The 288,358-nt window shown below is 39.1% G+C and overlaps 2 protein-coding genes across 2 annotated transcripts; one reads left to right on the top strand and one right to left on the bottom strand.

Moving 5' to 3' along the window:
• Positions 1 to 48,105: 48,105 nt before the first annotated feature.
• Positions 48,106 to 130,044, top strand: LOC131961851 (cadherin-10-like). The gene is made up of 12 exons (XM_059326762.1): positions 48,106 to 48,305; positions 73,403 to 73,793; positions 88,876 to 89,170; positions 94,927 to 95,046; positions 102,754 to 102,921; positions 105,037 to 105,224; positions 109,716 to 109,969; positions 119,482 to 119,618; positions 120,545 to 120,666; positions 124,072 to 124,189; positions 124,449 to 124,700; positions 126,859 to 130,044. Exons 2-12 carry the CDS (start codon positions 73,557 to 73,559, stop codon positions 127,359 to 127,361), a joined length of 2,394 nt encoding a protein of 797 aa, XP_059182745.1. The 5' UTR covers positions 48,106 to 48,305; positions 73,403 to 73,556; the 3' UTR covers positions 127,362 to 130,044.
• A 3,609-nt stretch (positions 130,045 to 133,653) lies between these two features.
• On the bottom strand, positions 133,654 to 269,026 carry drosha (drosha ribonuclease III). The gene is made up of 32 exons (XM_059326723.1): positions 268,850 to 269,026; positions 265,120 to 265,975; positions 264,671 to 264,739; positions 263,823 to 264,138; positions 260,975 to 261,116; positions 258,807 to 258,967; positions 257,268 to 257,348; positions 256,084 to 256,170; positions 254,796 to 254,882; positions 250,093 to 250,164; positions 249,688 to 249,769; positions 245,409 to 245,477; positions 244,016 to 244,185; positions 241,619 to 241,743; positions 235,398 to 235,497; positions 227,451 to 227,558; positions 222,090 to 222,197; positions 212,788 to 212,926; positions 212,582 to 212,642; positions 212,206 to 212,265; positions 208,658 to 208,757; positions 205,150 to 205,252; positions 193,576 to 193,646; positions 181,885 to 181,929; positions 177,374 to 177,531; positions 165,926 to 166,031; positions 161,642 to 161,783; positions 153,436 to 153,518; positions 151,824 to 151,927; positions 147,567 to 147,659; positions 145,790 to 145,836; positions 133,654 to 134,319 (listed from the first exon to the last, which is right to left on the bottom strand). The coding sequence occupies exons 2-32, from the start codon at positions 265,971 to 265,973 to the stop codon at positions 134,189 to 134,191; spliced, it is 4,074 nt and encodes a 1,357-aa protein (XP_059182706.1). The 5' UTR covers positions 265,974 to 265,975; positions 268,850 to 269,026; the 3' UTR covers positions 133,654 to 134,188.
• Between the last annotated feature and the right edge of the window lie 19,332 nt (positions 269,027 to 288,358).

The raw sequence follows: 288,358 nt of genomic DNA, 5'->3' as shown, positions 1-288,358 counted from the left end.
TACAGATTGTTGTAAGTCTTTTTTTCAAGGAAATACAGAAAAATGATGATGACGAGGCGGTATTCACTCAGGTTTGATTGTTTTATGGCAAAAACATGTATGCCTCTGCTATAAGAGCTGCCAATTCCAACAAACCCTGCTCATATTGTCTTTTAAAAGACAGCAGGAGTTGTTGGTCTGCACTGTCAAACATAAAAATTGTATAAAAACGGTAAAAAAAAGTCTGGCAGCAAAAGTTGCCATTCACTTACAGTCAAATAACAATGGACAATTGTAACTTATTTTACAGATAATATACATTTCAGTATATTACAGTTAATATCTGTATGCAAAAATAAATATAGATCTGTAGAATAACTTTTTTTGTGTTTTAACTGTTTTTCTACATTAAATCTCAATTTAATGGGGGAAAAAACAGAAATTTGCTTTTATTTTTCATTTAGCAATATGATGTGTATTTTTTGTATTTTTTTATATATATAGTTCACTGTAATTTAGAACTTAGAATAGATTTAGGCAAAAAAAAACAATTTTGACAAAAAATGACTTATGACTTGTAGCTCATCATTGGTTGCAACTAATGCATCACACAGCCCTTCTCCTCAGTAAAAAGCTGAGGTTCACCTGAGAGAAATTGTTCAATTCCTGAGACATTTTCAGTAACATTTTTTGTGACATTTTTTGACAACTAGTTCAACATTTTTGTATGTAATGACTCAAGCAATGTAATGAGGACTATTAGTTTTATATGGAATGACTATTCAGCATTCACAAGTATAGTTCATTTTGACTGACATGACACAAGCAAATTCAGGATTCAGTACCTTATTGTATGTATAATGTGTGTATTGCCTATTTTTCTTTTTTGCTGTTTTACTATATATTCTATGTTTTGTCACTTTTTGTCATTTTAATCTGTAACTGGCAACCAATCTTGGCCAGGTCTCCCTCGAAAAAGAGATTGCAATCTCAAGGGACTTCCTGGTAAAACATTTTTAAAAAACTGATAATGTTATAAAACAGCAGAGAGTTGTATGAAAGCAATTGATGCACGTCCAAAAGAGAAACTGCTACTATGATGTGCACAAATAACTATATGTTGTGGAGGTTGAACTAACTGTTGTGCAAATGTTAATACTGATGTGAGAAATGCACCACAGCAACTGAGAAAAAACTGTAACAAGCAAGAGTAAAATTCTGTTTATATGTATTTGTATGAAAATATTCCTCACAAAGGACTGGTAGAGCAAACTGCTGCCTGATATTTCCGTCAAGTGCAGACAGGAAACAAAAGAGGAGGAGTGGTTGGACTCTACTATTGAAGCAACTGGAGAATGTGCAATTAGATGGCAAGCCTTTTTCAACCCGGGTCCTACTGAGAGATTATAAGGAACAAAGAATAACTGTAAGAGCCTGAATCAGCCTTGGAAATGGCAGAGGAGAGATTGAGACAGGAGTGGAGAGAAGCTGAGAGGCTCGTTGAGAGGAAAGAGCTGAAGACAACGTTTTGAAGCATGACACCGTGAAGCGCGGGAAGACAGAGCACAAACTTGCTGTGCGGAGGCAAAGACAATTTAAGGCCAAAGACCAGTCGTTTCCACTGGTATTCATGCAAATGAAAACGGCTGCAGCTTATTAATTTTCAAGGCCTTGTTTTGCCCTATATTCTCAAATGTCGCAGTCAATCTGAAGCCTGAGAGAAATGTCAAACTTGTATCAGAATAAATTCCATCTCTCAGGTAGTCTGCGGTAAAAGATGTTTCTATATGTAGCCGGAGAGTCTCAGATAAACACAGTTGGGATATGCAGACGCCACTGTGGGTTCATCATCTTTAAATCAATATTTTGTGTCGCCATGAGCAAAAAAAGGCATATTTTCATTATGCGGCTATAACACACTCAATGGGAATAATCCTCTATGAATACAATGTTGACAGACAGCATGTAAAGTGGAATGGATCCACTTAAGTGGTGTGTTTTAGGCTGGATAATGTGAATCAAGTGACATGGCGCCACTTTCCTGCAACCTGTCAGCGATTCATTGCCAAACCAAACCAATGGTTACCTGTCACTTCCTCTATTTTCTTGTCTGCATTGTTAAAATATATTCTAATCTCCCCGCGATGTGGCTCACTTATTGTCGAGGTGAACATTCCCAGGCGAGGATGACAGCGGCGCTGTCGACGCTCGCCGCTGACCCCGCTCCAATTTCCTCCTCATCTCATTTCTACATGGCTGCACTCAACCAGAGAGAGAGAGGAGAAGAAGATGAGGGGAGTCATCCTCCGAATGGAAATGGCCACTTTGAAAGAGGCCCTGGAAAATGGGCCGTCCCCCAGTGTAGTTTCATTGGAGACGGGGGCATCAAAAGAGCTCTGCTCTGCTACAGCAAAGGATACTAATGATCCCATGACGCTTGGAAAGGGGTGCTGGAGCGTTAACCTCACTCTAGACGACCCATCCTATGTAGGTCAAAATGAATAGGTTCTGCCTCAACACCCCTCTACCTGAAAATGACAGATTCTGTCCTCCTTTTTTCCCCTGCTCTATCACAAAATGACAAAGGAGGCTGTTTTGTGACACATCTTTGGGTTTTACTGCAGTCAATAACACACTGCAAAACCTTTCCCCGTCATAACGGCGTTACTCTTTTCCTTCAAATGAGCAGAGACGTCTACGAATCAGTTAAGGTAATTGAACTTGTTGTAGAACAATACGGATCGTTTCGAAGGATTTTCTGGAACTGAGGCAACGTTCGAGTGAAAAACAACTTTCAGCCTTTTTAAGTGAATTGTTCACTGAAGAGCTTTTGTAAGATCTTAAACATCACAGTCATTAACCCTCTGGGGTCTGAGCCTATTTTGGCCGTTTTTGAATACTTTTGATTTTGCCCTTAATGCACCACATAAAATTTTTTTTGCAATACCCATATTTGGTATCCATGTTTTCTTCACCTATATGATCTGACAATTATTTTTTCGATTCAACCTACTTGATCAACATATTGAGCCCAAAAATACAAAAATCATGAAATCCAAGGTGGAAAATTATACAAATTTACTACAATAAAAACCACAAATATGCTCAATGAACTGTTTTGGAACTTGAAAATGTAAACATAGGATACAAATATGCACATATAAAAAGGTAAAATGTAATATAATAAAAGTATATACAAAAATGTCTCATAAAAACATGTATATTTATAGGCATTTTTTTCCTCGTTAGCTGCAACTCTTCAAAAACAAACTGTGCAAAATTACATATTATCATTATTATCTTATTATCATGTCTTTGGTTTTACATGACCTGGGAATGTCAATGTTGAATGTTTTTTTGTTAAACTTCACATGATCTGTTCAGGACGGCACCATCATAGACCCCAGAGGGTTAAACCACTGGTATTGATGGACCAGATGTTTTTATAAAGCTACTTAACGTTTGTTTCCATAGTGATGTTTGTAACAAGCTGTTCTCATTCACTGTTCGTACTTGCACTGTATTATATAATATACATAATTCATAGCCCTCGCAACACTTGCGCAGAGCTTCTATTTTTGATGGACGACGGAGCAGATCGTTCGGGGCAGGAAGTCGTGCACAGACACAAAATAAAACATCCGGTATATTTTCAAAAATACCTCGGGTTCACAACTTGAAGGCGTCATGACGACGGGGACAGACCTGAAGTCAACAGGTTAGAGGTTTTCACTCGTCTTTTCACCCCACTGACACCATGGATGAGGAGATGTTGATTCTGGAGGTCCAAAATCGTACAATTGCAGGAGTAATGGGAGTGGATGGTAAGTTGGTCCAAAAAATGTTTTTTGAAAGCAAATGATCTGTTCTTGTACATTAAATGAGACATTCTCTAGTTATACATGTAGAAAATGTGTGTCTGAAAGCAAAATAATTCCAACTTTATGGGAAAGTTTTTTTTTTTACTTTTTCGAGAGAAGACACAAAAGTTCTACAGTTCAATTTTAACCAAATAGTTTTGGTACTTGAACCTCACCAAGTACATTTTTTCGCAACATTAACCAGGCGTTTTAAAATGGCAACTGTTTCACAACATTAAACATATATTGGAAGACATCAGTGCAACCAGTACAAAAAGTTATATTGAACATATCAGCAAACCTTTGACTGCCCACCAAAAATTATATTTACTGGCAAAACATATCCATCTATAAAGCAAGAAGTGTGTGTCTGTGTGTGTGTGTGTGTGTGTGTGTCTAGGGCATATCTCGCTGACTGACCACAGATTTCATATGTGGCTTGCGCATGGCAAGCCACATATGAAATATGTACATGATTCATTTTTCAAAATATCATTATTTATGTAGGACTTGTTGCAGCATTGCACTGTTTCCGATCGGACGCCTTTTAGGGGAGCTCCGCCCCATTGTGTGATAGGCCTACACCTGGTCAGTAACACAATTCACTCTGGATTTTCGCAAATATCAATGTTCAATGTGTATGTGCTGGATGGTGTGGTACCTTATGAAAAGTAAGTGTTTTATGGAGTTTCAGACGTTGTTGTAGCGCGATTAGCATGCTAAGCGGAGATTTAGCTTTATTCACTTCTTATGTTGCATTACTATGTAATTCATGTTGCTTAGCGTAATGACCATAATCATTTGATATGAGATACTTACATGCAATATATATACATAGTATATCAGCTAATTGGGTTCATGTTAATGTACTTTTAGTGCAGCATACTGCGTAATGTGCTATCTCACGATTAGCATGCTAATTGGAGATTTAAGCCCTTTCTTCCACATCAGTTTGTTCCAATGAAAACAGTAAAAACAAAACTTCATTAAATGACAGCTAAGCATAATACAGACAGAAAGATAGCGTTTCTGTGTTATTTAAGGTTACACTAGCAAGAGGGCACTGCACTAGTAAACTGCAAATAAATATTTTTTAGGAGACAGGTTTGTTGTAAACAGAAGTGAAACAACAATATAAAGTATTAGAAGTCTTATAATTCGTCGTTATCAGAAGAGCAAACATAGCTGTACTTTATATGGGTTAAAAATGACAGATTGCATCTTCAACACAACATCGAATGAATTGCTGAGATGAATCTTTTGTTGGTTTAAAATGTTCCATTAATTAGACATACGTCTTAAAGGCCTTGTGTGCCGTGAATAACGTCGCATATTGGAAGCACGAGTGTGATATTGACTCAGTCACACATGTTCCCTCTGCAACAGTGGAATAAAGGACATTTGTGAGAATTAATGCACTGATTGGATTATGATGCAGTGTAAACTCCGTTTCAGTTCCCTTATGAGGTAATAATGACACAATTTATTCATACAGACATGTTGCCAGATTAATTTTCCACCAATTTTGAACAATTATCATTATTGAGGGGGATTTTATTCAAGATAAATGAGGTGAAGAAAAGTTTTGTTGGCTTCAGTGCTGATGAATACACAGACGGAGCATCCTTATTAAGCACCACTTCTAATTCCAAAGGCACTCTCATTCATCATTCATAAACATTTGTTTTGCGTAGTTATTTTATTTGTTTTTCCAGCTTCGCCTTTTCATGCCCAAGGCTTGTTTTCACACAGGGAAAAAAAAATGCCCATTGTAAGATTGGAGAACTGGTTGCCTCCCCTAGGACTCTTTAATAGTGTTTAAAATGCATTCAAAAGATACGTGCTTGTGCTAATGCTCCATGATGTGCTACCCAGTCAGCAAGAGCCACATTCCTCATCGCTCTTCATGCTGCATACATATTTACACAGCACTGACATGTATGTACAACCCTACAGCCGCACAATCAAATTTGTCAAAAATGCATACCATCCTGCTGATATTTCCCGTTAAGCGTGACTTCTGCAGCTTTATTGGTTGCCATGCAGATTCTTGTGTTAACCAGGAAGCTAATTAGCAACGTGTCTTGTTTTCCCCTTGCTGTTATCCTCATGTTTTTATGCATTAGTACGCTGCCAGTCAAAAGTTTTTGAGCACCCTATATTTTAGCATTTTTGGTGGCAATCTCAAGCCGAATGTCATTGGAAATGCCATAAATTAGAGCATATATGTAAGGGATAATTAGAAGTAAATAAGGACGAAGTGCTTCATTGGAAATGTGGTAGATCTATAAGTGGAAACTGCCTAATGAACTCAAAATGTCAAACTTGGAATCGTCAGTCCACAATACCTTCTTCCAGCCTGCAGCAGTCCAGTGTTTACGTTTCTTGGCCCGAGCCTCTTAACCCTGTTTTGACAGCTTAATAAAGGTTTCCGAGCTGCTACACGACCCATCAGCCCTGCTTCTTAAGTCTTCTTTGCACAGTCGAATTCCTCATGTTGACTCTCATTCAGCTGTGCCTTGATGTCAGCTGCAGCCAGCCCTGTGTTACACCAGCTACAGCAACTCATGAACTTGTTGTTTGATTTCGTTGTCGATCTGGGTCTGCCAGGCCTTTTTTTGATCACAGTCCTCTTAAACGCCTTTTGAAAGCAAAAACCACAGCGCTCACAGATACTCTAGGATTATTTTTTTTGTGCCTATTTCTCTGCGAGACAGTCTTTCACTCCTCGGAGTAATAACAGCTTGCCTCCCCTGTCGTGAGCTGTCATTTTCCCATGATGACTGCTGAGTGCCTCAGAGTGTTCTACTAGCGACGTCAATCGTGTATTTAAGAACCTATTAATTGGCAACCTCTCAGATCCTAATGGAGCTCTAAAAGTCACATTTCTCAATTCACTTTTACTTATTTTTCTTATATTTTCCAATATTAGGATATTTACAATAGCTTCCTTGGATTTAACCCTCTATGGTACGTGTTGTCCTCAGGCAACATACCCATTTGTGGCCTGTCACATTTCTACAATGCATGTTTCTGAGTGATGCGATACTTTAAAAAAGAGGGAAGAGTATAGGGAACCAATAGCAATGCTTTAATTTGTCACATGACCTCCAGGAGGCCATATTGAAACCCTATTTTGCAGACTTTTCTAAAGGAAACAGCTTTGCCATTTTGCACCACAAAAAAATCACTCAAAACGTCATTTCCTGGCCCTTTTCCATCTGGAAAAAATATATTCCTACTGATAGGTGAGTAAACCTTGATTTTCATAAACTGTTCAAGACAATAATTTCAATGGGTATTTGGTTAAATGTACAATGTTGCCTACAGGCAAAGAAACCGGTTAAAAAATGTCCTTTTGTGTTTTTTTTTTTATTTAAAATGTTTTGTATTGTACCCTGTTGAAGCTACTGAATCTTTTACACATGTTAATTAAATAAATGATGTTAAAATTAATTTAAAAAAAGTTATTTTGCACTTGTGCACCGTTATCATACAATGTTGCCTGTGGGCAACAAACCCAAAAAACTTCCAAAAAAAAAAAAGGAATTATAAAATTTCTTCAGATTATGTTTATTCAGTCTATTTTAAGACAAAAATACACAATTTTTTTCCATAATGCATACTATAGCGGGTTAACCAAAAAGGAGGGGATTCTAGAGTGGCTGCATGGATTGAATATACAATATATACTGAGGACAAGAAAAAGATATAAATGAAATGATAAGGAAAGCTTCTGTGAATCCTGTATACACAAATATTCTTGCACAGAGGAATGCTGTATCTTGTGCATCTTCTCCTCTGCTGTGTACAGCCCAGTAGCTGTATCTGTGATTGTATCTCCCTGCTGTATGCAACAATTCCTATACAGTGAGTGTGCTGCGTCCACAAGCAGTCCTGTGATGCACCAGACTACAGACTGAGGAGATGCCTGCACTCCAACTCTTCTTTCTCCTGCAGCTGCAAGACGTTTCCTATCAGTGCAGATTATTCCCAGCCAGGCCTATAGCTTTCATCTAAATGTCAGTGGCAAAGGCGTGTCAGAGAGATAAAAGCCCAGATAGAAGACCGCCGTCAAGGCACATTCAACAATGCGGGGGTAGAGGTAGAGAGCAAGGGATTGTATATGTGTCAGGGTAAGGTATTGATGGATGCTGTACACTGAGTGCTATAGTCTCTGGATCGGGGGTGAAAAAGGCATGGCAATCCTATACACAAAGTGTATATCTCCTGCTTTCTGTAGTGTGAGATGAAGTGCTGAGTTTTGATAAGACTCCCGCACTGAGTGATATCTATACCATTTCCTTAAGCATCTTTTATTTACTGGAGACATGAAGAAAATTAATTTCCAGACGCCTCTGGCTTTTTGAGCGCTACAGTATGGCTCGTGAAGAAGAAATAGGCTCAATCCCATTTCTTATTTGTTACTCCTACCCCTTGTTGGAAAGACTTGTTACACAGTTATGAAAGGTGGTTGGGATTCTCCGATATGAAAAGACTCTGATTTGTCATCAGTTGGGGAGACTGGGGTAAGTTGAGCCAAAGGGTAAAAGGGTTAAGCCACCCCTTGTTGCTTAGAAACAGTAAAAAAAAAAACATTGACCAAAATGGAGTCTGTGAAGATAAGAACCACATGGGTAAAGTGGTTAGACATCATGAAAGTGAATTTAGTCTATCATAAGTTCCATTATAATTGTGTTAAGACCAAAACAGATCATTTTAAATTTGTTTTATCTATGAGCTACAACAAGAGGTCATTAACCTAGCATAAAAGTGCACCATTTTAGCTGTGGGGACTAATAAAGTGAAAATGGTAGCTCCTATGCTCAATTTACCCCATATGTAAGTTGTGCCATGTGACCACTTTTTTTGGACATGCTATATTATTGAAACAGTTATGTTTACACTTATTCTGTTTGTTTGAAGGGATGAACAACATCCTGAAATATGTATATTAGTATATTAGTTAGCGACAAAACTATGATCCCCTACTTGTCAATGGTTCAAGAGATGTCAAGATGTTCCCACATGTTGGAAATCTAAATAAAAAAAAAAACTTAAAATTGCATATTAACTAATTTCAGCCTGACTCAAAAGCCCTGTGTATGACAACCCTTTGTGTCATCTGTACAGCTGATTCTAATGCCTCATACAGGTGCATCTCAATGAATTAGAATATCATAAAAAGTGTATTTATGTCAGTAATTCAATTCAAGTGGAAAGTGGAAATAACACATTATATAGATCCATTACACACTGAATGGAACATTTCATGATTCTCATTAATGATTATGGCTTACATTTAATGACCTAAAGTTCCTAAATTTCAGTGTCTTAAAAAAAAAAAAAGTTTTTTCAAAAGACCGAAAAGTAGGTCCATCTATATGACTCAATACTTGGTTGGGGCTATTTGACTTCAACTACTGGAAATGGACTTTTCCATCATATTCTAATGTATTGAGATGCACCACCACGTACATATTATTTAAGTGTAAAGAAGTATAAAGAACAACAAGGTCCACTTAGGAGGGTTGGGAGGGGTCAAACAACCACAGGATTTTCACCCAGCAGATCAGTGTTTGTGTCCTCTGTGAAACCAAACTTCAATGTTTTTTTAAAGTTTCGTAAGTTACCTTCCATTTGTCATGATTTACGCCACCTACCGAACTACCTAATTTCCAGTAGTTACGTCCCTTTATTTTACTTTTTGAAGTATCTTTTGCAAAGCCTTACTATGTTCCTTTTTTGTCCTAACCCTGAGGAAGTAGTTTTGTCTCTGTGACGGTCCCCTGGCTGATTATTATTGATTATTGATATATCTATATGGCCTCCTGCAGCAGGTCCCTGGGAGGCGGGTTGCCACTGATCATCAGTTGGAGAGCACCTGGTCCCGGTGCTCTCCAACTATAAAACCCCGCCTACCTAGAACCTGGTGCTCTCTCTTCTTTTATGCCTTTGTTGTTTTGTTTGCAGACAAACAACATCCCCTTTTCACTCATGAATACACTCAACCACACTAGTGAATTTACTGGTAATCACACCTCATTGTATCTTTGGGTTATGTTTTGATTATTAATTATTCTTTTGTTAAATAAATAATTTGTTAAATTGCCTTTAGCCTGCGTCTCCCAGTCCTTTGTCATGGCTTTAGAGCCGGGTCGTGACAGCTCCTAAACCTACTGAAAGTGTGTTCATTTCACAAACTAAATGATGCGTTTGAAAAGGAAACTTACATTTAAGTACAAAGATGTGTTGATCTCCTTTTAGAATGATGGAAAGGAACAAACAACATATGCGGTTGTATGGTTTCGCCTGACCATGACTTTATTTATTTGTCGTTATTATCTGATTCAAAAGCATTTCTCATAACACTTCCCTCAAAAAGGCACTCTATTCCAACAAGCATTGAAACATCCAACTGCTATGTATGAACACAGAAAAAAACAGAAGGCTGTTTCTAGGCCACTGCCAAAATAAATAAGAAACTGAGATGAACACTTGTTTTGTGAAGTGAAAATGTCAGATTTTGTAAAGCTTAACTATGCACCTTTTTAGTCCTAACCTTGAGGAAGTAGTTTTGTCTCTGAAGCCTAATGAGTTTGTTCATTTCACAAACTTAATGATGCATTTTAAACAGCAACTGTTACATTTAGGTACAAAGAAGTGTTGATCTCCTATTGGCAGTACAAAGAGAAGGAACAAACAACATACAGTCATGGGAAAAATTATTAGACCAGCCTTTTTCTTCAATTTCTTGTTCATTTTTAAGGCCTTTTATGACTAAAGGTACATTCATTTGGATAAAAAATATAATGATAACAACAAAAATAGCCCATAAGAGTTTAATTTAAGAGCTGATATCTAGACATTTTCCATGGTTTTCTTGATGATGATTTTGGTTATTATCAAGAAAACCATGGAAAATGTCTAGATATCAGCTCTTAAATTAAACTCTTATCAGCTATTTTTGTTGTTATTATATTTGTCCAAACAACTGTACCTGTAGTTGTACCAGGCATTAAAATGAAGAAGAAATTGAAGAAAGGGTGGTCTAACCATTTTTTCCATGATGCACTTGTGAACGAAATTCCGATGCATTGGCTCACAGTGATTGTATTCTGGAATGTTAGATAAATAAAGTAAAAATATAATAATAATAATAAAAATATTTATAAAAAACTAAAACAAATACATGAAATAATTACATTATTTTGAGCAACACATTAATAAATGTATGCTTTGGAAGACTTGTTTGCTTGTCTGACCTGACCATAACTACGTATAATCAAAGGTCATCTTTAGTTTTAAATTTAAATCTTTTTTCTCTGATTCTGAAGGATTTCTCATAACACTTGCCCCTCATAGAGCCTCTATCCCAACAAGCTTCAAGACATCCTGCTGCTGTGCATGAAAACACAAAACAGAAGCCAGTTTCTAGGCCACTGCCAAGTAAATAAGAAACTGAGATGAACAAACTTGTTTTGTGAAGTGAAAATGTCAGATTTTGCAAAGCCTAACTATGAAGCTTTTTAGTCCTAACCTTGAGGAAGTAGTTTTGTCTCCGAAACCTAATGAAAATGTGTTAATTTCACAAACTAAATGATGCTTTTAGAGCTGTTGGTCGTCTATTAGCAGTACAAAGGGAAGGAACAGACAACATATGTGGTCATTTGGTTTGGAAGACTTTTTTACTTGTCTGGCCTGACCATGACTTCAATAAAAGATTAATTTATTCTCTGATTTACTGCTAATCATAAAAACACAAAACAGAAGCCAGTTTCTAGGCCACTGCCAAAGTCAATAAGAAACTGAGATTAACAAACCTGTTTTGTGAAAAGTGAAAATGTCAGATTTTATAAAGCCTAACTATGCAGTTTTTTAGTCCTAACCTTGAGGAAGTAGCTTTGTCTCCGAAACATAATGAAAATGTGTTAATTTCACAAACTTAATGATGCATTTTAAAAAGCAAGCTTTGTACCTTGCTTTTTAAAATGCATCATTAAGTTTGCTGTTGATCCTCTATTAGCAGTACAAAGGGAAGGAAAAGACAACATATGTGGTCGTTTTTACTTTGGAAGACTTTTTTACTTGTCTGGTCTGACCATGACTTCAATAAAAGGTTATTTTATTCTCTGATTTCCTGCTAAGCATGAAAACACAAAAACAGAAGCAGGTTTCTAGGCCACTGCCAAATAAATGAGAAACTGAGATTAACAAACTTGTTTTGTGAAGTGAAAATGTCAGATTTTTCAAAGCCTCACTATGCAGCTTTTTAGTCCTAACCTTGAGGAAGTAGTTTTGTCTCCGAAACATAATGAAAATGTGTTAATTTCACAAACTTAATGATGCATTTTAAAAAGCAAGGTACAAAGAGCTGTTGATCTTCTATTAGCAGTACAAAGGGAAGGAACAGACAACATATGTGGTCTTTTTGCTTTGGAGGACTTTTTTACTTGTCTGGCCTGACCATGACTTGAATTAAAGGTTATTTTATTCTCTGACTTCCTGCTAAGCATGAAAACACAAAAACAGAAGCCTGTTTCTAGGCCACTGCCAAATAAATAAGAAACTGAGATTAACAAACTTGTTTTCCGAAGTGAAAATGTCAGATCTGCGTTTTCCTCTCCATCACCTCCCACTCAATCAAATTAAAGGCCACGTGCCGCCTCAGCGCCATCAGCGCCGAGGCCTGTGAGCTCCCTCAAGTCTTCCTGTTTCACTTGACCCAGACAATCCTTTAACCAATGATGCACATGATGCGGTCCTCAGCGGGGGCCGCCACCCTGGCCAGATTCCCTTTCACTCTGAACTCTAAGATGAGGTCGTAACCTCGCTCTCTAAGGGGGTCACGGCCACAGATGGGGCCCGGCCGCCCGCGTTCTCCGCTGCGTTTGATCTCAGAGTTGAGCTGCAGCCCCGGCGAGGCAGCTCCGCGTCTGAATCGGCCCCTTTTTAAAAAAAAAAAAAAACGGGTCTGTGTTTATGTTAACTCACAATGATTGGTTTCAGCGAGCGCCAAGGGTAATTACCAAGGGTTTTCCTTTATTGAATGGTAATTACAAAAGACAAATAGACTCCAAGCAACTGACTTCCTGAGTAAAACAGCTCTCTCCCAGTGCAGCTGTGGGTGGTGATGCCGCCAAGAGCCGGCGTGTTTATTGGCGTTGCTATCCACTCAAAACACTCAAATAAATAAGCAAAAGGTGGAAGATTAAAAAATGAATGAATGAGGGAATAATTATACAGTTTACAGTGTTACTTGACATGCTTTCTTTATTTTTACTGAAACAGAAATTGCTCACAGCTTAAGTGAGGGTAATAAATCAAAAAACTTCAGCACTGAGTGTTCTCGCCTACTCTCACTATTGAATCTACTGTAGCACAGATGGCACGAGGGACGGGGGGGACATGTCCCCCTAAGATTCATAGTGATCCCGATCCGTCCCCCCCACTTTCAGCCACAAACATCGCCGGTAAAACAAAGGATTAATGGTCCGTTAGCTAGATTAATTCACATTGCAGAACACATAGAGAGTCTAGCGGCTAATGGTGCGTTCAAGGTCTACACAAATGTCAGAATTTGACGATGTTCCGAGCTCCAAGTTCCGACTTTCGGTGTAAATTAAACACCCAATAAGGCGTTATGGTAAGAACGTGTTAGACCCGCCTTAAAAATAAAAGCAAACACATGTAGCTTTCAAAATAAGAGCACATGGATGTGTTACATGGACTGTCAAAATATGACGCCTTAAATAAAACATAGAAGACCCCTTATTCTCCTTTACAATAATTAATTAAAACATGCAATGATTAAGATGGAATAGTGGCATTAGAATGTGCGAGAGGCACCAAATTTAGGCTTTTAGGGCAAAAATTTCTCCCCGGACCCCCCTACTAAGTTATGGTCTTACAAGTTACAACAAGTTACTTTATTTGTACCCAGAGGTAGATTTTGTTTGCAGTATAGAGTCCTCATACACACACACAAAAGAGGCACCTATCACACATCATTCAACTTGAGACAGTGGGAGTTAAGAAATGGCAAATGAAATAAAAATTAAATTAAATAAAAAATTAAAAGTTCTTACAGGTCCAGACTATACTTAGATATTGATAAAAAAAAAAAAGTCTCATATCATCTAAGTCTCAGAAAACCCTGTGGGAAACACTGGTTATAAAGGCTTGACACCCTACACAGACAAGATATTGCCCAGCAGTAATTAAAGGAGGAGAAATGTTTTTGGGTCCTTCATTGAGTCAGCTTCAAGTCAGTAAATTTATTTGGCAGCAGTGGGAATTTCATGTACAAACTTCTTTTTATTTATGTAAATATGTTGGTTTATCTGAGTTTATATAGTTCTCACAGATTCTGAGTTAAAATTACAGTTTGAAAAGTGTTAATATTTTAACTCTTTAATGGTGTTAAATATTTGACACCCTTGGTGTTTTATGACACCACATAAGTGCACTTTTAACTTGAAATTGTGTTATTCCTTTTCCTTTTTGTTAATTTTTAACATACATTGTGTTATTTTATGACACAAAGTGTAATTTCAACACTAAAATCGTGTTATTCCCTTTCACTGAGTGTTAATTTTTTAACATACATTGTGTGACTTTGACACACAAAGTGTATTTTTAACCCCAAAATCATGTTATTTACATTCACTAATGTGATAATTAACATTCATTGTTTTGTTTTACGATACATTAAAAGTGCATTCTGTCTTTAGCTGAACATACAAGTCACAAAATCTGAAAATCAACTCAAACTGAAGTGATTCTAACCCAGGTGTCAGGTGTTAACATGTAACAACGCTGGCAGAGCTGTTTGATCACCACACTGCAAAAAAGCCAACTTGTATTTTTTGGCCTAAAACAGTGATTTCATTTGGTAAAACTTGGAAATATAAATTACTGACATTTAGGGCAATAATGTAAGTTAGCACAACAAAGGAAGCCAGTTGTCTGCTCAAAAACAAGTTTGTGAGTTGTTGTTACTTATATCTTTAAGTTGGTTCAAAACAAGGGACAATAGTTCTGCTAACTCTTATTTCTTTGTTGTGAAATTTGGTCATTAGCGAAAGCTAGCGGCTAACTGATGCTAGCGGCTAACTGATGCTAGCGGCTAACTGATGCTAGCCGCGCTGCTTGTTACAGCTACAAGAGTAGCCATTAGCGTATCAATGCTAACTCAAAATTGTGGTCACAACATTAGCTGACATTTCATAGCGGCGTTACAATCGTGCCAGAGAATTTCAGAGTTGAGCAAACTCAAAAACAAAACTTAAAATATTTAGTTTAATTGTCCAACATAAAATTTTATCGGAGTTTGTTGCCTCGAAATTTTGAGTTCACCCAACTTTTCTTTTTTTGCAGTGTACAAGTGTTAAAAAAAACTCCAAAATCAACACTCACCAACTCAAAATTACTAACACTGAAAAAACAACACTACAGATTTTGCTGTGTACAGTTCATTTAAAAATGTTTAAATAAAACATATTTGGGTTCAGGCATGGAGTGGAAAACTAACTCATTGAGTTGAAATCATTTGCTTCCCCCCCAGATAAAAAAAAATCCCATCTGCGCTCCTGGAAACTACTGTAGCACAGTTGATTTCAAACTTTTCCCCCTGACCTTCAGATTAATATTATAATGACCCTTGACAATCTGCCATTTCCAAGGCCAGCCCAGTCACAAGGTATACGGCCAGATATGGAGATAGCACATCATCACTGTAATTGACTTCTGTCCAGGTCTTGACTGAAGGTCACGCAGGCAGCCAGACAGATGAGTAATTAAAATCTCTTCTGCTCTTTAAGACACTCATTGAAGTCCACCCTTCATTTGGAACATCATTAGTCATGCTACGACCGACTCGAGCTTTATATCACGAAACTTCCTGGCACACATTTGCATTCACACACAATGTATAATCATTAGCAATATCCTAAGTAATTGAAGGTGGCACTTGGGAAATGGTTACCTGACACTGACAAGTGGAGGATGGAGGGCGCTGTCAGTGAGGTGCCAGGCGTGTTACCTTCTTTGCTTCATCAGTCATAATCTGTCAGAGAGCGACCAAGAGGAGGTTAAAACGTCCGCCGCAAGTTGGAGCGAAGTCTTTGAAAGGGATGAGAACAAATTCAAAATGCACATAAATATATCATCTTCAGTGCAAAAAATTATCTGATGATTGTTTACCGTACGTTCGTCCACACGCATTGATTTTGTTTAGCACTTTGATCATTTTTTAAACACTTCTCTTGAGCCATTTTTATACTCTGTGAGGAGAAAAAACACTCCAATCAACACTTAAAATAAAAGTCACTCACAAGTCGAGACTTATTACCACTGGAAGAAACAAGGAAATAGAAAAAGCAGTAGCAGTAAATGGAAAAAGGAGCAAAAATCTAGTCTGAAATAAATCTTTTTCTATCATTAACCTTCTGAAATCTTGGGCTATTATGTCCGTTGAAAAATCAGTTAAAAACTCTTACCCTGACATGTTGGCTTTATGTCCTGATGATTCATTTGTAACTTTGATTTACTTGATCAAAATGTTGAAACCAAAAGAAACAGAGGAAAACATAAAATCTGATCTTGAAAATTTGTTTCAAAACACAGAATTTTAAATGTTGCAAATATGAACACAGGGTGAAAATATAACATAAGACAGGTAAAATGAGGATAATATCTAGTTCTATATTTTTATACTAAATATATTTCATATTAGCTCTGGTTTTACCGTACATTCGTCCACACGCATTGATTTTGTTTAGCACTTTGATCATTTTTTAAACACTTGAGCCATTTTTATACTCTGAGAGGAGAGAAAAAAACACTCCAATCAACACTTAAAATAAAAGTCACTCACAAGTCGAGAGTTATTACCACTGGAGGAAACAAGGAAATAGAAAAAGCAGTAGCAGTAAATGGAAAAAGGAGCAAAAATCTAGTCTGAAATAAATCTTTTTCTGTGCTTAACCCTCTGAAATCTTGGGCTATTATGTCCGTTAAAAAATCAGTTAAAAACTCTTACCGTGACATGTTGGCTTTATGTCCTGATAATTCATTTGTAACTTTGATTTACTTGATCAAAATGTTGAACCCAAAAGAAACTGAGGAAAACATAAAATCTGATCTTGAAAATTTGTTTCAAAACACAGAATTTTAAATGTTGCAAATATGAACACAGGGTGAAAATATAACATAAAACAGGTAAAATGAGGATAATATCTAGTTCTATATTTTTATACTAAATATATTTCATATTAGCTCTGGTTTTACCGTACGTTCGTCCACACGCATTGATTTTGTTTAGCACTTTGATCATTTTTTAAACACTTTTCTTGAGCCATTTTTATACTCTGTGAGGAGAAAAAACACTCCAATCAACACTTAAAATAAAAGTCACTCACAAGTCGAGACTTATTACCACTGGAAGAAAAAAGGAAATAGAAAAAGCAGGAGCAGTAAATGAAAAAAGGAGCAAAAATCTAGTCTGAAATAAATATTTTTCTATGCTTAACCTTCTGAAATCTTGGGCTATTATGTCTGTTGAAAAATCAGTTAAAAACTCTTATTGTGACATGTTGGTAGCAGTTTTTTCAGCGTTACCTCACCTTTATGTCCTGATAATTCATTTGTAACTTTGACTTACTTGATCAAAATGTTGAACCCAAAAGAAACAAAGGAAAACATAAAATCTGATCTTAAAAATTTGTGTTTCAAAACACAGAATTTTAAATGTTGCAAATGTGAACACAGGGTGCAAATATAACATATAACAGGTAAAAAGAGGATAATATCTAGTTCTATATTTTTATACTAAATATATTTCATATTAGCTCCGGTTTTACTTGGCCGAATATCATCAAAAAAAATCTGAAATGGAGTTTCAAGCCAGAATTTTAGAGGGAAGCTGATGGCAAGACTCCACGTTGCTTAGTTTTTATGTCTTCACGTCATGACAAAGTAATGTGAAGGTGCTTTCATGGACTCTAGAGCAGCTATTCTCAACCTTGGGGTCCAGACCCCAATTGGGGTTGCGAGATGATTTTTGGGGGTCGCCAAATAATTTTGGAAGTCATTTTGTGTCTTTTTTTTTGTCATTTTGTGTCTTTTTTTGGTCATTTTGTCTCTTTTTGGGTAATTTTGTCTCTTTTTCTGAACTGTGCGTGTGAGATTCTGTTCAGTGAGCGGGGGTCGCGGACAACGTGCATATTAAATTGGGGGTCGTGACTCAAAACGGTTGAGAACTACTGCTCTAGAGGGTTAAAGGCGCAGTGTGCAGGAGCTTACTGTCCCTTACTGTTTGTAAACATCACAAGGCCCCTCCTCCCCGGCTCAAAAGAAGCAAACCGCAGATTGACTCTCGTTTTAGAACCAGCTTTGAGCGCTTGGCCTTTTGGCCTCACCTATTTTGCCGCTGTGTCTCCTCTTTTCATGGCTTCCTGCCCAAATGATGACACCAAGAAGCATGCCAGACACAGCAAAATGAAAAGAAGAGAGAAACTACAGGCAGAGGGCAGGGTCTGTGACACACAGACACACACACACACACACTTCTGGTAAGTACTAAGTGATGACACAGAAAAAGTTTGTTGGGAAATGCTATTTGGCTTTATTTCTCATAATGATAAAACCCTTATCCCCTTAGGGTGTCTGTTTGGTTAGTTGGAATCAGGGTGAAATTGATACTTTTGGTTCGTTTCGTATTTAGTCTGGTTTGCTTTCACAGTGCAGAAATGTAAATCTACTAACAGTTTCATTTCTTATTGGTTGGAAATCAATAAAGCAACTTGGAGCTTATCGCACCCCGAGTACCTTAAATTATACGGGCTGTTATCCTGCTCTGGTGTTCCTACCAAACAAATTTGGAAACAAATTCTCAGAAGGAGCTCCTGTTGACGCTCCGGGTTGTCAGTAATGTGTCGATCCATTATTTCTGATTTGCTGCGATCAGACAGCTGTAGAATCAGAGAAAGCCTCGATGCACTTCTACTACAATGGTTATTATTAAATTTTGAGCAATACAGTGATAATTCTGCAATGACAAATTTGCTTTGGCTCATTTCAAGGTTGTAATAGTTTTGGATTTTTGATTAGTTTTAGTTTTAATTTCGTTGTGAATTTTTGTTTTTAAATTCAGTTCGTTTTAATTAGTTTTTAACCCTTTGATGCACAACATGGGTCTAAAGTGACCCGATATGTATGAGTTTTTATGTTCTATATCTTTGCAATAAATTATTTTCATCATTCAGTATTCCAGGTTTTCCTCAATTAGTTTGTTTTTTCCTAATTTTATGTTTTCCTTTTTAAATGTTTTAATAAAATCCCTTTTTGTGTCACTACTTTTCTAATGCACAACATGGGTGAAAAATGACCCATATCCATTTTTTTTTTAGCTAAATAAGGTTAGTTTGGAAAAGGACCAAGACCCTCTCTCCTAAGTGGTCCGGTTGTTTTGGTTTGCACCAGAGTTTGATTGGAGCGTTCACAAGCAACCAAAGATCGATTGAAACTGACTAAACTTCAGTTTACTTGCTTCGTTTTACTCAATTCCTAGATCCCTGTGAAATTATGGGTATGTTATTGGTCCCATAGACTCTCACATTTAATTATTAAAGCCATGATAACCTAATATTGCTGTTTGATATAACTTCAGACTACAGCAAATACAAAAACGGGTCATCAAAATCCCTCCAAACTACTGTATAAATGAACTATCCATTTAACCAAATCACACAATTTGTGGTTAAATGGATGTAATCTACTTTTAATAACTAGCATAATGTTCTCTTCCATTCACTGAGCCTCCCCTGAGTGTGTTTGGAGCCCTCCTGGAGATGCTAGTCTCACTCTTTGAAAACCTCTTATGTATATGATATAGTATTCTATATAATATACATATCATATACAGAACAGATGTGGGACTAACTTTAACATGCATGAATGCAAAGCATACAAATTGCACGATTTCGACACACTGTGATCCTTATTAATTTTTCAGTAAATAGGAATATAGAACAGAAACGAGTCATACACAGTAAACTCCTTGTGATATAGTTTTTTTCAGAAGGTTTTTGGAAATGATACAGTAGCTATTCTGCTTTCCTTCTAGCAATTTGTTCCACAATCCAGCCGCTCTCGTTGTGACTAATTGTTGGGCTTTTTATTATCTTGTCCTGCCCCTGAATGTGAATGTGCAAGCATTTGTAAACAGAAAACAATATGCACACACAGTCATGCACAAATGTGGGCTGAAATGCCCATGAACTAATACCATCCCAGTCACACACAGCCAGCCAGCTGCTGTGTCCCTGCAATGTTAGCTGTCCACACAGTGCTGCAGCACGACCGCCAAGACACATTTTCACCTTTATTGTACTTGGCGAGTTTTTTTTTTTGCTTACATGTTGTAGGGGTATCTGGTTGTAGATACAAATTGCCTCCTGCAGGGGTACCAAAATATTTAGAGGTAAAGCTAATTTAGGTCAATTTTGCAGAAATCAGAAATTGACTAAATGAATATTTAACACTTTAAATTAATTAAAGTTATTTTCGGGGCACCACCTCTTTACTTAGAAAGAGGAAAGATAGCAAATCATTGTAAATCAGTCTCATAAAGTTAACAAATTATCAACACACACACTGTAAAACTTTTTACTGTAAAATTACAGTAAATTACTGGCAGCAGCTTTTTCAGTAAGTTACTGTCAAATTTGACTGTAAATTTACAGCAAAGTCTTACAGTGCAGTCATGCACAAATGTGGGCTGAAATGCCCATGAACTAATACCATACCAGTCACACACACACACACACACACACACACACACACAGCCAGCTGCTGTGTCCCTGCAATGTTAGCTGTCCACACAGTCAACATGGTCTCACAGGAATCCGTGGAATAGCCACGGAATCACTCAAATTTCTGTGAAACTGACACGGATTTCGCTACAATGCAAGTTAATGACAGTCATATCCCGTGGCTATTCCATGGATATTTTTTCCGATTGGTTTGTTCCAAGTCACGTGACTTTCAAGGTCCCGGCTGGCAGAACAAAAAACATGGCGGACAGTTCTCTCATTTTTAGTGAAAAAAATCAATATTTTGACTTTGTTTCTGCATAAAAATGGATTTTGATCACATTTCTAGCGAGATATATGTTTTATTTTCTAAATATTCACTCAGTGAATGTACATAATCACTTTGTATGTTGGAATAGCCACGGGATATGACTGTCATTAACTTGCATTGTAGCGAAATCTGTGTCAGTTTCACGGAAATTTGAGTTATTCCGTGGCTATTCCACGGATTTTGAGTTAAGCGAATCCGTGGCTATTTCACAGATTCCTGCAGCACAACCGCCAAGACACATTTTCACCTTTATTGTACTTGGCAAGTTTTTTATTTGCTTACATGTGGTGATTGTGGTTGTGATTCTGAGACAATGAAAGTCTCCCGCACGTACAGGCAATCACACAGACAACTCTGGTCTGGCCGGCTGTGGTGAGTGAAGGGAGAATGGACACATCACAGCAGCCTGCGGTGCTGATGGAGCCTGGCCCATCCGTGGCCTTGCCAATCTGTCATCCACTGTGTGCCCTACACACACACACACACACACACCGAGCGTTCATGTGCACACACAGCCAACTCTCCAGCCCATGAATCAGTCATCTCCTGCTCTTCCGCGACCTCCACTCACCACCGTTCGTTGCCTGACTGACAAAAGCAGCAGGCCGGCCTGCCACAGCTCGGCTCCCCTCGCCTCGGCAGGAACCTGTTTGGAATAGCCGCTCTTTGATTCCTGTGTGACCCGCAGGCACGATCCAGGCTTCAGGTCCGCTTCCCTGCCCGGCAGTGTCACCTCCAGGTCTGACTGGTCAGCAGGCGGACTTTTTAGGAGCATTCCTGCTCGCTCTACTTGGGCAGTTGAGGACAATGCCATTTAAACTCAGACGGCGTGAAATAACTGCGCCGGAAAATGCAGGTTACGGGAGAATCACAGGCAAGCTTGTTTGGAGAAAGAATGATATCAAGAGCCACATAAACAAGCAAGCAAGGGCCTATATTGTTTTTTTGGTTTGGTTTTGGTTTTGGTATGCATGTTGTGTTTAAAATAAATGAAAAGTGAGATAAGGATTGGAGTTTATTTTTATTTTTTTATGTATCTTACCAGTAGTAGCTCAAAACCCTATTATTTACTGCATTTTATAAAGAGATTAAATGAATATTGAGCAGAGTTTAGTTCAGGGCATTGGTCCGGCCCTCCGCAACCTTCACAGTATTTCATGTGGCCCCTTGGGAAAATTAATTGCCCAAACCTGTTTTACACCGTCCATTGAAGAAGAAGACGAAGAAGAAGAAGAAGAAGAAGAAGAAGAAGAAGAAGGAGGAGGAGGAGCAGGACAGCATCAGTTGTCAATGCCATTTCAACTCAGACGGCGTGAAATAACTGCGCCGGAAAATGCAGGTTACAGGAGGATCGCAGGCGAGCTTGTTTGGAGAAAGAATGATATCCAGGGCCACATAAACAACCTAGGAGTGTATGAAAAGGCTGATATTGGCATTGATAGGGTTGTCAAAGGTATCGATACTCAAAAAAGTGTCAATACTAAAACGTTGTATCCGGATACGATACTCATTTTCAAAATTATCGAGTATCTGGAGCTTGTTATCATAGTTGCAGTTTCTTTTTGCACAACTGTGTTTTATTATAAATATTTAACCTGTGGTTCTGTTAATTTTTACATGTTGCGTTTTTCTTGTTAATAAAAATATTTCTGTTAAATTTTGGGGTCTTTGTTTTTATCCTTGTGGTATCAAAAATGGTATCGAGTATCGAATATAGTATCCGTATCTAGTTGAAAATGTTTGTATCGTGACAACCCTAGCATTTGATGGATCAAATCCAGAAGCAAGGGCCTATATTGTTTTTTTGGTTTGAATGCATGTTGTGTTTAAAATAAATGAAAAGTGAGATAAGGATTGGAGTTTATTTTTATTGTTTTATTTGTCTTACCCTACATAACATGTATCTTACCAGCAGAGGCTCAAAACCGTATTATTTACTGCATTGACTGAATATTGAGCAGAGTTTAGTTCAGGGCATTGGTCCGGCCCTCCGCAACCTTCGTAATATTTCATGTGGTCCCTTGGGAAAATTCATTGCCCAAACCTGTTTTACACCATCCATCGAAGAAGAAGAAGAAGAAGAAGAAGAAGAAGAAGAAGAAGAAGAAGGACAGCATCAGTTGTCAATGCCACTTAAACTCAGACGGCGTGAAATAACTGCTCCGGAAAATGCAGGTTACAGGAGAATTGCAGGCGAGCTTGTTTGTTAGAAAGAATGATATCCAGGGCCACATAAACAACCTAGGAGTGTATGAAAAGGCTGATATTTGCATTGATGGATCAAATCCAGAAGCAAGGGCCTATATTGTTTGTTTGTTTTTTGGCTTGAATGCATGTTGTGTTTAAAATAAATGAAAAGTGAGATAAGGATTAGGAGTTTATTTTTACTGTTTTATTTGTCTTACCCTACATAACATGTATCTTACCAGTAGTAGCTCAAAAACATATTATGTACTGCATTTTATAAAGAGATTAAATGAATATTGAGCAGAGTTTAGTTCAGGGCATCGGTCCGGCCCTCTGCAACCTTCATAGTATTTCATGTGGCCCCTTGAGAAAATTCATTGCCCAAACCTGTTTTATACCATCCATCGAAGAAGAAGAAGAAGAAGAAGGAGGAGGAGGAGGAAGAGGAGGAGGACAGCATCAGTTGTCAATGCCATTTCAACTCAGACGGGGTGAAATAACTGCGCCAGAAAATGCAGGTTACAGGAGAATCGCAGGCGAGCTTGTTTGTTAGAAAGAATGATATCCAGGGCCACATAAACAACTTACTGGGTGTATGAAAAGGCTTATATTTGCATTTGATGGATGCAAGGGCCAATATTGTTGTTGTTTTTTGGTTTGAATGCAAGTTGTGTTTAAAATAAATTAAAAGTGAGGTAAGGATTTATTTTTACTGTTTTATTTGTCTTATCCTACATAACATATATTCTTACCAGTAGCAGCTCAAAACCATATTATTTACTGCATTTTATAAAGAGATTAAATTAATTTTGAGCCGAATTTAGTTTAGGGTATTGGTCCAGCCCTCTCATGTGGCCCCTTGGGAAAATTCATTGCCCAAACCTGTTTTACACCATCCATCGAAGAAGAAGAAGAAGAAGAAGAAGAAGAAGAAGGACAGCATCAGTTGTCAATGCCATTTCAAATCAGACGGCGTGAAATAACTGCGCCGGAAAATGCAGGTTAAAGGAGAATCGCAGGCGAGCTTGTTTGTTAGAAAGAATGATATCCAGGGCCACATAAACAACTTACTGGGTGTATGAAAAGGCTGATATTGGCATTTGATGGATCAAATCCAGAAGCCAAGCAGAAAAAGATGATTAACTGAGGGCAAAACTCCCATTCAGATGCTTTAACACCAGGGTAGGTTACTCACAGCAAAGAAGTCTATAATTTCTAGCGACAGGGCTGCTGCAGAGAGTTAATTCAGAGTTATTTGGCCAGACCACCCACCTCTACCCCCCGCAGCCCACGCCAAATCTCTAACCTGGCAGGATGACAGGTTACCAAAACTTTGTCCAATTAACAGGCTCCGTGTGAGTCCATGTGACAAGCCCTGGTCGGCTTGTAATTGGGCAGTGGCAACCTAAATGAGCCAAATGCAAAAAAAAAAAAAAAGCACCAAAGTAAACTTTGACTGTGGTTGACAGAAAACAGAAAACAAACTGTTAGGCACCAGTACTTACAGTATCGATGGCTTGTCAGATTAAATACATCACATTATACCGCACTGTGCATTTGCAGCCTTTCATGAAACTCTGATTCACAAAGAAAGCAGGACGCCGCAGATGTGATTCATATTGAATTGAGGGATTTTAAAATGCAGTATGCATCAAAGGACGACTATGATGATTGAGCAAATGTTTGTGCAGAGGACGTTAGCTGTGATTTTGACCATCTCCTTCCTCTGTTTAATGCTGAAATGATAGGAGCAGAGGTGAAATGAACAGTTTTGCATGTGTAACAGTTGCTACACGTTCTCTATTACATAGTCTGACAGACTTGTTTTGCCAGAAAATCAGAAACGGAGGTAAGCAGCATCCGAGCCCCATCTGATGAATAAAACATTTCCAAAGACAATCAAACTCTCTTTGACATATATAGTCAAATCACACCCCTGCTTCTCTGATGGCTGTCGGCTAGAAACGCCAGCCCTGTCTTTGTGGAGAGTGGCGGGGAGGAAGTGAGGGAGCGGGGGGAGGGGGGAGAAGGGAGAGAAGCTTCCAGTCCATTATCTGTTCTCTCTCACTAAAACAACGTGGCTTCCCCTCGTCCTCTCCACCATCACCTATGGACTTTCTCCCATGGTTCAGCAGCAGGGAAGTCTGATAATTGGTTAGACTGCTGCACAGTCAGAGAAACACTGTTCTTTTCTTACCTCATTAGAGACACCCATATAGCTGCATTGAAATTTCAATAAGCTTTTTGATTCAAGCTGCTTTAACATTTGCAGAAATTCTATCGACTGAATGCGTTCTATTCCACACCGAGGGATATGGACTTTATTTATTATGTTTAATTCGCCCGGCTCTGATGACACCGACGCCCATCTGAAAGGAAAAGATCAAACGTGGTGAAAATGTTTCTTTATGCAACATCACACGTCTGCATGAAAGTAATTGGTATACGGTTTGATCGGGACATTATGTATGTTAGATACATAGATGTTTTTCTTAAGCAGACGCTTTGATTGTGCTAACTGCATTGAACTGAAGCCTTTTATCAGCCTACGCCTCGCTTTATGCCGACCAGTTACGATCGAAACGACTGTAAAGGCATCTTACCATACTTTGTTTACACTTTTTCCAGTATATTAATACAAAGAGTCACGAGGCTTTTCACACAGGGACTGTCAATATGGCAGCTAAATGTTATGTTTGTTTTAAGGCTGAAAGGATTTGTGTCCTGAGGAAAGAAGAGCTGCATTATCACCACAGTAATATCAGCAGAGCAGACTAAAGATTACGATTCCCTTATTAGTCCCTCAATGGGGAAATACAAACCCAGCCTTTTTACACACCAGTGAACACACCATGCTTAGGAGCAGTGGGCAGCACAGATCTGCCCCAGGGAGCTGTGTGTGTGTGTGTGTGGCGGTTAGGTGCCTTGCTCAAGGGCGCTTCAGTCCTTGACTTTTTTCTTGAGGGACCCACAATTTTACCATTGTAAACTTTTATATATATATACATATATATATATGTATATATATGTTATCTGCTTGTTTTCAGTCTTGTTTTCAGTCTTTTTTCTTTTTTTTCAATTTTATATTTGAATGTCATTTTTATGTCTCTTTCTAATGATTTTAATGTTTTGTGTAAAGAACTTTGAATTAACTTGCTTGCCTTGCCTGTCCAGCCTGCATGAGATTACAAAAAATTCAAAAAGCAATACAAAAGCAATACTTTTATTTTGAAGACGATTTACGTGTGTGTGTGTGTGTGTGTGTGTGTGTGTGTGCATGTCTGTCGAGTGTTAAACATACCAGATATCTTGTAAATTTTAGATTCTTCGAAGTAGCCACCTTTTGTTTTGATGACAGTTTTTCACCCCTCTGTTTTTCTCCCACTCAGATTCATGAGCTGATCACCTTGAATAACAAACCAAAAAGTTTTAGATTTTAGCTTCTTCAAAGTAGCCTTAAACCTTTTGATCTGATGCTCTGAAACACATTAAGCAGGCAAGAAACTCTCCAAATTAACTTTTGGCCAGGTGCCCCTGTTAACTGAAAACTGTTCAATTAAAAAAAATCACAGATCAATTAAAAATCCCATGTGACTGACCAAATTCTTAAGAACCATTAATGAATCATCGATTAATTATTCCCAATCCAATGGAGAACGCTTCCTAACAAGAAAGTATACACTCATATAGCTCCACAAGTGATAAAAAAGTGTTAAACGTGATGAATTCACATGCTTTTTTGTGAGAAAATGTCTGTAATGAGAAGCGCTGGATATAATGTGAACATCTTGCAGCTCTTTATGTACATTTAGAATAACAAACCAAAAAGTATTAGATTTTAGCTTCTTCAAAGTAGCCTTTAACCTTTTGATCTGATGCTCTAAAAAACATTACGCAGGCAAGAAACTCTCGAAATTAACTTTTGGCCAAGTGCCCCTGTTAACTGAAAACTATTCAATGAAAAAAATCACAGATCAATTAAAAATTCCATGAGACTGACCAAATTCATAACAACCGTGAATGAATCATCGATTAATTATTCTAATTCCTATGCAGAAAGCTTCCTAACAAGAAAGTATACACTTATATAGCTCCACAAGTGATAAAAAAAAGTGTTTTTTTGTGAGAAAATGTCCGTAATGAGAAGCGCTGGATATAATGTGGACATCGTGCAGCTCTTTATGTACATTTAGAATAACAAACCAAAAAGTGTTAGATTTTAGATTCTTCAAAGTAGCCTTTAACCTTTTGATCTGATGCTCTGAAACACATTAAGCAGGCAAGAAACTCTCCAAATAAACTTTTGGCCAAGTGCCCCTGTTAACTGAAAACTATTCAATTCGACCAAATTCTTAACAACCATTAATGAATCATCGATTAATTATTCCCATTCCTGTGGAGAAAGTATACACTTATATAGTTCCATGTGTGATAAAAAAAAAAAAAGTGTTTGAATTCACATGCTTTTTTGTGAGAATATGTCTGTAATGAGAAGTGCTGGATATAATGTGGACATCTTGCAGCTCTTTATGTACATTTAGAAAGTTTTCTCATGCACTGGCCTCGCCGCTACCTCCATCCAAACAGCACCTGTCCAGTTTTACACTAAGGACCTGATTCAGCATCGCCTCCCTTCTGCTTTTTGACTACATCTGCATTATGATATGATGCTTCACACTGATTAAAGTAACAGCGCTATACTATATGTATGCATTGTGAAAACTGACCTCATGGGGGAGAAGATGAGGAAAAAATCTGCCAAGTGGGCCGATCCCGCTAAAGCAGAATTATCCCGACTCATCGTGCACGCCGTCTCATTATGATCCGAGCTAATAGACATATTTCGCCTCCGTCTTTGTGATTATATGGGCAGGATGAGCCCCCAGCATGCCCCTGTTTTCGTCCTGCCATTTGCAAAGGCCTTGTGGGATATGACTAATGGAGTGTTGTGCTTAAAGGATTGTGGTGTCTGGTGCGAGTGTTCCCTGGGTCGTGGTGAAGTTAATTACCTGGGATTGAACAGTTACTTTGTCCCTCTCCAGGGATCCCGTCAGCAGACAGGAGAGGAAAGCGATGCGTCTTGAACCGGCTGCATATCCAGGTCACTGTGGAAAAAATAAACAGCTTTTTTTTTTTTTTTTTTTGTCCCGTGCTGTTTTAACCCTCCTGTGTGTCTCTTTGATCTCTGCATATGGCTTAAGAGTCAGACTCATTTCATCGGAGCCATAGGACACCGATATCTCCCCATGTGGAGATACTGGGGAGTTAATGGCTTCCTCTCTGTTTACTCTGTGAACGTGGCTGAGCTATTCCCAAATTTATTACTTCACAAGGCAATTTACCACATACTGTTAAAACATCCATGATGTCCTCGTTAGAAAATTTAAGATGTTTTTCTTTTAATTATTTGACTTCCTTTTACTTTTACAGGTGAATAGGGGAAACATTTTAACTAATAGATATCACCACGAAACTTCCCGAGTTAATTACTTACATTACACAAGCAAATCTATTTTTTGTTTAAAAGTCTGAAATCAATCTTTAAATATGCAAGTGGTGCATTTTCTTATTCAATGCATGCTTATCTGCAGAAATCTCCAAAAAGGGAATCTGAATAAATAAATAAATAAATGAAGCCAAGTCCAAAGTTTTTGTTTCATTTAGTTTACAGGTTTTTGCAGAGAAAATTTTTGATTTTTTGTAACTTTTTGCCTGTCGCCTCTCACCTTAAAGGAACACTCCACCGTTTTTTCATATTAAAACATGTTATTCGGGTAAGTAAGACGAGTTGATACAGACCTCTTGCGTCTCAATGCATGCACTCAATCGCCCTGGCGCGTGGAGCTACTTGGCTAGCACTTAGCTTAGCCCAGTTCATTCATTAGGATCCAAACAGATGGACAGTTAGAAGCGACCAAACTCCTCCACGTTTTCCCTATTTAAATACAGCTACACGAGTAGTTAAACGACCAAGTATGGCGACACAAAATAAAACGTGGCGCTTTTCGAAGCGGATAAAAAGGATAACTATAATGTATGGCGGAATAGCACTTGGGAGCACTTCGACTCGGCGCAGTAATATCATCACTCCTGACGGAAGTGAGAGGGAGCGGAAGTGATGATATTACTGGAGTTTGGTCGCTTGTAACTGTCCATCTGTTTGGATCCTAATGAATGAACTGGGCTAAGCTAAGTGCTAGCCAAGTAGCTCCGCGCGCCAGGGCGATTGAGTGCACGCATTGAGACGCAAGAGGTCTGTATCAACTCGTCTTACTTACCCGAATAACATGTTTTAATATGAAAAAACGGTGGAGTGTTCCTTTAAGGTGGGTGAAGTAAAGAAAAAATGCAATCTTTAAATTTGCAAATTATGCATTTTTGTATTAAATGCATGCTAATTGCATACATCTCCAAAAAAAGGAAAAATTATTGTTTCATTTTGTTTGCAGGTTATTGCAGAGGAAATTTTTGATATTTCATTATATCTACATAGATCACATTACTTGCATTAAAAAAATATTTTCTAATAATTTTTGGAATATTGTATGTTCTAATATGCAAATGAGGCATTGCCAACTTATAATGAGTAAAACAAACCACTCAATGTGCATCTGCATTTTTTCCCCACTAGTCTGAAAGAAGACATGTTATGGAAGCAAAACACTGGTCTCAAACTTGACCAATACATGAAAAAAGTGTTTTTTGCCTGTAGCCTCCCAACTAAAGGTGGTTGAAGTAAAGAATGAAAGCAATCTTTAAATATGCAAATGATGCATTATTGCATTAAATGCATGCTGAAGAGCATACAAATCTCAACAAAAACAGCCAAGGATAGATAAATCCAAGTCCAAAATTATTGTTTCATTTTGTTCACAGGTTATTGCAGAGTGAATGTTTTCATATTTCATTATATATCTACAGAAATCACATTATTTGCATTAAAACATTTGTTTTCTGAGGTTTTCTGGAATTATATGTTTTAATGTGCAAATGAGACATTTTTTCATGCCAACTTATAATGACTTAGGAAAAACTACTCAATGTGTATATGGATTTTTTTCCTCCACTAGTCTGAAAGAAGACATGTTATGGAAGCAAAACAGTCTAAACTTGACCGGTGCGTGAAAAAAAAGTGCTTTTAGCCTGTAGCGTCTCACCTTAAGGTGGTTAGAAAAACTCATTAAACTTTGTTTTGGAGACACCTGGATAAAACTTGAATTACTTCACTGCTTCCTTAGATAGCAAAGAGGCATCGGCGAGGAAATTTCAAGTCTTAAACACACAACCTTTGCACTGCAAGTCCACCGAAACAACCCACACAACCAGTGGCCTGCACAAAAATAACCATGAAACTTCCCGGATTAATTACTCACGTTAAATCAAATCTTATTTCTGTTAAAGTCTATTATATATCTACATAAATCACATTACTTGCATTCAAACAATCATTTTCTAAGGTTTTCTGGAATTGTGTGTTTCAATATGCAAATGAGCCATTGTTTAATGCCAACTTATAATGAGTTAAGAAAAAAAACTCAATGTGTATATGGATTTTTTCTCCACTAGTCTGAAAGAAGACATGTTATGGAAGCAAAACAGCCTGAACACTGGTCTCAAACTTGAACGATGCATGAGAAAAAAGTGCTTTTAGCCTGTAGCGTCTCACCTTAAGGTGGTTAAAGTAAAGAACAAAAGCAACTTTAAATATGGAAATGATGCATTATAGTATTAAATGCATGCTAATTTGCATACAAATCTCCAAAAAGGAAAAAAGCCAAGCATCGATAAATCCAAGTCAAAAATTCTTGTTTCATTTTGTTTTACAGGTTATTGCAGATATTTCATTATATCTACATAAATTACATTACTTGCATTAAAACAATGATTTTCTAAGGTTTCCTGGAGTTATAGGTTTTAATATGCAAATGAGGCATTGTTTCATGCCAACTTATAATGAGTTAAGAAAAACCACTCTATGTGTATATGGATTTTTTGCCCACTAGTCTAATAGAAGACACTGGTCTCAAACTTGACCGGTGCATGAGAAAAAAAGTGCTTTTAGCCTGTAGCGTCTCACCTTAAGGTGGTTAAAGTAAAGAATACTCATTAAACTTTGTTTGGGAGACACCTGGATAAAACCTGAATTACTTCACTGCTTCCTCAGATAGCAAAGAGGCATCAGTGAGGAAATTTCAAGTCTTAAACACACAACCTTTGCACTGCAAGTCCACCAAAACAACCCACACAACCAGTGGCCTGCACAAAAATAACCATGAAACTTCCTGGGTTAATTACTTACATGAAAGCAAATCTTATTTTTGTTAAAGTCTATTATATATCTACATAAATCACATTACATGCATTCAAACAATTATTTTCTAAGGTTTTCTGGATTTGTGTGTTTCAATATGCAAATGAGCCATTGTTTAATGCCAACTTATAATGAGTTAAGAAAAAAAACTCAATGTGTATATGGATTTTTTTCCCCACTAGTCTGAAAGAAAACATGTTATGGAAGCAAAACAGCCTGAACACTGGTCTAAACTTGACCGATACATGAGAAAAAGTGCTTTTAGCCTGTAGCGTCTCATCTTAAGGTGGTTAAAGTAAAGAATAAAAGCAACTTTAAATATGGAAATGATACATTATAGTATTAAATGCATGCTAATTTGCATACAAATCTCCAAAAAGGAAAAAAGCCAAGGATAGATAAATCCAAGTCAAAAATTCTTGTTTCATTTTGTTTTACAGGTTATTGCAGATATTTCATTATATCTACATAAATTACATTACTTGCATTAAAACAATGATTTTCTAAGATTTTATGGAATTGTGTGTTTCAATATGCAAATGAGGCATTGTTTATTGCCAGCTTATAATGAGTTAAGAAAAAAAACTCAATGTGTATATGGATTTTTTCCCCAATAGTCTGAAAGAAGACATGTTATGGAAGCAAAACAGCCTAAACACTGGTCTAAACTTGACCGATGCGTGAAAAAAAGAGCTTTTAGCCTGTAGCGTCTCACCTTAAGATGGCTAAAGTAAAGAACAAAAGCAACTTTAGATATGGAAATGATGCATTATAGTATTAAATGCATGCTAATTTGCATACAAATCTCCAAAAAGGAAAAAAGCCAAGGATAGATAAATCCAAGTAAAAAATTCTTGTTTCATTTTGTTTTACAGGTTATTGCAGATATTTCACTATATCTAAATAAATTACATTACTTGCATTAAAACAACTATTTTCTGAGGTTTTCTGGAATTATAGGTTTTAATATGCAAATGAGGCATTGTTTCATGCCAACTTATAATAAGTTAAGAAAAACCACTCTATGTGTATATGGATTTTTTGCCCACTAGTCTAATAGAAGACACTGGTCTCAAACTTGACCGGTGCATGAGAAAAAAAGTGTTTTTAGCCTGTAGCGTCTCACCTTAAGGTGGTTAAAGTAAAGAAAACTCATTAAACTTTGTTTGGGAGACACCTGGATAAAACCTGAATTACTTCACTGCTTCCTCAGATAGCAAAGAGGCATCAGTGAGGAAATTTCAAGTCTTAAACACACAACCTTTGCACTGCAAGTCCACCAAAACAACCCACATAACCAGTGGCCTGCACAAAAATAACCATGAAACTTCCCAGGTTAATTACTTACATTAAAGCAAATCTTTTTTTATCAGAATCAGAATCAGAATCACTTTATTAGTCCCTTGATGTTAAAGTCTATTATATATCTACATAAATCACATTACTTGCATTCAAACAATTATTTTCTAAGGTTTTCTGGAATTGTGTGTTTCAATATGCAAATGAGGCATTGTTTAATGCCAACTTATAATGAGTTAAGAAAAAAAACTCAATGTGTATATGGATTTTTTTCCCCAATAGTCTGAAAGAAGACATGTTATGGAAGCAAAACAGCCTGAACACTGGTCTCAAACTTGACCGATGCATGAAAAAAAAAAAATGTTTTTAGCCTGTAGCGTCTCACCTTAAGGTGGTTAAAGTAAAGAAAACTCATTAAACTTTGTTTGGGAGACACCTGGATAAAACCTGAATTACTTCACTGCTTCCTCAGATAGCAAAGAGGCATCGGCGAGGAAATTTCAAGTCTTAAACACACAACCTTTGCACTGCAAGTCCACCAAAACAACCCACACAACCAGTGGCCTGCACAAAAATAAATAAATAACAACTGATCTGAAAAAAATAATTTAAAAATGTCTGAATGCAGAGGGTGAAGAAATGAAAAATAAAATAAAAAAAAGATGAAGAAATCCCTATGAGCGTTGGAGCGTTTATCAGGGGATATATATCCCCAACTAGTTGGCAAGTGTGCAATGAAGCCTGCCACAGTGTCACGCCGCACTGTGGCTTTTAATAGGAACACGGCTTAAGAGGCCCTTACATCTTTCGTTTCACTTGAAGTTGTCACTCAGTAATCCCTCGGTAAAGTGTAATGCCGCTGGATTAGCGCCGCAACCCCAGATTTCCAAATTATCATCTGAAAAAACCCACTGAATGATGTCGCTAATAGGAACCAAATTATGCAAAAGAAGAAGAAGGCCACCCCCCCTCCTCCTTCTACCCTCTTTCAATTCGTCATGTCACTTTTTCTCTCTCTGTGTAACTTTTATAACAGGCAGATTAGCATGCCGCTGTGTTCATGTCCACTAGCTGCTCGCGACTCAGAGAAAAAAAAAAAACGTCCAGATGAATATACAGCATCACAGGAGGATTTATTAATAGGGGGCAGTCTCAGTCCATCTGTGGTTGAGCTCAGGCTTAATCCTCCCCTCCGACTCAATGAGACTGTACAAATTCCCCGTGATGGCCCACGTCAACAGCTGCTGGAGTGCGTGGGGAGGATGAGAAGCAAAAGGGAAAGGAAAGGAAAGTGTCCAAGGCCTCCTCCCACTGTCCACACTCCCTGGAGTCATCTTAACCAAAGCCCAAACCCAGGCTGACCATGTTTGTTGTGATCACTAAGCCCGGAGACTTCCACTTTCAGGATAAAGATGATTTCCACCGGCCCTCCTCCAAACCCACACACCAAGTCTGACATAGATTCTTTTTTTGGCCAACTCTCGCTGTGTTCCTTTTCTCTTCCTCTGTCTCTCTCATACAGTGCTTTTATGTGCTATCTCTGCCTCTCCCCGAGTTAAAAGGCAGAGAAGACTTCTTCTTCTTCTTCTTCCCCGAGTGCATTTCAGTGCGTCTCACCCGCGCTAGACCTCAGGCACTCGGAGATCATGTGCTGTTTTTGTCCACACTTTGTCGGGTCTATTTCGCCGCAAAGAGCCACAGTATTGTGACTGTAGCCGCTCACCCCGCCCATCCAGAGATCAATGCTGATAGAGAAAGAGACAGAGGGAGCAGACATGTTTTTGCCGTTCCACTTCTCTCTTCAGACACAGCCAGGGGACATAGGAGGAGGGATGATGGTAGCTTCAACCTGCCCTCGCAGCACAATTGGGCTGCCTGCCATGAGCCCCATGATTTATGATGCCGTCAAAATGTACACTGTTTTTTCGGTTGCTTCACCAAGGGTCACTGTGTTGTCTTAGATGCCTCTATCTCCCGGTGTGCTGCAATGCTCTCACATCTAAAAAAAGAACAACTAATCTCCAGCAGTCAGTGTCCATTTATCTGCTGCGCCCGAATATGATGTTAAAATGCTAATCGTGCATTTTTAATATTCTTTCTCATTCCTCGATGCTGTGATAGAATCCATTCTGTCCCTTTGTTGCTGGAAAGGAGCGGTATCTTAGATGCTTATATGCCTACAAAGTCTTCAGATGTTAGCACCAATTACAGAGAAACCTGCAGAGCTGCATATCTGCACAGAAGGAACTATTAAGCTTTGAATATCACCTTAAATGGTGAACTGCTGAATTTATACCTCTACATATGCATGAAGTTGTGCTATTCAAGCCTCTGCAGAGACGGTGGGAGAAAAAAAAAAAACTCCCACACACCTTGCGAAATTCTGGAAGAAGTGGAATTATCATCATTTAAGGGGACACTTTGTTTGTGCGTTTCCTGCCAAATCTGGAAGAGTAAACGCGACATGACAAACTGTTTAGATGTGTGGCTAATTCATTTACTCCCCCCTCCTCCTCTCCCCTCCACATGCTCATCCACACCTCCTACCCCCGCCGGAGTCAGAGCACCACCAGTTCATCTGCAGCAGTGCTCGGGCAGGCAGAGGGATTTCTCTCCGTCTAAAGGACACGGCTCGGCTTGGCTGATTAGCTACGCTCACTGAGCATGCCCGGACACCTCGGCCCGCCGTTAAAGAGGTGGAATGGATTCGGCCCTGGGAGGGAGGGGCGGGGTAAGAGGTGGAGGGGAGAGGTTTTTGCCGATGCAGAGTGCAAAAGCTGAGGTTGCATGCTAATAAACACAGGGTGTCACAGTGTCATGCAAATATAAACTCCCCTTGGCAATTTCTCTGCATGTTTGATACAGTCCCTGCGTGCCACTTTCCCTGACTATTGTTAAGGTGGCCTGAAGTATGGTTTCTACTTCTGCTTTTTAGTTTCCGTAGAGCATGAGGTCCTCAAATCCGGGTCCAAATGCCATTTAAAATCCTTTTCAAATGCTGCGCTGTGATTTATTGAATGGCATAACTGCACTGGCTCAAAGGTGCCATCCCCCTTCTTTAGAACTGGCTCTCCTGGTGTTTTTCAGCTGCAGAGAGACTGTGAGAACCTCTGACGAGCACAGTTGAGGCATTTTCATGCTATTCTATTAGCTTCCCTATAAACATGACAATTGAGACCACATGATTTGCCTCAGTGTGTGACTCATCTCAAAAGAAAAAGTCACATCGGTGCCATATTTCTTTGTTAGGAATATGAATGTTTGCCAGTAAGGCGTTCATGATCTGGGATAAATTAGTCTCTTGGCCCTCTGAGCTGCTGAGAATCCTTTAAAATATTCCCAGTGACTAATCTGCTGATCAGCATGAGGTGTGGCTGCCATTCTGTCAGCAGAGAATTATGTTGATTATTGCACAATGTCAGAAAATCTGCACCGAGTTAGGGGGGGGGGGGGTTCCAGAAACAGTTATTGCTCTGCTTTCCTCTGCATAACACCAATCTGCACTCAGTGGAGAGTAATCAGAATATTTCTGTGTGGGAAGTGAACAGAGATGGCAAAGGACAGATCATAATCCCTGCCTTGTGTGTGTTTTTTTCTCTTAAATAGGAAAGAATTGCAACACTATTCACTAATAACTTCCTGCTGAAGCTGAAAAGGGTATTTTGGAAACTGGAAAATGTCATCTCATTATTGGGAATTACCAGAGGAAGTCATATCCTCATGTTCAGTATGTACACATAGAGGCCAAACGCAAGTGCAAAGACCTTATCAGTTTTCCAAATTAGTAGTATGTGCATAGAAGAAACAGCACTAAGTCTGTCTCACTGTTAGCATGCAGATCCACAGTTTAATTGGCTTCAGTGTATGCTTAGGTGCCCATGCCAGTGTCCTATTAAAGCACGTTAACCACTTTATATATGGAGGCACTGTACTGTAAATTAGATTAAACAACAACTCCTTGGTCATTATAAAAAGACGATCAGTTGGAAGTTGCTGAACAAAATACCATAATTTAAACTTTGCCGAGGCATTGTTTATTTCTTTTTTCACCTCTCATTTGGTCATATAATCGTAGGTGCAACCAAGAAAATGCAAAAATATCTAATATTAGAGAAATATGCAAAGGACGTTACACCTAAAAAGGGAGTGAAAAAATGTTTTCCTCATGCAAGTAGACATATTTGCATATGTAACTGTGTGCAGCCCTCCACCAGGTGTGTCAATCGTCCCTGCTGACTCCCTAACTGCAGCAAAGATAACCAAAATAGGGATTTATTCGTCTCATATGATGCCTAACTGTAGGTGATCATATTATATTGGGTAGGTAATGAATCGGCAGATGCTTCGGTTCAGATTGAGAACAACTATGAATGTTAAAATGTGGCCTGCAACAGACTAGCTACTGCTTGTTTGTTGGAAAATGTTGTTGCTGTGTGATTTTGTGCAACATTTCCAGAGGTATTCAGTGTCTGTTAAGTCCAAACTGCTCCAAACCTCTGGGGCTAAAATATAAAAGTTGTTGTGGAAGAGCCGAAAACTGCAATTCTGCAACTGGCCTCTAGAGGCTGGCTCTAAAACAGAGTCAATCCTTATTGACACCTTTGTTAAAGCACCCAACACTGCAGCAACAAAAAAAACAACAACATGATTACAGTCTGATACAAAAAGCCATTGGGCTCCATTTACTTATTTTCCCCTTCATGATTTGAATTTGAATTTTTATACAAGCTACCCATTTACAGGTGCATCTTAATACATTAGAATATGATGGGAAAAGTCCATTTCCAGTAGTTCAAGTCAATTAGCCCCAACCAAGTACTGAGTCATATAGATGGACATACTTTTCAGAGGCCAACATTTCCAGATTAAACATAATTTTTAAATTGGTCTTTTGTAATATTGACATTTTTTTGAGACACTGATTTTTAGGTCTTCATTAAATGTAAGCCATACTCATTATAATTAGAAAATAATTAGAAGAAATTAAATAAATGAAGACATGAAATGTTTCATCTGTGTGTAATGGATCTATATAATGTGTTATTTCCACTTTTTGGATTAAATTACTGACATAAATAAACTCTTCTATGATATTCTTATTTATTGAGATGCACCTGTAATTTATATCTAAGCTTAAAGTTATGCAAAATTAATGGCACCGCTGCTTTAAATGACAGGAAGCTGTCCTCACAGGTAGCTTGCCATTGCATTCAGCCCACCCTTTGTTCACCCCAACTCCACTTCTTTGCCATTTTTATGGGTTAGCCAGGAGTGAGGAAGAGTCAGGTATTGCCACTCTGAGCTTCATCTCGGCTCTTCAGAAACTTTGGGTGACATCATAGAGATTACACTCATATCCAGGGGCGCAAATTAGGTTTTTGAACTGGGGGGGACGAAGCTGTCAGCAAATGATTTCAACTCAATGAGTTATTTTTCTACTCCATGCCTTAACCAAAATGTTTTATTTAAACATTTTAACTGTATTGTAAACAACAACCAACATATTTTACATACATTAAAGCCTAAATTTGGTGCCTCTCGCACATTCTAATGCCACTATTCCATCTCAATTTTTGCAAATTTTTAATGAATTATTGTAAGGGTTCTGTTTTATTTAAGGCATCATTTTTACAGTCTTCTTGTAAATTATGTGGTGGACTCTGCTAACACATCCATATGCTCTTATTTTGAAAGCTACATATGTTTGCTTTTTATTTTGAAGGCGGGTCTAACACGTTCTGTAACGTTGGAACCTGGAAGTTGGAGCTCGGAACAACCTCGAAAATTCTGACATTTGTGTAGACCTTGAACGCACCATTAGCCGCCTGACTCTCTATGTGCTGCAATGTAAATTAATCTAAGTAACGGAACATTAATCCTCTGTTTTTCCAGCGATGTTTGTCACTGAAAGTGGGGGGGACGGATCGGGATCACCCCCCCCCCGTCCCTAGTGCCATCTGCGCATGCTCATATCTGATACAGTGTACGGTTAATTCCTGTTGCCAAGTTGCCAAGTGTGTCACAACCAGACATGATGAGTTAACCAGCAAAGGCATTTCAGCAGCTGGCTGACAATATTGACTTTTTAAATGACCATTGCTGCAATGCCTGATTGAATGAACACAAACCATAATTTCCTTGCCTGTGTTTGAGACATATGGCATACATTTTTATAGTATGAGCCTGTGCAATAGTGTCTAATTTGCAGCAACTGTCACCGCAAGTGGCAATTAAACGCTAACAGTCGAGCAAATCTCAGTAATGCCTACTCTATTTTAGGCTTGCTAACTTAAGCTAAAATTAGCCACCATAGTGTAGCTGCTGATCATACCAGAGTGAGTGAAGCTATTGTATTGGGACGAAATCCCTGAAGGCACTGAAAGGAACAGAGATGCATTGTATTGCTTATGAATTAAACTTTTTATTTGCAAGAGGAAAGACGTGCTGTTTTTTCTTTCAAAGTTGTAGTCTAGCTCTGAGACTTTAGCAAGTCAAAAGCCTTCATAACTTCTTCTCTCTGATGGCGGTTTGACCACAGTTTATCTAGAGAAACCTTTAACTCCGGCCATTTCCCTGCAACCAAACGTTATCTGCAGACTGTCGTTATTACTATGGCACACATTGTGCTCTTTCAGATCAGCTCTTCGGCAGAATTATAAATGAAGGTGTTACATTCTATATAGGAGACTTTAATTGCACTCTACAGAGGGTTATGCAGAGTTCCTCACAGCGGTATCCTTATTCCTTCGCATGTACTAAAGGTGATGTCACATGTTCTGCTGTCATTAGAGCAGCAGTCACATCCTCAGAGTGAATAGCCCAGTGACAGTGAGCTCAGGCATTATTTTCAGCTCTGAAAAAGGTGGGATGAGTGTTTCAAGTGCTTTTTCAGTGGCGTTTGAGAGAGAGAGAAAGAGAGATTTCATAACTTAATTGCAGATCTGCTTTAGTTTATCTTACTTTAATCCACCATCTGCTGCAACTCCTACCTTGTCAGTATTTGAAAAATATATAGTATTTCCATTTCTGTCTGATTATGCCATGTTTTCTTTCATACTCAGGAGTGTTTGCTTGGTCAGCAGGCAAAGGAAATGTGCATCATAAAACCATGTCGAAATAATATTAAGGTCAGACCCCTGAGCAACTGAGAAAACAATCGACAGTGCGGTGGAAAACTTGTGACCATCAGCTGTTTTTGAGTGTGAGTTACTCGAAACAGTGCACTGATTCAAGAAAATGCCTCTAAAGATAATTTCACAATGTTGTTTATGTGCGCCGTAAACAAGCTTGTCACAGAATTGCTTCCTTCTGTTAAGCGTTGCTTTATCTCCGCTGAAAAGTGACAGAAGAAATATGGTCGACTTTAGGCAGAGTTCCAGTTTATGCAGGAGACGCAACATTATTTGTGACTTAGCGAATATTTATGCCACCGACTCCTCCAAGTTGAAAGATTCAAAACATTTCGCCGTGTTTTTATTTCTCTTGGGAGTTGGGAAACTATGTTGATAAAAACTTATCTTTGCCTCACAGAACAACAGTGTATCTGATATTCTATAAAGGGAAAAAAACTATGATATCTGTGATACGGGGTGGTTGGGCGCCTGACTCCTCTGTGCTCCCTTGTTCACTTTCCTGTAGCATATTGATCTTTTTCTGGGATTGTTTATAGGACTCTGTGTGTCTAAAAGGAGACCTATTGATTTCCTTTTTGGGGGTTCTGCCACAGCAGAGCTCCTTGTCTCACACATAATATTAAACACATGAAATAAGTCACCTTAATCATTAATAATGAGTCTCCATAGTAAGTTCATTTTAATGGCAAAATGCAGTTTCATGATATATTTGATGTGGTGTTTCTGGACTGAACTTTCCAGAATAACTCATGTATAAAACAGCATATATACAGTATATGATGCTTCTTTTCAATGGTGGCTATCACTGGCCATGCTTACCACAGAGGTATTCCTTTAATCCAAACAAACTGCATTTATTGTTCTGGACACATAAACCCACTCACTTTAACACTGGAGCAACCATTGTATAAGATATAGGAGATAAGAGTGGAGCCAAAATGGAAATGAAAAACAGCAAAAACCTTAAATTCTATTAACAACTACAGCTTGTGTAGCCAAAGGTTGATATAGGGAGGTTATTCCTCTGTGCCACTGAGCTCCAGTGTTGCCCAAAAACTATTAAAAAATATTGGATTGTATTAAAGAAGTGGACATATCCTCCAGGTCTAAAAAGTGATGCTGACTCCAGTGGTTGCAGATAGAAGTCAGCAATAGAAGTCTATGACAAAATGACCCTACTTCCCACTTGATTTATTACCTCACTAAACATTTTCTTAGTACGTGTGTGGTCTCAATACCTAGTTTTTTAAGACTGCATGGTGTTTATTTTATGAATTACTGTCCCATCTAGTATAAAATAGACAGTAAAGCAGGATATGGTTGAAAAGTTCAGACTGTGGTGCTCTGTCATTCAGCATAAAGGCTGAACAATGTGTGCATTAAAATAGCTGCAAATTAGTTTTTTGGGGTGTTTTTGTTTCTGAACTTCGATCCTTTTCAGTTTGTGAATATTAATTGTAACATTCTGTTAAAAATGTCTTGTTTAACATTTGATTGTACTAACAGACACTCTAAGGAGTCGGCTGCAGTTTTGGTTTTATGCCTCTATTTGGCAAGCCAAAATTGGCATCCCAACTAATATCAGTTAACGTTAATTACGGAAGATTTTTGCTAACCCAAGCAAGTGTAAGCTGGTAACTTAACGTTTAGCTTCGCGCTTGTTCACAGTTCCACCCAGGGGGCAACCTTCTGGTCTGAGCAGTGAAGCAAAGCCGGAAGTGCCTTAACAAGGGTCTCCATTTGTGGTTTCTAAAGAACTCCGGTCCTATCTATCTCAATACAACTGAGACGACTTTACACTTGATTTATTACCTCAGAAAAGATTCTTGTGGTAAGACTATGGTCTATGATGTTAATGTGAAAATAATGGTCCCATTTAGAAGAAATATACTATAAAGCAGGGTATGATTGGAGTGTGGCTACCTTTGATTGACAGGTTGCCAGCACGACGAGCTGTCAATCAGGATAAAAGCAAACCAATGCGTATCAGTGTTTTGTCTAAGAACTTTGACCCTTTCACTGTGTGTTTTCAGTTCATTAAAAGTTTATTTGAACATTTTGTTATTATAGAAATGTCTTGTTCAGTGTTTGGTTGCACTAAAAGACACTCCAAGGACTCAACAGTTAAATTTTTCTGGTAAGTAATGTACATTTTGTTTTAGCATTAACAGTTTATTTTTAGCTACCACCATCCTTGCACCTCCCCAGGCCAGATATTGTCCCTCCCGGTTTTAAAAAACAAAGATGTCAACAGCCGTAACACCAAACTTGATGCTTCAATTGGACAATCTATTATTTATATGCAGTCAATGGTTCCACCCTGTATTCCAATTATTGTCACATGCCAATTGGCTCTAAAAAACCAAGATGGCGATCTCCAAATGGCTTCAAAGCGCTAGTCCACGAACCAACAGGTGACACCAAGGTTGTAACGTCCACTTCTTTCATTAAGTCTGTGTTAAAAACTCATCAATGAGTCACACTGTTGCACTGTGTGAAAGCCTCCTTCATTACTAGTTTAATTTGTTTAATTTACTCCTGTTTAAGTAATGTTTGATGGAAACTACAGCGCCCACCTGTTTTCAAGAAGTGACTGAGCCTTCAGAAAATAAAACTATGTATTCGTGTCCTAATTTTATTCCAGTGGGAACCAAATGAGCCACAGACTAGCACATTACACATTATGGTTTTGGTCATTTAAATGATTTGACTGCCTGTTTACATTTACTTTTTAAGATAATTTGCAATTCCATTCCACGTTTACTCTGTTTACATTCAACAACCCAGGCATAAACTACAGAGTTAAACCTAACAACCACAGCCAAATCGCTGTCTGAAATGAGTCCAAACAAGACAGAGATAGAGACCGATGCTGGAGGGCGAGCTGGCGTCGGGGGTGACGGCTTGGGGGATTGGGTCTCAGGCTGGACACGTCCACTTTTACAAGGCGTAGTGAATATAGCTCATTGTGTCCTCCATTTTTATTGTCATTTTGACACATACTCTGGCAAGGTGAGGCAGATTAATGAAATATGGACGTCTATAAACACAGAAGCTGAGAGTATTGGTAACAAATGAGGTTGGATTTTCAGATTTGATACAAAGAACAATTTCTTTCTCTGACAAATCCTAGAGTATCTCAGCTGTCAAGCATAATAGGAGTACAAATTTGTACTGAGGTTGCCCTCTACATCCCCTGTCTACATCCATGCCCCATAACTGTCATTTTTCAGTAAAGTAACACATGGTGCATGAGGATGAATATCTAGGCGTCCTATTTAAAATGAAGAAGAAGTCTTTTACAAGACAACTCTCACAGACATTTTAGAGGGAAATAAAACCTGTCCTTGGATCATTATTACTGTAATATAATTTGTAGGAAAAAAAACAGATAACAATCACTAATTGCATTGTAAGGAACTGCATGACTACGCAGTCGATGTGGAATATTGGGACGAAATTGGTGTTTGCAGACGGCTTTTAATGTTGTGATGTGATTACGGAGGCAGACTGTTAAGTAAACTGCACAAAATACTGAGGCAATGTAAGCTTATTCAGTAGCAATGATGCAGTCAAGGGCAGCGGTTATTCGTCTCAAGCTGATCTCCTGATAGAACATGATGCCAAATGCAGACATCCCTTTGGCTCACTGCATTTTGCGCTATAGGCAAGAGTTTGATGTTTGGTTGAGAGGACAGGGCAGCAGCAAAGTGGATGCTTGGAGCGCTTCCAGGGATTAAACTCATGAATCTAACAGCAGCCAGTGGTCATCATGACACAAACACTGCATGGGTGGTAAGGCATGCACAGCGTGGGGTCTTTGGCTTTGGAAAAAAAAGAGAAAAAACTGAAACCATGAAACCATAAACGCCTGCAGACTTTCCTTCCATCTTCATATTGCACATTTTGTGTGTACAACATTTTTATTAGATGTGACATATGTTTTGTGTCGCACTAAAGCTGTGTTTTGAAAATTATGAGACACAAATGATGAATAAAAGAACAAGCTGTGTATTTATGATTTGCTTTGACACATTACCTAAAACCTTCAAGTCTAATATTGGAATAAAACTATATACTATAACAATGTTTTCAAAGTAGTACGGAAGTGCAGAATTGTTATTTTTCCCCCGTTATCTTAGGATCAAGACTTAATTATCCCGTTATCTCAAGAAATCGTACTTTGTTTACTTGTGATTATAGTTCCATTATCTCTTCATCACAAGATAACACTGAACTGCTTCTGCGACAACTTAATTATGTGACTAATTATGGTTCCATTGACCATTATAGATATATCAACACTATTAATTCCACTCTTATAGGTCAACACTGGCTCAAATTTGGTGAACAGTATGCATCATTAAAAGGTCATTGTGAGATAAATAAATTAGCATTGTGTTGCTGTAAATGTTTTATTTCTATTCCATATAATCCACCAAAATATATCATACATATCTTAAAGACATTATATTTTCCACCTAAAACCATTTCCGACACCTTTTTGTGTGTGAGTCTTGAATTGTTTACATCTTTCTCTCTTTTAAGCATAGCCGTTAGCTTATACAATGTAGCCACCTTGACCTCATCCACTGTTTGTTTTTGTGAACTACCTTTTAAAGTCTCGGGTTTGACATTTTGGCCGTCACCATCTTGGGTTTTCGAAACCAGGAGAGATTATATTTGGTTGAGTTGGTGGAGCTGGGGAGGAGGTCTAAGCTAAACGCTAAGTTACCAGCTAGCACTAGAACTAGCTAGCTACCTAGCTTGGTTAGCAAGGTGCATCCATATTACTCATTTTGGCCTACAAAAAACTGTATGTATGCTCTAAATATTGCAAAAAATGAACAGCTTAAAGTCTCCTTAGTACAACCAAACAATGAACAAGACATTTTTAAGCAAACAAGATATTACAATTAACTTTCATGAACCTAAAATCCACTGTAAAAGGGTCAAAACTCTGAGGCAAAACCAAACAATGGCCTACCCCAAAAACAAGCTATCACAGCTATTTTAAATTACACAGGGCCATGGTAATATCGTCATTAACAGTTGGCAGTGGAAGTGATTTGTCAATCACACACTAAAACATACCCTTTATGTCTTTTTTTACTCTAAATAGGATTCAAGGATTGTTTATTATCATACCAGATTGTTGTTTATTATCATCCCATTATCACACGGGATGGAAAGGAAAGGAAACCCGGGGATAGAATCATTTTAAAATAATTTAAGAACCTAAGGGCATAAAGTAATAGATAAAAAAGCACTAAAAGCAACAATGAGCACCAAAAAAATGTGAAAAACATTAAAGTGATAATGTTGTACAGAGGAGAGGCAGTGTTGCAGTTGAGTTCAACTGTCTCACAGCCTCTGGAAAGAAGTCTGTGTGGTGGCGTGGCACCTGATGCTCCTCGGGCTCCTGCCTGAGGGCAGGGGGACAAACATTGTGTTTGCAGGGTGGGTGCAGTTCTTTTTGATTAGGGAGCCACCTGAGAACAATAATTGTTGAGGAAGATTTGAAACTCGCCATTGAGACCATAAACTCATAAGGAAAATGTTCACTGAGGTAATAAATCAAGTGAGAAGTGGGGTCGTTTTGTCATAGCCTCCTATACAACTCTACAATAGGATTATAGGACAGACTGTAGGTTTCAGGCACTTCAGCTTCACTGGCTTCACTTTACAGGCATGGAGGTAGTGTAAGCTTTACTGCTACCAAGTGTTGACATGCATTAACACCCTCTGAAGATGGCAAACGTACTATCATGCCGTCATGTTTTGTTCACAGCATGTGTGTGTGCGTCACTGCGTCTAAAGACCTGTGATAGCCAAACCAGTACATGTGTGAAATTCATGTCACACATACACCCTGAAAGCTCATATAATATAAAGTGTCCAAAATATGTTTCTACATGTATATTATATTGTATCATATTATTTTATTATGATGAATTTGATTGACTTTTACACATGTGATATTTCATATTTCTATTAGCTATGAAATGGTCCGTTTACTGTGATGAATTTGTATGTGATATATGCTGCACAGATGTCATTTTTATACCAAAACATAGCAGTAAAATGATGTACTGTCAAGTGTTTTTTTCAAAAAAGTAGCTTGAAATGTTTGCAATGACATCATCTCAGATTAATTGCCATGATGAAACCATCTCACACGTGTTACATAAATTAACATCCTGACAAAACACTTTCCCTGCTAGCATCAGCATCACAGAATAATTCAAGCCAGAAAGCATTCTGACTTTTCATATCCTCATAATTTGTCGAGCTCAGGCGCAGTAACGCCAGCAGCGAGTACAAGAATTTATTACATGTACATGTACTCATACAAATAAAATATAACAGATTACAGTGTGTAATCTGGTCAAGGCAGGGCACTGGATAAAGCATTTATAAGCTGCATTAGTTTGATTACTCTAAAAACCCCGCAGTTTACAGGCTTGGTCAGTAATCAGATTTCCCCGTTGCCTCCTCCAAACAGAATCTGACACCATTAGCAACATCAATGGAGCATGTAGGGCAGAATCATTCACTTGCAAGGTAAGGAAGGTCTCACTTGCACATCACAACTGTAGCACCCACCCACAAAACAATGACATTAAAGTAAAACCACTAATAAGTCACTATATATTGCCAAGTGAGGTAACTCGATGGTTTTTGACTGAAAAAACAAAGAAAAGAATGATAACCCCAAATAAAGTAAAAGTGAGATACACCTGCAATTACAGTTTATCACCATAGGTGCCGCCAAAGAGCACAAAAGGAGATATTTGAGATTGTAACTTTAAGGACATTTAGCTACAGCTACAAGCAAGTAACTAAATTGTGATTCAGTTTGGTGTACTTTCAAAATAAAAGCATAACATACCCAGACTGTGGCATTGGACTATTGTAGATTTAACTTGGTGTGCCTAATAAACTGGCAACATAGTGTATTTGATCATTTTGGTGCACATAGCCTACTAAAATAATAATGGTAAAAGTGGTTGTTGTAGCATAAGTAGTACAAGTCATAAGGTATTAGAAACTGAAATATGTATAAGTCAGAGTAGTATAATAGAAGTGTTGTTATTCTTAAAGCTAATAAAACTTTTTGTGGTGTTTAATGTAGACAAAAACATTAGGGTTTCTATGAGCATCCCCGCCTCGTATCCTAAAGATCTCGGACCCAAACATGGCTTCTGTTTACGTTTGGCCCCTTGACTTTACATTGTGGTGATATCATTTAATTTTAAATCAACTTTCTTGGTTTAAGGAAAGTTTTGCAAATATGAAAACCCTAATTGAAGAAAAATCGTAAAAGAAAGTCATAATTTAGCTTGATTGTAGTTCAAGGTGCCCTGTCAACATTTGTACGTCTCTTATGCTATTGTGCGATATTGGGAAAATGTTTTTTTATTGCAATACAGTGAGTGACCATTGGAAAAATTGGCTGTAAGCCTGATAGGTGGCGCTATATCCAGTTTTACAAAACATCAGTGCCCTAGGACAGCAATAAGAATAAAAATGGCCATTCTTCTCACTGATCTGGTCTGGTTTGCTTTAAATAGGTCATATATAGAGGCATAAGTATTAAATTGGGACTGTTCCATAACCAGTTAAAAAGGTAGTTTCTTTAACAGCAGAAGTGCAGTAACCCATCATAGTGAGTTTTACTGATTTAGTTCATATATTGTCAATGTTCAGATACAGGCTGCAGTATAGTAACATGGTAATATCAAACATATGCTGGTGCATTTTTCGTTTTTATTTCATAGAGACGCCCAAATTTAATTAGCCATTGTAATCACACATGATCCACGGCTTCCCAGGCTTTACATGAAGCAGGGCATCTAACTGAAGGCTTTTACAAAAATAACCATTTATTGATTGATTCGAGCCCACACTCAACCTCTGACTTTGCAACTATTAATCAGGGATTATGCAAATGTAAAGAAAGCGCATGCACAAAAAAACACTTGGCTCTTATTATTAAACTTGAACATCGCATGGCAGTTGAAACGCACGCAGCCCCCCATCGGAGCACTAATCCCCTATTCTCCCATCTTCCTTTTGTTTTTATCGGTGTTTTTCCTTTTTTTCTCTCCTTCTTTTACCTCCCCTTCTCTCTCTCTCCCTCTCTCTCTTTTTTTTTTACGCCGTGTTCTGCTGGGGACTTGTGAATGGCAGCCAATGGGAGGGTTGAGTCCCCTCAGCCTTTCAGCCTCCCTGACATCCACAGCGAGAAGTGATGCAGCGCGACTGAGACGCGCAGTTGAGGTGGAACAACGGGCAACAAAAGCTGCAGTGAACGGATACACTTGGCTCCGACGTGCGCCTTCACAACCCTGGGAAAAAAAATCCTCCTAGAATAAACTTCATTATAAGGTGAGCGAGGCTTTGCTTACAACTTCTGTGGGAATTGTCTTCGATTGTGGCACATTCGCCGCTCGAACAGAGAACAGTTACTTCTGCTTCTTTTTCTTCTTCTGCAGCGTTTTTTGAAATGTCCGAGTCGGGTTATTCTGGGCTGCTCACACATTAATGACCCAGTCTGAACAGTTGCTTATATAAGAGCATCTCTTCTTGTGTGCATTCTAATGAAATCGCAGTGGGAGCAAAATCCATAACAGTAATTATTGGAATGGCTCCGGGCTTTGAATTGGAAATGAGTTTGAATCGGAAGTTAATAACCATCCACAGCATATTCATTCAACTTATAGCGGGGGTCAATCGTTTGTCAGCGGGTTCATCAACTTTTCGTATTCTGTTAAATGGCTCCGTGCGTAATTCTCATTCATGTGTCGATGTAGAGGCGAGACGTGCCCCTCCGGTACAGAGGTCCTGCACGACGCAGTACGCTTGCCCCGCCGCGCTGAAGTGATGCGGGCCCGGGCTCCAAAAGCACCTTTCGCGTTATTTTGTCACGTATGAAACTTCAGGCCTTTGGCACGCTCGCTTGAATCTATCGGTAAATGTTTTCCCCCCTCCTTCATCCATCCATCCTCCCTCTCTCTACCGATGATCTTGCTGCAGCCAGTGGCAAATCCACGGGATGCGAATCGATGCAGGTGGGACAGCATGCTCTGATAAAGGCGGATGACTGTCTATCTGTGGTTGCCTGCAGTCGCACTGTGATGCCCTGCTGCCTTTTTGTGCTTGCTGTTAAAGATCGGCTCAAAGGCCTTGCTTTTATTTCTTTTTCGGGGAGGGAAAACACTCAGTGGAGTTGACTCAAGTTTTCTAAAAACAACACGTCCTCTAGCGTTATTGACTACAAGATGATATCAGTGATGTGGCTGTGAATATTTAATGAGCTTGCTGAATAATGCAGGCGGGGCTATAAAAGAATTAACTCGGCTTCTTTACTCAAAAGTTGCAGCTGTATTGACAGAGTGAGGGGCAGAGGTGTAGTGGATCTAACAGGACTATGCAATCCTGAAAATTGAATTTAGTGCTTGGGAAAGTTTCCCCCCCTGTCCTTCCTGTTGCCTGCAGATTGCTCCATGGTAGTTACTGCGCTGGCTCAATGTAAGCCTGAGGTAATATGCCTGAAGGCGGCCAAGAAGTTGTTTGGGGGGTGTTGTCAAACTATCCAGGGAATATTCTGCAATAATCACTCCTCTGCGCACATGCTTTTTAAATTACAAACAAGGACTTGTGCTCATCTGGGGAGATTGGGCAACTGGAAAAGCAGCATCATGGAGAGCAGGTTAACTTGTCTTTCTTTTCTTTTTTTTCCTTTTTTTTAGAGCAACTTCCTGCTTGGTTTTAGAAGGCAGAGAGCAGCTTGGTGAACAGAGATTGTCTGAACCAGAACAGGTTTTGTGGTCCAGGTTTTTCATACGCTGGTTTTGAAGTTCAGAGATGAAAGGGACAGAGTAGAATCTGTGGCTGATCAAAGTCATACAGAAAACACGGCAGGTACTGAATATTTAAAGCCTCTGCAAATAGAGTTCCTGTGTGTGCGTGTGTGTGTGTGCATGCATGTGTGTAGGGAACATACAGCACAGCAGTTAGTGTATATGTGTTTACGGTCCAAGATGTGTGAGCGCCTCCTATGAAGATGTTCAAAGTAACACTGCAGAACTGATTTGACAGGCAGGGGAGTAGACACATCACAGCCATCTGCATTTTTTAAACCAGAGCTCCTGATTACAATAGACAGTCCCTCACATTTCATCTTCCTCTTCCCCCAAATATCTTCACTCCGAGGGTCATGTGCTGCAGCTTAGGGGATATTCCAAAAAAGCTGAGTCTCAATCTGGCGGCCGGCTCCAGCCTGTCCCTGCGAGAGGTGACGTCACAGGATGGCGGGTTTACCCGACGGCCAGACGACGATGACCGGTGACCCGAGTTGATTACATTATTTGTGCTCCAGATGGGCAGCATCATTTTGATGTGTCCTGCTCATAATATTGAGCGGTTCTAGTCCTCTCTTCAGCAGCATCTGGAGCTAATAAAATCACATCCCAGTGGCTGCCGACTGCGCCGAAGCAAACTCCGACTCCCCTATGGGGACGTCTCCGGCCTTCTCCCCTCCGCTGCGTGAGCGTGCTCGGATACTCGTGGACATTTGTTGCACAGCGAGCTCTAAAATGTGTGCGCTTCCAATGTTTGAAGTGAGTGGCGGAGAGCACCCCTGGGTATTGTAGTTCACTTGATGCACCTTGATTGTTTGAGTGCATTAGTCACGGTCTGTATGATGTGATAATAAATCATGACGTTGTTTGTACTGCGAGTGCTATGGGATTCCTCAGATTTTCTTGTGCCAAATATTTATCTGGAGTTGCTACTGTCTGTGCCAGCCAACTGGGCTTCTCTTTTTTTCCTCTTTTCTTCTTCTTTTTTCTCTTTCTTTCTGTCAATATTCATGCTGTACTGGACAGACTTTGCTCAGCCACTTCATGAAGAGTGGCAGATTTCACTTTTTTCCCCCTGCAGTGACATTGTCTTTTATTTCTTGAGGCGTCTTGTGACCATTAGAGCAAATTTCCTACAGGCACAATGGCAACTTAATAACTGCTCCTTGCTAATGAGACAGATTCCCTTCAGAGACGCCTATTTACGGAGCAGTCACAACCGTGATTGCACAGAAACCAAAATAAGTCATTTTTCTCCAACCAACCAGCACACATTATGGCATAAAACATGATGTCTGTTTCTTGGTAAATCTTTTGGCAGGGACCGTCGTCACCTTCTCTCTGAAGGTCAACCTCAGTCCCAGATTGAATTTGCTACGACTAAAAAAGACGTTAGAATTAGACGGGATACGGTTAAGCCACGGCGAGGCTGTTTCTCGACAGGTTTCAGCAAAAGGGATTTGAGAGCTGGACGGTGGCCAGGAGAGTAGAACGTCGCTGTGGAGTCTGCCTAAATCCCCCCAAAAAGGCCTGTTTTGCTCTCTGTGTGCTGAGAAGATAAATACATGTGGATCAGACAATTTACACCTCACTTAACAATGGGTAATTATCTCTCCCTGCTTTGTGCAGGAGAACACCAATTACACAGAAATATACTCATAAATCTATTTTCAAAGTGGTGGGGCTGAGGTGTGAGGTGTGAATGCATAGCGCCGGATGAAGCTGATTGTACACAGTGCATGGCTTAAGAGAAGATAAGAGAAGAGTCCGGCTTTATACAGTATGGCACACTAGGACGGATGTGACTATAAAATCACTTAGATTCATGTCTTTGGGGTGGGAGACAGAGTAAATTGCTGCCAATGTTGAATAATGCAGTCTGCCAACAGCTTTTTTTCTCCCTCTTCCCCCTCAAACTGTGGCTTGGCTCCACAGCTTTTCTAATTATGAAGTGGCTGAGAGATAGCTTCACAACTCCGATACTGTGTGCTAGTGGTGGTGGTGGTGGTGGTGGTGGTGAGCGTGAGCTGGCCGAATAGCAATCTAACTGAATTACCAACAAAGCCTGACAGACTTGTGGAGTTTAGTGAACATATTTGCAAAAGTAACATCCCCACCTACCTATTCAGTGAAGAAAACGTAGACACACTTGCAGACGAAGACACATTTTGAAGCAGACACAAACACACACACGAGAGCACAAATGCAAGCAAACAAACACAGTACAAAGAGGGAAGGTGTACAGTTCTCCGCACGCTTCTCAGCACAATTTAACAAGATATATTAGTCACCCAGGAGGCAGCAGAAAGCCAGGCATCCACAGTGTACAGCAGACTGCAGTCTGACAGTGGGAGATAGTGATTTACAACAAAGCCCTGTAGACCATGGCACAATTTCAGAGTTGCCGAAATGACACTGGTAAAGCAGGGGCATGAAAGTATATCCACCAGCCACGTCTCATTTCTTACACCATTTGCCCCGGGAAGGGGAGGGTGGAGAAGGAAGGGGCAGATGACAAATCCTGCATTGTAGCGACCACACAATGGCGAGTCGAGCCCGGGAGTCGGATTCTGTTTGGGTGTCGTCTAAAATATGAGCGAGAAAACTAGAAGGAAGCCACCTTGAAGGACGCCTAACATTCCCTCTTTCTTAAATTTAAGGTGAAATCGATTTCTTGACCTTGCGAGTGTACCGTTAGCGTTCGGATTGGATTTTGGAATTAAATCTCTCTATCCAATATGTGGAGGGGAACAATACTCATCTAATAGTGGAAATCACAGATCCAGATCACTATCAAAATCTAATCAACTGGTCCTTGGCTCCAGGCTGATCTCGCCACCAAATTTCATGGAAATTTGTTCATGTGTATTTCAGGCACCCTGCTGACATACAGATTAACTAACAGAGGTGACTATACAGCTTCCTTAGCAGAGGTAGAACATGGAGGAGAATGAGCCTCATTCAGAGATATTTTTGTCAAAATTGCATCTTGAAAGCTTACAGTTTTACACTGTAAAACCCAATGTTGCTTGTTTGTCATTATAACTAATTTAGTTGTCTAATTTACTAACTAGTTGTGCAAAAAGTCATTTTAACCTAAAATATTGAGTCAAATAGCAAGATTCATTCAGTTAACTCCGTTTTCTTTGTTGTCTTGACATAAAATTATTTTGCAGCATCGACACTCAAATATTTAAGTTGAAACGACAAGTTGGGTTTAACAGTGTAGAGTGTCGAAACTTTGAGATTTTTGTGTAAACGTATGGAATAAAGCTCGACTGATAGGAGCTTTTTGACACCAATACTAGTTTTACAGAGGAAAAAAATCACTGATAACCGATATGATGGCTGATATAGTGAATTTTTGAGCTGAATTTTTTTAAATTTCTACATGGATTGTGCATCAATTTTGCACTGATATGGCTACACAGAGCTAAGCAGAGAGCTGCTTTTTATTAAGCAAACAGCTATTAATTTTTTTTTAAAGATTATTATACATTATTGTACATAATATTAAGCAATTCTAGAAATAAAAACAGAAAATGAAGATTAAATTAAAAAAGTAAGTAGAGTAAACATGAGTATTGTTTGTTCCTTATCAGTCCGTTTATCAGGCAGTTAATTAAAGAGTTAATAAATAATAAATTGTTCCAGTTGTAGGCTATATGACAGAAATATATAACTATGCATTCTGCATTATATGTTCTGTAAAAAAGGTTTTTAATATCGACACATATCAACATATATGCAGATACCAATGCTTATGTGATGACCGATATTTATATATATGTATATTTATATAATTTTATAAGGCTTGAGTGCGGAACTCATAAAACTTGAAGAAAAATTGAAAAAAATCTGGAATTTAATTACACGTATATGAAACAATATATTCCCAGAAGGAAAATCTGCTTTTTTCAATTATTTTAAAATTTTTCTTCAGGTAAAACTGTTTAAATTTCCTTCTCGAACCCTAATAAATTATATATAAAAAAATTTAATTTAGAAAAAGTTTTAAAAAATAATAATAAGATGGTCATCTGTGTCTTTGTGACTGTATATAATCCTATGGGGAAAAATTAAGAAAAAAACATCCTGGAGTTGTTACCTTGTGTGAAGTGTGTGTTTCAGTCCTGCCTTGAGGTAGCTAGTGCAGGAGGAAGAGTGTGAGTGAGTGCAGCAGACAGATCATGTCCGCAGGTCCTGCCTTTCCCCTCTAGTTGGATTCCTGTCTGTGCAAAGCCCAGAGGCTTAACTCTGGCTGCAGTAAGTGGACTGAGGAACGCTAAACACTGTCTGGGGGAAGGCTGCTGAACATGACAGCCAGTTAATAAGTGTATGGAAGACGAGCGAGTGCATGGTGGAGTGGTGGGGGGGGGCAACATTGTCTGTCTGACTTTTGAGACTTTTGTGAAAGCAAAAGGGAAGAAGAGGGGAGGATTGGTCAGGAAAGGGGGGATAATATTGACTGTCGGATGACGAGAGGGTAATAGGAGATCAGAGAGTCCAGCCACAGGACAAGGAGCATTAGCGCCTGACTGGAGTACAATGAAGACAGAGATGGCAGTGAAGTGAAAGGGTCGGCTTGTGGATAAAAGAAGGGAGGCATTGTAAAGGCGTTATGCTTGTTCCGACATAGAGAGGAGGTATGGCGAGAGGAGGCGATAATGATGCTTACTTTGCTCCTGCAATGCAGCCGCAGTGAGAGCTGTCAGCTCCAGGCAGCAGTGGCTGGTGGGACGCTGCTGGGATGCCACTTGGTATGTTAACCCCCCAGACATCACTGACAGTATGTGATAGATTGCAGGTGTGTAATTACATGTGTGTGTTTGTTTGTGTGAGAGAGACGGTGGCGGGGGCTGTTTGTCGGGCCTCCGTGCGTGCGTGTGCATATTGAGGCGCGTCTTTGTGTGACTTTTAGCGTGTCAATTTTTCTTGGCAGCAGTGAAAGCAGAGTGATGTGATTTTCCCCTCTAACAGCCTCCAGGAGTAATGATCCAGGTTATTGCAGATGACGTGTAACACCTCAACCCAGCGGGCATTGGCGCTGCAAAAACCTGTCCTTATAGGTTAGGCTTCAGGGAGACTGTTGTCTTGGTGGCAGCGTCGCGCGCGCAATTCCTCTGTCTCCCAAACCTGTCACCTTCACATGGGCCGCTCCTTCTGTGGATAATGGTCTCCTGTCTGTGTTGTGAATGATATCTGGACTCTATTGTGCACCCGTTTCCTCCGCTGTGCTATTGTCCTGTAGAATGCCTTTGTGAGTTTTTTTCTTCCCTCTCTGTTTTTTGTCTTCCCCCCGTAGAGGTACAATGTGCAAGCTGTATTCTAAGGTGCTGTAAATGAACAGACAAACACATCAGCAAAGGTCCTATTTACTTTCAATCCCCAGAGTGAAAAAGAGAGCTTTCTGCCATTGTTCTGCTACTTCTCCAAACATTAGGATGGCTCATTGTGAACGAGAGAAATAGAAAGTCCTCCCGCACGAACTACCTGCAGAATCAAAGCGTGCGTCCCATTCTGGGACCACATATTCCTCAGGGAGGGACACAATACAAGCATTCTGCAGCAACATGGGACACGCAATAATAACAGCGCAGGGCTGTATTGGGCTGAATAATACCCAGGACGTCTCTCAGACAGTAGGGAAAACCTGTCCCCTTTGAGAAAAGGTCATTCTCTGAGAACCCCAACAGCTGAACACTGTGCTTTGACATGAATAACTGACAAACGGATGTGTACGGGTCTCACAGGCCTCCAATTACTGTTTCATGCCGCTGTCCATCAAAGACAAATGGGGCAGGACCTGCCAGAGGACCTTCAAGTTGCCGGAGCAGGCAGCCTCAGAGTCCACCCCTGTGCCAGAGGAGCTGCAAGCGCTCTGCAATAATTGAGTTTGATCTAATGAAGGTAATGCCAAACTTGGGTTATTGTTTGCCCGAGGACAATGCAAGAGAGTTGAATTGGTTGTTGGGAAAGATGCCGGGGGAATTTCTTTGAAATGGAAAAATTGCATTAAACATTCCATTTGTATTAATTATATAGTGCTGCTTATTAACATTGGCACGCTTAGCAGCAGCAGCACTGCTGCCGGTAGTATTGGGCTTAAAGCAGCACTCCAAGCAATAATATTAGAGGCAACCATCCATGCCTGAGGCACACTGAAACCGCCTGTGATGTCACTGAATAAATGACTATAGCTTTATTCTGAAGCATTGTGTCTAGACCTTTGGTCCTATGAGACATCAGTCACTCAAGTTACTCACCACTAGATTCAATTAATCATAGCCTTAATTCAATCCAATGGTCGGGCCTCCCAGCTGTAAGCCTCTAAGTGGGTTTTAAGAGAGCTGGAGCCTGCTGGTGTACGGTCCTCCATGCAGGAGCTGAAGGGCTGCCTGTCTAGCAGGGATTTAATGACACTCCAGGGGTCAGGGGTTAGACTCACAGAGGTAGCTGGAGTGGTTACTTGGTCCTGGAGTGAATGCGGAAAACACAAATACGTAAGCAAACGTGCAAAAAAGTGGATGTGCACGAGAAGCTGCTCACCCATCAGCTTCCACCACAGACACAAGGAAGCATCATGCATGTATGTGTGTGTGTGTGTGTGTGTGTGTGTGGGTGCATGGAAACACACAGAATACAATGTCAGAACTCGACCTACAGTAGCAGAAGCAGACACTTGTGAAATGCAGTGTGGATCCTCCTCAGTCTCATAAATAATGGACGTTGGTGAAGCATCTGTCAACTTTTCTGTCAACCCTGTTCCAGATGGGAGTCAGACAGGCCAGGCCGGAGCAGCGTGTTACATACACATAACAAACCTCCATCCAGTGTGTCTTATGCACCCGAGCCCTGTTTACATCAGCACACTGACACCCGCACTCACCTACACGCCTCAGCCTATCTGCTGATTTATTAGGTCCTGCACCCGGCTTCCTCGACCGTTTCTTCTTGGACCTGCTCGCCACACACACAAGACAAATTCAATCATTGCAGGAAAAAGCACAAGCATGCCTCAAAGACCTCCCAACAGTTCAATAAATAAAAGTTGGGGAAAAAAAACACTCTGTTCTCTATCTAAATATACATAAAGCCCTTGGAGTGAACGTGTCAGTAGCACCTCATCACATGGTGGTGGGGAGATGCTACACAAACACACACACACACACACACACACACACACACACAGACACAGACACAGACATACAGCTCCAGCGCTTCACAGGTTTGTTGACTTAAATATGGCACCGCTCACTTAACACTAAACACTCGCTGTGAGTTCCTTCCCATCACAGCCACAGAGCCGTGCACCCACTAAGTCGTACTTCCTTGACATCTGGCTCGGAGAAATCTGGGTGTGTTGTCCACGGGCACGAGGCCAGGACAGGGACAGCGAGCAGGCAAGAAAGCGAGAAAGCGAGCTTGTGGGGTTTGTGCACTGGAACAAGTTTCGGTGTCTTTCTTGCCTCCCTTCCCCTCTGGCAGCTGGGCGGTAGGATGAGTGGATGGGGCGCTGCCGGGTGGCGGTTACTGTACGGTTGCTTTATGGACTAAAGCACTGTCTTCCCGGCCTTGTCGTAATAGAGGATTCAGCTCATAAAGCAGCATCATGATTTGCAATAAGCAGAGTTAGGGGAGAGTAATGAAGGTGTAAATCAACTGAGCCATTCTTTTTTTCCCTTCTTCTTCTTTTAATCTGACATTGGCAGTCTCTCTCCCTCTCTCTCCTTTCTCTTCTGTCCGCTCCCTCCTCCTCCTCCTCTGCTTCTTCTTCCCCCCTTTCTCTCTCCCTTTGCAGTAATGGAAAGCCTGGCACTCTGTAATAAAGCAGAGTGAGCAGCAGTATTAGTAAACAGTCTTCGCAATCATTCAGCCAAGTCCAACTCCTTTATTTTGTGTGTGTGTGTGTGTGTGTGTGTGTGCGAGGTATTTTATACCCCCGTACGGTGTTGGGCTGTGGGCGTGGGGGCTAATGAATGAGGCTGGAATGAGGAGTATTTAATTCCAGTCTGGGAGAGGGAGAGGCAGGGACTATTTGTTGGGTCTCCTCATAAGAACGCCTTTGTTTTCATTTTTTCACAGCGGTTCAGAACAAAAAGCCTCCTTTTTTCAATGGCAGCGTTGGGAATGTAGATGCAAATTTGCTGCATAGAAGCTTTTGCAAAGAGGAACAGGACCACACAGCCACCAGCAGGGCCACTGCCCCTTTCCCTAAATAAAGACGTCATCAGAATTTTGAAATGGAGTAGTAAGTTGGATTGGAAGCAGTCATCAAAAGAGAGGCTCCAATACTCTTGAGTTGAAATGCCTGGCTGGGAATCATGTTAAAATTTCCATTCCTCGCTCCAAATCGATCGTATGGGTCCCTGCTCTCCAATATCCATGGTCACCTTTGCTATAAAGTAGGGTATTACTTCTTTAATGCAGTGGGGTTTCATTCTGTGACCAGTGAGGAGAGGAAGGAAAAGAAATGTATCTGGTGACCTCAAACACAAAGAAATGATGGCTGAGGATAATGAAAGAAAGTGGCCTGAATTTTCGATACATATATATATCGCTTCATGAGCAAGATTGGTTGCTTGAAGTCCGCCCATGACATTGGGTTGAATTATTTTCCTCGTCCGCCTGTTTAACTCCAGGTAGCCTCCGTGGACACGTTAATGCAGTATTGATTGTTTATCTGTAATAACACCATGCTGCTGCTTCGCTGGTGACAACGGGGGAGGCAGGGGAGGGTTCGGGGATAGAGCGGGAGGCAGCAGCGGGAGGTAAGGTGGTGATAGATAACGCACTATACCCTCTTTTGACTGGTGGCTGGCCGATTTTGAATCTGGGGGTAAAACGAGGTGGCTGAACATATCCTATCTGGCAATAGTCCAAGTGTGAAATGGGAAATAGAAACTGGGGTGAAAACGTCAGTGCAATGTGGCCGCTGCTCGATAAGGCTGTCTCCTGTCTCCGAATAATTCAATCTCCTGCTCCGACCATTCTGGTAACTCGCCGCTGCCAATGCCGGCGTCCACCCACTCTCTGCCCCTGGGCCCGGAGCCCATATGGCCGGCTACAGTGTCTCTCCGTGACCTATGGCCGGGCCTGTTGTTCAGCCAACCCCCCCGAGGAGCTTGGTAATTACAAATAAGCTGGAAGTCACACCAGCCACGAGGAAAGGTGAGTGTGATTAAAGATGTGTGTACAGCAAAGTTCAAGGGGTGCTCCACTGGCATGCCAGTGTATTGAATCGTGTGTCTCGGCAGCGCTCGGGAATCAAATGCTAACTTGGATCAATCAGGCTTCTTTGTTCATTAGGGTTGTCCGCTCCCAGGAGTGGCAATAAAAAAACAACCCATCACCGCGCTCATTTCAATGATGAGGCCGCCGTCCCTCAGGGATAAGTAGCCGAGGTAAATAAACATGAGTCACAGTTAAGGTCAGAGGAGATCATGGCGTCTGTTGTTCATCTCAGAGGACGCCTGAATCCCCTCTGACGTGGCGGGATCGTGAACGGCGCCGAATGACCCTCATTCTAACAGCCGTTACACTGAAAAACGCCAACAAATATCTGCCTTTCATTTTCCTGAGGAGCATTGCTAACAAAATATGTATTTATACAAAGCATTTGAATTCAGATGCCATCACAAATTGTGTGGCTTATTCTTGAATGGTATTCATGCAATGCATATTATTTTCATTTGTTTTTTTTTGTTTTTTTATCCCAAGGCGGCGCTGATACCCTGGCAGAAGTCCTGCCTGTGACAAATGGCTTTCTTAACACTCCAATGCCTCAGTGGCTTTAGTTGGGTGCAGTTTGAGAGAATTTTGTCCAATTTAAGAACAGTCAAAAGCCATAGTATCAGCGCACGTCTGCCTCTTTTGAGTGTGTGTGAGGCCTCCTGGTATTAATAATGTAAAAACAGGTGCTCCTACAGTAACTGTCTGTGTGTTACTTTATGGTGGGCTTCTAGGAAAGGTCATTACTCTTAGTCGAGGGGGAGACACGTTTGTCCGTGCAGCCTTTTATTAGGGCCATATTTTACGTGTGTGATGTCTTTGTTTTAGCTCCGTGTATTATTTAGTGTTGTGTGACAATTGTGTTTGTAGCTGTCTTGCTGCTGACCCGCTGTTACAGTCGATATACGCCTGAATGGAAATGTGCTTCCACGTCGTTCCTCCTCGTGTAATTGTCACAACAGGGAGGCCGAGACAAACGTGGGAACACAACTCCTTCACTGATTTTCAATTCACTGCGCCAAGTTTGACCTTTGTGTAGTCCAATCAATGCATCTGCTTCCACGGACGCACTATTCATTTAAAAAACAACGGCTGCGGCGTGATCTAATATCCTGCTAGGGCAATATTATTAAGAGGTAAACAACGGTATTGATATAGAAGTAGGAGATGTTAATTACCAGATTTAATGTGAATATTATTCCTACAGCGATGCAGCTCTGCCCTTTTGCTCCAAACTGTTCAGGGCTAAATATACAGGGGGAAAACAGACTCTTGTGCTTGACTGCACATGGCACACACAAACACTTGGGAAGCAAACAGCGATTTGCATAGAGACGGAGGCTCCCATAACCACCAGTGTATCACCACAAAGGCCACAGTGGGGAAAGCAGGAAGCCGCCAGACCCCTCCATTGAGCCTCCTCCATCCTCCCATCCCTCCCCCCCGCTGCCATTGTCAGCTCCTCAGAAGAGAGCTGTGTTAGACCACACGGCCGCTGGTGACAAAACATGTGCTCTGGTGAACACACAGGAAAGCAAACAACTGAGGATGTCTCATCTGCGAACGTGTCACCGGATGAATGCCATTAAGCCATTATTTCTTTGCTCTTTATGTGCGAGGATGTCTCGTGCCTATTTGTTCTGCCGTGGAGGCACGGGGATGACCACATCTGTTTGCCACCAGGGTACTAGGCGTTATTAATCTTCGCGAGAGGACATTTAGCGAAATCAAACCTCCATTTATTAGCCCCTAGCGCAGGATTGGAGAACTGGCAAGGGGAGATAATGACTTTAAGCTCCCATTTAGTCAATTAATTCTGAGAAGTGGAATCAGAAACTGCACGCTTTAAAAAAAAAAAAAAAAAGTGAGAGTCTCTGTTGTTTATGATGACACAGTTCAGAACCATATTTCAGGGCTAAAAGTCATTATTTGGCGCTGGAGCTGGAACAAAACGATGCTGCCTTAATATACTAAGAGAGTGTGGAGTGACTTGAGAGAAGAGGGACCCTTTAAAATAATGTGCTGAGAGGGTCCTCTTCAACTGCCGCGCCGCTCGATTGTAAACACAGCCATAAACACTGGTGCAAGTTCATAGAATCCCATCTTTATTTTTGTCAAAGTGACAACAGGGAGAAAGAAAAAGGAGTGAGCTGAAAAACAGAGCCGTGTGTGGAGAGCTGGCAACCCACAATTTAGTCCAGACTGTGGAGACATAAAATCAAGTGCACTAGAGGAAGGGTTACTTCAGGAGCCCTCGGTGGGTTCTAAACTGGGCCACTCCGGCGGGCGACGGTTGTGAGAGCTTCGGACTGAGTGATGCAAGCTCTGCTGAATGATGGCACGGTGGAAATAACTAGAAAACAGGGAAAATAGGGGGCTCTCATTGACTTGGCCCAGATTGTATGATTTATATGGGTTATTTGGTATGCATTTGGGCAGCGAGGCAAGGTAATGTGTTTGCAGTGAGCTCTGGAGCGGTGCATCGGGATGAATGCTGTGGGCCCTACCCCTGCCTCTGACAGGATGGTACGGGCTAATTTGTTTGTGTTACTGTCGTTCAGTCAAAGGCTCAGGCCCCGTGTGTCCCGTATGATCAGGAAATTAAATAACAACAAAGCCCACAATTTGAGGATTTTCACACCAAAGCTTAATTTTTGTGTATTCCTCATAGTCAGGCGGCTTAGGACCCAGATTTGAGAAGAATGGTGACATGTCGGACAAAAGCACCAAATTTTTCCATTCACCATCACCATAGGTATCAATTTTTGATTGGCGGATCAGAGATGGCAGCCATATAAAGTCTATGAGAACCAATGTAACTTTCAAGCCACTTAGAAGGTCAATCTTGGTGTCAAAATATATATTTTCTGGATCAAGGAATCATTTAAAGCTATTGAGAATATCAGTAGATGATTGTTTGATCAGATAGATATGTTCATTTTGACTCATGTACTTTACGTAATTTCCAACTCAGTTCATTAGCGGTCCTTAACAAGTCAAAGTTTAATTATAGAGCACATTTAAAACCTCACTTGACCAAAGTGCTGTACAATTATTAGAATGCAATAAAATCATACACAAACATAGTAGTAAATAAAAAAACAATGAAAACAATAAAAATAATAATAATAAACTAAATTTCAAATCAGAGTTAGAGTTTAAAAAAAGAGTAAAATGTAAAATATTTATATAAAATAACAAAATGAACATACCTATTTGATCAAATAGTCATCTAGTGATATTCTCAATAGCTTTAAATGATTCCTTGACCCAGAAAATGTATATTTTGACACCAAGATTGACCTTCTAAGTGGCTTGGAAGACATATTGGTTCTCATAGATTTTATATGGCTGCCATCTCCGATCCACCATCAAAAATTGAAACTTATGGAGATGGAGAGCATGTGGAAAAAGTTAAGTGCTTTTGTCCAGTGTGTCCCCTTTCTTTTGCTCAGCTGCCTGACTCTCAGTTTCCCTCAGATATGACAGCAATTTGCAGATAACATCCTATAAATGATTTTGTTAGGAAGAAGTTGAAAAGTTGGCAACAGAACTTAATGTGCTATTTAGAAGCAGAAACGGGACTTAGAGAACCGTTCTTGGTGCTCCTCCAGCGCTGTAGGTTGAATCCTAATTTCGACTCGAGGACTCTGGTGTTTTGCTCCACCGTGCTGACATTCAGTCAGGAATTTCGGTTCAGCTTTGCATTCCAATTTGACTGGGGATTTTCGTCTGTTTATTCGCCTGCGTTTTATGATGATGATTTTGCCCTCCTCAATCCGTCGACAGTTTTTATTTTCCTTTGTGGTAATATCCCCCCATCTGTCTGAAATCTCCTTTTTAGTGATCAATTTCCTCGCCTTAATCTGTGAGGCGTGTGTTTCTGTATGTCAGATTGGAGTGGGGGTGAAGTTATTTTCAAGACAATGCTGCAGTGTGTCTAGACGCTGTTTCTCAGCTAAACAAAAGATCAATATATATTGACAGGGTTCTGAGGGAATCTTTTTTTTTTTTTTTTTTCCTGTTTGGTCGCATCTGTATCCATTTTGCTGCAAGGACAAGGGACACACAGGGTTTGTTTTTGTACATTTGGAGAGCAAAAGTTCATCCAGCTACCCACTTTTTTTTGTTTTTTTGATAATTTGCCAATTGGGAACTCGGTTGTGAACCACTAACCCACATGAGCAATAAGACAAATGGAGAGCCCCAGATTTGGGTCGGGCGCATGTTTTTTTTTCCCAAATCGCACTTGGGATTTTAGCTGTAATTTACTCCGGCGAGCAGCATAACATGGATTGTGAGTGACACCTAGTCTGAAGCTGGGTGTTTTTAACAAGTCTGAGATGAAGCGAGGAGGAGGAGGAGGGAGGAGGAAAAAAAGGTAAGGAAAAGGACGTAAGGAGGCCAAAGAGAGCAGAGACGGCGGAACAACCTGCTGCTGACACCTCCACACATTAACAGCCTTTAAGGGTGTCCTTTGTGGATTGTAACATGACCGCGTTACCTGTGGCACCGGTGCCCAACCCTCCTCCTGCCTCCCTCACCCCCTCACCATCCCTTCTCCCTCGCTCATCCCCCCCGTGCCTGACATTCTCCTCTCTCACTTTTAATTGCACCCCTGGGGCTCTTTCTGGGTTGCTGTGGAAGTCTTTGGCTCAACGGGCGCAATAGGGTGCTTTGCCGTGTCGCTCATATCCCTCGTTAAGGGAAAAGACAGAGAAAAACAAGAGGAGGGAAGGTGGGAGAGGTAGAAGAATTAGAGGAAAGGAGCAGGCCTGGTCTAAGAGGTCACTCCTGAGTCTAGATTAGGCTAAAATGCCACCCGGGCCCATTGCACATGTGCACTGGAAAGGCCATTAGCTGGCCAGATCCAATATGTATTGACAAATGCATTTGTGTGACTCTCTGTGTCCCCGTCTCTATCCTCGTGGTCCCGTGTTCGATAAATCCAATAGATACATTTAATAGCTAATTGTCCTGATTCAAAATGTTATCCCAAGCAATTCTTTGAGCGTGGAATCACGGGGCATTCGAAAATTGGCAGCAGACACATTAATCTTGCTTACCCAGCACCCAACACAATGCAGGAGTCTTATTGCTCCATGGCGACTCCCCACAATCTGTGACAGGCAATTTAAAGCAATTTACTTTTTTCATTTTTTCATCAAGCATTTTTTTTAATGCAATTAAATGGCACATGATATGAAGCGAAGACGGGGCAGGCGAAAGAGCGAAACAAAGAGAGAGAGTGAGTGTGTGTAAGGAGGGAGAAAATAAAGGCAGCCTTGTGCTTGTTGTAAACACTGCCTCTTAACTGGGAGAATATAATTATGGTGTCATGTTCTATTACACACCTTCATTATGACGATGGTGCTCCCTGAGAAAGCGAACAGGGAAAGACGAGACCTGTGGCTCCTTTTCAAAAATCACCTCCAGCGACAGGCGTTCGAGGGAGACGGCTGTGAACGAGACACTCTTTCTTTGGCACGCAGTCATGGTCGCACAGTCTTGCTCCGGTTTCTTTTTTACAACTTGTAGTTCTCATTTTCATTGGTTTTTTAGCAGCATTGTACTCACGTTAATTGTTCAGATCTGGGAGCAAAGAGAAGTCTGAAGTAGAGGGTTTATTTGGAGGTAAAACCAAAGGAGAGTGCAGCCGGAATGTCGATAATAATCAGCAATAAAACTGTGTGCACACAATAACAGCAAGTCTGTCGGTCAAAGTTGAAGCAGGACTTCAGTCTGTAAACCGCGATGGATGTCCACAACACTCTTATTTTCCTCTTCCAATTTAGTGCGGCTAAACTGGGGATTAGCTCCGAACGTGTCTGATTGTCTGCTCGTCGTTCGTGACCTATCAGACTCCCTCTTTGCAACGTTGATGTGTCATTATTGTCATTATTAATCTGAGTAATTAACTCGGTGCCAATCGAGGCGAAGGCCAGCACTCGGAGTGAGATCCAAGTGGTATGAAATCAGTAATTCTCTTTAAGTCTCCCTTCATCTTTCCTGCCATATAAAGTCTATGAGAACCAGTATATCTCCCAAGACACTTAGATGGTCAATCTTGGTGTCAAAATCTACATTTTCTGGGTCAAGGAATCATTTAAAGCTATTGGGAATATCACTAGATGATTATTTGATCAAAAAGATATGTTCACTTCGGCTCATGTATTTACATAATTTCCAACTCGGAGCGGTCGGACAAGTCATGTCAAAGTTTATTTGTAGAGCACATCAAAACGACCTCCGTTGACCAAAGTTCTGTTTAGTTGTTAAAACACAATAAAATCCATACATAAATATAGTAATACATAAAAAAGCAATGAAAACAATAAAATAATGATAGTTACAGCAAGTCTGTCAGTCAAAGTTGAAGCAAGACTTCAGTCTGTAAACCGCGATGGATGTCCACAACACTAATTAACTCGCTGCCAATTGAGGCGAAGGCCGGCACTCGGAGTGACATCCAAGTGGTATGAAATCAGTAATTCTCTTTAAGTCTCCCTTCATCTTTCCTGCCACATATCGGAGATGGCAGCCATATAAAGTCTATGAGAACCAATATATCTCCCGAGCCACTTAGAAGGTCAATCTTGGTGTCAAAATCTACATTTTCTGTGTCAGGGAATCATTTAAAGCTATTGAGAATATCACTAGAGCAGGGATATATCAAGGATGGGCAACTGGAGGCCCAGGGGCCACATACGGCCCGCACCCTCACTTGAAGTGGCCCTCAGTACAACTACATGCATTTGAGAATGAAATCTTAAAAGTACAGTGTAAAAAAATGCACAAAATTACTTCTTGCAATTAATGTTGGTCTGCTGTTCTTGCACTGAAAAAAAAAGAAATCACAGTAAGTGGTTATTTTTTATTTGCTTCAAACTTTTTGTATTCCTATTTATACTGTTCTACATGCATTTGAGCATGAAATATGTTAAGTTACTGCACTGTAAACATATTTAAAATTGCAGTTTCATCATATCTGGTTAAGTGCACGGTCCTATATGTGGCCCTGTGGTAGTGTCAATGGAAAATTGTGGCCCCCTCCAGCATTTAAGTTGCCCATCCCTGCACTAGATGATTATTTGATCAAAAAGATATGTTCATTTTGGCCATGTACTTACATAATTCCCAACTCGGAGCGGTCGGACATATATCGTCAAGTCAAGTCATGTCAAAGTTTATTTATAGAGCACATCAAAACGACCTCAGTTGACCAAAGTTCTGTTGAGTTATTAAAACACAATAAAATGATACACAAATATAGTAATAAATTAAAAAAACAATGAAAACAATAAAATAATACTAAGACAAAAGAACAATAACATAATGATAGTTACATCAAGTCTGTCGGTCAAAGTTGAACCAAGACTTCAGTCTGTAAACTGCGATGGATGTCCACAACACTCTTATTTTCCTCTTCCAATTTAGTGCGGCTAAACTGGGGATTAGCTCCGAACGTGTCTGATTGTCTGCTCGTCGTTCGTGACCTATCAGACTCCCTCTTTGCAACGTTGCTATGTCATTATTGTCATTATTAATCTGAGTAATTAACTCGCTGCCAATCGAGGCGAAGGCCGGCACTCGGAGTGAGATCCAAGTGGTATGAAATCAGTAATTCTCTTTAAGTCTCCCTTCATCTTTGCTTCAGCTCTGCTCCGAGAGCAGTGCAAATATAAAGAGGCAGGCATTTTGTCATAGCCACTGGGCTACATGTGGCACCATAGCATTCTTAACCCGCTGTGACATTTTTTGACGTCGCAAAATAAAGCTTTCGCTGACTTACTCCTGGTCGTGGTCCCTTGTCAAGAGAATTATCAGGGCAGGGAGCTGTACAGTATGGCTTCCAGGGTATGACAAATGTGGTCAAGGGGCGAGCGCTCCTTAGGGACGGCGGAGCCCTCCATACAGTGAAAGCATTAGCTTTCCACAGTGACATTATGAAGAAATCTATTGAAAAGGCCGGCTTCCCAGTGCTGGGGGACTCGAGGTAGAAAGCTTCATGAGTCTACCCCAGAGACCGACTGGTATTTCCAACTACGCCGAAGCCTACAGCAAATCAATAGCTCAAAGTCCCACATGCTCCTCACCAGCGTCAATTAAGTAAATTCATAAAGTCGAGTGCGCTGGGAGTTGGGGGAGGAAAATAAAAAGGGAAATAGTAAAGAGAGAGAGAGGGGAGCAAGGAGAGAAAGCATCCAGTCATGTAGCAAATTTGGATAGGAAACAGAGCTTCTGCCATGAGAGTTGCTGCTTAGAGGAAGTAGAGAGTGGTGGTCTGAGAGTATTTCTCTACGGGCGTTATTAAGAAGCCTGACAGTCCATCTCACTTTCACCTGCCTCCATCAGCACACGCACTGTTGACCCGGGAGTCTTTCTCCCCCCCCTCCCCCTCCTTTCCCGTGCTGAGCCAGGCAGAGGACACATGCAAAGTGACTGGCTTTCAGCGAAAAGCCCAGCGATAATGCATATCAGCTCAGGCCTATGCAAGCAAAGTAGGCAGCGGCTAGGGGGAAGGGATGAGGAGGCAGGAGGGGGAGGATGGGGTTGTGCTATAAACTGCAACGCATGAGGGAAAAGAGAAAGTGGGGACCTAACCCCCAGCTTCAACCGCCCGCAATTTGCCTCATAAGGGGAAAGCAGGGCATGCCTTGGCTGCCTCTGGAAGACAGGTAGCGTAATGGATGGGCCAGTCTCCCGGCCTGACTGCTGACGCTGCTCTGACAGGACGTTTCTACCTCTCCTTCACCGCCTCTCTCCCCGTTTGCCCCTCACTGTGGTCACGGTAACTCCATCTGATTTTAAAAAAACTTTCTGTTGTGAACTGCTGAGTTTCCACTCTAGAGGGCGTAAACAAACAGTAGGGATATGAAGTTTGTTAAGCCTCTGAAGTCCAGGAGATTTAGGTTCAAATTTGTCAACTTCCTATTAGGGTTGTTAAAAGTATCGATACTCAAAAAAGTATTGATACTAAAACGTTGTATCCGGATACGATACTCATTTTCAAAAGTATCGAGTATCTGAAGCTTGTTATCATAGTTGCAGTTTCTTTTTGCACAACTGTTTTTTATTATGAATATTTAACCTGTGGTTCTGTTCATTTTTACATGATGCATTTTTCTTGTTAATACAAATATTTCTGTTAAATTTTGGGGTCTTTGTTTTTATCCTTGTGGTATCGAAAATAGTATCGAGTATCGAGTTCAACATTTTAGTATCGTGACACTACTTCCTCTGCATTAATTTCTGTCTCTGTTTAGCATCTTTCAGTCTGTCCTTACATCACATGCATGGCTCCTTTTTCTCCACACAAACTTGGCTATCAGTCAGATTTTTCATTTTATTTTAATTAACAAAGTATAAAGCTGCCAGGAACCCAAAATACAATCAAAAGACACAGGTGTCTATGGAAATGTACCATTTTTTTGTTTGTTTGTTTACCATTTATACACACAAAAACAGCAGAAAAAGTAATAAATAATAAAACTACAAAACAGTTTCTTTGCATGTAAATTAAAAATAGTAATAGTTTTCATTGTAGAAAGAAAATTCATATTTTGAAAATGGTCTAGAAACATAAATGTCACACTGTGAGAGCTCCAATGATTGCACTTTCAACTGGCTTTCTCAGCTTGTCTACATATCATATATAAATAAAGTTATTACTGTAAATAAAACGTGTATTTTCAATAAATAGATGGACTCCAGAGGGTTAACGCAGTTTGACGTCATCCGGTTTGTCCCAGACTCTCCAAAGTCATCCATTCAGACATGACGTGCAATGATTCACTCTCAGTATAAAAAGAATAGCAAGATATAATCATATAAGATAAGATAAGATAAGATAAGATAAGATAAGATAAGTATCTCTTTGCTATATACTAAAGTAGTATATCTTTTTACTGGAACATTAAAAAAAGTTCTACCGTATTTATTACGGTACAGTTCTGGCAACCACAGCTGCCGTTTTTTACCGTAAAAACAACAGGGTTTTTTTTTTACAGTGTGGAGCAAAGTGAGTAGAGTGCAGATGACATGACAGGATGTCATATACAGATATATTGCACATGATAATGAACATAATATAGTCCGTGGTGTTTATAATTGTATTGCACATGATGTTAATATTAGTCAGCTAGAAATTATGTTATTTGGCATAAAAGCAGCCTGAACATTGGACAGCTGTCAGGACTGAAGCTACTTAACTTAGTAGTACAAAAATAAGAAAAATGGCTTTTTTGAGCACTCTCAAGTTCTCACACTCAATACAAGTATCCCATTGACTAACTAGGAAGTGAACAGGCTGGCATGCTACATACAGGTGCATCTTATTACTTAAGAACAAGGATGGGCAACTTGAATGCTGCAGGGGGCCACAATTTTTCATGGACACTACCACAGGGCCACAAATAGGACCGTGCACTTAACCTGATATGATAAAACTGCAATTTTAAACATGTTTAGAGTGCAGTAACTTAACATATTTCATGCTCAAATGCATGTATAACAGTATGAATAGGAATACAAAAGGTTTGAAGCAAATAAAAAAAAAATTTCCAGTGCAAAAACAGCAGACCAACATTAATTGCAAGAAGTAATTTTGTATTATTATTATTATTATTTTTTTAATTATTATTATTATTATTTTTAAATATATTTTTACACTGCACTTTTAAGATTTCATGCTCAAATGCATGTAGTTGTACTGAGGGCCACTTGAAGTGAGGGTGCAGGCAGTATGCAGCCCCCGGGCCTCCAGTTGCCCATCCCTGCATTAGAATATGATGGAAAAGTCAATTTCTAGTAGTTCAAGTCAAATAGCCCCAACCAAGTATTGAGTCATATAGATGGACATACTTTTCAGAGGCCAACCTTCCATATTAAGCATACTTTTTGAAATTGGTCTTTTGTAATATTCACATTTTTTGTAAGCCATAATCATTATAATTAAAAGAAATTAAATAAATTAAGACATTAAATGTTTCATTCTGTGTGTAATGGATCTATATAATGTGTTATTTCCACTTTTTTAATTGAATTACTGACGTAAATAAACTTTTTGACATGATATTTTAATTTATTGAGATGCACCTGTCGAGTCATATAGTCATTCTTACTTCAGCCTGACTTTTTCATTTTGTTCGTTTTTTGGAGCTGGAAGTGACCATATTTGGAGGAGAGGGCAGAGCTGACCAAGAACCTTTTATCTTTCTAAACCTTTTACCTGAAGTGTACGCTTTTGTATTTGATTTGGTCAATATTTTCACTCAAATTGTGAATTTGAGAATCTGTTTTGTTTGTCCAATTGCAGAAAATGACGAGTGAGTGATGAGAAATATCTGAACTCAGATGATGGAAAAGAAAAGCAAAAGCATTGACAGTGAAATTAACTTTGGCTCAAAAAACTAGGTCAATTGATTTCTTTGAAACGGTCTCACATTCCAGTTGCTTCTTTCATTCATTGTTTACTTCTTTGTGTTTGTTCATGGTTAACTCATTGTGGCTTTCATTACATTTTTTATGATTTTATGTTTGCTAGTCTGCAGCTCTTTGTGAGTCTTTTTGGTTTTTCACCAGGTATGTGATGAGCTGTAAGCAGTGCCTTCGTGTTGTACGCCACAGTGTTAATAAAAAAAAAAACCCAATGAAAGCAAACAAAAGCAGTACACAAGTATGTTTACATGATGCCGGCCTTGGTGCCATCGCTGGAGCTTGTCGGCGTTAAGGCACACACGATAGTGAAACTGTCTTTTTGGACCCCTGCCAGCGGAACAGACAGAGCCAAATAACTGCAAACAGACAACTGTATCAAACTCTCCGTTACGTTTTGAACCGAATCCTTCTTCACCGCAAACAGCTTGACAAGCCTGGCACAGGAGTGAAATATACAGCTACTGTATTTTGTTTATCGAGTCAACAAAGACACCCAGCTGACATCAAAACCTCTGTACTAAAAAGTTCCAATAAAGCTTTCCCAGTCGATGTGGCGAGACATCTGTTTGTGCAAAAAGCTCGCCGCTTGTTCCGTGACATTGCTTGATGGTTTCTTTATTTCTGCGGTATCAGATACTAAAGTTAGTATCCGAGGCAGGATTGCAGTATTGTGACAGGCCTACTGGCTCCACTCCCCTTAGCCGGCACCTTTCCTCTCACTCCTCTTCTCTCGCTCCATTTCCCTCACTCCCTTCAGCCTGTCTGGCTCCACTTCTGCATGCAGGTCAGGGTACTTAATTCATGTCCAGAGACATCGTTTCCTCATTCCCCAACACACTGTGCGAGGAAAGCCGACCAGGCTTGCCATACATTGGAACTAGACTGGCGCCCCCCCCCCTCGCGACGCCCCCTCTCCCTCCACCCCACCCGCCTTCTGAGGACGTGCGATACGGAGGAACGTTGCAGACGCTCCCCAGCGGACCCGCTGATAACCCTCCCACCAAAACCCCAGCCGAGGAACACTGGCGGCCTGGATATCGCCCAGCCGGGGAGGAATAATGAGAACAAAAGCAGAATACATGGCCTTCTTTCTCTGTCTTCCTACCCCTCCTTCTCCTCCTCCACCTCCGTCCTGCTCTGTTCCTCTTGTTCCTTTTTCCTTCACACATTTGCCAGCCGCATTCTGCATTGGCCTTCAGAGGACGGTGGACAGAGAGAAAAGGAACTGAGACGGGCGGGCGGGAGGGAGGAGTGATTGAGAGACGGAGAGCGGAGATATTCCGCCGCTGCCCACATCGGGGCCCGTCTCTGTGGTTTGCAAACAGTCATTTTGGTCTGTATCTTTACACTGATCTTAAGGTAATAAACTGGGGTTGACATTGCCCAGGGTCTCCATTGGCATTCTGCTGGGTCTGATAACAAAGTGTGCCGAAGCAGATTGTTTAAAAAGATAGAATGGGCCGCTCCACATTGAGCCTTGCACTCTATTAGATGTTGATTCAGGGGCTTAATGCAGATAAAGTAGCGTTACACATGCTGTACAAGATGTAAGCCAATACATTGATGTGTAATATTTCTAATCTGATATTTATCAGGTTAGGCGGCACTCAGCCTGCCCATCAATCAGATGACTGACAGTCAACATACAGCATGTGTGTGCACATGAATGTATATCAGGGATTGTGTGGCGGCGGATAATTCAACCGGTGTTACGGATTTCAGATCTGCTCTCCACTTCTGGGTTTTATATCTAGCATTTAAACATTTATTATTGAGCTTGATGGTGTTTTGAAAGTAAAAAAAAAAGATTCAAAATCATTTTATGTTGGACTAAAGGACTAAAGAAGACACAAAATGACCAAAAAAAGACACAAATGACCAAAAAAAGACATAATATGACAAAAAAAGACACAAAATGACAAAAAAAGACACAAATGACCAAAAAAAGACATAAAATGACAAAAAAAGACACAAAATGACAAAAAAAGACACAAAATGACAAAAAAAAGACACAACAAAAGACACAAAATTACCGAAAAGACACAAAATAACCAAAATTGTTACGTTAAACACGCATGACACAAATAAAATAGAGTCCCACTAGAATAAAAACCAGAGTTGGATCACACAATCACAAGATCTGGCTTTTATATCTATCTTACGCCTGTTTTTCACCTGGAGTTGGTTATTCAAACCCTTTTACCTCAAGTGTGTAGTGAAAGCTTAATTTACATTTTTTTATGATTAAATAATTTATGCATTTTTCTCAGGGAGGGCTTTATCAAGAGATTTCCATATGTTACAACAGATCTACCATTGCAAGATCTGCAGACGGCTCGCTTAGAGCAAGTGGAAACTGCAGGAAATGAGAGAGAAACAGTTTGAAAAGAAAAGGTTTCTAAACCTTGTGGGAGTTTTTTTTACCTCATGTTTGTAGCTGAACCTAAATTTATTTCATTTTAAAAATGTTGCATTTCTATTGGATTTGGTCAACATTTTCACTCAAGTTGTGAATGTGTTTTGCAGAAAAGTCTCAGATGATGCAAAAAAGAAATTAACTTTTAAAACTCATAAAACGAGGTCAATTGATTTCTTTGAAATAGTCTCACACTCCAGTTGTTTGTCCTTGTTCACAGTGTTATTGTTCATTATTATTGAGGTTTTTTTTTATTCATTTTTTAATGATTTCATAGATCTTCATCACTATTGTCTTGGGCTTTTTTTAAAACACTTGAAGCGAGATATCGAATAGCCTGTTTTTCTTGTCTTTTCGCCCCCTATCTGCACTTGTTTTTGACTCCGTTTGAAAAGTACTGCATCCTCACAAAGACTGGAACTCCGCTGAGTTGGTCTTGACTACAGGTTAGGAAACAAAGGGAGAGCTTGTGTATTAACAAATCGCTGTTTCCCCTCCCAGTATTGACACTCTGCTTTTCTCTGTAAATGTTCCAGGTGCTGTTTGCCGCCCCATGTGAGCCCGAGGAGCCTTTCCTGCTTCAGTAGATTACAGCATGTGGACTGATCCAATACTCTGACCAAAAAAACCTCTGGACACAGACCACTGAGGAGGGAGAAGAGCGCAGGGTGTGGTGGTGGTGGTGTGGCCATGGATAGAAGGAAAGTTTGCATATTGATGGTGCTGTGGGTCATGGCCCACCTCGGCTCTCCAGGATACGGGCTCAGGGCCCTGCGGAGGACTACAGGGGGGCGGAGGGGGTCCGCGGGGCTGACGGGACAGGACGCCAATGGAGTGCCGCTCAGGCGCTCCAAGCGAGGTTGGATGTGGAACCAGTTCTTTTTGTTGGAGGAGTACACCGGGACAGACATGCAGTATGTCGGAAAGGTAAAGAGCATGCTTTTCCTTTCTGGCTGCATCTATTTTTCATCGTGTCACACCCTACTCACACATCGTGGGTTGAAAAGTGTGTGATGGGGTTTGTATTTCTGTGTGCAGGGAGATGCATTTGAGCGATGGTTTTGCCATATTCCACCACAAGCTCTTGTCAAAAAAGACCATATTCTTCCACCTTTTCTCCCTGTAGAACCTGATAATGTAATAAATTCCCGATAATGTAATAACCCCGATAATGTAATGAGAATCTGCACTTGAGTCCATTGAAAATGTAATAAAACCTGATAATGTAATAACTTCCCGATAATGTAATAAAGTGCATTTCCCAATAATGTAATACACTTTTTTACCAATAATGTAATAAAGTATAACATCAATGGGAGGTTATTACATTATCAGGTTAGCCTTCATTTCGCAAGTCCTGATAATGTAATAATTCCCCAATATTGTAATAATTTAACAGCAGACCACCCATTACTTGGGTTCAAGTGGTGATACTGTGTAGGCAACTCTAGCTCAAGAGCTCTAGCGCCACCAACAGGTCAAAGTTGAATGTTTATTAACTTTGGACCCGTTCATCCGTTTTTCACAAACGACGTATCCATGACGACACACGAATGCATTCAACAGCTTCTTGAAATCTAAAGGTGCTTGGTGTTATACTTTATTACATTATAAGTAAAAAGTGTATTACATAATTGGGAAATGCACTTTATTACATTATCGGGAAGTTGTTACATTATCAGGTTTTATTACATTTTCAATGGACTCAAGTGCAGATTTTTATTACATTATCCGGGTTATTACATTATCGGGAATTTATTACATTATCAGGTTCTACACTCCCTGTTACATCTAAAGTTTACCTGCTGAATTCAAGTTTCTCTCTGTCACCAAACTAAGAATAGCTTAAGTCTGTTCATTCAAACTGGAAAAGAAACAAAATAAAATTCACCAAACAGGTCTTGGTTAGTCTTTGTACTGTTCCAACGATTGCCAATTCTGTTCTAAATAAACCCTTAATTCACAGAGTAGGATGTTAAAATATTCTGGCTCTACATGCTGTTTTTTTTTCCTACCCTGCTGTCTCCAGAGCCGGCTGCTCACTAATCACAGATAAACAGTGCTGCAAGTGGCTCACTCTCATTCTTCAGAATCAGACAGTTAAATTTCCAAAAATAAAAATGACAGGAATCGCCCAAAAACAGCTTGGTCAGTATCAGTTGGCTCACCTTATCATTTGGACGAAACTCAAAATACTCCCAAGGGAGAGGGATTTTACTTTTTTTACTGTTCCTGTAGCGTTATCCCCACCACTGCGTGTTCCACCAACAGACACCGCCCTCTGGTGGTGCGTCCTGTGCACTACAACACATCGCTTAAATACTGCATCGCCCTTCCAGTTTAGACTTAGACTGACTTAATTGTCATTCATACAATTAGGTTTGAGAGTGAGTTTGCTCATTTTTAGTCGTTTTTATTTTTTTTGAAAATGCTTAGGTTTAGTTTTTTATTAGTTTTAGTGTTAGTTTTAGTTTTTTTGTAATGGGGTATTTGTTGGGTGCAAGATCCAAAAAGGTCACACTAAAGTTTTCCTTATCCATCTCAGCCCCAATAAGGTTTTTAACTCTTGCAGCTCCGGGTGTTTTGAATTTTGGTTCGAGTGAAGTGCTGAACTTTTTGAAGACAATTGACTCACAAAGTCGTCTCGATATCCCAGTCTCAATAAACAGATTTACCAATACTTCCTGTTGACAGAGACGAAAACAAAGGATATTTTCACAATAATTGTAGTTCGTTTTAGTTAGTTTTGTAACCACACAATACAGTTTCAGTTAGTTATCATGTTTTTTAAAAACTGAACATGCTTTTTCAAGTCTAGTTTTCGTTATTTAGTTTTTGTTAACTATAATAACTTTGGTTTAAAGTGCAGTATAATGCAAAAATATAGGAGGTTAGGAGGATGTAAGAGTTATTAAGAGTTTAAAGTCAAAATAATATAAAAATGAAAGTCAAATTAATAGAAAAAGAAGATTTATTTTTAAAATCATACTAGCTGGATCTCTACCCTGGTTTTTCCGTAATACCATGATACCACCCAGTCAGCTTCTGTGTTATAGTACTATTATTACTAGTACTAATAATAAGTACTAATACTAGTACTATTACTAGTCATTTAACTGGGGCGAAGTATCAATGTTAATATCTGTAGCAAAGTCATCAGAAGTCATCAGAAACAGGAGTCGGAAAAGTTTCTTTGTATCTTCGTTATTTGTAATCTTGTTTATTTATTCTAAATATTATTTTATCTAGTTTTTGTTATTGGTACTGGGTATTATAATACCACTATTGTTCAGAAATCACCCAATAATCACAGATATGAAGTTATATCAAGTTTAATTATAGTGGTCAGGTATATAAGATGCTCCTCTGGGATAGGTTTGAGCTTTTTGTCCAAAAAAAAAGTTTATGTGTTTTACAGTTTCTCTACATTTATAAGTTATGCCCAAAAATATGATGTGAATAATCTACCTAAACTAAGCAGGAGTTAGTTAGGATTTTACCAAAACTATGAGTGCATTTCTATTTTTATTTTCTGACCCATTGAAGGTGTTTTGAAAATGTGCTCGTGTCTATTGAGGGAGCGGAGTAACAGCTCGCAGCTCCCTCTGAATTCAAACTCTTTCGCTGTGTTTTTTTTTTTCGATTTCTGACGGCAGTTTGTTCAGAGCGAATAAAGGAAGTACTCAGTAGCTGGTGTGAGCAGCTGTAACCACCCACCACAGTTGAAAAGAAAAGGAAAAGAGTGGCACATCCAGAAACTCCATCATTAGAAAGCCCCGGGATAATGGCTGCGCTGTTGAGTTGATACGTGATCTCTAAGACATGAAGACGCCGCAGCAGTGAACGAGATATTTGCAAGAGAAACTAAGTCACAACGTCCATTTCACAGTCATAACTTTGAACTCGGTGCATCAGATCTGCAGCCTTCAGTCTCCTGGAGTCTCTCTCCCTCCCTCTGTCTTCTCCTCACTGTCTATTGTTGTTTGTTTATTCTTCTGGGATTTTTTCCCTCCACTGTCTACACAACACAACTTGAACTTTTTACATGCCAACCATTGAAACGCTGCTATTTTTGTTCATTTAAAAAAAAAAAAACGTCTCATTATGTACTGTCTTGTCAATACATATTTATGAAGACAGTTCTGGCTTTTTAAAAAAAAAAAAATCTTCCCCCATCCATCAATCCAAATGAATGCAAATTTCACCAGATATTGCTTTATTTGCATATAACAGTCACACACACACACACACAAATCAGAATTTATGATATTTGAAAAGTTTATTTTGAAAAACGCTAACTAGCTGCTAGCAGCTTTGTAGAGTTCTAGATAACATCCTCACGTTTACAGTATATATATTTATATATATATAATAAAAATTCTACTCCATTATAATTAAACTGCAGACTGAAGTACACAGTTTAGTTTTTACTAAAAAAAAGAAAAGAAATGTCACTCAAAGACCAAAAAATACCATAAAAAACATTGCAGTTTAACAATATCACATTTTGAGACACTGATTTTAAACTAAATTCCAGAATCGGCCTTAAAAGACATATGCATAGTCTTTTTTTTGTAACTGTACACTGTAAACAACTCCTCAGGTTCTCTTCAAACTCAAAGAAAAAAAATCAGCTCCTAATGAGATGCTTAAAAATAAACAGCATCATATGTATATATGAGTGTATGATTCTGTCTCAGAGAATACAAGAATCATCCCATCACCGGAGAGTAGACATGACATGATACTCCGATCGGCTAATGCTCATGTATCGGACTTCCATCCATCCGTCCTCGGGCTTTGTTTGCTGTTGGCTGTCCGATGCATTTTGTGCTCGCTGTCAGCTCGGCGGCTGCTCGCACGATGTCCATTCGGCTCACATCAAGTCGTCCTGAAGCGGCTGTCTCGCCCTACAGTAAAATATGACTTTCTCCGAAGGTATTATTTGTTCAGCAAAATGAAAACACAGTGTCGACCCAGATAACGCTGGGGGGACGTACGAGAAGACGGGCCAAATAATGCTTGCTTTACATGCAGCGGAGCGGAAGTCAAGATATCAGTCTCCTCTTCCAACCTACTGTAATTGAGGAGATTGTGAAGCGTCGTGGCAAGGTCAGGACGACTGAGGGGGGAAGAAAGGCTGTTTTGTGCGAGGAGTTGAATGGGGCCTAGTGCTTTGCATTCCTATCGTGCGTCCACGGAGGATAGAGTCATCCAACCAAATGAGATTCTGCAACATACGTCCTCCCGGAGTGAGGGTTGACTTTCAGCCCCTCGGTCTAAAAGGATTACCACACTCTGTACGGCACGGGGCGAGCAAATACGAGGAAGAACAAAAAAAAAAGTTGAAAAGAAGTAAAACACACAAAATGAATGAAGATCAGAAGTAAGTACCGAGCGCGATCAAACCACTTTGTCTTCAGAGAGTGGTGATTGATGTGCCACTCGTCCTTTTAGCTTGTAAAAGGACTAATAGCGAAAGAAGAATGGATTATCTGAGTGTGCTACACTTAGGGAGCCAGAGGCTGCGGCCTAAGAGCCCGTCTCCTGAAGACGCCATTAAGGCATCAACCTTCGAGCACCACACTTAATCACGACTCTGAGCGCTTGTTGCTTCCCCCCCAAGTACATGCAGCTGGTCGCTTCTCCTCATTGTCAAGTCACTAGCCAGTTGTCACACAGGATTGCAGTGCGTGGATCTTATCTGATTGCAATTACTGTTTGTTAATTGCTTGATAAAGTGCAAGTGATGAATGAGGCCCTAAAAGGGAATGAATAGCTTTTGAGTTGAACACATGGCTCAACGTAGAGAACAACCATCTGCATCTGTATCCTCAGGTGGAGGCCACATTCCCACAATGCATTGGGGGTCTGAAGGAAGAAAAACAACACCAGTAGAAACACAAAAGGGAAGGCTTTTGTCATTGCAAGTGACATCATGGCAACCAGAGAACACAGCGTGGAACAAAACCACTTTTGTTAGTGGTGAAAAAAATGAATTGGAAATAACACAATGGCAGGTTATTATAAACAAGGGAGCAGCTCTTGACACACAGTAAAAGATAGAATGATGAAACTACACTTGAATTACAACATCCCGTCTCCAGTTATTTGGTAAACTCAATCTCCTCCAGTTGCTTTTCTTCTTCTTTTTTCTTCTTTTTTTTTTTTTTTTACGACGGCTTTATCGAGTTGTGAAGCGCTAACAAATGAAAGTTTAATCTTTCCCGAACAAGCGTAACAAAAGCGGTCGGAACAGGAAGGAATTAAGGGGAAGCGATCGAGATGAAGGGGAACAGGAGACTCTGGCGGTGTCTCGTTGTGGAGCTGGTTGGCTGCTAATCTTGCTAATCTTGCTGTATTGGCCAATGATTTTTTTCTCTCCTGCAGGAGGGGAATCGTACACTGCCTCTCATTAGCAGGCGCGCTGCATACAGGCCTCGGAGGGCTCGGGCTGTCACTGGGGGAAGAGAATGTTTGTTTATTTCATTATTTCTTACTTTACCAAAGGGCACATATCCACTGAAAATGGTTAATGGCCTGTGGTTTAGGAGTGTTTGTGCTGTACTATCATATCTCATAAAGTATTTACAGCCCCTGATAGGCCCCAGTGGTTCTGGGTCTGCTGGGTAGACTCCTCAACACAGTCCCTAGCAAGTGAGCAATGTTCTCTGCATGTGAACAAACACCAGTGTGCATGCAGACGCACACGCCTGCAACACTAGCCTGCAGTAATGGGCTGGAAATCAGAGCAAAGATGAACACAGACATAATATTCTTCCCAGTCCTGAATGACTCAGCGGCTGAGGCGACCTGGGGGAAGGACTCAAGCGTCTCATGGCAGCGGAGTGGAAAGGTGCAGGGATTTTTGTGTGTTTGTTTGCGCGGGGTGGGGTGGTTTTTGGTCTCTGTTCATGCTCCCCCCCCCCCCCATTACCAGCTGCTCACCTTGGCATAGAGGCAAGGAGTTTGCAATATGGCACAGGCCTGGCTGTACCGGCGCCATGGCAGCCCCTGCGGTCTCCAGCGGCGACCTGGAGCACACATTGGCAGTGTTTGTTGATTAGGCGATAAGTTCCCGCTTGTGCACTGGGAGGGGGCGACTTCAATTATGCTCTTCTCCTTCTCCGTGCGAGCGGCGGAGGAGAAGGGTGTGATGAGGTCGTGCGGCGACGAGGCCCAGCAAACATCTGTCTGACAACGTGGCGGGGGCGAGGCGATGTCTGAGCGAGATACGCCGACATCACCGCAGCACCTCGCATTTGTTTCCGTGTTATCACCTGCCTACAACCGAGTCAAACACCCGGTGCTTTTCTCAGGGTGAGATTAATTGATTTTCTATCATCAAACATTCAGGATTTGTCTCTGAAATCAATTAGTTAGTTGGCCAAGTTTTATTCAAATGAGATACAGATAGATAATGCAGCAGAGCAGAGCTGTGGACTTGATTTTTTTTTTTTTTTTTTTTTTAGATGGACTGAGCCTCCCATGCAGCCCTATCACTAGAATAAAGCTTCTGATTTCTATACATTCTTGAGTATTTGTTAACACATTTAAGTGTAATTTAATTATATATTTTTTGTATTTTTTATCAGCCTTAATAATGGTTTAAATTTTATTTGAAAGTCTCTTTTTTATTATTTTGCAGAAGTAAAATATTTTTTTCACTGCATTGCAAGAAAATAAAACATACATAAAGAAATTTAATTTTAAAACATTTTTTTTTAAATAAATGTGCTGCTTTTTTTGGAAGAAAGTAAAAATATTCCTATGCATGAATAATATGTATCCTTTCTCCAGTATTACTCAACTTAATTTAATTATATATTTTTTTGTATTTTTTATCAGCCAAAATAATGGTTTACATTTTATTTGAAAGTCTTAGTCATTTTTATTATTTGCAGAAGTAAAATATTTTTTTCACTGCATTGCAAGAAAATCAAAACATTCATAAAATAATTTAATTTTAACAAAATTAAAAATTAAAAAAAGTGCTGTAAATCACATTTTTTTGGTAGAAAGCAAAAATATTCCTATGCATATATAATATTTATCCTTTCTCCAGTATTACTCAGCTTTTCTCAATAATTTAAAAAAAATGTCTGTATCTTTAAAAAACAACAACCTATAATGCAGGATGTTGTCCCAAAAAAAATTCAACTTGATTATAGACCAGTACTACATTTTTACAGTATCAAGTATGGATCTCTTTCAATGGAGAACATGCATGTGAATACATTGGTAAGACAAAGGCAAAGGCAAAGCTTGGGGGTGGTAACATTACAGTATTTTATTATTGCTTTGGCTTAGTTTCAGTGAGCAAAACACAAAATGCTCAGCCTGGCCTCCTAAAAATTCTACTCCATTATAATTAAACTGCAGACTGTAGTAGACTCACTACACAGTTTAGTTTTTACTAAAAAAAAGAAAAGAAATGTCACTCAAAGACCAAAAAATACCATAAAAAACATTGCAGTTTAACAATATCACATTTTAAGACACTGATTTCAAACTAAATATACCAGAATCGGCCTTAAAAGACTCCATGTATAGTCTTTTTTTGTAGCTGTACAGTGTAAACAACTCCTCAGGTTGTTAAAATCCTCCAAACACTGAGGACGTGACCTCGGCTGCGGCCCTGCAGCGAAGTGAGTGCAAACTGTTGAGAATTGCCTGTAATTGAAAGATAACATGCTGGAAATTATGCATGGAACACAAAACAAAAGATGTCAGATGCCCTCAAGAGAGAAATATATGTTAACTGACATTTCACCTTTAAGTCTCTGCAGCTCTGACCACATATCTCAAGTTTACACATCAACAGACATTTGATAGGCTATTTTTGTGCACAGTCTGAGGCTACCATCTGGCTACAGAGAAGGCAGCCAGTTCTCGACAGGCCAGGACACAAGGCCTTAAAGGCTAACTGGCTAATTGCCCTAAGCAGCCCATTTCCAGTGCCATCTTTTTGGCCTAACTCTACTGAAGCACAAATGGCGGCCAGATCGAGTCTGCACTAACATTTGCTACACTTGAAGCTGATTAATTTCACAAACAAAGACGGCTCGCTTCTAAGTTCTCACGCACAGATGTCTGATGAGCACCACTTCACTTCCCAGCCCACTTCAAACTGGAAGATTATGCACGTAGGAATGGAAATAAATATCTTCCACTGTGAAAAAATGCCAGCCATTGGAAATATTATGATACCACTCTGCAGAGAAGGCTAATTGAGTGGAAGGTTTTGAAGCATGTCATTGATGATATAATGGTTTAAGTAAATGCTCAATACTTTACTTCACAGCTGAGTCATTGCAAATATATCTTTCCTAGTCATGTTTGCCTAAAGCTGATGACACATGAAGAGGTTATTTTGCCAGATTTTACTCACGATTCCCAGTTGGGCAAAGCCTGCAGCTGTCAGATCTCTGGTTGGGGATGGAGAGCAGGCAGAGGACTTAAAAAACAGGCAGGATTCAAAACGGAACAAAAACTTTCTTAAATCTCTCCAATATAAACTTTAACTAGACGCTAGTCTTACTCATGTGGAGGTCAAGCAACATACGGTACACACTGTGACGATCTGACAAACTAAACCGAAAAAAAAGACAGGGTTTAAATCATGGGTCTTAATCTCGCGGGCCAATTGTGGCCCTCGTGACAATATTTTGTGGCCCTCACCTTGATATGAAAGTTTAATGTGAGTTTTATATGAAAATGCACTTTACCGTGTTGTGTGTAGAAGGTCCCTTTATTGCGCAAGCTGGAGCTTTGTTTCACTTGTTTCTATGACGACGTTAATCAAAAGAAAGGCAGCTGCTACCGGACCGTTTATTATCTGCCGTCCAAGTAATTTAGTTTTTTTCTGTCATTTTGTGTCTTTTTTTTTTTGTAATTTTTTGTCTTTTTGGGTAATTTTGTGTCTTTTTCTAATAATTTTGTGTTTTGTGTTTTGTGTCTGTCACGTGTACAGCCAATGAAAAAGAGCGGGTGGGACACAGGAAATAGTGTTTTACATTTTGGCAGTTGGCAAACCAATTGGTGCATTACCATCACCCACTGGTGTGTTTGTTTACCCTTTAAACCATAGGTCTCAAACTCTTTTTCTTTTTTTGGTCATTTTGTGTCTTTTTCTGGTAATTTTGTGTCTTTTTTGGTAATTTTGTATCTTTTTCTGGTCATTTTGCGTCATTTCTTTTAGTAATTTTGTGTCTTTTTTTGGTTATTTTGTGTCTTTTTTAAGTAATTTAGTTTTTTTCTGTATTTTGTGTCCTTTTTTTGTAATTTTGTGTCTTTTTTTGGTCATTTTGATACTGCCTCCACGTTTGATATGATCGCAAACCAAAGACTAGGAAAAGACTGATATGAAACAGAGCAGATTACTACCTTAAACTTAACGTTCAAGATGACGGGAGTACACCGTGATTCCAGTAAAACTCCTAGATTTACTAAAGACTTTCAGTTTTTAGTCTGGGACTGTGTAAATCTTTTGGTGTAAACCCAGCATTAGTTGGTTTGACAAATCATGTATTCTGTGATCCCTCATCAGGTGCAGTTGTTAAGTCTTTCAGCCGTCAAAAATCTCCTGAAACCATCATGTAGTGTATACTCAAAGTCTTTTCAAAACCTGTAAAGACTGTGAAAGTTGTGTAGTGTGTCCCCAGCTTTGTTTTCTTGGTTGAGACTATCTCAACCAAGTCAAGCTGTTCCAAGGATTCCCTGAAATCAAGTTTAATTTGTCTTGATTTGAGTGCAGCAAACCTTCTTGATCTTCTGTCACTCAGGATACACACACTGATTTTTTAGAACAAGTCACTTTCTGTTTGTCAGGGACCAAGCAGTGAAACGCATCCACCCAAAAAATATTATAACCCATGACATGGCAGCAGATGGTTTGGCCCGATGAGCTGGATCCAAAGGTGCGTTCAGCCCAGACAAAACATCACAAAACTGTGAATATGAATGTGTGAACTTACTGATGAGCAGAACACATTTTAGCCTCAGCCAAAGCTGCAAAAAACTAGAAAAGCTCCATGCAAAATGCACAAAAATTCCATTTATAGCGTTGAATTTTATTTCCTTTTTATTCTGTCTGAGTAACACGTCTGACACACCCACCAATCACAGTCTGCTGCACAGGAAAAGTTTATTTATAGAGCACATTTAAAAAACAACCTCAGTTGACCAAAGTGCTGTACAGTTATTAAAATAGAATACATCATACACAAATAGGTATAAATAAAAACAATGAAAACAATACAATACTAAAAAACAGTAAAACAATAAAATAAAATAGAATAAAATAGTAATAAAAGCTCAATCCAAAACAGAGTTAGAGATAAAAAAAAAAAAAAAGACAAATAAAAGGGTAAAAAAGTAAAAAAGAAAGCCAAGGATTTTTGCCTAGCTGGGACTGAACACCAAGGAGAATAAACTGTTCAAAAAAGAAAGCCTTGCACACCATTGTGAGATTGAACATACCCCAGGATTTAAAAGTCTTCAGCCTCGCCTCTTCTCCACAAGGAAGAGAGCTGCCCACTAACACCCACAGTGACTCAAAAACAAAGAAACACATGACTAATATCTCAAACAGTCGCCTGTGTAAGTCTACTTCATATAATCAATGTAAGGTTAAAAGCAATAATCTTTCCACCTGTTAAATGTTAATTGTTTAGGTGTGGCTGACACATATAATGAATCTGTGTAGGTAGCAAACTAATGAGGCAACATAGTGTATATTAATATGGCTATAACACTGTTGGAAACAGTTTGAAGTCGTCTGTCACCGCAATGGCAGACTGTTTCACTCGTTTTAAAGAAGGGATAGGAATAGTTTGACATTTTGGGGAAAGACGCTAATTTGCTTTCTTGCTGAGAGTTAGAGAGAAAGATTGATATCACTTTCATGTCTGTGTGGTAAATATAAATCTACCAACAGCTGCCTGTTAGCGCAGGTTAGCAAAAAAAGAGTGGAAAACAGCTCTCGAATGGCAACAAAATCAGACGACCAGCACCTCTGAAGCTCGCTAATTAACTGTGTGTTTCATGAAGTGTAAAAACAACAACTTTATGCTAAGCTAAGCTAACCTGGCTGCTAGCTGTAGCCTTCAGGGGCAGGGGGCGTGTCCAGGGAGGGGCCTAGGGTGGCACAGGCTACTCCTGAAATCTGATTGGCCACCCAAGGTGCCACCACATTTTCCTAAACTGTGATTGGCTGTCTGCCCGGTCATTTCAAGAGTTTGAAATAAGTGGATAAGAGTGGTGGGTAATGTTATTTTAATGTGCATGTGTGGGTGCACATACATACTGCATGGCTTCCCTACATAAGTCAGTGCCCCACTTTTGCCACCCCACTTACGCCACTGTTTAAGGGTTTTCACACATTTATTTCAGGGAGGGGAGAGTGGTTTAGATCATGGTGGTGTATGTGAACGTCCATACATTTTGCACACACTGTTCTTATTTAACTCTCTGCAAGAAAGCTTGGAAGCATACAGTCATGGAAAAAAGTATTAGACCATTGTTTTCTTCAATTTCTTGTTTATTTTAATGCCTGGTACAACTAAAGGTACATTTGTTTGGACTAATATAATGATAACAACACAATTGTTCATAAGAGTTTAATTTAAGAGCTAATATCTAGACATTTTCCATGGTGTTCTTGATAATGATTTAGGTTTTTATCAAGAAAAAAGAAACCATGGAAAATGGCTAAATGGCAATAAATTGAAGAAAACAAGAGTGGTCTAATATGTTTTTCCATGACTGTAGGTTATATTTATACATTGTTGTTGTCATGCAAGATTGATGCAGGATTTTTGTGGCATTTTTGCCTTTATTCTAAAGTATTACAGTAAAGTGAGACAGGAAACACAGGGTAGATTGATGGGTGAAGAAATTAGGTTTCTATTCTTATTAAAACCAGTAATGTCATGGTTACATGGAGCCCATCATCCATTTGAACTCTAATGTTTCCAAATTCCTCATAATTTCAAGCAGGTAATACATGTATTCAGCACTTTGTGATAGTATGTATATAACCACTATCTACTTGCTTAGTTGTATGTATTTTTTTTTACTTAAGTGAATAGTCAAATACAAGTCAGTGTTTAATGGGAGCAACATCAAATAGAAATTCATATTTTTGGACAGTCCAGTATGTCAGATTTCATATGTTTACAGACTTTACAACTCAGTAATGTTTTATAGTATCATAGATATTATTAGTATTATAGAGTTAAAAGGTCAAAAGACATAATCTTAAAAGTAGGCTATAGGTGAGGATGCAATAAACATAATGTAAAGTCAGAATATAACAATGGTACAATATTTTCTTTTCATGAGTGTATGTGAACATATAGTTTTTGCACACACTGTTCTTATTGAACTCTGCAAGAAAGCATATTTGCTAAAATGCCCAACTGTCCCTTTAAATGTCCAACTGTCCCTTTAAGAAAATAGGGATTTTAGGCCACTTTTATAAATAGAATGGCTTGATGAAGATGGAGATTTTTTTCACAGTGTCCTCTTGCTTTACAAAAAGACCAAAGTCCCAGTGTTAATGGATATAGCGTCATGCTCTCTGCCTTTTTTACGATTTGGTACCATAGGAGGGCAAAGGAGAAAAGGCTAGCTATTGATGTGCCAGAGCTTCTTGGTGACCATACTGAATGCACATGTGGCTTTCTTTCCCCCCTCCCGTGACAGTTTAATTGTATTTTCGATATAAATTGATCAAAGGGCCATTGTGAATGCACGTTGGGCTGCCACATTGATTTCCGGGAGAGGTTTTTTTTTTCCTCTTAATTTGAGTAGAAGGGCAGCAGTAAATTCTCCTCACCAGCAAGGTGGGCAACTGGGAGGGACGGGGTCATTGCAGCAGGCGCTGGAGTTCGATACTCTGAGCTGCCTTGTAATATCCTTCAGGGGAGCGAGGAGGAACTCCTCAGAACCACAAGATCTCTCTGTTTCCATAGAAATGACAGTCGACACAGCATATGTCACACTGTCTATCTCACATCTCAGCCGAAAGAGAGGACTCAATGGTTATTAACTGAATTGTCGTGCCGGCAGAGATAGGCAGCTTGATAGACAATCATAGAAAAGGACATTGCAGCTATAACAGCAGGAGAAAGATAATAATGTTGAAGTGGATTGTTTTCAGCCAACTGAGTCTCTGTTTGGAAGCACGTACTGTAAAGCAGAATAGAAAACAAATAAAATTCTGCAGGATATTCTCCTGGCTTGGTTAGACAGAGAGAATAAGATAAAAAAAAAAAGAAAGAAAAAAAAAACAGGAGTTGTTTTGACCAGAATTCAAGTGAGTTAATGAAACAGTGCTCTACACTAGATACTAATCCGAAGATGCTGAAATTCTGCAACACACTCGACTGGCTCGGTTAGACAGACAGAGAAAGGAATGAAAACAGTCATTTTTACCAGCATTCAAGCAGGCGAACAAAATAGTGTTAAAGATGCTAATCCACAAAGCTGTTCGTCTCACATGTGCCAGCTTTGCCCTGATAAAACAGCATGAATTAGTAAAGCTTCCGAGCACCTGGGATGAAAAGCTTTTTAATATATGATGAGAAGGGAGACTTTGCAATGTGCTCCCACGTGACCCAGCTGCAACGCACAATATCCCCCCTCAGTCTGTCCACCGGCAGAGCCAAGAACGCGTGTACACACAGCAGCAACTCTCGCTCAAAAAAAAAAAAGGAAAATCTGCATTCGTACTGTCAAAATCAAAAGTGCCGGCTCACTCGAGTTAACGAGGTGTCAACAACAGACCTCAGAATCACGTAGCGGGCCCACTTATCGGGGTACACATTCTGATGGCGTTTGCTGCGGGTTGTACTTTGCAAACATGTGCCCTCTCCGTGCCCTTTACCTCCCTCTGCAATTATTACCATGTCCTTGGTTATTAAAAGGGGAAAGGGAAGTAGGCAGGGAAGCAGTGGGAGGGGAAACGACTGGACAAGCTTTTGATGAGTTCTCTGAGATAAATATGTTGGGGGGATTTGGTGGTGGAATTAAAATGTCAGCGCATGCTAAGCTGCTGTTCATGCAGAAAAAAATTAAACAGGAGATAGAGAGGGAGAGAGCAAATAATAATGAGAAGCTCCACAGACAAGTGGACTCTGGTGGTTCTCTGGCATGTTGGTCATGTTGCTGATCCATCAGGGATTGGCAGGCGGCGGACGTGCGCGCACTCATGCTGGTACTTCACAGACTTCGACCCACTGGCATTCTGTTTTACAGCACTGTGAAAATGCCACCGTGGCCCTGCGGTAAAAAAGCACGATGACAACCTGCGTGTAACAATACCAGTTAATGCAAGGTTTTAAACGGAGGGTTTTCTTCTTGGCAGGATGTGAATTTCACAGAGATGAGGTGAAGCCACGGATGTGTATCGTCACGACGGGATGACAGTTTACTAAAGATGATATGAATCTGTTAAATAACACCAAACGCACTTATCAAAGCTGTCAGTGTTTCTTTGCCAAGGCCCAGATTGGTCAGATCACTGATATGTGCACAGTGTATCAGAAATACTTAAGTGGAAAACTGCGATTCTACTTTGAAATGTGATGTTGTTGACATTCTTGGTACAAAGTGCTTATTGCTGGGATGTTTTTTTGCTCTGCACTTCTCAGAGATCACCTGTCAATCAAGCCGTAAAACCAGCACTGTGATGTTTCTCTTTTTTCTTGGACTTTATGTAGATGACGTTTTTATTCCCTCTGGCTATTTTCTGCTCATGCCAACTAGGAGATTTTTCCCTGGAAAGAGCTAGCTGACACTTGGTGTTCATAAGAGCAAATTAAGCAAATGTGAAAGCTTTCATAAAACCAAGTTTGAATCACTGTTGTGCTATAACAATTAGCAATAGAGAGCTGCAAAGTGGAAATTTATTAAAATGAAAATGCTGCAAGCTGTTGCTTGAAATTGTTGTTTTGATGCCGCTGGGATCCACATTATCTTTTTTTTTTGTTTTTGTTTTCTACAGCTTCACTCAGATTCTGATCGAGGAGATGGAAGCGTGAGGTACGTCCTCACAGGGGAGGGGGCCGGGAGCCTCTTCAAGATAGACGAGAAGTCGGGGGACATCCACGCCACCAAGAGGCTGGACCGGGAGGAGAAAGCCTACTACATCCTCCACGCCAAAGCCGTAAACCGCTTCACCAACGAGGCGCTGGAGGGTCAGTCCGAGTTCATCATCAAGATCCACGACATCAACGACAACGAGCCTCGATTCACCAAGGACCCGTACATGGCCAGAGTCCCTGAAATGTCTGACATTGGTAAGTTCAGTGGTGGAAGAAGTATTCAGATCCCTAACTTAACCGTCCGGAGTCCATCTATTTATTGAAAATACAAACTTTATTTATATATGATATGACAAGCTGAGAAAGCCAGTTGAAAGTGCAATCATTCAGCTTTCACATTGTGCCATTTATGTTTCTAGACCATTTTTTAAATGGGAATTTTCTTTCTACAATGAAAACTATTGCTATTTTTAATTTACATGCAAATAGACTGTTTTATACTTTTATTATTTTTTCTGTCTGTTTAAATGGTTTTTTAAAAAATGGTACATTTCCATAGACACCTGTGTCTTTTATTTATATTTTGGGTTCCTGGCAGCTTTATACTTTGCTAATTAAAATAAAATGAAAAATCTGACTGATAGCCAAGTTTGTGTGGAGAAAAAGGAGCCATGCATGTGATGTAAGGACAGACTGAAAGATGCTAAACAGAGAAAGAAATGAATGCATAGGAAGTTGACAAATTTGAACCAAAATCTCCTGGACTTCAGAGGTTTAAGTAAAGGTACTAATACAACACTGTGACATTACTCCACTACAAGTAAAAGTCCTGCATTCAATACCTTACTTTAGTGAAAGTACAAAAGTATCAACATCAGAATGTACTTAAAGTATCAAAAGTAAAAGTACTCGTTATGCAGAATGGACCCACTCAGATTGTTAAATATACAGTCATGGGAAAAATTATTAGACCACCCTTGTTTTCTCTTTGCTTTCTTGTTCATTTAATGCCTGGTACAACTAAAGCTACATTTGTTTGGACAAATATAATGACAACAACAAAAATAACTCATAAGAGTTTAATTTAAGAGCTGATATCTAGACATTTTCCATGGTTTTCTTGATAAGGATTTTGGTTATTGTCAAGAAAACCATGGAAAATAATTTTTTCCATGACTGTATTCTAAATATATTATTACATAAATTGTAATGATGAGTTTATGTAAAGTAACTAAAGCTGTCAGCTAAATGTAGTGGAGTGAAAAGTACAAAATTTGTCTCAAAATGTAGTGGAGTAGAAGTAAAAAGTTACATAAAATGAAAATACTGTAAAGTAGACGTACCTCAAAATTGTACTTAGGTACAGCACTTGAGTAAATGTACTTAGTTACTTTTATTTGCTGTAAATACTCAGTGTTCTTAATGTATGTATAGCTCAATTTCACAGATAATTACCGGTTAATAACCTTTTGAGACATCCTTCATGGTTTCCACTATTCACACATGCTCTACATTCAGAAACATTTCCATCTCGCGCCTTTTCACATATGCCATGGCAGTGTTGGAATGGATGGGGCAAGGGACAGTCCCGCAGATGGTGGTAATGCAATCCTTATGGAAGCCAAATACGATAATGCTCAACAGAAGAAGATGGGGCAAGGCCGGAGAAGAAGAAGAAGACATTTCTTGCTATTTCAGTAACATGGTGGGCGGCGAGCTGTTTGTTTCCAAAAAATGGAGCTTGTTTGCAAAGTTCTGCTCTCAAAATGAAAGCGTTAATATATGCAAAGTTTTAAACATTTCAGATACTAATTATTAATAAAATTATTAATTAGTATCTGAAAGGGATGAGCATTTCGAAGAAACCTGCCAACTCAGCATCTTGGTCATTTCAGAATTGTGGCTACATTTCGCGTCTCCCAGAAAAACCTTTGGTTACTTCCCCCTAAAAAAGTAATTACTAGATCAAATAATATTGCTAATTGAATAATATATTGAATGTTCATTAATAATAATGTTGGGTGTGTATGTTAGGGACAATTTATATGTAAAATATTCATTTAATTATTCCCATCCCACCAATTATTGACTGTCTTCAGCTTGTGATTCACACGTTCATTTTGAATTCACATCAAATAATTCAGTGTAATTAGCAGTTTTTTGTGCTAATTTTATAAATACTCATACAATCAGTTGCACGGAGTATTTATTTTCTGTAATACATGGGATTTTAACATAAAAAATATGTATTTTTTTTCTGTCCCTATGATCCGGTCAACTCTGTTATCTGTTATAAAACCACATAAAAAAAACCTACAGCATAAAGTTAACGATCAATTAATCGATTAATCGCTATGTTTTACTACATACTCCAGTATGTAGAAAAACATGCATACATGGGCAAAATAAAAGATATATATACAGTACTTTGCAAAAGCCTGTTTTGATAACGGACGCTTTTATTTTGAAAGGACGAAAAGAGACTTCCTGTCGATGGAGTGATATTAAACTGTAAAGATAACATCAAGGAGTTTAATGTTTTATGTTTTAGCCCCCGAAGAGGCATGAGGTTAGTTTTCCACAGTAATCTTGCATATTTAAATTTGTTTTGTGTTTAAATAAGTTTTGGATCAAATTAAATCTAGTAATTCATGCTGGCAAGGTTTCATACAGTTAGCTAGTTTTGCTCAAATGAATCCTCTTGTATTTCTGTGTGTTTAATAATTGTTATCGCAACTTTCAGTTTGCAAACTGTAGCTTTGTCCAACTTAATTCATACAGTTATAAGCAGTCAGAGATAAAAAAAAAAATAAAATTAAAAAATACATCAAAAAGTTTTTAGCCAGAGTTAATAGCTACATTTTGGTCAGGAAAAACTTGCACGAGGTTGCTGTTCTGGTCCCAACCTTTATAGACAAATATCCATTATTACAGGTGATTAATCACGATTATTCACAGCAAGTTGTGCGATTAATTTGTCAATTTTTTGTAATCAGTTGATAAGCCTGTTGCAAACAAGTCACAGATTGTGGCATTTAGGGCACCGAGGCGCTGCCCCTTCTGCAATCACTGGGTGTCTTGTGATCCGGGAAAACGGAACAATGCTTTATCATATTGAATATCAATTTGATTGTGTGTGAATAGTCGTCTTTGATTTTGGAAAATTCCCAACTAAAGCTCAACCAAATGCTTTTTCCAGAGCCCTAAATGCCATCTTATGGTCTCCCACCCCAAGTTAAACTAGAGTTTTTTTGTCTTATCAATAGGTTATGTCATTGTTTTTTATTTTACATTAATGTCGAAACATTATTAACCCTCTGGAGTCTCCAAAAGCACCAAATCATGACTTCTTCATGACATCCAGACTAGAAAACAAAGCAGTGTGGAGCCCTACTGTAAATTTACCTCTAAAGTTCTGGCTGTAAACTCCATGAGGCCAGTTTCAGTTTGATGATGATATACCAAGTAAAACTGGAGACAAGCTCAAATATATTTAGTATAAAATGATAGAACTGGATGTAACCCTCTTATATGTTCACATTTTCAACATTTAAAATTCTTTATTGAGCATGATACTGTTTTGAAAGTAAAAAAAAAAGATTCAAGATCACATTTTATGTTGGACTTAAGGACTAAAAAAGACACAAAATGACCAAAAAAGACACAAAATTACTAAAAAAAAGACACCAAATGACTAAAAAAAGACACAAAATGACCAAAAAAGACACAAAATGAGAAGACAGAATGACCAAAAAAAACCCCCACAGAAGACACAAAATGACAAAATAAGACACAAAATGACCAAAAAAGACACAACAACAGACACAAAATGACCAAAAAAGACACGACAACAGACACAAATGACCAAAATGACTTACAAAGACACGAAAAAGATTAAAAAAAGGACAAAATAGCCCAAAACTCCATAGAGTTAGTACTGTACATCTCACCAGGCCCTCGCCCCACCCCTGAGATATTTCTAATAAATGAAATAAAATAGATAAAACAAAGACAGATTAGTCAACATTAATAAATAATACTAGGTTTCTGTGTGTGCAGCAGGCAAAGCCAGCACAATAAAACCACATTTATTGATCACGAAACACACAATAATTAAATGTTTACACGACTGAAGGTGTGTACTTGTGTGTGAGAAGCGCTGGATTAAAAGGCTTATGATTCAGATAGGATAGAGACGTTATAAAATGCCAGTCTTACTGGATCAATGGGACTTTATCAATCATAATAATGATGCAGACTCAACAAAGAGGGCCCGACTAATTAAATGAGACTAGAAGCTGTTTTATGACCAGGGAATAAACAAGGTAAAGCAGCGTCTCTGTGACGGTTACAGCACTGGTGCAGATAATCTTTTAAATACAGTATTGTATCTTATTAAAACACTATTTAATTTAATTACCAGCATTGTCAGCTGTGTCATCACAGTGAATAATTACAGATTCCACTTCTGCGGTGCCAGTTTCTGACACAGCACCATCTCCATATTATCATTTCTTCTTGTCATTCGGCACCAAATTAAACTTTAATTCACCGTGCACTTTGGCTCCAGCTCTTAGTCTAAAAGTACATAGTGGCCTCATGAATATAGATAAACAATATAAAAAGGGCTTCTAATCAATACTTGCATGAAAACATGGTTTGAACTCTCTCTTCTGTTCTGCTGCTGCTGCCGAGCTTCGGGGACTGAGGGACATCGGTCTTGCAGCCCAGACATGTGACAGAGTTGTCACTTGGTTCAGCAACCCCAAGAGAGAGGCCGGCACTTATCTAAGGGCAGCACGGGTGCCCATGGCAACAACCGAGGTGTGATGTCACCGCTTGGCAGAGCATGTGTTCACGAGTGACTGCGTCGAAACACTGCCCCTTTAAATGTGACATACACTTTGAGTTTTTTATTATAGTCTCGCGGCCGGCTGTGGCGTTCTTCTCTCGGACTCTCGTTGCCGGGACGACTTTGACGCGCCCCTCCTCTGACAACTGATTACAGTCGAGGAAATTTACTCCCCCTGCACAAAGAAAAACTGAGATTATTCTTGACTTGTTTGTCAGAAAATTCTTTTTTCTCAAAAGCTTAAAGTCAGCGATGAGATGGCTGATGTGGATCAGTGATATTTTCTAAAAGCCTCCATGTCAGAAAAGCCTCTTTGAGTCTAATTCCCTAGTTAAAGGTATTAGCGATCAAGGTTCGGTGAACTTGCTCAGGAATCCTCCAGAACTGTCACTTACCCCAAATCAGACAGCCGTGGTCTTTCTCTCTCTGCTTTTCGGTCCTACAGATTTTTTTTTTTTTTTTCCACAACACAGTTCATCCATATGAATGACATTGATTTTAAAGGAGGAAACTCTCCTCTAACCCCGTACAGATCACAGCTGACATCAAATTAGAGAAGTTTCATGGGGTCGTTATCCCATTGTATTGCACAATTCTATATTTATACCTCTTTGCCATTAAATATTTCTACTCAATTAATTTTCTTCTGCATGTAATGAGGCAACACTTGGCCCCGCAAGGCGCCATTTGGGAGGTAGCACTTGGCTAACCGTTTCCCTTTGTTCTACTGAAATAGGACTTCAGCCTCTCTGGAAGAGAAAATGGATCACAGTCGTTCGCCTGCTATCAGATATTTGGCTTCTTAGACACTCCAGATCTGTGGATACACTAATAGGCTTCTTGGGGTTTGCAAAGAGCTGGTATCGGTGCCGCTTGTATGCTTAGAGAGATATACTTAGAAAAATACATTAGGACTTATCGATCAGCTGCGAAAATCAATCATGTATAAGGGTATAAGTGGCTGAGGATAAGGATTGGTTTGTGTAATGCAAAGGGACAGAAATGATCAGTCACATTCTGCATGAGCGTGATTAGAAGAGGATCCGACACCTCATCAGAAGGTGCATCAGCTTGACCAATTATCCAGCAGGCAATTTTCAGCAGTATTGAAGAGTTGAACTAAATCATTGTCATGAATCTTCTTCTCTTCCCCCTCCAGGCACCTCTGTTATTCAGGTGACAGCCACGGACGCAGACGACGCCACGTACGGGAACAGCGCCAGGGTGGTGTACAGCATCCTGGAGGGACAGCCGTACTTCTCTGTGGACCCAGAAACCGGTCAGTTACCACTCAAATCCACCTGCAGGTACTCTTAACCCTCTAGAGCAGTGATTCCCAGCAGGGGGGGCCCAAAGATCCACTGGGGGTCGCGAAACCCTCCTGATTTTAAGGGATGTGTTAAATCTAATGTGTTAGATATAGATGAGTCAGCATTTAATTCATTAGTGGGACAAAAACAACTAAATAAAGGATACATTAAACATTTATTCATTTATTTAAATCGAAAAATCACTATAGAAAAGTTTGAAAATAAAGGCTATATCGCGAGAATAAGGACATGTGTAACATCCCTCCTGTAGTATACACAGGTAACCTCACCTAGTGGTAACCTCACCTAGTGGTAACCTCACCTAGTGGTAACCTCACAGAGTGGTAACCTCACCTGGCGGTAACCTCACCTAGTGGAACCTCAACCTAGCGGTGACCTCACCTAGCAGTAACCTCACCTAGCCGTTACCTCACCTGGTGGTAACCTCACCTAGCGGTAACCTCACCTAGCGGTAACCTCACCTAACAACAGAAACACAGAGCTAATGGAAAAATGTCGAAGCGTCAGGGAGACGAAAATGCTGAATATCTCAAGAAAAATAGAGGGTACCATGAAAGTCACATTGAGTTCGGCTTCATAGAAGCAATGGACAATGGGGGGGTCGGCAAAATTTACAATGGTAAAAATGTGGGTCCCTCAAGAAAAAGATTGGGAACCACTGCTCTAGAGTCCATGAAAGCACCTGCACATTACTTCTTCATGACGTGACGACATAAAAATGAAGCAACATTGAGTCTTGCCATCAGCTTCCCTCTAAAGTTCTGGCTTGAAACTACATGCCAGATTTTTTTTGGATCATATTCGGCCAAGTAAAACCAGAGATAATGTCAAATATATTTAGTATAAAAATAAAGAACTAGACATTATCTTCATTTTATCTGTTGTATGTAATATTTGCAACCTGTATTCATATTTGCAACATTTAAAATTCTGTGTATTGAAATATAATTTTCAAGATCAGATTTTATGTTTTCCTTTGTTTCTTTTGAGCTCAACATTTTTATCAAGTAAGTCAAAGTTAAAAATGAATTATCAAGACATGTAGGTGAGGTAAAGCTGAAAAAACTGGTACCAACATGGCATGGTGAAGATTTTTTAACAGATTTTTTAAAAGACATAATAGCCCAAGATTTCAGAGGGTTAATACACTGGCTGTTGGTGGTGTACTTTGTATTCATGCCTACATTTTATTGCTTTTCCTTCCTAGCTTAAAAAGTGTCAAGTTTTCTGCAAAGAAAGGCAGTTTTGTCAAAGACTTTTTGAAACTTTTGTCGGTATTGTTATAAAACAAGCAAGTACACCTTAACAGAATTTTATAAAGTTCTTCAAACTTATTTATTTTGTTAGGCGGCATTCACACCAGGCAGAAGAAATGCCAATCTTTTAACCCTCCTGTCATGTTGTGGGTCAAGTTGACCCATTTCAAGGTTTAAAAACCTAAAAAAAAAAATTGTTAAAAGTATTTTTTCGGGATGAAACTTCTTCTGCTTGGCTTAATAAGTGTTATCAACATATAAAATGAAAATGGTTCATTTCACATATTTGCATGTTTATATCACATAGATACTGTTTGGGTCAAACCCTGAACAGAAGAGGTGATTCATGCTACTTTATCAACTCACTCCATAAAAGATCAAATTAAAAAATGTAAAATAAAATTTTCAATAACCTAATGTCATGTAAAACTATTGAATTTTATATGTAGGTCTTTCCATTGTACATAAAAAAAGTTTTAATGTGCATTTTTAATGAAAAACGAGTGAATTATCCTCATTGAACCTGATCTGTGAGACTTAAGAACACCATTGCACTAAATATTGATTGAAATGGTTAGTGATGAGAGTCAATCATGAAATACAAACAGTGTTGTTTTTTTTTTTTGGTTTTCTGACACTTTTGGATAATTAAACATGCCCCGGGTCAAAGTGACCCACGAAGATTAATGCTGTTCCTGAGAATGAACATAACAGGAGGGTTAAATGGGGGTTGGTGTGTTTGTGCTGCGGCCTGTTAAACAGACTTTTTGAAAAATGCAGCAGGAAGTCATGCTGCGGTGGCCTATCAAGTAAGCAGCGAGTCGGTAACAGCAAACATCCCTGCCTCCCGCTGCCATGGGACAGGGGACGAAAACATCTTTTTTTTTCTCCGTACAAGAGAAGTTTAAAAAACTATGAGGGCAAAAACAAGACACGGGCATTTACCCCCGACTGCCCGGGAGTTGGTGTGACTACATGGATGCTTGTTGGAGCGATTCTGTGGGGAAATGAATAGCGTGTTTCCTGCAACAACAACTCCAGCACAGTCCCTCCATCTCCAGCAAGTGCACTTGGAACCGCCGTGATCATAAAAACCCCATGACAAACAGACAAAGAAATAGACTATTTTCGTGACAATCGCATGACGCTGGGTTAGGTTGCCTGGTTGGGTCTGAAAGCAGCTTTAGTCCTTCAGAATAAAAGGACTAGGTCTTTTTTGGAGATACATCATTTTGCACCAGCATTTAGCAACCACACAAGGAAAAATCCATCATAGAAAAGGCAAAGATAATAATGTGTCCTCGCCTTGTGTAACCTCACTAGACCAGCATGCATTGCAGCCTTGAAGAAAGTTTTGCTTCTGACTAATGTGCACAAGTCCTCACTTTTTCTATAGTGGAAAAGCTCTTATCCTTCCGCTTAACAATGCTCCTGCCATTGCAGCCTGCACCTACATATGTAACCCACAAGTTTACACCCTTTCATCCGGAGGTGGCCATTCTAGAGGGGGAAACATAACAAATCACCAACTGAGACTGAAATAGAGGAGGCAAGCTGAGCTTTACCAAGAAAGGAAATTAAAACAATTTATCACAAATAACTCCTGGATGGCTGTGAATTTTTTCCTTTCGCCGAAACCAAAAAACACGTCTCGCAGGCTGATGGGCGGGCGGGGATCGGTGGGGGGATTTGTAGTAGAGAAAGTGGCAAATCACCAACTCCAAAAAATCTAGCCGCTTGCTAGTTTTAATCATTAATGTGCGCTTTGGAACACATCCCGCTCGTGTCTTTTTTGCTTAAACAAAAGGGAAGCGACAAAAAAAGCCATTTGCAGATTAGCGGAGGGATTAACAGTAATATGGTTTATCCCACATGTGGTATGTAAGCTGACATCCCCTCTTACACAAAGACATGCCTGGACATCACATTATAAGCAGGATTTGTTTCTCCTCTCCTCCTCGGTGTGTGTGTATTGTAGTCATTAAGCAATAACAAAGGCAGACAGAGATATAGAGCGAGCGTGATGCTGCTTTAAAGCGGCTATACGTTTGCTTCCTCTCCTGAACGATCGCTGTTCCCTTAACAGTGTGTTGTCCGTGAGATAAATTGCACATCGTTAGGAGACGGGGGAAAAAAAAGTTGCATTGTGACTGCGTTTGCAGCGAAGAAAAGAGCAAGTTAGAGGGCCTTTTGAACAGCGTAGGCCAGTGTGATCTGAGCCTGAGTGATGCGCCACGTCAGCCTCTCCTTCTTCTCCTTCTTCTCCGTTATTGTTTGATATGCAATGAGTCATCTATTCAAACTGGAAGTGATGAAGTTTGTCAAAGCAGTTTATTTAGGGTGAAATTTATTTATTTCATCTCTATTCTCCCACTCCACTACGTCTGTCTGCTGCTCTCCCGTCCCTCCCCCTCCCCCTCCCCACCTGCTCCTTTTTTTTTTTTTTTATGCTGCTGCTTCAAATTCAAACGTGTAATAGCAGACAGGATTTAAGACCGGCTCTGATAGGAGATGGAGCGCACCTTTTGAATATGCTGCCAATTACCGCTTCACACAGTCTCTGTCCCGACTCCAAACTAGAGATCTAACGCGTCAGAGCGGAGAAGTAAGCAACTGCACTGCACTTGAAAGGCTGAACATTAACACAGTCTTAATTCCAAAAAGAGGAGATAAGTGACGCAGAATGCATTTGGAGGCGAATGTAACGTGTCGAAAAATTAAAGGAACACGATGTGGTGTGGGTAGATCGGCCCTTTGGTCTGCTTATCAGTTAGATCACGAGAACACACACACACACACACACACCAAAATGTGCTCCTGTGTGACCGCTGAGCTCCACGCTGCTGCTGCTACTCTGCAAGAGGACTGACCTTTCAGTAATAAAAATGTTCTTAGTGGTTTAATTATCTGGCCTGTAGATGCATAAATCTTAGAAAATGAAATATCATTAATTCAATACAGCTGATGCGGACAGGCTTATTTTTAGAACTGTTGCAGGTGAGTACAATGATCTTTAGATATAACTGTGGAAAAGGTTTCATTATTTTTGTGTCATGTGGCTGGATATTGTGAAGGTTGTACACAAACATGCCAGACTTGCAGAGTTTAAAAGGTGACTTACAATTGACCATTTAAGCAGTACACACTATTTATTAACTCTGCAAAGAGACATCATAGCTACATTCACACAATGTGTTGTTTTAATGAATTGGCTCTTAATAGGCGTGTTTCCACTGATTATTTATGAGTACTTTTTGGAAAGCGGAGGGTTTTGGCTCCACCCACTAGTTTGTTCCCATTGGCATCTGTTCTCATACAGGTACTTTTGTAGCGGCTAACTAATGGAGTTAATGTGACAACAGACCGACACGACAAGCAATATTGCCAACTTAGGGACTTTGTCACGATATTTAGCGACTATTGAGTCCCCTCTAGCGATTCTTTTTCGAAAAAGCAACTATCCACAAATCTAGCGACTTTTTCCGGTGTTATTGGAGACTTTTGGAGACTCGTTCCTACTCTTCTTAACGAGTAGCAGGCGCCGTCCCAAAGCACTCACAAGCGGCCCAGTCCTCCCACAGAGGTCTCTCCCAGCTGCAGTCAGAGCAGGAGATGTTAACCCCTCAGCATCCAGTCTGCAAATGAATCACGCATTTGCGAAATCGCCGCCTCGACCGTATCCAATTAGCGTCGACGAGTTAGTAGCTGCTCAGAAAAGTACCTACCCGAGCTGCTACCTGATCACTAACCGGTGAAGTTTGGCGGATCCTCTCTCCCAAGCCACACCCATAGCGGCTCACTAGAGGGAAAAGTACCTAATGGAAATGCGCCTTGTTTATTCTAAGTTGATGTCTTCAGATGCCTTGTTTTGTCCCATCAACAATCAGATACCAATATACACTCACCTGCCACTTAATTAGGTACACCTGTTCAACTGTTTGTTGACGCAGTTATCTAATCAGTGAATCAACTGGCAGCAACTCAATGCATTTGGGCATGTAGACATGGTGAAGACGAGCTGTTGGAGTTCAAAGTGAGCATCAGAATGAGAAGGGAAGGTGTTTGTCGGTTCCAGATGGGCACAAAATTTTCACGCACAACCATCTCTAGGGTTTACTTGTTGGTGCCTTGTTGATGCCACACTGCCACTTTATTAGGTACACCCTGCTAGATTATAAAGTGGCCGGTGAGTGTATATTCAGTTTAAAATGTATAAAGCAGAAAAAAACAGCAAATACTCACATTTGAGGTTATATTACTAGAGATTTAGGGGCAATTTTTGCTTTAAAATATTTAGATTTTCTTTACTATCAAACGTTGCCCATTACCTGACCGGAAAATTACAGTTAGGTGCATCACTGATCTATCATAGCTGCATGGACTTGCACTGCTGTACACTGTATTTTGACTTATTGTTCATATTAAATGTCCATTTATCTTTCTTTGCAGTAGATCTGTGTGCACTTTGATGCTCTTTGCACCATGTGGTTGGCTTGTAAACTGTGTTTTTGTTGCAGTGGTGCTTACAGAACTTTGTGCAGCAGCAGTAAAGATGCGAGCTGCTATGCCCAGTGTATTAGAGTAAGAATAGAGCGATTGACTTTCATAATAAGCTCCATATGGTAAAATTACTGATAAGCTGCACAAGCTCATTAGTTTTAGGTTGTTGTTGTTGTTTTTTCTCCAAGTTGCGTTTCACAACATCTGTAGTTTTAACACTGAGCACTTTCAGTCTATGAAGGAAAAAGGTTGTGACAGCCACTAAGCAGTTAACACACCCAAAATGTATTTTTGCTTCTCCAAAAAGACACTGCTGGCCGCAGTTGAAGGGTCAACGAGGTTACATGATCCTCTTGTGCTGAGTACACCTCAGGAAATGCTTTCAGCGATAGAAAGTGGAGAGTAACATGGGAAAATAAGCTGCTGGCAACACAACAGAGTCCCTTTCTGCAAATAAACACAGTTGGTTCAAAGTTTTAGTGCTTCAGTTCTCAGCAAGGTCAGATTTTCATCCAGATATTTAACATCAAAATCGAGATCGGCGTCTTTGTTGCACAGAGTGTTTGTCTTCGGCTTTTTACCCAATTTTAACAAATTAAACATTGATCAGCTCTTTTAGGATAACAACTAATTGTTGTTTTCATTATTGATTACTCTGCTGATTATCTTCTTGATGGGTCAATTAATCATTTTGTCTATAAAATGCAGATTACCTGAGATTACCCCAGGTTTGATCTAACCATCGGGTCACCGTCAGAAGGTATTCATTTTACTGTCAGAAAAACTGAACTGAAACAGGAGAATTGATGGCATGTTGGCTTGAAAAATGACTGAAACGATGAATTGACTGCTAGAACATTTGCTGACTGATTTTCTGACTTATTGCTTCATCTTAAAGGCTTTATATAGAACATTCAGAACCTCTAAATGTCTCACTAGAACACCAGTGTCTCTGGTTATTATCAAGAAAGACTATTTATCAGCTCTTGAATTGAACTCTTATAAGCTATTTTTGTTGTTATCATTATATTTGTCCAAACAAATGTAGCTTTAGTTGTACCAGGCATTAAAATGAACAAGAGAGTGAAGAAAACAAGGGTGGTCTCATCATTTTTTCTATGACTGTATCTAGAAATAAACTGTTAACGCTAAAACAAAATGTTACATAACGGAAAAATTGAACTGTTGACTCCTTGGAGAGTCTTTTAATACAACTGAACATTGAACAAGACATTTCTATAGGAACAAAATGTCAAAATAAACTTTGATGAAGTGGAAACACACGGTGAAAGTCAAAGATTTACTTCTATCCTGATTGACAGCTCGTCATGTTAGCTACCACGCCCTAAAACATACCTTGCTTTATTATCTATTTTCTCACCATAATTTACTCGATTAACATCATATTGTCTTGAACAAGACTTGAAACTAGCAATGGAGACTAAAATGCTGCCAGGATAGTTTTTTCAGAGATCATGAATCAAGTGAGAAGTCGTTTCATTTTGTATTGCGATAGATAGGACCGGAGTGCTTTTGCAACCGCTGTAAGCAACTCCTGTTGGAATTTTTGAAAGACTTAAAATGAACTTAAAAAGAAGAATTAAAATGAACAAGAAATTGAAGAAAACAAGGGTGGTCTCATCATTTTTTTCCATGACTGTATATCTTTATAGCAAATACTGCTATTTTAACGTCCCAAATCTTCCATATCGAACCTTAAAAATGTCTTTATACATAGGGAAATAAAGAAAATGAAGAGTGTACAGATTAAAGCGCTCTGAGACAAAGTTGTGATTTTTGGCTGTTTAAACACACTTGACTTGACTTGTGCTGTGAGATAACCAGATGGATCGTTAAAATAAACCAACTCTCCCCATAAATCTGTGCGTTTCTCCTCAGGCCTGATCAAGACGGCGCTGCCCGGCATGGACAGAGAAGTCAAGGAGAACTACCAGGTTGTGATCCAGGCTAAAGACATGGCCGGGCAGATGGGCGGGCTCTCCGGCACCACCACAGTCAGCATCACCCTCTCCGACGTCAACGACAACCCGCCACGCTTCACTAAGAGTGAGTCCAGCCTTCTGGATCCCACACACACACACAGTGACCAATACTCAGCCCATGAAAACCACTTGTCAGTGTGAGCCGGTGCCAGCCAGGCAGCCCCCATCTGGTGTCAGTTTCAAAATGAATTTGGATTATTGCAGGGAGCTCTGGGTTTTGAGCGACTAAGGCGGGCCTCTTAAAGGCAGCGAATAATTAAATATAGAGCCATATGACAGAGCAAAGGGTCCTGCAAAGTGCATCAGATCAGCCCTGTAATCCCTATTAAATGAAGAGAGTACATTCACTGGGTTTTATCTCCCCTACTCTTCTCTCTTCTCTCTCTTTGTCTATCTCATGCTATTAAGTCTTTCTTCTGCTGCCTTTTTACTCCATAAAACCAATGTTCTCAATTTAGTGCTCCGAACTGTCCTTGGTGCATTTTTCCCCTCTTTTTGTTACCCTCCCGCTCATCAATCATCAATCCTTCCCTTTATACTCCCTTCCTACTCACTTTCAGTCTCACACATTGTCTCCCTTTCTGCTCCCTCCCACCCGTCTCACTTCCTCTTGTGCATCTGGCAAACGGCGACGGCAGCCAGATCAGATTGACAGATTACTGGTGTCGTCGTGTTTCCCCCCCTCAGTTGCAGCAAGTGCCAACTGTACGGCGGGCGACTCGCATGTGCCGGCGCTAACGTGAGGCGCACACGCGACCGCAGAACTCCCGCCGTCCCCCCATTTATCACTCCCTCCTCCCACCAGGCTTGGGGGGGGACTGAGGGGGGGAAGGGGGGTGGGGGGGTGAGGCAGACACTGTCATCTCAGCCCCTCCGCCAATGAATGAGCAGTGAGAGGAGGGAGGGAGATGGATACGACGGGGATGGAGGAGGTGACAGGAGGGGAAGATAGAGGAAGAAAGAGTGATGCAGACGACAGAAAGACAGCCTGTGATGGAGGGAGGGGGGGAGGCAGACGGAGGGGAAGATTGAAAGAGGGAGAAAGAGGAAGAGATATTGTAATGGGACACCCAGAGGAGGTAGAGTGTCAGGAAGCGATATCATTGTTGTCTGCCGGAGTGATGCCTCTTCTTTTCCACCCAATGCTAAATACCTGTTAGCCTAGGGAAGCCTCCTCGTAGCACGTCCCTTTCAGTGTGTGTGTGTCTGTGTGTGTGTGTGTGTGTGTGTGGAGGCAAGTGTCAGCGTCACAGAGACCTGCCGACTCAGGCGTTGCCAAAACACTGTCAGCATGTTTTATTAGTGTGTCAGTGCTGTTTGTCTCCGCAGGCTGTGTGTATATCACGCCCGCTCCCTCCCGCAGTCCAGCTATTTATTTAAGCATACGAGATGCAGCTGGGGCCGCCGTGGCCGACAGGCAGCCATCAATTTATCCGCCTCAAACCAGGAAATCATCTTACAGAATAAAAAAAAGAAAAAAAAAAGAAAGAAGAAGAAGAAGCAATTAATTTATGTTGAGCAAATTGGCCCAGAATTTATGATACATCCTAAACTTGTGAGTAGTGAGTCAATACGCTTGTAGCAACTTACGTGAAAGGCCAAATGTCTGTTTTGGAAATGAAATATGTTTTACCGCATATGAAATGGCTGCTCCACAGCTGATCTACAAACGTTGCAGCACTAAATCTCCCACACGGTTTCTCCCTTTTTCACACACTCTGCCTCCCCGGTTGGCTTGTATATTGCTGCGTTCTGATTGGCTGTGAGTCACTCTCTCCCTGACTTGCTCTCTTGTATTCTTGCTCTTTTGTATTCTTGCTCTCTGACTCACCCGCTTACACTCTTTCTTTTTTCACTAACAGGATCATAAAAATACACAGTTTATGACGCTGATCAGGTGTCAGGGGTGGTGGCGTTTCGGTTTTTGGCCGGTGTGTCCTCTGTCAACTAATCTCGGGTGGATATTAATAGTTCACGATCACGCTTTTAAAGTTGAGAATAATGGCGTCTTTGTGTGGAAAAACTGGATGTAGTCATATAAATAAATCCCACTGAGGTGACTGCAGTTGTCATGGCCATACTCACACTCTCAATCTCTGACTTTCTGACTTTTTTTTCTTTTTTTGCACTTCCTTTCATTCAAGCACAAACTCACCAAGATGAAACTCTTTCTCCACAGCCATCTATGAGTTCAGAGTGCCCGAGTCCACTGAGCTCGGGGCTCCGGTGGGCGTGCTCCGGGCCATGGACGCCGACATCGGCGAGAATGCGGAGATGGACTACAGGATCATCGGGAGCGACGGCCCCGGCATGTTTGATGTCACCACCAATAGGAGCACGCAGGAGGGCGTCATCGTGCTGAGGAAGGTCAGAGACTCTCTGTTGGTGCTCTGCAAAGGGTTTAATGGGGCCGTATGAGCAATGGTGTCGTTTCTACTGGAAATCAGTGGGCATGTCTGCCTCTCTTTTCAAAAGCTGATGGTTTCTCCCCACAATTTAACAGTTTCAGTTGCTATTAGGGATGGGAATAATTCATCGAAGATCGATTAATTGTAATTAAGAATATGGTCGATCACATGGAATTTTGTGGTTTTTACCCTAACTGAAACACGTCGAGCGTTCAGTTCTGCGGCCGTACGTCAATAAGCCAATGACCTGAGAATTAAGGTGGGTAAAGCTACAGTTTGCAAACTGAAAGTTGCAATAACAAATATAAAACACACAGAAATACAAGTGGATTAATTGGAGCAAAACTAGCTTACTGTATCAAACCTTGCTAGCATGAATTACTGAGTTTAATTTGATCCAATACTTATTTAAACACAAAACACAGTTAAATATGCAAGATTACTGTGAAAACTAACCTCATTCCTCTTCGGGGGCTAAAACATAGAACATTGAACTCCTTGATGTTATCTTTACAGTATCAACTCACGCGAGTTGGTTTTACGATCGACAGGAAGTCTCTTTTTGTCCTTTCAACATAAAAGCACAAAAGAACAACAACAAAGTCACAAAACCAACCTAAATAAATAAATAAAACAACAATAATAAATAAAACTTTAACACATGAAATAACATTAAAACTAAACTAGACAGACACTAGACAAACAAACATCAAACATAATTACCACATAAAACCTATGATAACCTAAGAGAAAATAATAAAGGGTTAAGTTAATATATATATATATATATATATATATATATGTGTGTAAACTCTGTATGTATACTGGGCCTGAACACATCCCGTACACACAGACGGAAGCTGCTTTTTGCCACTAATCTAGAATTGAACATCAAACATGATGAGATGAGGCATTAAAATTAGAATCCTTAAGATTTGAGTGGGGGCTGATTTGGCAGCACCACTGGTTTCTGCTGTGTGATAATACCACAGCAAACACTCCACGAGCAGCTACTTTGTCAGAAATACAACAGAAGAGCAACTGGTGCATCAGTTCACTGCTCAGCCAAACAAAACAAACTCATTGTTTTAATAAAGAAATCAGTCAATAATCAACTTTATTCCATCAGGCCAACTGTAATACAGTTTCATGCTGAACTTTGCTGGAGGTCTGCAGCTTTTTGTCTGCAGCTGTTCATCTAACAGCTCACTGTAGCCTCTCCTTCTCTACTTCTACAATACTTAAACCTGATTCGCTATCAAAAAAATCACCCAAAATAAACATGTCTTTTTTGTAGACACATTTTCAATCAATAGCCATTGTGACAAATGGGTTTCTGGGGAATGATGCACGATGAAAAGCTGGTTGTTTTGCCACTTGAGAACCTTTAATGTGAAGCAGCAGCAGCAGTTTCCTGTGAATCCCATTTGAATACTGCTGAACTCCACCACTATCAATGAAAAATCTACTATGTAAAGAGGTAATTACAGAATGTAAAGACATGGAATGGATCAAAAAAATGCCATAGATAGGGTTGAGTTTAATGGACAGCATAGTTTAATTTAATCTATAATTATATCAGGTCTCTATGAATGAATAAGGAGAATTTTAAGTAGGGTTCGTGCATTACTAATGCAGCCATTTGCATAGCGTAGATTTCTATTTTATTATGTTATTTACTAGATTGGGAAAACTAAATGTAGGAAATAGTTTTGACATGTTTTTTTTTGTTGTTGTTTGAGAACCCCTTGACTTCATCCCACCAGAAAACAAACATGCCTCGTTGCTTATGAGCATCACTTTTCTCATTTTGGGGGGGAAGAAGAAAAAAAAAATGATGCAGCAACACAATGAAGTGCACTCAGTAAAGAATAAATTGCTCGAAACTTTTTTTATTTCCATATATGCTCTGACAGCCAGCCAGAGGACGGACAGCAGGATGATTAGATTCCGACTTACACTTGCCTACACTCCCAGTACATGTGTTTTGAGTGAGATTCATTTTGCCTCTCAGCTGAGACCAAAGCAGAAATATTGATGCTCAGTATGGATCGCAGCATTCAGCGGTGTGCTGTGGTGTGTTTCTGATGTATTCAACAGAATCTGGCAGTTGCCTTATCAAGCGCTCTCTCTGCAGCCTCCGATTGATCGCTTCCATCATGCCATCATTAAGTGGAAGATGACATAATTGCCTTTTGTAGCCGCGGCGGTGCTGTAGTGGATGTGGTGTGCGGGCAGAGTGTGTGTGGGGTGTGAGCATGCCCTAATTCTGAACCTACTAATTAAATGGGCTTGTCAAGTGGGAGTGTGTCCCATCTCCGCTTGCACCGGTCCTTCAAAGCAACATATTCCTCCCATTGACGTGCCCCCCCCCCCCCCCCCCGCCTGAACACGAAACGGCGAAAAATCACCGACTCATATTATGTTATTATTCATGGCTTCAGAAAACGAGTCTTTCCATCTGGATTTTCCGCGCTTTTATTGGCTGTTTCCAACGGCAGCCTTTCATATGTACAGTAGGCAGCCTGCAAGGCAGCTCACTCTGATCCAGCTGCTCCTGCACAGCGCTGGGTGCACATTCATTAAAATGCACCGCTCTCCCCAATTATTCCCATCAATGGGGGGATACCTTCAGTGGCTACAACTTCAAAAAAGTTCAGAAAAGGAACATAAAAGCAAAAAAACATACCGCCAACCTGTGCCGAAACGCACAAGAACAGAAACATCAGCGATCGTTCAGGAATCAGGCTTTTAATCACTGTGTGCAGCCCATAAATTACACCATGTAAGAGCAGTGTGCAGGAGATGCAGGATTATAGGGGATCAAACGTAAAAAAAAATAACAGAGCTGCTTCCTTTAAAGCAAACAAATGGGTAAAATGAAAGCATGTATGCCAACAGAAAAGGTCTAGCATAAATATACATCGTATTACTATAGATATACATATATTACTTGCAAAAACAACAAGCACAAAATGAAGCTTTTAAATCTGTATCACTGTGAACTAAACAGCTAAAATATACTGTGGAGGTGATCAAGAAATCAGTTGACAAGTAAAAAAAAAAGATTTGCTTCATTTTGTACATGTGTGAGCTGCTTAAGAAGTAATTTTTGTTAAAAAAAGATAAATATTTGACTTCAACTACCCAGCAGAGATTATAAATACTTATATTTATAGGTATTTATACCTGTATATTATACACTATAAAGAATTTCTGTTCTTTTGAAAGCATCAGTATACAATATTTCTCTTATTAACAATCATTGGGGGAAAAAAGTCACCATTTCTGTCAGAGAAGATTAGTAAAAGTGACTGAGTCACCATAAAGAGTATGCGACTCCTTGAAATTAGTATTTAAAATTTCTACAAAAAAATTTCTATTCCGTTTTAGAGGCCAAGAGCCATGATTTAGTGAAGAAATACAGTATTTTAAGTGCCCTATCTACAACAGTTAAATATGGTATTACTTACAGACTTCACTGCTATTGATAGATTCAAAATTTAAAATATGTACAACCTTGAAACTACCTGCAAAATTAAGTGTTTTTCTGCTTAATAATTCATATTTTTCCATCATGCTGTGAAATGAGACAGCACACTGAAGTCTCACCATCCAGTGACACAGCAACAAACCACTATTTTCCTGTTGCTTATGTACTTATCTGATGCACTGATCTCTCCATTAAACAAAAAAATAAAAGCAAAATGAACAGATGTCACGCAGCAGACTTCTAGAGACGACTTTGATTGATTGTTTCGGCAGGGATCAGGAAATCAAGTTGAAAGCAGAATTTTATACATCTTTGTTTCTGCCTAAAAGCAAGAAAAACAGCAAGAAAAACATAAGAAAATGTACTTTTTAATTAAAATCATTAACAGTGCTTTGCTCAACCAGATTCCCTGTATAAAAATACCTTTTTTATCATGTGTAACACAGATTGCGTGCTGTTTTTGTACATTAACCCGACCATGTTGTTGTCATGTGAGTTTTCCACCCAAATGCCACATCAATCACATTACTCGGGAAGCAGCGGTAGTTAATGAAAGGACTTTATAAGTCCAAAAAAGCACAGGTCTGAGCTATGCAGCAGCCCATGTGTGTCCATCAACAGTCTTGTTAGTGTCCTTGAACGGCACACAGAGCCCCTCACACGCGCTCATTAGACGATGTTCTGGAAAAGATTGCCGTTTTAATGAATAAAATCCCAATCTGACCTGAAATTAAATGTGGCAGGATGCTCTGAATGGATATTAGCTTTCCCCAAAATCAACATCTGAACGTGTTTCTGCATAGAAATGAGTGTTTAAAGTAAATAATAAGGGACAAAGAAAAAGTCACAGTGCAGTTTTCTTTTTATTTCAAGAAAATGAAGAAACAAGTGACAAGTCACAGTATGGTAAACATCTCACTCATTCATGTTTTTTTGCATCTTTTTCCTGTTTTGCAGCCTTTGGACTTTGAGAGGAAGCGACAGTACATTCTCCGTATTCAGGTGGAAAATTCCCACATCAACCCTCGCTTCTTCTCCGTGGGGCCCTTCAGGGACGAGGCCTCGGTCAAGATCATCGTAGAGGATGTGGACGAGCCGCCGGTGTTCGAGCGTGCGAGCTACGTCATGGAGGTGAAGGAGGACGCGGCCCGGGGCACCGTCATCGGCTCCGTCAGCGCCTCCGATCTCGATGACAAAAGCAGCATGGTCAGGTAATCACGCCCAAGAATATATTTTACTTTTACTTTAATACTTTATTTTTAGATAGGGACCATTTAGGCCTAAAACGCCTGGAAAAAATGCCTGTAAAACCTCTGGGCCATTTTAAAATAACCCCCAAAAACCTGAAGTTTTTCTGGAAATTCAACAGAAGTGTCAACGCTTCCTACTAAATAATCGATTTTTCAGCCTCTATAGCAGATAAAAATGAAATTCAAAAAGTATTTGAGAGGTTATACCTGTTATATCTGAGCTCCCTCTGCTATAGTCGTCTTCCGCCATGATTTCAAAGTTCTGGAAAAGTCCCATGATGCATTGCGACACTCCCACATGTATTCTGATGCATTTCATTGGCCAAGAGACCGAAAATAGGTGGAAAAAACTACAAATACTACAAAACGATGTATCCACTTTCCCGGCTTTAATGGTAGAATAACACAACAGCGCCCCCGGTTTTAATGGTAGAAATGTGGTAATGCTTTCCCGGCTTAAATGGGTTAAAGAACATCGAAAAACATCTTTGAAATATGCCGGATTATAGCAAAACTGCTAGTTTGCATCTGTAGTCCGTAAAAAAATAAAAATAAATACAAATATAAAAGACAGCAAGTACATAGGGAAGATACAAATAGAGGAGACAACACACACACAACACAACACAACACATACCAGACCCAGACAGGATATAACTATGCAATAAAAAGTAATGTTCAAGTCCAGTTAGTGGTCACACTTTTGATGTCATTTTGAGCCATTGTTTTAGATTTCCTTTAAAAGACATAAGTGGGACATTCCCTTATTGTGAAGGGAAGACTCCCCCCCCCACAACAGATAACACATTCCTCCCATACGTAGTGTATGAGGGGAATCTCACAGTCTCCTCTAACACAGGCCCTGGTGCTAACACCTCCCAGAGTCCTTTTCTTTATAAATTCATTCAGCGGCGGTGGAGCTAGACTATGGAGACTCTTGTATACAAAACAGGCAAATCTAAAAGTTTTAAATTATGGAAACTTAAAAAAAAATGTTTTTTAGGGGTCTTGCAGATATGGAAGGAGAAGGGTTTTTAATCAAGAGCCTTTAGGGCTTTTTTATAGAGAGATTCTATGGGTTTGAGTGCTGTCGTCCAGCAGTGACCAGCTGGTTAAACAGTAGTCTATGTGTGAGAAGATCATACAGTGTAAAAACATCAAAGCTGCTCTGGCTGTTAATGAATTCCTGATCTGTCTGAAATTTGCCAGATTGTATTTGACACTTTTTTGATGTGTTTCCTGACTGAGAGTATATCAGTGTTTTGCATTTTAGCTTGGACTAAAACATATCTCACAGTATCCTACAACAGGCCATGGATGGACACAGGCCCAGGGGCCCAAACTGTCAGAGCCTTCACTGACATAAACGTTACTCAGAGAGACATGTGTGAAGCAGCAAGGGACTCAAAATGACCACTAAGAAACATAAATAGACTACAAAGAGACCAAACCACCTACAGGGAGATACAATTTAAAAAAAAACTGCTGCAAAGAGACACACAGCAACTATGAAAAGGTGCAAAGCAACCAGAGAGAGACACAAAGCAGCTACAAAGAGATTCACTATTACTACAAGGACAAAATTACCACAAAGAGACATAAAACAACTACAAAGATAGTCACAGTTACTACAACAAGACACAAGGTGACCACAAAGAGACACAAAACAGCTACAAAGAGAAGCAATATCACTTCAATAGACTCAAAATTACTAAAAATAGACTCAAAATGGCTACAAAGAGACAAAAAACTACTACAGAGAGACACAAAATGACCACAAAGACACATTAAACAACTACAAAGAAATTCACTATTACTACAAAGAGACTCAAAATGGCCAAAAGGACACAAAATAAAACTACAAAGAGATTCAATATTATTACAAAGAGAGATAAAACAACTACAAAGACATTCATTTTTTCAACGTAGGGACGCAAAATAACCACAAGGAGACACAAAACAACTACAAAGAGAAGCGATATCACTACAAAGAGACTCAAAATAACCACAAAAAGACAAAAAACAACTACAAAGAAAGGGCAAAATGACAACAAAAGGGGCTAAACAACCAGACGAAAAAAAAAACCCCAGAAACAATTACAAGCTGACACAAAACAACTACAGAGAGACACACAAGAACAACAACAACAACAACAGCAACAACAACTATGACTTACATGTCATTGTCTCATCCTTATACATTTTCAAACCAGAGGAAGTTTTAGTCTAATAATTAAGATTTGTTTTATCATTAAAAAAAACATTACGCTTTAATGTATTCAAGTGGTCATGGACTTCTAATGGAATTCTATTTATGTGAAGCACTTATAGAAATAATTATTTCATTCAAGCAATATAGGAACTTCCATTAAGTGAGTGATTTAAATATTAACTTTCTTGGTAAATGTGGTTAAAAGCTCCTTAGATTTTCTTCGCTATAAACACAAACACAGCATTAACACACACTGTGGCCTTGCTTGGGAGACCCTTTTCCCCCCCGATAGACATAACAAATGTGACAAAAGTTCACTTAGACAACTTAGTTCTCGGAGATACAAAATTATGCAAGTATTCTATTAAACGGGAGTAATGGCAGCGGGGTGTGAGGCTGCGCCTTCCACTCTGTCTCAAAGACTTTTTCATTTTTATGATGCACTAAGGGAGTTGGCTCTCAAGGTTGAAGTTCCACCACTTTATTGCAGGTGTCAAATATGATATCATTCTCTTTTATCGCCCATCATCAAGGAGGTAGCTATCCCGTGGCATTTAAAGCCGCGCGGTGGAGGAGGAGGGCCAGGAAGCCCGGGGGCTGCCTGGCATGAGGAAGTCATTGAGACGGTTATCTTTATTAGCTCGCCACAACACGAGCAGACACCAGCACATTTAGACACAGATGTAAACACAAATCCTCCAGTGAGAAAGGACATCTGCATGCATGAACAGTATACGTGCAATATGTATAACATGATTGCAGAGATAGAAAACAGCTGCAAAGAGACACGTTACAACTATGAAAAGGTGCAAAGCAACCAAAGAGACACAAAGATATCCAATATTACTACAAAGAGACAAAAAAACAGCTACAAGGTCATATCACTTCAAATAGACTCAAAATGACTACAAAGAGATCCAAAACAGCTATGAAGAGACATAAAACACCTACAAAGAGATTCAGTATTACTACAAATAGACACAAAATGACCACAAGGACACACAAAACAACTATAAAGGGATTCAATATTACTACATAGAGACATACAATGACTACAAAGATACACAAATGAACTACAAAGATACACAAAAAGACTACAGAGAGAAATAAAATGACTACAAAGAGACACAAAACAGCTACAAAGAGAAGCAACATCACTTCAAATAGACTCAACATTACTACAAATAGACTCAAAATGGCTACGAAGAGACAAAAAACTACTACAAAGAAACACAAAACAGCTACAAAGAGATTCAAAATGACCACAAATAGACAAATAACAACTACAAAGAGATTTAATATTACTACAAAGAGACACAAAACAACTACCGGTACAAATTATCTTACTATTGCTGCTTAGATGTTCAAGCCCCTGAGATGTGAAAAATATTAAAGGAATATTACCACATACAACCATTGGTGGTTGGAAGTACTGTGCTTGCGTACAATTTTAAAGTACTTGTACTTTACTTGAGTATTCCCATTTTATATAACTTTATACTTCTACTGCACTACATTTCGAGGCAGATATTGTCCTTTAACTCCACTATATTTAGCTGACAGCTTTAGTTACATTTCAGGTCGAGAATTTAACATAAAAACCTGATCATTTTAAAGTGATTAGGCTTTTTAACTAAACAACAACCTCATAACAGTATACTAAGTAGATAAAATGAGCCCCTGAGAAAAATAATCCTGTATTTAGAACATATAAAACAGTCCATTCTGCAAAATGAGTAGTTTTACTTTTGATACTTTCAGTACATTTTCTGATAATTTTGTACTTTTACTTCAGTAAGTTAGAATGCAGGACTTTAACTTGTAGTGGAGTAATTTTGTCCATGGGGAAAGCTGACCCAGAGTTTTTTAAAAAGCTGCCAACTCTTAAAAGTGTTTTATTAGCTTTTTTTATTAGTCCCAATGAAACGATTAAGTGCTGCAATATTTTAAATGCTGTTTCTGTTCTTCGGCTACAATTTAAACGGTTTGACATGAAATATGCACAAATTAGAGACTGAATATTCATTCATAGTGTCATCTGTTCTCATGTTTATAAATACAAACATGTACAATATTCATATGCAAAACACAAGCCTTGTAGAAAACATTTGTGTTAAAGGGGAACTAATCTATTTTTTTTCAACCTGGAACCTATTTTCCCTGTGTTTTTGTGTCAAAGTGACAAATGGGGACAACAATTTTTGAAATTGGTCCAGTATTGAGCAAGCCAGCAGTCACAAAACTGGCCTGAAATGTAATCGTCTGAGGCAATTAATGTGCAGAGATATTTTAGAATCAGTCATAAATCAGGTGATATTTGGCTTCAGAGTGATTGTTTTTGCTGTTAACCTGCCGTGCTTCGGTGTGTACTGATGCCAGGTCAACACAATAACTCACCTCTGCTCTGTGCCGCAGGTCCCTCAGCTATTTTCTTTTGGAAAAGGTGTTTTGTAAGAGGATTTCTTCTCCTCCTGCAGTATTAGAGTCTATTTGTAGCTGAGCTGCAACCTCCAGGGCCTGAAAAGTGAAGCCAATGAGGAAGTGCCTTAAAGCTGCATTCTTTCTAACGGTCAGCAGGGGGCGTCTCCCCTGGTTGCATTAGTTTTAGTTTGTTTGTCGTGCAATGAAAGCTATGCAAAGGGTTGCTCGACATTCTGCTGGCAGAATATGGAAATCTGCAAAAACAAATATCTGTATTTACCGAAAATCTTTGGGATTAAACTGAGCTACGGTTTGTGTTTATGTACTCCAACACAACAAACTGTTCCTCTCTCATGTCACCCTTGCAAGATTTCAGAAAAGGACTTATTATTTATCTTTAGATAATGTTGTCAGTGGCAGTCCCTCAGTACTGGACCATTTTCAAAAGCTGTCGTCCATGTTTGTTTCTTAGAAAGATAATTAATAGGAAAATAGGGCCCAGGTTGAAAAATGACTGAAGTTTACCAAAATGTTTATATTGGAAAGTCAAAGTTTTAAAAGGTTAAAAATGTTTGGTTTAATATGTTTTTGTTAGTTTAAGAAAAATATACTGTGAGCAACAAATTGCACAAAAAGACCTGATTTATCAAATATGATACAAATTAGAATTCATATGTGCAAATTGATATTTATTTATTTATTGTTTTAATTAGTCAGCAGGTTTAATAAACACTCCAGTTTTTTAAAAAAATATATAATTTTCTGGCAACAATTTCATGGTTCAGGCTTTATAGGGTTTAAATCTGGGCTGAATTTAAGAGATACAAAACAGCTGCAAAGACACACACAACAACTCTGAAAAGGTGCAAAGCAACCAAAGAAAGACACAAAGATATTGACTATGTAGTACAAAGAGACAAAACAGCTACAAGGTCATATCACTTCAAGACTTAAAATGACAACAAAGAGACAAAAACACAACTAGAAAGAGACACAAAAAGACCACAAGGACACACAAAACAACTACAAAGGGATTCAATATTACTACATAGAGGCATACATAAGACACAAAATGACCAAAAAAAAGACACAAAATTACTAAAAAAATACACAAAAATACTGAAAAACCACCAAATTACTTTAAAAATACACAAAATGACCCAAAAAAGACACCAAATTACTAAAAAAAGACACATAATTACTAAAAAAAGACACAAAATTACCAAAAAACGTTCCAGTAGCAGCTGCCTTTCTTTTTGTTAACGTTGTCATAGACACAAATGAAACAAAGCTCCAGCTTGCGCAATAAAGGGACCTTCCACACACAACACGGTAAAGTGGCATTCATATAAAACTCACATTAAACTTTCATATCAAGGTGAGGGCCACAAAATATCGTCACGAGGGCCGCAATTGGCCCGTGGGCCGCGAGTTTGAGACCCATGATTTACATGAATACAATTAAAATGTACCTAGATCCTACTTTCCTTGCAATATAGTCGTTGAAATGTCATTGAAACAACCATTATATGTAACCTCATTGACTAAAAAACTTTTTCTCCAAATATAGAGCTAGCTGGACACATTTTGACCTGCAAATCCCCAAACAAATACTTCTGCCTGATTCCCTCTGCCTCTTGTTCTTGAAGAATAACTTCTGAAAACACTGAGGCGAGCCAGCAGGTCATGTAGCTTCTGTAGGGAGGAAAGAGGATATATGTCCCAACCCGCTGATCACTAACATTTCTGTAACCCTCCATGTCCTTCTGCCTGGCCTCCCATCCAGCCAGCTGCCTGCCTGCTGAGAGCAGCACTTTGGGTGCCCGGTCAGGACGAAGCGCGCTGTTATCTCTCTGTCATTAATCAGGGGAAGGGTTAGGCCCAGCCAGCTGAATTATTGGGAATATTAGAAAAGCAATTAGTAAAGCCCACGGCCGACGCGGATTTAACGAGGTTAGAGTTACTGTGAGGGCCGGCGAGGTGGTAGCAGAGGCAGGCAGAGACGAGGAGGGAGTGTTTAGATAAAGACACTAAAAAGGTTGTTGCAGGAGAAGCAGGGGGGAGGGGCCGGGGGCGGGGGGCCCGGGGCGGCGGGGGGGGTGGATCTGCGGCGAGGGGAGAGCGGTGCGGCGGTGCAGTGAGAGCCCCGGTTCATAGTCTCCCCTCGGGGGTCTCCTCCCTCTTACGCCGGCCCTCCTGATGCCTGCTACTCCATTAATCACACTGATGTATCACAGTAGTCTGGGAAGCAGAGAAAAACAACACGACTGGATAACCTGTTGTCTTGTGTGGTGTGTGTGTGTGTGTGTGTGTGGGACTGCAAACACTTACATAAATCTGTCATCAGCACGAGGCAGGACGACTATTCTAGACTGTTAGCCCCATGAAAGTCACTGTAACATACATGTTAAAGCAGGGGTCTCAAACTCAAATTAGCTGGGGGGCGCTGGAGGCAGTATTAAAATGACCAAAAAAAGACACAAAACTACTAAAAATAGACACAAAATGACAAAAAAAGACACAAAATGACCCAAAAATACACAAAATTACTAAAAAAGACACAAAATTATTAGAAAAAGACACAAAATTACCAAAAAAAGTCACAAAATTACAAAAAAGACACAAAATTACCAAAAAAAGTCACAAAATTACAAAAAAGACACAAAATTACTAAAAAAAGACACAACTTACCAAAAAAAGGCACAAAATTATTTTAAAAAGACACAAAATTACCGTTATAATTATTATTGTTAACGTCGTCATAGAAACAAGTGAAACAAAGCTCCAGCTTGAGCAATAAAGGGACCTTCCACACACAACACGGTAAAGTGTCATTCATATAAAACTCACATTAAACTTTCATATCAAGGTGAGGGCCACAAAATATCGTCGCGAGGGCCGCGAGTTTGAAACCCATGTGTTAAAGGGTCACTTCACACAAATCACAACAATATGCTCTTTTTTTATTTTTGTAGTTGTGCACATAGCAAGGTTATAATAGTTTTGGATTTTTCATTAGTTTTATTTTTTAATTTCGTTGTGATTTTTTGTTTTCAAATTCAGTTAGTTTTAATTCGTTTTTAGAGTGAGTTTGCTTGTTTTAATTAGTTTTTATTTTTTTGGAATATGCTTAGTTTATATTCGTTTTAATGTTAGTTTTATTTTTCTTTGTAATGGCCTCTTTGAAGCTCGCACCCAACAAATACCACATTACAAAAACACTAAAACTAATAAAAACTAAACTAAAACTAAAGCATTTCAAAAAAATAAACACTTCTATTTGATCACTGATTGGATTTTGAAGTGCAATTAAAGTAAATCGTTTGTTTGTTTTGACATTTGAAAAACCTCAAAATCAATTTGTCCTTTGAGAAACAATATCCTGTCAAATATGGATCTCCTGCTTGATACAATAGATCTAGTCCTCTCTCCTGAGGTCTGTGGATTATTACCTAGGGCATTGTTTGAATTTGTCTTTTGAGCAGCACACATGAAATTACATGCATCATTATAAATGGCGGCAAATGTTTCAGAACCGGATTTGTGCAATGTTGTGCATGCAAACCTAAGACTACTAACTGCATGGTTTGATGACACAAAGGCTAATTGAAAAAATGTGTTTTTGTGCTTTCCTGTAAAGCGACCCTTGAAACAGCAGTCTGAAAACGCGTAGAAGTGGTTTATTACCTCCTGTAGTTTGGCTCATTTGTGCAGGTGAAAACCAATTTAGTTCTCTTAGACAAAGTTGCCCTTTCTTCTAAGGGCAAACCGCTGCATGGATTGGTGCTAAAATTCATCTTTTTCTTAATGTGTGGTTTGAATAGCAAAGAAAGGAAACAATAGCAGAGTGCAGGCAAGTCCATCATGCTTAGTCAGACGTGTTTTGAGTGCCCTGGCTGCTAAAAACCTCCTCTAACCACACAGAATGTCAATTTAACCGAGACTCACCGGTAAAATGTGACCATTTTCACTCCAGTTCACACCTGAGAAACTGTGTAAATGTGACTGTACCCTGTATCCCTCACCAAGGGAACACGGCACACTTCCTCACAGAAATTTTATTTAAAATTTGAATTTATTCTCAAGTTCACTATTATCCAACGCGTCAGTCTTTAGATTATGGAATACCTTTTATCCCACCTGGCTCCATCTCTAGAAAATGTTTCAAAAGATGTCTAAAAGCCCATTTAACTGCTGTTTTAAAATTCTAATTCACACACAAATACACTTATATCATGTTTATATTTTTGTTTTTATATTGTTTTTGTTATTGTTGATGTTACATATGTTTTTTCTATTATCAGTTTATTACTTTCTTATAACTATTACTTTAAATAAGCCCATCTGGGTTTTCTGCCTCTCCCTGCACTTTACACTATTTGTAATCTGTATCATTTTATGTAATTATAACTGTGCAAATAAAAATAAAACCTTAAAACCATCATTTTCCATGGTTTTCTTGATAATAATTTTGGTAATGACCAAGAAAACCATGGAAAATGTCTAGATATCAGCTCTTAAATTAAACTATTATGACCTATTTTTGTTGTTGTCATTATATTTGTCCAAACAAATGTACCTTTAGTTGTACCAGGCATTAAAATGAACAGGAAATTGAAGAAAACAATGGTCTATAAATATACACTATTTGTAATCTTTATCATTTTATGTAATTCTAAGAGACTCACCAGTAAAAATGTGACCATTTTCACTCCAGTTCACACCTGAGAGACTGTGTAAATGTGACTGTACCCTGTATCCCTCACCAAGGGAGCACGGCACACTTCCACACAGGCTGAGTGCACAAGTATAGAAGTGACTGTGTGTGTGTTTTGGGCAGGTACTCTATTGATCGGCGCACCGACATGGACAGAATGTTCAACGTCCATACAGGCAACGGGTCAGTGTTCATCCTCAGGGAGCTGGACAGAGAAGAGAACGCCTGGCACAACATCACCGTCACCGCCACAGAGTTCAGTAAGTGCAGCCGGACGGACGGGAAGAAGGGTTTTCTGGTTTTCTGTGGGCCAAATTGGATTTTTTGGAATTTAAACTAACCTCTGAATGTTGTGTTGAAGTGAAAGAAGAGGGTAGGTTCAGAGTCACTGCCCAGCACATAGTGGTGTTTGTTTCCCAACCAGAGTAACACTCCAATACTGTTAACTCTCAGAACATGGGCCTTGTACAACCTGATAATGTAATAACTTCCCGATAATGTAATGTAATGTTACGATGAACTATTATGACCTATTTTTGTTGTTATCATTATATTTGTCCAAACAAATGTACCTTTAGTTGTACCAGGCATTAAAATGAACAAGAAATTGAAGAAAACAATAGTCTAATATTTTTTTCCATGACTGTATTACACATGAGTGATCTTATTTACTCCCATTTTAATTTAACACAACACTTCCTTTATGTGTACGTTTTGTACTGATATATTCAGTATAATGTTCTCAGCTTAGTTTCCATGGTAGAACAACAAAGTCCTGTTTTACTAACCAATCTGCTGCTCTGAGTTTTTTTTGTTTTTGTTTTTTAAAGAATTACTCTTCTCACTCACTAATTAATTTCCCTTGCCTTGGTCTTAGTGCCAATTAAACAACAACAATGAAGTTTCACATTAAAGTAACACTCAAAAAAATGACCATTTCTATATCAGCTCCTCACCATGTGTTACCTTGACTTCGTGAAGAAAAGGTTGCTTTACATGTCACATATAATTTAGATAATAATAGAATTATCACACTGACACTGTTGTCCGACATTACTGTGTGCATGGAAACAGGGAAAAGCTGCCCAGACACCCACACATTATATCTATGATACACTTTTTTTCTAGGTAAAGAAATAATGACCTGCGTAATAAAAATTCACCGACTCACCTTTGTGTTTCCCAGACAACCCACGCCTGATCAGCCGCGTGCCCGTTTACGTCAGAGTGCTGGACGTCAATGACAACGCTCCGACATTTGCCACCAATTACGAGACCTTTGTGTGTGAGAACGCCAAGGCTAATCAGGTTGGTATGACCAAACACAAAGCTGTAGTCATGGTTTCATCTTGATTTCCCTATTAGGGTTGCCGTTCAGCATGTAATTAGCAGACATCAGAGAGCATTTGTAAATCTGTCACGTGTGGTGTAAGCTAGAAGAAGACTAGATGAGGTGGGATAACTAATACATCTGGGGAGCAATAAGCTCACATCTCAGGTTGAAAAATGCATTTTTTTCCCTTAAAATAAAGATTGAAGAAGTCACAGAGCAGGTTCGAAATGAAAAATCTGCATTATATCTGCACTATTTGCATATTCTCACACATCTCAGTCCCACAGTTGCCTTTTTCGCTTGCACTGCTGCCAAGTTGTAAAACCCCAGAATGACACGTTACACATAAACTTTGACACTTTGAGTCTTCAGTTGCAGTATCACTTCTCAGTCGCACCACATATCTTGTGTTCACACTCGGGTCGCAACCAAATGATGCCGTCTCGAGTTTATCTGACTTTGGAGTAAGTGTGATGACCCGAGCCCTGACTTGTTATACATGTTGCAACATGGAATATTCACACAAAGTCTAAGAAACAGAATATTGGATATTGGGCCTTAGCTGCAGTGGTTAGAAGACATAGTCAGATTATTTATTCAAGTAAAATTAGCAAGAAATACACAAATTGGTTAGATTTTAAGCACCAGTTTATCCTTAAAGTACTAAAAGTTGCTTTCTGGATAAACTGGTGCTTAAAAATCTGACCAATTTTGTACTAAAAGTTGCTTAGAATGACCTATTTCAGAATAATGCATTTTAAATTATTGAATTATAACCAGTGATGCATTGCACAGCTGGTCTAACAACAGATATATTTGTAACTTTTATGCAGTGGACTTTAATGTATTCTTGGAGTTTTTTTACTTTATGCAACATTGATCTGCTGTGCAATTGAATCCATCTATCGCTAAATAAGACTTAGTTGTTTTTTTGTGATCGTCTGACTTTTAATTTCATCATTAGACCACATCTGTCCACGAGTGTTATACATTTTGAAATTTTTTGGGAGTTGGGAAATTTGAATACTAACCCAAATGTTTCCAAAAGTTTTCAAACCCGGAAAATTATGTAATTTTACTCAAGGTAATTGTATATTTTATTTGGTCACCTGTTAATGGCATATCTTTTTGCACACAAATTGACTTTTTGATCCATTTTTATAAAACACTTTTTTAAATCTTGGCCATTTTAACTGTTTTAGGATTTTATTCTTTTTAACATTTGGGGTCTTAAATTATCAGAGAAACAAGCTGAGCATATGTTAGAAGCAGCTGTCCTCCAAACACCTTTGGAAAAACACAGATTTTCTTCACGTGAAGCTGCATTATTCAGTGTTTTTATCGATTTTAATCACCAGGTCCACCTCTTTTGATAATTGGGCTCCTGGTGAAAACCTCCTCAACATCTGGATCTAAAGTTATCCCAAAAAACCAGGTTGAAGCAAATGCTAGTGGCAGAGAAACAGCATTGGAGAAACACTGTTTTCTTTTACTTGAAACATCTTTATTCAGTGTATTACTGGTTTCAATGTCAAGGTGCGTTTGTTCGGAGAGGAGGACACCTCTGCAAATAATTCAGCTTCTTGTAAAAGCGTCCTGAGTCATGAACACTGAAGGAGATTTAACCTAGAGAAGCTGACTGCAGGTGCTACAAACTCTTCTTTTGTTGTTGTTGTGAATGGTAGACTCCGTGTCCTTTACTGTGAGGACTTTATACACTGTTACGTTGCAGAACTAATAAAAGGAATTCAGTATTTATGCATTTTAAATGTTTACTGTACTGGGAATCTCTAAGGTTTATCACTTGTTAGCGCGCCATTTACAGTCTATCTTTATTAATTCCCCGAAGACCAATCTACACCTTCAACAGCTGATGTTAGCATGCATATACAAACCTGTTACAAGCTTGTATGGTTGCTATCTTTGTTAATTAGATGTTAATTAGATTGTTTACGGCTAGTATAGGCCAATATGGCAACATACTGTATACTGTAAGACCATGGAAATCTGTTCAACAACAGAAATCTATTTCACAATTCTTTATAGAATTGCGTAAAGCTACAGTGGACAATGTTAAAAATGACCTGACATATGACCAAAATACAGCTTAATGTATTTAACATATAACATGAAAGAGCACACTCACATCTACAGAGTCAGGTGCTCACAAAGATGATGGATTTTCAGAGCTTAACCCTCCCACAGGTGGTCCACATGTCGAAAAATGAACATTTTATAGTGTGAATTTGTCCTAAAACCAGTCTAATGTCATGACCACAGGTGTGATTTTTTAAACTTTTTTTTTTTGCTGTCATCCAAAAATGTACAATATTTTCAAAACACAAGTTTCACTAAAAGTTGACATACATGTTGGTAGTAGCAAATATTCAAACGAGAACTTTGAAGGCCGAAGTGGAGAAGGGTTCCATGAGAACAGCAGACAATAAGAATTTTCCCACTATTATTATTGAAAAAATATTCAGGTTTTATTACTTTTTTTCACTTGAAATGAGGCCTAATTTTGTTTATTTGACTAAAGTTGACCAATAATAATGAAAGAAATATGAAAATGTCAGCATGCAGGTTCTTCTCAGAAGGCTTTCCGTTGCTGACTTATCTATTTGTTCTAAAACCAGTCTAATGTAGGTGTTGATTTTTTTAAACTTTTTTTTTCTGTCATCTAAAAAAGTTTCACTAAAAGTTGACATAACCACTCTAATAAGATTTTTTCCCCACTATTAATATTGAAAAAAATATTCAGGTTGTATTACTTTTTTTCACTTGAAATGGGGTATATTTGACTAAAATTTACCAATAATAATGACATTTTTTTTTTTTTACATCAATGAGTGCTATAAAAATTTATAAATCACGTAAAAATGTGTGAAGAAAGTTGAAATGTATTTAATCTATACAGAACAGAAGGTTGAGAGGTACTCATACTGTTAGACATTAAACCAAAGTTTAAAAAAAAGGAAATGATCTGATACATAAAGAGGTAGTCCAAAACACCTTCATCACGAACAAATGTCAGAGAAGAGATGAGAAGAGAGAGTACTACATTGCTCTAAATGTAGAAGAAAATCCCTTTTTTTGAAAATGGAATTAGCCGGGTAGCTGGGTAGTTGAAGTCAAATATTTATCTTTTTTTCCATTTTCGAAAAAAGGGATTTTCTTCTCCTTTTAGAGCAATGGAGTAAAAATAAAGCAATTCTATGAAAGTGAACCTATTTTAATGGTATGAGGAAAATGATTTGGGGTCAAAAAGGAGGGTTAACTCTTCTGAGACGTTATATTATAATGTTATCATGTTATAATATTGATTGTATGGCAGTCACAGGTTAAATATGTTAATATGTTAATATTCTCTGTTGTTTCAGAGGATACAAACGGTCAGCGCCACAGATCCTGACGAGCCTCTGGGAGGACACCGGTTCTTCTTCAGTCTGGCTCAGGAGGCTGCTGGGAAGGCCAACTTCTCCGTCCGTGATAACAAAGGTAAAACACTCTCAGCGGAAGCTTGTGGTCATCACATTAACTTCAATCTTCTGTATAATGTTCCCATAAGGCACTTACACCTGTTGTTAAACTTAACCACATCTGGTGCTGCGCTGCACATGATGTGATTTACAGTTTTTCATCTCGCAGCACTAAAAGCACATTCACGCACCGAAATGAAATTTCTAGTGGAGTTTATTGAAATATTCATTCAGGTTATTGATTGCTGCAGAGTAACAGGACATCCTGTTGTTTTCAGACAACACGGCCTGGATCCTGACGCGGAGGAACAGCTACCACAGCCTGCAGAAGAGCATCTACCACGTGCCCGTGGTCATCTCTGATGCAGAGTTCCCGATGCAGAGCAGCACCAACACGCTGACCATCAGAGTGTGCACCTGCGACCGCGAGGGCAACATGAAGCTGTGCAACGCCGAGGCTCTCACAGCGAGGGCGGGACTCAGCACCGGCGCCCTGGTGGCCATTTTGCTTTGTGTCATCATTCTGCTCAGTGAGTACAGAGCTTTATTTAACCAGGGTGCTTTCACAGAAAATGAGATTTCAGTGTTTCTTAAAGCTGCACTGCAGAGCTTCCTAGTGCAGCGGAGCAGCTCTCACAGGTGAAAAAGAGGCCGTTTTGTATTTCACTACTTAATTTGATTCATCACTTCCTGTGGGCGGGTAATTCTGCCAGTGACCACAGCTGACATGCTAATTTGATTTGAGCAGCAAAGCAGCAAAGATCCACAGCACATCACCTGGAGTACGGGAACATTGAGATTTATTGCAGCCCAACTTAAGGATTAACAAGACAGGTGCATCTCTGCATAAAACTCCTGCCTGCTGCAGCACAGTATAGCCGTAGTTTTTGGTCTTTAATAATAGGATTTTTTAATGACAGGTATCAAAATCCCTTTTTTTTTTTTTACCTTTTAAAGGCATGATTTAACATATAACAACATAACTTATAATGGTATCTTCATTGAAGTCATATTGGACTATGACTTTTCTATGATATGTTTCACTATGTGGCCAAATCCATGTGAACATGCAGCAGTAATGCAAACACTGCTGACATGGAGAACTTAACTCAAAGGAACTTAAGTTACAGAGTTTAGTAGTTACGGAGTTTATCAAATCAATCCATCCCCAACAATATAATGTGGCAAGATTAAAAATACAGGAAACCAGACAAGAAATCCAGACAAAAGAATGGAGACCACACACAGAATTATAAAAGTAATTTATTCATCTTTAATGTGCCAATACCCAAGAATACCCCAGTGAAGCAAAATCAGTCCAGTTGGTTGTAGTTGTATCAAATTGACATTTTTATTAATTGAATTAGTAGAAAACATGCCATATCTTATGTCATCAGGATATGAAATTCCTTTTTATTGGAATGGATTTTGCCCATGTAACTCAGCCTTTAATAGAACCCAAAACATGACCAAAGTGCTTGTCAAATTTGGCCAAATTTTAAAATGCTTAAAAATGCTTACATTTGGTCAATTAGTCTGTTGATACATATTAGAGCATAGTTGGGCCAGAAATGACAGAAAAACATCATATTATGGGATGTCAAAAAATTTGAAAGAAAAAAGTCATACTATAGCATGTCGTTTTTTGTCAAAAATTGACGAATTTTAAAATGCCTAAAAATGGAACAATAGTCTGTTGATAGATATTAGAGCATAATTGGGCCAGAAATAACAGAAAAACATCATATTATGGGATGTCAAAATTTTACAACATACTATAGTATGTCTTTTTTTGTGATTTTGAACATGACAACATAGGAGTGTCAAGACAAAGAATGGAGACCACACAGAATTATAAAAGTAATTTATTCATCTGCAGTCCAGTTGGTTGTGGTTGTATCAAAATAGACATTTTTATTAATTTAATTAGTAGAAAACATGGCATATCTTATGTCATTAGGATCGGGGATTTTGCCCATGTAACCCAGCCTTTAATAGAACCCAAAACATGACCCAAGTGCTGGTTCGGAGGAGAGAACTGACATCCAGACATGAAGTTGATGTTTGACGTGTGGCTCATCCTGCTGACACACCTCTGGGTGGTATATTTATTTAGTGGTGTAGTGACTGCATGTAAGTAGGCAAATGTAAGGTGAAAACCACAATAACCCTGCAGACTGGGAGGTATCAAGGTCATCCAGTCTTCTTAGGAGTTGCTTTTGGTGTGGCTCATCCTCCTGAACAGAAACAGAGAAAACACGCACAAGGAACCACAAACAGTATTTCCCAGGACAGGGGGTTTCAGGAGTGAAAGAGTGATCTTTTTTGGCATCACAAACTATAGTATGACTATTTTGGTACATTCTGAATATTGGAGGTACAGTGTCAAATGTCATAATGCTACATAAAGTCATGTTTCTAGCACACAATGTACTTTTCTTTGTTCTTAAACTGCATTCGTTTGTGATCTTAAGCAGCAGTGGCCCTGAGGAGGGAGAATACATAATGCATCCTTGTGGTAGCTGAGCCTGTTTCTACAAAGTCAGACAAAGTCCCTGAACATCAGTGAACACTCACGCAACATCAACAATTCCCCCCGGACGCTCCCTGGCCTTCAGAGCAAAGAAACAACAGCAAAAAGTCACCAAAGTCTCTTACTTGTTCTCTTTGTTTGTGTTGTCCCCGCAGTGATCGTGGTGCTGTTTGCTGCCCTGAGGAGACAGAGGAAGAAGGAGCCTCTGATCATCTCCAAAGAGGACGTCAGAGACAACGTCGTCAGCTACAACGACGAAGGCGGCGGCGAGGAGGACACGCAGGCCTTTGATATCGGCACGCTGCGCAACCCGGAGGCCATCGAGGAGAGCAAGCAGCGGCGGGACATCGTCCCCGAGACCTTCTACCCTCCGGTCCGGCGGCCCGTGCTCCCCCCGATGCGGGACAATAACGGGGACGTGAGAGACTTCATCAACCAGAGGCTCCAGGACAACGACAGCGACCCCACGGCGCCGCCGTACGACTCCCTGGCCACCTACGCCTACGAGGGGAACGGCTCCGTGGCGGAGTCCCTCAGCTCGCTGGAGTCGGTGACCACGGAGGGCGACCAGGACTACAACTACCTGAGCGAGTGGGGACCCCGGTTTAAAAAGCTGGCGGACATGTACGGAGGAGACGACAGCGACAGGGATTCCTAACGAGCGCCTGGCACACAGACAGGGAGAGAGAGATCCAATCAAAAAACACGTGTTTTAAAAAAACTTTTCGTGCAGTTCTGGTGCATGCGTGGCGAGGAAAAATGGCGCAAAAACGGACCAAGAAACGAGCCGTGCTGTACAAGTGCTCTTTCACCGCCACCGCTCACCATTCAGTTGTCCCTCCGGTGACCAGACGTAGGCTTTGTATGTCCAGTCAGTGTTAGTTGCGTTTTTTCGAGGGTGCAGTGAAAAGAAAAAACTTTGTGTCGAGACTTTTTTTGTGTGTATACGGGGTGTACATGAGGCCCAAATATATCTATACCGATATTTTCTTTTTTTTTTTTGTTCGTTTTTCCAAAGCTGCGTGTGATGGACATGTTCAACAAGCAGTTTTGTAAACCAACAGATATGCCTATGTATTTTTCAGTGTTTCTGGGACAAAAACATGCTGCATATTGTGAGTTCTATCTTAGCTTGTGTATGTACGGTACTATGATACAATACGCTGTACAGTTGTTTTTTTGTTTTTTTAAAGGATTTCTATCGTCCATAACGACCCCCTCCTTTCAGCAATGGCTGCCTCGCATTAGCCACTTATCCACAGTGGTGCTCGAGCCCAAAAATGTTGGTGTCGGCACCATTTCTCTAATGAGAAAATGAGAAATCTCAACCGCAGAAGTGCGCATTGTCAAATTTGTGACAAGTGGCTAATGTCCGTTAAAGCTTACACGAAGCTGTGGTGAAAGAAAGTGGAAATTGTGGCCACAACAAACATCCGCAAACACTCATTTTAGCCATTTTTGCAGTATCTAATTTTCATCTCCACACAGCTTGAGCATTTCCCTGTGAGGTGAGCCAAATACCAAATATTTCCTTATTGAGCTGAATGTCTTCAGAACCATTTTTCTCTGTGCAGCCAACTCTCCGGCTGAAAAATGAAGTACACAGAATAGTGTTACTTTCTAAGATACATTGATATAAATTCACCAATCTTAACGTGCACCAGAGGAAAATACTGGTCTTGTTGGACTTTTTTTTTTTTTTTTTTGCTCATATCGACCACAGAAATGTGTAAATGTTCCCCTCTGTACAGCATGGTGTAAGTCAAAGTCACATTAACGCCCAGTGATGAAACGATGCCACGGAGCTTGAAACTACCAGATAAAACGAAACATCTCGTGGAAAGTTACCATTAAAATTCATTATGCAATTTTATTTTCCTCCCCTTAAATGGTTCATTTTATCTGTTCGGGGAGAAAAACAGGTGAAGGAGCGTTTGAATCAATGTACCAAGAGGGAATTAGAGGAATTATACACACGGAAATCATGGAAAAAATTATTAGACCCTTGTTTTCTTACATTTCTTGTTCATTTGTTTGGACAAATATGATGATAACAACATAAATAGCTCATAAGAGTTTACTTTAAGAGCTGATGAAAACATTTTGCATGTTTTTTTTTTTATAATGATTTTGGTTATTATCAAGAAAACCATGGACTTCCATGATTCAGACACTTAAGTCTGATAGAATCACTGGAGAACAATAAACTAACACAAAACAAATTCATCTTTTTTTTGATTGTTATAATTTCTCTCATAAACACTTAAAGAAACTTTAAAAAAAAAGTATTTAAAGTGGGAAAAAGATCAGTAACAGTCAGTCAGAGAAACATTTAGTCAGATTCTCTTCAGATATTTATGTTTGATTTGAGGAGAAAGAGGAAAAAATGTTACTTTAGGAATGACAAAAATAAGACAAATTATTGGAAATATAAACAATTAAACAGATCAAAATGATAAAATCGGAACTTCTGACTTAAATAGAAATATAACTTTAACTTATCTCTAAAGGATAACTCAGTATTCCCTTAAATGTACCTTTAGTTGGACCAAATGAACAAGAAATGAGAGAAAACAAGGGTGGTCTAATCATTTTTCCATTATTGTAAAGTGTTTAAACTCTGATGCTTTGTTATATGAAGAATACAGTCTTTACAGATGGACAATGTGAGTTGAAAGAGTTGCCTTAAATTTGAGAAAAAGGCCTGAAGTCTTGATTTAGGGGTCAGATTCTAAATGTACCACATGGCTTACAGCATTTAAAGTAAATATGAAATAAGAGTTTTCCTTAATTCTGTTTGATGGACCTTTTGTGTCAGGAGAGAGGCTGTGCACAGTCGAATGTATGTTTTAGGAAAATGTGCCAAAAAGCAAAGAACACCAGTATTTTCCTTTTAAAAAAACTCTCCTATTCCTGTCCACTGTCCCCTGCCCTTCATTACATGTGCTGTATGCAGTGTTGAGCATGAAGCCGGTCCAAGTGCTCACCCAACTGATTTCCTGAGGGACGAGCAGCCTTTTTTCCATAAAGGGGTTTTATCAAGGGCCACCTGACCTTTGAGCGGTGTGGAATAAGGCTCTTAAACACAGAGGTGTGTCCTCGGCTCGGAGAGAAGGGCAAAACATTATCCTGCAGCCAGAACACAAAGTTTTTATTACGAATTAGAAAAAAATAATAAAAAAAGCAATACTATCAAAGGACTTCAAGACCTCCCCGACTATAAATAAACAGTTATGAAATAAAGAGGGCTGCTTTAACTGGGAGGGCAGAGTGATAAAGAAAAAAAGCGGGCCAGCTAAAACAAGCTCTGCCCTCACTTTAGCGAAAGGCCAAGCCGTGAAGAGGCTGACATTTATCAGACATTTGAAACAGTAACAACAAAACACAACGGTATAATTACCACCGTGGTACTTTTTTCTCTCTTGGAGGAGGAACACAAAAAAACACTAAATCTCAGCTGTTTGAAGCCACTCTGATAAAAATAATCGGACGATCTTCTCAAGTTTTCTGGTTCAAACTCACGATGGAGCTGCAGACGACGAGTTTTGTGGTTTTCTTCTGATATGAAGCTGTTTTCTGTTTCAGTTTGAATATTTTACTGGAGGTTTGACATTTTTTTTTTTGTATGAAAGCTCAAAGTTTCAGCTCTGATCCCAGGTCACTTTGTTTTTCTAACACACATTTTATTTATTTGTCCTGAAAATCTGGCAAAAAATTTGAAATTAACTACTAAAACTGGCAAATTTATTAAGTTAACACCTGTGGCAGGCAAGAAAAAATAAAATAAAATATATACATATATATATTTTCTTTTATTTTTATTAGAAAAAAATATATATGCATATATGTATACATATATATATTTACATATATATATATACATATATATTTTTTTGTGAAACAGTAAATTTGAAATTCATGGATAACAATAATAATTATATTTTAGCATTAAAAATATCTGGAATCAATGTGACCTGGAATCAGTATCTACATACATACATTATTTTTCTTACACTTATAAATAAACACATTTTATTTATTTGTCCTGAAAATCTGGCAAAAAAAATTGAAATTAAATACTAAACTGGCAGGCAAGAAAAATAAAAAATAAAATGTAAAATCATTCTAATTCTAACTTGATTTGACATTCTGAGTCGAATGAGGTTTCATTATAAACAATCTAATTAACACACAGCGGCTGGAAGAAAAAAAATTCTTTACGCTCGGCTATACATGTGTTCTCTTTGTTTTGTTTATTAGCTTGTTGCCGGAGCTCCCATTGTGTAAGTGGCCATTTCAGACTGCGGCAATGTTGCCATGATAAGCATTTAATGGGTTTAGAAACCCTTCACTCTATGAAAAAACTGCTTTTCTGCCTCAAGGTACGACGTGAGGTCTCAAATGGAAATCGACGTGACAGCAGCACTCACCGAGAGCATTTCTTCCTTTTTTCACTGTTTTCTGTCTTCATACAGGGTGTCAGCATATCGCCATTACGAAGATGTGCTTGTGTTTTCCTATGGAGAGTGTAATTGCCTCCGAGCATTGGCGCCATGCTCGGCTAAAGATAACAGAAGATGCTGCACATCGTAACGTACCGCCACCGCCACCACTTGGGTTTTTAAAAAAGAAAATGTTTTTATTTGAGGCAACTAGATGGTGACGCTCATGTCCTCTTCCTCCAGATAAAATAGATCCGTGGTTGTTGATGTGTAGACACAGACGGCCTCGGGGCTCGCCTCTACTACGCTATATTATGTTGGTGACAATGTGATTGAGCAGTCAAGTTTTGTCAATGTAGAAACAATTTGAGAGGTTGTGGTAGTGTAAGGGGCCCTACATCATTGGCCATTCATCAATCTGCTTTGTAAAACGTGATATTTTGTACTGAATATTTATATGACACGATTAAATATCTTTAAAAATCAACCCCTCTGTGCTTTCTTTGTGATGGGAAAAAGAAAAAACATTATGCATCGTTCATATGTTTGGACAAATATGATAATAACAACAAAAATAGCTCATAAGAGTTTAATTTAAGAGCTGATGAAGACATTTTCCATGTTTTTTTTTTGATAATGATTCTGGTTATTATCAAGAAAACCATGGAAAATGGACTTTCATGATTCAGACACTTAAGTCTGATAGAATCACTGGAGAAAAACTAACACAAAACAAATTCATCTTTTTTTTGATTGTTATAATTTCTCTCATAAACACTTAAAGAAACTTAAAAAAAAGTATTTAAAGCGGGAAAAAGATCAGTAACAGTCAGTCAGAGAAACATTTAGTCAGATTCTCTTCAGATATTTATGTTTGATTTGAGGAGAAAACGGAAAAAATGTTACTTTAGGAATGACAAAATAAGACAAATTATCATTCATCAATCTGCTTTGTAAAACGTGATATTTTGTACTGAATATTTATATGACACGATTAAATATCTTTAAAAATCACCCTCTGTGCTTTCTTTGTGATGGGAAAAAGAAAAAACATTATGCATCGGGGTAATAATTGGACAGGTTTATGAGTTTAGCGGCGCCACTGGACTACTCTCCTTTTCTTTTTCTTGCGGTTATGAAAGATAATTTAACTTTTATCTGGAATGTGACAGCAGCCACAGGCTAGCAGGCAGCAAGACATTCACCATCCTCACAGGTATGTATATATTATCTACAGTAAATCTCAGTATAAAAGACTCAACTCTACACGTCAGATAGTAATTTATGACGGCCGCTGTTAAATAGCTGGATCCAGAGGCTACTGAGCTGAGGAAATTGTTAATTAGACAATCTATAATTAAGATCTGTCAGACAGCCAATCGGATTTGCAGAGAGGTAGAAAAAAAAACTGGGGAAAAAAAAGTCACATTTTGATTATTAGAGGATGAGTGGCAGATGTGAGACAGATGGTGACATTGTGGTGATTGAGTATAATTGACTCGAGCCCTTTTCTGGATTAGGCCTCTTAGCAGAGCGGGTGGTGCAGATTAGAATAAATACAAGGAGAAAAAACTGATTTACAACTATCTGAAACTTTATTTAAAATAATAGATTTAATGGTATACTTCATCTAAAAACTTTAAAACTTTTTTTTTTGGCAAGTGTGAGTGCTACTTGAAGATAATGCTATGTTGATGGATTTAAAGTCATTTAAATGGAAAGTTTTAGTTTATCAAAGCACCTTTTTAACGTAGTTAAGGCAAATTACTTTGTATTTTCACAAGCTGTAACAGTATTTTTCTTTCTCCCCAAATAATAGTAATCAAAAAATAATACATAAACGATGACCTTTGTGATTTTGGAGCATCTTTATATTTTTGTTATTTTATTTTTTATATAATGGATAGAGTTTGAATCCGGCTCCTTTTTTGAAGGAGGTTTATATATGTATATATATATATATATATTTTTTTTTTGGTGAAACAGTACATTTGAAATTCATGGATAACAATAATAACCATATTTTAGCATTAAAAATATAACGGTTAAAGAGCTTCTACATTCTGATTCCAGGTCACATTATTTTTCTTATTTTGTTTATAAATAAACACATTTTATTTATTTGTCCTGAAAATATACTATATACATATACTAATCTACTAAAACTGACACATTTATTAAGTTAATGAAATTTTGTCACTATTTTTTTTTAGAATTAAAATACAATTGGCACATATGGAAATAACTCACAATAATAAAATGTGGTCTGCTCTTAAATGCACCGCGTCCATTCTAGACTATTTCATGTAGAAAATCTGTATAAGTGTCACTAAGAAACCAGCTGTCCCTGTGATTTTGGCTTGGTATTTCCAGCCATGATGCGATGAATTCTCCTGCGGTGGTTTTTGAGTGATTTCAGGTTCTGGAATGAAAAAATCTTAAAAAGGAAAAAAAAAAAGCAACTCCTTAGAATCAACTGCAAAATACAAATAAATACAAAGAGAAAAAAACTGTCTGAAACTTTATTTACAATAATAGATTTAATGGTATACTTCATTTAAAAACTTTTTTTTGTTGTTTGGCAAGTGTGAGTAACATTGTGATCTCCTGCTTTCTGGTTTTCTGGATTTAAAAGTCAACTCAGTGTTTTAAAGATTAGGCAACAAACAAACAAACAAACAAACAAACACAAGAACACATAAGGCAGCTCTGACAGTACTAAACAGCATAAAACATGAAAGCATCTCGCTTCATTGCTAATTCTGTTTGCCTTCTGTCCCGCTTGAACATCTTGGACAAAAAAACAAACAATTTCACTCTAAATCTACGGGTTAAGAGTCAAAACAAGCCAACTAATCCTCCATCAGTGTTTGTGTAGAACTTAAGAAACAGTCTATCATCAGCAGCTCCGTGATCGACTACTGCTGTCTGTATTTTGCCATTTCTTGCCACATTTGCAGTCGAGAAGCTGCTCATAATGTGGACGCGGGTTCTGATTGGCCTCCAAAAAAAAAAAACCCAAAAAAGAAAAGGTGCGGTGCTGTCACTTCCTGCATTCCTCCGGCTCGTCTGTCTCCTTCTCCTGCCGCTCCCGCTCTCGTCTCATCTCCTTCAGCTCCTGTCTGTATTTCCGCTCGATGAAGCGCTTCTGATGAGCCATCTGTGGGAAGTTATCTGGTACAGGGAGAGGCAGAGCGGGAAACAGAGAGAAGTCGACCAAGGAGAACAGATAAAGGGAGGGGAGACAAAGAGGCAGGGGTGTGAAGAGACAAGGTCAGTATCCAACTGGGCGAGGACGGCAATTTAGGGCTCAAATTGCACAGACTATAGTTTTCATAGCAAGTGTCGTGTTGTCACTTTGGTCAAATGAGCGAAAAATGTTGCAGGCAGTATTGTGATTAAATTGCCCTCGTGTTGTTATTTCATTAATAATGATGAAGTGACAAGAAATTAGACAGGCCTTGTTTGGTTTCAGCACAATGACTGTGAGATCTGATAACATAATTACAAGTGAACATTTCTAAATGAGATCTGTAATAAGATGTGTAGAGAAAATGAAACAAAAACAGACCGGGGCTGATGGGATGTTAACATATAGGCAGCAGACGGGATAACTTCCTTGCAGTTGGATCACAGATGATCTATAAAAGTTTTTTTTCTTTTTTTTTTTATTGTCTCATGCTGCTTTGAAAACTCTAATATAAAACTGCTGATTGCCAGACCTCTTTTTATAGCTGACAAATGCTACTGCTTGTTTTCAGCCAGTAAAACTGCAGAAAAACGTGATTGTAGCATTGGCTACATCAGCCGTTAGTTTCCTAAAGAGAAGTTCTGAAGTCCCCATTTGGTTTTTCTGCTCGCTGCCAACTTGGCTGCAGCTACACAACCCAAATTTGGGCAAATACAGATGGAGTCTGGGTGAATTCAACGAGGGTTGAGTTGGTGTCAACAGTAATGACTGAATCTGAGAGTTTAGGACTCCTGACAAGCAAAGAAACACAATAAAAATGCTTCTAAAACTATCTAATAAAAATGAGGTATCAAAACCCAGGAGGTATTCTATCATAGGTAACTAAAAAAAACAATAAAATGTAAGAAACTGGAGCCAGAGAATTTGGGCATTTGTACTAAAAAAAGACACATTTTCCATTATCTAAATTGTTGGTGACTCATTTCTTAAATCGATGAATCAACTATTAGTTTTAGCTCTAGTTAAACAAAGTCTTTTTTGTATTATTTCTTTGCCTGATCCTTAAATATACAGTGCTAAACCAATGTATTAGACCACCTGTCATAAAAACAAAACAACATAAATATTTTATAAATCTTAGAAATAAGTTTGTTTAACCCTCAGGGCCTCTTCAAATATTATGCATACTAAAATGTATACATAATATGTATGTATAAATCACATGTTTTTTCTCTATATGGTCAAAATGACGCAATCTGGTGGAAAGGAGTAAAAATTATGAATTCCAAGGCCAAAGATTTAACCCCAAGATTTTATTAAATGCCTGTATTATGCTTGAACAAAAAAAAGTCTTTGTATAACATAAGTTTGTAGGAAAAAAAACAACAGAATCCCTTTTTTGTGTGTGTACTCAAGATTGTGTGTCAGAATATTGTTGGAAGTGAGATCAAAAATTGCATTTTGAATGGGTTTCAATGGCGTATTTTACGCGCTCAACCATAAGAGAGTAACTATTGTTTGTACACATTGTTTATTTGCCTTTCTGCAGGAGCTGGGCTGGAAATAACAAGAGCAAATCAAAACACACAATCTTGCCAAAATTCCTGCCAAATGCATGAACACAGCCAAAACTATTTTAAATCTTTGTGTAAAATAAGTTTGTAGGAAAAAAAACAACAGAATGAAGAATGAAAAGAGCATAAAATGTGCTCAACCTACTCTCTGAGGGTTAAAACTCAAAAATGTTAGTTATTTTTTTTGAAAATAACAAACTTAATTCACCTTTTTATAGCCAGAATTGAGCCGAAGTCAGAGCATCAACCAATCATCAATCAATCAAGCAGAACATTCAACCACTAAAACTCATTTTGTGTTCAGGAATGAAAGTAAATAACTATAATTTGACATCTTAATCAATAAAAAAAATGTGCTTTACTATTTTTACAGGTTTTTTTGTAAAACAGTAAAATTTGAAAATTCATGGGTAATCATAAAAATTATATTTTACCACCTTCAAATGTCTTTCCAAATGTTTAATTTACAATTAATATAAAATTAAAGCAGCACATCTTCTGCTTTGACTAAGTGGAAGAAAATAATTTTCTGCAATATTTTGTCACTATTTTTCCATCAATTCACCAGCCAATCATTTCAGCTCCAATTTAAATGTAAGGAGAATTTCCCAATTTATAAAGAAGCAATATAATCCTTCAGTTTAAGTGAAAAATCATCCAGCCAATTTGGAGATACCTGGACTTTAGTGGAAAGTGACGAGCGGCTTCAGTTTCCAGCCGTGACAGCAGGATTCAACCCGGTGACCTGGGAGGCAGCACTGTTTGTAATTTTGTTATTCAGAGCTTAGGTAATTTTCCATTAAGTGTTTACATTACAGGGCCTATCCACTGCACACTCCAATTTAAAACGGCACGCATGACAGAGGCCCGGTGGTTTGTGTCAACTCGCTGAGACACAAATTTGACTGTGCAGTTTTTCCGGTCGCTGACTATGACCATGCAAACCTAAACAAATTAAAATCAGCCTTTCAATGCCTTTTTTTCTCTGCCCATGGAGGTTTTAAGGTCACACTGTGATGGGAAATTGAATAAAATACGGAAAAAAAACTTTGTTAGTTTAAAGTAAGTGATAAAAACAAAAGTTTATAACAACAGACAAAGTGTGCAGGAGGTTAGAAAGCTCTCATTTTGGCCTTTCTGTTAGTTATTTATACACAGTCTACTTTGGAGATAACAATTACTTTTTTAATGTTATTTTGGCTCTGTAATTAAGCATGTTTAGTTGGAAATAAACAGCAGAATGGCGTAAGAATTGTAGCTCGTTTAATAACATGGTCCTCCAATTTGAGACGTCAATATAGGCAGCAAACTATTATATATTATATATACATATTTATGTTTTAGACTGTCCTCCGCCTCCATCTTGCTGATGTAGTAGTGGTTGATATCAGTTTAAAGGGTGAATGTCACATTCGGGGGAGGGAGAGAGGTGAGGTGAACCAGGAGAACCGGGTTTGTGTCACGTGTGAAAACAAAAGTAAGCAACTTTTTACGTAACTACGAAATCACCCTTGTAACTACTTCACTTTCGGTATTTACGTACACTAGCGCTCAAAAGTTTGGGTGTTGTTTTTCATGAAAACAAACACAGAGAAGTAATCATTTTAACCTGTACAAATCTCCAACTTTACCTCCAGATACTCAATCAGCCTGAGGACGGATCAGTTTATTGCTTCTCAAATCAGCACAAAACAGTTTTCAGCTGTTTTAATGATAAATCAGCCTTTAAATACTATAAATGTGGATTTACACAATGTGCCACTGGAACACAGGACAATATATAATAGATATTTCACAAGAAAATCAGCCGTTTCCCGCTTTAATAGTCATTTACCACATTAACAAAGTCTGGACTGTATGTATGATCAATTTAATGTTATTTAATTTTTTAAAAAGTGCTTTTATTTCTAAAATAAGGACATTTCTAAGTGACCCCAAACTTTTGAGCTCAGGTGTTTAAGTGATCAACACTATAAACATAATGGATTAACACAATGTGCCACTGGAACACAGGAGTGATGGTTGCTGAAAATATGTAATAGATATTTCACAAGAAAATCACCCGTTTCCAGCTTAAATAGTCATTAGAACATTAACAATTTAAAAGAATTGAGCTTTTCTTTCAAAAACAAGGACATTTATAAGTGACCCCAAACTTTTGAGCGGTAGTGTAAATGTATTAACTGTTTAAACTGTCTTTTGTAATGATTCTCAGCTTTGAGGATGTTTACTTCAATACAGATTAAACTTGTTGACCTCCAAGGTTAGCAGCAGGATTTTTTTTTTGCTCTAAACCGAGGTCAGTGGTTTTGCAGCATAAATTCACAGAAACTGCAGCCTTTTTTTACAAAAACGAACTGTACTTGAATGTATAATGACTGGGTCCAGATTTTTACTATGTTACACTAAACGTTCTATTCTGTCATTTAGGCTGAAGATCTTTTTGACAATTTAAAGGACCAAACAATATTGAATTTGATGGTAGATATGTGCTGCACTCTATGACCCACAGACATCAGTGGACACTTGTATTGTCCCTGGTAAAGCTTTGTCAGTTGGTGGAGACTTGTGACTCAACTGTGACTTTCCCAACAACTACAGTGTCATAAAAACACATTGTGTTCATTGTTTGTTTGCCCAATACCAATTTCCTGCTGCTAACCTTGGAAGGACGGTTAATAAAAAGGTCAACAAGTTGACTCTGTATGGACGTAAACAGCTGAGAGTCAGCACAGAGCCCAAACAACAGGAAACGTGTCAATGTCTAAACACTCAGGGCCTGTGCTGCAGATAGTGTACATTATCCTCTGATAAATGGGGAAATTTAATTATTACCATTGTCCAGGCTGAGGACTCGCAGTTGATAATGCGGCGCCTTAGGGTTTGAGCCAACAATTTGACTATCTGGTGTGGATATTGTGGGGTTTTTTTTTCCCGGAAATGGCTGCTGTCCCGCTGCTGCAGACCCATATCCACGGTCGGAGAAACACACGGCGGGAGCAGAAGTAAAAATGGTTCTCACATGCCGCAGCGACACATTATCCATCTGGATCGTGCTCACCTCCCTCTCTGGAGAAGATAAGCTTTTAGTTAGCACACCAGTCATTTGAAAAACCATCACTCCAATGGTTTATTTAAAGAATCTAATGTCTAATAAAGAGCACAGTCGGAGCCTTTTCCTGTTAACTGACTGAATGCTTGAAAATTCATTCATCAAGTTAGTAATGCGAGAAATTCCCCTCGCTTTGTTGGTCGGACAAAACAAGCAATTTGAAAGTGTCACCTTGAGATCTAAGATGGTATTTTTTAAAGTGTTTTCTATCATTTTATGAGCTGAATAGTGTTTGACCTCAGAGTGAACAACACACGTTGTCGAAGAAATTAGCTGTGAACTAAAGGCCACGCGGTATTGGAGTTGTTTGCAAATCCTGTAATCAAAATTGTAAAGGCTCTGATGGTAAATAAAACACATTACACTTGTGTTGGACTGGTGAAGAAGAGAAGAGGACGCAGCATTCTTCCTTCTTGCAACACTCTAATTCGTCATTATGGCAACAGAGAGGAAGAGTGCAAGATAACGGCAATATCCTATTAAAAGGGAGACGGATCGAATAAAAAGAAAAAAAAATCCTGAAGAAAGAGCGAACTGACAAAATATGAAAAAAATCATTCTGAGGGGAAATTTGAGACACACACATGCATGGATACACACAGAAACACACAGTCTATTTCAATATGCTTTCGGTGAGTAAGAAACACTTGGTAAGCCTCAGAGAGAAGAAGAAAACTACATATTGCAGTTAAAATATGGAAATCACCAGCATTTTTCCCTAGGAGATGACTTGAGAATAACCCACTAGAGAGGAAAAAAAAAAAGCTTCGGCCATTTACATTGTTTAACATGCGGCACAAGAGCAACGTGGAAGAATAGGGGTGCTAAAGAATACACAAGGATTTTCATTTGGGTCGGTGTTGGGCATCGCGGAGACATATTGAGAATTCATAGCCGCCCAGCGTTGTGGAGAAAAAAGCACCTTTGAGGAACGCTGCACTTTGCATACTGATTACCTTTGTTTAAGGCGTTAACGCACTTAGCTCTGCTCAGGTCTTTTGTTTATCGACAATGCAGTAATTCCTCTCAAGGACGGGGTTGCGGTATTGAGATTGGAGGTGTAATGAGGAGTTGGGGCCTCTGCAACAACATGCCATGCCTCCATGGTTGAAAAAGCGCGCTAAAGTTCCCTCTAGAGTGGTGGAATGAGAGGAAGTGCCTTATTGGCTGCCATTTACACGTGCAAAAAATGAATGGGTGCCCTCAAAATTAAGATGATGTGCCCTATAGTGCAAAAGAATTTGATACTGCCTTAATGAGTGCCCTTTTAGTGCCTCTTTAAGGATTTCTGATCATACTTTTAAATATCTGGAAAAAAAACACCTGAACACCAAAGTCATCAGCCATGATGCTTCTCTTTGGTAGCCGATGAACGGGGAATGTGAAAGAGGCGTTGCTTTTATGTGGCGTCGCTATGACGAACAGCTACATCGCGTGTTACTAAAATGCATAATGAAGCAAAAAAGCGGATTAAATAGTTATTAATTAAATGGTGAATGGTAAATGGAGTGCACTTATATAGCGCTTTACACTACACACTACGCTCATTCACCATTCATACTGGTGTTAGAGGCTACCAGGGCACACTGGTGCCACCTGCCACCATCGGGAATTCATCATACACCGATGAACGCAGCATCGGGAGCAATTTGGGGTTCAGTATCTTGCTCAAGGATACTTCGACATGTAGCTGCCATGGCCGCCCACAATTATTGTGAACATTTTTAGTTTCCTTTTCTTTCTTTTTACTCTTCATCACTTTAAACCATGCCAACCACTGTAGTCCAGAGTGAAATATCTCAACTTGAACTGCTATTATATTGTATCCCATCAAAAGTAAATATATACATACTATACTATATGTAGAGTTGTGATATTGCGTCGTTTTTATGTAAATGGAGGGAGAAAAGCCAATATCGGCTTCAAGAATTGGCCCAAAAAAATCAGCAGCACATATCGGGGATCGGTTTAGACTGATGTCAAAATAATCAGCATCAGCATTAAAAAACCCGTATCGGTCGACCACTAAACTTAATGCTAATTGTAATCATCATACATGATGCATTTTGTGCGTTGGTGGGGCCCCATGTTGTGCAGAATGTGCCTTTTTTATTTCTTTGCCCCTTCAAACAGTCTGAGTCCGCCCCTGTGTTGTGCTGAAATGCGCGCTCACACTGCAGCTGGATGTGGAATCTGTGATGAGGGATCAGCTCCCCTTTAAGGGCACAAAAACATACAGTGTCCTTTCACTTAGGCATTCACCAGTCAGCCTAAGCTCGGGCTGTGAGACGACTCCACAATAGACCCGCGCCGGCTGAGTCTATCACCTAGAGCTCACGCGGCCCACATCAGTCAACCAGCCAATAGTGCACCTGTGTAGCTGCACTGATGAAGGGATTTCCCTGCCGTGGCAAAGGCCAAACAAAAGGCTCAAGCCGTTGAAAAGAGATCCTGCATACTGTACTTTACTCTGCCTCTATCCATCCGATGCTTTTATCCGGAGATTAAGGGGGTTTAAAGAAAGCTGAGAGAAAAATGTAGTCCCCCTTCCAGCTACTAGCCAGATCCAGGCTTCTTCTCTTATTCAACAGATATTGCATTGTTTGAGAAACAAGCAGCTGTGAGGGAAGCTCAAAAAAATGTGAAGGGGAGGGGGGCTGGGGCTCGGAGAGAGACTTTAAACAGAGACGGTGCTATCTGTACGGATGCATGATAAATGGTTAAGCCATTTCCATGTATATTTGATGTCGCCTTAGACCTAAAGGTGCGCGGTGCGCGGAGCCTCAGGGTTGGAGAAACTCTGCACCGTCGACTCCCTCCACCCGTCGGCTCCGTTCCCCTACCTGGCTGCTCTCAGCTCGATTTGTTTGCACTCATCTTTCTCCCAGCCTGGGCCTTGGTTAACATTTAATTCTGCCTTGACAGATACAGGCAGGAGACTGTCAAAACGTGGGTCATCAAATAATGAAATGTGAATCAGCTGAGCCACCGGTGGATGGGCTACAGACAGCACACACACCAAATATTGGGCCCCCGCTCTCTTTAATGAGCTCTGAGCTGTCTGACTGAACACAGCCGTGTCTCTCACCTCTCCGACACCGCTGGAGCCGCGGATTTTCTATCTGCCAGGAAGAGCTCTGCGGCAGAAACAAAAAGTTCAATCCTGCTCAAAGTGCTCCTGATACTCGAGGAGGCCTTAAATAAAACATGGAAATGAATCCTGACACGTTGCGGGGAGGTGTTTTCGATCCAGGAGTAACACAAGGTAGGGGCTGTTGTACAAGAGGAGTAATGGTGTAGCCAATGCTGCAGTGAGGGCCAACAAGACAATCAATGACGAATTACATGACACCGGGGCTAATGTCCTTGATTAGTCTTGCTTTGCGAACAAATGAAGCAAGGCCCTTGACAATCACATGAGAGACAATGCGGCTCCAACAGGAGTTGATGCGTCAGGTCGTTCTGCAGCAGATGAGCTCAAGTCTCATTATAGAAGCTCTTGGTCAGGAGACGCACGGAGCCTTCAAAGGCGCGTTTCAACCCCGCTGACTGACCTTGCATATTTATATCTCAACAAGAGGAACAATAACAGAATATGACTGCTGTGGTGACATTTTTATGCAAAGAAATGATGCAGTTTGACTCATCAAAACTAAGCTTGCACCCAGTTTTGAGGAATTTGCACCTTGCAAACTCAAGATACACTCATACTCATGGTAATCTAAATCGGCAGTTATAGTGTCAGTATACAAAGAATATAGAAAGAGAAACTGAAGAGGTATAAAACGGTCAATGTCTGGGTTTTAACTCTCCATGTTAACTGAACCCCAGTTCCAGAAAGGCTGGGATGTTGTCTTGAATTGACATTTATACAAAGATTTTTTTATTTAACCTCTTTCTGTCCATAATTAGATAAATAGTTATTCAGTCAAAAGCTATTAAATAAAACAAAAAATAATATTACTTCACATTACATATTTCATTAAAATTGAATTCTATCATTAGTGAAGCCATTGTGTCGATAACTTTTGCGCCAATAGGACTTCTATTCTATTATATCATAATATTGGTAAAGCGAGCAGCCTATTTGCATTTTTCCCCTCCTAGTAAAAATCAAGCTTACACCATATTTCAAACTCCAGATACACTCATACTCATGGTAATCTAAACAGATAACATAAAAAGAGAAACTAAAGAGATGAGCTCAGTGATCTTAAATGTTCACTTTCTGTCCATAATTAGATAATTACATACAAACTAGTTAATCAGTCTTTACCTGAGACCAAGATTTACACAAGTCAAAAGCTATTAAACAAAATAATATTACTTCACATTACATATTTCATTAAAATAAATTGAATTCTATCACTGGTGGAGATTTTTCAGCCATTGTGTCCATAACTTTTGCACCAATCGGACTTCTATTCTATAATATCACAATATTGGTAAAGCGAGCAGCCCATTTGCATTTTTCCCCACCTGATAATTAATTAAAAATCATATAATTGACAGTCTCACCTCAGGTACTCAGGAGCGGCGGGTGAAAAGGAAAGAGTACATCGAGCTGAGGGGTGAGTTGTAAATTGGCGCGTTTAAATTAAGTGACAATACAAAGTCAAACAAAGCCCTCGAACTGGAAGCTGTTTTGCGCCGAAGGAAGGGAGACTTGAAGAGATGATTTTTAAATTAACTGACCTTTTAAAAGGCATTGCTAATCTAGTCACATGAAACAGCAATTTATGAGGGGGGAAATGTTCATTTACTAGCAATGAGCATCTATCAATCACAGTGACAGAGGTGTACACTGGGGAGAGGAAATGGGAGGAATTAAGGGAGGGAGGAAGACACAGGAGAGAGAGTGTGTGCACTGAACTACGCCCTCTGATAAGGAGGGGGGGAGGGGGGAGGGGGGGGGGGGGGGGCAGGAGCAGCAGAGAGAGGCAGACTGAGAGAACCGCTTTAAGTAATACCACCTAATGTTTCATAAAAGCTAAAGCCTGGTCGCACAAACAGTATCAATCACGAGTGGCTCGAGGCCTCATTTATGAGCCAAATGAAATCAAGGTTTGACCTCCCTGCCCTCCGTGAGTTCTGCAGGCCCGTTCCAACAAAGCCATTTGTGCTCACCTCCAGCTAATTAGTTGTGTAAAAAAGAACAAATTGTACATTTGATTAATGTGGCGGTCACAGGGATAGCAGACCAAAGATTACACTTGAAAACCCAACTCTTTGTAATGCACGATATTATGCATCCCCATACATATGCATTGGTTCTAAAGAGGCGGATGGGAGATGATGGAAACGGCTGGTGGATGCGTTTCCGAGAGCCCTGTAATTCTATTTTTACTTGGCAGTGAATGAGACACTGTAAATGCCTAAAAACCACTATCTATTTTCCTTAACTGGGGGTTGATGACAAGATCGTCAACCCCTCCAACCCTGAAAAGGCCGTTCGTGCAGAGATTCACTTTCTTTACTTTACAAAAGCGTGTGTGAATGTGTGAGCGTGCACAAAGGTGTGCAGTCAGACACACAAACACACAAACAAATGTTGAACTTCGAGTCATTTTTCTGTTTTTAATGGCGTTCAGATCGTTTTTTTTGGACCTGTGTTTATGAAATAAAATGTTTTAAAAAATAAAAATAAATGAAAAAAATAAATGAAATTAAAATGAAATAAAAAAATTAAATTAAATAAAGTAAAACAAAAAATAAACTAAAAACATTAAAAAAACTTCTTTCTTCGTCTTGCAGAAATAATCATCAGAAAAATAGTTTTTTATTTGGAAATAATGAAAGGAAAAGGGACTTTTTTTGAGCGAAAACTATAATAAAAATGTTCAACTTGATCTTTTTTTTTCGTTTTTAATGGTGTTCAGATCATTTTTTGGACCTGTGTTTATGAAATAAAATAATATAAAAATAAAGTAAAATAAAACAAAAGTCTAAATTCCGTTTTGCAGATTATTCCAGTTTGAATTCCATTTGTGCTCACCTCCAGCTAATTAGTTGCATTTGATTAATGTGGCGGTCACAGGGATAGCAGTCCAAAGATTACACTTGAAAACCCAACTCTTTGTAATGCACGATATTATGCATCCCCATACATATGCATTGGTTCTAAAGAGGCGGATGGGAGATGATGGAAACGGCTGGTGGATGCGTTTCAGAGAGCCCTGTAATTCTATTTTTCCTTGGCAGTGAATGAGACACTGTAAATGCCTAAAAACCACTATCTATTTTCCTTAAGTGGGGGTCGATGACAAGATGAAAAACAGCCAAGGAGTGAAGCAGCACACGGGGAACACATCAGCCGCACTCCTTCAAATCTGAAGAGGAGCGCCGCGCACAAAAGAGTCGCTCAGAGTGTGCAGCCTCGCTCTCGTGGTCTGGAAAAGGGCTCGGAAACACCGCACACAAAAACACAGACTTTGCACGGCCCTCGACACAAACTTCCCGCCGTCCCTCGGGATGATGGACATGGTGGAGGACGCTCAGCTTCCCCCGTCCTTGTTTTATTGGTTCTTCATCTCTGGCTCGGCCCCATGCCTGTGCTCTGGGCTAGCACTTCAAACAGCCTAATGTCCTATATGTCGCAGCCAACCGGCTGGTCAGGCCACAGCTTTCTGCCAGCCATCTTGCATACTGTACAGCCAAGGCTAATATTCAACACTGAGGCAAAGCGTGTGAAGGGCTTAAAGTGTGAATATGTGTGTGTGTGTGTGTGTGTGTGTGGAGAGGAGGGATCCGTGTTGCCAAACAACTCACATTTTTCAAGCGCATCCATCGCAGCTCCCATTTCCGCCTGTTGGATGCTAGATTAGAAATATTTTAAAAAGAAGACAGAGAGGGAGACAGAGGAAGAGGGAGAAAAGGTCTTTAGCATATTCAAAATGTCCCTTTTTTTAAAAAAACATTCTGTCAAAAAAAACACAGACCCGATATTGAGAGGATTATCAAAAGTGCTTTATATTTGTTTTGAAAGAGCCCTTTTGCCTAACAATCCCAGGTAACACAGTGCACACATTTCAAAAAGGTAAGCCTATTGGCGGCTCGGCGCTGGGCACTGTTTACGCCTGCGATTCACCGTCCCTCCGTATATATTATGTGGCTGCGTGATCATAGCCCGGCAGCGGAGGTGGCAGCAGGGAGCTTAAGTCATGTAAATACAAAAACAGTAAGCTGTCAAAGATCCTATGGAAGGGACAAACTTATCGCCAGCTTAGAGCAAGAGAGAGCTTTCAAGTAGGGGGGGCCGTGGAGGGGATTTCCACATGTGGAGGGGAGGTGTGTGTGTGTGTGTGTGTGTGTGGTGGGGGGGGTGAAAGATGTTTGATGGATTTACGTTTCATTTCTCGCAGGCTCAGCTGCAGCTTTATCGTCAACCCCTCCAACCCTGAAAAGGCCGTTCGTGCAGAGATTCACTTTCTTTACTTTACAAAAGCGTGGGTGAATGTGTGAGCGTGCACAAAGGTGTGCAGTCAGACACACAAACACACACAAACAAATGTTTAACTTCGAGTCATTTTTCTGTTTTTAATGGCGTTCAGATCGTTTTTTTGGACCTGTGTTTATGAAATAAAATATAATAAAATATAATAAAAAATAAAAATAAATTAAATAAAGTTCAAATGAAACAAAAAAAAATTAAATGTAATGAAAAATAAAAATAAATTTAAATAAATTAAATTAAGTTAAAATGAAATAAAATAAAAAATAAATTAAATTAAATTAAAAATAAAGTAAAATAAAAATAAAAAGTCTAAATTCAGTTTAAAGAAGAAAAACTTCTTTCTCCGTCCTGCAGAAATAATCATCAGAAAAATATGAATAATAATAATAATAAATCATTTTTTTTGCGCAAAAAATGTTCAACTTGGCGTTATTTTTCTGTTTTTAAAATGCCGTTCAGATCGTTTTTTGGACCTGTATTTATGAAATAAAATATAATAAAAAATAGAAATAAATTAAATTAAATTAAAATGAAATAAAAAATAAAATAAAATAAAATAACAGTCTAAATTCCGTTTTGCAGATTATTCGAATTTAAAGCAGAAAAACAGAAAAAACTTCTTTCATCCTGCAGAAATAATCATCAGAAAAATGTTTTTTTTATTTGGAAATTAGATTTTTTGAGCGAAAACTATCATAAAAATGTTCAACTTGATGTTATTTTTCTGTTTTTAATCGTTTCAGATCTTTGCCTGTTGTTTTACTGTTGCAGAAGCAGAAGAAGCTGTCCTGCTGTGATCACAATATCCCAGGTAAACCTAAACACCAGCTACAGTGTCCTCCCCGCTCACAGATTCTTCTTCTGCACACGGTGATATTTCCATAACACAATTTACGTCAAAATCAATAATGAATCGATTCATTTTCATTCTGCATAATGTCTCTCCCGATAGAATAGGCCAACAAGAGCTTAATTGCTATAATAAACACCATCAATAAAGCACAGCCATTATTCTCGAGCCCATTAGCGGCGCATTGAGAAGTGGAGCTCCTTGTCCTGTTGTGTCTTATTATATTGTACTGTCTCACTCACCTTGGGCCTTTGCCACAGCCAATTCGCTCCCCTTTGAAATACACAGCCACGGTGTATGTGCGAGCGTGCGAGGGCCCGACTGTCTGCAGGGTCCTGCAAATTCAAACACAGAAATATGGGATGACAGGGGAGGAGGGTAAGGTTGAGAAATAATAATAATACCCAGGAGAAAGGCACAAGGACACTCAGGGACATTGTCCTTCAGAGAAATAACAAGAAAAAAGGGAGGTGGGAAAAAAGTTTTCAATTGGAACAAATATAATTCATCTCAAGCGGCGGGTTGAGAGGAGGGGAATAGCACTTTGATTCACTAGCGTGCTTTGAGAGCGAGCTGAAGCCATCTGAGGGACATATAAACAACTTTTAAAGCCTCCCCAACTCCCAACACCCATCATCTTCAGAAATCAAGATCTGTGTTTGGTAAAAAAAATATGACATGTTGGGAGAAAGGGATTGAAATAAAAGAATGATGTTTGAGAGACCCACGAGTCTTCGGGCCGCTAGAAGGGTAAACAATGAAAAAGCTTAAGAGGGACCGAGAAATCTGAGACGGAATATCAGTCAACTAATTTACCTCGTTTAAGAGAGGAGGTAGGGGGGAAAAAATCAAGCTGGCAATTTTGTAACATTTCTGCAGGGACGTAAGTACAAGACAGCAGACAAAACTTGGGAGATGTTTGAAATGTTAACATTAGCATAAACATCTCAGGCCCAAGCTGTGAGTCACCTAAATTATTCACAGACAATTTACTTATTTCAGGAGAGCGATCCATTTTTAATGCAATGTGGTCACTTATGACACTTTATCAATAATTCAGACGCCTTTCTCACTTACAAATGAAGAGGCAGATAGCGCGCGCGGAGCGAATGAGACTCTCGTGAGCGACGTTTTCGCCAAATCTCAACAGGGAGAGCGTGTCGCTTGGAATTACCACGCTGCTAAAATAACACAAAACGAGGCGGGATGGAGGAAAAAAAAAAAAAAAAAAAATGGAAATCTGTGAGGCTGTTGGGAAGTTGTCAACTTCAAGGCTGCGCACAGATGGAAGTGTTGGAGGGAGAGGAAACAGCAGCGGAGAGGGTCTCTATGAGCCTCGGCTCTCACTAAAAGCAGCTACTTACTGACTCGGGCCATTCTCTGCACAATGTGAAAGTGTGCATGTGTCTGCTCCCTGGTGTGTGCTGCCCAGACGAGATGTACAGTAAAGTGATGGTGCTGGGGTTGAGGTGCGAATCTGTCATCAGGCAGACACGTCCACCAGGGAACCTTTAGCAGGGGCCGCGGTGCATTAACTCATTTCGTTCCCCTTTTTCCCGTGTCCTTTCCTGCCCTTCCTCGGTCATTTAGTCTCTTTTCTGTCTGCCTGGTGCTCTCGTCTCACCCCGTGTTTCTCCACTCTTCACACTTGTAAACAAATTCAGACGGACCCTTAAGACAGTCTGACAGGCTCGACGCCAACAACTGCTGCATGAAAAGCCATAAAAGGTCTACGGATCTGCCTTATCGACCATCAGGGGGGTCAGGTCATCTCAAGATCATCGACTGCTCCTGTGTATTCGTCTAAAAAAAAAGTCTAAATTCCGTTTTGCAGATTATTCCAGTTTAAAGCGGAAAAATATTAAAAAAAAATTCTTTCTCCGTCCTGCAGAAATAATCATCAGAAAAATAGTCTTTTATTCGGAAATAATGAGATGAAAAGGGACTTTTTTTGAGCGAAAACTATAATAAAAATGTTCAACTTCATGTTATTTTCCTGTTTATAATGGCGTTCAGATCGTTTTTTGGAACTGTGTTTATGAAATAAAATATTATTAAAATAAAATAAAACAAAATAAAATAATATAAAATAAAATTGAATTAAATTAAAATCGAAATTAAAATTAAAATTAAAATTAAAATTAAAATATAAATAAAATAAAACTAAAGTCTAAATTCCGGTTTGCAGATTATTCCAGTTTAAAGCAGAAAAAATTAGCAAATAAAATATAATAAAAATAAAAAAAACCAAATTAAAATAAAACAAAAGTCTAAAGTCGGAGCATTAACTCATTTCGTTCCCCTTTTTCCTGCGTCCTTTCCTGCCCTTCCTCTGTCATTAATCTCTTGTCTAGTGTTTCTCCACTCTTCACAATTGTAAACAAATTCAGACGGACCCTTAAGACAGTCTGACAGGCTCGACGCCAACAACTGCTGCATGAAAAGCCATAAAAGGTCTACGGATATGCCTTATCGACCATCAGGGGGGTCAGGTCATCTCATGAGGAGGTTGCTCAGGATCATCGACTGCTCCTGTGTATTCGTCGAACAGGACAAAGTAAAGTAGTAATTGCACTCTAGGCGGCCGGGAGAAGTCTCAAAATTCATCGATGGCTAGCTTTATATAAGCTGCTGTCCATTTTTGTGTACGTGTTTGTGTTGAAATGTTCGAATTCGATTCACCCAGGGGCTCTATTTGTTTCTCCCTCACGTTCCTGTGGGCAACTGAGTTGTGTTGACTGTAGTATTGGAGTTGTGCTGTGTCAAAAAATCACAGCTCGTCGGAATAATAAACAGAAAAACACATTCAAATAAATAGTAGAGAGAGAGAGAGAAAGAGAGAAAAGGGAGGAGGAGGGAACTGATTAAATGCTGGATTGTGGAGTTCATTGTACATAAAACCGCTCCGTCTCCAGCCGCCCTTGCCCGGCCAGCTGACCCCCTTTTTTTTCCTCGTGGAGAAAACACTGTTTGTCAGTTTCCATGGCGACACACTGCTTCATGGCAGTTCTCAAAAGCATTCTGTCAAATGACACTTGCTCCTTGACCTTTCGTCAAATAAGAGGTCTCTTTGGGTGTGTTTATATATCACAACAACAGAGACCTTTACACAGCTATTCACAATGTTCAGGGACCAACAGCAGGAGAAAGGTCCGGTAAATTATGTTTGTGCAATTTCTGTTTGTGAATGTGTTTCGCGGCCTACGTGATGCGTGACTGAACCCATCTCAACTGTACACTGAGGAGAGGAACGGGACCTTTTCTTCTTCTTCTTTTTTTTGCATGTGCAGTATACAGTCATGCACATATATCAGATTTTAAAGCTAAAACTGGAAAAAAACACATTCACAAAGCTGTTGATATGTATATTGGAGCAATGATTGTCAACTAAATTAATATTTCTGCAGTTGCTTAAGGGCATGGGGAAAGATTGTGGAGTAGCTCAACTTATTAAAATGTTTAATTACAATTTTAATAAGAATATATCCATATATATTCTGACAGCCTGCCATATGAAACTAGAAATAAGCTAAATAAATAAATAAAGCAAGGAAAAAAGTGATATGGTCATTTTCAAAGGAGTCTCTTGACCTCTGAGTCTCTCATTTACACACATGCCCACTTTATTCCAATCTAATGCAATTAAAGGCAAAATCCATCTTTTTTTTGCTTATTGCATTTGAATATTTCTGCATAAACAGTCTGTGAATTTAAATAGTCGGGTAGTAGTTAATAGTAGAAAATACTAAAAGTAATAGTTAGTTAACAGTAATTCATAAACAGTTAAAATAGTGAGCTGAAACTTATTTATAAAGGTTTGAAATTAATGTATAAATAGTTTAAATGGTAAGGTCACATCAATTGGTAAACAGAAATAGCTGAAAGTTACAGTTGAACAGTTGAAATAGCTGAAAGTAATAGATAAAGAGTTAGAAAGAAAGAAAGTTAGAGTTAAACAGTATAAACAATAACGTACAATACATCAAATTGTTAGGTGAAAGTAATGGATAACAGTAGAAATAATAACCTTTAAATTATGGATAAATAGTAGAAATAATGAGATTTAAATAATGGATAGAAAGTAGAAATAATAACCTTTAAATAATGGATAAATAATTGTAATAATTTGCTTTAAATGATGGACAAATAGATCAAATTGGTAGCTGAAAGTAATGGATAAACAGTAGAAATAATATCCAAAAGTAATGGATAAACAGTCAAATTAATAAGCTTTAAACAATAGATTAATTGCTAAAATAGTTAGTTAGTTAATAATGGCAAATAGTTCAAATTGTTAGCTGAAAGTAATTAAGAAATAATAACCTTTAAATAATGGATAAATAGTTGTAATAATTCGCTTTAAATAATGGATACATTGCTGTGTAACTAGTTAGCTGAAAGTAACAGTAGAACAGAAGCTTTAATTTTGAAAAGGTAGGTTTTCACTCCGTCTCTGCTGGCTGTAATAGAGCTGTCTCAGTGTGTTTCGGGGCTCTTACTTGTACAGCGGGATATCAGGCTCCTTGCCCTCTGTTCTCAGGGTCAGACAGCACTGCTGCAGCTGAGACTTGGGGTCATTCCAGTCCTGGTTCAGGATGAACTCCTGCAACACGCAGATGAAACAAGACACACATGGAACCAAACAAGATTCTTTCACAGAACCAGGAACATGTGCAACAGAAATCAGCTGCTCCCTCCCTCCCTCCCTCCCTCCCTTCCACATGCTTTTATTTCATTCTTGCCCCCTCCTTTTGCACTTACTTATTTGCTCTCTCCCTGACTGGCTCTCCATCTGTGTCTTCACGGTGAGTACAAATCACAGGCTACTTAAGACAAAAGCCAATCCCCGGCCAGATATAAAGAGCGTCTGGGAGTCTCCCAGGTGTGCAGCCCTGATACATTTCTCTTATCCAAGGGGGACTTCTAAAAGCCCTTCCATTAACAGGGAGGCAGCCTTGTCATAAAAAGGCAGACTTTGAATCCAGAACTGTCTGCTCCTATTAATTTTCTACAAAGAGTGCTTCTGCTTCTGTTGCTCGCGCTTCTCCTTCTCTCTCGCTTTACTGCGCCCCCAAAACCCCTCCATCTCTGCTGTTCTTGCTTTGGCGCTTTACTTCCCTTCTTCTCCTTCCCACTTTTTCCTCTCTCCGGGGGGCATCTACACCCCTTTAGCCCAAAGCAGAGAAATTAGGGCTGTTTTCAAAAGTAGCTATATGCTACGCCGCTCCTTTTTTTCTTCTTCTTCTCTCCAGTACTTTATTTCACAAGGCAAGGAACGAACATAAGGAAAGGAGCGTTTATGTCCCTAGTTTTGCCTCTCTATTCCCATCCAAATTGGATGAAGCAGCACAGTGTGCAACACTGTGGTTTCCAGAAGGCTATGTAAGGAGACGTGCTGGCTGTTTCACAACTTTTCTCTTGGAAGTGGAAATGAGGTGCTCTCTTGCAGCGACCATGACGCAAAGCTCAGCTCCTCCAGAGCTGGGGATTCTCCCTGGAGAGGCACACCAAGACAGCAATTAGCATGGCATATCAGACCACTGCAGCAGCTTCACAAGGAGAGGTCCACGCTGTGTGGGTACTCGTACACGAGCGAGCGTGTGTGTGTGTGTGTGTGTGTGTGTGTGTCTGCACACTTCTGCGCATGCCAGCTTGGTGGTTTGTGTCTCTTCCCCCAGCAGCTCTATCGATGGGCATCGTACGGCTCTTCTGTCTAAATTTGGACACTCAAGTGGTTGAGAATAAAATGCCTGTCCTTCCTAAACACATCTAAACCGTGGGAGTCCTGAATGAGGCTCAATTTATCCAACTCCTGGAACACTGCAGGAGTGGAAGCCGGCAACAGCCCCGAGCCCTTTTTTCGGACCGATAGAAAAAGACAGACGACAATGTTGCGATTCCAGTTAAAGGTGACTAAAATAGCGATCAAAGGCGCTGTCGTGAGTCATTCAGCAGCCAAGCACCACTTCAGGCCGTCGATGCTAGCCCCATTAGGGCGCAGCCATTAGCTCCCTCCTAATCATCTCCCTGCCTCCTTTTCTGTCTGAGGTGGCCGGCTGAGCGGCTCATTGATCAGGTGCGAGTGGTGAATGACTATCAATAGGGCCTCACCTTCAGCCGGGGGAAAAAGCAGACGTTCATGAAGGTGTGCACATACTCCAGATCTTTATCAATGTAGAGGGCTGCGATGAAAGCTGCAGACAGAAAAGGAAAAATAAAGACAGCAATTATTCAAAAAAATAAAAAATAAAGCAATAAAAGATGACAGTTGACGTGTAGCTTCTTCTTTCTTTTTGTTGCTGTGCTGAACACTCCTCCTGCTCCTAAAGTAAATTAAATATTAAAGCGGGGCTGGGCAGTTTATTTTTGGTGTCACTGGGCAAGAATTCCATAATAACCTTTCAGCATATTGTAACCCAATGGTCTGAGAGAGAAATAGAAATATGCACCTCTTCTTGGCTCCCTTTTACAGGCTTATAAAGTTCTTGTTCTACAAATGCACGTTCACGTCCTTTCATATGGTAAACGCCTAATTCAGTGGTGGAGAATCCTGCAGAAAAAAGCGTTTTAAAACTGCCTACGCTGCAAAGCAACTCGAAAAAAGTAAGACAGACTTATCAAAAAGATGTCCAAAGGATGATCTGACAAGGAATGCGTCAAAATTGTCCAAAGGGAAAACGTTTCTTATGGTTTAGTCTTTTAAAGACATCTTAAGACTCATGCTCATTACACCCGTATGCTTTTTTTCCCCTCTTCATCTTGAAAGAAATAATAAGCTTTAAATAATGGACAAATAGCTCAAATTGTTGGCTAAAAGTAATGGATAAAATATAGAAATAATAAGCTTTAAATAATGGATAAATAGTTGAAATAATAAGCTTTAAATAATGGATGAAAAGAAGAAATAATAAGCTTTAAATAATGGAAAAAAAATTAAAATTGTTAGCTGAAAGTAATGGATAAACAGTAGAAATAATAAGCTTTAAATCATGGATAAAAAGTAGAAATAATAAGCTTTGAATACTGGACAAATAGTTCAAATGTTAGCCAAAAAAAACCAGGAAATTCTAAATTAAAAAGACAGTTTGCAGAATCAAACCAATAAATTATAGCCATTTGGATTAAATGTTTAGACAGACAGAATAAACAGTCGGAATAATAAGCTTTGAATAATGGATAAAAAGTTGAAACAATTAGCTTTAAATTATGGATAAAAAGTAGAAATAATAATATTTAAATAATAAGCTTAAAAATAATGGACAAATAGTTCAAATTGTTAGCTGAAAGTAATGGATAAACTATAGATAGATAGATAGAAATAATATCAAAAAGTAATGGATAAACAGTCAAAATAATGAGCTTTAAACAATGGATTAATTGCTGAAATAGCTGAAAGTAGAACAGAAGTCTGGTTTAGTCTTTAGCATACAGTGCTGCAGCTATGACTCATGCTTATTGCCGGTTTATCACAAGGGTAAACCATTTTTTCTCCTTTTCATCTCTTACATAATTTAGCCTTCTGCTAAGTGTAGCAAAGGGCTAATAAGTGCAGCTCAAGGCTACAGTCAGGCAACGAAGGCAATAAAATAAGTGTCAATATTAGCGTAAGTGATAATAGTTTAGTCTTGACACAAGATTTATGAATGCCAGTGTCATCTCGAGAGGCTCTGCAGGGCCGTAAGTTTGCAAAGAAAACAGGGTGGTAATTCTCTCAGAGCTGCTGCTATATAACAGCGCCGGGATCACAATCATGATCGGGTTGATTGAAATGAATGACGAGTGCTCGTTGGGGGTGAAGTGTGTGCTCCTCTGGTGGGAGAGAGGAGACGGAGATAAGGAAGAGCTGCAGGAGAAAGGCTGCATTTTTTGAATTTCTGCTGTTTTTTTTCTCACAGATGAAAGAGCAGAGGACAAACCTCAGCTGTGGCCCTCCACACAGCCGGTGATGTGATGTGATGTTAATGTAAACAATTGGAAAAGATGGCTTTCTAGTTCCCTGCCTTTTCCCATCAAACAGGAAATTGGTATCGCGGAGGGCCACACAGAGTTCAAAGAAACATCTATATAATATATATATAAGATAAAACTGTATGTCAAGCTGAATTGAGAGTAACTGGCGCTCTAACTGAACTGAAAAAAAAAAAAAAAGATTTGAAATGTAACCAGTAGGCGTCTGGGTGTCATCTTCATCCCGTGGCTGTGCCTTTTGTTTTTCCTCTTCTATTAGCTGCCACTGCATTCACTCATCCCAGTGACTAAGACAGTGGGACATGTGAGAGGAATAATAGGTAATATTTCAGGGGGGCAGTAAGGGTCTGCTGTAGCCGCGGGGCACGGCTCTTCATATGCGCCAGAGCTGCACTCATTTTCCAGCGCTGACCCTCGTCCCCTTCCTGTGTCATCAACTCTGCTCCGGCCTCAACTATGAAAGATAATTTGAAAGGCAAATGATATAAGGCTTATGTATGAAAGTTTTCCTATTGAATGCTGACCTGGAACACATTAGAGTGCTGCTTTCTCTCTTTGTTTTTCCCACTTTTTCTGTCCTCAGTGCTGCCAGCTCTCTCTCTCTCTCTGTGTAGGCCTAATGAGGACTGCAGCAGGTCTCCTCCGATGCACATGAGATCAATCCCAATAACACCCTTTTTCTCTCTGCTCTCTCTGCAACTGCATGTTCCTCTGTTCATGTGGAGGAGTCGCCACATCCTCTGCTAATAAGTCGGACATAAACATAGTTTAAACCGTTGCTACGTGTTCCTACGACTGCCTTTTCATGGCGGTTATGAAATGAAGAAAACGTGCAGTAAAGTTTAACCCATTTAGGCCTAAAACGTCTGTAGAAAACTCCTGTAAAACCTCTGGGTAATTTTAAAGTAAGCCCCTAAAACCTCAAGTTTTTCTGGAAATTCAACACAAGTGTCAACGCCTACTAGATAATCGATTTTTCAGCCGATGTAGCAGATAGAAATGAAATTCAAAAAGTATTTGAGAGCTTATAGCTGTTATATCTGAGCTCCCTCCACTATAGTCGTCTTCCGCCATGATTTCAGTTCTGGAAATGTCCCATGTTGCAGTGACACTCCCACATGTATTCTCATTTTGTGTCTTTTTGTGTCTTTTTTAGTCATTTTGTGTCTTTTTTGGTCATTTTGTGTCTTTTTTTTTGGTCATTTTGTGTCTTTTTTTCAAAGTTCTGGAAAAGTCCCATGTTGCATTGCGACACTGATGCATTTTATTGGCCAAGAGACCCAAAATAGGTGGAAAAAACTTCAAAAAATACAAATACTACAAAAAGACGTATCCGCTTTACCGGCTACGGCTTTAATGGTAGAAATGAGGTGATGCTTTCCCGGCCTAAATGGGTTAAGGAACCATCTTTTTTTTCTCGTCCTAGATCTACTTGATTTTCATACACGTAGAGTCATGGAAAAAATGACTAGACCTTTGTTTTCTTCTTCTTTTTAATGCCTGTTACAATTAAAGGTACATTTGTTTGGACAAATATAATGAAAAACAATGGAAAATGTCTCTTAAATTAAACTCTTATGAGCTATTTTTGTTGTTATCATTATATTTGTCCAAACAAATGTACCAGGCATTAAAATGAACAAGAAATTAGAGAAAACTATTTTTTTCCATGACTGTATGCACACATAAAGAAGAACTTATCTATTCTATATTGGGGGAATGAGTGAGACGATACGCAATTATATCAGAACAAAAGGGATTTTTTTAGGCAGGAAACGGTAGATATTAAGGGTGGAACGGTACACAGAAGTTGCGGTTCGGTTTATACCTCGGTTCAGACATCACGGTTCGGTACGAGTCCGGTACAATGGAGGGAAAAGCAAAACATCGGCAACAGCTTCAGTTGTGGAGCTACTTATGCTTATGTGTCTGTATGCATTCTGTGGTCTGATAAAGTAGGATAACAAACGAAGAATGTGCATTTATTCCACCAGACCTTGGACTCATTTCTGACGTGCTTACAGAGAACGAGTGAAGAAGTTACAGGGGAGTAAAACCTGTATGTACATACATGGCAACTTTTCACACGGATGTAACGTATTTGAGACCATTTTACATGCTTTTATCTCATCACGCAGCCTTTTTACCTGCCTGAACCATTCATAGACTCCAGATTTTTAACAAGAACCAAGAAACATGATCACATCACTCCTGTTTTAGTGTCCCAACACTGGCTGCCAGTATGTTTTAGAATTACTTTTTTTACTGATTACTTTTAAGGCTTTTCATGGCCTCACTCCCTGCTACATCTCTGACCTCTTAACCACCCTACACACCAGTCCGTACTCTGACATCCTCGGGCAGAGGTCTCCTGACTGTTCCAGAGGCCAGGATGAAAACTAAAGAGGGCCCCGAGGCTCTGGAACAACCTGCCCGGCTGAGTCAGTGATCTCCATTAAATCTACTCTGAAAACATACTTTTATCGGAGAGCCTTTCCGGATTTTACCTGAATTTTAACTTCCCTTGAACTGTCCTTTAATGGCACAGAATGATGTCATTTTCTAACATTACTTTTATCTGTTGTTTTATGTCTGTTTTTGACTTGTCTTTGTAAAGCACTTTGTAACATGTGTTTTGAAAAGTGCTCTATAAATAAAGATTATTATTATTATTATAAATGGTATGGTCATAGCTGAATGAAGTGGTCAGTGCGGACACAAAGTCTGCTTCTGAAATACCACATACCCAAGTATCAAGTTTGCTGAGCATGCTGTGCAGAATTACTAAGAAATGCATCCTAATATTAACCCTTTATCAGGCAAAGAACTATATTTGGTAACTTCAGGTAATATTTCGAGAAAAAAGTTGCAAATTTACTAGATTTAAGTGGCAAATCTGCGCAAAAAAAAGTCGCAGATTTACGAGAAAAAGGTGGAAAAAAACAACTTTTTTCTCCCAGATTCACCACTTTAACCCTTAATAGGGCACTCATTGAAATACTTGAAAATTCCAAATTTCAACCCTAGAGAATATTACATACAGCCAGAATGTGTAAAAAAAAAAAAAACATACGAAAATAATATTTGGAGAAAAAAGTTTACAAGATTAAAGTGGCAAATCTACGAGAAAAAAATGCGTAGATTTATGTGATTTAAAGCGGTGAATTTCGGAGAAAAAAGTTGCTTTTTTCCCACTTTTTTTCTCGTGAATCTGCAACTTTTTTCGCATAGATTTACCACTTTAAATCTCTTAAATCTGCAACTTTTTTCTTGTAGATTTGCCACTTTAATCTAGTAAATTTGCAACTTTTTTCTCGAAACATTACCAGAAGTTACCAAATATAGTTCTTTGCCTGATAAAGGGTTAAAGGAACACTCCACCGTTTTTTCATATTAAAACATGTTATTCGGTCAAGTAAGACGAGTTGATACAGACCTCTTGCGTCTCAATGCGTGCACTCAATCGCCCTGGCGCGCGGCGCCACTTGGCTAGCACTTAGCTTAGCCCAGTTCATTTATTAGGATCCAAACAGATGGACAGTTAGAAGCGACCAAACTCCTCCACGTTTTCCCTATTTAAATACAGCTACACGAGTAGTTAAACGACCAAGTATGGCGACACAAAATAAAACGTGGCGCTTTTCTAAGCGGATAAAAAGGAGAACTATAATGTATGGCGGAATTGCACTTGGGAGCACTTCGACTCGGCGCAGTAATATCATCACTCCTGAAAAATCTTCTCCCCCTCCCTCTCCCTCTCACTTCCGCTCCCTCTCACTTCACTTCTGCTTGTTATCGCAACCCTTTACGATGCACGTTATAACCATGATTGTTTACAAATATCTTCCTACAACCTGATACTTCGTCAGCTCTGCTCGAACTACTACTCCTGGTGCAGCTCACGTTGGTTCTGTTGACGGAAGTGAGAGGGAGCGGAAGTGAGAGGGAGAGGGAGAGGGAGGGGGAGAAGATTTTTCAGGAGTGATGATATTACTGCGCCGAGTCGAAGTGCTCCCAAGTGCAATTCCGCCATACATTATAGTTCTCCTTTTTATCCGCTTAGAAAAGCGTCACGTTTTATTTTGTGTCGCCATACTTGGTCGTTTAACTACTCGTGTAGCTGTATTTAAATAGGGAAAACGTGGAGGAGTTTGGTCGCTTCTAACTGTCCATCTGTTTGGATCCTAATGAATGAACTGGGCTAAGCTAAGTGCTAGCCAAGTGGCGCCGCGTGCCAGGGCGATTGAGTGCACGCATTGAGACGCAAGAGGTCTGTATCAACTCGTCTTACTTGACCGAATATCATGTTTTAATATGAAAAAACGGTGGAGTGTTCCTTTAAGGAACATGCATGTCTAAGTGGTTCCGCATTACATTAATTAAGTTGCATGCAAGTTTTAGTTATTTTTTTACCATGAAAATTCATGCACCGAATCGTGACTTCTGTACCGTTTCCGTTTGGTACGAATACATGTAACGTTCCACCCCTAGTAGATACTGGGCCAAATTATTATTTATGCTGTTAAATGCTGTTAGATTTTTGCTAAACTTTCAAATACCAATAACTGTATCTAAATTAGAAGGCCTTCTAACATTCAAATACTTTCTGGTGATCCACCTACTTACATGCTGGAGACCCTGCCACCTTAAACATGTTTTGGCATTTGTGTAGTGCAGTCAGCAGTGGCCGGTCTGGGAGAGGGCCAGTAGGCAGGCTTCCCACCCACAAGCACGGCAGCATGTGTTGAACAGAGCGAACTCCAGAAGGACTACAGCGAGGCGCTGAACCTGCCTCCCTGTGATGCTGACCCTGTTCATACCTTGATTATCTGGCACCAGTCCTCACTGTCACTGCACATTATCTGTTGTCTTTATTACAGTGAGGCAACCAGTGGTTTCACCTAATACCCTTTATAACACCAAATAGGAAATTGCTTTGTTACAGAATATAGTTTAAATAGTCAGATGACTTAGCAAAATAAAGGGGCGAGTTGGACAAAAGCACCACATTTTCTCCACATTCCACTTAAGTTTCAATTTTTCATGGGAGCCATATAAAGTCTATGAGAACCAATATATCTTCCAAGCCACTTAGAAGGTCAATCTTGGTGTCAAAATCTACATTTTCTGCGTCAAGGACTCATTTAAAGTTATTGATAATACCACTAGATGATTATTTGATCAAATAGATTTTGTTATTTTATATTAATATATGTCCGGCCGCTTAGGAACTGAGTTGGAAATTAGGTAAATACATGGCCAAAATGAATATATCTATTTGATGCAATATTCTATATTCTCAATAACTTTAAATGATTCTTTGACCCAGAAAATGTATATTTTGACACCAAGATTGACCTTCTAAGTGGCTTAGAAGATATATTGGTTCTCATAGACTTTATATGGCTGCCATTTCTGATCCACCATCTTGATGAAGTGGCTCCCATCAAAAATTTAAACATATGGTGGAAAAATTAGGTGCCTTTGTCCGACTTTTCCTCATCCTCAAATCTGGTCCTAAGCTGCTTGACGAAAAACATGTAATATAGAAAGTCGTGTAAGAAAGACACACCAATTATACTCATTATAATGTTTTACATATTAAAAAGGATTTGAAACATGAGCATTAAGTGCTGCCTACTCACTGCCTGGAGCAGACTGGATTTTAATGTTATTAATTACTTTCTCCACATTGTTATAAACCCTATGGAAACTAACTCAGTGTGTGAGGAGGAGTGGGGTTGTTGCACAGCTAACATTGTTGATAAACTTTACATCAGCTGCTCGGTTTGATATTTTTGATGCTTTACTTATGAGGCTCTCTAACTGCCAGGTGGTGCCCGCTCTAATTTGTGCAAAATCCTGAAAGCACGATGTGAAATCTACCTCAGCTCAGGTTGGATAAAACACAAAAACTGGACAATTCGGATCATTTTCCCTTCAGCTGTCAAAACGTCTTCCATATATTTTACAGAGGATATTTTATTTTATGTCTTATTCTGTTCCATAAATCTATTGAGGTGTTCGAATAGCACAGTTAGCTTATTCATTGTGGCAGTTGTAGCTGGTGGAGAAAAAGGCAAAAAGGAATGAAGAAATCATCGCTAACTGTTGCAGTCATACTAAGCACATAGGGAACATCTGCCAGTGTCTTCAGCAGTGAAGTGACTGTGTTTGACATCTAACACAAAGGGAACAAAGAAATCAATAATGCTGCTTCATGCTGCCGTCTTAAGCGGCACATTCTGGAGAGATATACAAGAAAGCGGTTGAGTAGGGAGTTTATAAAGGTCTATAAAGATTTTTTTTCTTTCTGCAAATGAATCAAAAAAGAGATTTTGGGACGTACACTCCAACAAGTCAGCCAGGGTTTTGGTCCGGAGCGCCACCGGCCGCTTGGTTTTGTCGTTGGTGATGGCGAAGTCCTGCATGCCGAGCTCCTCCGCCACTTTGGCCTGCGTGCGGTTGTTTACCAGCGAGCTGCGGAGTAGCTGCAGGACAAACAAAAACACAGGTCAAGCACTGGTGTTGCAACCCCCAAAGTTTTACATTTCTCTAATCTGACTGAAGCACTACAGCCAAAGCTATCAATGTATTTAATCTTTGTCCACGATATGCAACATATTATACAAACCACAGAAATACTTAAACAGCAACAACAACCCTTCCCAAAGCAAACTATACCAGAAAATACAGTACAGGCCAAAAGTTTGGACACACCTTCTCATTCAATGCGTTTCCTTTATTTTCATGACTATTTACATTGTGAATTCACCAAAACTATTAATGAACACATGTGGAATTATGTACTTAACAAAAAAGTGTGAAATAACTGAAAACATGTCTTATATTCTAGTAAGCAAAGGGTGGCTACTTTGAGGAATCTAAAATACAAGACATGTTTTCAGTTATTTCACACTTTTTTTGTTAAGTACATAATTCCATATGTGTTCATTCATAGTTCTGATGCCTTCAGTGAGAATCTACAATGTAAATAGTCATGAAAATAAAGAAAAACGCATTGAATGAGAAGGTGTGTGTCCAAACTTTTGGCCTGTACTGTATAAACACAAGAAATACACAAAGTTGGCTGACTTCTACCAGCCTGTGGCAGATTAACATGACAAGGAACAGATGTTAACTCTTGTTAAAAAAAAAAACATTTTTGGTTAGTCTTTTGCAACAATTTTGAAAAAGAGTAATAACTGAGTTTTGTTAATGATTTTTTTTAGCCTTTAGCTCCAAAAATATGTTGGGCCACGACATTGACCTGCAACCTTTTTAACTTCAGTGTTGGGGTAACTAATAAAGTAACTGATTTACTGTATGTTTTTTTTTACTTGTCTGAGTGCGTAGGTGTAGTAATGCTTACAATTAAATATAATAACTTGATGATAACCAAAATCATTTTAAAGAAAACCATGGAAAATGTCTAGATATCAGCTCTTAAATTAAACTCTTATGAGCTATTTTTGTTGTTATGATTATATTTGTCCAAACAAATGTACCTTTAGTTGTAGCAGGCATTAAAATGAACAAGAAATTAGAGAAAACAAGGGTGGTCTAATCATTTTTCCATGACTGTATATACAGATTATCTGCAACTGTAGCGGCAACCTTTTTAACTTTACTAATTATAGTAATTATTAAGTAACTGATTAAGTGTTTTTTTTACTTTTCTGAGTATGTAAGTTTAGTAGTTTAACTTTTTTCTCTTTTATTTCCTTTTTAACTCTGTTAGAGGTAACTTGCAACTACATATTACAACTGTAACAACAGAAGCTCAGCTCGCAGAGTTAATGCTGCACACAGAGTTTGCTGTCTGTTTCTCCCGTTGAGGTCTTTTGGACGGAGCTGCTGCTGGCACAAATATGAATACTTTATTATCCACTGAGTGTAAATTCCTCTTTGGTTTCACCATAAACATGTCTCAAAACAACAGAATAAATAGTAAAACAATAAAGAAAAAACATTTTAAGCAATACCTGTACTTCACACACCACCCATTCAAGTACATCATTTCATAAAAGCACACCAAAGTACAAAATAACGGCGGATGATGGTTCGGAAATGTAACACTTTCTAACAGGCTTATTTCTGTCTAATTTCTACATGTTATAACCTCGCTGCAACCTTGAAACAGAGCGTCACGTTTTCATGTCCACCTGTCAGAAACGCCCCCAAAGTGCTCAAACAACCACACATTGGAAACATAGAGAAGTACACAAAAACATCAAAATAAAAGCCCCTCACATGGAATAATTCATCAAAGACAGGGCTGGTAATGCAGAGTAAATGTTTCAGGGAGATTGCACGCTGCTCTGTTAAATATTACATCGTGACTTGGAGCTTAGCGGATGACAACATGTTAGACCGGGTAAGGTACATTTACGTCTCTAAAAGGAAAAACACAAACATGTTAAATATAGCTTCAAGATGCGGAAAAGAGCAATATGACTGTCTGACTGTGTCTCGCTGCGATGTGCCCTCCTTAACAGCACACACGCAATTGGAGCCACACACACACACACACACACACACACACACACACACACACACACACACACACACACACACACACACACACACACACACACACACACACACACACACACACACACACACACACACACACACACACACACACACACACACACACACACACACACACACACACACACGCACACACACCAGTTGAATGAGCACTTTTCTCCCCGATTTGAAATCCATTTCAGATGTACCCCATCTTGACTCTTGGGCATAGGCATTGCTGGAGCTTTCACTCTCTCAACGAAAGCTCGAAGCTGGAAGCTTTTAAACAAATGACGTCACAGCCTCCGTCTATAAGGAGCCACGAATACATATCTGACTGCAAAGGGTTTTTTTTATTTTTTTTATTCAGGTTTGGCACAGTTCAATCCATCTAGCCTGGAGTAGTCGGGTCTTCTGAAGAGAAGTGCTGCTGCCGGAATGAAAAGAGGGAGTTGTAATGCCGTCTGACGCTGTCAGAAAACGGACTTGCATGTTCAAAGTGTCATCATTTGCTTTGTACCTGTGTTACAAGCCGTGCAAGTTCACACGCACACGCTCAACTTTATTTTTTGACAGCCGGGGCGAGGAAAAAAATCTGCCGACAAAGATGTGTTATTGAAAACCACTGAGCAATTTTGTCTCATGACAATACCCATCACAAGGAGTACAGTAAACATACAGGCGCAGTGTGGGGTGAGCAGTGGAAGAGAGTTATTTTGTGGAAACAAGCGAAAAGGAAAAAGGGTGAATACCTGGCTGCCACTTGGAGATTCAAAGATTGATAGGAGGGGAAAGGAAGGAAGGAAGGAAGGAGAAATCACCCCCGCACACAAACACAAAAGCACAGCTGTAACTTCATTTCTGGAAAAACTTGTGTAAGAAGTGGGGAAACAGCAGTTTTGAGCAACTTCAGACAGCAGGAGCACAAAGACTGAAGGTCCAAAGATACAGATGTAGATGTAAAGTCATGGAAAAAATCATTAGACCCTCCTTGTTTTCTTCAATTTCTTGTTTATTTTAATGCCTGGTACAACTAAAGGTACATTTGTTAGGATAAATATAATGATAACAACAGAAATAGCTCATAAGAGTTTAAGTTAACTCAATTTTACTGTTTATTGTACGGTGTTGCCCTCAGGCAACATACCCATTTTTGGCCTGTCACATTTCTACAATGCATGTTTTTGAGTGATGCGATACTTTAAACAAGAGGGAAGAGTATAGGGAACCAATAGCAATGCTTTAATTTGTCACATGACCTCCAGGAGGCCATATTGAAACCCTTTTTTTGAAGACTTTTCCAAAGGAAACAGCTTTGCATTTTGCGCCACAAAAAATCACTCAAAACGTAATTTCCATCTGGATAAAAATATATTCCTACTGATAGGTGAGAAATTTTTTTTTTATAGTTTCATACACTTTACACATTCATTTCAATGGGTCGTTGGTTCAGTGGTACAATGTTGCCTACAGGCAAGAAACCAGTTTAAAAAGTTCCTTTTATAATGTTTTTAAATTTAAAATGTTTTGTATTGTTCCCTGTTGAAGCTATTGAATCTTTTACACACGTTTACTAAATAAATTATGATAAAATTAATTTAAAAAAACTTTCTTTTTCACTTGTGCACCGTTATGGTACAATGTTGCCTACGGAAAATAAATCCCAAAAACTTCCAAAAAAATAAAAAAAAATAAATAAAATTTCTTCAGATTATGTTTATATAGTCTATTTTAAGACAAAAAACACTTTCCAAACTGGTGTCATAATGCAAACCATAGAGGTTAAGAGCTGAAATCTAGCCATTTTCCATGGTTTTATTAAATATAACCAAAATCATTATCAAGAAAACCATTGAAAATGTCTAGATATCAGCTCTGAAATTAAACTATTTTTTTCTTATTTTGATCTATTTTTGTTGATATTATTATATTTGTCCGAACAAATGTACCTTTAGTTGTACCAGATATTAAAACTAACAAGAAATTGAAGAAAAACGGTGGTCTAATCATTTGTTTCCATGACTGTACATGCCTTTGGGCGGAAGAGGAGCCTGAAAAAGAGATTGTGTGCTGATATATAATATAAGTGATTGGATCTTACTGTTAAATGTCCTTCATGGTGGTCAGGGAAGTGGATGAAGAGGTATTCTGTGGCCACCAGCTGCATGATAGAGTCTCCCAGGAACTCCATCCTCTGGTTGTGGCCCCTGGACAAGATGGAGTGAGGAGGGATGGTAAACAGAGAGAAGGATTCGTTTTTCTTTTAGTTGCAAAAAGGATATTGGGGGAATTAAATCGTGGGGTCGAGCAGAGGGAAACTGTGCCAGAGGAGAGGACGGGGAGGGCTTCACATGAGGGTATACAGCCACACATCAGTGGGGCATGAAAGGCATCGTGCTCTCTCGACAAATCTACCAGGCTTTTAGTCTTTTAACAGAAACGGTGAAGTCGGCTGATGTACATTTCATGGGTGGCCTCCGGGAACAGCTGCACTGACAAGCTGTGTGACAACTCGGAGGCTGCCTGAAGTAGCAGCCCTTCTGAAGAAAAACGCCGGGCTTTGATTGCAATTCAAATGGAGGGGGGGGTAAAAAAAAAACATGCGTACACCTGCAGGAGTGCCTGTCAAAAAATCCTAAGCCCATAAAAAGCAGCGAGCGTGCACACAGGTTTACTTACAGAACTTTCAACCTTCTAACAATTCCTGGAAAAACGCTAATGGCAGCGCTGTGATGCTGCACATCAACCCCCCCACCCTCCTCAAGTGAAAGGCAGGTCATTAATTAAACAGAATTATAGATTAGCATTGCAGATGTGGGCTGGTGCTGTGCCAGCCCAGGCAGGAAGTGTTGGGTGGGGGGCGTGAGTACAAGCAGAGAGGTATATACAGCAGCAGCAGCAGCATATCCAACTATAGATATGAGCTCCTCGCAGGAGGGGGAAAGTCGGAAGATGAGAGAGAAAGATGCAGAGGTAGAAGGCGAGGAGGAGGCTGACATCAAAGCGGGAAAAAAGGTCAAAGTTTATTGTCCGATTTCTGGCGCTTCTGCCTTTTATGAGCTGCAGCATATCTGAGCCAGAGAGATGTGAAACAGCAGCATCTTTACAGGGCTGTAGCTGTCAATTATCCTCATTATTAAATCATCTCCTGATTGTTTTTATCTGCTGACTAAATGTTTATTGTATTGAAATAAAGCCAATCGCAATATTCAATTTATCTATCTGTTAAGCAAGAAGCTTCTGTGTGTGTGTGTGTGTGTGTGTGTCTAGAGCATATCTCACTGACCGTTAGTCAGACTGACCTCAGATTTCATATGTGGCTTGCACATGGCAATAAGGTGTGCATCCTCGATTTTGAAGATTTTTGAATTAATTTTTCAAAATATCATTATTTACGTAGGACGTGTTGCGGCATTGCACTGTTTCCGATCGGACGCCTTTTAGGGGAGCTCCGCCCCATTGTGTGATAGGCCTACACCTGGTCAGTAACACAATTCACTCTGGATTTCCACCCTGACTCATCTCATCTGTAAGTCTATTTAGCCTACCTATCTTTTGTTTTAAAGTGCGCTACAAGGTTTGATTTTCCAATAATATTCTAATAGTTTCCAGCGAATATCAATGTTCAATGTGTATGTGCTGGATGGTGTGGTACCTTATGAACAGTAAGTGTTTTATGGAGTTGCAGACGTTGTTGTGGTCTGCATGTAATGTGCAAATTGTTATTCGCGATTAGCATGCTAAGCAGAAATTTAGCTTTATTCACTTCTTATGTTGCATTACTATGTAATTCAGGGATGACATTCATGTTGCTTAGCGTAATGCCCATAATCATTTGATATGAGATATTTACATGCAATATAGTATATCAGCTAATTGGGTTCATGTTAATGTACTTTTAGTGCAGCATACTATATAATACTATAATGTACATACGTGCTATCTCACGATTAGCATGCTAAGCGGAGATTTAAGTCTTCTGCATCAGTTTGATCCATTGAAAACAGTAAAAACAAAACTTTATTAACTGACAGCTAAGCATAATACGGACGGAAAGATAGCATTTCTGTGTTATTTAAGACAGCGTCACTCAGATTTTCCTGACAGTAGTAGTAACAAGTACTAGGACAACGAAATTAGCCATCAACCCGTCCAAACGTATACTTAAAACACACATACAATATGACAGAGGTGGACAGGACAGGGAGACAGAGATGAAAGAAAAGAAATACAGCACAACGTTAGGAGAGGAAAGGAGGAAGAAACAATGAAAAAGGCGATGGTATAAAGGTTACACTAGCAAGAGACACAACCTCATTTGGCCATAATTGAAAAATCTACTTAATCTCCCGCTATAGGAATACGTACTTACTGCATTAGTAATATTAAAGAGATAAAGACTGAGCTGGAGCCACATAATGTTCCCATTATTATGAATTTACTGGAGAAAGGACAAACCATCGATTGCCATGAGTATTCAGACTGACTTTTTTTCTTCTTTTATCAACTAATCGGTTAATCATTTGAGGTCTAATCAATGGTGGAGTCTCTGAGGAGCCACAGCGGTTCGGAGGAGGATCCCCCCCACGACGTTTCTCACCGACAGACGACGGCAGCTCGCTTCTGTAATCACTTCTCTCACCCACATTGTTGTATAAGAGGGCAGCGGAGGAGAGAGAAATGAATAAATCCCAGGCACTTAAACTACAACTGCAGCACTTTCTGAAGTATTCAAGAACTTTCTGTCAACTTTCATCAACACACACACAGGATGGTGCTGAATTACTTTTCTGATGAGATTCATTTGTGGATTATTTAAGGGGTGAATAGGAAGTGTGATTTGTATTTGGTGAGTAATTTTTTTGTCAGAGAGGTGGAATTACTAGAGGCGATGGTAGGATATTTATAAATTTTTACTTATTTATGGCCCTACTTTATTTGTATTTGCTCAATTATATGATTTTGTCATGTTTTGTCTTTCTGATATCTTTTTAGGGTTTATTAAGGCTTACTTTTCTCTACAGAATACGAATTTTTCGCAACATAAGTCGTGAAAAACTGCCCAAAATTTTGCATTGAAATGAATGGGACAGCCGAAAAAAAATGAGCGAAAAAGAACAATAATTGGAGATTTTTAAACGTCTACTTCTCCGGCTTAATTTCTCCTAGAGACTCCATTTAAACTTTAAACAGTAGACACAAGTCTTGTGTATCGGTGTATTAATCCACGTTTCGATAGGTCATATAGTTTTTTATCAATACCTGTTCAATGACCATGATCATTTTTGGAGAAATTTTGAGATTATAATGGGTGTGTATTGCACGGAATGTTCGTGTCACAGTGTGTGACATCATCGCCACCTGTTCTGATACTTCTGTGAACAATGCTTCACAATAAAGTTTAATTTAATAAAATGTCTGAAAATTTGTGCAACATGCCCGTCACAACACAATTTCCCAGCCGACAGTGATGTTTTGAAACTGCTTGTCAATAATTTAGTTATAGCCAAGTTTAGTTTTATACGATGGGACGGTTTGCTCCGGTTGCCTCAAATTACCGTTTGATTATGCAACTATGAATTTCAGAAAAAGTAAAGTATCTGGATGGACACCAAAGATATAAGAAAGCAGAGGAGTTAACGCAGGGACAGAGGATAAGTAAGAACTTGAAAAGCTCCCCTCCGTCTCTGAGGTCCAGAGCTGAGCTTCATTAGGAGGGATGGGACAGCGCCTGACGCACACTCCCACATTAAAAATAATCACAGAGCTTCTTAATGAAAAGGCTCTGCCACGACTCATGAGCGTGTGAAGAAGCGGAGGTGGGGGGTAAAAGAGGAGGGAAACGGAGCCATCGGGAGGCTGAGAGAACTCCCTGTTCATCCTGCACTCAAGTACTGTACAGAAAAATCTGCAGTAAACCTGTTGACACGTAACATACATACTGTATGTGAGCTGGGAAGCCAGAGAGCGCTCGAAACAGATAGAGAAGGTGGAGTGTGAGCTAATTCAGGGTTCGTACACTTTAGCAGTGGTCAAATTTCAAGGTAAATTTTCAAGCTTTTCCAGTACCTTACACCTGTTGTAAATTACATGTTTTAGATGAGTACTTACATACTAAAAGGGGGAGATTTCACTGAACCATACCAACAGCGATGGTATTACACTTTTAGGAGGAACGGTCTTCATTTCAGATAGACTACTCATTATTTTTTACATTGAACATGTGACTATCTAGTCCAGTGATTCCCAACAGGGGGGGCCCGACCCCCCAGGGGGGCGCCAAAGATCCACGGGGGGTCTTGAAGCGCTCTTGATTTTAAGGGATGTAATAAATCTTACATAGAACAACAACAAACATAGATTAATCAGCATTCAGTTCATTAGTGGGACAAAAACAACTAAATTTATTTTACGTTTATTCATTTACTTAAATAGAAAAATCACTATAGAAAAGTTTAAAAATAAAGGCTATATCATGAGAATAAGGACATGTGTAACATCCCTCCTGCAGTATACACAGGTAACCTCACCTAGAGGTAACCTCACCTAGCGGTAACCTCACCGAGCGGTAACCTCACCTAGCGGTAACCTCACCTGGCTGTAACCTCACCTAGCGGTAACCTCACATAGCGGTAACCTCACCTGGCTATAACCTCACCTAGCGGTAACCTCACCTGGCTGTAACCTCACCTGGCTGTAACCTCACCTAGCGGTAACCTCACCTAGCGGTAACCTCACCTGGCTGTAACCTCACCTGGCTGTAACCTCACCTAGCGGTAACCTCACCTGGCTGTAACCTCACCTAGCGGTAACCACACCTAGCGGTAACCTCACCTGGCGGTAACCTCACCTAACAACAGAAACACGCAGCTAATGGAAAAATGGCGAAGCGTCAGCGAGACGAAAATACTGAATATCTCAAATAGAAAAGGAGCGGGTACCATGAAAGTCACATTGAGTTCGGCTTCACAGAAGCAATGGACAATGGAGGGGTCGGCAAAATTTACAATGGTAAAAATGTGGATCCCTCAAGAAAAAGGATGGGAACCACTGATCTAGTCTATAGATGGATATAGTCAGATTGCGAGAGAAATACAGTAAGAATTTCAAGAATTTACAAGCACTTTATCCAAAATCCAAGCACTTTTTAAAACCTCAAAAAATACAACATTTAAATTCAAGCATTTTCAAGGATTTCAAGCACCCATAGGAACCCTGCTATTCCAAGTCCTATAGGAGAAAGAGCGAGAAAGGGGAACAGTGGAGTGACAGTGAGAGACGAGAAGAAAAAGGAGCAGAGATGGAGGGAAAAAGGAGAGATAGAGCGGGTCAAAGAGGAATGCGTCGCTGTGTGAAGCGGCACAAAGAGCCATCCCTTATTCACTTCAACAGCAGAGGCACAATGCTCTGGTAAGGTGGGGGAAATTGAAGTAAAGTGTGGAGCCGAGGTCTTTATTCGCCTTTGACTTTGATCTAAAATACCTTTAACAGCCCCTCTGAGGAGGCGGCGACAGGCTGCCCGCTCCAAAAGAGGGGAGCACTCCATCTTTTAAGGCCATTTTTTCTCTCGGTTCTTAGGGAAATAGTGTTCTTGTTTCGTGTGTGCATGCTTGTGTAAGGCTCAAATGTGTAATCTGCTGCTACTTTCTACCAAGTGTTGCTGGCAGGGAGGCATGCAGCATTCAGGGTAAATCAGGGTGAAGGCAAAAGAGAAAGAAAATGTGTCTGTAACATGGTTGGTATGAGAATAAAGATGGTATGAAATCTCAGGATCCTTATTAGAAAAAAAAGTGTTATTTTTGCTGCAGAGGAAAAATATTTCCTTGTCTGAAAGTGACAGTATGAATGATGTGACATTCTTATAAACAAGCTATTTAATGGACTAATTAAATAATAAATTAGGTTAAATATTTCCACTTTATCTATCATTGTTTTAGCCAGTGGTGGAAAGTACATTTATTCAAGTACTGTACATAAGTACAATTTTGAGGCACTTGTACTTTACTTGAGTATTTCCATTAAATGTAATTTTATACTTCTACTTCACTACATTTTGAGGCAAATATTGCACTTTTTACTCCACTAAATTGATCTGCCAGCTTTAGTTACTTTTCAGGTCGAGATTTAACATAAAAAACATAATAAAAAAATAAAGTTAGACAAAATTAGACCTCATAACAGTATATTAAGTAGTTAAAATGAGCCCTATGTTGAGAAAATAAAAACATTGCTTACATAAATGCATCAATAATAATAATAATCCAATAAAATATTTAGAATATATAAAACAATCTGAGGCCATTCTGCATAACGACTACTTTTACTTTTCATGCTTTAAGTACATTTTCTGATTTTTTTGTATTTTTACTTCAGTAAGTTTTGAATGCAGGATTTTTACTTGTAGTGGAGTATTGGACTAATTAAATATTACATTAATTTCCACATTATCTATCATTGTTTTAGCCAGTGGTGGAAAGTAACTAAGTACATTTACTCAAGTACTGTACATAAGTACAATTTTGAGGCACTAGTATTTTACTTGAGTATTTCCATTTTATGTAACTTTATACTTCTACTTCACTACATTTTGAGGCAAATATTGCACTTTTTCTAAATTTATCTGACAGCTTTAGTTACTTTTCAGGTCGAGATTTAACATAAAAAACATGATAAAAAATTAAAGTTAGACAAAATTAGACCTCATGACAGTATGTTAAGTCGTTAAAATGAGCCCTACCTTGAAAGACATAAAACATTGCTTACATCAATGCACCAATAATAATAATAATCCAATAAAATATTTAGAATATATAAAACAATTTGAGGCCATTCTGCATAACGACTACTTTTACTTTTCATACATTAAGTACATTTTCTGATTTTTTTTGTATTGTTACTTCAGTAAGTTTTGAATGCAGGATTTTTACTTGTAGTGGAGTATTTTCACACTGTTGTGTTAGTAGTAGAAGTAAGGGAGCTGAATACTTCTTCCACCACTGGTTTTAGCAGAGAAAAAGTTTCATGTTTATCTTTAATTACATCATGTGAGTAGACAAAAAAGTGTGTCACCTTCTTTACTCAAAGAATCATCATCATTAAACATTACTATCCTCCTGAAACTGTCTGCTAAATGACTGTTATGCAGATATTCAGCAGTGATGTTTGAGGAAAAAAAGCAAAAACAACACCTGTGCACTCAAGATATCGCTGTTTCTTTATGCATTTGTCAGGGGGACAAAAAAATGCTTCTAAAAATTGCAGAAACCAGAAACATTAACTGATTTGCCTCAACTTTCAATTACAGTACTGCGCAAAAGAAGTTTAAAGCAGGTGGGTGATTCTCATGAGCATTGAATACATATATACACATTTCTTTGACCCTTTATAACCTAAAAAGTCTAAAGTCACTGTTTAATATGAATTTATCATCTTTTTAAAGAATTTTAAGGTATTTTCTGACATTTTTAAAGACACTGTGAGCTAAATTCATTACTGTAACACATTCTTAAAAAAAATAAATAAATAAATAAATGTTTTTTTTTCCTTGGCAAGCACTTAAATATGCTCAAGGGTAGCCGGTATCACCAAAATGTATTTTATTAAAATATACAAATTTTTAATGCAAACGATTCTATCATTACCGTAACATTTAACCATTTTTTTTAACCAATTTTCATTCAGTTTTTGTTCTTTATACATTGTCAAAAACCATTGTTCGATTATATTCTGTTAAATTTTACATTTCAAACAAATGTATATTCATTTTTATAAAGCTTATTAAATATTTATTGTATATAAGTTTGAGGAAACCATGACATTTTTATCTGGACGCATTAAAGTAATGAAATTGTGAATCAAAAATATGTTTAAAAATGTAGAAAATATTATTTTAACACAAATCAATGAATTGTGCCTCATTTTGGTTATATTGCTCATTCATATAAAAGTGAAATATATGTAGTTTAATAAAGTACGTCCTTAATCTTCACAGACATAGCTTAGACTGGCTTCCTGAGAATCACCCAGGTGTGAAGAAATGCTGTCAAATACGAACATTTTCAAAAATAGAAATGTTCATCATTTATTTTTTTTTATCAATTAACAAAATGCAAACTGAGTGAACAGAAGAAAAATCTAAATCAAATCAATATTTGGCCTTCAAAGCATTCAAGGCATTTTTCCACACCTGCCTAAGACTTTTGCACAGGACTGTATGTACAATCTGAGTTTTTTTTTTTTTTGCAGTAAAATGTAATCAAATGTATAAATGTTTCAAATAACTCCTCTCAAAGCTGCACAGTGGAATATACTTTGATTTAACAAATGCTGAAGTTGAAGAGAATCTTTTTCACCAACAGTGAAATTGTTGCAACACCCAGCTCTTCCGCTGTGAGAGGAGATAGGAAGACGAGCGCCTGGGGGCCTCAGCTCTCCATTCCTGCTGTCTGATAGTAGCCTCCGGTCTCCACTGCCTCTAAACAGGGTCAACTCCCTTCCTTGCTTCTTGTGCTGTCTCCTTCTAGGTCACTCTGTCCTCTATTTCTGCATAAAGTGATAGGGCGGAGGCCAACCTGGGTCCTGTCTCCTCATCTGCTGCCTACCTTATTGTCTAACCTCTCTTTCCGTTATCTGACCTTGTTCTTCTCTCCATCACGACAGCGTGGCCTAGTTCGCTGTAACCTTTGGTCCTGGTGGTCAGCCGCTGCTCAGCTCCAGCCTTCAAATGAGTCCGCTCTATTTAGGTCAACGTGCCTTCGGCCACCGACGGGCTAATGAACATAAATTACCTTGAAAATGTACAAATTATTTCCTTTTTGCTCCGGGAAAAGTTGCAATTCTGTGAAATTAAAAATGCATTCATTTCCACCTTAAATTTAGAGAGTTTTAACTTATCTTTATTGGGGTTTTTTTTCTTTCGTTCACATACAAAAATAGGTACATGTTCATTTATGCTTGAAATCAACACGAAAGAACGGAATGGTAGTAAAAAAAAATAAAAGCAATAAAAAATAAAAAATTAAAAAAATGTAAAACAAAACAAAAACAAAAACCTAGGTGGAGTCAAATCAAATATAAAAACAATAAAAAGGTTTAGAAATAAAAGAAAGAGATTTAAATAGTAATAATACAACTTGGAGGATGTCAAGTGTTCTAAAATTTACAGTTGTTAATTTTTTTTAATGGGATTATATTTAGTATAATAGTCCATAAATGGCTGCCATATTGTGTAAAAGGTATTTATCTGACCTCTCAGGGTGAATTTTATTTTTTCTAACTGCAAATGTTTCATTACATCATTCATTAAAGCTTCATAGAGGATTTTTTTGTTTCCAGTTCAGCAGAATTATTCTTAGAGAGTTGGGCTTTTTTTTTTTTTTTAACTTCTCTTTATTGGTTTTTTTTTTTCTTTTGTTCACATACAAAAATAGGTACATGCTAAATTATGCTTGAAATCAACACAAAAGAACAGAATGGTAGTAAAAAAATAAAAGCAATTAAAAATAAAAACTAGAAAAATTAAAAACAAAACAAAAACAAAAACCTAGGTGGAGTCAAATCAAATATAAAAACAATAATAAGGTTTACAAATAAAAGAAAGAGATTTAAATAGTAATAATACAACTTGGAGGATGTCAAGTGTTCTAAATTTACAGTTGTTAATTTTTCATGGGATTGTATTTAGTATAATAGTCCATAAATGGCTGCCATATTGTGTAAAAGGTATTTATCTTACCTCTCAGGGTGAATTTTATTTTTTCTAACAGCAAATGTTTCATTACATCATTCATTAAAGCTTGATAGAGGATTTTTTTGTTTTCAGTTCAGCAGAATTATTCTTAGAGAGTTGGTCTTTTTTTTTTTTTTTTACAACTTGGAGGATGTCAAGTGATAATCAAGTGTATAATCGTCCATAAATGGCTGCCATATTGTGTAAAAGGTATTTATCTTACCTCTCAGGGTGAATTTTATTTTTTCTAACAGCAAATGTTTCACTACATCATTCATTAAAGCTTAAAGTTTGGCTTTTTTGATGTGATGCCACCAAGTTAGAAAACATCATTGGTATCAACCTTGAGTTGGAAAGTCCTCAAAGTACGGCTCAGTGGGAGACGAACCTCTGGACCTCTAATCGACTTCACTGACCATGAGTGGGGAGAGGTTTGACATTTAAGTGATGGATTAGAACATACACAGCAGTGTACTGTATTTGTGAATGTGTGTACGTGAAACACACACACACACACACACACACACACACACACACACACACACACACACGGAGCGATGTCCTTGTGGCAAACCTAAGCAAGCAATTACAGAGTACAGCCTGCCAATAAGATATCAGAGGTGTGCTGCCAAGGCTAATTTGCTTTAGCTGTCACTATTGTGTTGTGTTGAAAAAAGCTCAGAAGTGAGTTAAGCTTCCATAGCAAATAACCCTCTCATATTCAGAATCAAAAACACCTCCAATCGGAGTGAACAGTCTCATTAGTGAAAACATATTCTTATGAAAATAGCAATCCTTTCAACACTTTTTTCACTCTATCAATGAACGAGGAGGGGAAACATTGTGGCTACACAATGATAACTTGTTTGTTATAAACAGGCCAAGACATTCCTCCTCTAATCAATTTCAAGACATAACTGTAGAAGTCTGTAACTCTACTGGCTATTGAACAAATGTCATAGCGGAAGGCTGAGAGGAAAAGAGAAAAAAAAAAAAACATTTCCAATGTCAGAGCTAAATAACCGCGGCATTACTGTGAAATGTTGCGAATGCCGGAGAAAAACAAACCTAAAAAGCAAACAAAACACGGGAACACTGAAGTATTATAGGCATAGTGTATAGAGCCTGAATTAAATCTGGATAAAAACCTAATTTAAGTAAGAATCCGGGGATTTGCAAGGTGGACTGGATCGTGACAGTGAGAGGGAAAAAATCTGTCAAATAGGAGATGCGGCTGCAATAAATGAGAAAGGGAAATATTAAACCCTATGCCCTGACAACCCAGTGAATCAAAACCCCCTTTCCCATGAGGCACTGAGGTTATGGCCTCATAGGTAGAGGCAGACTACAGATATGGGGACTTGAGAGTCCCTTGGGTCTCTCTCTCTCTCTCTCTCTCGGCTGTGAAACCCTTGGATTAGGGACTGGGCCAAAAAACCATGAAAGAGGCAGTCTTTTACTAAGGTACCTTGAATGTGACATTCAAGACACCACTTGTTATACAGGCAGTCTTGGAGACTGCAAGAAAATGCATGAGCTGCAGGGGGTAAATATAATGATGATGTGGGAGGAGGAGGCTGCAGCGTTCACAACAGATAAAACAATTTAAAATGCTCGACGTATGATAAAACTCCCAGCATCTCAGATCATATTATATATTATATTATGCATCATGCCTCATCACCTCTGAAGGGAACAGCAGACAAAGTCTGGCTGGTTCTGCAGCATCCTTGCAAATTACATCTGGCCAACCTGTGCCTCACTTTGCATTTTAATTGGCCGTAACTGCATCATCAACAAACAAACACTGACCGTACTTACAGGGTGAGGTGGTTGAAGCCCACGGTCCTCAAGGTGAAGGCTCTGGCCAGGAGACGCACGTGTGTGAACAGGACGCCAATGGTGTCCTCGAAGCTGGTCAGTTTCTGGAGGACGGGAGATGTCTCGATGAGCTGCCGGTCTGTCTGAGGCTCCTGGACCTGGAGAGGGGGAAAGAAAACAGGTAAAAAAAGGTGGTTTGGTGACGAAGACATGGGCTTAGATGGGGACAGAGTTATTATAGAGCACAGGTATTCAACTGGTATTGGTGTCTACTCTTTTGGTCCTTAGCTACAATAAAGACAAATCTTAACCCATAAGAACCCAGACCCAGTAATCAATCCTTAAAGGACAATTATGGGGGATATACCACAGACCAAGTGGACCACAACGTTTTTAAAAAATTTCTACCTCTAAGTGTCAAAGATCTGTGATGTGACATATACATTAGGCGTTGATGGTATTTTTGTTTATATTTCTTATTTTAAAATTTTAAAAAAATGAACCATATTTCTTCTTACAGAAACCAACACCTTTGGGATGAACTGCAGGCCAGACCTCATCACCCAAAATTTCTGACCAACCTCAGTAAAGTTTTCCGGGCTGAATCGAGAGGCATCCACCAGGCCTGAAAAAATGAAGCCAATGTGGAAGCACTTTCTCCATGTATTCTATCTAATGGCCAGCAGGGGGGAGACTCCACTGGCTGCAAAAAGAAGTCTGTTTGTATGCAAGTCAATCGGAAAAAGATCCTATTTCTCACTTGATTTATAACTCTCCTTTCTTCAATACAACATTCTAAATAAAATGACCCATATAGAGTAAAATAAATGATAAACCAGGTTATGCTTTAGGATGGAGATACCTTATGATTGACATGTTTTTATTTATTTTTACGAAGTTGATTGCAACATTTTGGTGTTATTCAGTGTTTTGTTGGACAAAAGACATTTTCAGGGGTGGGATGTTACTTTTTGTATAACAATTGCCCCTTGCTAACCAAGCTAGCCAGCTAGTTGTAGTGTGAGCTGATGACGTAGCATCATTCCAGCTCCCGGTCTGTTTTGTGCATGTACTGGTTGAAAAAAATGGTTAAGTCTTCATTTACTTTTGGCTATGTCTGCAAGATTTTTAACAGCTTATCAGAAGTGTTTATGAAGCCAGGTTACACTTTATTTTTTTTAAATATAAAATAGAACAAACATTAATAATTGTTCTATTTTTTCATATCAATAAAATGCGATAGAGAGTTCTATTTGCACTATTTGTGACATGTGATAGTATGTTATACACTTTTTGGCTTAGTACATATGAATATATATGAACTAATTCTGATACTTTACTGAATGTAATGTTTATGCTGATATATTTTTTGCAGTAAGAATATGTATTAATCTGTGAAAGAGTAAAACCAAGCCCAAAGAACAAGAAACATTGAATGCGTGTCCAGTAACAACCAGTGTCACCACTTCAAGGATCCTTGAAGTAAGAAGAAAGAACAAGAAAGAACCCAACTTGCTCAATGAAATCATTCTGCATAAGAGCGTCAAATAAATTCCTTAAATGAAACGAACCTCTACAGTATGTGCTGCTGGAGGGCCTGTTTAGAGTGTGTGTTTTTTACTCCGCCTCAAAACAAACTCAGATGATCTGCGGCAGATGGAATCTCTTAGTCATTAAGTTTTAAGTCAAACAGCTCGCTTTTTTTCTCTCCCTCTCTAAATCTGGTGATTCAAACAGTCAATTAATATCTCTGGTGACTCAGCCGTACTGTAAGTCTCGTTTGGTCTGAAGCAGGCTGCATCAGTGTCTCCCTGCTTTATGATTTTGATAAGCCTTGAAAAAATAGTTCCTGCTTGTGAAAACTGATTGTGATTATGTCTTTAACATTACGTTTTAGGGGCTTGGTGAGTTCAGAGTTAGAGGGATTCAGCAAAAAAAAAAAAAAAACATGCTGCTTGCTTTAACTACAGTATTTGCTCATGTCTGTGCTCATTAGAAAAAGAAATGAAATGGGAAGGAAAATATGTGCATGCATGTTTGTTGAATCAGGAGATATCCTTATGGGTGCATTAATTAGACTGCTAGGAACATCTAATTGGTCTCCGCGTGGAACAACTGGAAGCTTGACCAAGACATCTCTCCCAGAGAAAAGAGAAACATGGAGCCACATAATTTCATGTGGACATTAAAAGGGAACCAAAACACATAAAATTGACTCTGTTCGCATGCTCCGTTTAGCTGTACATAAAGTGCCCCCCCCCAAAAAAAACAACAAAGAAAGCTGCATGCAAGGCTCCACAGGGAAGGATGGCCACTTTCTTCATTTTCCAGCGTTTTCTTTGTCTGTGTTTTCATGAAGAAATGACGAGTAAACAGCTTTCTCAGAGTCTACCATGTCAAGCCAGTGTGTTGCTTTAAACTCAGTATTTTAATTGGAGTGCTGCCGGTAATGTCATGGTTCCATCTTCCAATATGTCCTAAGAAACATTTCATTTCTGCCTTTTTTTTCTCTCTCTGTTAATTAACGAAAGGCGTTTAAATGTCATGCATCACAACTAACGGCATCTGACGAGTTCAGCACTCACAGGCACTAGCTATCCTTCAGGGGGAATGGCCGGCAGCAAGGCTTCAAACGAAGTGAAGAGAGGAAGGGAAGGAAAAAAAAAAAAAAATCAACAGCAGTTATGGAAAAATAAATAAAAAAAACTTTTGAAATGGCTTCAAAGCATCACTTTCAGCTCAGTCCAGACGGAAAGCAAAATCACAGCCGAGGTCTTTTTTGAGGCCCCCGAAAAGCACGACACCCGTGTATCTCCCCAATAAACCAAAGGAGGAATTAGAAAAATCCACACTCGGTGTAAATGACATTGTGGTAAATTCTTGTGGAGAGCTGGGGGTGATGACGCGCTGGTGCGAATCCAGCGAACACGGAAGACATAAAGACGTGGCTGTCAACCACGGAGCGTTCCTCCGCGCTCTGGAGGGCACGGTGGTGGCACGGCTAATGTATGCGTGTATGCCAAAGGAGGGTGTACGCATAATTACCCACGCCATGGCGAGCTGCCATTGCCATCCACTCAAACCTCATTAAGACAGCTCCTCGTTCACCTCCGTTTTGTCATCCTCGTTTTGGTGTTCGGGGGGAGGGGGGGGGGTGACACCTTGTTAATTCTCAGCAACAATTTTTGGGCATAATCTTCTCACTGAAACTCCTGTGGGGCTTTCATCAATTATAGAAAAATAATGAAATAAATAAATAATGAAGGGAGGGATGTTTTTTTGTTTTTTTCTCATTGTGTGAGACTGCTTAGATTATATCATCTCGAGCCAAAAGGTCAGGATGCTATCAAGCAACCGAGAGGTTGGCACAATTTAACAGGCGTTACCCCACTGGCAGGGGACCACCCTGAGGAAACCTCAGACACGACGCGCAGTGTGTGGTAATGAGGCCGCGGCTCAGAAGCAGCTAATGACTACTCATGCAGCACGCTGCGGGGGGGTTCCCCCTCGCACCACAGAGCGGTTGTAGGGCTGACCCCGGGGCTCCACCCTGACCACGGCGCCCACCGCCGGGGTCTCCGCTGTGCAGCTACCCAGGAAAACACACTGCTGGATACATTGGGTTTATTTTGAGCACTGAGAAGCTCAACATCCAGGCACTCTTGGATGTAAGATACAAGGGTGAGGAGGCAAAGTCGAGGGAAAAAAAAAACATATACAGGCGGTATATAGATGTATGTAAACAGAAAATCTTATTTTGGGCCAAACACGGATATGCAAAAATGTACATAAGAAGACGCAGCAGCACTCGTGCACAAGCAGGGAGATGAAGAGAATAAACTGCTTAAAGACGAGTCTCGGCATCCACACAAAGAAACACTTTCTCCACACAAACACATCAGAGAGAAGGATGCCTGACGGTCCCTGGAGGCCCCATGTGATTCGGGACTGTAATCCTGTTATGGCATCTTTGATCTCTTCTTCCAAATCCTAATTTCAAACAAACACTGTTGACATGTTCAATGTTTCTGGGCAGATCATGCAAAGCAAAGAACGGCAGAACAGAGAGAGAGAGAAAGAGAGAGAGAGAGAGAGGGTGAAGAGACAGAGGGAGTGAGTGGAAAAAAAAGGCACGATGATGGAGAAGGAGAGAAAGGAGCAATGGCGAGGAGGAAGAGAGGAGTAAATGAAAAAGCGGATTAGGGTCTCGACCAAAAATGGAGAGCAGTGAGACACGGGAGGAGAACAATGAAGACTAGTGGAAGGCTACTGGAGGCCTTGTGACAGCTAAAACACACTCAGTCAGCCTCGGGCTAAATAACTAACAGCTTGCCCACCTCTGCTAGCAACACACACACACACACACACACACACACACGAGAAAAAAACATACATTCGGGCTGGAAAACTTCAAATGGGAGCATGCTTTTGTGTCTTGGGGGTGAGGTGAGTTTTAATGAGAAGCACCTAGCCCAAAATAAACATCAATAATAAAACATCTCTCAACCGACCTGCAGGGGGTGTGGTGGGTAGTTGAGCCAGACCTCCTGTAGACCCTGCAGAGACAGAGAAGGAGGGGAAGGAGGGATGAGAAGTCAGAGCAAAGAAATTACAGCATTTCCCCTTTGGTGTGAGGGTCATGTTTGTGAAAAAAAAACACCATTCTAAGAGTACAACTGCACAGAAATCATTATAAATCATAAAAGATATTTAAAAAAAAATACATTTTGTAAAGCAGCAATTACAGCCTCAAATACGTGTTTGCTCCGCAATTAATTTAGGTCTGAGCGCAAGAACAAAAACCTTGGTATGATGAGGTGGATTTCTAAGTATTTAAACATTTTCTTTCATCCAATTTCATCAGCCTTACACACCGTCTCTGATGTAATGTTGCTACTGAAAAGTTTTATTGGCTACTCTGATGGAAGGGAAACCGTAACACTCACAAATATCTAATTTTAGCCTGTACATAAAAGGAAAAAAACAACGACTAAGAAGTGAATCAGACCCCACAAGACAAACAAAACTGTTGTAATGTGAGCCACACGGAAGATTAAGTGCCCATTATCCCATTCTTCTATACAACAGATATTTAAGGGTCTGTATAATAATATGCTGGGGAATGTGTTGCTTATTGGAGTCATCACCTGTAAATTGCTCTGGATAAAATACTGCCCAATATGAAAACTGGCTCTTCTGGCCAGTTAACCCTTTCCATTGAGTTGCCTTTAATATAGAATTGAGGGTAGGCGTTATATTATCTTCTAGTTTAATGATACCAGTATCTTACTGCTGCAGGAATTTATTTTACTGGCCACTTGGGGATGACGCTGTATAAACAATATTGAAATATTATCACCTTATAGTTAGAAATTGGTGGAAAGCAATTGTCTGTTAAGCTAAAATCCAATTTCTGCAACTCCTAAGGATCATTTTGGGATATTTAGCAGGTAAATGCTAATGCTATGTTCACCAGCTAGTTGCTAACATTGCTGCTGGGCTGTAAAGTAGGTTTATCATGGCGGCTGTGGCTTAGTTGGTAGAGCGGGTCGCACACAGATCGGAGGGTTGGTGGTTCGATCTCTGACCATGGCAGCCTACATGTCGAAGTATCCTTGAGCAAGATACTGAACCCCAAATTGCTCCCGATGCTGCATTCATCGGTTTGAGAATGAATTCCCAATGGTGGCAGGTGGGACCATTTAGGGTAGCCTCTGCCACCAGTATGAATGTGTGTGTGTCTGTAGTGTAAAGCGCTTTGAGTGGTCGCAAAGCGACTAGAAAAGCACTATAAGTGCAGGTCTATTTACCTTTTTTTTGCTGCCTATAGCCAGCAAAGTGTGGATGAGAGCAGTAAAACTGATTCAAAACAAAGTTGCCATCATAAAAGCAAAACCATGGGCTGAAAGATACTTAAATGCTTTGTAGACTTGAAAAGAAGTCATGAGTTGGGTCAGAGCATCCATTACTTTAAACAACCCCCTCACATTAACCACAGTCATTTGATCTATTGGTGATATAAAAATATATTAGCAAGCAATAAAGTGCAGCTTTAAAAAAAAATACATCAAAAAGGACATGACTTTATTGGTGGTAATACACCAACAGAAAATGCCACAGAGAGAAAAATTCTACTTTTCCGCCTTAAAAACTGGCTCGTCACAATGATCAGAGACAGCAGCTCTGTTTCTCATCAATAACAATAACTTTTACATGCAGTTTGGTTTTTTACGACTCTGCGGTTGGCAGTATAAAAAAATTGGTTTGTGATGATGCGCTACAGATGGTTCCATGTTGGGGACATTCTGCATTCCTTTGGTCCAAATGCTTTCAAGTGCCATCAGCAGCACAAATGGTGGGGGCGTCGAAATGCCCACATCTCTTTTTCAGACCTCCAGGTCTGTATATCGACCACCCACTGGGGAGTAAGGTGGGGGGTGAGTGGGGGATGTGGATCTGAGCGGAAGGAGAGGGGTGTTGCGGTTGGAGCGTTGGTGGGATTTGGTTTTGAGAGGTGTGTTGTCTCTGGAGACACACATTGACAGTACTGGACTCCCCTGCCTGTGGAGAGAAATATGTGCAAGATCAACATGTTTCCTCAACCCTGCTCTGAGCTAACCACACAAGATCCGATGGCAGAAAAGACAGTGTGAATAAAAGGACAGCACAGGCAGGGAGCAGAAGCTGCGGCTGTCAAGTTGTTGCCACGGACAACGCCCGTCAGAGGCAGTTTTGGGCCTGGGGTCTAATGTTGGGTAGCGTTGATAGAGATGTGGAGAGGGCCTCTAAGTACAGTATCACTCAGGTGTTTAAAAGGTTCAAGGAGATAAACCTTTAAAATGCAGCGCTAGCCCACGGGGGGGTTGTGTGTGGTCAGCGGCACTGAATGGGCGCCTCATCTTCTCAACCCACCCAGCTGGCAACCCATCGCCTTGAGCAGCCAATGAAAAATTCATGAAAGTGGTCAATACATTTGAGCAAATGCTTCCTTTTGGTTGCTTGTCTCTTAGCCTGGGACTGGAGTTGAAGAGCACTAAGCACATAGCAGGTATCAAGTCAAGTCTGCTTGTGAATACAACATGGGCTTTATTCCGACATTTGCAGCCGAACAAATCGCAGTAACATATGCATGAAAGTGATGCATCTAAAAGGTAGGACGCATATGCAGGAGGAAGTGAAGTGCACACAAGTTGCTTCGGCTTGTGATTGAGGCTTATGATTAAAATCCATCCACAGGGCACACACGATCCGCCCACATGCTGTATATAGACCCGAACAGCTAATGTTTCAATTACAGCCATTCCAAAGACAAGGCAGACAATGATTAAGCCAGCATCGAGTGGGGATTTAAGAATAACAACAGGTTTTTTTCTCCATACTCTCTCTCTCCCAGCATGAGGAAGGTATAATTACTGGGGGAACAAATCATCATGTGCAGCAGCTGAATCCCAGCCATTTGGAGGATGGAGCTTTTGTGCTATAACCAGAAAAAAAAAACATATGCAAACATGTTTATTTGAATGTCAACAACCTAGCCATAATGAGAGTTGAAATTAAAAGCAAAACGAGAGGCAACTTGGTGGAGCCTTCTATGATCTCCGTTTAAAGGTGGGCTTCAATCATCGCTGCTAGAACCCACTGGGGAATGAGGGCGCAGGCTCAGTCTTGCACATACTCAGGGCTCACAAGCCAACCGTGAATAGTCAACACCACTACAACCTCTACCCACACACTCTCTACCCCCACACTCCTGTGGGATTGCTGGCCATCCATGATTGGGACATAATGGTGCTCTTCTCAGACAAGGTCCAATGCTCCTTGACAAATTGGTCTCTAGCTACGGGCTGCCAATCAATCCATCAAACGTAGTAGTGCAGCAGAGCGATCAATAAGAGATAGCGCCTCTGATCGATACCAACATAAAAGCAGCCCTAAGTCCAAAACGGAGGCTTCAGTCGGCGAATAGTCAAGGTGATCTTTGGAATATTAGAAAAAGAATGAAGACACTTTGGTCGAGTCCATCATGTGATTTACAGTTGAAGCGGAGAGCACAACTTCTACACGTCCTGAGAGTGTGGGCAGAGAAGTGCATGTGAATGGAAACTGACTGGGTGAATGAGTGTGTGCATTCATTCTCCAAGGGCAATGTGGAAAAGGCATAGGCAACTCTCATTCAAACATCCGGCAAACTGACTGCAATCACCCCACAACAAAACATACAAATTACTCCGATAAACAGAAAACAGGAAGGGACTTTGGGTTGCTGAAGTGGTATGGAATAGCCACTAGAGGAGAGAAGTTGAGTGTATGATTTGTAGCTTATATAAAGCGAAAATAGAAACACTCGCTCTGTTTCTCAGAAAGGGTAATATTCAATGAGTGTTCTTTTAAAAAAGAAACACAAATGAATCAGAGACAGAGGGTGCTGCAAGCAAGTGAACTGACCTTAATGTGGAGGGAGTTGTCAGCCAGCCTTTCACCTGTATGAGCATGTACGCCTAGCACACTCTACTGGTATACCGAGAGACCAAAATATTATCAGAGAATGTCATGATTATCAAAAGCTGATTTCAATTCAGAATACATACCAGCACCTTTAACAATATCAAAGTGCGGAGAGAAGGTTGAAAAACCCGAGCTATTTGTGCTATGTCTGCTGAAGCAAGCTGCTCTAAAAGCTTTTTTAGCACTGCACCCAGAAAATGAGGGAGTTAAGTAGAAGGCTGTGCTGCCATCCTACCAACAGCGGCCATCGCAGTGCCATGGTGACCATCTCGGTTGTCACAGCAACCTTTGTTGCATTTGGTGTTTGAGTGTGTGTGCCTTTGTGGTGGTGTTAATAAAAGCCACCAGATTAGCCCATGGGTAACTAGTGAGATCATCATTATGATGATTGCTCCTCAAAAAGAGGCACTTCCCTCAGGACAGCACAGTGGCGTCAACATCTTTTCCCGGCACAATTGCACTGCTGTTGAGTCCAGGTTGGGAGCAATCGAGCAGCTCCCCCTGAAGAAGATGCTTCCTGCCTCACTGCTGATGCTTTAATAACCTCCACAGTAACATCATTAGCAAATTAGCATCTATTGTTTCCTCCGGGCTTCTGTGTGCAATGAAGCTAGATTCCATCCTCAGCGAGAGCCCTGTTGTTTGGGAGTCAGCGCTGGCAAAGGTGATATGTTGAGAGAAAAACAAGGGGACGGAAATAACTGTTGCACTCGAGCCATGAATGCCATACCAATTACAGAATAACAGAAAGATTGAAAAAAAAAAAAAAAAAAAAAAAAACGGGGCCACTGTTTGTCTAGCTAGGTCTTGAGGTGGAAATTACATGCATGCTTTGTCTTAGGTAGTCGGTTCTCAATTCTACCTCCGGAGTTGTGGAGCTTTTGTGTTGACTTGTCATAAGAGGACTCGAGCAAAACATCTGTGGGGGTAATGACATCCTGGAGTGTTAGAGAGAGGAAAGAGTGAAAAAGGAAAGACAGAGACAACAAGAGGGAGCAGAAGAGAGACACCAGCCAGCATCCTGTTGTTACGGAGAGAGAAAAGGAGGATACGGGACTGATCGGCCATGTGTGAATGGAATACCACACCGACAAATAGGAGAGGCAAAACCTTGCGGGGTGTGATAAAGAAAAATGTAGAGTCCTTCAATTTTGCGCTGCCTCTCATTAGTTTGGTAATGTGCTGTGTGAAGAACCAATCTAACACGTTTAAACTAGAAATACAGAAGGATTCGAGCGCTCCTGCAGACCACAGAGATTTATCTTCCCCTCAGTCTGTCCATCTCTCTGGTCTGCTCCACTCTCATACCCATCATACCACCCGGCTGGTGTTTGGCTTTCTGGTCTGTGTCCATCTGTCTTCTCTCAGCTTTGTGTGACAGAGCAGCCATCAGGAGGATTCAGCAGGGGGGGTTACAAGCCATACTATTCCAATCCCAAGTCTGCATGTCTAAAATTCTTCAAACCAAAGTTGAAAATCACTCAACTTTGGTTTGCACAGGTTCTCTAGGGGATCTCTGTCACATGCAACCTGCATACTAGATGCTCCCCCAGCATCCATACTCTCTACTGCATTAAGTGTGTGAGCCAGACTGTGGCGTTACATTACAGTAGAGTTGAGTATATTGACTGCATTTAATGGCTGTGATTTCTTTATTGATTTCCATGCACTGTAAATGTTTTTTGCAGCTTGGACTGTGCAGAGAATTTACAGCTCCACAACTGACACGACTGGCTGTCAGGTTGGAGGGGTATTAGTGGTGTTTTCTTCTTCACTAAGCCCCCTTAAAGCATATGCATTTGACTGGGAATCTGGTTTATTTTCCATTTGCATGACCAATGTTTGTGTTTTGAGCCATCCATTCTTCATGAAGGGATTTCCATTTTCATTTCAAGTCAGTGTCAAAGCAAACTCCTACAGAGGGCCTCGAGAAACACGGCAAGAGATGGGAGGCGGTCGGGGCCAGTGGTGTGACAAGAAGGGTTGCAAAAAAATTCTCTAGAAACTTTCCATGGGAAGTTAAGCTGGGGAGTTTTTGGAAATATTCAAAATAAAAAAAACATGACATTTCAAAAGATTTAAGTAGATACATATGAGAAGAAATTGTACAAAATGCTAACTTTCTGTGGTAGAAAAGGTATTCTCTTAATTTGGATAACAGATAAAGCTCCCTCTAGAACACAATGGCATAATGTTATAATAGAATATATGTATCTTGACTATCTGACATGTATGCTGCATGATAAAGATGACATCTTTCATAGAATATGGGACCCTTTTATGTTATACACTGGTATGAATATTTACACAAGGATTTACATAGGACTGGAACATGTGGGGTGCTTAACTGTCATTTATTTTTGTATCTATATAATTTCTGAATCATCTGTCGATATGTATTTTTCTTTTTCCGAGTTGTAGTGTAGTATTGCCCAGTGTTCAAATTGGTCTTTTGTACTATAAAAAAAAGTTTAGCCACTGAATTTTAGGTCTTCATCAAATGTAAGCCATAATCATAATAATTAGAAGAAATTAAAAATGAAAACAAGAAATGTTTAATTCTGTGTGTAATGGATCTATATAATGTGTTTATTTCCACTTTTTGAATTGAATTACTGACATAAATAAACTGTTCTATGGTATTCTAATTTACTGAGATGCACCTGTATGTAATATGTACTTGCATGAAATCTGGTTGTTTTAGTCAAGATGATGATAAAATAATTTCTCCCAACTATATTTAAGTTTCCTGTTAGGGGCCAAATTTCCAGTTTATTCCCATAAATTCCTGATAATTCCCATGGAAAGTTTCCAACTTTCCCGGAAAAAAAATCATGGATTTTCCAACCCTAGTAACAAGTCAATCCAATCCCAGTAAGAGGTGGAAGACAAGGCTGTCTTCAGTGATTTGGACCATTCAATTAGTCATATCAGCTGGTAAATCTATAATATAATATGACTCCCAATACCTTGCAAAGACACCAGTTCACTTTCTATATAAGTTTCTATGGTGATGTAAGTGGACCTCCTCAAGGACCAGTCTTGAGCCCCTTTGAGATTTTTAATTTTTAATTTATATGCTCAAGGGTCACGGTGTATCTTTTAATTGTCATGCAGATGATAACGATATGTACAACTTGACCCTGTGTGAGTCGCGTTACTTTGTATTCTGTGCAGAGTCACTTGGTTGACATAAGGAAAAGGTTATCATTAAACTTTATCTACATCAGGACAGATGCTTTTATTCCAACTCTGAAGGGCATGTACAGAGGATTGTTAAATCACATTCTTTATCTTTTTTATCTTCTTTTCTGCTATTGTATTGACCACTTTAAGTCCTCGTTTTCTTGCATAAGCTGCAAAGCCCGCACTCGTCTTCAGCTCTAGTTCAAAATGCTGAAGAGACACTTTAAAGTAGAACAAAGAATACAGATCACATATCCCACATTTGGCCGTCCTTTGACAGGCTCACATTAGATTTTAGAATAGATTTTAAGATCTTGCTTTTTACTTTAGTTGAAAGTTTAGCTCCTGTCTGCATGTCTGAGCATGAATGTCCTTATTCACCGTTAATTTAACATCCTGTAATGCGGTTTTATAGTTGTTATTCTTAATGCTATTATACAAAATACAGATGATTTAATCTTAGATCACGTTTTAATCACGTCACCATTCTGAATATCACCATATTCCTTTTTTTGTCCATAAAACATGCTACTAGTATACTCTGTCTACTGTTTCTTTGCTCATTGTACATGCATGCTCCATCTGGAAATTCTATCATGAGCATGCCTAACTTTGCTCTCATCTGTTGTCTCCCTGAGTGAGGAAACAAACAAAATAACAGCAGGTATCTTTTGTAGCCATGGGATGTCGATGTGCTCGATACTGCTGCTTTATTTTGCCTTAGAAGGCATGTTTGTGAGTGCATGTTTCTCTTTGTCTCTATGTAGACAATGGGTCTCAAACTCACGGCCCGTGGGCCAGTTGCAGCCCGCGTGATGATATTTTGTGGCCCCCACCTTGATATGAAAGTTTAATGTTAGTTTTATATGAATGGCACTTTACCGTGTTGTGTGTGGAAGGTCCCTTTAATTACTTTTTTTGGGTAATTCTGTGTCTTTTTAAAATAATTTTGTGTCTTTTTTCGGTAATTTTGTGTCTTTTTTAGTAATTTGTGTCTTTTTAAATAATTTTGTGTCTTTTTTGGTAATTCTGTGTCTTTTTAAATAATTTTGTGTCTTTTTTGGTAATTCTGTGTATTTTTGGGTCATTTTGTGTCTTTTTAAAGTAATTTAGTGTTTTTTCAGTCATGTGTCTTTTTTCGTAATTTTGTGTCTTTTTAAAGTAATTTAGTGTTTTTTCAGTAATTTTGTGTCTTTTTTAAGTAATTTAGTGTTTTTTCAGTACTTTTTTTTTTTTTTTCATAATTTTGTGATTTTTTGGTAATTCTGTGTGTCTTTTTAAAATAATTGTATGTCTTTTTTAGTAATTTGTGTCTTTTTTTGGTCATATTGTGTCTTTTTTTGGTAGTTCTGTGTCTTTTTTGGTCATTTCGTGTCTTTTTTAAGTAATTTAGGCCCCCAGGTAATTTGAGTTTGAGACCCCTGACGTGGACTGCAGTTTTTAAAGGTCTTGAGAGTGTGACAGTGTAACACATCCTCTGCTGCACTGCTCTTTATAACAAGGTTACTTGTAATAAGTGTTGGAAACATTGGGTTTTTATAAATCCACATCTGTGCGGCAGCTCCAGAAAGTCGGTTCTTTACAAGGGAATCTCTCATCACACAAATAAAGACCTCCAATTCATGACAACTCAATAACTTGATAACTGCTGTCGACTTTCATGGCCAGAGGATGACAGTAAAACAGAACCAAGGACGGTTCAGCTCTCACGTGGAAACAAATGCTCCACAGTCGGCACTCACACACAATGGTTTGCCGAGTAGTAGAAAAGGCACATAGTGAATTTGGCCGAGCGTGGAGGCAAATCAAGGCTGAAATATTTTGGAAATATTTTTTTTAAAGCTAAATAGGTAACATTTGAAACTGAATTGTTGGATGAATTATTGCTCATGAACTCTGAAGAAAATCATTAAAATATAATGAAGTTCGTTAGAATATATTTTATATTTCCAGCAGATTTGATGACCATCATCTCCAGTTGTTTTGTGGTTTGAGGTTTTAAAAGGTTTAGCCCTGACACCCCCCCAGATTCATAGTGATCCCGATCCGTCCCCGCCACTTTCAGCGACAAACATTGCTGGTAAAAAAAGAGGATTAATGTTCCGTTTGTTAGACTATTTACATTGCGGCTCACATAGAGAGTCCGGAGGCTAATGGTGCGTTCAAGGTCTACACCAATGTCAGAATTTGACGTTGTTCCGAGCTCCAAGTTCCGACTTTCAGTGTAAATTAAACACACCACAAGGCATTACAGTAAGAACGAGTTAGATCCGCCTTCAAAACAAAAGCAAACACATGTAGCTTTCAAAATAAGAGCACATGGATGTGTTAGCAGAGTCCACCACAGAATTTACAAGAAGACTGTCAAAATATGATGCCTTAAATAAAACATAGAAGACCCATTATTCTCCTTTAAAATAATTCATTAAAATATGCAATGATTAAGATGGAATAGTGGCATTAGAATGTGCGAGAGGCACCAAATTAAGGCTTTTATGGCAAAAATATTGACTGGGGGAGCATGCCTCCGGACCCACCTACTGTGTTTGGGTCCTCCCATCATAGTCTCTAAAATGGGTCATTCTAATAGTCATTCTAAAAGCTTGACAGACTGGACAGACAATAAATTGCCCAGCAGTATGTTCAGGGTGATGAAAGGAGGAGAGATGTTTTTGGATCCTTCATTGAATCAGCTTCAAGTCAGTAAATTTGTTTGGCAGCACTGGGAATTTCATGAACAAACTTCCATTTACTTATGTTAACATGTTGGTTGTTGTTTACACTACAGTTTATTTAAAAATGTTTGAACAAAACATATTTTGGTCAACGGATAAGCGGTTAAGGATAATGAGTGAATGAATGAATGAATGAATATTTGGGTTAAGGAAAAATAGCTAGTTGAGTTGAAATCATTTGCTGACAGCTTCGTCCCCCCAGTTCAAAAATCCCATCTGCGCCCCTGAGCCCTGAGCCTCTGATCTGGACCATCGATTGCTGATCAAACGTGTTGGATGGATCTCCGTGTGTCCTGCAGTGTGTGGGAGTCACCGACTGAGTCCCAGACAAACACCCTCAACAGCCAATTAGAACAACGCCTGCTGCTACCTACGAGACGTGCCGCAAGTAATTTAATTGACTCATAACATTTTGCCAAGATAAATGCAAATACTGATGCATTCATCAATTATTCATGCCTGCTGATCACACACACACGCTCGCAAACAATAGCAGGTGTCCCGCTGTAGACTGGCAAAACGCAATGTTCCACACCTCCAGTTCATTTCACAGAGGCTATACTGTGGCTCCGTCTAGATTTTCTTTTATCTCGGCCTTATTGTTTCTTCCTTGTGCATATGAGTACAGAACACAATAAGCAGCTCATCAAAAGTGTTGCAGGGTGAAGTGAGATTATGTGAGATCTCAGGTTCAGATGCTGGCGACGCCTCAATATCGTGCGATATGGGGTGCTTGCCAAAACATGCAGCGTGTGGGTTTACGCAATTTAAAGAGGGCAGAACGGTGGAAAAAAAACAACATTTGTGGCTTCCAAAAATCGAAATTGCAAAATATTGTCTAGTGTGTCTGCAGCTCTATGTGTCTCAACAATAAATAAAGAGACAAATATCCTTATTTGTGAAAAATAAGTTAAAATGATTTTTTAAAATTACCTTAATCAACTCAAAACAAAAAAGACAGCAACCAAAAATGGCAGTAATGAAAAAAAAACTAAAGGAAAAGATGAAAAAATATCCACTACAGCTGAAAACTTAGAAATGTCCTCATTTTTTAAAAGAAAAGCACGTTTTAAAAATTAAAATAACATTAAATTGATCAGACATACAGTGTAGACATTGTTAAATTTTTAAATGACTATTAAAGCTGAAAACGGCACATAGTCTGATGAAATTATATAGTGTTGATGAAGTTTATAGTGTTGAAAGTCTCATTGGTCATAAACCCCTTGTAGAGGATTGTTGCAAATTCGCCTCCAACTGCCAGTTTCAGCAATAGCAGCATCAATAAAATACTAATCTACTTTAATTAATAGTATGCCCAATTATGCCTAATGTCGCTAATTTGCATCATACCTAAATCTATATCTATCGTATGTGCTATATTGAAATTAATCCCCACTTAATTTAGCATCTGCTTGAAAGCAAAAACACAAATAATACATTTTTTATGTAAATAAATGTAGGCAGCAAGGGGTTAAAACACCTGAGCATTATGTTCGCACAGCTGAAAACTTTTGTGCTGATTTGAGAAGCAATAAAATTGAATATCTAGAGATAAAGTTGGAGATTTGTACAGGTTAAAATGATTATTTCTACCCTTGTCAATGTCTTTGCTATATTTCTGATTCGTTTTGTAACTCATTGCATGAATAAAACCGTTTGTTTTCATGGAAAACAACACAGATGTTTTCTGGGTGACCCCAAACTTTTGAGCGCTCGTGTACATAAAACCACAGAGCTCCAAATAAGAGCTGAGTAATACATTTCATCAGTTACCTGGGTGTTAAAAAGCAGTCTACCAAACAGCTGCCGGGACTCCTCCAAGCCTCCTTCCAAGTACACAGCACCTAAAGAATAAAAAAAAAACAAGAAACAAAGAATTAAAGAAGACAAACTGGATACAGAATTTAATCAGGAGGTGTGTGCAGAAAAAAAGTGTGTGTGTGGAGGATTTGCAGGAAATTTTGCAGGATAATTTCTATAACGTGGCACACACATTTAAAGTAAGTGTGAAAAGCATCACATTCCACCAGTGCATTGCTGGTGTGAAAAATTTCCTAGCAATTCTGAGGCAATTTCAGACTTCTCTCCTAATGGAAAACTTAAAATTAATTGAACTAGGCAATGAGTTATAATTGCTTTATTAAAAAGTAGGAGTGCATTTTTATTGCTTTTTGGCGGTGGAAATGACCTCAGGGTTCCGGTGCAGATCCACCTCACCCTTGTCAGAGTACAAGAGGAGGAGGAGGAGGAGGAGGAGGAGGAGGACGAGGAGGAGAAAGTAATGGTTGCATCACCACGCAGAGGTGGAACAAGCCAAGGTCACGTAAACATCAAACTTGTGGCCGACTGAGCCTGTGTGACATGCTCAGGCATGAATAGGCCAGATAAACACATAGGAACCCACATACAGACTTGTGTACTTCATGTTCTAACGCATTCATGGACATTGTGGGTAAAAGTATAATGTCCTCTTTGTCGCTCGCCTACACATTCGGGCATGACTTATGTGTGCAGATGTCCACAAAACAAACAGAATGTGCTGAATCCAGCTTGAATTGCGAGATGAAAAAAACACAAATGCAACATGTGCACACACCAACACACACACACAAAAGACGAGGGACAAAGGAAGAAATTCGATAGAGGATTGGTCCCAAATTGCAGAGAGCTGCTGTCACAGCGAGCAAAGAACAAGACAAGTATCCCAAATTTCTCTCTCTATGGGAATGATATGCAGCATCTCCAGCTCTTTCTGCTGCAATAGTCAGCTCCTTTGCACAAGTCAACTCCCCTTTGTGTGTTTTGTTGTTTTGCTCCTCTACTGTTTCTACTAAAATCAGTGGAACTATCATGGTGCCTTTAAGCTGCGTACAACTTCGAACCATCACACTTAGGGTGGCTCATTCAATTTAGAAAGCAATAACCACCTGGCAAATTGGGTATACAATCGTGCAGCGGTTTTTATTATGTGCATAAATGAGCCAGTGGAAATGGGGCGCGGTGCGGTTGCAAGTCTAAATGCGCAAACTGCTTTCATGGACGACATCAAAAACATATGAGGGATTCATCATCTGGGGAGGGAAACTGCTTTCAGATGGCTAACAGGCCATTTACACACACGCACGCACACAAACAGAGAAGATGCGGCCCACATAACCGAAAACCATAAAGATATACAAACAAACCACCTAGCACAAAGACAAACACAAATGCACACCCACTCTATCTGCCTCGCGTGCCCTTTGCTTCTAAACAGAGTGAGGAATTACTACCAGCCGTTGCCCAAATGTTCGCAAAATTTGATTAAGCCTGACAACTTTGTCTCACCCTGGCAGCTACTTTGGCAAATAAGGGGGCTCTCATTCATTTGGAGACCCTTTACTAATATAAAAATCTGGTTGAGTGGTGAAATAATGAAAGTAGCTTGTGAGTATGGAAGGCATGTGGTTTTTTAGACTGAATAGTAATTTCCTGCAATGCTTATGAGCGTCCAAAATCAGAACACAATCCGTCTATAAATCAATAGCTATAAATCTTCTCGGGGTTGATGTATGCAGCATGCTGCAGATGTGTGTCAGTGATCTGTAATCTTGACATGTTGGGGTTGAGCGTCTCGCTGAGGCTGACCGCAGCGGGCTCTGGAGAGGGGAGCGGTTCTTCGCAGGATGTTTTCCACTAAGCATCAGCGCTGAGATTTGTGGTTTTACCATAATGTGAAGCTCAGTTCGAGACGCGGCAGATGTTTCCTCTGGAGACCAGCTGTGGGAGGATGAGAACTCCCTCGTAGGACCGAGTTTTGAACGTCTTTCAACTAACACTCATAATGAATTCATGTGTGTGAACGCTGAAGCTAGGGGGGTGTGGGTGGGGCCGCGAGGCAGCTTTTCTTAATGTTTTGATGACACTGCAGATTTGGAGTGTTCCCTCAAATGGAGGCCTCAAAGTCGTCGAAACTCAAAGTTTTTTCTCCTTCTTATTAGATTTTCAAAAACTTCTTCCAAGAGGAAGGAGGAGGTGGGGGTAAGCAGGGGAGGAAAGGGAGAAACCAGGAGAGCCTCAAGGGATTTAAAAAGGTATTAAAAATCTCAAAGCAACACCTTTGGTGTCAATCAAAGGGCCTGTGGATGAAGAAACCAAGATATGCAGTTAATTCTAGCGAGAACACTCTTGACAAGGCGGCTGTCCGTGCAAAAAGCGTGCCCCAAAGCGATTTAATCAATCGCACAACTTGCTACAATCATTAAACGGAGATCTGTGCTTCACAGTCCACCCCGTCAGCCTGCAAAGTTGCAGCTGACGCCCTGAATACACACAGCCCGCCAAGACGCCCAGCTAACTCAACTGGCAATTATTTGCTAGCATCACTCCGCAGCTCATCTCGCAGTACCATCATGCCCTGGCCAAATCACTCTGCAGTCTCAGAGCTCCGGCACATTCAACCCAGAGAGTTGCCGACCCTGCCGGTGGAAGCCGGAGCACAATAAACAGACGAGTGAGGTTAACCTGCATCCAATATGCACATGGAGAATATCTGACACTGTGCTGGGGACGGTGGATTTGAGTATTTGAGAAAAACCTCCAGGAAAATGATTGGTTTTCCAGGGTATTTTTCAAATCCCTTATTGAATGTTTTTTAGATTTAGCTCACATTTTTTAAGATAACCAAGGTCAGAAATAACTCGTGTTGAGAACTCAAAGTTCAGTACACTTTTTACACAGTTTTTTTTCAAGGTCTGTTACCTGCTTGGTATTTCAATAAATGGTCAGATTTACACTGGACAGTTGAAGAATTGTTTGACACCGAGCTGAATGAATCCATTTATTCTAACTTTGAAGTGGACCTAAAAAACGGAAGCAGAGCCTCACGTAGCCCAACCTCAGACTGAAAACATCACTGACTGACTTAATTAAGCCCTTTGCTCCTCTTGGGTGCATAGGCCGCTAACGAATATCCTCCGTTTCACTCTGCTTAGGGCTTTTCGCTAAAGCTCTCCCCAGTTGAGCCTGTCGTAGGTGACAAATGTGACAGACAAATCCAAAGACCAGAACAACACTGAGAGAGAAAATGCCTTGTCTTGTCTTTTTACTTTGCAGGTTCGTGCGTCGTTATTTCTGTGTAACTAAAGTTCAATGTCCTGTAATTTCCTGTTATGTTCCACTTTTGATATAAGAGCACACTTGGGATTTCCTAAATCAGAGTTGTTCATGTCTCAATCAAGCAGAAGTTTCCATTAAAGAGACTGTGACTGTTGGTCAGATTTCTGTGTGTTTATCAAAACACGTTTGATGCATATTTAAACTGCTGTATGTCAGATATTTTAAGACATCTTAATTAATTCACAACAAGCCCACTCTTTTCCATTTTTGCCTCCACACTTCCTTCTGGGTTCCATTCCAGGGCTTGTCGGGTGATGTTTGTGGCTTTCTGAGGGTGTAGCCGATCCCACTCCACTTTGTCTTCCGGATTTATAAGTCTATGGGGGTCTTGGCTTGTTCTTTTCCACAGGTCCAGATTATTGACTTTGTCTTTCCACCAGATGTTTAGTATCCTTCTGAGGCAGGTGTTGATGATTGTTTGCAGCCTGTGTGTTGTGTGTCTTGTTGTTCTCCATGTTTCAGCATCACTTGTTCCATGTTGGAAGTGAAGATGCACACGCCTTCTCATTCAATGCGTTTCCTTTATTTTCAGGACTATTTACATTGTAGATTCATCAAAACTATGAATGAACACATGTGGAATTATGTACTTAACAAAAAAGTGTGAAATAAGTGAAAACATGTCTTATATTCTAGTAAGCAAAGGGTGGCTACTTTGAGGAATCTAAAATATAAGACATGTTTTCAGTTATTTCACACTTTTTTGTTAAGTAGATAATTCCACATGTGTTCATTCATAGTTTTGATGAATCTACAATGTAAATAGTCATGAAAATAAAGGAAACGCATTGAATGAGAAGGTGTGTGTCCAAACTTTTGGTCTGTACTGTATCTTGGAGATGTTTTTAGAGCTCCAGATCTTTCTGAGCATGTTAAATACGACTCTAGCCTTTTTTTAATCCTGCTCCTGATGTCGGCATCTGTCCCTCCAGTGGTTCCACCACGCTGCCTAGATAGGTGAAAGCTCCTAACCTCCTCTAGGGCAGTGCTCTTCAAGAACATGTGGTTTCTGGTTTTGGAGTGGATCTTCATCACTTGGGCTTTTGTTATATTGGGACTGAGGCTACGTTTACACGAAGATGGTCTGAAAAGAAGACGCAAAAGTGGCGTTGCGTCTTCACTTTTTATTCCTCGTTTAGACGAGCATTTTCGGGAGGAAATCTGCTGCATACGGTGACGCAAAAGTGTGTGAAATTGGATTGTATGCAGCCAGGCGGTATCACTTAAAGTGATAACAGCATCTTTGGGCATGCAGAAGTTTTCACGCCACACATTTTCATCAGCTACTCCTTCCACAAAGTTCTCCACCATCCACTAGATCTCCCAGGTCTCGTTCACAGCCGTCTGGCTCACCTCCAACAAATTGCTGCATCCAAAATGTGATGGAGGTAATTCCAGATCCTTCTCTGTTCACTAATACTATCTCTACATATCCTGTACATTTGGTGGAAAGACTCCTGTAAGTTTATTAGAGCTGCCAGAGCAGCTTGAAGGTCCCACGCATGGAAATAATCCCACATGTTTGTTCATATTCCTGTACTGGAGCATGTATGTGACGTAAACACATACGTGACGTGAGCAGATCAGATCAGAGTTTTGCGTCTTGGCAGTGTAGACGGACACGCTACAGCGGAGCGGATTTAACTTTTCCACTTTGGAAGGTGGTTTCAGATTTTTGCGTTTTTAAGCCTCAAAAATGCCGTCACTGTCTAAACGAAAGGCACTTCCGATAAAATATTTTGTTGTTTTCTGTGCCTCGTGTAAACGGGGCCTCAGACCAAATTTTATTGCAGTTTATGAGAGTCTGTCTACCTTCTCTTGCATTTGTATCTGTGTGTGTGAAAGGAGAACGACATCCTCCGCAAATTCAAGATCGTCCAGCTGCTCCAGCACTGAGAAACATCACGGTGCAGATTTAGTACAGGTCAGAGAGAACACAGTGTACAAAAACTCTGACCGAAGTTTTCATGCAGTAGCGTGTAGAGGATATCAGTCATGGCCAGAGAAGTTCAGCCACTAATGAATCTCCACATCTGTCACAAGTCTAACGCAGACAGCCATGCCGACTGTACAGTGTTATGTTTAGGAATAGAATTCCAATGTCTGTGGGCTTTCAGTGACCAATAAAAACCCAGAGTCAGGGGCATATGAAACACCAGCGGCTGACAGTCACATTAATAACCTAGAATGAATTATTCAAAAACGCTCAGGCTCTAATCCATCAAATAATATATTAAGCCGCTCCCTCTCGGCTCAATGGGGGCTGAAGCAGCAGACGGACACAGAAAGCAACACATTAAAGGCAAAAAAAAAATAAACGAAACCAAAACATGAAAATAGAAATTTTTTTTTCACCGCGGCGGTGACAAAGGCAGGCTGAGTGCATTGTAGCATCAAACATCTTACTTTTCAAAACTGAGGCTTGGAGCTGGGGGTGAGACGGAGAAACAAAAAAAAAAAAGACAAAAAAAAAAAAAGTGTGCACGAGAAACCAACTCCACCACTGCTACCATTGCAGCAATTAACAAAGGGAGCAGTTCTCGCTCAATGAATACACCGGCTGCATTGTGTATGAATCTGATATTCAGCAAGTGAGAGATAATCCTTTCTCTCCGTTCTTTTAATAGGAAGAGCTTAGAGAGGGCCCTCACAAAGGTTCACCATCTGTATCCCCCATGGCTGCTGGCAGCGTATAATCCACAGATCAACTGTACAAGGAAATTAGGGCCATAAAAACAGAGTGGGGCCTCTTTTCTTCTTCTCTCAATTCTTTTCAAACAGTTTTGTCGAAAGGGAAGCGACGTGGCTTATCAGTGAAGAAGACCTGAGAGGGAAACGGGAGGGCAACAGGCGTGCAGAGTTTCTATGAATAAGCAGACGGGGGGAGAGAGAAAAAAAGTGGTTTCTAAAGACGAAAGAGGTAAAGTGGGCAAGAGCAAAAGTACAGAGGGAGAGGGTGAGGAAGAGAAGGAGGGGGGAGGAGGGGAGGTGGTACAGAATGGGAGGCGCGCAGGCCAAAAGAGCCCAAATGAGAATGGCCCACTCCGGCAGAAGTTAATGACAGGGGATCAGAAAAGCAAGATTTCCATTCAACACTTTGAATTATTCAGGGTTGCAGGGCACCCATTTGCATTGCAGATGCCTTTGCTTTCCATTCCTCCACCGCTCTCCCTCCATTCTTCCTCTCTCTCTAGCTCTCTCCCTTTCTTTTCTCTCTCTGTCTCCAGCAAGAGAATGGCCCTGCCTCAGGGTTAGGAGATAGACACATTCTCGGCTCCATGGAGGGAAAGCTTTGCCCATGCAAAGCAGGAGATTATCTGCCATTTCCAACAAAGCCCAGGTTCAATGGTCACTGTGGCAAGGAAACAAATAAAACAAAGGTCAAAAAACATGCATAGTAAGCCGTTAAAGCTATCTGCCAGGGCCTCGGAAATATTATGAGCATGTCATATTCCATCGCGGCTTTTCAGAGTGCGGGAGAAAATGAAAAAGGGGCCGATTTGAATTCAATGCATGTGAACGCTTGAGGTAAAATAGCATGTTTGAGAAAAAAAGAAAGAAAGAAAGAAAGAAAAATCGAAAAATGATAGTAGACAACAAGGCAGCGACGCGTCTGCACGTGCACGTCTGTTGATGTGGTGCCTGCTGCTTTTGGGAAAGTGGCGGTTTGACGTCTCTGTCAGATGGAAACGCGTGCGCGAGGATGAAATGACAGTGTTTTAGAGCACCTCGTACCATCCTGCGGCACGTGCGAGCTATCGGAGTTTGTCTTGTGAGGAGAGAAAAAAATGCTCTCTTCGGTGAGAGAGTTGGCGGGCTGGAGGGTGAGGAGGAGGAGGAGGAGGAGGGAGGAGGAGGAGATGACAGAGTGACATGATGACTCATCATCTGCGTGGCACATCTTTCACCTAATAACACCCAAACTCTAGATCACAGAGGGGAACAGAGGGAGATGGAGGAACGCAAAGGGACATAAAGAGTAAGTCAGAGACAGGGGAGCGTGGAGACAGATAGACTGCTCAACGACAAGGTCTTAAAGGAGGCGTTTGAGCTAAAAAAAAACTGAAATGAAGATGACAAAAGTCTCGGTGAAAGAAAAAGAGGCGACATCAGACGGCATTCTCGATGCAACTGACTTTGTACGTCTTGAATCTGTGTGTGTGTGTGCAAGTTTTGCCCCTCAGCATGTGTGTGTGTGGTAAGTGGAGGGGGGGGCGGGGTGATATTTTTTGAGTTGCAAAACCCATCACCACAGGGTGCTCTCTGACAGCGGTTTTCTCACAGGTTCCTTTATACCAGCGTCCCTGTTTATTCATCACTTTTATTAAGTTGAAATTTGAGATAGAGGACGATATAGAGGGGAGGGGGAAAGAGAAAGAGAAGGAGAGGTGTCGTGGCCCTGCTGCCTGGCTCGGATGTGTGCAGCAGTGAGGCGGCGACAGCCACGGGACAGAATAGATTATGACTTCGTCTCTGCCGATAATGAACCCGTAACAAGTATGGGGCCCCGGGGCCGACAGGGGGCCATGGTGCCAGTCAGCACTTTCCTCCGCCACTCTTTGCGCACTGCTGTTTTGGTGCAGGGGGAGAAAGGGAGGGAGGGGAGGGGAAGGCGAGGAAGATCTCTTTAAAGCCACCCACTTTCTGTATCTATCATCAGGGGAGCGCGGAGATGGCTGAACTGGTTCAATCAAGATGGTGATAAGATGAGGAAAGCTGCCGACTCTGCAGCTCTCGAGGAGTGAGGCTTAGCTCCGCGCTGCCCATGGGGTTGCATGGAGAGAGAGGGAGACGGTCCCCACCAAGATTTGAGCGTGCCTATGTGTGTGTGTGTGTGTGTGTGTGTGTGTGAGGTTTTAAGCGCCGGGTCCTAATCACTGCACAAACTCTATCAGTGAACTGCGAGCAAGACGAATAGCGAGCCCCAGTGTGTGTTTGGTTTGGCTATAAGGAGCTCTGGGGATTGCCTGTCCAGCCAGAGGTCAAACCACATCTCCTGAGATCAATAAAGTGGTGTAATGTTTCCAAGGCCTAATGGGAGATCCACTGCAGCTATTTACACAGCTCAACACACACACAAGCCTGAATTACACTATTTAAACGAGCCAAATGAACTTAGTAGGTGAATAAAACGCATTTATGCATAGAAGCATTACCAGTGAAGTATCTACAGTCTAAATTATTAGACCATTGGTTTCTTCAATTTCTTGTTAATTTGAATGCCTGGTACAACTGAAGGTACATTTGTTTGGACAAATATAATGATAACAACAGAAATAACTCATAAGAGATCAATTTAACTTAATTTTACCTTCTATGGTACGGTGTTGCCTCATTTTTGGCCTGTCATATTTCTTCAATGCATGTTTTTGAGTGATGCGATACTTTAAAAAAGAGGGAAGAGTATAGGGAACCAATAGCTATGCTTTAATTTGTCACATGACCTCCAGGAGGCCATATTGAAAACCTGTTTTTTCAGACTTTTCCAAAGGAAACGACTTTGCCATTTTGCGCCACAAAAAAAATTTGTTTGGACAAATATAATCATAACAACAAAAAGTGCTCATTAGAGTTTAATTTAATAGCTGATATCTAGACATAATCAAAATCAAAATTACTTTATTTATCCCAGAGGGGAAATTCAGTTAGTCTGGAAACTCTGGGAGAATGAGACAGCCTGATGGCTGTAGGAGGTTGAAAAAGGTGTAAAAAGGCTGTTTTGGTGATGTTTTTGATGTGCTGGTTGAAGGAGGCAGTTTGGTCGAAGACGACACAAAGGTTACGGATGTGAGGAGAAAGGAGCACAGTGGAGCCGTCAATGGGGAGGGAGACGTTATGGGTGGATTTGGTGAGAGATTTGTGACCAATGATTTCTGATTTCTGATTTGTCACTGTTGAGTTTGAGAAAGCTGGCATCAAATCAAATCAAATCAATCAAAATAACTTCATTTATCCCTGAGGGGAAATTCAGTTAGTCTGTTAGCTCTGTTAGAATGAGACCCATTATGGTCCATAAAGGTTTTGTGTAGCGGATGATCTGGGTATTTCAAGATGGCCTCCAACATGTTGACAGGTCATCTCTCCACCACCTCCTCCAGTGTGTCCAACCTGGCTCCAACCACAGAACCAGCTCTTTAGACCAGTCTGTCCAACCTCCTTCATCTCTGTGTGTGATGCTGCCTCCCCAGCAGACTGCAGCATAAAACAACACACTACCACCACAGACTGATAAAACATCTGCAGCATCTTACTCAGGGTTCGTACACTTTAGCAGTGGTCAAATTCAAGCATTTTAAAGGACTTTCAAGGTCCATTTTCAAGCTTTTCTAGTATCTTACACCTGTTGTAAATTGCATGTTTTAAATGAGTACTTACATACTAAAAGGGGGAGATTTCACTTAACCATACCAACAGTGATGGTATTACACTTTTAGGAGGAACGGTCTTCATTTCAGATAGGCTTCTCATTATTTTTACATTGAACATGTGATTATCTATAGTCTATAGATGGATATAGTCAGATTGCAAGAGAAATACAGTAAGAATTTCAAGCATTTACAAGCACTTTTTCCAAAATCCACTGTTTAAACCTTGAAAATACAACATTTAAATTCAAGCATTTTCAAGGATTTCAAGCACCCGTTCCAACCCTGATTACTACAGATGTCCAGAGATTTGAGCTTCCTTAAGAAAAAGAGGCAGCTCTGCCCCTTTTTGTAGAGAGCGTCAGTGTTTAGGGACCAGTCCAACTTATTATCCAGGTAAACACCTAGATACTTATAACTTGGCACCACCTCCATGTCCACCCCACAGGTATTCACTGGCTGAATGGGTGGCTTGAACCTGTGGAAATCTATCATCATTTTCAATGGTTTTCTTCATAATGACTTTGGTTATTATCAAGAAAACCATGGAAAATGTCTAAATATCAGCTCTTAACCCTTTGGAGTCTCCGGCTATTTTGTCCATTTTTTAATACTTTATTTCTGCCACTTAAAAAATGTTCACCATGCCATGTTGGTCTCATGTTTTTTTTAGCACAACCTCACCTATATGACCTATATGAATTATTTTTTTCTCTTGACTAACATTTTGAACCCAAAGGTAACAAGAAAACCTGAAAAATCTGAACTTGCAAAACGCAATTATGCTCAATGAAGAATTTTTAAATGTTGCAAATCTGAACACCAGTGCAAATATAACATGTAACAGGTAAAATGAGGATAACATCAACTTCTATATCTCTATATCAAACATACACTACCGGTCAAAAGTTTTAGAACACCCCAATTTTTCCATTTTTTATTGAAATTCAAGCAGTTCAAGTCAAATGAACAGCTTGAAAGGGTACGAAGGTTAGTGGTGAACTGCCAGAGGTAAATAAAAAAAGGTAAGCTTAACCAAAACTGTAGTACGGTAGGCCTTTTTCAGGGAACAAGAAATGAGTTAACAACTTAACCCTATGGAGTCTTGGGCTATTTTGTCCATTTTTTAATTATTTTCATGTCTTTGTAAGTAATTTTGTGTCTTTTTTTGGTCATTTTGTGTCTTTTGTACTCATTTTGTGTCTTTTTTTAGTCCTTTAGTCCAACATAAAATGTGATTTTGAATCTTTTTTTTACTTTCAAAAAACTATCATGCTCAATAAAGAATTTTAAATGTTGCAAATGTGCATTCATTTCAGAGTACACTGAGACATTAAACTGCATAATTTTCAATTAAATTCTGGAAAAGTTGGTGTGTTCTAAAACTTTTGACCAGTAGTGTAAATAGTGTGATGCCAATACTTTGGAGGGAAGTTGACGGCACTGGTGAAGCAGTTTCATGGCCTCCAGAGAGTTAAAGGAAACTCTTTTTTTGTTGTCATCATTATATTTGTACCAGGCATTAAAATGAACAAGAAAGCAAGGAGAAAACAAGGGTGGTCTAATCATTTTTTCCATGACTGTATGTGCTGCAGCAAAGTCCGGCAAAGCAGCACTCCACTAAAACCAGAGCATTAAACCCTCTGCTAATTTTTGTGTTGTGTTTGTACGAGCGGAGAGACAGTATTTGTTTTCAGCGTATGTAAATTTATCCTTTTAGGAATAGATTTACATATTTAGTTCACTCAAAAAGCAGTTTTTTTGTTCTCCCGCACGACCATCATCCCCGCTTCTATCTCTCTCTCCGCCTCGTGGGAAACCTCACCGATAAGAGCCTCGAAGCAGTTGGCCATGGCGTGTCGCAGGTCCGACTCCCGGCACAGATCTGGTCCGTGAGCGTAGAGCATGAAGCGATCTAACTCCAGTTTCTGTAAAAAAAGAGAAAAAAAAAGACAAACACATTCATATCAGTGCGCCGCCACCGACACCTCAGTAATAGCCTCTTGAAAAAGTAATAGCATTTTTTGGTATTGCACATTTTCATAGGCTCTCCATGGAAAACAAGAGGGGGGTGAGGGGGAGAAAAAAAAAAAAGGGGGCCGCAAAACTCGGGGGAAATGAAAAAGATTGCCTGCCCTTGCTGGAAAAGGTTCTACTTCATGGCACTGACAGATGTGCCCATGTGTTGTCCAGCTGTGGCATGATGCACTAAGCCGGCACAGGAGGAAAATGCACACACACACACGCACACAAACACACACACACACACACACACACACACACACACACACACACACACATACACGTGCATTACACACACAGAGACACACTAGATAATCCCAAGATAAATTGTGAAATAGTACAGTTGTGACCTTCATTCTGTCTGAAAAGAGAGTTCTTTCACTGGTTAAACATCAAGTATGCATACATGATAAGTATGTATAGCAGAGATCAGCCTTGTATGCATTAAACTGGTTACTGTAGAGATATTACTGACCCATAAACGTGTATTAATATAAGTCCAATGCCCTAGTTTATATTCCTTTATTGCCACATACCTGCGTGAAACATATCTCTATTTGTGTGCATGTTTACATTACAATTGCAAATATATTCAATGTATATTTAATTCCATTAATGTATTCAAGCTAAATCCAGAGCCGTGCTGTACAATGCACTGATGTCAGGTTCACTACTGAGCATTATAATTGTACAGAGTTTATTTACTACACATCAGAGTCAAAGCATGGTCCTAATTTTGAGTTTTGTCACAGTTTATTTTACTCTCGGTGATTGTTTACCATTATTTATGTATTGTTTCTTTTCAACACAAGCTGCTAAAGTGTCTCAGCAGGTGACACAGGTGTTTCATGATTTATGTGACTTAGCAGTCGTAACACAGTAATCTCCCACTGTGAATAATAAAGTGCTCTAGTTGTGGTTTCCCCCCCACTTTTTTTCTTAATTCAGCTGTCTCTATCCCCTTTCAAAAAGTTTCTCCGGAGTTTTTCCTCGTGATAAAACTTGAGCCGGTGCAGGAGTTATTGCCGATGCATGCTCGTTGACAGTTTATGTCATAACTGGCCCGTGCAAATACTCTTTACTTGTGACCAGAGGGTGATAAAAAAAAACAACTAATTGACTTAATGATCCAACAACTACAACCAAGCAACTTTTAAATAATGCACTAAATGTCTCAGTGGGGCTGGTAGCACTGGTCACCTCGTGGGTTTGATAAAGTGCGAGAAAAGTGAAAATGTTTAGCCACTGTGTCATCATTTTATGATTCAGTGTTCTTTATTAAAACGGAGAAACATGAAAACTTCTTTGAGGGTTTCCACTTCAAAAAATTCACAAAATCTGGAAGCTATTTCTGGTTTACATTAGAGATAAAATCCAGCTGCTCGCTGCTCCTTAAACTGTCTCAAGAGTTCTTTACAGCCCTTCTCATGCTGGGGAATGTAAGAATTATCACCTGTTAGACTTTTTACCACAAGTCTCCAAGTTAAACCACTACATCTTTCTATCCTTTGAGTCAGGTTTGTGGATATAAAGCTATTTTATAACCACATTTATTGATTATACACTAGCACGCAGTCTATGACGCAAAGTTTGGGGTCACCCAGAAAATGTCTGTGTTGTTTTTCCATGAAAACAAACTATTTTATTCATGAAATGAGTAACAAAATCAATCGAAAATATAGTAAATACATTGACAAGGGTAGAAATAATAATTTTAACATGTGCAAATCTCCAACTTTAACTCTAGATACTCAACCAGCCTGAGAAAGGATCATTTTATTGCTTCTCAAATCAGCACAAAACGGTTTTCAGCTGTGCTAACATAATGCTCAGGTGTTTTAACCCCTTACTGACTACATTTATTTACATAAAAAAATGAATTATTTGTGTTTTTGCTTTCAAGCAGATGGTAAAATAAGTGGGGATTAATTTCAATATAGCACATACAATTGATATAGATTCAGGCATGATGCAAATTAGCAACATTAGGCATATTTGGGCATAATATTAATTAAAGTAGAGTGATGGTTGCTAACAATATATAATAGATATTTCATAAGAAAATCAGCCGTTTCCAGCTTTAATATTCATTTACCATATTAACAATGTCCAGACTGTATGTCTGATCAATTTAATGTTATTTAAATTTTTAAGAAATGTGCTTTTTTTCCCAAAAATAAGGACATTTCTAAGTTTTCAGCTGTTGTGTATAATTTTTCATCTTTTCTTTTAGTTTTTTTCCATTACTGCCATTTTCGTTGCTGTCTTTTTGTTTTGAGAAATCAATAAAACTTCAAAAAGAATGTTCAGCTTAATAATAACCATAATAATCATAATAACAATAAAAAAAATGCTTAGTTTTCCTTTAATGTAAAGGAGTGCTGTGATGTGTGGGAGTGTGGGTCAGTCAAACTTTCTGCAACTATTTCTTTGAGCCGCGTCAAAAGTAGCCCAACTTGATTTTACTGGCAGCGCACCACAGAAGAATACCCGGGAAAAAACAGTCAGGGTGCTATTTAATTACGGCTGATAACCGTTGGTGGTATCCCACCCCCCGTGATTGCACACACAAATTAAATCACAATTCATAAATACTCCAACTCAGAGGGAACCCGTTCTGACTTTTAAGCCTTCCAAGTGAAGTGGCGGATTGTGCCGTTGCTCGCTGAAGATATTTTTTGAAAGATAATTGCGAGTGTTCTTGAGCAGACGGCTTTAGAGGAGCCTGGTAAACAACTTGGCAACGTTGAACACTGTATCACACTCACTTTACCGCGAGCGGCAAATTGAAACAAGCCAAACTGCTACACAGCACTAATGCAGATTCGGGCGGCTGCATCTTTGTATTCAGCAGGGAGCAACATGAAAGATTGAAGTTTTTAATTGCTTTCTCCACATCACGGGACGATTATTGTTGTGTTCTTTACAAACGTGCCAGTGAGTGCAGCTTGGCTGTACAACGCTGCCAGCGAGAGGGAGAGAAGGAGGGAAGAAAAGGGGGCCTAGCGATAACAGGAACTGGAGAGTGTTTCAGGAAGACCTCTAGGGGCCCGCAGGGACCCCAGCCGCACTAGTCTAGTCCTCCAAAACAACAACCTTTTAACTCCAATTACAAACCTGAGGGGGCAAAAAAAAAAGGGTAAGGATGGCAGCAAGACAAAATTACTCTTTTCCCCAGTGCCCCCTTAGAAAGAAGCAAAGTCATAACAGCAAGACAGAAAACAATAACACTGTCTCAAACATGTTGGCCTGTCAGTTCGCCGACCGTTCACCGCTCTGACCCGCAGGAGGAGGACTCGTTATGGCTTTACCTTGGCTAGCATCGCTAAGTGCTGGTTCTGTACGATGGCTGTTCTGTAGGTGGCCAGGCCGCCCTCCTCCAGACTGGGGAAGAGGTAGTACAGGTGGACGCTGTGGGCGGAGAAGTGGAAACAGGTTAGAAGTGAAGGACGACTCTCATATTTCATGGTTTGGTCACTTTTAGTTGGAGAATAGTTTTTTTGCTTGGGATTTTTTCCTGAAAACAGAAATAATCAGGGTTTGTACGCTTTAGCAGTGGTCAAATTCAAGCATTTTTTGAATTTATTAGGCTACTCATTATTTTTTTACATTGAACATGTGATTATCTATAGTCTATAGATGGATATAGTCAGATTGCAAGAGAAATACAGGAAGAATTTCAAGCATTTACAAGCACTTTTTCCAAAATCAAAGCACTTTTTAAACCTTAGAAATAGAACATTTAAATTTAAGCATTTTCAAGGATTTCAAGCACCCGTACGAACCCTGAATAATGAATTAATATTTGTTGGTGATGATCAGGATTCGTGCTGATTAAAAGATTCCGGTAAAATAGAAAATAATATTAAAATATAATTATAAGGCCGTAGCACCCTATAATGTAATCATTTCCTGATAATGTAATAAAAATTTGCACTTAACTCGATCGAAAAATGTAATAAAACCCAATAAACTTCAGCAATAATGTAATAAAATATCCTGACTGATATTGTAATAACATTTTTACCAATAATGTAATACCTTACTACATTATTGGGAATTCATTTAGTTATTTAGTTTTGTTGGTTTGTGGTTGTTTTCATGACGTAGTGATTTGATGGAAATCTGTGGAAAGGTATGAACTTTGCTATGAACCTTCATAAAACAGAGGAAAAGTGGGTTTGCAACTTTTTACAACGTGTCGTCGGATAAAAAACCCTTCAGATATCGGTTTAATTTGCCTCATGCTGCATTCACCAATTTTTGTCAAGACCACCTAATTAATTTTCCAGAGATTTTGAGCCTTTCCAGGTCTGTGTTGGAACCCAGAAATGGCCGCAGACGCTTCAGTGGTTCCACAGCTGGGTTCCGGGCGAGCAAGTTCCATTTTCATTACGGTCCAGCGTCTCCCTAACCGCAGCGTATCATTTGATTTCATTTGAATTAAAACAGGCCATTTAATTCAGTCATTTCTAATCAATGCAAAGAGAGGAAAGCAGGTGGTGTTCTGTTTTCCAAATTCACAAGAGGTCTATTTGTCAGGGTATTGTGATCTTAGTGTGAAAACAAAGCACTTGGAATTAATAAAAACCACTTAGTGTAATGAAAAATAATTAGACCAGAGACTCGTGGTTTGCTGGCAAAAGTGTCAGTCACAGAGAGCGGCTAACTGGGACACGGAGCGTTCTTCCGGTGCAAAAAAAAAGGTGATTCACTAAGAATATTGCCTTCAAATATTCTGATGCAGTGAAGTTTCGACCCCACCCCACTGACCATGCTGTACATTAAAGGGTCATTAGTGAACATAAAAGCTGAAGCTCTTTTCCAGCTGGTAACTCTCATCTGTAATCTATTCCTCGTGTGCTTTTGCTCACATGTTCTGCAGCAGTGCTTCTTAAACTTTATGGATGAAAAAAAAAAAAAAAAATCCATAAACACAAGTGCGTTCTTAGCAAATTTCTAGATCGCCTTTATCTTTACTAATCATACATAACTTAAAAAGAAACATACCTGAACTTTAATAACTCCTTTACTTTTTTCCAGAAGGAGGAAGCACAAATATTGCAACCGGAGTTATTTTTTTTACATCATCTGCTGACCATTAAAAAAAAAAAAAAAAATCCTGCGGTGACCCCCTCCCTGTTCAACACTAACTCCCTGTGTTGGGGCTATTCAAATGTGCAAAATATTCTGTTGGCTGGACAGCAGAGGCACAGATAGCCTCCAAGGGCAGCGCGCACTGGAGGTGCACAAGGCAGTTGGCTGGATCTGCTGTACCCATTTAACTGGACAAGAGGCTGATAAATAATTCAGAGGGCCAGAGCGTAGGCCAAGCATGTCTCGTCAGACGCTAACAATCAAAGAAGGAAGGCAGAAGAAGAGGGGGGGAAGGAGGGGAAAGTGGCAAAACATGCCCAGAGATATCCAGAGAAACAGAGGCTAACCACCTTCTTTGTAACACTGTTCTCGCTGCATACGCAGCTGAAGCAGTGTCCTGTGTAACCCAGTGTCAGTTCCTATTAAGGTTTAATCCTACTCCTGAATGTTCAGCGTTGTGGAAGCGTTAGCACCAAGGGTTACGAATTCGATTTTGGTAGTAGAAGATATGCTGTTGGGCGAATGGAAAGTCAGATAAAAAATCTATTCTTCCCTTTTTTTTTTTTTTTTACAACTTGTGTGTGTAAGCACTGCACCCTATGGCAAAAGAGAAAGCCCTTTTCTCACATTTCCGTGCAGTAATATCCACTAAGAGGTGGGAGTACGGCGGGTAGGTGGCCGATACCTTGCTAGGTAGTGGTGTTATTAATAGCTACGTATAATTAGCACTGTGTATCAGTATCACTGAACTGAAACACGGCCGAGCGTTAATAAGACAATGAGCTGAGAATTAAGTTGGATAAAGCTACAGTCTGCAAACTGAAAGTTGCAATAACTATTATAAATCACACAGAAATGCAAGAGTATCAACTTGTGCAAAACTAGCTGACTGTATCAAACCTTGCTAGTTTGCCTTGCTACTAGGTCCAATTTTATCCAAAACTTATTTAAACACAAAACACACTTAAATATACAAGATTACTGTGAAAACTAACCTCATGCCTCTTCGGGGGGCTAAAACATAAAACACTGAACTCCTTGATGTTATATTAACAGTTTAATCTGTACTGTATACTAACTTGATTTAGTTTTACGATCAACAGGATCAAGTCTCTTTTCGTCCTTTCAAAATAAAAGCGTAGAAGATATGCTGTTGGGCGAATGGAAAGTCAGATAAAAAAATCTATTCCTCCCTTTTTTTTTTGCAACTTGTGTGTGTAAGCACTGCACCCTATGGCAAAAGAGAAAGCCCTTTTCTCACATTTCCGTGCAGTAATATCCACTAAGAGGTGGGAGTACGGTGGGTAGGTGGCCGATACCTTGCTAGGTAGTGGTGTTATTAATAGCTACGTATAATTAGCACTGTGCTTAGGTAAGTGCCGGGCAGCAGGGGCCGCACTCACCTGGGAGTCAATAACACAGTCAGCATTCCAGACAGCAATTCCAGACAGCTAATTGCAAGTTGTCATGGAGAATTTCAGGCCGTTAAGAGAGGGTACGAGGGGGGGGGGAGGGGGGGGGGGGGGATTACATTCCAGTTCCAATTACCAGTAAATCACTGTCTTGAATGAGTGGAAAGTATGGAGAGGAGCGTGGTGGTGACAGACAGGGATAGATGTAGACAATGAGAGGGAGGAATGGAGTGAGAGGGTGAGGAAGAAGAAGCAGGAGGGGAGGAGGAGGAGAAAAGAAAGGCCGATAGTGTTGTAGTCGGCTTCAATTAGCGGTCGTGTCCATCAAAGATGCACGAGCGCTTTCTCACCTGGTGAGGAACTCGACAACAGCATCGCCCAGGAACTCCAGTCTCTCGTTGTGATTGATCCTAGACGGGAGGAAAAGTGGACATGTGAGGGCAGTTGAAGAAGTAGCGGGAAGGAAAGACTTTAGGCACACACACACACACACACACACACACAGCTGCTCACCTGAGAATAACAGCAGCCCACATTCAATAATAAGTAGCCGTTGCCCTTAAAATTAGCTCATTTCATCTCCCCTGTGAGATCCCTTCCTTTCACAGTTAAAGTTAATTTTCTTGTCAGCAGGCCTGCCGGGTATATTAATCACAAGGATCGTCCCTTTGATTGCTCCTGTGGTCAGTGATAGTGCGAACAGATATGTGCCCGCAGGCAGCCTACCTGGAGGGGGAGGGGTCATCCTGCCCCAGACGAGACATGATGTTAATCAATGTGTTGATTCCTGAAACAAACCCCCAGAGTGGAGAGGTGAGAGAGCAGAGGAGATAGAGTGGTCATTTAAAAGTAAGAATAGAAACAAGACAGACAGAGAGAGAGAGAGAGAGAGAGAGAGAGTTGGACAGGAGGGGAAAAAAAAAACGACCCACCTTTTTTCCTCATGTACATGTGGTGGACCTTCCTGTCTCCGTACTTGGGCTGGCGGATGCCACAGTTGGAGAGGGAGTTGCGGGCGTGGTCGGGATTCATGCCGAAGTTGAGGTGGTGACTCGGGTGGGTCATGGCCAGCTGGAGGGGAGAGGGTGGAGTTAGCAAACAGGACAATTTTCAGGAAACTTTTCAGGAAATTATGAACTTCAGCTAGGTTTAAGCATCAAGAACCAGGGCCCGGCTGCACAAAACATCTTGTTATCTGCTTGTGTGACTAAGAGTTTCATTTTTTTCTTAGCTGATCAGATCACGTGAAGTTTAACAAAAAAAAGCATTCAACATTTACATTCCCAGGTCATGCAAAACCAAAGATATGATAATAAGATAAGATAATAATGATAACATGTAATTTTGCACAGTTTGTTTTTGAAGAGTTGCAGCTAACAAGGGAAAAATGCCTATAAATATACATGTTTTTATGGGATTTATGGGACTTTTTTGTATATAGTTTTATTATATACAAGTATTTATGTTCACTTAAATAAGTGGTTTCAATAAAACTACTTGTCACGTGTCATATTTGGCTTTGACTTTGACTGAACATTTGCTCTCACTTTGTGATAAAATTCAGTAAAAGAAAGTAAAAGAAAGACCATTCTAAAAAGTAAATCTGATCCAAAAATAACAGCAAAAATGAGGCAACGAATGTGGGAGGAAATTGCAACCGAAATTACAAGAAGTGAAGTTTTGTGGTCCATCCAAGAAATCCAAAGAAAATATGACAATATTTCCGTCCAAAAGAGTATTAATAGATTACATGAAGGACTCCAACAAAACAGGTAGGAATAACCTTTTAGTAAAGTTAACTTAGTTGCTGTTTATTAGGTGGCAGTCAGAGGTTTTCTTCCTTACTTTGGTTGTTAAGGTCCTCTGTGCAACAGTTTAACAGACTCCTTAAGTACAAAACCAAGCTAAGGAGGAAAACTTAAGGAATGAGAAGACTTGAGGATGTTCTGTGCAACAAGTTTATTTTAAAGAAACCGTAACTCGGATTTAAAAGAAAATCTTATTTTCCAGAGTCTTGAATTACTGTGCCCCAGTTTGCAGCACTGACCCTTGTTGACTGGTCTAACAAGCCTCTTGGCTGCTACAAGTTACATAAAGAACTCATTCAAGGACAGTTAGCATGGACTGGCTGTCAATAGTAATCCCCTGTGAGGAAAATTTGTGATATTGTCGATAATTATATTTCACTTCTTTTTCATTCAAACTAGATCTTTTGGAGAAGTGCAAAAAAAGTGGCAGACCAACACTTTTTTTTACTTCTCGCCTTTGTGGCATTTTCAGTCTCTCATTACACTCCAACATCAAAGCCTCAGAGCAGTGAATTAGAAAGAACATGCAAAAGAGAAAAATGTGGCACAAATAAAAGCCACTATTTCCATTATCAGTCTAATTTACCTAATCTTCACCGTTCTTCAGATGTAGTCAAAATGGAAAACAGGAATGCAACAAAGAGGCTTTTATTCCCTGATATACAACCAGAGTTTAGGATCCAGGGGCTTTGTTTCTGGCCTCAGAAGGCCGATAGGTGCAATAAAAAACAAACCGACCAACCCCAGGCACTGTGAAAAGCATCCACAGAGCTGGATGAGCATTTCCTCTATTGGCTAAAAAACTAATTACAAATGGTAGCACTGGTCAAAGCAAATCAGTCCAATAATAAGCGTTTTTCAATTAGGTACTTTTCCCTAGTGAGCTGCTATGGGTGTGGCTTGGGAGAGAAAATCTGCCCAAGATCCACCCAACTTCACCAGTTAGCGGCTCAGAAAGTACCTGCCTCAGGTTGGTACTTTTCTGAGCTGCTACTAACTAGTTGACGCTAATTGGATACGGTTGAGGCGGCAATTTCGCACATCTGTGATTCATTTGCAGACTGGATGCTGAGGGGTTAACATCTCCTGCTCTGACTGCAGCTGGGAGAGACTGCTGGTGGAGGACTGGACCACTTGTGAGTGCTTTGGGACGGTGTCTGCTACTCGTTAAGAAGAGTAGGAACGAGTCTACAAAAGTCTCCAATAACACCAGATAAAGTCTCTAGATTTGTCGTTAGTCGCTTCTTTGAAAAAGAGTCGCTAGAGGGGTCTGAATTAGGGATGGGAATAATTAATCGACCGATTTATGGTCATTAAGAATTTGGTCAATCACCTGGAATTTTTAATCGATCTGTGTATTTTTTTAATTTTAATTTTATCTCTGACTGAGTATCAGTATCACTGAACTGAAACACTGCCGTACGTCAAAAAGCCAATGAGTTGAGAAAGATGTTGGATAAAGCTACAAAAAAAGTATTCATTTGAGCAAAACTAACTGACTGTATCAAACCCTGTTAGCTTGCCTTGCGACTAGGTCCAATTTTATCCAAAACTTATTTAAACACAAAACACACTTAAATATACAAGATAACTGTGAAAACTAACCTCATCCCTCTTTGGGGGGCTTAAACATAAAACATTGAACTCCTTGATGTTATATTAACAGTTTAATTAGTTTATACTAACTTGATTTAGTTTTACGATCGACAGGATCAAGTCTCTTTTCGCCTTTTCAAAATAAAAGCATCCGTTATAAAAACAGGCTTTTGCAAAGTACTGTATATATATCTTTTATTTTGCCCATGTATGCACACAGGGAATAATCGATTAATTGAACGTTAATGTTATACATAATCGAGTTGTCAGGTTTCTTCCAAACGCCCATCCCCAGTCTGAATAGTTGATAAATATAGCGACAGGCCGAGGGGAACTAACTGGTGGGAATAGCCAAAACACAGCCGCTTTTTCAAAAAGTACTCAGTGGAAACACGCCTATTGTTGGATCAGCAAACTCTGCATGTAGGTGAGTGTTTCCCCTCTTGCCTCTCAGTCAGGGGGAAGTTGTCTGTGTGAAAGTTAATGACTTAAACTTTCAAACCTGTTAAAAAAAAAAAAGGCAAAAGTGGGGAATTTAAAGGTAAAATAAAAACCCTTAAGGAAACACATTAGTCGACATTCCGCTTTGTTTGAAAAGAGGACAAAAACTGCTGTGCCTGGAAAGACTGCCGCGGCTCAACATCTCAAACTCGCTGAGGGAAGAAAAAGGAAAAAGATAGGGCTCAGTAGGATATGTCAAGCCTTTATCAATCTTACATTAGGAGAATGTTAATCTCAGCCCCCCAAAAAAAAAAAAAAAAAAAACTCCAACTACTCTCCCCCCTGGGCTTGCTTTTCAAAATGCTTGTCTCCTTTCAGCCAACTTCAAATCAATTTCAAGCTCCAATGAGATATATATGTAAAACGTTAACAGAGAGGTTTCAATATTTATAGTTGCTCAAGAGGCCTTCAGCTTTGTAGCCTTGAACACAGAGGCGACAAATTCAACAGCAATTGTATTTTTTTTCTTTCCTTGCGGTTAAGAGGGAACAGCATTTTTTTGTTGGGGGGAAAAAAAGCTAGTTATTTGACATGACACAAGCTGAAATCTAGCAACTCTCAGCGCCGTGTTGACAGTTTGATAAAAAATATAAATAAAAACAACAACAACAACCACGTCGACTTCCAATTTCAACTCCCCCATTGTGCGATGTCAGACACAAGTCAATGACTGCCTGCTACACAGCCTCAACTACAGAGTTGGGAAACGCATCAAGAAAAACACATCAGTTATTCTGTAAACACTGCAGGTCCTTCACAGTTAAGGACAACATCCAACAACAGTATTGGCTTTTAAGCTGAATCTGTGGGGAGGATTGACGTCTGCAACTGTTCCTGTCAACATAATGACTGCGTAAAGTATCGGAGGGATTTGGATTTAGTGATCACTGCCTCAGCTGCTGCTCAACTGCCTTTGGCTAAACGGGAATAAACATCATCGCTCAGTGGAGAGCGGCAGACTTGACTGGAAAGTGTTCTTGAACCCGCATGCAGGGAAACTGATGGGCAAACTGCCTGCTTGACAAACAGGGCCCAACAATATCATTACCGTGCATTATTTAATATAGCACACAGGAAAACGGGGATTGAGTAGTCAAGAAAAAAGTGGAGGAACTGCCTGGGACCACTTGAAATATTTGAAGATTTGATGCTCTGCATTTAAAAGTAAAAGAGAGTTCCAGCTAGAAAAAGTGCCTTTGCTTTTCCCTTACACTGTCGAAACCAACACATGTCCCATCAACTAACATAGCAAAAGTGTCAAGTTTTAGAACGCGTCACTTTATCGTCACCAGGCGGCAACCTCCGGGTCTGAGCAGGGAGGCAAACCAGGAAGTGCCTTAAGCTGTATTCTACTGAAAATTCCAAGTTTGGCTGCAAAAACATTTCTGTCCATTAATTTCAATGCAAAATCTGAAAACTTCTCACTTGATTTATTAACACAGATTTTTTTTATGACAACACTATTAAACTAAAAATTTTCAAGACAATTTGATGTTAATAGTTCTAATAATGGCCCCATCTTCTCTTTGATGTTTCATAGTGATTTTCGAAGCTATTCAGAGCAGTGAAGCTTAAAGTTGAGGAAAGTTTGATAAAATGCTGCAGTTGTTATTGTCCATACATGTTTGATATCAGTTCAGTTCAGCTTGACTGAATACTTGGTTGGTCAGTCTGTGGGTTTGACTCTCATTGTGGAGAAATCAAAAAATAAAAAGACTGAAGTGAGATGAATAGACTGAGAATTTTCTCTTTTTTGACAAAACAATTCTTGATATAATTTAATTTTGTGGACACAAAATGCAGTTAGACAGGTAAATCACAAAATATATTACATTACATATAGTACTGCAATGCTCACCATATCACAAAATGCTTTAAATTGCAACAATATCGTATCATGACTCAAGTATCGGGATAAAATTGTATCGTGAGGCCTCTGCTGATTCACACCTCTACTATAGAGTTTAATCTATTCATCTATAATGCTACCAGCCACCAGGAGGCAATCAAGATGTTTTATGTTGTGGTCTGTGCCTGCATCGCAACACATTTTAGTTCATGTGTGCCGTCGCTTTACAGGCCATGCTTTGCAATATTATGTAACATGTAACATTTTGTTACAAGAAATATTCCCTCAGAAATACAAGCAAACATTCTAAGCCTGTGAAATGGTATTCAGCCCAGCCCTACTTGAAACAGATTGACACCTCAATCACATGGCAGAGCATGCATTGCCATGAATAACAAAACAAATAAAATACCCTTGTACAAAGAGTCACAGCCACATTTGTGAGGGCACACAAACAAAAGCATGCAATATCAGAGTCGGGGCCGAGGACTTGTACAGTTAAATTATTGAGATCCTCTGTGATGCCTCTCATTCTGTCAGCATGGGTCAAAAGTGAGGAACGGGGATGGAGCAACAGGGGGTGGGGAGGATTATGAGGGTCTGGTGGATGTGGGGATGCGGGAGCATGTGGCGACCATGAACACATCTCTCTCAAACCCCCACCCCCCCGAAGTTTTAAATGTTAAATGTTTAACCGGGAGGCTCTCAGAAGAGGAGCTTCAAAGGGCCGTGGCTCCACTGGAGCCAGGCGGGGGGAAGTGCCGAGTGCAGGGTTGGGTTTTTGTCAGTTACCTCATTGCCATTCTGTACTGGAATAACAGGTATGTAGCTGCACGGAGAAGCGAATCGTGTTCTTTACTGACTGTGTATAGTATAGTGATTACACATTTATGACATATGTTCTTGTGATTTTGATTCACAGATATGCTTTCTTTAAAACATTACAGAGAACGAGCTTGGAAACAAGCATTGATTCTGTACAGACCCACCGAACTCTGTTTCCCACATGATTTGCCGCTTTCATCTCTTCTAAGGAAAATATGAAAAAAAAAGGAGGGAAATAAATTCTCATTGCTTTAATGGAAGTGCAGCTCATTACCCTTCAAAGCTGGAGCAAAAACTCCCATTCTCAAGTAGCGATTCAACTGTCCCAAACCAGGAGTGACAGCCAAAGTCCTGTTGCTCTGCAGAGAATCCTCGATGATATTATCTCTCATTAGGACTCCCTGTGTGTGTTAAAAATGCCAAAATATCAATGTTAAAATATTTTTATGACTAGTATTATTATGCTGTGTTTGACTATAAATATAATTTGATAAATGTCAAGTACAGGAAGCTACACGATTGCCTGTTTTTCGTTTTATTTTTTTGCTAATTAGCTTTTTATTCTAACACATCATTGCATAGAGGGGAGTATCCAATGCTCCTGTAAGGTTATCACCAGAGTAGAGTTTAACTTTGATTTAATAATAATATTTAAAAAAAACCTTGGCACAAAGAAAAAAAATTGTAGGTATACAAAATAGGATCAACTTATTCTGACTATTAATTTTCGATAGTTAGTTACGGACTTGCAGTGGCGAAGTCTAGCTCTTGCTTCTTTAGCATTAGTGACAGGCTGCTCGCTGGTTCCGATAGGGCTGGGCAATATGGCACAAAAATGATCACAATATATATCTGTACAAAAATCTAAAGAAACTAGAGATTAGTTCAGTGGCAAGTGGCTGAACCGCTAATGCTACATGTGCTGGCAGCAGTGGCAGGCTGTGCAGACTCTGCTCGCATTTTTATGTTTTCCGCATAATCTCTTGGGTGGTACTTCTTGAAATTATTAAACAGGTTTGTTGTTGTTAGAAAGCCCACACTTTTAATGTTTTGTAAACTTGTTTATTAACTAAGTTCCATTCAGTAATAACTTGTTTCTCTGTAAGTTTTCATATGTTCCACGCTCTTGAATGCACAATAGCCGTTCTGATGCTATTGAATGCACCACACCTCTGTGTGAATTGCCGTGCTGTGAATGTTAGTTTTCTCTCGATACAGCGGCAGATAGATTGTAATTTCCTTTGCTCTTTCCTAACATTAACCTGTTCCTCCCTGGTTTATTGCTCCAAGTCATGGCCGACATCAATTTCACTGCCCTCAGCTCCGCCTTTAGCTACATGTTCGGTCTTTCTCTTTACTTCTCTGGCAACTTAGAAACAGATGTTTGATTGAGTAAATATGCTCACTGGATACTGGATACTTTGGATACTGTCAAATATAGAATTTATGGTAATGTTATCATATTAAGTATTTAAAAAAGTACTAAAGTATCAATACTTTTGACCTTATTCTCCAGGGGAAACTCCAGCATGGAAGCACTCAGCCCAGTTCTCTTTACTAACCCTGGCAAGTCCTGAAAAGGAGAGACTCTATTCAAAAGGTCCTGACTATAGTACATCTACTGGTAACACTCCACCTCCCACACTTCTCCACCAGAGAGGATGATTTGGCCCACATGACTGCAGCCTCCTACTACTCCTCTGCAGCCTGAGCCTGATCAGGAACCAAAGGCCACTTGACAGATGGCGTCAACTCGGAGTTACAAAAGGTTCCGACGATGATTGAGCAGTCATAGCAATAATAAACATCCAAACCCCTCAAAGCATCACTAAAACATAAAACAGTCTGCAAAACAATCAAAACGCTCATTGCTTCCCTCCAGCTAAATATACTAATTTTAAAGCCACATTTCAAGCCTCAGGCATCTGATGTAGACACTCAAAAGACAGATTTTCAATGGATGATTCCCGCAAAGAATACAGCGTTATATCACACCCATACTGTGGTTTAAAAAAAGTTTTAATTCACCAGTATATTATATACAGCTACAGGTAAATTAATTCAAAGCGCACGAACCACGAATCGAAGTACAATTAATTTATAATGCAATCACATAGTGGTGCAAGCGTCTCTCATGTTGGAAATGAATAAACTGCCAACGGGAAACATTCAACTCATTAAATGTGATCATCCCATCAGAAAGGAGGCAAATGGGAAGTGATGGCGGATCTGAAATCAGTCCTGACTCGGCGAGGGCTGTTTGAACAAGCACCATTGCACTCCTGCAGCCGTCCTGTCCAAATCTATCTGGGCAGAAAGTGTGTGTGTGCTGTGGGACATTAGCTGCTGATGTGTGTGTGTGTGTGTGTATGCAGTAGATGAGGAAGGTGCTGTAAACCCAGCAATGATGGCTCCCTACTTGGGCCATTTCAGTCCCAGTAGCGGTGAACTGCTGACAGCCCTGGCTTAATATCCACACACACAAACAGCCGTGTCATTGTATTAACACCTCAGTGGATAAAATTGCGATGCAGACAGACCGACAGACAGACAGCCGGACACACACTGCAGCGGCCCTGTATGTGAGCTGTCATGATCAAACTGATTGCTTTTTTCTTTTGTTTGTTTGTCTGTTTTGGAAGATGAAGGACTTGAATGAGAAAGAGGGGAGGGACAGATCCATTAACTTCTCCCCGAGAGACGGAGATGTCAAGCTCAAATGGGCGTCTCCTCGATGAAAGGGCTGCAGCTTGTCGGCCGCCGGCTGGCCTCACAGCAGGTCAGTGTTTCATTTTTAGCGCTCATAATGACGGCTCGTCGTTATACGAACGACAAAAAGGCCAATCGTTGATCAATATGTGCAAATCCCCCACACATAAACACACGGGGAGCAGCCAGCGCTCATGCACACGGACACACACACACACACACACACACACACACACACACACACACACACACACACACACACACACACACACACACACACACACACACACACACACACACACACACACACACACACACACACACACACACACACACACACACACACACACACACAGAGCCTTGAGCGAATCTTAATGCATCCTTCCCCTTTTTAACTATGTATAGGCTACAACACATTGATTTCTAATGTATCAGGTTATGACAGCTCTTCAATATTGCTGGAGGCAGCCGTGGGGCTTACTCCAAGAGCACACAGCTTGAGGCTGCAGACCTGACAGGGGAGAGCTGGCATTACGGAGGAGGCTGTTGTTGTCCTGACTACTGTCACTGCAACTCACAGCGGACCCGGGCTGCTTGTTGCAGAGATATGACTCAGGCCGGTGTGTGGGTTACCTTAGCTGACTCCTGAGCCCCTGTTTCCACCTGAACTATCCCTGCAGAGGTGGAATGGGCACAGTAATGAGGCACACGTTGCCTCCCTGGATCTGTGCTCACAAGAAGCCCCCTGCACAAAATGTTTACTTTTTTATCAGGCTATCTAACCGGCTATAGGCTGCGCCCCGACTAAAAGAACCACAGGGATTTGCCTACCCATATCTATCCTGTTAGTTATCAACTATGCCAGCCTTTAAATAATGCAGCTCGGGTTCGGGGCCATGGAGTCACATCACTTTGAATGTTAGGAGCTGTCGTGACTGTGCCTTACCTGGAGAAGGCAGCGCTCCTTGAAGACGTAGCCTATGAGTTTATCCAGGTGCATCAGACACTGGTGGTACCGGATATGATGGGTGAGGACAGGCAGCATCATGGCGTGCTGTGGAGGACAGAGAGAATTGGCAAAAAGGGCAAGAGGGGAAGGCAGCAAAGGGAGACAAAATTGAAAAGGGAAAGAAACAGGAAGAGATAGAGAACAGGGATCATGCCTTATATGAAAGAAGAGGGGAGAGGAGCGTGTTTTTGAGAGAAAGTGTGATGAAGAGATTGCGAGAAAGAAAGGGAGAGGGTTGATAGAGGGAACAGGCAGGGAGAAATCAATCAGCCAGTCATTATTTATTAAGTGGTGCTCTGCAACAGAGAGATGAAATAATCAAAAACCCAATCGCTGCACTGTGAGAGGGAATGACAGAGAGGAGGGAAATTCACATTTGGACAGGACAGTCAAATCGAAGCCCATTTCAGCATGTTGACACACTTACATTTGGACAAACACTGACCCCCTCTGACCCTCATGTATTAAAAAGGAAAAAGTTGGAGTGCAACAAAGTGAAAGGGAGGGAGGGAGGGAGAGAAGGGGAAAAAGAGGTTGTGGATGTGTTGTAAGTGAAGGGTATACCAGGGAGGGAATGTGACAAGGGATGTAAGAGTGAACAGGGAATAAAAAAGGGGGAAAATAGTCAGTGGTCAGCAAATTAGTCTGACAGTCAGAGAGCCAATCTACAGAATCATTAGTGGAGGTTTATCAAGTTGGCCAGTCGAGAGAGAGGCTGAGAAACTGTAGCAAAGGCTGGTGTACACACATTAACCCCGTGCCACCACATGAGAGAGGAGGGAGCCATGCATGTTTTAATTAGTGCTACTGGGGAGGGTGAGCCCGAGGCCCGGCGGCTACAAGCAGTGCTGCCACGTAGCCCTGGGGCCATCACAGGGGCCGTGGTGACACACTCCCCAGGCCTTGTTAAGGAGCCAATTAACAAAGCCCGGCCCCGGTCGTGTCTACAGCTCCTGACCTGTTCTGATGACTGCCGGAGTGACTGAGCGTATGTGTGTGTAGAGGGGGGGCGAGGTGGGGGCTTGTTAAGACTTGATACTCTGGTAATTAAAAGGTGGGAAATTTCTAATTTACTGTCACGGATGACGTTTGGGCAGTTTGGACAGCGTCCAAACGGACTGGCGGCCTGAATTTTCTTTTCCCCTGGCTGAAATATTACAAGCATGAAGTTTAAATTGCACCTTAACGCACTTTATCGTAATTTCATTAAGTGCGAGGCGATAAAATCCTAAGTTTTTAAGTTTAATTATGTCAGTTTTTTTTTTTGTAGGGAATAAAAATAAACTGAGCATTTATATTCATGTATGCTGTATCTTGCGCAATAGAGATGTCACTGCAAGACTAAAGGCTTAGAGTGCTCTAAAGCAACTTATTATTGGACTATATTTTGGCAACACCTATTATATCATACTAAAGCTATTCAAATTTACAGTAGAGTTTAAGTCAACTTCTTTCCCACCAGCAATAAAAATGTAGAGTTGTTGGCCTTTATTCATTGCCTTGATTAAGCAATATATAAGTAGGCTGATTCATTTATGTACTAAGTGATGCACTGCTGCACTGAATACAGACCCACCCACTCTTATTTTTGCCTGATGCAGAAGGGAAAACAAGCTGCATTTCTTTTGAAATGTTAAAAAATCGACTGATAGCCTTCATGTGGATGCGGTCAGGGACACAAAAAGACAGGAAGACAAAGCAGAAAAGCAGCGGTGAATCAAAAAATAAACATTCAAATGCAACTTAATAAAAAAAGATTAAAAAAAACCTGATGAATAAATAAATTCCTGCCTCCAATGTGCAGCCTGGTCCTTGACAGAGCCTTTTCAAGTGAAACAACCTTGGTGTAGCCAAGCGATGTCAGTAACGAGGGGGTTGATTTTGTTCCGAATGGAGTGCCTGCTTTTAGAATCAAGAAACTATGGGTCAGTTTTGCCGCTCTATCTTGTCTGTGTCACACGTTGTGCAGAGAGTACCACCGCAGTTCGAACTGAAATTATTCATGAACCAATTAGTCGTAGCAGTACAGCTTGAAGCAAATATAATTGGGCAGCAATTATGGATCGGATCCTTCTTTGCTAGACCTTGCTGTAAGAGAGGTCTGGTTTTTGCGGGGCTAGAACTTTCTGTCATTCCTCTCCAAATGTGAGCATGAGTATCAGCTGTAGGCTACCGTCACGTCGCTGCGTACGGGGGACGCGGGATGTGCTCGGAGGGGAAAAAGACGTGGAACGCTGATGGCAATTATTTTCTGAGTAACGGGCAGAAAATCTTGGAAAAGGGACAATAAATAAAAAAGAGTTCTAATGCAAAAGCATGCTCGTCCGTTTCATTACTCTGACAAATCCGTGAACAAATGCAGCTCTGTATGTTTCAGTGCGCACAGCATGGCGCTAACACATTCAGGGTTATGGTTCAAGTCTCATTAGGGCCGCCTATGCTTAACTGGATGCACGTATGGAAGTGTAAGCTGCATATGTTGTCCCACTTCAGTGAGATCCAGACAACATGCAGACCATATGGAGATTAAATTCCATCCTGATTTATTTTTGCTGCTAATAAGTGCATGAAGAGAGATAACTGCGCGCGCTTGCTCCAGCCAGACTAAGTGGTGGTGAAGTTGTATATAAATAAAATGTCAGGTTTGAGACGTTACTTAATGAAGGGCATGGCTGCCGAGGCTCTGTGGGAGTCCACTTTCCTTACACAGACTTTGACACTTGAACAGAGAAGTGACGCAATGTGTGGAAAGATCAGAAGCCAAGTTTCTGTCTGTGGCTGAGCTATAAGCACTGGTCTGTGTCCGTCTGAGTGGAAGTCCTGCCGTATGCATGTATGGACAAATTCAAAGGATAATTGTGGTGTATAACAAAGTTATAATGACGTTAAGATGAAACATCTGAGCCCCTTTTTTGGGGGGTAAAACCAAAAGTGTGTGCATCCAAAATGTCAGTAATACTGCCTAAGACTTTACACATCCAAGCTGAACCAGGGTTGCCCATTAAATATGACCACAGAACTTAGTATTTAGCTGCCCTGAAGAATTGATTTTAATATTTTATTGATAACTCGTTCACGGTCTGGTTGTGCTCACTATAGCAGAGTGCTGTTAAGATTCTGCATTAATTGTCGTACCAAAGTACAAACTCTTGTCTAAAGTGAACCCTCCCTCTGTAACAGATGGCTAAAGAGCTCATTTGAACATCAATACATTGTTTTATTAATTTATCAACAGCATATCTTTATTATTAAATAAAATATGTATTTAGATATTGTAAATAAATAGTGTTGAATTGTTGTCGGACAAAAATAGTAACTTTAAGACATTACTGTGGGCTGTGGGCACTTGTAAGAGGCAGTTTTTCACAATTCTATTAAAAGAAAAAATATATAATAAAACTATATTTAAACAGCTCTCGAAAACCCATTTCTGTAAAAAAAGGTTTCTTACTTAACCCCTTAGCGTTCCTGCAAATTAACCTTAAAATGCCTAAAAAAAACAAATCAAAGACATACCAAAAGTAAATTGAAAGCTGTACTTGGATAGTTTGGAGTAAATATGTGGGTTTGGTCACATTTGCTACTGTTATTGAGTGATGGAAGTTGAATTATACTGAAAAATATGGGTTTTTTTATTGTCCGCCTGAATATTTTTGGTAAATACAGGCCTGCAGATCATTATAGCTGGGAATTATGGGCTGGAAAACACAATGGGGTTAATGTATAATATATAACCTACTCCCAGTTCAAATTTGATGAAGATTTATCAAAAAATGATGAAGTATATATATATATAAAATGATGATGTATTTTTGGAGACATAGGAACGCCAACAGGTTGAATTACTATTATTGTCTTGCCTCTATTCTGTCACTGCTTTGCATATAATATTCACAGAGCACGATCGCAGAGTTTTCTGTGGGAACCTGAACGCACCACGGAAATTTTAAATCACTGCATAAAATAAAACCGAAATACCGCAGAATTAAAAGATTTTGCCGTGACAAATTTTTTGCTCCTCCTGACACTGACAGCAGTGATGAAGATCATCTTAAAATTCAATTAAATAAATAATAATATATCTCACTGGACTGCAGTCATCCTAAATCTGTGTCGAAGAATCCTCCTAAATATACATACTGCACTTTTTTGTTATTTTGTTACATGTCCAGCCAAAAACAGGCAATGTCCGGTATTTTAAACTTGTATTTCAACATTCAGTTTACATGATGTTCTTGAACTAATTCTTTACATGAAGTAACAGCTGAACATGAATCCAGTTAAATCTTAAATCCTTGAAAAACCAGAGTCGACATTTGAATTACTGCAGTGAAGGTTTACTTTTTCATGTCACGGTAAGAAAAGCAGGACAACTTGAATGTATTTAGTTTCTGTATTGAAAACTTGAATAAATGGGTTGTGTTTTTTGTCACATTTCTTTCCATTGATCCATTGGAAATATTAAGGTTTTTGCAAAAAGAAACTAGTCCACCATGGGAGTTTTTAAAAGTCCACCATAGAATTTAACATTTATTTTACCATTTCTATGGGCTTTGGGCACTTGAAAGAGGCAGTTTTTCACAATTCTATTAAAAGAAAAAATATACAGAAAAAACACATTTTAGAAGCTCTTGAAAACCTATTTCTGTAAAAAATAAAATGGATTTATTATTCTCTTGCCTTGCTTCTGTCACTGTTTTGTATTTGTATTCAATGATTTTATGAATCACAGCACTTACAGAGCAGTTTGTAACACGTTTAATAGATGGTACGTTTTATGTAAATGTCAAACAGTGTGTGTGTGTGTGTGTTGGTGTTAGTGAATGTACAGTACAGGCCAAAAGTTTGGACACACACCTTCTCATTCAATGCGTTTTCTTTATTTTCATGACTATTTACATTGTAGATTCTCACTGAAGGCATCAAAACTATGAATGAACACATATGGAATTATGTACTTAACAAAAAAAGTGTGAAATAACTGAAAACATGTCTTGTATTTTAGATTCCTCAAAGTAGCCACCCTTTGCTTACTAGAATATAAGACATGTTTTCAGTTATTTCACACTTTTTTGTTAAGTACATAATTCCACATGTGTTCATTAATAGTTTTGATGAATCTACAATGTAAATAGAAAATAAAGGAAACGCATTGAATGAGAAGGTGTGTCCAGACTTTTGGCCTGTACTGTATATGAACATCTGAATGTGCCGTTAGCTTCCACGTGTTTGATCCCGGGAGCGTTTTACTGCAGAACGTGTGCGTGTGTGAGTGTTGGTGCGGTGGACGAGCGTTACCTGACAGACGTCGGAGCGGATGCCAGTCTTCCAGAAGCCCTGGCTGCTGAGCTCCACTGTCACCTCGCGGCGCATGGTGTTCTTCTGACGGATCTTCTGAAGAGCTTCCTGCCAAACAATCAGCCAGTCAATTATTGATCCGCTGGAGCACAGCCTTCGGGGACAGCTCCCATCCTCAAAAACCCCGCCCCCGCCCTCACCCTCACCCTCCCTTCTCCTGTTCCCCCCCCCTATCAGAGAGGCCGGCACATGCAATAAACTGAAACCTCCATAGCATGACATAAATACAGTACAGCAGTGGACAGGAGCAACAGGGGCAGTGACAGCTCTGCTGGTCTTGGCTAATTGAGGCGCCGCAATGGGTCAGCATGGCTGTAGGCAGTGGCGGTGCTGGGTGTAGGGAGGCTGATACGGAGGCTTCAGTCCCAGTCACCAAGAGCCAAGGCACCTGCCTGCCCATTAGGACCATCATGCAAGAGCCCAGAGGAACCTCCATCAGCAGCAGCAGGAATCATTACAGACACACACACACACACACATACAGCCTCATGTCAGCCCCACAGCAACTAACTGGGAATTCAGTAGAGGAGGTGGGGGGGTGGTGGGGGTCTCAGACAAGAGGGTCCTGCAAATAACAACCAAGATGGAAGATGTATTGACAGGCTGCACCTCCTAATGTGTGTGCGCGCACGCATGCGTTTCATTCAGCTGAGAATTATCGACTGCGTCTGAGTTCGCCGTGATCTGCCTAAAATGGAACGCCAGGAATTTTTGACTCGCAGAGGAAATAAGAACAACAAAGGCATGAATAAATAATGCCATCCTACTTTGAACTGTGCATCAAAGTGAACACGCTCACCCGCGCGCGGCACGTGCATGCGCAACCACACATATACACACACACGCAGCAAATCTTTCCATGGACAGCCAGCCACTGTATATGGAAAGCAATAATCACAGCGAAGTGCGAATGATATGTAAATATTTCATTATGCAAGGCTCTGTGCAGGGTCAGGGAATGGACACAAGTACAAAAAGTAAATAATTGACCGGGAAAGGGAGGCGGAGAGACTAACTTTCTCTTGGTCAAACAGACAAGTCATGGCCCATTTGACTTTCATCATCGCATCGTTCTGCAGAAGGGGGGAGTGTTTATTGTTTTGGATCAGGTTGAGGTCAAGCACCAAAGACGATCCGCTGCCTGCGGACGGTGAGTGCACATCTGCTGCGTATGTGCTTCCTCGCTTTCTTGTGCTTTTGCAGCTTCATTTAGGAGGCTTTGACTTATTCTATTGTTCACATTGTGTGAGCGATGCAAAGCTTGAGGGGTAAAGAAGCTGCAGTTCTGAATGGTTCAGCATAAAGTGTGTCAAAACTGAGGGCCGGATTTCTGTTAAATCTGTTAGTGTTCAAGGTTTCCAGAGGACAAATCTTCTGCATCTTCTGCCACGATGTTGCTTGTGAGAGAAAAATGCACTTAAATACACTATCAGACAATGCTTGGGACAAAAGTGCCTGCAGTTTTATGCCTCTACAAACCATCCAAGTTGCAGTTTACATTCATGTCTATGCAGACTCATATGTAGCCAAACAGCAGATATTGATGTTGCTGCAACAGACTTGAAAAATCGGATGCTTGATGCACATCTTCAACCTGGCAGCATGGATATTTTTTAATTTTTATCTCTGACTGTGTATCAGTATCACTGAACTGAAACACGGTGAGCGTTTAGTTCTGTGGCCGTACGTCAATAAGCCAATGAGCTGAGAATTAAGTTGGATAAAGCTTCAGTTTGCAAACTGAAAGTTGCAATAACAATTATAAAACACACAGAAATAAAGAGGATTAATTTGAGCAAAACTAGCTTACTGTATCAAACCTTGCTAGCATGAATTACTGAGTTTAATTTGATCCAAAACTTATTTAAACACAAAACACATTTAAATATTAAGATTACTGTGAAAACTAACCTCATGCCTCTTCGGGGGCTAAAACATAAAACATTGAACTCCTTGACGTTATCTTTACAGTTTAACCTCATGTGAGTTAGTTTTACGATCGACAGGATCAAGTCTCTTTTCGTCCTTTCAAAATAAAAGCATCCGTTATCAAAAAAGGCTTTTGCATAGTACAGTACATACAGTCATGAAAAAAATGATTAGACCAGCCACATTTGTTTGGACAAATATAATAACAACAAAAATAGCTCCTAAGAGTTTAATTTAAGAGCTGATATCTAGACATTTTCCATGGTTTTACTGAAAATGATTTTGGTTATTATCAAGAAAACCATGGAAAATGTCTAGATATCAGCTCTTAAATTAAACTCTTATGTTGGTATCATTATATTTGTCTGAACAAATGTACCTTTAGTTGTACCAGGCATTAAAATGAACAAGAAATTGAAGAAAAAGAGTGGTCTAATGATCGTTAACGTTATAGATAATCGAGTTGGCAGGTATCTGCCCATCCCTAGTGGGCATCCAAGATTAATGTCATCAATTCAGTATCCGACCAAATGTGAAATATGGTCACAGAAAAAAGTTTTTGCAGAACATCATCAGTCTGATAAGGATGTCTGAAAGCTCATTTAACTGCTGTTTTGAAATTCTAATTCACACACAATTTCATTTTTGGTTTTAATTGTTTTTGTTATTGTCATTATAACTTGTTGCTGTTATACATTTGTTTTTTCTATTATCAGTTTATTACTTTCTAATGAAATTTTAGGTGGAGGCTTTAAATAAGCCCATCTGGGTTTTCTGCCTCTCCCTGCACTTTACATTATATGTTATCTTTGTTATTTTATGTAATTCTAACTGTGCAAATAAAATAAAACCTAAACCTAAATGTCACAATGAAGTTAAACTTTGACTTATTGGAACTAAAATGTAATCACGTCATCATTTTATTATTTTAGACAATGTTGTCGTGATTAGCACAGGAATTATTGAGTTAAGGCCAAAAGCATATTACATGAGGTCCCAGTGAACGTGTCAAATAGCCAAATGGAAATTTTTGCCAAATCTGAAGAAATTCCCTTCACAAGAATCTTTGCCTGTTGGATATGTTTGTTTATTTGTTCCTAAACCTTAAAGTCAGGACCAACAAAAAGAAAATGCTGACACAAGAACCAGATTAAATGCCATAATCTTCAGACTGGGCCAATATATTGTGCAGTGGGACAATGATCCTTATGAACACATCCTAGTCGACACTGGAATTGACTGAGAAAAAATCGTGCTGAGTTATTGTGTGGCCCACCCGAAGCCCAGACTAGAAACCAACGGAAAATGTGTGGAATGAGTTGAACAGAGCTATTCAGAGATGCTCCTCACACAGCTCTCTGACTGTATGAGGAGCTTGGCCAAATCTGCAAGGAAGAATCAGAGAAAATCCCCAAATCCACATATGCTGAGCTGATAGAAAAGACTTGAAAGCTGAATTCACTGCACTGAAGTAACATGTATTTCCAGTAGAGTTGGCTAAATGTTTTATAACCTGTTGTTTGTCCAAGACAGCTCACCAAAAACAATGAAATATTGTTGTGATATCTATCTATAAAAGCAAGAAGCGCGCGTGCGCGCGTGCGTGCGTGCGTGTGTGTGCGTCTAGGGCATATCTCGCTGACCGTTAGTCAGACTGACCTCAGATTTCATATGTGGCTTGCTCATGGCACGAAGGTGTGCATCCACGATTTTGAAGATTTTTTAATTCATTTTTCAAAATATCATTATTTACGTAGGACGTGTTGCAGCATGCACTGTTTCTGATCGGACGCCTTTTAGGGGAGCTCCGCCCCATTGTGTGATAGACCTACACCTGGTCAGTAACACAATTCACTCTGGATTTCCACCCTGACTCATCTCATCTGTAAGTCTATTCAGCCTACCTATCTTTCGGAGTTTTAAAGTGCGCTACAAGGTTTGATTTTCCAATAATATTCGAATAGTTTCCAGCGAAAATTAATGTTCAATGTGTATGTGCTGGATGGTGTGGTACCTTATGAAAAGTAAGTGTTTTATGGAGTTGCAGACGTTGTTGTGGTCTGCATAGCCACCATATATGAAACACAATAGTTATCAATCTACAAATTCCACAACACACCTAATAACCCTTACTCACATTATTCACATCCATCTGTTTGTGCTGCATGTGAACGTATTCCCTCCTATATCTGTGTCTGTATATATGTCTAACCATGTTGAATGATTAAGTTTCCTTTTCTTAAAATAACTATTTCTGTGTCTCTTCATATCTCAAAGTACATCCATGTATTACTCAATATACACTTTCTATATTAACACAACTCAACAGTATTACACCTCATTGTACACCCCACTTTCACACACAACCTCATTTGTCCATAATTGAAAAATCTACTTAATCTCCCACTATACGAATACATACTTCCTACAGGCTGCACTAGTACTTTGAAAGAGAGTCAAAGGAGTGTTTTCTCAAGACTTCTCAGTCTGTATGTTTGAGGCCCAGTCATGCGTTTTGGCTGAGGGAATCGCAGAAAATCCATCTGGGAAACACGGACAGACAGTTTGCATGTCCCTCAATGCCACACCATTTACACCCACACACACACAGACACAATCCTCTATGCTCACAGTGTGAGATTTTAGAAAATGGGTGCAGAGGAGTGCCCCCTGGTGTGAAGGCTAGTTCTCGCCAAGATGCACACCTTTGGTGTCCCTGGAGCTCTGTGGACTCCAGACTGTGCACAGAGGTATCAAAGAGCCGGCTGGCGCTGCCCGGCGTCGCTGTGAACACCTCTGACAGGCTGAAGGAAACGCCTATCAGAAAAACAGACGTTTAGTCTTTCGCTGAAAGACCCATTTAAACGGGAAGCTTGAGTGTTCCCTGGGGCATTAAATAAGTAGCGATGCCACACTGCCACTGCACTGAAGAGACAGTGACATGGCTAATGTTTGTGGTGGAGCCTGACGGACCCAGTGTGTGAGTGTGCATGTGTTTGGGTTCACTAATTGCTCCAGTGCAGGTTGACAGTAGGATTGTCAGGGCCTGTTAGTCGGAGAGCTTTGCCGAGCTACCTGGGAAACAAGCTAATTGAGCTCCGAGTTCTTACTCATTATTGGTTCAGAGTGTGTCAAACAGACCAAAGGAAGAGACACACTCAGAGGCTCAGATAGCGGAGAAGCTGTATCTACTGCACAGAAGTTGCAGCAGTCCCTGCAGGAGAGATATGGGGGGGACAAAGCACTCCAGGCCACACACAGCACCTGTACACGGTGATTCCCTGTGGCTGCATGGTCATTACTTTCCCCCAAATCTGAACCTTTTCATGCTCAGTCCCGGGCGGTGCTTCGACCTTCACACTCGGCTCAGGAGAGCAGTTACAGCGGTTTTATTCTGAGCTGCAAATTCATCTAAATTATGCATTATTAAGTTAAGTAAAAGACACTGCCCATCCCCTTCCACACCCTAAGTTTTTTTTAATGACAAAAGGAGAAAAAGCCTAAATGAATATTTCTGAATGTGAACACGCTGCAGAAAAGTCTCTGTAGTGTGAGGAGGGTAAATGGAAAATAGTGATGGGTGGTGCAATTATACCAATTTGCAAACAAAATTCTTCTGTTTTTTTATCGCGACTTTTCAGTTATTTTGATAACGAGGGGAGATGGTTGTAAATGTAGAGGCTGGATAATTTGACTGTTTAGTCAAAGTAAGGTTACAGTTAAAAGGCACTACAGGGAGTTTTTAACTGGTTATGACAGAGTCTCAATTAAACACCGGGGCCTCTATATGGCCTGAAAATTTAAAAAAAAAACTGTCCCCAGAACAACAAAAAGCTCAAAGTGACAGTGATAGAGCACAGGCAAAAACACTTGACCAAAACCTTGTCTGGTCATTCAATAGATAGAGAGAATTGTGGGATTTGAAAGGATTCACAACTGATCCTCAATTTCTCCCAGACAGAAATGTATCAGACACTCACAGGCCACTTTATTAGGTACACCTGTTCAATGACTCGTTGTATCTCAGTATCTAATCAGCCAATCACATGGCAGCAGCTCGGTATATTTAGGCATGTACAGGTGCATCTCAATATATTAGAATATCATAGAAAAGTTTATTAAGTCAGTAATTCAATTCAAAAAGTGGACATAACACATTATATAGATCCGTTACACACAGAATTGAACATTTCATGTCTTAATTTATTACATTTCTTCTAATTATAATGATTATGGCTTACATTTAATGAAGACCTAAACTTCAGTGTCTCAGAAATGTGAATATTACAAACTAATGTATTGAGATGCACCTGTAGACATGTTGAAGCTGATGTTCAAAGTGAGCATCATAATGGGGAAGAAAGGTGATTTCAGTGACACAAACTGCTGATCTATTGGGATTTTCACACAGAAAGATCTCTTGGGTTTACAGAGAATGGTCCGAAAAAGAGAAAATATCCAGAGAGCCTTGATGTCTTGTTGATGCCAGAGGTCAGAGGAGAATGGCCAGACTGGTTCAACAGTAACTCAAATAACCATTTGTTTCAACCAAGGTCTGCAGAAGCACGACACGTCCAACCTTGAAGCAGATGAAGACCAAACTGCTACTAACTAACAAGGTGTATGGGCTGAAATATGTGCCACCAGAAACTGAATTTGAATGTTTTATATTTGAATTGCTTAACTTGAATGACTGCATTAAAAAACTTAATTTGAATCACGTAATTTGAATTTGTATTGTTCAATTTGAATCATTGCATTGAAAAACTGAATCTGAATTGTAATTTGAAATTTAATGTATTAGTTTGGAACTGAATGTTTAGTTCTCACAATTCAAATTCAGTTCGCAAAATTCAATTTAAATTTTCTGCGACGAACATCCGGGTAGTTGAGGCAGAGCAATCGAGTGCAGATACACAGAGCGTCTCTTCGGCCAATCAGAACCTCCGTTTTCTTTTGTAACATTTGTTGCCACCTGGTTGCCATAGCGCCTCTTCGGCCAATCAGCATCTCCGTTTTCTTTTGTAACATTTGTTGCCACCTGGTTGCCATAGCGCCTCTTCGGCCAATCAGCACATCCATTTTCTGTGCTTGATTGCTTGTGTTTAAGTTCAATAAAACTACTTGTGACATGTCATATTTGACTTTGACTGAAAATTTGCTCTCACTCTGCTATAAAAATATCAGGACATGTATCGTATATCGATATTCAGCCTAAATATATCACAATATAACTTTTGGTCCATATTGCCCAGCCCTACATTACCCCATTCCAATATGCATCCTGCAACATATTGTGACTTTCTTTAACTCACTTCTAAAACAAATTCACACACTATCCACATGAGGATGTTCACAACACTAATGCTTTTGTCCAAAATCAACACTAAAAGAAAGTTCCTTATAGTTGCTCTTAGCGAAACAAATGATTATATCTAAAATATACCACATATGAAGTCTAATGTACACTGTACTAAATGTGCAGGGGATTTTTTCCCCCCAAAGTAAAGCCCTGGATGCAATATTTAAATATTCCTCTGTTGTGGCAAATCATTAAATGTGTGAAAGCAAGCCTGTGTTTCCTACAAAAATCAACAAAACCGGAAAATAATGTTGCCTTTGGCTGTCTCACTTTTGTTTAGTGAAACAGCATCCTTGTTATACTTTCAGGCAATAATTCCGACTACCAGCGGCGAGTTCCAGATAAGCCGCATTTGAATCAGTGCGCACAGCGGGAATAATAGTAATAGTTCTGCTCTTATTTCTGCAGAGAGTGCAAATGCTCCAGTGTTTTCGGCATAACCTTTCATATCTGCAGGAAATGAGCTCCTACAATATTTAAATTGAATGCACATTGCACCACATAACAAAGTGCGGGCCACCTGACAATGTTAAAATATGAGTGTGACAAAAAGGGGGGGGGGAATATCAAAGTGTGTTTGTTTTCTTTCAACCCACCTCTCTCTGCGTCAGCTTCTGCTTGTCAATCTGCTTGACCTTGGGGCTGTTTGCCAGCAGGTGGCGTAGTTTCACATAACTCTTCCACAGCTTCTGGTACCTGCCGACAGCAAAAAAAAAAAGGGAGGAATCAGGCTGACATGAGTCTATCTCCCCCCCTCACTCTCCTGCTTTGCAACAACACATCAATATTTCATCTGCAGCTTGCCCGATATTAAACATAATTTAACAGTTGCCCGTGGCTGTTATTGCATTAGCTGCTTGTGGACACAGAAGACTCTCTGTGTTTCAGATGTCCACTGTTTGAACTGCGAGGTTCACACCCACCGACTAACGATTTGAGCTTCACCTTATTCTCTCTTTCTCTCTCGTGGAAAGCTGTAAGTCATGAAACATTTGAGTGGCCCTGACGCATGGCTCGAGAGCTATCTCACAACCTCCTTATTCTCATTTTCTATAAAACCCCATTGTCTTTGCTCTCATTTGCATCTGAAAAGAGGCAGGGAGTTATCGGCAAGGTGACATGTAGCCACCACGCTAACCACCTACCCCCACCCTCAACCCCGCTCTCTCGCTTTTCAATCAGACCTCCTGATTGATGCACTGAGGGCCGAGTGTGACCGTTCTGCTCCCATTCAGGAGACTTTCTCCTCATTTACCCAGAGTTATTCAATTATGATTGGTGGGATGGTGGGAGGGGTAAGGTGGCGAGGGTTTGGGGGGGGGATAGGACGGTGCATTGATGGAGAGAAAGGCATAAAGGAGGGGAAGGAGAAAGGGTGGAGAGTGAAGGGAGCAAGGAGCGAAGGAAAGAGGAGAGGAGCGGGGGTGTACTGTGCAATAGAAGAATTATAGAGCTTTAATAGTGGGGACTTCATTAGAGACTGAGACGAGGGAATGAGACGGCTTTACCGCCCCGATTATCAGCTCACCACCACCTCCGCACTGAAGCAGCCCGGGCGGACGAGAGACAGAGAGGCATAGTGGGAGAGAGAGAGCGAGACAGAGAGAGAGAGAGAGAGAGAAAGTCTATCCAGCCTGGGAGGCCCCCTCGTCCCCAATCCGCTCCAATGACCTTTCCACAGATCCACTGTGTGCTCTCAGGGTAGCACTGCCGCGGCTCTCGCCACTCCCTGCACATGCTTTCATTAGCATATGCTGCCTCTTTCTTTCTGTTTTCCCTCCCTCTCCTGTTTCCCCATCTCTAGTCCTTTTTCAGCCATGCTATCTGTAGCACTGCTGGCTTCATCTATCTGCATTCAAACACAGGAAACGGTCACGTGAATGCTCCGTATCAGCTCTATTCTCACCTTTACCAACAGAACTATTGACCAGTTTACTGTTTACCAACAATGATGATGCATGTTTGTGGGCGGAGCCTAACTGGTGGCAGAAAGTGATAGTTAGCTGCTGGTGTCAGCAGTGTGAGCGGTACAGTTAAATAGTTAAATAAACAGTTAAAACAGTACACTATAAACAGTTAAATAAATAAGTCAAATAATATGAACCGTCCAGATGTTTTTCCTGATTGTTTTCATGGTTTATTAGCAAATCACAGATTTATTTTTAGGAGTTAGCTAACTTTTAACAATGCTGTGACATTTCCTGATTTCCCTATTCATTGTCAGGATGGTAAAGGACCCAAAATAAAGTAATTAAAAAATTATTAGACCATTGTTTTCTTCTATTTTTTTGTTACTTTATAATGCCTGGTACAACTAAGGGTACATTTGTTTGGACAAATATAATGAAAACAACAAAAATAGCTCATAAGAGTTTAATTTAAGAGCTGATATCTAGACATTTTCCATGGTTTTCTTGATAATGATTATGGTTATATCAGGAAAACCATGGAAAATGTTCAGATATCAGCTCTTAAATTAAACTCTTATCAGCTATTTTTGTTGTTATCATTATATTTGTCCAAACAAATGTACATTTAGTTGTACCAGGCATTAAAATGAACAAGAAATTAGAGAAAACAATGGTGGTCTAATCATTTTTCCATGACTGTAGCTTTATATGGCCAAAGTTTGAGTGGCTGAACATCAAGATTTACTGCTACTGTACCGGAGTTTGCAGATGCTGTGTTTGTTAGTCAATGAAAGCAATTTGACTTTGTATGTCTTGGCAGTATCATCAGAATAATTCATAATAATATACAGTATAAAAATTATTAGACCATTGTTTTCTTCAATTTCTTGTTCATTTTAATGCCTGGTACAACTAAAGGTACATTTGTTTGGACAAATATAATGATAACAACAAAAATAGATCATAAGAGTTTAATTTAAGAGCTGATATCTAGACATTTTCCATGGTTTCCTTGATAATAACCAAAATCATTATCAAGAAAACCATGGAAAAGGGCTATATCAGACATTAAAATTAAATATATATTGATAAATTGAAGAAAACAAGGGTGGTCTAATAATTTTTTCCATGACTGTAAATTGCCCATTATTAGCAAATCGTTTATTGGCACCACCATCCCTCCATATAATATTGCGCAGCCTTTATGTTATCCACCTTTCACTCCAAAGGTGTCCAGCATGAAGTGGGGCGGTACTTTAAAGGGGCAGTTTTATCCAAAAAAATCCAGACAACATGATGACAGCCAGTCACGTTAATTTTGTTTTCCTCGTGAGACGGAGGCAAAACAGTTTCTACTTCTGTCAAGTGTTCAAGGAGGGGAAAAAAATGAGAAAAACAGTATTTGAATTAACTTCAATTTTAACTTTAACAAGCCACCAGCTTAAAAAAAAAAGAAAACTGATGCACGGGGAGGGAAATGAACTACTTCACTGTGGCGCTGAGTGGCAGTGTGAGAAAAAAACAATCACAGCTAGGGATGTAAATTATGTGCTCAACTTCAAGCTCATGAGAGACAAGAACGACGCTGCTGCTGCTTTAAATTCATACGTGTTACCGAGGTGTAAATATGGGAGCGTTCAACTCAAACTTATGTCAAACTCACAGCACATTTCTGTTTATATTATGTCTTTCCCTGCTTCTTATAAGTTTGTTTTTAGGGCTGGGCGATATGGACCAAAAGTCATATCCTAATATATGTTTAGGCTGAATATCAATATACAATATGTATCCCGATAGTTTTATCGCAAAGTGAGAGCAAATATTCAGTCAAAGTCAAATATGAAATGTCACAAGTAGTTTTATTGAAAACGTTCATTTAAGTGAACGTACTTTATAACAACAGGAGTATCTTTTCAAAAGAATCAAAGCTCCATAAAGTGCACATTTCGATAAAAAAATATCTTAAATAAAAGCCGCAGCTTGCCGGGAGCAAGGATCACAGTGCAAATTTGAACTATATCGATATATGCGGTTTAATTCCATATCGCATTTTAAAATATATCGATATATCTTTTATGTCATAGTCAAAGTCAAATTTATTTAAATAGCGCATTTACAGACGGCTGAGCCGCACCAAAGTGCTTCACATAAAAGTGCAAAAAGTGCAATAAAATACAGAATTGACAAAGGTAAAAGAAACAAAATCTGCACTTGAGTCCACTGAAAATATAATAAAACCTGATATTGTAATAATTTAACAGCAGACCACCCATTACTTGGGTTCAAGTGGTGATACTGTGTATCAACTCTAGCTCAAGAGCTCTAGTGCCACCAACAGGTCAAAGATGAATGTTTATTCACTTTTGACCCATTCATCCGTTTTTCACAAACGAGGTATCCATGACGACACACGAATGCATTCAACAGCTTCTTGAAATCTAAAGGTGCTTGGTGTTATACTTTATTACATTATTGGTAAAAAGTGTATTAGATTATTGGGAAATGCACTTTATTACATTATCGGGAAGTTATTACATTATCAGGTTTTATTACATTTTCAATGGACTCAAGTGCAGATTTTTATTACGTTATCGGGGTTATTACATTATTGGGAATTTATTACATTATCAGGTTCTACAGTCCCTTTAATTACTATTTTTATTACTATTCATTTTGTGACTTTTTTTAAAAATATTTTTTTGTCTTTTAAAAAAATATTTTTTTGTCTTTTTTTAGTAATTTTGTGTCTTTTTTTGGTAATTTTGTGTCTTTTTGTAATCATTTTGTTGTTATTTTTGGTAATTTTGTGTCTTTTTTTTAGTAATTTTGTGTCTTTTTTGGTAATTTTGTGTCTTTTGTAATAATTCTGTCTTTTAAAAAAAATAATTTTGTGTCTTTTTCAAAAATATATTTTTTTGTCTTTTTTTGGTAATTTTGTGTCTTTTTTTGGTAATTTTGTGTCTTTTTGTAATCTTTTTGTTTTTGTTTTTGGTAATTTTGTGTCTTTTGTAATAATTCTGTCTTTTAAAAAAAATAATTTTGTGTCTTTTTCAAAAATATATTTTTTTGTCTTTTTTTATAATTTTGTGTCTTTTTTGGTAATTTTGTGTCTTTTGTAATAATTTTGTGTCTTACATTATCAGGGTTTTATTACATTTTCAATGGACTCAAGTGCAGATTTTTATTACATTATCGGGGTCATTACATTATGGGGTATTTATTACATTATCAGGTACTACAGTCCCTCTCTCGCTGGGCCCCGTCTCAACCCTCCTCTCTTCTCTTCACGTCCCTTGACCTCTGACATGTCGTCATTCTTGCCTCAGCTGTCGCGATGGAGCTGGAGGAGCTGGAGTAGCGGCCCTGAACACAAATGTGTCCAGTGGAGAGTGTGAAGGGAGGAAGACAACACAGCTTCTTCAGTCTCCTGAGTTAATATATGCTGCTGCTGTGTCCAAGGCTCCCTCTCTGTGGCATTGCCGCCGCCGCAATCAACATCGACTCCTGCCCTCGCTACACGCATCATTAGCAGTGGTAGGAAATCCTTTCCACTGGTCTCTTACTACTCGTTTCTGCATCAGCTAATGATGTCCCAGTCCGTCCATAAATTTGTCGTTGTCTGCCGCTTTGAGAAGTTTGACATGGCAGCAGGGTGCACGGGGATGAAAGAGCTCAGCGGACAGCCGGCTAAAATGTAGCGGCAGGGGAGAGGGGACATTAGTCAGGGGGAAGAAGCAAACTAGTTCTGCCTAAATGGATTTCCTAATGATCATCCTCACTGTTTTCCTTCTGCACCTCCTCCTGACTGTTGTGATTCCGACCAGATAACTGAGATGAAACAGAAATCCACAGGTTTAAATTTAGAACGAGAGCGCGGAAAACTAAGTTGTGTACCGACTTTTGATTGGCGCTCGGCGTCGTGTTGTGTCGCATCTCTCCCCGAGCACCTTGGGGACCGCAGCTCAGATGATCTAATACACTGCTTTTGTTAATTATGCAGCAGCACAGTACAGTATTCCCCACTGCAGCCCCGTGGCATGTGTGGCATTACTATTCACGAGACGTAAACCGCGGCAGCGGCTCCCACGGCGGAGGCACCCAGCGGAAACTTGGGACCCGTGACGATGCATGTGAAAATGTCACGCCATTCGTTTTTCCCCATCCTTCTATTTTCCATATTTCCATCTACCCGTCTATCTCGTCTTTGACATACGCTGCTCTTGTCCTCCTCTACGCGCGACATGAAACATCCTGCCCTTACAGTGTCCTGTGAGAGCGCCAGAGAATCAGGAGCAGAGGGAACAAGGGAGAAGGGACCCAGTGGGGTGGGGGGGCGGTCTGTACTCGGATGGGTGGTCGACATTTAGGTGTGTCTCTGTGTGTGTGTGTGTGTGTGTGTGTGTGTGTTAGGGCTGGGCGATATGGACCAAAAGTCATAACCCGATATATTTAGGCCGAATATCAATACATGATATACAGTATACCCTGATATTTTAATCTCAAAGTGAGAACAAATGTTCAAAGTCTAAGTCGAATATGACATGTCACATGTAAACTACAAGCCAAATGTTTGGAAGCAACTTAAATTTTCTGGCTTTCTTAAAAACCAGTATGGATTCTTTTGATTTTTGGATGTGTTTACTGCATGATCAGACTTTACCTTTATTGAATTGAACCGTTTTCCTCAATTTATTATTTTTTTCATTGAATATGTGATTATCTGTAGTCAGATTGATAGAGAAATACAGTAAGAATTTCAAGCATTTTCAAGTACTTTATCCAAAATCCAAACACTTTTCAACATTAAATTTAAGCATTTTCAAGGATTTCAAGCACCCGTATGAACCCTGTGTATCGCCCAGCCCTAGTGTGTGTGTGTGTGTGTGTGTGTGTGTGCGAGAGCTTACTGAGGGTCCCCGGCGTAGCTGAGCTGAGCAGGCCGAATCCCAAAATGAACAATGATGGGAAAGGTGATGACGTCTGGGTTGAACTGCTCCCTGTCCAGTTGGTCGATACGCACCGAGCTGGGTTTCTAGGGCAGAAAAAAAAAAAAGAAGTCAGCGCAGTGAGTTATACGTTACAGTTCTGCAACATTCATACCGCCACAAGGCAGCCATCATTCAATCATCTGCTACCAATATGTGAAATAACAAATAATCCGCGCCACTAGGGTCGTCTGTCACGCCAACGAGGCCCCTGGATTGGGCTCGTGGCGTGAAACACAACAATGATAAAGTGATGCGAGGCAACTTCTGACGCTCTTATCGGGGAGGAGATTGACAAGCAACATGTCCTCGGCTGACTCCCAAATCACAGTTAGCCTGTCAGGCGTTTTGTGAGATCAGAGGATGGGGCTGTAGCATAAGGCGTGATGAGCTGCGCGGCAGATGGCTCGGGGCTCGGGCTCACCTTGACATTAGCCGCGCGCGCTCGCATACAAACTTTGATTCGAGAGCAAGAGGTCACCATCCATCTTTGATTTTGCTTTTAAAGCAGCATAATCAGGTTTGATTGGCTTAATGGAAGGGCTTGATGATTGCCCTGTTTACTATCCAGACACAAATAAAATGCTTTTTTATATACACTAGGCCTTTTAGCAGCTACTGCATCTTCACTGACGCTTTAATGCACCATAGCTGCAGTGTGAAGGTTGACGACATCTGTGCCCTCATTAGTCGACCATGCCACTGTGGGAAATAATCACTTGAGCATTGCATGTTTGATTGGCATCAGACCCCTTCATTTGGAGTAGTACGTGTGACCTTGACATTTCTCAGCGGGGTGAGATCTCCACAAATGAGAGAATGTATGAGCGGAGGTTGGCCACATGGCTCTAAAATAACATGCTGTTGATTACAGAGCGACAACTATAGTATGTTATTGAATCACATACGTCCAATAACATACTTCCTTCTACGAACTCGAGTGATCTGAAGACCATCAGTTGGTGCAAAAAAATGGTTATTCGACCGACAATAAGTGAGTTTTCTCTTTTTAAAATCATTGCAAATTTAATATCTTTGGGTTTTTGACTGGTGGCTTAAAAAATATTTTTTACTTTTTTCATTTTAAGATGCCATATTTATCACTATCTTCTGACATTACTGATTGACTAAATGAGAAAAGACTTGACAGATTATTCCACAAAGCAAATATCAATCAAATATCACTAATGACACATCTGGGAATGACAATAATGTTACATAAAACAAGTGGAAACTAGGGTTGTCAAAAGTATCGATACTCAAACGTATCTGGATACGATACTCGTTTTCAAAATTATCAATGAAAAGTGTCATTTTCTCTCTTGAAGTCCCAGAATGAAGCGGAGAAAAGTCGACTTATCAATCTTGCCTAATATTGTGCACAGCATACAAAATATTGTTCTAATTGTTATCGTTTATTGTATTTATTTTATTATTTTTTTTTCACTACTCTAGACCTGAAGCTTGTTATCATAGTTGCAGGTTTCTTTTTGCACAACTGTTTTTTATTATAAATATTTAACCTGTGGTTCTGTTAATTTTTACATGTTGCATTTTTCTTGTTGTTAAAAATATTTCTGTTAAATTTTGGGGTCTTTGTTTTTATCCTTGTGGTATCGAAAATGGTATCTAGTATCGAATATTTTCCTGAGTATCGGTATCGAGTTGAAAATCTTAGTATCGTGACAACCCTAGTGGAAACATTAAAAATTGAGTAAAATTGACAGAAAATAAGCGCCTCATAACAAACCACTATAAAAACAAACCCAGGAGTGACCGGGAGGATGACCATTGGCCCAGAAAGCTCTATTTTCACAAAATAATGTATGTCTCTATATATGACCTTTTTAATAGACTTTGTTTGAGTGGCAGAGCAATCTTTAACTTGAGTCGAGGGATGGAAGACTATTATACACCCACATATCTGGAAACCCTGACAGCAACAATTCAGTCCTGCCAGGAAGAGCAGTTGACTCGATAACTCACCCACGCCAAAGGTTACGCAATCATATTCACTCTTCATATGCAACCTTTTAGCTAGCAATGACATTTTCACCTTTTACCCAGACACAATTACTGTACATCCTTTAAAATATGGACCGGACAAGAAGGTTAACCAACTTCAGTGTGACATAAAAGCTTCAGCCCGAATAATGTTGATGACAGCAAACACCCTTGGGGATAATAGGTGAGGTTGCTCATGTCACAGGCTAACAGGAACAGCCTTATTCCTGCGGTGTCGGGGGTTGGGGGCGAAGGATGCCCTTGAAAGAGCAGACAAGGCTACCTCCTGTCGGAACAGAGAAGCTGAGGCCTCACCATGCCCGGGTTGGTGACGATCATGCCCTTGCACTCCTCCGCGTATTTCTGCCACTCCAGCTCCTCCCACTGCAGCATGTCTGCAATCTCCTCCTCGGGGACCAGAGGCTTGCTGCTGCGCAGCAGGTAGAGCAGCACCTGATGCATGGACAGCACCTCCTTCCCTCCGTCTGAGACAGTAAATAAGCATAAATGCATGCAAGAAATGAATGCAATTAGAGACAGGAGCATAAAATCACAGTATCGAGGTGTGCAAGCTCACCAGGGATTCAGTATTTATTGGAGAAAAAAGGTAAAAAAAAACTTAGTTTATGCAGCTGCAATTTTTTGGAATTAAATAAGCCGTGACTTTTTCCACAGGGGAGAATGTTTTATCGAGCTTCCACGCTATACATTCTTTCACTGTTCAGCATCCTTGGACTGAAATCAAGGCTGATGTTGGGAAGAAAATCTTTGTTTTCATAAAAGCACCTCACCCTTCCTCACCTCTGCCAACTCTGAGTGCTTGAGCCAATATTACATACTGTGAAAATGTCCCCATGCATCGCAATCGCATTGTTCAGGGAACGCACAGGTAAACAGAGTCGCTGCCGCAAGGTCGGATGCCACGCGAAAACCGTGAAGGCACATAATGACACGGGTATAGAATAACATTCAAAACGGTATTACAATGACTGAGCACGCGGATGCATGTGCGGAGAAATACGGCCGGGGCACGTGCATGCAATCTACCGGGTCAAATAGAGTCGGTTTAATAGACACTCATGCAAAATTGATTTAACTCCATTTACGAGTGTTCACATGGACAGAAATCCACTGCCCTCTCAGTCCTGGAAATGCATTAAGACAAAAACAAATGCATCCCCACACACTCTCACTTCAACTTCCCAACACACCATCATCATCATCATCATCATCATGCTCTCACTGTCGCCTCTCACTCTCTTTCTCTTTACAGATCACATCAGAAACATTGCAACGGACAGTTTCTTTTTTCTCTGCTTTTGTAAAAGAGGCAGATAAGTGCTTGTAGCGGACTAAATTGGGAGAGCTGGGAGAGAAATTGTTTTTTGATGGAAAGAAGGTAGGTGGCACGGCTGTCATAACAAACACTGTGGCAGTAGCGTAGTGCACCAGCACCATCATGTGTATGGGAGATGAATACCACGCGGCTGCACAGAAGCCCAGGCACTGGAAGTCATTCTGCAGATTACTGAGCTCAAATATGAACACCAGCAGAAGGAGAAATGTTTGGAGGAGACATTACTGGAGCCCCTTTTTCTTTTCTGATGCATGTTTTAACTGGAGAACTGTGTCACCACTAACCACCAGAGGGAGACAAACAACGAGAGAGAGCATAGTAGATTCTTTTATAGGTTGTTGAGACTCTTACCAGGCAAGAATCGGACAAAACGAGGCATGAAGTGGAACCGCTGGCATCCAGGGGCCTGAAACTCAGAACCTGGGAGGGGAAAAAATACATTTGAGTTACAATTTACAATAACCATCATTTATAAATGGTAAACAGATAGTTTATTAATGTTTAATCATCATTTATAAACCATATATAGGCCATTTAAAATGGTAAATAGATAATGTATTAATGTTTAACTAACTAAATAATTTATAAATGACAAATAGATGGTATATTAATGTTTAACCATCATTTATAAATGGTAAACAGATAGTTTATTAATGTTTAATCATCATTTATAAACCGTATATAGGCCATTTAGAATGGTAAATAGATCATTTATTAATGTTCAACTATCTAAATTATTTAAAAATGGCAAATAGATGGTATATTAATGCAAGTTTATAGTTACTTTAACATTAACAAACAATTAAATTATAATTTATAGTTTATTAACAGTTTTAGTTACACTCATTATAACATTTTTAACACCATATTAAGTATTTTAATGATTTTGAAATGATTCATATGCCTTTAAGAAATTGTTTTGAAACATTTAAAGATTAAATATGTATAGCACTTTGTAAATGGTTAATAATTGGTCTATAAACCATCTATAAACATCACTTAGTTGGTTATTGAAAGTGTTACCCACATTTATTTGTTTTTGCAGTGTAAAGTTATGGTTATGCTTTTTGTTGCTAATTGCATCACAATTAATAATCAGTTTTTTTGTACCAATTTTAATGCCACATCTTATAGAGTCACGGAAAAAAATGTTAGACAGCCATTGTTTTCTTCAATTTCTTGTTCATTTTAATACCTTTGTATTTGTACATTTGTTTGGACAAATATAATCATAACAACAAAAATAGCTGATAAGAGTTTAATTTAAGAGTTGATATCTAGACATTTTCCATGATTTCATTGATAATGATTGTGGTTATTATCAAGCGAGATTATCAGCTCTTAAATTAAACTCTTGTCCAAACAAATGTACCTTTAGTTGTACCAGGCATTAAAATGAACAAGAAAATTAAGAAAACAAAGGTGGTCTAATAGTTTTTAAGTAAATCACTACTTTAGATCCTGTTTCTGAGAAGACACCTCAGATGTTTCCTGCACAGACTTATGTATTATATTAGAATGCTGAACGTGATTCTGTTAGAAATAATACCATAAATATAATTGACTAGAAATGTGTAAATGTCTATTTTAAATAATCACATTCTCATACAATATTTCAACCTGTTCCTAAGAGAGAACTTAATGAATGAGGTTCAGCTTCTACTCCAGAAACAGTGGCATTCGGGGCTTCTACAAGAACATGTTTACATGCTTAAATGTTCGAAAAAAACCCTTTTCTCATACTGTCTGTCTGAATAGGGCTGTTTTCATGCTTTCTCTGAAACACTCCTGTCTCTTTAAGTCCTCCTCCCAAAAAAAGCTCAGTCTGCTCTGATTGCTCAGTTTACCTGAGGCTTTCTGCATCTGCGCAGCAGCTGGGAACGACTGTGATGGCACAGTAGTGGAACTTTCTAGTTATAAATAGTATAATTATGACATTACAACCTTACAGAAGTCCTGACAGCTCATGTACAGGCAGTTTCTGTATATGGGCTGTGTGCATTTCTCTGTGAATTGAGCATTAACATCAAAAACATGGTCAAAAACGGTCTATATATGACTGGGTTCATTACAGGGAAATGTTTACTGGAAGACTATCTGTAGACAGTGAATTTCACATGGGACAATGAATAGACATGCAATAGTGTGGAGGTTGTCTCCTGTTAAGACAGTTTAACATATTGAGCATGGATTCATTTTACCTGTCTTGGACTTCTTGTGTACTTATTTTTATTTTATTGTTTTTACTTTTATGTTTTATTATCATAAGATTGTGTATCTTAATTTTGCCCCTTTTTTATTCTTTTTTTCCCCCTTTTTATTCTTAATTAGTTGTTAGTTTGGTCTTGTAAAAAATGTAAAAACTCAATAAAAGTTGAATCATAAAAAATAAAAAAACTGTCTATATGCACGCTGTCACTGGAGAATATTTCCGCTTTGACATATTTCATTATTATATTTTTTATAATATTTTTATGAAAACAAATGTGGTACTTGTGACCCACACAGAGCATGTGAGAGCCAGGTAGGACTCACATATTTAACTGTTATTTAAACTGTAATTAAAGAACATAATAATCATTATTTTGACTATATTTGTATCCCGCCTTTCATGAATAAAATGCTGCTCAAAGTGCTTCACAGTATTGCATTAAAAACCAACAACAAAACAAAATTTAAAAAAATAATTTAAAAAAAGAAAAATTATTAATAAAATATAGAAAGAATAAAAGATGAAACTGAATGACTTTTATGCAAAATAAAAGTCATAAAAACGGAAGCTGTAAAAGATAAAAACAAACTTATTTAGCTGACTGCTTTCCTAAAGTCCTCAATTGATTTTTAAAAATATCCACAGAAATGCATATCTAATGTAGCTAAAAGAAGCTAAAAGAAGCAAAAAAAAGTTTCTTAACTCATTTTGTGGATAATTTTGGAACAGAGGTTGGTGCTGGTTGATAAGGAATCAACAAGTCTGAACTGTAAGAAGTTGTTTCACCGTTAAGAGCTTCGTATGTGAGTAAAAGGACCTTAAAAACAATTCTAAAAGCAACGGTGAGCCAGTGCCAGGAGGCTAAAATAGGAGTAATGTGTTCTCACTGAACAAAGCCAGGGTTTCCACTATATTCACAAGAAGACTGACATAATATGACGCCTTAAATAAAACATAAGAACCCATATTCTAGCACCACACGACAATTCCACAGCACATATTACTGCACTAATGGCTCTTATTGCACTATACCTTGATTGCTTCTTTTTTTTCTGTAAGTCACTTTGGATAAAAGCATCTGCTAAATGACTAAATGTAAATGTAATGTAATGTAATATTCTCCTTTACAATAATTCATTAAAATGTGCAATGATTAAGATGGAATAGTGGCATTAAAGTGTGCGAGAGGCCACAAAATTTAGGCTTTTCGGGCAAAAAATCTTTTCTTCTTTCCAGCTTGTTTTGCAGCCAAGTGTCATTTTCAATACTCTCTAAATTTCGGATCTAACCTCTTTTTTAGGACGATATATTTTTTCCAGAAACTATCACAATAACTGATAGTATCATTGTATCGATGTAGCTTTAGTTTTATAACGATATTAGAGCATAATAAGTACATCCTTTTCCACAGCAATGAATTTTTAAATCTCGAGAATATTAAACATTGGAATTGAAATGTGGAGAACAAATATTAAAATATCCTAGATAAATAAAACATAAAAAAAGAAACAACAACCAAAACAAATAAAATAGACTTTCAGGCTGTTAACAAAACATTGCAAACAGATAAACATTATGTATTATATTATTTTATTATTAAAATAAAATATAAACGGCTGGAATGGCTGCCTGGGAAATATAGTGTTTTCGGCAATTTCTACTGCTTGTCAAACATCTGCAGCTTTACTTAAAACAACAGAAAAAAGCATAAAAAGTTGCGCATGAAAAACGACAATATATTAAGCCAAGAGAAAAACTATTGTGTCCATTTTTATATATCGAACGATAATTCGATATAGTAATTATCGTGACAGCCCTAACCAAGGTTTTCTTTTTTGAGTGAGTTTGCTAGTTTTAATTAGTTTTTATTTTTTGGAATATGTTTAGTTTTTATTAGTTTTAGTGTTTTTTTTTTGTAATGGGGTATTTGTTGGATGCCAGATTAAAAAAAGTCACAATAAATGTTGCCTTTATTTCCTTTGTCTCATCCATCTCAGCCCCAATAAGTTTATTTAGTCATAAAACCAGACAGATGAAAGAGATTTCATATCAACCAAAAAGGTTTACGTATGAAAAAAGTTGACAAAGACGAAAAACGAAGGACACTTTCACTATAATTTTAGTTAGTTTTGTAACCACACAATACAGTTTCAGTTAGTTATCGTTTTTTTTTTTAAAAACTCTCATTTTTTTATTTTTTATTTCAGTTAACAAAAGTGTTTTTCCTTTAAGTATAACAACATTGGGCCTAAACCCCGCTGCTGAAAAAAATCCTAGAGGAAACACTGAAAGCTGTCGCCATTTGCGTTCTGCATGTCAGAAGTCATGGAAATCCCTTTTGTGTGTGTGTGTGTGTGTGTGTGTGTGTGTGTGTGTGTGTGTGTGTGTGTGTGTGTGGAGGGGTTCTGTGAATCGTACCTGTCAGGTTCCAGTCATACAGCTCGAGAATATCCTGGAACAAGTAGGCAGCGAACAGCTCCAGGCCTCTCACGCAGTAGTTCTTAGCACAGGAGAGAGAGGGCGTTATGTGAGCACACAGTACAAGCGGCCTACTGCCATAAAAGAGCACCTTAATGTAGATGTGACTGATAAGTAAATCCAGTTCTTTAGCTTTTATCGCTAAGCCACCTTATCGATGTAATCAACCTCTGCAGGTTAAAAAGAATCTCTTTTCCCTCTTCTGCGAGGATTAGCACCTTCGCTCACCCAGGCGCCGAGGTGCGAGGGTTACGTGTGGCTCAGCCCTGCTCGGGCTCGGCGGTTTTTGAGATAAAAACAAAAGGGGTGAGAAAGAGCTTGCAGATAAAGTGGGGTTTGACTGACCTCCGGTGTCATCTCCTCTATGAAGTGAATGGTGTAATCTATGTTGAAGCGGATCACACGGCACAATGGAATCTGTGATGATGAAAGGAAACAGAGGACGAGAAGAAGAAAGGACGGGCCGGCTCATTACCATGGCGTTAGGCAGAGGTTACAGCTTTTCAAGGAAACTCATTAAAACCTCATCTCTGCTGTGGAGCTCGTCCAAAATGGCGCTCAGGACCATGTAAAGGAAAAGCATGTATGGTGCAGAGACAGTGGAACTCACAAACACATACACTTTGCAGTGTTTCCCCTACATTCATTCGAATTACGTGCGCCGCTGCTGAAATTTCACATGATCATTAATATCAATGCGCCACTAATGATTTCTACTCGTACCATGTGAGCACAATAACACAGGATGTTATTTTCCACCCCGTTTTAAGCCATCAAATCCTGTCAGATCCTCTAAGGACATCAACGTAAAAGGTAACGTTCAAGCAACAGTCTATGTAGTGAGCGGCAGTGTTGCCAACTTAGCGACTTTATCGATACATTTAGCGACTTTTCAGACCCCCCCTAGCGACTATTTTTCAAAAAAGCAACTAGCGACAAATCTAGCGACTTTTTCTGGTGTTACTGGAGACTTCCGGAGACTTGTTCTTACTCTTAATGAACCGCTGGCTCCCGCGGCTATTTAGGAAGAGCAAGAACGACTCAAAGTCCTCCCGCAGCAGTCTCTCCCAGTCACAGAGCCGGAGGGGATGTTAACCCCTTAGCGTCCAGTCTGCAAATCGCACATGCGCGGAGTCGCAGCGACTGGCTGGTTTACAGTCAGTGTCTATTTTGGGTCAGTTTATCCGGTCCCGAGGCCGGATTAAGGAGGGTTGAAATTGTGACAGAAGACAGTGCACTTGCAGTTGTAAACATATTTAGGGTGTTTCTTACTCATTTTTTGTCTTCCCCACAACATTATCCCTCTCTCCTACAGCGTCCATTACAAGTACATGCACATGGTCAATTATGCAAATTAGGCGATGACGTCATTTAGCGACTTCTAGCGACTTTTGAACAGCCAATAGGTACTTTCCTTACTGAGGAGTTGGCAACACTGCTCATGGCCACGGAAACTCCAGCACCGCTGCTGAAAAAAAATCTAGGGGAAACACTGCTTTGGTCTGACATAAACCACATGCCTTCACACACACACACACACACACACACACACACACATATATACATAAACACACACACACACCAGCGTGCACCTGACTCTTGAAAATTAAGTAACTCAAATCTCGCTAAATAGATAAGCCTGCTCCTCTGTGTTTAATCTCCCTAGTTACACGGTCTTTGTTGTCGGAGCACGGGGGTCCATTTTAAGAGATTAACCTGGGAGCCACATTCATTCTTGCCCATCCCAGCAGCTAACTAGCAGGGGGCTAATATCACCACGCTCCGAGGTTCCTAATCCCCACACCGCCACGAAGCGTTTACCCCAGCTTTTAACAAGGGCTGCTTAAATTATCCAGTTCAAATCATGGCTAATCCTCGGGGCTCTTTTAAAGCTAGACGGATATTGACCAAGTAGTTTATTATTCAAACATGCAGGGAAGGGGGGGGGGTGGAAAATACACACATGCACGTACTGCATGCATGTATATCTAGACAGAGAAATATTCACACTTTGAATTTTCAAGAAATTGGGTTTTTGGTGGTCCCCCATCGATTTCCTCGCTCTCTTTAAACTTCCTCCTTAGAATAAAAGTCAGGCACACACAGCTCGGGAAAAAAAAAAAAACGACAGGAAGAGAGGGTGCTTTCAAGTCGCGACCTCTCTCATGTTTGACCGTCACTGATGGGCCTTCAAAAGTGAGGGAGAGGACTCTGTGACAAGGTCAGCGCTGCCAGAGAGGAGCACTTTGTCCAGGCAACAAAGAAGCCGACCCCGAGCCAAAAGCCGATTTGAAGTTATTTTTGAAGAGAGCGGAGTTAAAAGGAGGAGGGGATTTTTCACTCAAACGCTGACCTAAATTATATGTGCCGCCTTCGCAGACATGTAGAAGGAGGATGGGATCATATGTGGCCGGTGCAGAGCTGACTGAGCTGAGTGTTAATTAAACCATCATGGACCTGGCGGGTTTTTTTCACAGGCTCACATATCACAAAGTAGAGAGAACAGAATCCACAGCAGACGTGGGTGGAATATCTGCACCGGGCTTTATAATTGAAACTAATAAAAAGATACATGTAAAAAAAAACTCTTTACACTTTTTTGTTTGTTTTGAATTAACATGAATTAGACATCCTGCCACTTGTCAGTTAATTTAACTCATTATAAATTAATCTTACATTATAAAGCAGGACAGAGTCAGATACAGTTATGGAAAAAATGATTAGACCACCATTGTTTTCTTCAATTTCTTGTTCAGTTTAATGCCTGGTACAACTAAAGGTACATTTGTTTGGACAAATATAATGATAACAACAAACATAGCTCATAAGAGTTTAATTTAAGAGCTGAAATCTAGACATTTTCCATGGTTTTCTTAATAACAATTTTGGAGAAAACCATTAAAAATGTCTAGATATCAGCTCTTAAATTAAACTCTTATGAGCTATTACTGTTGTTATCATTATATTTGTGCAAACAAATTTACCTTTAGTTGTACCAGGCATTGAAATGAACAAGAAATTAAAGAAAACAATTGTCTAATATTTTTTTCCATGACTGTTTATGTAAAATAATAACACGTTCCAACTCAGTGAAATAAAACTGTGCGCTGGGTTTTTGGTTCCTTCTCGGTTTAGAGGTTTCAGTCCCACTCAGCTGTCAGTAAGAATTAATGGCGTACACGAGCCATGTAAAAGGTTAACTGTCAGTTTTAAATGATTTACTTGCAACTATTTATTAAACAACATAATTATGTAAATAGGATTATACCATTTCGATATGATTTATCTTGAAATATGAGCTCGCCCAGATACTTAAAGTCCACAAGAACAAATGAGTGGCAGCCAGTGGTGGAAAAAGTATTCAGATATCTTACTTGAGTAAAAGTATCAAAACCACTCTGTGAAATTACTCCAATACAAGTAAAAATCCTGTGTTCAAAACTTAGTGAAGTAAAAGTACAAATGTATCAGCATCAAAATGTACTTAAAGCATCAATTACAATATGTAAGCAGCATTATAATTGTGTAAAGATAGGGCTTATTTTAGCTGTAAGCTAAATGTAGTGGAGTAAAAAGTACAATATTTACCTCAAAATGTAGTGGAACAGAAGTATAAATTTACATGGAAAATGGAAATACTCAAGTAAAGTTCAAGTACCTCAAATTTGTATTAGAGTAAAGTACTTGAGTAAATATTAGTTATATTCCACCATTGGTGGAAACCTACAAGTCTTAAAAAGGAGGGAAAAATTAGGAATTGCCTTAAACCTGCATTCTTTCTAATGGCCAGCAGGGGGCGACTCCACTGGTTACAAAAAGAAGTTAAATTTTATAGAAGTCTATGAGAAAATTAAACTACTTCTCACTTGATTTATTACCTCAGGAAACATGCTCATAATTATTTTTAAGGTCCCAGTCACTTGTTCCAACTCTTCTTCTTTACAGCATGATGTTTATTTTGTGTATTATGGTCCAATTTAATAAGAAATAGACGATAAAGCAGAATGTGATTTAGGGCATGGCTAACTGTCGATCAGGATCGAGACACTGTGTACATTTAAATAGCTGGAATTGCCTTAAATCTGCATTCTTTCTAATGGCCAGCAGGGGGTGACTCCACTGGTTGCAAAAATAAGTTAAATTGTATAGAAGTCTATGAGAAAATGACCCTACTTGTCACTTGATTTATTACCCCAGGAAACATGCTCATAATGCATTTAAGGTCCCAGTCACTTGTTCCAACTCTTCTTCTTTACAGCATAATGTTTATTTTGTGTATCATGGTCCAATTTAATAGGAAATAGACGATAAAGAAGAGAATGATTTAGGGTATGGCTACCTGTCGATCAGGATCGAGACACTGTGTACATTTAAATAGCTGTGAACTTGATTTTGGATGTTGTCCATGATCTAAGGAGTTTAGCCTTTTCACAGTGTGTTTTCAGTGTTTTGTATCAAATCACTCTAACCCTCCGAGACCCCCTGGGAGCGCAGCCAACTTTTATCTTTTTGGGAAGGGCACCAAAATTAGGCAAAGTTTTGGCATGCAAAAAACTGACATTAACATTTTCAAAGTAGGATTCCAGATGAGCTTTTGGTCTTCAGGTCATTAGTTGCAAAATGTGTGAAATTGTGGGCAGTACTCTATTTGTTTTATATACACACAGGAGTATTTGAGTATAAAATGACTCTCTGAAGGTGAAGAGAGGGGGGAAAAAGTAGTAAACTACCCATTTAAACTTTGTTTCACTTTTGAATTAGACTATTTTATTTGAACGAGTCCTGTTACACCTCACAGTTTGACTCCTGCCCTAGAAACTCAAACACAAAGGACATAAATAATGAAGATGGCATTAAATATAAAGAACGGGCATAACAGGGAGAATTGGCTGCACAGTGACAAACACTGTCAAACATTTGTGGTGTAAAATTCATGGCCTATTCAATTCAATTCAATTTATTAGGTTCTTATTGTCCCTGGAGGGCAAACCAGGCGCAGCATAAAGACAAAGAAGGCCTGCGCTGTTCAGGAATCACAACAGACTTACGTTAGTGAGAGGTGTGTGGGAGTAAAGAGAGAAGCCTTCAAACAGGTACTCATGGTCATCATACTCGATCACCGTTGGCCTGTCGGTCTGAAACAAAAACATCACGCACACACACAGTTTAGCCATGACACTGCCTACAAATGGATTCAAAATGAGAATAATAAGTTCTGCAATGAAGAAAATACTCTCTAGAAACCATTATTTAATAGTACTATGTGTAACTTTTACAACATATTTGTTTTTAATGACATTAGTGGCTGTTATTGCTATTATTATATTATATTATTATTTGCCTTTACTCACTTAAGTCAGTATATAAACATTGGTGATGATAATTCATCAAAAGTACTCATTGTGTGAATTATCAATTTGCCTCTTTTTCAAACATTTAAAAAAATGGCTACTGGAAAATCAAATCTGTTATCATTAACCTGTACACTGTAATTTCAATTAATTTGACCCCAAACTTATCTAAACACAAAACACATTTAAAGATGCAAGATTACTGTGAAAACTAACCTCATGCCTCTTCAGGGGCTAAAACTAGGGGTGCAGCGATCGATCGGCCGGCCAATCGATCAGCACCGATTTCCTTAATTTTGCGGGATCAACGATTGGCCGATTCTTTTACATCAAACCGATCTTATCTATCGATCTTATCTACCTCCGCAAAGGTCTGAAAGTATTTATTTTCAGTTCAATATTTTATTAACTACCTCAGACGTTGTGATTTCCTTTATTTGTTAAAGAAAAATACTGCTGTGTTATTGTTGTTCAATAAAATAAGATTCAAACTTTGAAGGTGTATGCTTTGAGTTATAAAAAAAATCGGTATCGGCCAAAATCGGAATCGGCAGGTCAGGCTTTTTAAAAATCGGTGATCAGCCAGAAAATTGCAATCGGTGCACCCCTAGCTAAAACATAAAACATTGAACTCCTTGACGTTGTCTTTACAGTTTAATCTCAGTTGATTCAGTTTTAAGATTGACAGGATCAAGTCTCTTTTCGTCCTTTCAAAATAAAAGCGTACGTTATCAAAACAGGCTTTTGCATTGTGCATATATACAGTATATATCATCATTTATTTTGCCCATGTATGCATGCAGCGATTAATCGATTAACTGATCGTTAACGTTGTAGATAATCGAGTTGGCAGGTTTCTTCCAAACGCCCATCCCTATTACACATAGCACCTTTAATGGCATGGGTAATATACTCTATATATAATGTAATTCATATTAGCAATTTCTCTAATTATATGGTCCTGAAAAAAGACACAAAGTGGTACCAGAAAGTTGGTGGGAGGAGACACGGTGATCCTGTAGTGGAACAGTTTTCCCGCGTTGTTGTTCATTGGACGACACTGTTTCACAGGCTGAAAAAGAAACACAAACTCAGCAAGAGAAATGTTCTATTACACATGTTATAGATGAAAATCATGTATAGGGACTCCCTTTTTGTCCACTACCACTAAAGAGAAGTCTAATACATAACTTCCTGTAATGGCTGATGACTGAACATTTAACTGACATCCTCTTAATGAATACAGTCACACTTCCCATATACTGAATAAAGCCACAACAGAAAAAAAACACTTAATTGACTAACAATTTCCAGGTCAGCCAAGACCGTAACAAGCAATTAGTCAACTAATCGACAAACAAGGGGGCGAGCCCTGTTCATTTTCTCACCAGAGCAGATTTGTTAAGATATAAAATGGCCTTCAAGCAACATCTACATGCCTTTAAAAGTAGCTGGTGGGCAGAAATTCTGAAGTGGATCATGACTTTATTATATTGGATATAGAATTAATCTGCAGCAAAAGCTCACAAAACTCCTCGTAAAAGCCTTCCATTTTACTCAAATCAATTTAAAATACATAAATATCCGTCTTTATTATCTAAGTCAGCCATTCATGTAAGTGTCTTTCATCAGTTAGAGACAAATTTGGCCAAAGGTCACAGAAACGAATGCCTTTTGCTGGGATTTTTATCAATAAAATATACATTTTTTTTAAACTGTGAATCACTGCAAGAGCGAACATGATAAAGAGCTGATATTACACCGATAATAAATACGAGGAAATGTAAACAGCTTTGACATTTGCTGCGCCTTTGTTGCTTAAGTGTGTTAAACTGTTGGGCTGAAACGTCTATGTGGGGAGTCTCTGCTACAAAACAGAGGAAAGCAAGAGAGCGAGTCATGAAAACCAGAAATCTCAGCGCCCGGCGAAATAATCGATGAGTCACTGGTATAGATCAAGTCTTCTGTCAAGTTCATACAATAATGTACATGTAATATCATCATTTTGGTTCTTTGGAAGGATAAAATCTCTCTTATTGTCCCTTTAATGCAATAGAAAACGGTCCCCTGTACAGAGAATACATTTAAGCTGACTAGAATAATGTCCTTGCCCCTCGGTGGCACGACTTCAAGGTTATGAAAGGGTGATTTATTCACGGCGTGTCATACCTCCTCCCCCGGGTAGATGCTGTGGCGGATCCCTGTACGTCTGGCCTTGGCACTGCACTTACACAAGGGACCATCATTCATCTGGACAGAAACAAAATACCTAAATCAGACACAACTGCTTCACTTGCCATGTATAACACAGGGTCTGCCGAACATCTGAACATCTCAAAAAACTGCACACTGCTGACCTTTACTTCTGCACGGGAGTTTGGAGTTTTAAACTTTGACAAAAAGAGTCATTTCCAAACAGTAAGTCCTTCATTCATTATACTTAACTGGGTGATTGTCACACTGTAAAACCCAACTTGTTGTTTCAACTTAAATATCTGAATGTTGATGCTGCGAAAGAATTTTATGTCGAGACAACAAAAACAATGGAATTAACTCAAATGAATCTTGAGATTTGACTCAATATTTTTAGTTAAAATGACTTTTTGCACAGATCTTTGTTGTATTGAAAAGAGAAAATTAGTTATGATAACAAACACGCAGCATTGGTTTTTACAGTGCATGAACATGGTACAGCTCATAGCAAAAATCCAAGAGCATTGAATATATACTTTCTTTGACCCTAACATCCATCCATCCATTTTCCTCCGCTTATCCGGGGCCGGGTCGCGGGGGCAGCAGGCTAAGCAGGGCATTCCAGACGTTCCTCTCCCCAGCCAAAATATGCTAAAGTTACCGTTTCATATGACTTTGTAATCTATTTTAAAAAATGTAAGGTATTTTCTGACATTTTTAGTGACACTGCGAGCAACAAAATTCATTACCGTAACTAGGGTTGTCAAAAGTATCGATACTCAAAAAAGTATCGATACTAAAACGTTGTATCCGGATACGATACTCATTTTCAAAAGTATCATGTTTTTATTAGCCATTAGCCGCAGCTAGCAATTAAAGGCTGACATCACATTAATCATTAAAAACAACGTAAATAAATAAATCAGGCACGTAGTATGCCCATATTACGTTAATTGACACAGTGTCAGTATACATAAGCATAGAGTTAATACGTTTACATAAATGTTTGTGGCTGAAAAGTGTTATTTTCTCTCTTGAAGTCCCAGAATGAAGCAGAGAAAAGTCGACTTATCAAGCTTGCCTAATATTGTGCACAGCATAGAACCTCAAAATATTGTTCTAATTGTTATTGTTTATTGTATTTATTTATTTTCTGCACTACCTCAGACCTGAAGCTTGTTATCATAGTTGCATTCTTCTTGTTAATAAAATATTTCTGTTAAATTTTGGGGTCTTTGTTTTTATCCTTGTGGTATCGAAAATGGTATTGAGTATCGAATATTTTCAATATCGGTATCTAGTTGAACATTTTAGTATTGTGACAACCCTAGTTATGGCACACATACCGCATTTAAAGTGCTTCAGGGATGCATTTGGATGACTGTTCTGCAACTTTTAATCATTTGGGAGGCCTAAATAGCAATACAGACGACTCATGTAGTAGAAAAAAAAAAACCAATGAATGAGATGAACATGGTTTTGTTACAATAAATGTCAAACCGGAGGGAGACCGACCTGCCCCGGGTCGTTGTACCACAGCTCCTCGTGCAGGCGGTCGGGGTGAGCTTTCTTCCTCTTGATCTCGGCGATGACATCAAAAACCTCAGAGTCGGAGCTGCTGGAGCAGGTGCTCCCTTCACCGTCCGACTCGCAGTCTGACTCACTGCTGCTGTTGTCTGAAAGCAAAGTGCAGAAAGGTCTTTAATCATTACGGCGTCATAGGGCTGACAACTGAAACATAATTCGGTGAGCCGGAGCGGGGTTCAGTGGTTAAGCTCCCTTAGCTGAGCTGTGCCCTCAAAAAGTATTATACAACATAAAGTCTTAGTAAAGCAATCTGTCAAAAATGTTGTCAAAATGTGCACACTCTGGCCCCGCCAACTCTTGTAGAGGAATAATTATCCACACAATGCTGGTGATACGGCAAAGTATCACATCCAATTTGAATTTTTCTTATTCTTTCTTTAGGAAAACAAACAGCGTGAATCACTACGTTGGCTTCATTGTTTAAATATTCTGCTTCATTACAATTTCTACTTATCAAGCCAAATCCAGACTTAAAAGCATCTAACAGATTAAAAGAGCAGCACAGTTGCCAATGCTGACATCTGGTACTCATGTTTTCTTTATTCCTCTCTTTTCACCCCCCCCCCCGACTAAATAAGAAAGCTCACGCCAAAATGAGGATAGTAATTACCAGTCAGCTGAATAGTTTGTGGTTCTCAGCTAAGCAAAGTCTTCAATTCTTATCAGCCTTTTAACTCGAGCACTTGATTGTGAAGTCAGTGCCCGGAGCAACATGTTTAGCAAACGACATCTCCCTGAGCGAGATTTATATTATTGCTGAGCTGAAAGAGACAATCAGGCTGACAACCCTGCAGATAACATCATAAACACTGAACTTAATCTCTGCCTCAGCCTAATGCACTGCTGAGAAGACAGCAAGTTTTCATGCATATCAATTACAAAAGATTGCCAACAGATGTATTAACTGTGTGCACTTTGTTATTTAGTTTTTCCACTTAACCAGAACAACTTGCATGCTTGGAAGAGCAACAAGAACACGACAGACAGCATGTAGGGTTGACTTTAGGAATCAATCACTGACTGCTGCAGCTTTCAAACCACATTTTGCACAGACTTAAATTGGAGCTCGATTATATTGCACCTATCGCTATCATTTGGGGAAATGCATATTAAACAAACCTAGATCCTATAATTAAACTGCAGATAAGAGCTATAAGGATAATAAATGGAGTTGGATACTGTGATTCTACGAATCAGCTTTTTATAAGATAATTTATATTAAAATTTCAGGACATTGTATATTCAAAAACATTAGAAATTTTGTTTCGAGTGGTAAACATGTCAATTCCTGTTTGTATTCAAAAAATGTTTAAATTAAGGCAGGGGATTTATAACTTAACCCTTTATCAGGCAAAGAACTATATTTGGTAACTTCAGGTAATATTTCGAGAAAAAAGTCGAAGATTTACGAAAAAAAAGTGGGAAAAAAGCAATTTTTTTCTAGGAGATTCACCACTTTAAATCTCATAAATCTGCACATTTTTTCTCGTAGATTTGCCACTTTAATCTCGTAAACTTTCTTCTCAAAATATTATTTTTGTATTTTTTATTTTTTTTACACATTCCGGCAGTATGTAATATTTCTAGGGTTGAAATTTGGAATTTGCAAGTATTTCAATGAGATTAAGGGTTAAGGGGGTTGCAAATGTTTGAAACTCACAAAGTCAGAACTAATCTCAAGTACAGATGTGTGTCAGTTTTGGGTGTAAAATTATGGATTAATGGACTAAATTATGTAATAAAGATGTGTAATTCTATGTCAAATTTCAAGAAAACTTTAAAGTCTAAAATTATCAAGGGTTACAATGAAATTTGATTGAATTGGATTTTTCAGTTTAAGGTGTCATGTGTTTTGTAACGATGTGAATTATTCAGTTAATGTATTGTATATAATGTATACATGTAGATGGTACAGGAGAGGCAAAAATAAGCCTTTAGTGGGGCTTCAGCTTGTTCCTTTTTCGGTTGCTGTCTGATGGATTCTTTTGTAAAAACATGATTTTATTGTTTTTTAACTGAAATAAAGCATTCATTCATTCATTTGCATTGTGGAAGTGCTTTTCTTCCAGCCAACTAGGTTCTGCAGGACTGCCCACCTGGATCCTCATCCAGTTTGGTCTTGGGAGGGTCCCATGCGGGCCGAGCAGCCTTCGCCCTCTCCTGTCTCCTCCCCAGCTCTTCCTCAAAGCGCTCGTACAGGTCCCGCAGTTTACTGGTCCCCACCACGGTGGAGTCTCCCTGGACAGATTCAAACAAAATACATATATTTTTATTTATGTCTTTTAAATGTCAAACAGAGCTGACATTTCAGCTCAGTCCGAACACAGACTGAAACCATGCATTCCTTATAAATACAGAAATAAATATAACTTTAAAATATTAATACAGTATAAAATATACTTTCCTTTTTAGCAAAACCTTTGGTTCCTCCCGTCCATATGGTTTTAAGATTGTGTATTTATGTATGTATGTCTATATATATATATATCCACTTTTTTCCAGTTTTTATCTGTTTTATCCTTTTTAATCCATTTTATAATTGGACTATTATGCTTTTAACCTGTAGCACTTTGAGCTTACCTTTAATATAAAGTGCGTTATGAATAAAATGTATTATTATTATTACTTAAATTATAATCTAAACTAAAAATACAATAAATTAGATATGTAATATAAATTAAAATTTTATTAAAATATTAAATATTTTTATATTGAAAAAAAACTAATAATTTAATGCTATTTTTAAATCCAAAAATTCCCTAATTACAGCCCTAATAAGCATGCCATTAGACCCATATTTTTGAGAGTCTATAGACTGCAGAGATAAATACCCAGCCTGCATTGCAATGGTCGTCGTGGCAGCAGGAGACCTTGGCTGCTGCAAGGTTGTGAAACATATTCATATTAAATAAATCAATTACTGTACCAAAAGAAAAAAAATCTGCATTTAAATAAATTCAAAAGGCTGCGTTTAGGCGTTTAGTATGGTTACCCTGCTGCGACCTGCACTCACTGGATGTGATTCAACCTCCTTTGGGACAGCTCCAGTAATTGTCACAGCAGAAAAGACATTTACCTTCACTTTGACTTTATTGAAAGACAGGTCAGGTCTTTTGGCAGAATGTGTAATTTGTGGCAAAAAAAGAAGCTGATGACAGCATGAAGTAAGCATCCAAAGACCACTGGTAAAGGTCAGAATTGAAGAGAAGAAAAAAGGAGATGGTGCAATCCAAAAGGTCCAAAGACATCAGAAAAGCATTTGAGAGAGCAGGTGGTGATTTGTAAATGGTGAGTGAGTGCTTGCTATTAACTGAAAGGCTGTTGGAGAGCAGCTAATCCAACTCTTTCACACTACCATCAAAGAGACAAAATTGATAAAATAGCAGACAGAAGATCGGTGGAGTTTCTTTTGCCAGTAAGATGGATGAAAGAATTTTTTTTTAAAAAGTCAGTGCTCAGTGTTAAAGGGCACTGTTGCAAAAATAATGAATTAAAACAAGACATTCTCCTGTTTTAACTACCTTTAATAACCTGCAGGATATGACCAGGGTTTGTACACTTTAGCAGTGGTCAAATTCAAGCATTTTAAAGGACTTTCAAGGTAAATTTTCTAGCTTTTCCAGTATCTTATAGCGGATTTAAATTGCATGTTTTAGATGAGTACTTGGTGATGGTATTACACTTTTAGGAGGAACGCTCTTCATTTCAGATAGGCTACTCATTATTTTTTACATTGAACATGTGATTATCTATAGTCTATAGATGGATATAGTCAGATTGCAAGAGAAATATAATAAGAATTTCAAGCATTTTCAAGAACTTTATCCAAAATCCAAGCACTTTTTAAACCTTGAAAATACAACATTGAAATTTAAATTTTATTCCCTGGCTTTTTAACTTTGCGTGAGTTTTGTGGTCCTCTGTGTCTTTTATCTATTTTACTACGTTTAACTACGTCTTTTATTTGCTTTACTATGTTTATTTGTTTGATTTTATTGTTTTATTTATATCATCAATTTAGATTTATGCACTGTACAGCACTTTGGAGACGCTTTTGTTGTTGAAGTGTGCTATACAAATAAAGTAGATTGATTCTGAAACTCTTACTAAAACATATCTTAACAATTAGATATTACAACTAGGCCTGTCACGATAAATACTATATCAACTCACACAATAGTTTTTTTCAGGACTCAATATATTGTTGTTTACATGTGTGACTTTTTGTGCTTTTTTTGTGTTTAAAGTAATGCTGCAAGTGAAATGTTTTGTTAACAGAGCCTGAAAGTCTATTTATTTTTGTTTTGGTTGTCGTTTCTTTATTTAAGTTTTATTTATCTAGGATATTTTAATATATCTTCTCCACATTTCAATTCCAATGTTTAATGTTCTCAAGATTCAAAAATGAATTGCTGTGGAAAAGGATAACATCGATACGATACTATCGTTTATCGTGATAGTTTCTGGGAAAATATATCGTCCTAAAAAATGTGTTATCGTGACAGGCATAATCACAACCAACAATTAAGACCTGAATATAGAACAAATCAATTGCGATTTATTTTGTTTTCTTATTTTATTTATTTTTCTCTGCTATATCTGTAGCCGGATGATTCTTCCTTTTAAATGTTCTCTAATGAAATGACAAATTATAAGTGTATACAGCTGATATGGACACTATAGACATCTGAATTAATGACTTTTGCAGTACAACATTTGTCGGGTAAATATGAATGTAGAATTTTTAACAGTATTGCATGTATGTATTAATTGAGTTTGTTATTGTTTTTCTTGTATGTACTGTTTTTGTTTATGTTGTTTGTATGTCATTTTCTATGTCTTTTTAGGGACCCCAGGAAGACTAGCAGTCGCCAAGGCGTCAGCTAATGGGGATCCATTCAATAAACAATACACAATAAACAAATTAATAAGTGCCAACAGTACCACTTGATCCATGGGGTCACTGGAGTAGTAGTTCTCAGCGTGTGTGCAGCGGATCCAGGCGGGTTTCAGCAGCTCTTCTTCCTCTTTCTCGTCATCCCCCTTCTCTTTCTCTTTCTCCTTCTCCTTCTCGCCGTCTCTGTCCCGTTGTTCCCGTTCCCGCTCCCTCTCCCGCTCTCGGTCAGTGAAGGCCTCTTCGGAGTCTCTGCTCCTGACGGAGGAGTAGCTGCGCTCTCTGCTCAGGCCAGACGAGCTCTCCGACCTCCTGTCCCTCTCCTCCTCCCAGCGAGCACGCTTCCTGTCTCTGCTCGTGGAACGACTGCAAAGCAAAAAAAGAAAGAAAGAAATTAAAGCCAATTAATGCAATCAGCCGAGAAGTTGATTGTGACGTGACCAAATTGCCAAGTTAGGGTCGAAAGATGGCATCTGAGCTGGTGCCGATTGAGTTCACAGTCAAATTGCCAGTCAATGGAAGCACAACTCAGCCTTTGAAAACTGTGAAAGAACACAATCTGTAAAGCTTTGGAGGAGCTTTGTGTGGGACAATATCTCCAGTGAGTTACTCAGCTTGGACTTCTGTTATTATTGGGGCACCTGGACCATCTAGGGTTAATAACACTGAAAAATAATGCTGGCATTACAAACCAGGACATGACGTTTTAAAGATGTGTATTTTTACCAGAGATCTGTCTGGCTGAATTTTATTTTTAGGACCAAAAATTCAGACCCATTATCACTATTTTTGTCGCACTGGAGTCCCTGTAACAAAAGCTTAAAGAGACGTTTCAAGAGGTTTAGTCGTGATTTCTTCACACAGTTCTTACAAGACAAATAATAGATAGCATGTGTACCTTCGTGGCCTCTTCCTGTGCCTGTCTGGTGACTGGGATCTCCGACTTTCTCTGTGACGATGCCTCTCCCTGTAAACAAACACACACAAGGCAAGGCAAGTTTATTTGTATAGCACAATTCAACACAAGGTAATTCAAAGTGCTTTACATACACATTAAAAACAGCAAGACACAATTGAAAACAGTAAAAACAGTCAATTAAAACAGGGAAATAGAAATAAAAATATAAATAGGATAAAATAAGATACAGCAGGATAAAAAAAAGAGATAAAATAATAAAAAGCACAAGTCAAACATTGTGTAGTTAAAAAGTAAGGGCAGTAGAGTAGAGCAGATAAGTGTTAAAGTTAAGAGTACGCTTCAGTAAACAATAGTGTTTTCACAGTGTAGTGAGGAATAATAATTTAACAGATTGTTCCAGTTTTGGAGAGTTACTGTTTTTTCTATACCTGCTGCGATCCCTGCTCCTGTGTCTGGGGGAAGTCCGTCCTCTGTCGTACTCGGACCGGTACCGTCCGCTCTCTGGCCGGCCGCGCCTGTCCGGACTCCTCCCGCGGTCTTTCCTCTCTCCAGGAAACTCCATTTTATGCCGATCACCGTGGCTGCCGTAGCCGTAGCCCTTCTGCCTGTGGTCACCGTGGCGATAGCCTCTGTCTGGAGACCTCCTGTTGTCCGCCGGCTTCTCGTACTTGTACTGGCCGCCGTGCCTGAAGCTGTGGTCTGGTTTGAAGGAGCTGGGGCTCTGAGTATAGCCAGGGCTGAATGTAGGAGGAGGGAAAGGAGGGTGGGGCGGATGGGGGTAGTTCATGGAGTACGGAGGGTGGTAGCTCATAGACTGAGAAGCTATGGGGGGCGGCATGGATGGGTGTGGGATTGGTGGTGGGGGCACAGGAGGCATCATGTAAGGGCGGTAGGCATTCTGAGCGGACACCTGGGACCCGGATGTGGGACCACCGGTGGAGTTGGGGAGGGGTGGAGGTGGAAAGTTCGGCGGGGGTTCAGGGAAGCCCTGGCGGACGGGGGGCTTGGGGAAAGGAGGGCGCACTGGGCACTGGTTTAGAGAACTGGGAGTCTGGGACGGTGCTGGTGGAGGGTACTGCATGAAGTCAGAGTGTGGGGGCATGTAGCCGCTGTTGCCATGGTAGCTTGAGCCAGGAGGAGTCTGAGGATCGTAGTGGTATGGGGGGACAGGGGGCTGGGGAGGTGGCGGCCTCAGGTTGGTGGGTCGGTAGTTCTGATGGGAGCCTTGTTGGCCCGGGGCCATTCCTCCCCTGGGACAACCCCGATCCTGATGGAAAGACATGACTGTGGACAAAAAGATCCAGTTACAAATCACAAGTCAACTTGAACCGAATGTAAATCCTCCTTAATGACAGTTTTACACAACTCTTTTTGTTTTAATTACTTATGCTGTAATGCACACACATGTGACACCTGAGCACGAGAAAGTTAGATTTATAAGTCCTAAATAGGGTTGTCAAAAGTAAACAAAGCAACTATCAATCAAATATCACTAATGACACATACGGTAATGACAATAATTTTACATAAAACAAGTGGAAAATATGGTTGTCAAAAGTATCGATACTCAAAAAAGTATCGATACTAAAATGTTGTATCCGGATACGATACTCGTTTTCAAAGGATCTATGAAAAGTGTTATTTTCTCTCTTGAAGTCCCAGAATGAAGCAGAGAAAAGTCGACGTCTCAAGCTTGCCTAATATTGTGCACAGCATACAAAATATTGTTCTAATTGTTATTGTTTATTGTATTTATTTATTTTTTTGCACTACTTTAGACCTGAAGCTTGTTATCATAGGTGCAGTTTCTTTTTGAACAACTGTTTTTTATTATAAATATTTAACCCGTGGTTCTGTTCATTTTTACATGTTGCATTTTTCTTGTTGTTAAAAATATTTCTGTTAAATTTTGGGGTCTTTGTTTTTATCCTTGTGGTATCAAAAATGGTATCGACTCGAGTATCGAATATTTTCCTGAGTATCGGTATCGAGTTTAAATTTTAGTATTGTGACAACCCTAGTCCTAAATATCTACTCTGAATTGTAGAACACTGGTTTCCAAACTTGTGTCAAAGTCAGTTTCGCCTTTGAATATTGTGTCCAATAAAACAACCGTCTGCAGTGAGGGTCAGGGCTTATGTATGTACATATTTACACTTTTCTAGTCTATTTCTTTCCCTTCGTTTTATTTACTTATTTACCTTAGGTACTCACTATAAAACATACATTTGCAGGAATGCTACAAGTATAAAAAACAGGATATTTAAACACATGCATATGTCTATAAACGAAAACAGTACTTTTATCTGCCTTATCAGCTTGCATTACCATGGGAGGGATTCTAAAGCATACTTTCAATACTCTTGAATGTGCATGAACATAATGTGCAAAGGTTCACGGTAGCTAGTAATGACTTGTTGTCTGTTCGTCTCAATGATATCTCTTAGAAAAAAGGAAGGACAACAACATAACTTACACTTCGTACTACTACTCTTTTTTGTTTTAATTACTTATCTGCTGTAATGCTCATACATGTGACACCTGATCACGGAAAAAGTTAGATTTATAAGTCCTAAATATCTACTCTGAATTGGAGAACACTGGTTTCCAATCTTGTGTCCAAGTCAGTTTGACTTTCATATATTTTGTCCAACAGGACTACCTTCTTCAGTTAGGGTCAGGGCTTCATTTATACATTAGGTTATGATAAGAAGTCGTAAAGATGACTTGTTGGTTAATGTTAAGGGTAACACACATTGATGGGGAAGCAGCAGCACTATGTATTAATGGGATAGCCCTGACTATGAAAGGGTAAATACAGTCATGGAAAAATGATTTGACCACCCTTGTTTTCTTCAATTTTCTTGATAATAACCAAAGTCATGATCAAGAAAACCATGGAAAATGGCTAGATTTCAGCTCCCAATTGCTCTTATGATATATTTTTGTTGTTTTCATTATATTTGTCCAAACAAATGTACCTTTAGTTGTACCAGGCATTAAAGTTAACAAGAAATTGAAGAAAAGGGGTGGTCCAATATTTTCCATGACTGCATATCTGCATCTACTCTATTTCTTTCCCTCTTCACAACCTTTTCTAAATGTACTTATTTACCTTAGTTACTCACTATAACAACATGTACATTTGCAGGAATGTGATAAATGCATATGTCTATAAACTCCTGCAAAAAAAGTATTAACAGTAGTATTATCTCCCTTATCAGTTTAAAATGGGGAAACATGCATTTTAAAGCATTTGTTCACTTCTCTTGAATGTGCATACATACATATTCTGGAGGATGTGCAAAGGTTCACGTTAACTAGTAATATTGTATTGTCTGTTGATCTCAATGATACCTCTTGAAAAAAGAAAAAAAATCCATTTACATTTTTAAAAGGGAGATCATAGTTTAGATCAGGGATGGGCAACTTAAATGCTGAAGGGGGCCACAATTTTTCATCAACACTACCACAGGGCCACATATAGGACCGTGCACTTAACCAGATATGATGAAACTGCAACTTTAAATGTTTACAGTTCAGTAACTTATATTCTCAAAAAAATAACTCATATTTCATGCTAAAATGCACGTGTAACAGCATAAATAGGAATACAAAAGGTCTGAAGCAAATAAAAAATAACCACTTACAGTGATTTCTTTCTTTTTTTTCAGTGCAAGAAGCAGACCAACATTAATTGCAAGAAGTAATTTTGTGCATTTTTACACTGCACTTTAAAGATTTCATGCTCAAATACATGCAGTTGTACGGAGGGCCACTTCAAGTGAGGGTGCGGGACGTATGTGGCCCCCGGGCCTCCAGTTGCCCATCCCTGCTTTAGCTAAAACGTTAGCAATTTACCAAAATGCACAGAACAGTTGAATGAATTGCAATGGTGCAGCGTTATGCATCATTAGCTAGCAGACGCTAGCCCAAACAAACGTTGTGTACCATTACATGCATAAAACGCGGGAGGAAAGCTGAGTAAATGTTACTGTTTGAAGATAAAGTGATATATTGGGGTCAATATTAGTATTTTTTTATGCTAACAGGAGCAGCGGGCTAGGTTAACTAACCCAACCTCCACCTGCTATCCGTTAGTAGCATGTTAGCAAGCCTGCTAGCACATCATGACAGGATTCGAGTGGAGCAACTCACCTTCAAAAACAAGGAGCGTTAGCAACAGATGCGTATCATTCCGTCTTCACCGCTGGTTAAATAAAAACTTAAAATACACCAACATAAATGACCTTAAACGGGGGTATTTGATGTCAGTTTTATGTACACATCCATGAGTGTAACACTTTCCGAGGGACCGTGTTTCCAGCCGGAATGTTTAGAGAGAGGAACACGGATGGACCAATCACATTCCGCGATAGAAGGTTTCCAACCGGACTGTAACACCACTGTGCGGTTTAAAGTTTAAACAAACCACATTATTGTGTTCTATTCATATTGTAATCTAGAGAGGTTTTTATTATTATTTAGACTTTAATACTGATCTTTTCACATACTTACTGCGTGATATCCACCTGCTTTGTTTTAACAATTATGTATATGTGTCAAAAGCACAAAAAATGCAACAGTATAGCCCCCCCACACTGAATTTACGCACTTTTATTTGCTATTTATTTTATTTTGACAATTAATTAATTCATGCAATTTATGTTTAAATATTTTTATTATTTTTTAATTTATTTGTTTGCATTTAGTGTGTATGTGCAGATAGACACAGGACCCAGGATTAAAATGTCTACATTTAATTTATCTAAAATAAATAAGAAAAAATAAATACATACAGGTGCATCTCAAAAAATTTGAATATCGTGTAAAAGTCAATTTCCAGTAGTTCATGTCAAATACCCCCAACTAAGTTTTGAGTGCATATAGATGGACATACTTTTCAGAGGCCAACATTTCCATATTAAACATACTTTTTTTTTTTTTGTAATATTATATTTTATAATATTTTATATTATTTTTGAGACACTGCATTTTAGGTCTTTAAATGTAAGACATAATCACTATAATTAGAAGAAATGAAATAAAATGACACATCAAATGTTTCATTCTGTGTGTAATGGATCTATATAATGTGTTATTTCCACTTTTTGAATAACTGACATAAATTAACTTTTCTATGATATTCTAATTTATTGAGATGCACCGGTATAATAACACTTTATTAATACAAGCTAAAAATAAAAGATAAACAGGCATTTATTTATTCACATCACTTTACACATTACACATATTACTTTTAAAAAATGCTGGTGTTGTATTTTTTCTTATTATTTCCACAAAATTAATAGAAAATGTCTTCAAAGTGTGTGAATAATAACCTGTTTCATAATGTGTTGATAATACAGTTTAAGACTCTCATATCACAAGTTTTATTCAATTTATTTCTCTCGTGTCAGAATGTTCTAAATGTAAAATGTAGAAAAGCACCTCTAAAGAAAAAAAGCAGAGGATTCATTTATTTTCTAATTCTTAAAAAATAGAATATTTTTTCCTCAATTTCTTTGGCAAAATTAAAGAATACTATTGAACATACCTGTCTGGGCTGTTACCGTGTACTTGTGATATGTGTCCACTAGAGGGCAGCAGAGTTTTTTGTAAAAAATTGCATGACAATAAATTAGCACAACATTACCATGGAAACAAATTTCCATTATGAAAACGGTTTGGGCATCGCTACAACTCTATCACAGCACATTAATTTCTCAAGGCTAAACTCTGTTTATCTGTTAAGAAGATAAGGGAACCTTCTGGCCTTAATTCATGCAGCTTCTCCTTTATTATTCCGACTGGGGAAGTGATTAAACTTCTGCTCCGTATTGATTTGACCCTCAGGAGATGCTGGCCTAAATTCCTGGCTCGCAGCCCAGTTGTTAACCTGTGTGTGGTAGCGTTTATGTGCCCCCCTGCTGCGATGCTCCGCACTTCACATTCCTAATGAGTCAGTGTGGAGGAGCGGGGTTAAGGGTGCAGGAGCCCACACAGTTTGCTCAGAGACATTATTCTGCTCTCACCTCTGATCAGTTGACTTGGGAGATAAAACAAAAAACGTGTACACTGCTAGTTAGAGTGTTAGTTACACTATGGGACCATGAGTATGTCAACACCACTGCCCACACTGTTTGTTTTATTCTTTTACCTACTCTGAAGCCATTTTTTCAAATCCAATTAACTTTGAGTCTTACTGATGCAGCGAACAGTGATGTTCTAGAAAAAAACTACATAGTGTGAGCAGTCCAAACCCTCCTGCTGCCATAGACACATATGACACATATTTGATTTTCTAGTTGTGTGTGTGTGTGGGGTGGGGGTGGGGGGCAGAGGTATATGGGGGGAGATGGAAGGTCAACAGCAGATGACACATGTAAGTGGTGTTCATCATCACAGCGCTGCTCGTCTGAAGGTTATTCTGAGATGCAGCTCAGCACCGTGTGTCAGGTTGTTCTAGTCATAAAGTCTTTATCAACATTATGTTTTGATAAGATACGTTAGACAAGACGATATAAGATAAGACAAGACGAGACAATATAAGATACAATAAGACAAGATGAGACAATATAACATAAAATCAGACAAGATGATACAATAAAAGATAAGTCAAGACAAGATGAGACAATGAAAGATAAGACAAGACAAGACGAGACAATAAAAGATAAGACAAGATAAGACAAGACAAGATGAGACAATAAAAGATAAGACAAGACAATATGAGACAATAAAATATAAGACAAGATAAGACAAGATGAGACAGTAAAAGATAAGATAAGACAAGATTAGACAATAAAAGATAAGATAAGACAAGATGAGACAATATAAGACAAGACAAGATGAGACAATAAAAGATAAGATAATATAATATAATATAAGACAAGACAGTGTAAGATAAGACAAGATGAGACAATATAAGATAAAATAAGATAAGACAATATAAAGACAAGACAAGACAAGACAAGACAAGACGAGACAAGATATTCCTGTATTAGTCCCACAACGGGATCATTTACACGGTTAAAATATCTTTTACCACTTTCCATGAAATGATTGTGAGAATGTGATTCAATTTTGACAGATAAAGTGCTTTATCTTCTCAAACCTTTATAAACCAATCTCTTCCAAACATGTCACAATGAAATGAAACCACGATTAACAGAGGATTGTGTCTGAAAACAAAATTATTCCAACTTCATGGCCGACTGTGTCGAAAGTGCACAGCAGAAATAGAAAGAAGCATCATAACAATAAATACAAACAAGCACTATTAGCAAGAAATATTAAAGTATTAACACTTTAAGCAAGAAGAAACGACAAAAGTATTTACACTTTAAACAATAAGAAAAATACAATTAGGAACAGAATATACAATAAAGACTCATTATTAGACAGAGTTGAGGCAGCAAATTAAATTTTGAAGATTTAGAGCATGGGTCTCAAACTCACGGCCCATGGGCCAATTGCGGTCCTTGTGATTATATTTTGTGCCCCTCACCTTGATATGAAAGTTTAATGTGAGTTTTATATGAATGGCACTTTACCGTGTTGTGTGTGGAAGGTCCCTTTAATTACTTTTTTCGGGGTAATTTTGTCTTTTTTTAATAATTTTGTGTCTTTTTAATAATTGTGTGTTTTTTGTAATAATTGTGTGTTTTTTGTAATAATTGTGTGTTTTTTGGTAATTCTGTCTCTTTTTTGGTCATTTTATTTATTTTTTAAGTAATTTAGTTTTTTCTGTCATTTTGTGTCTTTTTAAAGTAATTTGGTGTTTTTCAGCCATTTTGTGTCTTTTTTTGTAATTCTGTCTTTTTTTGGTCATTTTGATACTGCCTCCAGTGGCCCCCAGGTAATTTGAGTTTGAGACCCCTGATTTAGAGTGTATAATTTCTTAAAACATTACAACTGAATTGGAACAATGTAATTTTTTTTTGCTGTAGGGAATTTATAAATATGGTCAAAAGACACCAAAATGAACACCTTAAAACAAACCTCTGCTATGATTTGGTATCAAAAACTTACAACATTTGGAGATTTCTGCAACTCCTGAAAAAAAACCCTCATTACATCAATATAGGTATGAAAGCCATACATCACATCCTCTGAATGCTCTAGATCTTTAGTTTTTGGTTGTCAAGTTTCATGAGGCTGGGATTATCCTAGAGACCACAACAGGTCATTTAATACAGCGAGGTCAAGTTTAAAAAAAAAAAATGGTCTCACTACAGAGAAATAGTGACCAAGATAATCAAACATAAAATTGGGCTCATAGAGTGTCAACTTTCCAGTCATACCCAATTTAAGCAATTTAAAGACAGATAAATGTTAGTACGGTAACAATGAATATTAGAAATACAGACGATAAAAAGTGTTGAAAACGTGGGTTTGTCCACAAATTTTGGGCCATATAGTGCCATAAGAGTTCTTTAAACTAAATCTTATAATTACCCTTATAACAAACCACTGTATCTTATAGATGACATTTAAACACCAGCATGAAAATCATATTTTAGTGTGGATTCTCCCTTTAAGCCACCTGCTGTCTGATGTGAATGGAGCGGACCAGTCTCCATGCAGAAGGCCAGTCCCTGGAGCAATAACACGCTGCATCTTTTACTTGACATGACTCACCACCATCTGCTGTTTGTTCTCCAACCTGATGTTTCAGTCTTCATCAAACACTGTAATATTTACATGCATACATTTCATGCTTTTCATTCATATACATGTCAGAGATGCAACAGGGTGTCCGTAAAGTCTCTTTACGATTAAAAAAAAATATTACAAAGGCAATTGATGAGATAGATTAATCAGTTTTGTTGTATGTACTCAGTGGTTATGTAAGGGATTCATGAAAATGAGCAAAGATCTGCATAATGACCATTAGGTAATGCTGCTTAAAAACGGGGCCTACAGGGGCCACTGCCCCTGTGAAGAAGCCCTTGGCCCCTGCTGTGGCCCCTGTATCAAATTAATAATAAAATGATCAATTTATAACAATGAATGGCGGAACAATTTTTACCTATTTTTTGTTCAAACAATATCTCATTGGAGCCCAAGGAATCTCAAGGAACCCAGCATGTGTACATTGTACAATAGTTTAATTGTGCAATAAAAGCTTGTGTGTGTATATATATATATATATATATATATATATATATACATATACATATACATATATATATATATATACATATATATATATATATATATATATATAAAAGATCATTCTCATTGTACTGCACTTTCAAAATAAAAAAAAAGTAATTGTGCACAAAAATGAGAAATGTCATTGTCGAACAAAAATAGTTATTATTGATGGTAAGTCTCATTGTTTCAATCAATATATTTGTATATTCCAAATATACTTACATTAAATGAGATTTTTAAATAAGCTAAAAATAAAGGGTTTGAATGCTTAAATATAATCTTTGCTGTTTTTTAATGTGCCCCTCTGATTAAACACTGGCCCCTGCTTGGCCCCCACAGTAAAACTGGTCTAGAACCGCCACTGCAGGCACACACACACAGAAAAAAGGAGTTTTCAACAGATTACACTGGGCAAGCAAATGTAACAGAGAGACACATTCATAGAGACACATCCAAGGTCATGGGCCCAGGAGGAGGCAAGCACTGAGAAACACGAGGTCCAGATAGAGAGGGTCAGATGAGGAGAAATGTGAGTAGATGTATTTCTTAGTCAGATGCTGAGCGGAAGGCGTAGTCACGGTGACATCACCCATTGGTTTGTGGCCTGTTTGAGGCATCGAGTTCAGCGCTGTTTTGTGTCGCCATCTTGTTTCCGATACAGGAAGCAGACAATATTTGGACTGTGGAGGAGGAGAGGGATCTGATCACTGACTACAGCCTCTCTACACATCAACCTGACTGAGAGAAGTCACTGCTAATTCATGTTAGCATTAACCGGAGCATTAACTGGAATGTTAGTTTTGGCTAGCAAAAAAAACTAAAACAAAATGTTCGTTACTGACCTAAGAAAACTGAGCAGCGACTCCTTGGAGTGTCTGTTAGTCCAACCAAATGCTGAACAAGACATTTTTACTGAACAAAACATTCAAATCATTAAGTGAAAATACAGTGAAAGGGTCAAAGTTATGAGACCAAACTGGTAAACGTCCTTTTTTATTATATAACTTATAACTTTATTGACATGTTGCCGTGGATACGCATTGTTCTGCTTCTCTCCTGATGACATCTCGGCTTGTTAGTGACCTGTCAATCAAAGGTAGCCACGCCCCAAATCATATGATTCTTTATCTTCTATTTTCTTCTAAATGGGGCCATTACTTGAACTATTAACATCGTATTGTCTTGAAGAAGATTTGTTACTAGCGATTGAGACCATAGTGTTAAAAAAAATCAGAGGTAATAAATTAAGTGAGAAGATTTTCTCATTTTTTGCACTTTTTTTTTTGTCAACTAAGCATTTTCCAAAAAATAAAAACAAATTAAAACTCGCAAACACACTCTAAAAACGAACTGAATTTGAAAACAAAAATTGACATCGAAATTAAAACTAAAACTAATGAAAAATCCAAAACTATTATAACCTTGCTCTGCTGCAGTAGTCCAGGCAGGAGGTGACGAAGACATCTTGCCCATGTCGAGGTGTATTAACCCTTAATAGGACATTCATTGAAATACTTGCAATTTCCACATTTCAACCCTAGAGAATATTGGAGGATATTACATACTGCCAGAATGTGTAAAAAAAAAACTAACGAAAATAATATTTTGAGAAAAAAGTTTACAAGATTAAAGTGGCAAATCTACGAGAAAAAAATGCGTAGATTTATGAGATTTAAAGTGGTGAATCTGGGAGGAAAAAGTTGCTTTTTCCTCACTTTTTCCTCCAAAATCTGTGACTTTTTTCGCACAGATTTGCCACTTTAAATCTGCGACTTTTTTTCTTGTAGATTTGCCACTTCAATCTGGTAAATTTGCAACTTTTTTCTTGCAATATTACCTGAAGTTACCAAATATAGTTCTTTGCCTGATAAAGGGTTAAATGAGGCAAAAAAAAAAAAAAAACCCTGTTCATATGCTTTTGTAATACATTTTTTAAGCTGTAAAGAGACTTCATGGACACCCTGTATTTCCATCAGGTTTTCCTCTGATATGTCTGTTGGAAGGCAGAACTCCATTATAATTCACTTCAGGTTGAGCAGCATTATTATTCTCAGCCTTCGAGCCATGTAGTCAAGCCCTTGAAAAAGAAAAGAAAAAAAAGGTGATTTTCCTTTTATCAAGAGATATAAGACACCATACACCCCTTACAATAGGTTTAAAATATTAACACAGGCAAAACACACAGGAACAGGCTAATTGGATGTCACTTCTTAACCTCAGCAGATTTCTGATTATCAAACATTATTAACAAATTTCCCAGCAGATAAAACGTTACATTTACTAAATGTCATGTTTAATTGCCGCCAAACCCTGTGAGACAAAGTATCTTATCAAGATTCGTGATCGACTGTGAGTGTTGACCTTGCATCGTTGTAAGAAACAAAACCTCTCGAGAGTGAGGCGAAGAGTGAGAACAAAAGGCGGACTGCCTTTTATTTCTTGAGATGACAAACATGTCGCACCTATCTCGCATGACAATACACCTCACTTTCCCTGTTAAGGACGATTTCAGATAAAAGGGCCAAAGAGAAAATTGTGTTATTTGTTGATGGTATAAGCAGCGGGAGAAGTGGAGAGTAACAAAGCAGAGGAAAGATTGAGCCGGTGAATAAATACGCGGCTCATCCAAATCAGATGGAGGAGCTCCAAGGAGACATTTACTGGTGAATTAAGGAGCATTATATTCATTGGTTTAACTGGCATCTGAAGACAGAAACAAAGCAACATAGTTGAATAGAGGTGTTTAAAAGCTGGAGTCATAATGGCTGCAATTTTGGATTTGTTTCTCACAGCAACTGATTTCTCGTTAAGTGTTTTTTTTTCTTTTCCTATCCAGCTTACTGTTCAGATACCTGGATATCTGATATGAGTGGCACCCATCCAGTCCTCTGAAGCCAAACAAACTCTTTTTATATTTTACTCACTGTGGCCTTGTATTTTACTGCAATATATAAGTCCTGCAGCTCTATAGAATCAGCACAATCGTGGATAGAAGTTGGAACAACTCAAACATGTCTTTTGTGCAGAATAATACATTTATAATGACTGAAATTGGAATAAAATGGAATTTATATATAAACACTTTTCCAAGTGCCCGCAAGTGTCATGAATATTGGGAAAAACATTGTGCCTCCACATGCTATGCATATTGAACTAGTTGCATTTTTTACTCCTGTCCTCTCCTCTGAGCTCTGTGTAATCCTGCTGTTTTATCAGAATTTCTGTGAATAATTGTCACGTGACTGTTAATCTCAGCAGAGTCAATCATGGCTTCACAGTGTCGCTCAGGAGCAGAATTTAATGTTTTTAACAGCACCTCATTATTCCAAATGGTTCATTTTTGCCAATATTTTAAATGAGACATGTATAATAACATGATTTTGACAGAAAGATCACAATTGTAAGCCTTGTGTTTCATTTTTAACTTTTTCTCATGGAAACTTTCATAACCTATGATCCATTCAAGGACTGTCAGGAGGTTCAAATTTTGACAATAATTCCTGTTTTTACAGTTTCTTTCTATGATAATTAGTGTACCTTTGGCAAAAAAAAACATATAAAGTGGCCAAATTGTCAGTGGCTAAGGCTGCCACAGCTCCCAATTGTATTTCCCATTTGTATGTTAAGCATAATAGATGTTTTGGGTCTTTTGTGATTTTAAATTGAGGCTGTTAATCACAGGTGTAGTTCAATGTTGACTACTGATTGCAACACACTGAGTATTTGTCTATGTTTAGTCACAATTCGTGCCAGTGTGCTTTGGATAAGAGAAGAGGAATTAGTGAGTTGTATTTAAATTTTTAGTTCTTTTCGGAAAAGTTAGCAGGATCTTTTATTTTAAGAGTCCTATTGATTTATTTGTTTTTAACAGCATCCACTGGACCTGTTTTCCTCTGTAGTTTATTTCTTTGTCTTGGCCAATAAACTGGTTCTATGTTGCTTCTCCTTCCTCTGGCAAGCTGAGCCTTAACACAGGTCATCGATAAGTGTAGTTTTGTATTCGTAATAGCTGAATGATGCATATATATTCTCCATGAAGGATAATTCAAATACAATTATACCGTATATCATCTAATTAACTTGCATCATGAAGGTGGCCTCAAAAAGGTTAGTGTGAATGCTGATGAAATGAGACCTAGCCACTTAGATTACACCTTGTGCAGTCTTCCCTTTTGAGTTATTCCTTTCATGTATACAACAGCAGCAGTAATAGAGATTACAGCAGCTCCTCAGCTGACCCAGTGCCACTGAAAAGGACTAAATTGTGCTGATTAAGTTACTTCCAGGTGTAATGCATTGATTTGAGGTTATAAAATGAAAATAAGGAGTTTTTGTCAGTGTTTCATCGACTGCTTTCATAATGCTTATCGTTGAAAGGAATGGGGATAAAGCCAGATCCCGGCTGTGCGGCAGGGAAACATAAAACCTGGCTCTGGACCTGCCATTTACTGTTCTTGCACACAGCAGACTGATGTTTACAACGTACATGATGTTTGTGATAATTTGTTTGAGCTCTGATGCCCACGTTCTCTTGATGATAATGTACACAGAGACACAGAAACAAATAAGTGCACTCTTAATGTGTTTTTCAGGCAGTTCTGGGCTTTTTTTTCTACAAATGATCCAGAATACCTATGACATATGTCCACATAACAGACTCAGTATTGATCCTTTTCATTAGCAGCTCAACATTCTAGGAATTAAGCTTGTTTATTTTCTTGCTGAGAGTATGATGGGAAGGTTACAAGGTTACAGCTAGCAGAGGGTTAGCTAAGCTTAGCATGAAGACTAAAAGGTTGGAAATTAGCCTGAGAACTGCAGAAAATAAGCTCTGTTGCAAACACATGTTTCTGATGCTGACACATTTTGTTCAGCAGGGTAATTTTCACAAATGAACACCACTTTTATGATGTTTGAAGCGTTAATGCAGCCAACTAAAGTAAAAAGCTAACATTATGTTATAGCAAAACGTCACTACCGTTAGCTTCACACGCTCTCCAACAAGCTGTTTGTCTGGCTAGCGAACCCATAGCCTAATAAGTTGTTGTAACATAATTTACAATCTACAAGAGTTAGCAAGAGCACTAAAAAACATGACTAGAAGGCCGTGAGGTGGACTAGTCTCATTTAGCCACTTGATAGCAACCGCCTTTTTAAGGACACGTAAAAACTTCAGAATTCACAAATGGGGGTATTCACTAACGTATTTTATGTCCTACAACAAAACAACCTTATTTCAGGTATCTAAATACAACCAACACATTCAAAATCACAAGGTTACAGCTAGCAGAGGGTTAGCTTAGCTTAGCATGAAGGCTAAAAGGGGGAAATTAGCTTGAGAATTGCAGAAAATCATTGCAGAAAATAAGCTCTGTGGCAAACACGTTTCTGATGTTGACATGTTTTGTTCAGCAGGATAATCTTGACAAATGAACATCACTTTTATGATGTTTGATGCATTAATGCAGCCAACAGGAGTAAAAAGTTAACGTTATGATATAGCAAACTACACAACGGTCACATGACTACAACGTTACTACTGTTAGCTTCAGATGCTCTCCGATAAGCTAACCAACGGTTTGACAAGCTAGCGAACCCATAACCTAATAAATTGCTTATTAACATAATTTACAATCTACAAGAGTTTGCAAGAGCACTGAAAAGCACGACTAGAGGCTGTGAGGTGGACTTGTGAGAGGGTTCCTGCCACTGTAGTCTCATATAGCTACATAGCAACTCTTCATGTTTTTAAGGACACGTTATTCACTAACGTATTTTATGTCCTACAACAAAACGACCTTATTTCAGGTATAAACACCACCAACACATTTAAAATCACAAGGTTACAGATAGCAGAGGGCTAGCTTAGCTTAGCATGAAGACTAAAAGAGGGGGACATTAGTTAGTTGTTCAGCAAGGTAATCTTCAGAAATGAACACCACTTTTATTTTACGTTTGAAGCGTTAATGCAGCCAACTAAAGTAAAAAGCTAACGTTATACTATAGCAAAACGTTACTACTGTTAGCTTCAGACGCATTCTGGCAAGCTAACCAGCGTTTTGACAAGCTAGCGAACCTATAGCCTAATAAATTGTTTATTAACATAATTTATAATCTACAACAGTTTGCAAGTGCTCTGAAAAACATGACTAGAGGCTGTGAGGCAGATTAGTGAGGGACTTCCTGCTACTGTAGTCTCATTTAGCTTCTTGTTAGCAACTCTTTGCCTTCATAAGGACATGTAAAAACTTCATATTTCACAAATGGGGGTATTTACCAACATATTTTATGTCAAAATTACCTTATTTCAGGCATCTAACCACCAACAACCCATTCAAAACCCTCACTGAGTTTGAGAGGAGAGACCCCAGGGCGCTAAAATGCTAACTTACTACTTTAAGAACTCATTCCTGTGGCGCCCTGTTTAATGCACATTTCTGATTTCAGTAGTAAGACTGATTCCCAATAAGATTAAATTAAATTATTTTCAATGAACAGCTGTACAATGACTCTTAAGTGCAACTCCTCTCAGTGGTACAAAGGGACAATACAAAGTGATAAAACAAAACATTACAATAGCTGCCGATCAAATCGATTTTACAACCTTTGGTATTTCTGCACCACAATTGTCTTCTGTGGGGGTTGTTCGGTGTGACGTTGCTACCACAAGGACACATCATTAGTTGTGTACTGGCCCATGTTTCATTAATATATACATGGGTGAACATAGTTTGATATAAGAGTCAACCATGCAAGAATGTCACGTGTTAATATTCTTGTGCTACATGCAAACATAAAATAAAGTTATTTGAACTTGAGTAAAACACTTATCCTTTCAGTTACAGTGTTCCAATTCCAATCAATTTTTAAACAAATTATTCAATTGAGGCTTATTAGCATTTTACTCAAAGGAAGAATGACAGTGATGTATTATCTTAATTAAAATGACTCAATTAGAGATGTACTTGCTGATTCAGCTCTCCTTGTGGTTGTTTCAAGTTTTAAATAAATGGTTATCTACAGCAAAAACCAGACGCTTTTATTTTTGAAAATGTTAAAACAACAAAGCACGGCTGTTTCTTTACATATTTAACTTCCCTGGGAAATCAGATCTGAACTGCCTGAATCACTTTGCATTTCTCTGGAGCCTGCAGCGTAGAATATGAAAGTGAGGGTAAAAGAGGCCTGAGCAGTGTGGTGGAAAGCAGGGAATTATCTGGAAACAAAATGTAGTAGAGTGCATGGGAGCGAAAATTGAGCCTCTGGCAGTGATTGTCGGTCTGCCAAAGTGCCCTATGGGATAAATGCACCGAAGATTATTCAGCTTTTGGACCGTTTATGATTTGTGTTAAAAATAAAATAGACACAGTTTTTCGGTTCATTGTGCTGTAAAACAGTTTGATCAGGTTAGACAGCAAAACAACTTGGTTAAGTTTAGGAAAAGATCATGTTTTAGGTTGAAATAAGTACGTTTCTTCACTTCCATTAGTAAGTACATGACTTAAGCATGTAATGTAGTTAAGTTAATTATGTAGGGATCTTTATAATCAGATTCAGAAGGCAGAATCTGCTGGCAATGGGACCATATTTTGGTACCAGAAGCGTTTAGGTTCCTATTTGTGGTGAGAGTACTATTAACCAAACACAGTTGACGCATCTTTTGTTGCATGGCGGTAAAAAGTCCAAGACTGGCCTCCAGTCAATATTTCTGTTTTAGACTGTCCTCCAGCACCATCTTGCAGATGTAGTAGTACTGATCGATGGTGATGTGGAGGTTAAATGTCGGATGTAACACTCGGGGCAGGAGGTTTGAACAAAGGGTGGACTTTCACCCAGGAGAAAGGGGTTTGTGTCCCATGTGAAACATTACGTTTTTTACATAACTCTTTTTTACGTGTTTTTATGTTTATTACGCCACCCGTAACTACTTCACTTCTGGCATTTACGTACATTTAATACTGTTTCAACTGTCTTTTATATCACCTAACCAGGAGGTTTTCTTGCCCTTAACCTAGGATGAAACTGCAGTCTTTTTTACAACAGATAATGACCTGTGTACTATTTTTAGAGCGAAACACTAATTTTGAAAAGCACTCATAATGTGTAGTTATGGGTGTTATTGACAAGCGGTCAATTCTGTCGTTTAGGTTCGAGATCTTGTTGAAAAGTCCATATGAAAGGACGTATTAGCTGCAATGTAATCTCGCAATAGCAAATCATCTGATGTCAAAATCATGTCAGAGAAGAGATGAGAAGTTTTGTTTTGAAACAAAATTTTAAACTGAGCCATGTTGGTTTTGAAAAAGCTGACTCTTCAGAATAAAACAGATCATTACACATCGTCTCTAATCTCCAGTGTCTGAACTTGCTAAGCTGTTCTACTGGCATTAGAGGACTCGGATATCCATTATCTGGATACTTGCCGGCGACACCAGAACCCCAGAAAGTCCCTAGATGCTAAATCTTTATATTTTGACGAATTGATGATGGGTTCCAAGATTGGTCAATAGTTAAGTTAAAACAACCCAGGGTTGATTTTATGTCAATGTCAATGTCCTGTGGTTCTTTGACCCATCCATTCACTAAGGCCCCTGCGGACTTTATTGGTCTTTATACTACAACGTTGAGACTTCTCCTCCTTTTCTCCCATCATAATTAACTACAGCCACAAGAGGTAATAAACATAAATATGCGTAATCAAAGGCTGTTTGTGCAAGCAATCTATGATGTAAGATCTTATTTTTACTTTGTCTTTGGTTCCTTTTTTTAAGATATACTATGATCAAAATAATAAAATCATAAGATCAAGGCTGCTTTTCTTATTCTCCCCAGAAAATTGGGCTTTTAGAGATACCACTTATGTTCACTTAGATAAAAAAAAAAATCTGATTTGATTTAATAGTGCTGCTGGCATTAATAAGGCACCACACAAACTGTCCCTGCCAATAATAGTCCTTTATATCAAGCTGTGAAATTAGACTGTAGATGTCTTCGGGGTTACTCAATGTGTCAGAGTAGAAATGAGCCACAAAACCATCAATTTGTAAGAGATTTAAAGAGTTACTTCACTTACGCACAAATACCCATTTTTAAAAGTTTATGAAGAAGTTTATTATCTTGCTGAAGGTTATTTAAGTTTGCATAAGAAGGAATAGAAGAAAAATGTAAGAAAATAAGCAATAAATTACAGAAATATATCTAAAGTAAGAGTTATATCATATTATTATACATTTTAAAGTATAAAAAGTATAAAAAAGTGCAGTATTGTGCAGGTTTGGAGCTTCGATGAGTTGTGTTTGAAGCTGGACTACATATGTAACAGAATAAAAAATGCTTGTTTTTTCTTTGTAGTTGATAACAGTGCGTGTCCATTCTAACAGCATTAGAGTGCCAGCATCCACAGACAGCGCTGCTATGTCGGTTCTTTGTACACTTATTATAAGTTATTTCGAGCATGTTCATCGCATGTCCATTAGAGCAACTCGGTTGACGTGCAGTTGTCCAATGATTCATATTTTTCTGTTCTATAATTATCTTATTTATCAGAGCAGCCAGCTCACTTTTTACCTGAACATTTAAATAGCTTTGCAATTGCTCTCTGCTGCACCTTTTTATGACATTTTTATGAGATCCTATGCATTTTATGTATTTGTTTTACACATACACATTGTGATTTTAAAATACAGTTTAACTTACAGTTGGTGGAGTTGGGCTGTTAGAGTCTGAGCCAGTTTTATACTGGACTTGAATGAAATGGAGAAACCTGTGAGTCTAATCTGTGGGAAGACTTTCCAGGGTGAATTATTGTGGAATTAATTTCTATTAGACAAGAGCATAATTTGTGTTCATTGGGACAGTAAGATTCTTTAGTCAGTGGCTTCAGAGCAAAACAAAAAAAGGTGTGCACACAAACAGTCCCAACACACACAATGTTTGTTGTTTTATCAACATTTTTAACTTCAATTTGAATGATTTAATTATGTTTTAATATGTTCATTTTTATGTTAAATGTGAAGCACTTGGTGCCTGCTGTAAAGGATTTAATGTAGGAAAGGTGCTTCACAAAGAAACTTTATTATTATTATTATTATTATTATTACTATTATTATTATCACTATTATTATTGTCATTATAATTATCATAATAATAATTATTGTTATTATTATTAGCATTATTATAATCATTATTGTTATAATAATAATTATTATTATTATTACTATTATTTTTGTTGTTGTTATTCTTATTATCATCATTATTATTATCATTATTTTCATTATCACTATATTATCATTATTATGCACTTTATGTGTTTTTATGCACGCTGTTCATTGCACCTTATTTGTTTCACGGCACCAACATTTTTATACTGCATATTCATATTTATTCTGCACTGGAATTCTACTCCTTAATACATACTCCTTCTTTAGACACTTTATTTTTACATTACATTTTATTGTATTTTAATTGTATTTTTATATTTTATTGCTTGAAGTATGTATCAACCTATCTATCTTATTATTATTATTATAGGCCAACACGTACCATTATTTCCCATTACATGGAACTATGTAATGGTTACTGAACTATAAAAGCATGGCTGGATATTAAAAAAAAGCACTGTTCTGTTCAAAAGAAAAAGTTAAATTCTGTGGTTGACTGAAACCAGAAAACGTCTGTTCCTTAATGGATGTAAATGATAATAATGCCATTTCCTTAAGGAACATGCTCCTTATTAGTTGGCATTTATCGTCTCTCTGGCTGTGCAGTGCAGTGCCTGAGCACACATGGAAACCCATCATTACCAAAGGTTACACGCAGAGGTTGGAAAACATTTTTTCATCAAGCCAAAGATGATGGAGTATATTGGAGTACTGGGAAAAGGATATTAATTTTATAGAAAAATAAGGGTCAGGGAGCTTTCTTTGATGTTCCCAGCTTAAGTACTGAGGCGTTCGCTGTAGCTGTGATTATGTGTCATTACCTTAGTTTCCCAAAAAGCATCCGGTTAAATGCAGCCAGTGCACAGAGTCGACTGAGATCAGTGGTTTTAATTGAAGAGTTTGCTCTGTACCATTTCACGTCTGTTCTGATGGCAAACAGAACTTGTAAGTGGGGTCTTTATTTTAACCATAGACAATTTTTTACTTAAGCTCATGGCATCATTTCCAATTTAGCTGCTTAATTAACTACAACTACGCAGTTTTTCCCTTAAATTTACAGTCTTGGGGGACCAAAGCGCTTGCCCCCCAGGAAAATAAATGTACATTTTAACTTAAATGCATCAATCTTGTGCACTTTGAGAGCTAAACACAAACAGCAAGCACCTCACACAACATTTTTCACAGTCGGAAGATACTGTGACATATATCTTTATGCCCCCCAAAGAATTTGTTTTTTCAATAAAAAAACAAATTTGGTGCACTCTCACACATTCTGTTAGTGTTATGTCACTATGCCATCATATACACTGATCTTAATGGTTGCATATTTTATAAATTATTGTAAAGACAATAAGGGTTCTTTTATGTTTTATTTGAGGCATCTTATTTTGGCAGTCTTCTTATAAATTCTGTGGTGGATTCTGTTAACACACTGTGCTCTTATTCTGAAGGCTGCATGTGTTTAGCGACAGGAAATAATTCAGATCGTTATTAACAGTTAAGCTTTTTGTGATTAAAGCAACATTAATTCTAAGCTAATGTTAACTCGCAGTTACTAAATGGAGTATGCAACAGTGTGTTTGGACCTCGGTAAACCAGTTCGGTATACTCGGTGCGTGTGTAAGTGTGTAAATGCGCGCGTATGTCTCGGAGGACGGAGAGGTGGGGGGGTCGGGGGCAGGGCCAGATTAACACTTTGCTGTACCCTGGGCAACAAGATTCAAGGGCCCCATCATCACGACCCCAGAATCACCATAATCTGGCAAAATATAGAATCAATTACAGTAATATACAGTTAATATACTCAGTACATCAATAACTAACTGACATCAAGTTCATTTTCATGTACAGATGTGCAAACGCTCATAGAACTACAAATGCACCACGATGTCCAAACAAAACACATCAGCATCAGTATATTCTGGCAAAATGTACCCACTACATAGATAATAATAATAATAATAATAATAATAATAATAATAATACATTTTATTTGGAAGGCGTCTTTCTTGGCACTCAAGGACACCGTACAAAAAGATAGAAAAAGAGAGGGAAGGAAGTGTTCTCAATTTTCACCAAAAAATAAGTAAGCAACCACTTTCAAAGCATCCAATATTTATTTAACAACACCTCTTCCCAGCAGCACAAATGTGATAGACGCATCACAGAGGAAGACATGAAAAATTCATTTTTGAGCAACGGCTCTGATGGACAGTTTAACATGTAAGTGAGAGATAACCAGATATTTTGCTTGTGCCCACACTGCCCTGGGCCCTGGAGGTCGTGGGCCGACGAGAGCAGACGAGAATTGTACACGCCAACCATGTAGAGACAGAAATGACATTAAAATTAAGGCAACTTTCTGTTTAATAAAAAAGGAAGAAGTTATATTGGTAAATTAATATAATGGGATATTGTAGGTGTTTTTTTTTTACAATATTATTCAATTGCTTAATGTTCTTGCCTTCTTTTTTCCCCCGATTTTTATTTATTTATATAGTGTAGAGTAAATACCAAATTAATAATATTGTAGAAGACGATCCACTAGCATCCATCCATACTTTATTTATTAATCAATTAATTCATTCATTTACCTACAACGGTTACTGAAGGTGCAAGAGGCAAAATATTGCTGTCGTGTAAATAAAATAAATAACATAAGGCTGTTCAATTTGTTTAATAAAAGGACAAGATATAGACATGTTCTATAGGAAAGGTAACCTTAAATTACTTCTGTTGTGATTTGGCGTTCTATAGAAAATAAAATTAACTTCGTCAAGGGGGGCGGGGAGGGCTGTTTGTTGTCATCAGTGTTAAAGATTATTGGAAACTTATAATCAAATAAAAATATGCAAAAGGTATGAATAAATGAATCAAATGTAATGAATAAAATGTGGTTTCATGCAAACAACTGAAAGGTCTGGTGAAAACAACCAACATTAAAGGAAGTAAGCTCTAAAAAAGACCGGTAAAAAAACAATTTATAGTAAATTATTATTATTATAATGTCTGACAAGAGACGTGGCTTGCATTAACTATAACATTTTCATCTTACAAAGTTTGTTGCAAACTTTATTTATTATTTAAATATTATATAAAGCCTATATATTTGTATTTATTAATATTTTTATTTATTATATTATTTAAATGTATTATTTATTCAATATTTTTGAGTTGAACATGTGCTATTTCAGCCACATTTAAAAATTCTGGTCTTGCAGCAGCACAAGTACAGAGTGAAAAAGATAAAGATAATAAAAATAGAATAATAAAATAAGATAAGGAAAGGTAAGGTAAGATAAAAAAAAATAAAAAATTAATTGAATTAGATTTGATTAAATTTAAATAAAATAAAATAAGAAAAAAATAAGATAAAAATAAAATGAATTGGATTAAATTACATAGTAGAAATAAAAATTAAAATGAGAACAATAAGACATAAACAAACAACAAAACATTACATCCACTAGTGGTTTGAGAAACTTAGTAGTGCATCTTAGTTAAAAGACGGTTTCTTAAATTTCTTATATTAGTTCTGTTTCTTATGTTATGTTCATGTTCATTACTTTCTGTTGTGTTTCCTGTTTTTTCCTGTGTTTCCTGTAGTACTTTCCTCATGTTGTTTTTGTGAATGCATTAATAAATATCACCGCAAAAAACACTGAAAGGAAGGAAAATTCTGGAAAAAAAAGGCTGCAAAAGGGCTTGATGCAGTTAACGTCACTGTGTGGTGATTAAATTAAATAGGCTATATGGAGGCATTATCTGTGTGCAGACTCTATTTTTTCTCTCTCTTATATCACTGTAGCATCTAGGGCACGAGTACATAATTACATTTGTGTGTTCCATTAAATTAATGTGTTCTTTAGATGTTTTCTATTACGTCTGTACGATAACTTCAGCCTCATTCTTTCAGCTGCAACCCCTTGATGTGAAACAGTAACAAAAAAGAAACAGGCCTATAAAACATCATTCAAAGTGGTAGTAAGACATACTTTAATATTCTATGAGTACATGAAGCTCTCAGGCTTCTATCAGTATCTACTGTAAGATGATATAAAACACAGTGAATTGGCTTTGACATGCAGACAATCTGCAGGACTGTAAGTGCACAAGTCTGACAAACACACGGCTGAAGAGGCTGACACACAGACAAGTCAGTCCCTCTGATGGGAATCTACTTTATTATTCTTTTTTAAGAGCACTGATTTATCAGTAGGTGGTGCTTTGATCAGCACCGTAAAATACATATCTGCATTTTTTATTTTTCACATGATGTCTTTTAGAAAATACAGATAATATACATACATATATATATGGAGAAAACATTTTTTTAACTTTAATATGA

Source organism: Centropristis striata, chromosome 23 (genome assembly GCF_030273125.1).
Source record: "Centropristis striata isolate RG_2023a ecotype Rhode Island chromosome 23, C.striata_1.0, whole genome shotgun sequence".
NCBI classification, from domain to species: Eukaryota; Metazoa; Chordata; class Actinopteri; order Perciformes; family Serranidae; genus Centropristis; species Centropristis striata.
The sequence above is the reverse complement of the archived record's forward strand: the minus strand, read 5'-3'. Positions and strand labels throughout refer to the sequence as shown.

Bases quoted from the DNA above. Each gene is read 5' to 3' on its own strand.
- LOC131961851 (XM_059326762.1), top strand. From the start codon at position 73,557: ATGGATAGAAGGAAAGTTTGCATATTGATGGTGCTGTGGGTCATGGCC. The intron at 102,922-105,036 runs GTGAGTCCAGCC...CTTTCTCCACAG, and splicing joins CCCGCCACGCTTCACTAAGA to CCATCTATGAGTTCAGAGTG. The intron at 120,667-124,071 runs GTTGGTATGACC...CTGTTGTTTCAG, and splicing joins AGAACGCCAAGGCTAATCAG to AGGATACAAACGGTCAGCGC.
- drosha (XM_059326723.1), bottom strand. From the start codon at position 265,973: ATGTCTTTCCATCAGGATCGGGGTTGTCCCAGGGGAGGAATGGCCCCG. The intron at 151,928-153,435 runs GTGAGGCCCTAT...TGCGTGTTGCAG, and splicing joins GCTTTTTCCCCCGGCTGAAG to GAGTTCATCCTGAACCAGGA. The intron at 145,837-147,566 runs GTGAGTGAGACA...TTTCTAATCTAG, and splicing joins GGCTGTGGCAAAGGCCCAAG to CATCCAACAGGCGGAAATGG.